At 45.5% G+C, this 288,358-nt stretch overlaps 4 protein-coding genes across 14 annotated transcripts; 2 read left to right on the forward strand and 2 right to left on the reverse strand.

Moving 5' to 3' along the window:
- Window positions 1–12,661: 12,661 nt before the first annotated feature.
- Window positions 12,662–238,325, forward strand: MTSS1 (MTSS I-BAR domain containing 1). 10 transcript variants are annotated; one of them, XM_060243230.1, is made up of 15 exons: window positions 12,817–13,734; window positions 50,952–51,013; window positions 60,214–60,287; window positions 184,153–184,237; window positions 186,802–186,893; window positions 192,185–192,259; window positions 209,677–209,834; window positions 212,562–212,669; window positions 214,058–214,155; window positions 218,378–218,588; window positions 225,627–225,746; window positions 227,055–227,252; window positions 230,985–231,149; window positions 232,981–233,143; window positions 234,886–238,325. In XM_060243230.1, exons 1-15 carry the CDS (start codon window positions 13,663–13,665, stop codon window positions 235,569–235,571), a joined length of 2,367 nt encoding a protein of 788 aa, XP_060099213.1. In that variant the 5' UTR covers window positions 12,817–13,662; the 3' UTR covers window positions 235,572–238,325. The 10 variants fall into 10 exon arrangements, with proteins under 10 accessions (XP_060099218.1, XP_060099213.1, XP_060099215.1 ...); XM_060243232.1 differs by having other exon boundaries at window positions 218,462–218,588; XM_060243231.1 differs by having other exon boundaries at window positions 218,462–218,587; window positions 225,623–225,746.
- A 3,050-nt stretch (window positions 238,326–241,375) lies between these two features.
- On the reverse strand, window positions 241,376–252,034 carry NDUFB9 (NADH:ubiquinone oxidoreductase subunit B9). Its single transcript, XM_060243242.1, has 4 exons — window positions 251,897–252,034; window positions 246,282–246,474; window positions 243,461–243,574; window positions 241,376–241,628 (listed from the first exon to the last, which is right to left on the reverse strand). The coding sequence occupies exons 1-4, from the start codon at window positions 251,980–251,982 to the stop codon at window positions 241,497–241,499; spliced, it is 525 nt and encodes a 174-aa protein (XP_060099225.1). The 5' UTR covers window positions 251,983–252,034; the 3' UTR covers window positions 241,376–241,496.
- Window positions 252,035–252,097: 63 nt separating this feature from the next.
- On the forward strand, window positions 252,098–264,988 carry TATDN1 (TatD DNase domain containing 1). 2 transcript variants are annotated; one of them, XM_060243240.1, is made up of 12 exons: window positions 252,098–252,574; window positions 254,358–254,423; window positions 255,107–255,156; window positions 256,027–256,090; window positions 256,315–256,458; window positions 256,548–256,590; window positions 259,067–259,152; window positions 259,255–259,295; window positions 260,800–260,876; window positions 261,838–261,908; window positions 263,408–263,534; window positions 264,827–264,988. In XM_060243240.1, the coding sequence occupies exons 1-12, from the start codon at window positions 252,553–252,555 to the stop codon at window positions 264,927–264,929; spliced, it is 894 nt and encodes a 297-aa protein (XP_060099223.1). In that variant the 5' UTR covers window positions 252,098–252,552; the 3' UTR covers window positions 264,930–264,988. The 2 variants fall into 2 exon arrangements, with proteins under 2 accessions (XP_060099223.1, XP_060099224.1); XM_060243241.1 differs by lacking the exons at window positions 252,098–252,574; window positions 254,358–254,423; window positions 256,027–256,090 and having other exon boundaries at window positions 255,137–255,156.
- A 526-nt stretch (window positions 264,989–265,514) lies between these two features.
- Window positions 265,515–280,451, reverse strand: RNF139 (ring finger protein 139). The gene is made up of 2 exons (XM_060243244.1): window positions 280,186–280,451; window positions 265,515–267,733 (listed from the first exon to the last, which is right to left on the reverse strand). The coding sequence occupies exons 1-2, from the start codon at window positions 280,364–280,366 to the stop codon at window positions 265,998–266,000; spliced, it is 1,917 nt and encodes a 638-aa protein (XP_060099227.1). The 5' UTR covers window positions 280,367–280,451; the 3' UTR covers window positions 265,515–265,997.
- Window positions 280,452–288,358: the final 7,907 nt, after the last annotated feature.

Genomic DNA, 288,358 nt, shown 5'->3' on the forward strand with positions numbered 1-288,358 from the left:
AGCCAGCTGTGAACCGTTTCTCTTGCTAGATCCGAGCCATAAAACTGTTTCCTTTAGTCCTCTCGCTTCAGGCGGGTTTGGGGGATGGGGGGTGGATATCACACACATGGCAGTTACTTGAGCTGACACAGGAACACATGAAGCTGCCCTAAACCGAATGAGATCAAGATCAGTATTGTCTACTCAGACTGGCAGCGGCTCTCCAGGGTCTCAGGCCTCTGCCTGAGACCCTGGAGAGCCGCTGCCAGTCTTTCACATCACCTACTGCTATGGATACCAGCCTTTAGGTGGGACCTGGGGATTCCCTGGAATTATAGCTCATCACTAGACTACAGAGACCAGTTCCTCTGCAGGAAATGGCTACCTTGAAGGGTGGACTCTATAGCACTGTACCCCACTGAGATATCCCTATCCTCCAGTAGGCAAAGGAGAGCCAGTTTGGTGTAGTGGTTAAGTGTGCGGACTCTTATCTGCGAGAACCGGGTTTGATTCCCCACTCCTCCACTTGCACCTGCTGGAATGGCCTTGTGTCGGCCATAGCTCTGGCAGAGGTTGTCCTTGAAAGGGCAGCTGCTGTGAGAGCCCTCTCAGCCCCACCCGCCTCACAGGGTGTCTGTTGTGGGGGAGGAAGGGAAAGGAGATTGTGAGCCGCTCTGAGACTCTTTGGAGTGGAGGGTGGGATATAAATCCAATATCTTCTTCTTCTTCTTCTTCCACAGGCTCCACCCCCAAATATGAAGTTTCCCAGCCTGGATCTGTTGACCCTATCCCCCTACCCCCCACTGATGGTGCAGGGGGACTTGGCAACCCTTCCTACTGCCTGATCCTTTAACCAGAGATGCCAGGAACGGAACCTGGAATGTTCCTCATGCTACCACTGAGCCATGGCCCCAACTACCCAAAATCTATCTGGTCCTCATCGGCTCCCGCTAAGCAACGACTAGAGAGGGAGGGGGCTTTTCTCATATCAAAAGAACACATTTCTAGCCATTTAAGATTATCACCCCCCCTGCATCACTGTGGGTGAATCAGTTCTGAAGACAGTCCAGCAGTTCAGCTACCTGGGGTGCATCATCTCCTCAGATGCCAAGATCGACAAGGAGATTGACAACAGGCTGGCAAAGGCAAACCGTGCATTTGGCCGACTGCACAAAAGAGTGTGGAGCAACAAGCATCTGAAAAAAGGCACAAAGATCAATGTTTACAAAGCGGTTGTGATGACAACCCTCATCTACAGCTCCGAATCGTGGGTTTTATACCGTCATCACCTGCGACTCCTTGAGCGCTTTCATCAGCGCTGCCTTCGCACCATCCTCAACATCCACTGGAGTGACTTTGTGACCAACACTGAAGTCCTCAAGCGGGCGGAGGTTACCAGCATTGAGGCACTGCTGTTGAAGACGCAGCTGCGCTGGGCAGGGCATATTTCTAGGATGGAAAACCACCGCCTTCCCAAGATTGCCCTGTATGGCGAACTCTCCACCGGTCATCGAAATAGAGGGGCACCAAAGAAGAGGTACAAGGACTCCTTGAAGAAATCCCTTAGCACCTGTCACATCAACCATCACCAGTGGTCTGACCTAGCCTCAGATCGCAAAGCATGGAGGCACACCATCCACCAGGCTGTCTCTTCCTTTGAGAACGCACTCATAGCTGGTCTTGAGGACAAAAGGAGATTGAGGAAGAATCGCACTGCTACAGGACCAACCCTAAATCAGACTTTTCCCTGCAGCCGCTGTGGCCGGACCTGCCTGTCCCACATTGGTCTTGTCAGCCACCAGCGAGCCTGCAGCAAACGTGGACTATTGCACCCTTCTTAAATCTTCGTTCGCGAAGCCAAGCCGAGAGAGAGATTTATTAAAGGCCTGTGTGGACTGTGTTGTAGACAATACGATGCACACAGGCCAAAGCAGACAGCTAATTTGCATGCTGGAACCTGAAATTGGAAGAGCTGGGGTATTGGTGAGAGTGTTGGACTAGGATCTGTGCAACCCAGGTTTGAATCCCGGCTTGTGTCATGGAAGAAGACATTGGATTTATATTCCACCCTCCACTCAAGAGTCTCAGAGTGGCTCACAATCTCCTTTACCTTCCTCCCCCACAACAGACACCCTGTGAGGTGGGTGGGGCTGAGAGGACTCTCACAGCAGCTGCCCTTTCAAGGACAACCTCTGCCAGAGCTATGGCTGACCCAAGGCCACGCCAGCAGGTGCAAGTGGAGGAGTGGGGAATCAAACCTGGTTCTCCCAGATAAGAGTCTGCACACTTAACCACTGCACCAAACTGGAAGCTTGCTGGGTGATATTGGGCCAGTCACACACCCAGGGTCGGCCCTGCCACTGGGCAAACGAGGTGATTGACTAGGGCCTAATAGGCAAAGGGGGCCTTCTGGGGGCACCAAACTGGGCACCCCATGTGACTCGGTGATGTTATCAGTGCTGTGGGGGGGGGGGAAGAGTGCCAGAAATTAGCCTTGCCTAAGGTGCCACACAGTTTAGGGCTGGCCCTGTACACACTCTCAACTTAACCTACCTCACATGGTTGTTGGGAGGGTAAAATGGAAGAGAAGTGAACAACGTAGGCCGCTTTGGTTCTTCATTGAGGAGAAAGGCAGGGTAAACAGGAAGTTAAATAAACACAAACTATTCCATTTGGTGCTCCACTGTAGGTATATGTGATGGTTTATTGCTACTTAAAGGAACTAGAACTAAACAGTGTGCACGTGTATGGTGGGGAGAGCCTTTCCTTCTTTTATTTGGCAGGAACATGCCCCAAGCAGAGGGTGTCTGTTCCAACAAACTCTGCATATGGTTAGCGGTTAGTCACATAAGATTAAAAGGGAGGGTGAAGCCAGCATTTCATCTTCACATGCAATCCCCTCCCTCCCTAGAAACAGCCCTAAGAAAAACACATGCAGATTTCTGCAGATAAACTTAACTTTGGAAAAAAAGATATGTCAATGTTTTATAACAGACTGGATTTTTAAAAAGGGTTGAAGGTGTATTTTCTTATAAAGAATCGCCCACGTTCTATGCTTCGTAAATCAGTTTTTAGTTTTGCTTTAAAAAAAAAAAAAGGTTCTTACCCAGTGTTCTGTTTCTAGCCCCTCTCCTTCCAAGTTGGAGGAAATGTGGAGACCTTAAACTGTTTCCCCCAAGGAAACACGAGACAAATGGTCTAAATCGAGCAGAGCTTTTTGCATTGTGAATGCCTCCTCTTTTCAAAATGGAAGGAAGTTAAAAGGAACTTTACAAATAATCTTTTAAGTGCACAGATCTTTTTGGACACTCTCCCCCTGAAACCACTGCAACCTTGGCTGATTTAAAAACCCACTGCAGTTCTATTGATATTAACAGGAATAATCTGGAATCAAGTACTGTGGATTGATTTAGGTAGGAAAAATCCAATGCATGGTTATAGGATGGGGGACACTTGTCTTAGCAGTAGTATGTGCGAAAAGGATCTAGGGGTCTTAGTGGATCATACGCTGAACATGAGTCAACAGTGTGATGTAGTGGCTAAAAAAGCAAATGGAATTTTGGGCTGTATCTACAGAAGTATAGTGTCCAGATCACGTGATGTGATGGTATCGCTTTACTCTGCTCTGGTAAGACCTCACCTGGAGTATTGTGTTCAGTTTTGGGCACCGCATTTTAAGAAGGATATAGACAAGCTGTAACGGGTCCAGCGGAGGGTGATGAAGATGGTGAGGGGTCTGGAGACCAAGTTCTATAAGGAAAGGTTGAAGGAGCTGGGGATGTTTAGCCTGGAGGAGGCAGCTGAGAGGTGATATGATCACCATCTTCAAGTACTTGAAGGGCTATCATCTAGAGGATGGTGCGGAATTGTTTTCTGTGGCCCCAGAAGGTAGAATCAGAACGAATGGGTTGAAGTTAAATCAAAGGAGTTTCTGACTCAACATTAGGAAGAACTTCCTAACAGAGCGATTCCTCAGTGGAACAGGCTTCCTCGGGAGGCGGTGGGCTCTCCTTCCTTGGAGGTTTTTAAACAGAGGCTAGATGGCCATCTGACAGCAATGAAGATCCTGTGAATTTAGGGGGAGGTATTTGTGAGTTTCCTGCATTGTGCAGGGGATTGGACTAGATGACCCTGGAGACCCCTTCCAACTCTATGATTCTATGATTTTCAAAGCACTAATCTGGATATTTTGTGCCCTTTCAATGCAAGGCGAGGGCTCGGGTTGGGACCCAACAAGCTATTCCATAGGTGAAAATGAGGAGGGGTCCCCTTTGATCCCAAAACAGTTGTTTTGGGGATCATGGGACCTACAGGACAAAATCCATGTGGAATTGGGGCCCAAATAAAAAAAAAAAGAGAATTGGCCTGAGATTGAGTGGGGGAAAAACTTGAATGGATCTAACCCCTTTCATCAGTTAACATTTTAAACCTTCTTAAACTTACCCTGGAAGGGAAGCTGAGGGCCCTGATCCCCTCAGTGGGAGATCCCTTTATTGAGCAGGTGGTATTGACGGCTACTAGAGATAGGGTTGCCAGTCCTTTCAAGCTGATCAAAAGGGAGTGGACCCAAGTTTTGGATTTATGAACTGAGAAGTTTCTCTATTTTATTTATGAACTAAGAAGTTTCTGTATTTCAAGGAGTGAGAATTTGTTGCTCAACCCCTGCAATTGGATGATGTTTTGCATTTACTAAGTTGTGAGAATTTATTCCCAATATACTGATATTGTGTTTTCTTTGGAGCAGAGTTGCTGTTTTCTGGTTTATTCTTACTGTGCTGCCACTTTAATTGTCAATCCCCAGGTGGGGGCAGGGGATCCCCCAGTCTGGAGGCCCTTCCCCTGCTTCGGGGTCATCAGAAAGCACAGGGGGGGGGGCGTGTCTGCTGGGCACGCCATTATTCCCTATGGAGACTGATTCCCATAGGGTATAATGGAGAATTGATCCACAGTTATCTGGGGCTTGGTGGGGGGGCTTGTTTTTGAAGTAAAAGCACCAAATTTATAGCATAGCATCCAATGTCTCTCCACAAAACACCCTCCAGGTTTCAAAAGGATTGGACCCGGGGGGGGTGTGTGTCCAATTTTATGAGCCCCAAAAGAAAGTGCCCCTATCCTTCATTATTTCCAAATGGAGAGAAGGCATTTAAAGGGGTGCGGTCCCTTTAAATGTGCTGACCAGGACTCCCTTTGGAGTTCAATCACACTTGTCACAATCTTGCTTCTGGCTCCACCCCCAAAGTCCCCAGATATTCTTGAATTGGTGCCACACAGTTTAGGGCTAATCCCAGCACTGATTGTCCTCCAGCCAGATTCCGTGCAAACTCATACAAAATAAAGTTCAGCCAATATTAATGGTTTTATTCCCAGGGAATTGTGTGCAAGACTGCAGGCTCAAGATGAAATCAATTGCAAGGGTTGTTGTTTGCTTTTAGCCAACAGAGAGAAGAGAGGCATTCTCAAAAGCACCATCTCGAAACATCTTGCTGAGCTACTCCTCAATTACATCTGCGGCCATTGGGCAACTTTTCATTATTGACAAACCTCTTGCTTTGCTATGTAAACTTGGACTTGGAAAAAATTTGCTTATATAAACTGTCCTTTGAGTTGAAGCAATAAACAGATGGGAGGGATGCGGCAGATCAAGGCTGCCAACCTCCAGGTGGTGCCTGGAGATCCCCTGGTATTACAACTGCTCTCTGGATGAGGGAGGTCTGTTCCCCTGGAGAAAATGGCTGCTTTGGAGGATACAGCCCATCCTCCAAATCTCCAGGAATTTACCAACCTGGAAATGGCAACACTAAATCCTACATGCACTTTCTTAGCATCAAGTGCTGCTGAACTGGGGATGCCAGCCTCCAGATGGGACCTGGAGATCCCCTGGAATTACAGTTCATCTCCAGCCTACAGAGGTCAGTTCCCCTGGAGAAAATTGATGCTTTGGAGGGTAGACTGTAAGGCAGGGGTGTCAAACATGCAGCTCGGGGGCCAAACTGGCTCTTGTCTGCTCCTTTTCTCTCTTTCTTACTTCCTTCTGCATCTCAACTTGCTTCGCTAGGCTTGCTCAATCGCATAGGAGCAACAGAGCAAAACCTTGATTTTCTCCATTGGTTGAGGCTCCTCCCTCTCCTGGTCCTCTGGGGAGGGAGGGAAAGAGCCAGAATTTTCTTTGCCCAGTTCCTGGATCCCATGGGAGAAATCCAAAGAAGCACCTTTAAGACCAACAAGTGCTAATGTTTTAAGCAGGTTTTATTTTAAGGGTTTTTTAAAAAAAAACTTTAGTCATGTTTGTCTGTGTCCTTTACAAAGTTTATATCTCTGCTACTTAATCTTAAATAGGTACACACGTGGCCCAGCCCAACATGGCCCAGTCCAGCCTGACAAGGTCTCATTTATGTCAGATCTGGCCCTGATAACAAATGTGTTCGACACCCCTGCTTAAGGCATTGCGTCCCACTGAGGTCCCTGCCCTCCCCAGGCTCCATCTCCAAATCTCCAGGACTTTTCCAGCCTGGATCCGGCAACGCTACTCCCCATCCCTTGCCAGTGTCCCGGGGAGACCCGGCAACCCTATTTTTCTATGGCAGAGTGAGGGTTTGAACTTGGCTCACTCAGATTCTAACAAATTCTTATGAATGCAAATTTATAATTAATAAATATACAGTATTTCAGATAATTACAATGTCATACAATTTATAGAAATAGACGTGATACCCAAAACCGATATACTTACTCACACAGTCTCACACACTAGCAGCACTCATTCACAATCACCAAACCATACTGTACCATTTCCATATTGTCCACAAAGAAGTACCATTCTCAGATTAGTGTGCTTGTGGTGCTGAATCTCAAGAATCTTGAGAGTCCCTTGGACTGCAAGAAGATCCAATCAGTCAGTCCTAAGGGAAATCAACCCAGACTGTTCCCTGGAAGGTCAGATGCTGAAGCTGAAGCTCAAATACTCTGGCCACCAAATGAGAAGGGAGCACTCCCTGGAGAAGATCCTGATGCTGGGAAAGACAGAAGGAAAAAAAAGAAGGGGATGGCAAAAGATGAGATGGCTGAACAGCGTTACTGATGTAACAAACATGAATTTGAGCAGACTTTGGAGGATGGTGGAAGACAGGAGGGCCTGGCGTGACTTTGTCCATGGGGTTGCAAAGAGTTGGACTTGACTGTGTGACTGAACAACAGCAACAAAAAGTCACCAAAAGCACTGCAAAAGTCCATGCACAAGCCAAATAGCATTAAAGAATGCTTATAAAAGTTCATTCCAAATTGATTTCTTGTAGCCACCTCTGACGGGGCCAATTGCCGGCTTTCGGTTGACGCACCATTTCAATGCTTTTTCAAAGAGGGGTTCTTGAAGTCTTTCATCAGCTGTATAACATCTTAAGCCATGTTTATAAGAAAATATTGAAAGTAAGCACACAGAATTCTTCTGAATGGCGTACAAATTTTGCATTCATAAGAATGTATAAGTATTTTGTGAATTGTATTCATTATAATAGCTATGGTTCTTTGTTCTACAGTAGTTACTTCTTCTGTGATTCTCTCATTTGTTTTTTTGTTCTCTCAGACTCTCGTCTGGCACTCTAACCGCTAAACCACCCAGATATATTGCCTTGTGTAGTTTTATCCCTGTACTATAAACAACAAGTACTGTTAATGATATGTAATCATTGGTATGTAATCGTTAATGCAGTGCCATTGTTCATATGTTAAAACTGAACAATTATCAAGCACTTGTCATTAAAAAACACACCCTAGGATTAAATTGGGGTTTATTAGACACTGTCTAAAGAGCCTTTTACAAGCATAAGGAGGTTTAAAATGTTTGCTGAAACGTGGTTGGATCCGTCCAGTTTTTAAAATTCAATCTCAAGCCAATTTCCTTCCTTATTTGTGCAACCCTACCCGCATCCCTGACCAATGACCAGGAGGGACCTAGGAACAGTCAGTCAGTCATATTTATTAGTCATTAGACCATCCATGTACAGAAGAAAAAATACAAAACAAAAGTTAAAAATTAGAAGTTAAAAAGCATGCATTCTTATATACAAGCAGAGAGGAGAGTATATGAAATATACCAATTATTCAAGTCCAGTATTCAAACCTGGTTAATGTACGTCTTCCGCAGCCTCATAATCAACACGCAAAACCTGGCAACTTGATAGGTGATTTTAGGGTTTAGGTCAGTGGCTGGACAAACCAACGTTCCCTCTAAGCTGTGGAGTCTTGTGAGCAAAAATTCTACTTCGTAAGCTACTGGCTTAAAAGTTGTGAGCCACTGCACAAATTAATTTGCTCTGGGGCCATTTTTTCCTGAGCTAAGACAAAAAATGTGTGATCCAGGGGTAAGAAACGGTGAGCTAGCTAGCTCACACTAACTCAGCTTAGAGGGAACACGGCTATGAACCCTATAAACTGAACTCAGTGAGATTTACTTCCTAGTTAATATGTACAGGATCAGAGCAATTATATGGACATTTGGTAAACTTTTCCCATCACGGTAACTTTTAGAGGCACAGGAGTCCTTTGGGGAGTCTTGGCCTGGCAATGCCATTAAAACATTGATTCTTCTGCAGCCTGCAGGGCTTTTTTTTGAGCAGGAACGCACATAAATGCAGTTCTGGCTGGCTTGGTGTCAGGGGGGTATGGTCTAATATGCAAATGAGTTCCTGCTGGGCTTTTTCTACCAAAAAAGCCCTGCTTTTCTGTAGGATGTCCTTCCACGTTTTTGTCAGTGTAAGGACAACATGCAGGGGACACATACACCAGTCTGCCCTAGAAGCAGATTTGCAGATTGCATCCAGCAATCTCTTTCTCTCTCTGATTGCTATATTTTCTCTATCTTTGAGGGAGGTCTGCTTTTATGAGGCCTCTAGCACTCTGTGCTACTGTGTTGCAATGACTCATCTTTTAATGGAACAAAAATTTCATGCAAAGAAGTAAAACCAGTAGTATTCCTATTGGTAGGTTACGCCTCAAGTCCCTCTAGGCTTAGATCGTAGTGTTAAGTTTTCTGATTTCCACATCTGGCCTTAATGAAGTTGAGCAATAAATTAACAAAGGCTGATTTCCCTCTGGGACTGCTGAACTGGGAGGGACAAAAAAAACTGTAAGAAAACCTTACAGCCCCATCTCCACTAGATTCACTGTTACTGGTGTGTTTAATTTCCACCTGTTCAGCCTGAATCTTCAAGTACTCTGTTGGTTCTTTAAGAGGGCACCCTGAAGCCAGGTGTTAGAACCACCTGTGCGCTGTGAAGTTGGCAGGAGAGTCAGAGATCCACAGCATGATCCAGCTACAACTTTGAATCAAATCAAGCTAAAAGGACAAACCAGAGAGCAAGACTCAAGCTTCACTGCAGAACACAAACCTCTGAAAGTTTAATGCATTCCTGGGGTCCATACGACTGGTGAATGCTGCAGGCTCTTTTGACACAATTTGAGTACCAGAATAATTTGGGCTTACTTGCATGCAGGGTTGCCAACATCCAGGTGGTAGTTGGAGATCTCCTACTATTGTAACTGATCTCTAGGTGAAAGAGATCAGGTCACCTGGAGAAGATGGCTGCTTTGGAAGGTGGACTTATGGCACTATATTTTGCTGAGGTCCCTCCCTCTCCAAACACCCTCCCCAGGCTCTACCCCCCCCCCCCATTTTCCAGGTATTTCCCAAACCAGAGCTGGCAACCATACTTGCATGGCACCCTACCCGTGCATTGATCTCAAGGAATTAATAGAAGATGATTATGATATTGAATTTATATCCTGCCCTATACTCTGAATCTCAGAGCGGTCACAATCTCCTTTATCTCCCCCTCCCCCACCAACAGACACCCTGTGAGGTAGGTGGGGCTGCGAGAGCTCTTACAGCAGCTGCCCTTTCAAGGAGAACTCCTACAAGAGCTATGACTGACCCAAGGCCATTCCAGCAGCTGCAAGTGGAGGAGTGGGTAATCAAACCCAGTTCTCCCAGATAAGAGTCCGCATACTTAACCACTACACCAAACTGGCTCTCATATTGCATTCAATCTCTATTTTTATGTATCTTTACAAAACACGTGAGCTCATAAAAGGATATAGCTCCTAATGTGTTATATGTGCTGGCTGAATTTGTGTTTATTCAAAAGTGAATTTTTCTGAGTTAAATGGCACCTATTTCCATGAAGATATGCACAGGACTGTACCTTAGAGCATGGTCCCCAACAACCTGGAGGGGAAAAAAAGACTTGCTCCTTTAACAGAGGCTTAATGTGCGGAACTATAGGCAGCTGAAGCTTTTCACGGCAGAGCAAAATAACATAATCTGGTAAGTAACATGCCATTGCGCTTCTGTTAAAGGGGAAGGACTTTTTTTCTCTCCAAGATGTTGGCAACCATACCTTACTACCATCCTGGGCTGAAGAAGAAGAATTGCAGATTTATACCCCGCCTCTGAATCAGAGACTCAGAGCAGTTTATAATCTCCTGTATCTTCTCCCCCCACAACAGACTCCCTGTGAGGTAGGTGGGGTTGAGAGAGCTCTTAAAACAGCTGCCCTTTCAAGGACAACCTCTGCCAGAGCTATGGCTGACCCAAGGCCATTCCAGCAGGTATATGTGGAGGATTGGGGAATCAAACCCGGTTCTCCCAGATAACCACTACACCACTACTGGCTCTTAACCACTACACCAAACTGGCTCTCAGAAGAGAAGACGTGAGGATACAGTACTGTTTCAATTTACCCTGTTCTTTAACCCATCACTTACACACTGGACATCAGTTTTCAATGGCCAATTTCATTTTGGCATGAAACGTACTGTCACCTTTATAATGAACAGAGGTTCTGCTCGGTTAATTTTAACAGCTACAAAGCTAGCAAAAGTCCAACAGATACTATTTGGTGGGATCCTAACTGCAGCCTCAAGTGCTGTTCTTCCCTTCCTTCATTTTATCCCCACAACAACGCTGTGAAGTAGGTTAGGATGAGAGATGGGCTGGCCAAAAGTCACCCAGCCAGCTTTTATGGCAGGAGTCATCAATGTGGTACCTACTAAGTGTTTTTTTTAAAAATGCAAGGGGTCTTGCTTTGCAGGGCTTCTGATTTGCCCCTGAAGACTGCATGGTCTACGCAGATCTCTGTTCAGGGGTGGAATTCTAGCAGGCGCTCCTTTGCATATTAGGCCACACACCCCTGATGTAGCCAATCCTCCAAGAGCTTACAGGGCTCTTTTTTGTAAGCTCTTGGAGGATTGGCTACATCCGGGGAGTGTGGCCTATTATGCAAAGGAGCTCCTGCAAGAATTCCGCCCCTGCCCTGTTCTATGGCAAAATAGGGATTCAGACCTGGAGTCTCCCTGATACTTGCTGGACACTTGAACTGCTAAACCACTCTGGTTCAATAAAGGCTGTGATCACAACCACTAAATAATGAATGCACATTCAATCCACTTTCAAAGCACTTTCCAACTGGATTTTGTCAGTTCACAGTTGCTGCAATCACATACACTAACTAATGCACTTTCAATGGACTTTCCAACTGGATTTTGCCTGTAAAATCCAGTTGGAAAGTGGATTGAAAGTGCATTATTGTGTGCGTGTGTGATTGCAGCCACAATAAAATCCAGCTGGAAAGTGCTTTGAAAGTGCATTATTGTGTGATTGCTGCCAAAGTCTGTGGACAAATTTAGAAGGAAGTGCTAAGACTGCATGTAATTACCACCAGATTGCTAAAAAGAAATAAAACTATGTGCTTGTGTATGTGTACCGTGGGGGAGGGGAGATGTATTTCACACATACTTTGGAAACCATCATGGGTAATTGCATTCATCTTAACAGAGTGGTAAAAGTTTGAGGGGGGTGGGTAAATGTAAAAGGAAGAGCCATATCCAAGACCTCTGGCATTGCCTTAGTTCTCTCCAAACTATACTCTCATTTATTGGGTTAGAACACTTACATGCTTCCTATCCATTCAAAATGCCTATAATAATATAAATCATAGAATCACAGAGTTGGAAGGGGCCATACAGGCCATCTAATCTAATGCAAGATCAGCCTAGAGCATCCTTGACAAGTGTTTGTCCAGCCACTGCTTAAAGACTGCCAACTCCTAGGGTTGCCAGATCTGTGTTGGAAAATAGCCGGAGACTTTGGGGGTGGATCCTGGAGAAGGTGGGGTTTGGGGAAGGGAGGGGCCTCAGCATGGTTCAGTGCCACAGAGTCCCCCCTTCAAAGCAGCCATTTCCTCCAGGGGAGGAGAGATCAGCTGGCAGAGATCAGAAAGAGGGAGATCTCCAGGCCTCACCTGGAGGCTGGCAACCCTACAAACTCCTTAGGTAGCTGATTCCACCTTTGAACAACTCTTACTGTAAAGTTTTTTTTTGTAATATCCAGCTGTTACCTTGCCCACCTTAATTTAGATCTGTTATTTTAATAAATATTAAATAAACATTACTTCAACATCCTTAAGGCGGTAAACATCGACAACATATTGATCATCGTATTTTTCAAAAGCTTTTCTAAAGTAATTTACAGACACGAACCCATCTTGGGATTCGAACCCTTGACGCCCGGCCGTTAGCGCGGGTCCCGCATAACCTAGAGGCGGAGAGCTCGCGCGAGCTGACCGCTTCACCACCCCCTCCCTTTCTCTTTTCCGTCCCGACCAATCAAGAGCCGCGGCCCGGGCATTCTGCGCTCGTGACGCACCTTCCCGGGGAGGCAAGGTTCCAAAGGGTCTGGGCGAGCTGGAGCGCGCGCGCTTGCGCCTTGTTCGAGGGTTGCATAGAGGGAGAGAGGGAGACGGAGAGCAAAGCAGAAGGGTGGAAGCCTGTAGCGGAGGCAGGCGGACGAGGGGGGATGGCAAGCTGAGGAGCCTCCATGCCGGAAGGCATCGGAGAAAGGGGCTCCCCTTTTTGTTTGGCTCTGCGAGCCGTAGTAGATTATTTCCTTTCCCATTTTTTAGGGTTGAGCGTGAAAGCCGCCCATCTGCTACTGCAGACTGGGGTTTCCCGCCCTCTTTAATTCGATTTAATTCAATCATTTCTTTTTTTCGTTTCCCGAGGCTGTGTGGTCTCATTTGAGCAGCTCCCCCCCTCCCCTTTAAAGTATATATATATTATTAGTTGAGCCTAAGCAGAAGCAGCTCTGGCAGACGGCCTCTTTGGCAATCGGCTTCGCAGCTGCCCATTGACGAGTTGGCTGCGGGGGGAGGCGGATCTCTCTCTCGCTGGTGCATCCGATGCATAGCTAAGCAGCTCCCCCGCCTCGATCCCGACTTGTTGTGTGGGCATGAGCCGTCCTGGAGAGCGATGGACTCGGGGGCTCGCCTCGTGTGAGGGGGATCGAGAGGGCTTGATTGCCTTATGCTCATTTTTTTCTCCTTCCTTCCCCCTGTTCGGAAGGCTTTCCTCGGGGCAGCGTTGCTAGGAGCGGCGTGTAAGCAATAGCCGCCGGTCACCTCGGGGGGTTTAGAGCAGCCAGCTCGAGGAAGGGGCTTAGTCCTCTCTCCCCCCAACCCCCAAGGTCTTATTTTATTTTATTATTTTGCAATCTCTCCTTCTCCGGTCCGCTGAAGGGTAGAAATTGGAGTCGGATTGTGGTTGTTGCTGTTGAGCCTCCGCCCGAGTAAGATCGGTGGGGAAACCCGCAGCAATTCCCCTTGCTGCCGTCTTGGGTCGAGAGGGGGATCAAAAATGGAGGCGGTGATCGAGAAGGAATGTAGCGCTCTCGGAGGACTCTTCCAAACCACCATCGGGGACATGAAGGTAAGGGAAGGGGCGCCGGAAAGGAGGGCTTCTCTCCCCTCCACCCCTTCGTGGGTCAGGCTGCTGCGACCCCCCGCTGGCTTGGCAAATCCCCAGCGCCACCTTGCATTCAACGCTGGGGGGGGAGGACGGACGGGAGGAGGGAATCACCCCCCTCCCTCGCGTGTGTTGCATGCGGATGCAATCCTTCCTTGCATGGACAGCGGTTGCAAATGGCATGCCGGGCTGAATTGGCTGCTGCTTCGATCCGGGATGACCTCCCCACCCAGTTTCTCCCGGTGAACGCGATTTAACACATGGAATTCACTGCCACAGGAGGTGGTGGTGGCTGCGGCTACAGGCATAGCCAGCTTCAAGAGGGGATTGGATCAACATATGGAGCAGAGATCCGTCAGTGGCTATTAGCCACAATGTATTGTTGAAACGCTCGTCTGGGCCAAGTGATGCTCTGTATTCTGGGCGTGGAGGGGGCAACAGTGGGAGAGCTTCTAGTGTCCTGGCCCCACTGATGGCACCTGGGGTTTTTTTGGCCACTGGGTGACACAGAGTGTTGGACTGGATGGGCCATTGGCCTGATCCAATATGACTTCTCTTATGTTCTTAAGTTCTTTTTTCCCCCCAATGCATTATTGCTCTTTCCTTGCCCTATGTGTTGGCATCTCCTCTCCCCCCCCCCCCCACTGACATTTTCCTAGAGCCCCTTTGGGATTCCTCTTAATTGCTAAGCTAAACAGCACCAGCCAGGTAAAAGAAATCCAGAGAAGGAAGGCTCTGTCTAAAACCCAGGCTTGCCCCCTTGAAAACCTGAAGCAGTGCCCGTCCAGGTGTTTGTATGTGCTGTAAACTTGAGCAACTCATATTCCTTCTTTTGGATGCTCTCTGGATTGTAAAGGCTTGGTGACAGTCACCTCTTGCCTTTATTTCGGATCCGGTGCCTTTGTGCTTGCCACGCTTCTCACCTGACTGAGAGGTGACCAAGTTATTGCTTGCTCGAGGCCACCTAATAAAAGTCTGCGGTTCTGAACTGAGGTGTGTAGCTGTGTGTCCTGCCTTCATAGCGAATCCAGCAGTCAATCGCAGCATAGCTTTCCAATCCCCTCCCCCCGCCAGCTAAGTGGAATTTCTACTTTCAGAGGCAGACCTCTGAATACCAGGTGTTTTGGGGGAGAGGGGTCTTTGTTTGTTGGAATTGGGGGACTACATTGAACATGTGCCTGATCCATCACTTGTGTATTCGGTGCTATTCCAAGGAAAGTGTGGCATCTCTCCAACACGAGACCAAAGAGTTGGTGGCTGCTTGTGGGAAGGAGCCACTGTAAGGTGTGGCTGGGTGTCATCTGGCCTTAGGACGCCAGGGCGTGCCGTCCTTTTTTGACGATGGTGGCAGATTCATAGCACATTCAGCGCAGGGTACATTTTTGTTGTTTGCAGGCGTGTTTCCGCGTTAGTGATTGCCAGCCGTTTCCCTTTAGCCGAGAGACCACAGGCGGTGAGGGGGCCATCCGTGAGGTGCAGGGTGTCTTGTAGAATGCAGAAGTGGAATCAGCTTAGTTAAAAAGGAAAGTGCAAGTTGGTGGAGAGTTGGTCAGAATCCAAATGGGTGTGGTGTGTGTACATTCAAATATGTTTTGGGTGCTGTTCCGCGCTGCCTTGATAGCATAAAAGGCTGTATATCATTTTCCCTGTTTGCTTTCTGATGAAGATGTCATAGAGGGGAAAAGAGATGGGTTGCTGAAGGGGGGGGGGGGATCTTGGCGAAAGATCTGCTGGGCATTTGATATTTGCCCAGTTCCCAAACTGTGGCAGAGTTAGATCAAGATGGGTAGCTGTGTTAGTCTGCAGCGGCAGCGTCTGGGAGTAACTTAATCAGCACAATTTGGGGGCAGGGTTGGAGATTTCGTGAGTCACTGCTCACCTCTTCAGCTGTCTCTACTCACTTCTGTTATCTGAAGCTGTGACTCATGAAAGCTGCTACCCTGAAGGGGCTGTGGCTCAGTGGTAGAGCATCTCATGAAGGTCCCAGGTTCAATCCCCAGCATTGCCAGTTAGAAGACCTGGCAGTAAGTGATGTGAAAGGCTTGTGAAAGATCCTGGACGGCCACTGCCAGTCTGAGTAGACAGTACTAACTGTGATGGACCAAGGGTCTGATTCAGTAGAAAGCAGCTTCATGCGTTCATCCCACACATTTCATTAAGTCTGTAAGATGCTACTGGACTCTTGCTTTTTCTTCTGCTATGGCAGAGCTGTTAGTGTAGGGCAGGGGTGGCCAAAGTTGCGTAATATAAGAGCCACGTAGAATAAACGTCTGATGTTTAAGAGCAGGGGTGGCCAAACTTGCTTAACGTAAGAGCCACATAGAATAAACACCAGATGTTTGAGAGCCGCAAGGCAGGCAAATAGATGGGGGGGGGGGGAGAGAGAGGTGGAAAGAAAGCAATTTTAACTTTAAATGCATTCTTCAAGCCGCTAGCAGGCTTGGCTTGGAGAAGTGATTTAAAGAGACAAATGTCTTCTCCAAGCCAGCCAATGGGGTGGTGGTGGGGCTTCGAGAGCCACACAATATGTGTGAAAGAGCCACATGTGATTCCCGAGCCACAGTTTGACCACTCCTGTTTAAGAGCTACAAGACGTGAACATCAGATGTTTGGGAGCTGCAAGACATGAACATCAGATGTTTGAGAGACACAAGACAGGAAGGAAGGAAAATAGATTGGGGGAGGGAGAGGTGGAAAGAAAGCAACTTTAACTTTAAATGAGTTCTCTAAACTGCCAGTTGGCTTGGCGAAGTGATTTAAAGAGGCAAATGCTTTCTCCAAGCTGGCCGACTGCGCAGTGGGGGCTTCAAGAGCCACACAGTATGTGTGAAAGAGCCACATGATGTAGGGTCACCGGATTTGGGGGTGGGTGTATCTCAACCTGTAGGTGTGTCTCATAGAAGTGCATGTTCTTGATTCATCTGCATCAGAACGCTCTGGCCGGGCTAACCAGATCTCGAAAGCTAAGCAGGGGGTTTGGCCGTGCTAGTATTTGGATGGGAGACCTCCAAGGAATACCAGGATCATGTCACAAGGGAAGGCAATGGCAAACCACCTCTGAATGTCTCTTGCCTTGATAACGCCACGGGGTCTCTCTAAGTCAGCTGTGACGTGACAGCACTTTCCACCATCACCAGAACTCCCAAGACGCTGGAAGCATGCCTTGTTTTAGGGAAAGGTTTTGTGGAGGATTGGATCTGAGGGAGCCTATTATGATGAACGCTGCGGGATGTGACCAGGTTCCAGACTTCCCTTTGTGGAGTGGAGCATGTGGCCTTTTGAGGCTGAAGTGGGGCGGGGTGGGGTGGGGAGAGATCCCAAACAAAACCTGCAATCCTTTTCATTAAGTTGGGTTTCAACGCAGGCAGGAGGGTGCATTTTAGCAGATGTCGCCTTCTGCCAGATGGAATGTGGCTCTGAATTCTGCTCCAATCAGGAGCTTGGCAGGAAAGACTATACACCTTCAGTTCTTTCCAGCAGGAAGCAGATAATTCTCCAAAATAACAATTAAAAAAAAAAAGACCTGTACAGGGCTGCTACCTGCAGTTGAAAAAAAAAGTGTTCACCTGGAACATCTCTCTTTCTTTTAAGTGTGCAGCATTTTTTACAGGTTTATTTTTTTTTAAGGAAAAGATTGCTCTGCTTCAACAGTGGAACCAGACGGTTAATGCTGAAAATTACAGAGCAGAAGATGAAAGAGAAGAACAATCCAGCAGCCTTTCTTGCAGACAGCAGGCTTACCTAACCCAAGCTTGGTTGTTTCTAAAGTCTACATCCAGCCCTTTAAGCCGAGTATCTTCTGTTAATCATTTGCTTTCCTTGCTAATTGCATGCAGAAGTGATGCTAACTGAGGTCACAGTCCTCCCTCTGTGTAATTGAGGGCAGATCCTGTTGAACTCAGTGGCCCTACTTCTGGGTAAACTTACCATAGGATCAGTGTTCCCTATAAGCTGAGTTAGCGTGAGCTAGCTCACAGATTTTTAGCCTCCAGCTCACACATTTTTGTCTTCGCTCAGTAAAGATGGCCCAGAGCACAATAATTTATGCAGTAGCTCACAACTTTTAATGCCAGTAGCTCACAACTTTTAATGCTCACAACATAGAATTTTTGCTCACAAAACTCTGCAGCTTAGAGGGAACATTGCATAGGATTGAGCCATACACCAGATTTTTTTTTAAAAGTCAACAGCTTGTTTTCATTGAATTACAATTTTGTGGCTTGACTATCTCTGCAGACAAGTACACGTGCACAGGAGTAAGCCTTGTGACTACAGTGGTACTGGTTTGTCCTTTGGCCAGTGTTCCCTTTAGGCTGAGTTAGTGTGAGCTAGCTCACAGTTTTTTAGACGCTGGCTCATACACATGGCCCCAGAGCAAACAAATTTATACCATTGTTTATTAACGATAGTCACAGACCTTAGCATGTTGCAAATGCATTAACTATGTCACCATATAGAATTTGGTTTATAACTTGTGTATTGTTGGCTATACTGCTATTTTATTTGTTTTAACTGTGTAATTTAAATTGCTATTTTAAAATGATGTTATTCGCCCTGAGCCCATTTTTGGGAAAGGGTGGAATACAAATTGTCTAAATAAATAAAATGAAGTAGCCAAATTGCCCACTCAGAACTGTGATGCTAGTAGCTCACCAAGTCGAATTTTTGCTCACAAGTCTCCACGGCTGGCTTGGAAGGAGCATTGGCTTTGGCCCGTATGGAACTTGGTTTTAAACAGTTATTTTAACCAGATTGAGAGCCAAGGTTTGGTGCTGTGGCAGGGAAGGGTCTCTGAATTTAGTCTGATGGCCCTCCTGCGATGTGGCTGCTGGGTGCTTTCTAGTGCAAATATTTATCCTTTGGCTCTTGGGTTTGTGTGCTTTGGGAGAGACATTCCGGAAGACAGACTTTAAAAAAAAAAAAACCCACCTAAATAAGGGCTAGGATTACCCATCTGGGGTGTCGGCCGTGGGTGTAACTTTGAATGCTGTCTCAGCTGCAAGCTGAGACAAGGACTGATTCCACTGAAGGCCTCGGCCTTGTCCACGCTTGTTGGACATGCTTGTAACTGCTTCGGTTCAGTCGCCACCTGTTTGCTTGTTGTGAAATAATGGGTCCCTTTCCTTTGTGTGGGTGGACGAGGCTCCCATGTGCGCAGACCGGCTCCCAACGCACAGTTGTCGCAAGTGGTGTGTTAACTTGGGATTTTAAGGATATTGAGGCCCCCCCGAGGGCTTCGTGATATTAACCTGTCACTCCAAGTCAGGGGATTGATTTGCTTGCTCCAAAAAAGCTTTCTGTGTTTTCCCACATGCCAAAGTCCCACCCACCTCTCCCCAGCTGTCCATATTTTTGGCCTTCCATGGCAACTTTTTGACAGTTGTTAAGATTTGCCAGATTAGAATTCCAGACAAGGGGAGGAGGGGTTGGTACTGCCCCCCCCTCAAGAAAAACACAGACATCTGTTGTGCTCTGCGTGGCTCTGAGGTTGGTGAAACAAGGACTGCCTGTCAAAAATAAAGGAAGTCTGATAACCTTACTTTGTGTTATACTTGGAGACCTTTTAAAGAAGAAAAATGCTATGTTTGGAGATCTTTTTAAGAAAATAGGATCGGACAAGCCAGGACAATTGCAGATTTAATTTAATTTTCTTTTGCCTGTCATTAAAACAAAACAAAAAAATCCAAGAGGTCTCCAAAGCTGTCCTGAGGTCTTCTGGATATTCCCAGCAAACTTATTTATTTAGATATTTGCGGGGCTTTTTTTGTAGCAGGAACTCCTTTGCATATTAGGCCATGCCCCATCAATGTAGCCAATCGTTGAAGAGCTTACAAGGCTCTTAGTACAGGGTCTACTGTAAGCTCCAGGAGGATTGGCTATATCAGGGGTGTGTGACCTAATATGCAAAGGAGCTCCTGCTACAAAGAAAGCCTTTGATACTTGTACCTCTTTTATCCCCAGTGGAGACCCAAAATGGCTTCCAGAACTGTTCTCCCCTTCTCCAGTTTATCAACACAGCAATAAGCCTGTAAAGTAGGGTAGTGGAAAGAATATGACTGGCCAAATGTCACCCAACAAGCTTCCATGGTGGAGTGGGGATTGAAATTCGGGCCTCTTAGACTTGCTGTGAAATTCTGGAAAAAAATCATAATGTGATGTGCAAGCCCTCAATAAGCGGGTTCTAAAACAAATCCAGCCTTCCTTAGAAGCTAAAATGCCTAAACTGAGGCTGTTGTGCTTTGTTCACAACATGAGAAGACCACAGTCACCGGAAAAAACAATAATGCTAAGAAAAGTTGAAGGTAGCAGGAAAGGAGGAAGACCCGGCATGACATGGATTGACTCAAAAAAAGAAGCCAAGCCAAGACCTGAGAATGGCTGCTAAAGATAGGATCTTCTGGAGAATGTTTCGGAGAGCCAGTTTGGTGTAGTGGTTAAGTGCGCAGACTTTTATCTGGGAGAACCAGGTTTGATTCCCCATTCCTCCACTTGCACCTGCTGATGTGATCTTGGGTTAGCCGCAAGTTCTCTGTGAGCTGTTCTCCTCGAGAGCAGTTCTGGGAGAGCCCCGCCGATCTCCCAGGGTGTCTGCTGTGGGGAGGGGAAGAGAAAAGAGATTGTAAATCACCCTGAGAACACTGTAGGTAGTGAAGAGGGGTATAAATCCAATCTCTTTTTCTTCTTAATTCATAGAAAAGAGTAAGGGTCCAGTAAGTAGTACCCCAGAGACAAACGAAATGTGTGGTAGGTTAGGAGCTTTCATGAGCCACTTCTATGTGAAGAAGTGAACTGTGACTCACAAAAGCTCCTACCCTGCCACAAATTTTGTTAGTCTTTAAGGTGCCACTGAAGTCTTTCTCTTTTCTGCTGCTGCAGGCTGACTAACACGGATCCCCATCTTGATCTGTCTCCATACAGATAATGGAATCCTTTGTGGCATTTTGCCTGATCTGAAGAAGTGAGCAATGAATGACTCATGAAAGCTCATACCCTGCGCAAATTTTGTTTTTTATTTTCAGTTTTAATAAACTGAGAAGCAATCCAGTTGCAATTGTAAACAGGTAGATTACAATGCGGGAGCCCCATGGCGCAGAGTGGTAAAGCTGCAGTACTGCAGTCTGAGCTCTCTGCTCACAACCTGAGTTTGATCCCGGTAGAAGCTGGGTTCAGGTAGACAGCTCAAGGTTGACTCAGCCTTCCATCCTTCTGAGATCAGTAAAATGACCACCCAGCTTGCTGGGGGGAAAGTGTAGATAACTGGGGAAGGCAATGGCAAACCACCCTGTTAAAAAGTCTGCTGTGAAAACGTTGTGAAAGCAACATCACCCCAGAGTTGGAAACGACTGGTGCTTGCACAGGGGACTACCTTTACCTTTTTAGATTACAATGCAAGAACAGCAAATCAGGAAAATACAGGAAAAGTGCAGGAAATAGTGGAACCGGTATTAAAATAATGCTAGTGATATTTACTAGGAAGCCAGTGTTTAACGTATTTGTGATTTTCTATATTTTTGAAAAAAGGAAACCGTTTTTCTAAAAAAAAAAAAGGAGTGATACATTGGATTTTTGACAGTATCAACTTGCTCAGAAATCTTATCCATGGCTAGAAACTCCCAGGTCTTTTGAAGCCGGTGCTTTAATGAAGGAATATTCTGAGATTTACAATAATGAGCGAATGTGGCTTTTGTTAGTCTTTAAGATGCTACTGGACTCTCTTACGCTTTGCTACTGCTGTAGACAGACTAACACGGATAGCCATCTTGTTAATTCATAGGGTTGCCTAAGTTGAAAGCAACTTCCTGGCACTTAATACAATATGCCCAGGCCCTCAATTATACCCAACTAATTTCTGTTTTGTATCCTGTTGGATTTGTATGCCTTTTTTTGGTGTGCTGTGGAGTTGAGAACAGTAACTTTTTTTTGAAGTTGATATTGGATCAGAGTCAAAGAAAAGACATCTGTGAAATCAGTGAATAAGGGAAGTTACGACTTGATGTGTTTGAAGCATCTCTTTGTTTTAATGGGCGTTTTCTGTTCCTGTAAAGGATGTTCAAAGGGTGGAGAGGGGATTAATCTGGGGGTGGGGGTCGGTTAAACATTTTTCACGCTGGCTTTGGTTGATTCATGAAGCGTGTGGAATGGGTCGCTCACGGAAAGGGGGTTAATGTGTGTTGGAAGTTGATCCATTTGCTTCACAGTGCTGCACATTTGTGACATGGTGTCCATAATGCATATTTTGTGTTTATGAAAATAGGGTAATGATGATAACTGGTTTAGAGGAGGGGTCATGGCTGCATGGTAGAGCATCTGTTTTGCATGCAGATGGTCTCAGGTTTAATCCGTGGACCCTCCAGTTTTTTTAAAAAGGATTAGGAAGTAGGTGATGTGAAAGACTTCTCCACCAGAGACCCTGGAGAGCTTCTGCCTGTCAGAGTACACAAGAATGATCTTGCTAGACACATGAACACATGAAACCACCTTATTCTGAATTAGACCCTTGGTCCGTCAAGGTCAATATTGTCTACTCCAGGGGTGGGGAACCTGTTTTCTGCCAAGGGCCATTTGGATATTTATAACATCATTTGCGGGCCATACAGAATTATCAGCTTAAAAAACAGTGCTCCACTTAGGGAGAGTGATTCAAATCGGTAAAATTGATGCAAATAATTGTTGTTCTATTTGAAGTTATATGGGGATAGCCTAATTTGGCGCATACACACATGCCCTACCACCCTAGGCAAATGCCTAGGTCCAGAGCTTTTTTTGTAGAAAAAGCCAAGCAGGAACCCGAGGAGGCCTCTGGACAGCGCAGATGGGCCCCATAATTCTTGCTGGCCAGCCAGGCCCCAGGGAGGCTGCCAAATGGCTCAGCTTGGCCCAGCAATCTCCGAGGGCCAGACCATGTGATCTCGAGGGCCGTAAACAGCTGAGACGGACGTTCCCCACCCCTGGTCTACTCAGACTGGCAGCAGCTCTCCAGGGCCTCAGGTGGAAATCTTTCAGATTACCTACTGCCTGGTCCTTTTAACTAGAGATGCTGGGATTGTACCTGGGACCTTCTGCATGCTAAGCAGGTGCTCTGCCACTGGGACATGGCCCTTCCCCCAATATCTTGGTTCAACATAAGGCAGCTGTGTGTGTTCTTGTTCAGAAGAAAGGTTGTGACTCAGTGGAAGAGCCTCTGGTTGGTGGTTCCAGGTTCAGTCTTCACCAACTAAAAAGCTCAGGTAGTAAGCAGTGTTCCCGCTAAACCAGGGGTGTCAAACATGCAGTTCGGGGGCCAAGTCAGGCCCCCCGAGCAACTGGCTGTCATCTGCTTCCTTCTCCCTCTCTTGCTCTCTTCTGCATCACAGCTTGCTTTTCACAGGAGCTACAGAGCAAAACCTCTATTTTCTCCATTGACTGAGGCCCCTCCTTTGGAGAGGAAGGGGAGGGAGGAATAGCTTGCTTTGCCAGGCTCTCTCAATCACACAGCGGAGCTACTGAACCAAGCCTCTCTTCCTTCTATTGGCTGAGGCTCCTCCCCCTCTTGGTCCCCTGGGGAGGGAGAGAAAGAGCCAGAGCTTCCTTTGCCCAGTTTCCTCGATCACACGGAGGAGATACAAAAAAAGTACCTTTAAGACCAATCAGTGCTAATGTTTTAAGTTTTTTTAATATATATATATATATTTGTGTTTGTCTGCTACCTAATCTTAAATAGGTACACACATGGCCCGACCCAACATGGCTCGACCCAACCTGACATGGCTCGGCCCCTCAAAGTTTTATTTATGTCAGATCCAGCCCTCATAACAAATGAGTTCAACACCCCTGCTCTAAGCTGAGCTTGTGTGAGCTAGCTCATAGTTTTTAAGCTTCTGACTCTCACATTTTTGTCTTCGCTCAGGAAAAATGGTCCCAGAAAAAAACCCTAATTTGTTCAGTAGCTCACAACTTTTAATGCCAGTAGCTCTCAAAGTAGAATTTTTGCTCACAAGACTCCACAGCTTAGAGGGAGTATTGTTAGTAAGTGAAGTGAAAGATGTCAATCTGAGACTCCGGAGATCTGCTGCTGCTCAGAGTAGACAGTACCAGGGCTTTTTTTTGTAGCAGAAACTCCTTTGCATATTAGGCCACACCCCTCTTATGTAGCCAATCCTCTAAGACCTTACAGGACTATTGGCACTGTCAAGCATCGGTATTTCGAATAACCAAGCTTTTGTTTAATTCAAAGACTCGTTTTATTGATAATCCAATACTGGCTCCAAGGAGCAATACCTTGGAAGTGATGCATAGTTTCACACGGCATGGAATCTTAAAGGATACTTCAAAGGCACAATAGTAGATAGTTTTAAAAGCATAACATACAGATGTGAATTGCAGAGAAGGTTCAAAGGGTACTATCAACTATTCATTTGGTCACTACAACATCTCCTAGTTCCCACACATTCTTGACTTACGGATAAGACGTATGGATGGGAACTGGTGGGAGAGGCAGTTTACTTACAAAGGCAAGGTTACTTGCATATTCTGAATCCTTTAGAATTACTAGGTAGTGGGGGGAACTTTGAAGAGCAGTCTTCTGCAGAAAAAGGAATAGAGGAAAAGACAGAGAGTTCAATAATACATATTGATTCAATAACTAGAAATATCATGCTTGACAGGCACAGGGCCTACTGTAAGCTCCAGGAGGATTGGCTACATAAGAGGGAGTGGCCTAATATGCAAAGGAGTTCCTGCTACAAAAAAAGTCCTGGACAGTACTCAACTGGATGAACGAAGGCTTGGCTTGGTATGGGCTTCATGTGCTCCTATTTGAAGAAATGAGTAATCGTCCTGCCAAAATACCATCCTAATGTTAACTAGTCAAATAGTAATAATCATTGTAGCCTTTTACGCAGTCATTTATTGGCGCAGTAGCAGGGAGTTGTGCTGATGGCAAGAATCCCTGTGTCTTGATTGTGTGCGGTCACTGTAGTTAATCCTGTATGCATTTGAGCATTGCACAGAAATGTCACAGGCTCTGCTTCTTGCATTTCGTGGCCTTGACCTGCATTCCCATTTTATCCCTTCTGTTATCCAAGCGTGAGTATATTTTATACCTAATATAATACTCTGCTGACTGCGTCTAATGGGCTGTAACCCACAAAAGTTTAATGTACACCCCCCCCCTTGGCCCTTAAGGGGCTACAAGACTTCTTTTTGTATGGGTCTGTAGACTTCATAGTCCATACAGGGGTGTCAAACATGTGGCCTGGGAGCTGAATAGGCCCCCAAGCAACCGGCTGTCATCTGCTTCCTTTTCCCTCTCTCTTGCTTCCTTTTGTATCATGGCTTGTTTTGCAAGGCTTGCTCAATTGCACAGGAGCTACAGAGCAGTCTCTGTTTTCTCCATTGGCTGAGACTCCTCCCTTGGGGAGGAAGGGGGAGAGAGGGATTGCTTGCTTTGCCAGGTGTTCTCAATCACACAGCAGAGCTACTGAGCCAAGCTTGTCTTCCTTTTACTGACTGAACCTCCTCCTTCTCCTGTTCCTGTGGGGAAGAAGGGAGAGCTTCCTTTGCCCAGTTTCCTGTATTACAAAGGAGAGGTTCAACGAAAGCACCATTAAGACCATCAGGGGTTAATGTATTAATCATGTTTTATTTTTAAATATTTAATTGTGTTTTTGTCTTTTATAAAGTTTATATCTCTGCTACCTGGCATTACATATGGGCTGGCCTGACAAGGTCTCACGTCAGATCCAGCCTTTGCAATAAATGGGTTGGATACCCCTGGTCCAGACCCTTCTAGATGCTTTGTAGAGCCCCATGGTGGGCCTGTCCCCCACATTCCCAGCAGTTGCATGTTGGTATTTCTCAGGGATTTTTTTGTAGCAGGAACTCTTTTGCATATTAGGCCACACACCCCTGATGTAGCCAGTCCTTCTGGAGATTACAGTAGGCCCTGTACTAAGAGCCGTGTAAGGTCTTGGAGGATTGGCTTCATCAGGGGGTGTGGCCTAATATGCAAATGAGATCCAGCTACTAAAAATCCCTGGTAGTTCTTGTGGTGATAGCTGGTGTGAGCTGGTTTTTTTGCTTTCCTCTTAACCCCTGTATCCCTGCTCAGAGATGATTGCCCTTTTGTGGCCCTTGGATAGTACTGAGAAGTCTGGGCACATGGCTTAACTCTCACAAAAACTCTTGGGACAGAGTGGCAAGATGGGCATTGCTTGTTCTCAGGGCTTTTTCTGTAGCAGGAACTCCTTTGCATCTTAGGCCACACCCCCTGATGTAGCCAATCCTCCTGGAGCTTACAGGAGGCCCTGTTCTAAGAGCCCCGTAAGCTCTTGGAGGATTGGCTACATCAGGGGGTGTGGCCTAAGATGTAAAGGAGTTCCTTCTACAAAAAAAGCCCTGCATGTTCCTGAATGTGAGGCACGGGGCTCTGGTGGGGGGGGGCGAGGCCCAAAGAATGCTCAGAGGGCACCTGATGTTGTGTGGTCACTAACTGAAAGAGCCTGGTATAGAGCGATGCCCAATCGGGATACTGTTTGGGGACCATATGAAGCTGCTCAAAGCTTCTTAGAGGAAGAGCAGAAGATAGTTATTGATAAAGATAGTCTGCCCCTGATACAAAGAGAAGTTGGTGCTTGGGCATATGTGGCAAGGTTTTGTCGTGGTGAAATAGTAAGCGGTCAGTCGATTCCACGGTGACTGGTGCTCCAACCTTAGTTAACAACAGGGCTTTTTCTGTAGCAGGAACTCCTTTGCATATTAGACCGCACACCCCTGCTGTAGCCAACAGTGTTCCCTCTAAGCTGTGGAGTCTTGTGAGCAAAAATTCTACTTGGTGAGCAGCTGGCATTAACGTTGTGAGCTGCTGGCATTAACGTTGTGAGCTGCTGCATAAATTTAATGTGCTCTGGGGTCATCCTTCCTGAGCTAAGACAAAAATGTGTGAGCTGGAAGCTAAAAATCTGTGAGCTAGCTCACACTAACTCAGCTTAGAGGGAACACTGGTAGCCAGTACTCTGTAATAAGAGTCCTGTAAGCTCTTGGAGGATTGGCTGCATCGGGGTGAATGGCCTAACATGCAAAGGAGTTCCTGCTACAAAAAAAGCCCTGGTTAGCATTAATAAAGTATTTTCATCTCTACCTCCTGTAAGTTTTGCAGTAATTTCGTTTTTAAAAAGAGTTCTTAAAAGCCTTTTTTTTTTTAAAAAATAATAATAATTAAAGTTGGGTTTTTTTAGTTGTGCATGCTGAGCACCCGAAAGAAACAGAGACCTGTTTTTGCAGAGAAAGGAAATTGTGCAGACTGGTAGGATGCAGGCTGCTGCTTTTTATTTAATTTATTTATGCAATTTATAAGCCTCCTTTATGCCCTCATAAGGGCCGCCAAGGCTGCTAGCGGATTAAAAACATGCATAATAAAACCACCTCTTAAAAACCATGAACACTATTTTGCTGTAAGCCAGTATCCTCTGTTTTTGACTGTTCTGAAATAGCCCTAACTAACCTGATCTCATCACAGTTTGGAAGTTAAGCAGGGTGAGCCTTGGTTAGTACTTGGGTGGGAGACCACTGAGGAAGACCAGGGTTCTTATGCAGAGGCAGGCAATGGCAAACTACCCTGTCCCTGTAGTGCCTCTTGAAGCTTTGGGGTGGGGGGTAGCAAGAGCAGATGTAGGGGCATCTTCTACCAAAACTTTGTTCCTCCCTAAACTTTTGTTGACCACAGCCCACTTCTTCAGGAGCATTGCTTCTCATAGACCAGGGGTGGCCAAACAGTGGCTCAGGAGCCACATGTGGCTTTTTCACACATGATACATGGCTTTTAAAGCCTCCACCACCCCATCGGCCAGCTTGGAGAAGGCATTTGTCTCTTTAAATCACTTCGCCAAGCCAGTCAGCGGCTTGGAGAATGCATTTAAAATTAAAGTTGCTTTCTCTCCACCTCTCCCTCCCTCCCTCATCTGACATTTATTCTATGTGGCTTTTACGTTAAGCAAGTTTGGCTACCCCTGTCGTTGACCGATCTTTAATGTAGGGCATATAGTAAAGTACACCCTGATCTGCCCAGCTAGCCCAATCTTGTCAGATCTCAGAGACTAAGCAGGGTTGGTCCCAGTTAATACTTGCATGGGAGACCGCTAAGGAAGACAGGTTGCTATGTAGAGGCAGGCACTGGCAAACAACTGCTACTCGTCTCTTGCCTTGAAAAACCTCATAGTCCTGGGGTTGCTATGAGTCAATTGTGATTTAATGGATTGTTATTGTTATTACCATTATTGTGCTCCTAGTAAAAAAGGTAAAGTAGTTCATTGTGCAAGCACCAGTCATATCCTACTCTGGGGTGACGTCACTTTCATGACGTTTTTGTGACAGATTTCTTACGGGACGGTTTGCCATTGCCTTCCCCAGCCATTTACACTTTGCCCCCAGCAAGCTGGGTACTCAGTTTACCAACCTCAGAAGGATGGAGGGCTGAGTCAACCTTGAGCCAGCTATTTGAACCCAGCTTCCGCCAGGATGAAACTTAGGTTGTGAGCAGAGTTTGGACTGCAGTACTGCAGCTTACCACTTTGCTCTTAGTACGTACCCTTTTAATACCAGAAGAGCTGAGTAGAAATATGTGCACTAAATGCATTCTTTTAACTGCTGTGGTCTACCATAGTGCCTCTTGAAGGTTTGGGGTGAGGGAAGCAGAGCGGCTGTGATGGTGGGGGGCAAGTGATAAGACAGGTGCACACTCAAAGTGGCACAGCCTCACCCACCCACGGCCTTTGGCCATAATCAAGGGTTTTCTGTGTGTGTGTGTCTAAGTAGTGGGTGCTCACTGGTGCTGAGCACTGACACCAGGGGTGGGGCTACCCCAAGTCCTTATGGGGGAATTGGTAGAAATCAGTGCAACCTTGCAGATAAATGCCAACACTGGATTTTGTTTTGTTTTGTTTTAACAAAAAAGGCACTGGTCATAGCAAGAAGCCATCTGATTTGGTTAAAAAACTCCAGTCCAAAATACTTTTGCAGCATGAAAGGTTTAGGGGTGAGTCTTTCGAGTATTGCAATGGCACAGATCCTACGCTTTGCTCAGTAGTTTGTAGACTTCCTCGAGTACATTGGTAGGGTGGGTATCTGAAGAAGTGAGCAGCGATTCACAGAAGCTCGTACCCTGCCACAAGGTTTGTTAGCCTTTAAGGTTTGACTGGATTCTTGTTCTTTTTTACTGATACAGGTTAGTGAAATCATCAGAAATGTGATAACAAAAATTTTGGAGCACCAGGGCAGACTTAACCCTCCACCCTGCAGTTGGCCTCTTCTGCTATCTGCTTTTTGAGATACGGAGCTGAATTTAGTAGTTGCTCCTGACTGCAAATCTGATCCTTCAGTAGAAGTGCAAACCTTTCCAGAACAGGTTGTACACCTGCTCCCAGTTTACCTGTACTTCCAGCCAGCAGCGTGAAATAGGATCCAAATAGCTTTTCTGCTGGTGGAAAATGAAGGAGAGAATCTTCTTTAGACCACTCAAAAAGGCTGTACTGGGAATACAGGACAAAAGCCACCTGTGATGGGGACCAAACCTTGACAAATTTTCTTGGGTTCTAGAAGCCAAGTCCCAAAACTTAGGAACCAGACTCATATTTCAGCCTTCAGCATGATATTTTCTCACTGTTGCCACAACAAAAGTACCAAGCTCCATTGTGACTTGGTGCCTGTGATTTATCAAGGCGGAGATGGCTATACGGAGGGAAATTGGATGTGCTTGAGTGAAAAAGCTGGATCCAGCCCTCTGTCTCTTCCTGATGACTCCCCAGCTCAGCCTGCTTAGACCTAGCCCAGGCCTTCTTCCAGAGAGTAAATTCCACCACCTTCCTGAAATGAGATGGAGAGATGTGGGTGTCGTCTACATATTATTGATACTATCCTCCTGTCTCTCAGTAGCTTCATGCAGATATTAAATACAATAGGAGAGGAGATGAAAGACTGCAGACGCCCATAGGCCCAAATGAACTGAAGTCCAAGGGGTCTTCTGTTACCTCATTGCAATCCACCATCTGTCTTGCCTCAGGCCTCCATTTGTAATATGCTTCTAAGGCTGGCCTCTCATAGGGAGCTACTGAAAGGATGCAGGGGTGTCAAACTCATTTCTTATGAGGGCCAGATCTGCCATAAATGAAACCTTGTTAGGCCAGGCCATGTGTGTCATAAAATGTAATGCCAGGTAGCAAAGATATAAGCTTTATAAAGGACACAAACAAACACAATTAAAGATTTTTTTAAAAAAGCCAAAGTATGCGTAAAAGATTAGCACTCTTGCAATATTTTGTTTATTTAACATCTTTGATAACGGACACCTCTTGCTCTGAATTATTGCATCAAAATCTGGAGATGGTGTCTGTGCTGTAGCAATCTTGAGTATGCTGTTCAGGTGTTGTTCAGGTGTGTGTTTGTGTGTAAGTTGCAAACTTACTTTTGATTTATTGACATTCATTACAGAAATCCCATGGTCAAGGCTTTGAGCCTAAGTCCCAGGGGAAAATATGAAATGACTGGGCATTGTGAGATTTTGTACATAGTGCTGGTCAGCCAATGGAGAAAATAGAGGCTTTGCTCTGTAGCTCTTGTGTGATTGAGCCAGCCTGGCAAAGCAAGCTGAGATGCAGAAGGAAGCAAATGAGAGAGAAGGAAGCAGGTGATAGTGAGGTGCTCGTGGGCTTGATGAGAGCTCTCCAAGGGCCTGATCCAGCCCTTGGGCTGCATGTTTGGCACCCTAGATTAAATCATTCATGTGTGTGTTGAAACATAGAATCACAGAGTTGGTGGGGGCCATGCAGGCCATCTAGTCCAACCCCCTGCTCAATGCAGGGTCAGCGTAGAGCAGGGGTGTCGAACTCATTTGTTATGGGGGCCGGATCTGACATAAATGAGACCTTGTTTGGCCAGGCGTGCATCATGAAATGTAAGGCCAGGTAGTGGAGATATACACTTTATAAAAGACACAGACAAACGCAATATTTTTTAAAAAAAGCTTTAAATAAAACACGCTTAAAAGATTAGCACTCTTGCAATATTTTATTTAATAATAATAATTTATTTTTATATCCTGCCCTCCCCCGCCAAGGCAGGCTCATATTTAACAATCTGATAAGTGAAGGAAGCAAGAGAAAGGGAGATGGAAACAGACTTGCTTGCGGGCCTGATAGGAGCCCTCTGGGGGCCTGATTTGGCCCCCGGGCTGCATGTTTGACACCCCTGGCTTAGAGCATCCCTGTTCATCCAGCTGCTGCTTAAAGACTGCTGGTGAGGGGAAGCTCACCACCTTCCTAGGAGCTGATTTCACTATTGAACAGCTTGGTGCTGCCCAAAAAATATTTTCCCTAATACCCAGCTGGTACCTTCCCGCCCTTAATTTAAACCCATTCTTGCGAGTCCTCTCCTCTGCTGCCAACAGGAACAGCTCCCTGCCCTCCTCTAAGTGACAGCCCTTCAGATACTTCAAGAGAGTAATCAGCCCCTCGCCCTCAACCTCCTCTTGTCCAGATTGAACATTCCCAAGTCCCTCAGCCTCTCCTCATAGGGCTTGGTCTCCAGGACCCTAATCATCCTCGTGCTCTTCAACCTTTTCAGACCTGGGTTCCGCTGACAGCAAAAGCATGTGACTGGAAGTGCCTGAGTATGACCTGAGTGTGAAGGCTAGAATTCCTGGAGATTTGGGAGTGGAACCTTGGGAAGCCAGAGTTTGGGGAGGGGAGGGACCTCAGTGTGGTATGATGTCATAGAAGAGCCCACCTTTCCAAAGCAGCCATTTTGTCCAGGGGAACTGATCTCTGTAGTGTGGAGATGAGTTGTATTTCTGGGAGATTTCCAGGCCCTACCTGGGTTTGGCAACTCCAGTCAAGGCCTCAACTCAGGGTGACAGGCCAAAAGAATCAGAAATGGAGCTTTTGAACCAGCAAGGGGGCCTCTGAGTTTGCTACACGAGGTTTAGCGACTGTTGCCTTTGCAGGTCAAGAATGCTGTGGAAATGCCAGGCTGCAGTCGTGTTTGTACATGTCTGTGAGTAAGTGCATATTGACATTGGCACTTACTTTCTGAGTAAACATGCCTGAAGCAGGCCTCATGAATTATTGTTATGCGTGTCACAGTCCATCTTTTGTGATTGAATCAAGACTCCAGAGGCTTTGTCCGGCAAGATTTATTTTTCTTTTGCTCGCAGCAGTAATGTTTGGTGTTCTGATACGTTTGCACTAATATGCTCCCTGCCCTCTCCCCCATCCCTTGCCTTAACGTTTCACATGCGAATGAAAGCACTGTTCTTGTGCAAAGAGGAATTAAAAATGATCACCAGCAATGTGCCTTTTGCTGTAGTAGTTAAGTGCGCGGACTCTTATCTGGGAGAACCGGGTTTAAGAACATAAGGGAGGCCATGTTGGATCAGGCCAGTGGCCCATCCAGTCCAATGCTCTGTGTCACACAGTGGCCCCAAAAAAAAAACAGGTGCCATCAGGAGGTCCATCATTGGGGCCAGGACACTAGAAATTTGATTCCCCACTCCTCCACTTGCAGCTGCTAGAATAGCCTTGGGTCAGCCGTAGCTCTCGTAGGAGTTGTCCTTGAAAAGACAGCTTCTGTGAGAGCTCTCTCAGCCCCACTCGCCTTACAGGGTGTTTATTGTGGGGAAGGAAGGTAAAGAAGGTTGTGAGACTCTAAAACTCAGAGTAGGGGAGGACGGGCTATAAATCCAATATCTTCTTCTTGAGTGTTCTGTATACATTTTCTTTTCTGTGATTCTTTACTTTTTTTTTTACAAGAGAAGTAATTTTTTTCCCTGCCTGCGCATTGTGGAGGGCCAAGATACAGCTTGATTGTTCACTTGTTTGTTTGCAATTCAGTGCAACCAACAGATCTCCCTTGCTCTGCAATTCTTGGCCATTATAAACAGCTGCAGAACATTTTTGCTGGAACTTGGGAAGAAGGGGAGGGGGAGGAACACAAGCCCCTTCTGATTTCTCTCCTCTGATCTTGAGTGTTGATCTTGGAAACAATCAGCTAAGCAGCTGCCAGAAGTACGGGGTGGGGGGGTGTTGTTTAAGCCCTATGGTATAGCTGTGTAAATGTGTGTCTATTTTTAGATGGTCCGAGCAGTTGATTCCAAGGTATGAAGCAAGTTTCCTAAAGAGGAACAGACAGCTTCCAGAGGAGGGATTTTTCTCACTCACACCCTTAGTTGTCCTCTTGGTTGGGCTGGGGGAAGGGGGCTGCCTGAGTTGACCATCAGTAGTCCAGGTCAGTGGAACAGCAGTTTTTGATACTCCCTTCCCTGAAATTTTTACTCTTGGCTCTAGGCTTGAAGAATGTTGTGACTCTGCTCCAATTTTGAAAATGAGCCCACAGAATTCCTTATGAGATCACATGGCAGCACATAATTGTGATGTTTATTTGACAGAGCATGCTGGGAATTTGCACATTTTTGTGCTTTGGTCTCCCAGAGGTGATTTAACTCTTCCTTGGTGACTGGATCCCTGGCCTGCATAGCCAGACTGGCCCAATCTCGTCAGATCTCAGAAGCTAAGCTAGTGTTTGGATGGGCAAGCTCCAAGGAATACCAGGGTCGTGACGCAGAGGCAGGCAGTGACAAACCACTTCCGAACACTTCTTGCCTTGGAAACCCCACATCATCACCATACGTCAGCTGTGACTTGATGGCACTTCCCACCAGCAGGCAACCAGCTGAAGGGGTCCACAGACCAACCCCAACCTTTTGTTCCTTAGCTTCCTGATTCTCCCACTATATCTGCACTTACTACGGGCTGGGGTGGGATTCTAGCAGGAGCTCTTTTGCATATTATGCCACTCCCACCTGATTTAGCCAATCCCCCAAGAGCTTACAAAAAAGAGCCTTGTAAGCTCTTGGAGGATTGGCTACATCGGGGGGGGGGACCTAATATGCAAAGGAACTCCTGCTAGAATTCCACCCTGACTAAGGGGCAGATGTTTATCCCTTGGCTTGCAGATCCAGAGGTGGGCTGGCATGCCCCATGGCTTCATGTGACCCTTGGTGGATACTGACCAAGTGTGTTTGTCTTGACCCACTGTATTTTGGCTTTGGAGAATCTTGCTTATGAGAAACACAGCTCAAACCAATTTTGAATAGACAGGAAAATTTTAATAACGTTTTCCTTGTTTGGCAGACACTGTCACCTGGCTGCTGCAGAGTTCTGGAGTGTTGTAACATAATTATGGCATTCACCCATTGCTGCATAAAAATTACCAACGAAGCCAAGGTTTCAGAATGGAATGTTAGTGTAATTGCATACCAAATGTTGGTTAATGCATAATGCATGGTGGTTGTTTGTCAAGAGTTCATCCATTCCTGAGTTTACTATTTAGGGTATGTGTGTATGTGGTGGGGAATATAATAAATCCAGTGGCCCAAAATAGCTGATTATTTGGTACAGGGGTGTATCTGTTGATATCAGTTTAGCTTCTGCAAGTGGTGAAATATTTTGAGTATATACTGGATCATGTACTTGCAGATAGCCTCCTGGATAGCCCAGTTTGGCCAGATCTCCAACAGATATCAGAAGTAAAGCAGGGTTGGCGCTTGTAAGTAGTTGGATGGAAGGCCACCAAGAAGTCCAGGGTTACTATGCAGAATCAGGTAATGGCAAACTACCTCTGAATGTCACTTGCCTGGAAAACAATGGCATCACCATAAATCTGCTGTGACATGATGGCACTTACCATTTCCAGCACTACCAAATAGCCTCTTGGTTGTTTGTGATGAGCAAACATGGCCAGGGTGATCATGCTGAAAAATTTTCATTAATCATTGTAATTGTACTTCTGTAATACTTCAGTGTATTCCAGGTACTGTATGTTCTTACAATGCTGTAAGGCAGATTAAAATTATTATCCTCCTTTAGGAGATGGGGAATTGATGCTGAAAGTCTGTTGCCTTTTTATAAGGCACACCTAATGAGATAATGGCAAAGATGGGGTGCAACCTAGAGATTTTCTAATCCATCTGTCAGTTTCTTGCCCACTACACTTTGGAGTGGAATGGATTATTTTCCTAATTTGGATAGTTCATGTGGGAAAAACCCAAAGAACGACCAACCGAAATAAAACATACTAGCACAGATTAGTGAATGTTCTTGTGGGATAATAAATTTGGCTACCAAACTTAATTGGCCCCAGAATGGTTTGGTTAGCTATTGCTAGGGTAAGGGCCTTCTTAGTTGTGGCCCCTACCCTATAGAATGCACTCTCAGATGATACCCATGCCCTGCCGGACTGATTTAGTTTTTGCAGGACATGCAAAGCTGGATTATTTAGGTTGGCCTTTGGAGGATAACCATGTGTTTGGGCTGTTTTAATTATGGTTTGTTAATATGGTTTTAAACAAATGTGACTTCTGAACCAGCATTGTGTATTAGGTTGAGTGTTGGACTATGGGCTGGGAGACCCAAGTTCACATCCTTACTTGGTCTTGAAGCCAAGTCTGTCAGCCAAACTTACCTCACAGAGTTGTTGTGGAGGCAAAAACAGAGGAGAGAGAAGCTCTTATGCCATTCTGAGCTCCCTAGGAGAATGCCTAGGGAAAAGCAATAGATAAGTTGGAGGGACAGGCACAAAAACATTTGTAATCTTTTGCTTTATACTTTGGCTAATGAGCCTATGCTTTGGCAGTTTTTCTTTGGACCATTTAGCTAAGTAACAACATAAAAGTTGTCAAAATTGAGAATTTGGACATGCTGTCCATTTGAAAACCTCATGAGATCTGCTAGGAGTTCCCCTGAAATTAGTAGTTTAGTGATATAAAATTGTGTTTCCCAATTTAGGACGTGGTTTTTCCCATTTCAAAACCCTTTAGCAGAACTTTTGAGATGAATTTTTGGCTGTAGTTATCACTGAACTTTTGAAACATCAGACATAAACTTCGCCCTGAGCTATCAGTAAAGGGGAAAAAAAGATGTTTCACAAGGGTTTTTTTTTTAATGACTGACAGAGTTGGAAAGCTTCTAAAGATTGGACTGTGAATACAGCTGTGTGTTTGCTTTTTCATAGCCATGCATGATTGGCTTGCCAAGTGTCCTTTCCTCTTACTGACTGATGAAACCTTTATATAATAGTTGTCACTCCAACAAACTGGTTAGTTCTCTCCTGTTGGGATCTGTGTGCTGCCGCCAAGTCACAGTGGTCATTGTTCTCTTTCAGGATCTCACAGCATCTCTGTCTCCTTCTCTAGCAGCCGCAGGAGTGCTGCTTAGTCCATTTTTACGCAGTAAAATTTAGTTTGCATGAAATGGGAATCAAAGGATCAGATGAGGGGGTTGGGAATGCTGAGAGGGAAGGGGCGGAAAGTATAGGGTTATGAACCAGCAAGATCTTGAATGCTCCTGTCCAGAAAGTTAACTGTTTGATGGGTTGCTATACCTGGCAAAGAAAAAAAACCAGAAAAAATTCCAGTGGAAACTTGCCTTCCTAGTGTTGTTTGTACAATGTTCTATGGATGCACAAACACATGTATTCTGCCATAATGGAGAGATACACCTACAAGATGTGCATGGAAGTAGTAATTTTTATAGACGTCACATTTGGTGAGGATTGATATATAGGTCCTTTAAGCTGAAAAGCAGAACTTAGTTTTCCCTCCTGGACAGAGTAGGGACTTTGATTGCCACAAATACTCTGGCTGCTGAGGTTAAATGCTATCATGGAGCTATTATTGAGGGCCGCAAAGAGTTAACACCCACATTTATTAGAGAGAGTCATAGAGAATAAGTCTTTCAACGGCTGCTAGCCATGGTAACTGAGAGGAACCTCCACATTCAGAGCCACTAAGCCTCTGAATCCAAGGGCCAGAAGGCAACATCAGGAGAAGGCCTCAGCCTCTGTGCCTTATCACTGGCCCTCCATAGGAACTGGTTGGGCATTTTGTGAGACAGGATGCTGGACTAGATGGACCACTGGTCTGAGCCAGCAGGGCTCTTCTGATGTTCTAATGAAGGCCTCAGCCTCTATGCCCTGTTGTTGGCCCTCCTGAGGAACTGGTTGGCCACAGTGTGAGACAGGGACTAGATGGACCACTGGTCTGATCCAGCAGGGCTCTTCAAGAAATAATGTCTAGAAATATCCTGTCTTTCATCGTGGTACAAGGTGACTTACAGAGTGTAATCAGAACAGTTCTGTTTTAAACCCCAAGTCTCCCCCATCCCCAAGATGCCTGTTGTTCTTCCTCTATCAAAAAGCCCTGGCAAATGAGCAGTTTGCCTTCGGAAGATCTCCAGCGAAAGGGGGGTGCCCCTCACTCCTTCAGGGAGATCCATTCCACAGTAGGTGAATCACAATGGAAAAGACCTGAGCTCTGCTCAATACCAGGCAGGCAGCAGGGAGCGGCCAGCTGGTGGTAGCCAGCGTTTTAAATAAATTCAGCTGTTACAAAATTGGCAAAGATGATCTCCCTCAGCTAAGCTCCTGACAGTAAGCAGGCAGCAGAATTTTGGACCAGCTGCGGTTTCCAGATTGTCTTCAAAGGCAGCCCAACATGGAGTGAGGAAAAGAGCAAGAGTCTGGTAGCACCTGAAAGACTTAACAAAATTTGTGGCAGAGTAGGAGCTTTCGTGGGTCACTGCCAGGGGTGGAATTCTAGCAGGAGCTCCTTTGCATATTAAGCCACACACCCCTGATGTAGCCAATCCTCCAAGAGCTTACAAGGCTCTTTTTTGTAAGCTCTTGGAGGATTGGCTACATCAGGGGTGTGTGGCCTAATATGCAAAGGGGCTCCTGCTAGAATTTCACCCCTGGTCACTGCTCACTTCTTCGCTTGAACATGGCTGCAGGGTTAAAAAGGCGCTTTATTAGCATGGACAGATTGACTAAGTATAAGAAAGGGGAGAGGCGGGGAACCAAATGCAGCTTCTCTTGAATGCTTTGCCATCCTGTTTTTTTCAAACAGTGAGGTGGCATCCGTGAGCAAATTGTGGTGGTTCTGCCCAAGAGCCAAGGACCTGGGCATCATGCACTAAAACATCTTAACTACACACAGCCCACAGCAGAGTCTGTGCAGCTTAGTGTTTTTTAATTTCCTATTCAGACAGTGCTATGCTCTTTTCTCCTGAATGTAAGAGAGGCCATGTTGGATCAGGCCTGTGGCCCATCCAGTCCAGCTCTCTGTGTCCTGCTTCTTCTCTGTCCTGTTGGTTATAGCAAAATAGGGATGGGTGTGAGCTTGTGCCTGCCCTCAGTTCCTGAAGAAAAGCTTCTTACAAAATAGCAAAGTTTGTTGTTGACAAGTAGGAAGGTATTGCACAGTAAAGCCCTGAAGTTGGTGTGCAAGCAAGATTTTACAGGATCGTGGCCATCGTGTACCCGGTTGGTTTTAGTTTCCATTGGCTGAAGGCTTGGAGCAGCTTGGTCCACAGGAATTTTGGGTCACTATTTCCCTTTTCCAGAGACTCAAGCATACACTTTTAGTGTACATTTATGACAGTTGGGTTGCTACTGTAATGCGGCAGCGTGGAGTGGAAGAATATGATGTGTCATTGCTGATGGGCCTGGAAAAAGTAAAGGCAGGGAAAGACAGAGGGCTTCTTTGTCTTCCTTTGCAAGGAACTTGTAAGCTGATCTCGGGGGAGAGATTGCCTATAAGCTTATTAAGAGGGTGTGTTTGTCTAAGGTCATTGCACAGTAGCTTGTTGTGCACAAGTAATGACAGAGCACCGCTGGCCGGGGATTATACTATAATAGATAACACCTTGATTTTTCTTCTTATACCAACAAACTTTAATGCTCATATGGTTTAAGTTACGATGCCTTCTGTGATAGGGGGGAGAAAAGTACTTGAGAACGTATTTTTGAAACCATGGGTTGCACTGGACACTTTCCAGTTTTGACTTGTGTGTGTGCACGTGTGTGTGCTGAAAATAGCAATCCTGAAAAATGCTTTTTGTGCATATATATTTATCCTGTTTTGCTCAACTGTGCTGTTTCGGTGCTGCCCTCCTTCTCCTGCTTACTGTTCCTTCCTTCCTGAATTAGCCACATCGGTGATTCCATCCAACCGAATGGGATGAGGTCACAGCACTTCATGGCCAATCAGATTTGGTTATGTGATGGTGTCCCTGAGGTCAAACGAAGTCAATTGAAAGAAAGCTTGGGAGAGCGACATCCATGAATCTTTGCAAGCGTTACTAGAGAAATAATAATCAAAAAAAGAGTTTTGGCTTCTTTTTTAAAACAAGACTAAATGTTTCTAAAACAATGAGCACTTTTGACTGAGGCCTTTAGCAATCCTATGCAAACTCCCTTGGGAGTGACTCCCGCTGAGAGCCGTGAAATTGAGCAAACACACACTGAATTGTGCTACAGTCATTGGAAATTTCAGATATTTTCCTTATCTTAAAAGTCTCTTAGTTGAAAGAAGAATGCAGCAGTTGCTTCATATGTGAAATCATCGTATCTGTGGGGTGATAACACTTTGGAACTTTGCATCTCTCCTTTTTCCTACTCCCATATCTGTTTCCCGCAAGTGTAGCACCCTTGCCTGCCTCAGCTTTGTAGGACTGTAGAAATCCTCTGTCTCTTTTTTCACCACAGACTTGGCCATAATGCATCAGCCATTCCAGGAAAGAATTGCTCACTTTTGCATTTCTGTGTTCCTCTGTATTCAACATGGCTTTGCTTTACATCTGAGAGACTCAGTTAGAATCCTTAGCCTTAAATAAAAGTTTGCTGGGTAGGCTTGGGCCAGACAGACATGTTGTTGTGAGGATAAAATGGAGGAGGGGGGAACAATAATCCTTTTTGGGTCCCCTTGGGTATAAGGGTGGGGGTATAATTGAAGTATATGAATAAAGCTTAACACATGGGATCTTCTTCGTGGTCTCTGTGCATCACACCAATGGGAGAGGCGCCGGCGCCGATCACGATCGGTAACTTCAAAGCCGCGGATTTCCGCGCCCCCGCCCCGGTGCGCATGCGCAGGCACCCCTCCCCTGCGCATGCCCAACGGGGCAGGAGCGGACATCCCGCCAGTTCTCTTCTGACCGCCGCTGAGATCAGTCGATCTTTCCTTCGGTCGGTGGATTACTTGCTTCAGCCTTGCTGGTTTTCTTTCCAGTGCGGATTCTTCTAGCGTTATCGCTTTCCTTCATTTCGTGAGTGGGGTGGAGTGTTATTTTTGTTATTTTTCCTTGACTCCAGTATCCCTTTCCCTTCCCTTCCCTCTTCCCCCCCTCACCCTCCCCACGCTTTCGCGTATGGAAAAGCGCTGGGGCTTCTTCAAACGGTGCAGGCGGTGTGGCAGTAAGATCGCCCCTCCGGACGGCCATACCCTTTGTTTGCTGTGTTTAGGAGAGACACATAAACCGGACTCCTGCACCCATTGCGCGAGGTTTTCCAGACAAACCCGCAAAAACCGAGCGGCTCGTCTCGCGGCAGCCTTGGTCGAACAGGCGCTGTCTCCGAGGAATATGGCGTCATCAGAAAGCGCGCCAAAATCCTCGACGTCGGTGGTCGATACCGACAAAACCTCCCTCGATGCCGATCGCCCCCTGAAAAGAGCGGGCTCGGCTTCGTTATCAGAGACCTCGACACCAGCGAAGAGGTCTAAGGAGGATAAAGGAGCTTCTGCGGGGTCGAAGAAAAAGTCCGACAAACAGAAGCATAAGAAGGTTCCTGCGACCTCGTCACCGACATCGCCGCCCGATCTAACAACTCCAGTGTTACCGCCTTTAAAGTTGCTGGCCTCCCCGGCTCGGCATCGACCGACTGTGCCGCTCGAATCGATGTCGACGCAGATAGCGATCTCTTCCGACTCCGACCGAGATCTGGAATCGGCGCAACGTCTGGTGAGCGATGACAGCCCTTCGGACCTCACTCAGGAGGAGAAGGACAGCTCTCGAGATCGACCGGAGACGACTCCTCGGGATCGATCCCGCAGTGCGCAGAGAGTCTCCCCTCTAACACTGAAACGGGTGCCACATCCGGACCAGCTTAAGACATCCCAACGGGACCGATCCTGGAGTCCTCGGTATCGACGGGATCGTCGGTCATCGAAGGAGAGATCTCCGGAGGATCGATCTCCTAGGAGGCACCGAGAAGTTTCCCCACGACTGCGAACACCGCCACCGCTCTCGTGGGACCAAAGGCAATGGCAATACCTCTATGGGTCCTGCCCGATGCCGTCCATGTTTCCCTGGTTCCCTCCTCGTCAGCCTGATTGGGACCAACGTTCGGAAGCATCTTACCGTTCGAGGACATCGTACCGCCCCCCGAAGCGCAAAGCGTCGGCGTCGATGTCGAAGCCTCCGGCCGAGGAACCGGCTAAGAGGAAGAAGTCTCCTCCCACCGAAGAGACTGTGGCCCCGGAACCGATTCGCGATCGACCCGCTCAGTCAGACCAGTCGGAGTCCCCGGACTCACCGAGATCCTCCGAGGGCTCTATCCAAGAGGAGCAGCTGTCCTCAGAGGAGCTATCTCCCCCAAACAAGGTCGGAGAAGACCAGCCCATCTCCCCTTCGGAGGACTTAAAATCCTATGGGGAACTGATAAAAAGGATGGCTCAGTCTATATCTTTGTCGACCATTCAGCCTGTGCCTGTCGTTACCGATAGCGTATTCGACATCGTTCAGATGGATACATCGACGGCCGTAGCGCTTCCATTGACAACGGTGATGTTACACACTGCAAAAGCTTCATGGGACAAGCCTGCTTCCACCCCTATTACATCGCGCAGGCTTGATCACATGTACCGTATTCAAGAATCCTCAGCGGACTTTCTCTTCAATCACCCCCGACCCAATTCAATCGTAGTGGCTTCATCCTCCAAGGCCAGGAAGACCCACGCCACCCCTCCAGACAAGGAGGGTAAGAAGCTAGATGGTCTGGGGCGAAGATTTTACACGGCAGGAGCATTGGGCCTCAAGGTCGCCAATTACGCGGCCTGCATGGGGCGCTATCAATACGCCGTATGGGATCGTGTGTCCACCTTACTCCCAGGGCTTCCAGAACACTCCAGAAATGCCCTTAAGAAAATCCAGAACGAGGGCATGGCATTGGCCAAGCAGCAGTTAAACTCCGCTAAACACGCTGGGGATATAGGTGCCAAGACTCTTACTTCGGCTGTGACTCTTCGGAGACACTCATGGCTGAGGTCCACAGCCTTACAGGCCGACACCCAGGCTTATGTCGAGGACTTACCTTTCGATGGAAAGGGGCTATTCAGCGCCACCACCGATACGGTGCTCCAAGACATGGACAAAAGCATCCGTACCTCCAGGAATCTGGGGGTACCGGCGTCATCCAGGCAGCAAACCAAGCGTCCATGGTCCAAAGCATGGAGCAAGAAACCCTTCCAGAAGCAATCTGGGGACCAACAATGGCGGCCCAAGACCTCGGGCTCCTTCAGCAAGTCCCAGTACGGGGCTAAGGCCAAATACTCGCCTACCTCCTCCCAGTCTTCCAGGCAAAAGGGGAACAGGCCGGCTAAACAGGGCCTTTGACTTCCCCCCCTTCCTTTACCACACCCCCACCAATTCTTCAGACCACCCCTGCCTCTGGCCCTTTTTCCGAGCGTGGTCGTCCATAACAACAGACCACTGGGTGCTATCGATAGTCCGGATGGGCTATCTAATCGAATTTCTACAGGAGCCGAAGGCTCCAACATTCGTCTACACCACCCCGTCTCCCACCCTCCGAGAGGAGGTGAGGACTTTGCTCGAGAAGAAGGCCATAGAACCCGTTCCGCCAGACCAAGTCCGAATGGGGTTCTACTCCCGCTATTTTACCGTCCCGAAGCGGGATGGGGGCCTGCGGCCCATAATGGACCTTCGGGGACTCAACGACTTTATACCACACCAAAAGTTTCGTATGACATCCCTGTCCAACATACTTCCTCTGCTAAACCCTGGAGACTGGATGGCTACATTGGACCTCCAGGATGCTTATTTTCATATAAGCATCCATCCAGCTCACAGAAAATTTCTAAGGTTCGCCATTGGGACTTCGCACTTCCAATACCGTGCGCTTCCCTTTGGGTTGTCAACAGCCCCAAGGGTATTCACAAAGACTATGGTAGTGGTGGCGGCCCACCTCAGATTGCAGGGCATAGCAATATACCCGTACATCGACGATTGGCTTCTAGTGGCCGGATCCGAACCCGACCTCCTGAAGCATATCTCCACCACCCTGAACCTCCTCCAACAGTTGGGGTTACGAGTGAATATGAAGAAGTCCTTCCTCCATCCATCCCAAAGGATCCAATTCATTGGGGCGATTCTGGACACACAACAGTGCAGGGCATTTCTGCCGGAGAAAAGAGCAAAGGACATTATAGACTTAATACACATTTTCCGGTCAAGCCAAACCGTAACTGCACTCCAGATTCTGCGATTGCTGGGACTAATGGCAGCCACTACGGCGGTGCTGACGTTTGCACGGCTGCACATGAGGAGTCTTCAGTTGTGGTTCCTGAGACGATTCCGTTGTGGGATGGACCCTCCGCTACGCAGGTTTTCCATTCCGCAGGAGATCCTGGCGTCTCTGACGTGGTGGTGCCACAAGCAAAACTTGCTTCAAGGGGCACCGTTCCACAGGCCACAGCCGACAGTGACTCTGACCTCAGACGCATCCCTATGGGGATGGGGGGCACATGTCAACGGTCTTTGCGTGGGCAGCAGATGGCCCAGGGACCACCTGCAATATCATATCAACTTCCTAGAACTTCTGGCGATTCATCACGCTATCCTCTCTTTCAGGCCACTGCTAGCAAACCGAACTGTAGCAATACTGACGGACAACACCACGGCGCTGGCCTATATAAACAGGCAGGGCGGCACGGTGTCTCGCAAGTTGTGTTTTCTAGCATTGCAGGTATGGCAGATTTGCATGGAGATGAACACTTACCTCTTTGCAGCTCACCTCCCGGGCGAGCAAAATGTATGTGCGGACTTCCTCAGCAGGGGAGGAGCGTCCCTGCACGAGTGGGAATTGAACTGGACCTTCCTACAGCCGGTCTTCCAGGAGTGGGGGACTCCGGAGATAGACGTCTTCGCCACTCGGGACAACAGAAAGTGCGAGAACTTTTGTTGCCGGGGGGGGAAAGATCCCTTGTCGCTGGGGGACGGTCTTCTGCTTCGCTGGTACCGCCTCCACCTCTATCTGTTTCCCCCGATCCCGCTCATCACACGGGTAGTGCAGAAACTATACTCAGAGCGTCCGAGGGGCATCCTGATCACCCCCTGGTGGCCCAGGCAACACTGGTTCGCCCCTGTGCTACAGTTGTCCAAGGGCAGGTTTCACCACTTCCCAGGGGAGCCGGACCTACTTTCCTCCCAGCAGGGCAGGATAGTTCACCACGACGTCCCGCATCTGAAATTGACGGCATGGAAGCTCGGCTGAGCGAGCTGTCAGAGAGGGTGCAACACGTCATCCTTAATTGTAGGAAGGAGTCAACGAGGAAGTCCTATGCCTACAAATGGACTCAGTTCGTTAAATTTGCCTCTCAAAGGGGCAGTGACGCAAGGAGGGCGGGCCTCCCTAGCATCCTTGACTTTTTGGTCTCCTTGTTGGACAGGGGACTGACGGTCTCTTCCATCAGGGTGTACCTGGCGGCCATCTCAGCCAACCATGAGCAAGTTGAGGGCAGGTCGGTGTTCACTCACCCTACCACCAAGAGTTTCCTGAAGGGGCTGGTGCGGCTGTACCCCTCTGTCAGGGCTCCTTTGCCTTCCTGGGACCTACCCGGGGTTTTGGAGGGTCTCATGGGAAAACCCTTTGAGCCTATGGCCACTTGTTCCCTGCAGCTTCTTTCATGGAAAGCGGCTTTCCTGGTGGCCATTACCTCAGCACGTCGGGTGGGAGAACTGGCGGCTTTGCGATGTGACCACCCTTATCTGCAGTTCAGCACGGAAGGGGTGCGTTTGCGACCAGATGTGACCTTCCTACCGAAGGTGGTGTCTGCCTTCCATTTAAACAAGGAGATTTACTTACCGGTCTATTTCCCGAACCCCACTTCGGCTTCGGAAAGACGTTTTCACGCTCTTGACGTGAAGCGCGCACTCTCCTTTTATTTACATAGAATCAAACCGGTGCGCAAGGACTCCAGGCTCTTCGTCTCGTATGCCTCGGCCTCTATGGGGCAGAGAATCTCCTCACAGAGACTGTCCAAGTGGTTGACAGAGACAATTAAGCTGTGCTACTTGCTACGTAAGCGGCCTCTGCCGGGGCCTATCAGAGCTCACTCCACGAGGGCAATGGCTGCCTCAGCTGCGTTCATGAAGGGGGTGCCTTTGCCGGACATTTGCAAAGCAGCTACTTGGTCCTCCCCGCATACGTTCATCAAACACTATGCGCTGGACCTTCAGTGGAGACAGAGTTCGTCGGTGGGCAGTGCAGTTCTGCAGTCGCTCGCCTATTGACGGACCACGCAACCCTCCTCCAGGTATGTGGTGAGCTTGCTATTCTCCCATTGGTGTGATGCACAGAGACCACGAAGAAGATAAACAGGTTTCCTACCTGTAACTGATGATCTTCGAGTGGTCATCTGTGCAGTCACACTACCCGCCCACCTTCCCCACTGCTGCGGGTCCGTCCAGGGCTCCTGCAGCGGTCAGAAGGAACTGGCGGGATGTCCGCTCCTGCCCCGTTGGGCATGCGCAGGGGAGGGGTGCCTGCGCATGCGCACCGGGGCGGGGGCGCGGAAATCCGCGGCTTTGAAGTTACCGATCGTGATCGGCGCCGGCGCCTCTCCCATTGGTGTGACTGCACAGATGACCACTCGAAGATCATCAGTTACAGGTAGGAAACCTGTTTTTATCAGGGGTGGGGAATAGCTGGTTCTGAATGTCAAACTCAGGGCTTTTTTGTAGCAGGAACTCCTTTGCATATTAGGCCACACACCCTCCTGATGTAACCAGTGCTCCAGGAGCTTACAGGGCTGTTTTAGTACATGGCCTACTGTAAGCTCCAGGAAGAATGGCTACATCAGGGGTGTGTGTGGCCTAATATACAAAGGAGTTCCTGCTACAAAAAAAGCCCTACTAGACAAACTAGAGAATGTTCTGGCAAATCCAGGTGCCACATTCTTTTGTAAAGGAATGTTTAAGACTGAAGAGCAGAATTGTTGCATAGCTTGGTGGTGGGGTAGCGTGGAGGAAAAGAAGAAGAAAATTTGTTTTTTATACCCTGCCCTTCACTCCCCAAAGGAGTCTCAGAGTGGTTTCCAATCTCTCTTCCCTTCTTCCTTGTAGAAGAGATTGGATTTATACCCCACCCTTCATTTGGAGTCTCAGAGTGTTTTACAGTCTCCTTTCCCTCCCCTTCCCTCTCCCCACAACAGGTGAGGTAGGTGGGCTGAGAGAGCTCTGAGAGAACTGCTCTGGAGAGAACAGCTTTGAGAGAACTGTGACTGGCTCAAGGTCACCCAGCTGGCTGCATTTGGCGGAGGAGTGGGGCATCACACCCAGTTCTCTGGATTAGAGTCTTCCACAGCTGGCGTAAACCAGCAGATTAAGGACATAGTTGTCTTGATTCTGCATTTAATGGATCTTTTTGTCCCTTACGGACATTTTGCATACTGTAAGGGAACGCAAGTGTTTCTAGTATGGTATAATGCTTAGAGTCTCAGGCTAGGATCTGGGAGATCCACGTTTGAATCCTACTAGTGTCATGGAAGCTTGCTAGGTGACCTTAGGCCAGTCACAGACTTGTAGCCTAACCTAATTCACTAATTTGTTGTGAGGATAAAATGGTGGAGAGAATGATGCAATCTGGGTCCCCACAGTGGGAGGAAAGGTGGGATACAAATTAAATAAGTACTGGTATGTTGTAGGGAGCTGTGGTCACCTGGGACCCCCCTCTGAGCTGTGCCACCCATATATGTATGTGTGTGTATTTTTTTCCCTGTACAATGTGTAAAAAAGTAAATATGAATGATGCAGCTGTTTCTACCTTGGAGGTTGAAACAGCAAAACTAGGTAAGCGTTCTGTGTGCAAGTGATGTATAGAAAAGCAGGGTATTAAAGCAGGCAATAAAATAATTGCATTGCTGTTTTATTAAGGTCTTTTGTAACGGTGGGCGGTGGGGGTGGTTTGTTGCAGCATGGATGGGTATTGCATAGACATTGAGTGGGATGATTTCTTGCTGAGTCAATTGTTACTCCGGACCAGTTCCATCAAGTGCACACTTCATGGTTGAGCGCCTGTTTCAAAGGATGCTAAGTGGGGCCACCCGCGGTTAAGGTCAGGGTCTCCACGTTCTGGGCTGGTTCCCTGTTAGGTTGTAAGTTGTTTTAAACAAATGTCACGATGAGCACTGAACGTGTTAATTGCCCCCCGGAATGCTCAGAGGCAAATAGGAAAAAATTAAAAATGGAAGTGGGAGAATTGTCAAGCCCCTAAAAATGTATAGCATGGGGGTGGTGAGGGTTAGATTAGATCAGGGGTGGGGAACGTCAGGCCCGAGGGCCGAGATCACTTGGTCTGGTCCTCAGGGATTGCTGGGTCGAACCCCCCTGCTTGTGGGCATTGTGAAGGACTGCTGCTGGGGTATGTGGGTGCCTTTAAAGGTCTGCTGGGAGCAGCGGGAAGGAGGGTGGGGGTGGAAGCCGGCTACCACCAGTTCAGTTTGCACGTGATTGTCCCAGATGGTGTGGCCTATTATGCTAATGAGTGTGTGACCTAATATGCTAATATTAGGGGATGTGGTCTAATATGCCTGGACCTAGGCATTTGCCTAAGGCGGCAGGCTGGGGGGGGGGGGGTGTGTTTGCTGAATTAGGCTCTCCCCACATGACTTCAAATAGAAAAACAATTGTTTGCATTAATTTTGCTGGTCTGAATTGTTCTGTCTCGGCGGAGCACTGTTTTTTACGTTGATAATTTTGTATGGCTTGCGAATGGTGTTATAAATATCCAAATGGCCCTTGGTAGAAAAAAGGTTCCCCTCCCCTGCATTAGATTAAGGAATTTCTCAGTTACCAAGTTGGTTCCTGTTGCTATCCTGCCGCTCCTCTGACAAAAGCTTATTTAGTTGTTCATTTATTCAAATATTTATGTCCCACCTTTCCTTTTGGCTCCAGTTTGAAGCCTTCCTGTCGCTTAAATTGTTCTTCCATTGGAGGAGGAGTTGCTTAAATTGGTGACAGGCTCCTTAGAGGACACTTAGATCTACTCCGTTATTCCTCTCCTCACCTGTCCCCCCTCCCCACTTCCTCACAGGTTCTCAGCTGGAAATTCATTTATACACAATTTGTCTTTGACAACATGCTGTGTCCTGATGTGTGGAGGACTTCTGGGATTGATCAACAGGTATACAATTAGCCTGGAGTGGTGCCATCAAGTAGGAAAAAAAAAGTAGGTACATCAGGGGTAAATTTGACATATGAAACAGAGGAGGATGAGTTATACCCCGGCCTTCACTTGAAGCTGCTTACAATCTCCTTTCCCTTCCCCTCCCCAGAACAGACAAGACACCCACCCTGTTAGGTAGGTGAAACTGAGAAAGCACTGACAGAAACTGCTCTTGAGAGACCACCTCTGACAGAGTTATGACTAACCCAAGGTCTCTCCAGCTGCATATGGAGGAGTGGGGAATCAAACTTGGTTCTTCTCCCAGATTAGAGTCTGTTCTCTTAACCACTACGCCAAACTGGGCTCTCTCAGTAAAGAAACCCTTGAGGAAAATTAAAGTACCTTTGGGCAAAACACTGTTAACTCTTGTGAATCTTTCTAAGGGCCTGGACTGTTAATAGTAATGCTGTAAATTGGATTGTGTTTGTGGGAGAGCTGTGTTTGGGTTGTGGTTTTCTAGAAATTCTCACCTCACCAAGGCCTAGGCCCTTTCCAAGATGGCCCAAACAGGCCAGTTTCAGCAAATCTCAGAAGCTAAGCAGAGTCGGCCCTAGTTAGCATGTGGATAGGAGACCACCAGGAAGTCCAGAGTTGCAATACAGAGGCAGGCCATGGCTAACCACCTCTTGATATTCTCTTGCCTTGAAAACCCTATGAGGTCCTCATAAATCAGCTGTAACTTGACAAGCTCGTTCCACCATACCCAAGGCTTGGAATTGCCCTTAGCCCCAGGGCTTTTTTTGGTAGCAGGATTAGGCCACACACCCCTGATGCAGCCAGTCCTCTAAGAGCTTACATTGCTCTTAATACAAGGCCTATTGTAAGCTCCAGGATGATTGGTTACAGCAGAGGGCGGGGTGCAGCCCAGGGGTGGAATTCTAGCAGGAGCTGCTTAGCATATTAGGCCACACACCCCTGATGTAGCCAATCCTCCAAGAGCTTACAAAAAAGAGCCTTGTAAGCTTTTGGCGAATTGGCTACATCAGGGGTGTGTGGCCTAACATGCAAAGGAGGCTCCTGCTATAATTCTGTCCCTGGTGCAGCCTAATACGCAAAAGAGTTCCTGCTACAAAAAAAGCCCTGGCCAGCACTGTGAAATCCCAAGGGATGACCTGTGTTATATTCTTTTGCTTTTAGTGTAGTTGGAGGGTATTTGCTGGGGCATCAAATGCAGTGCAGTGCCTCTGTTCCCAGAGAGGGTCTTAGCACGCATCTGAAATTTTGGGATAAAGGTTACGAGTGGCTTGAAAATCTGCAGCACATGACACAAAAGAGCTGTACTATAATAGCTATACATTTTTTTTCCAGGCCTGGAGGTGCTTTTTGACCAATGTTCTGTGAACCTGATTAATGCAACCCAGACTGTAGCATTGTTTCAATGAAGGATGCTTAAAGAAATATCGGGGAAAGTGTTTATGTGCAAAATGCAAACGAACTGGGAGCGCGGCATGGGAACCAAACCTCTGCTCACTGAGCTTTAGAGATGTCAGCTTCACAAAACAAAAAGAATTAACCGTCTGCTTCACCTTAACTCAGGAAATCTGTAGAGCTTTAGTCAATGGCTTGGCAGTTTTGTGAAATACCTGGGCCAGGGGACCCGGCCTTAAACTTGAGCAAATTAAATCTTTCATATGATACTTCATATAGCTTTTGTGAGTTTGGGAGTGTGATACCGGATCACTGATTATGTAGGTACAGTGTAGCCAAACAAGTCTCTTCCTAGTTGATGTGTTCTTAATGTTTGGACTTGCAAAGCTTCCATGACTCAACAGGTTTGTGTAATTAGTAATCATGCTCTTTCACTAGCTGAGAATTGGCTGCCTTTCCATGTTGTCTAATGGAGAGCTCTCTGCTTACATACTCTAAAGGCAGTGATGTTTTTTCCTTCCTGCCTACTTACTTAAGCCAAGTGAATTCCCAAAAATTGTTCATGCAAGAACAGGGCTTCCTTTCCTCTAATCCTTTGCCTGCTGGCAGGTGGAAGAAACCATTTTGCCAAGCTGTCCCAAAACCAGTTGCAGCCCTAGATTAGAACCAGGGCCAGCTATATGTTTTCTCTGTGTTCTCTATTCCCAGAGACCTTGGGTTCTAGAGGAAACATGGAGCAGATTCTTTGGGTGCAAGCTGTGACACTGTGCTAGACTTACTCCCCACTTCCTTGGCTTTCGAACTGTTGTTGGTCTATAGCAGGGATCCCCAACCTTCCTGAACCTGCGGGCACCTTTGGAATTCTGATGCAGGGCAGTGAGCACAATCACAAAATGGCTGCCACAGGAGGTGGAGCTAATCAAAATGGCTGCTGAAGGAGGCGGGGCCAATCACAAAATATCAGGGAGGGAAGGTTTATTTTTTAAATTTTGGATTTAAATGGGAAGGAGGCTATATGTGACTTTAATAGTGCCTCTTCAGCATTTCAGGTAGAAGCTCTGTCTAACAAGATGCCTTTTAATCTGCACAGACAATCAGAAACCCTGTTGAACAAAAGCCTTACCAAGCCCTGCCCACTTTCTAAAAGCAAGTGACTGGCACCACGAAAGGTGTCTGTGGGTTTTATGGTGCCCATGGGCACCACATTGGAGACCTGATCAGTAGCCAATATCTGCAATTGGATTTGCCTTTGTGGGTAATTCAGTTGTAAATGATTTGTTATTGCACAAAAATGGTGCAGTATTTAATGATATGTGGATGCTCTTCTAGCTTCATAGTTCAAAATGCAACCAGGAGGGGGAGAGAAAATCTGTTATCGTTAGGATGGGGATTCATCCGTAACAGTGGCTTATGTCCCCTCTAAGAAAAAGTTTCTGCTAGCTGGTAAAATTAAGATAGTTTGTTAAAGTTTGTCTTTTTTTTTTTCCTTTCAGGGAAGTTATCCGATTTGGGAAGACTTCATCAACAAAGCAGGGAAGCTACAGTCTCAGCTTAGGTAAGCTGTTTTTTTCCTTTCCTACGTTTCTTTTATGTCTGTTGGGTTTACTGTATATACAACTGACTTTCTCCCTTTAATCTACTTTTTCTGTGCCTGCAGCAATAGGGTAATTATGAGCTGCTCTTCAGAACGATCTGTCCCCCACCCTTCAGAGGCATAAATCCCCCACTCTGGCCTTCGGTTTTCTATATTAACCATGTTTCTGCATTCCATATTTAACTAGTGCACGTGCTCCTTATGAAAATGCAACTTGAAAGGATTAGCTTGCAATGGGTTTTTGCAAGCTATGGTTATGAGGAATCTGGGTTTGTGTGTTTATTTAATTCATTTAGAAGAAGATGATGATATTGGATTTATATCCCACCCTTTACTCTGAATCTTGGAGTCTCAGAGTGGTCATAATCTCCTTTACTCCCCCACCACACCAACAGACACCCTGTGAGGTAGGTGGGGCTGAGAGAGCTCTTAACAGCAATTGCCCTTTCAAGGACAGCTCCTATGAGAGCTATGGCTGACCCAAGGCCATTCCAGCAGTTGCATGTGGAAGAGTGGGGAATCAAACCCGGTTCTCTCACTTCACCACTTCACCAAACTGGCTCTCAGCACCTTTCTCCCAAAGTGGCTTGCATCTTTCTCTTTTAACTTCACAACAACTCTGTGAGGTAGATTAGTCTGGGAGAGTGTGACTGTCCCAAGGCCACCCAGCAGACTTCTGCAGCAGAGGTGGGATTCAAACCTGGGTCATCTAGATCCTTGTCTGACAATCTAACCACTACATTGTGCACATATGAAACTGCCTTATACTGAATCAGTCCATCGTTGTCAGTATTGTGTACTCAGATGGGCAGTGGCTCTCCATGGTCTCAACCTGAGGTCTTTCACATCACTCATTGCCTGGATCTTTTAACTGGAGATGCCTGGGATTGAACATGGGACCTTCTGCAAGCAAAGCAGAGGCTCTTCCACCAAGCCACAGCCCCTCCCTAAACACAGGAAATGCTTGCATTCCTTACAGTTTGTGAGTGTCCTTAAGGCACCAAGAAATCCATTAAATGCATTATTATGAACATATGGACATATGAAGCTGCCTTATACTGAATCAGACCTTTGGTCCATTAAAGTCAGTATCGTCTTCTCAGACTGGCAGCGGCTCTCCAGGGTCTCAAGCTGAGGATTTTCACACCTATTTGCCTGGACCCTTTTTTGGAGATGCCAGGGATTGAACCAAGCAGATGCTCTACCACTGAGCCACCGTCCCTCCCCAAACATATGAACATATGAAGCTGCCTTATACTGAATCAGACCGGCAGCTGCAAATAAATAAGAGAGGAAGGCTCACCCGGAGCTCCCATTGTACAAGTGAGGATTTGAACCCAGATCTTCCTGATCTTAGTCCAACACTCTTAACCTCTACACCACCCTGTCTCATGCTGACCATGGTTATCTTCCTGCACATGGAGCTAGATCCAAGTGAGCAGATGTGTTGGTCTGAAGCAGTAGAACAAAGTAGGAGTTAAGTGGGACCTTTAAGACCAACAAAGTTTTATTCAGAGTGTTAGCTCTCCTATGCATGCAGACTTCTTCAGACGAGGGGCTGGGGTACAGTGGGCTGAAATACATGTAGCTGGTGGGTTAAAAGTTAGGATCAAATGGCGAAATAGTGTAATAAATTGGAAGACCATTTGGTCTGGATTCCAATAAAAGGTAATAAAAGTTGCCTGTTAATTGCTGTTGCTGCAAGCCTAGGTAAAACAAAAGGACACGTATTTCCTAGTGATGTTCTTGTCCACCTGATTTACAAGAATACTACATGTATTGCAACCTATTGTACCCTATCCCCTCGTCTGAAGAATTATGCATGCATAAGAAAGCTTAAATTCTGAATAAAACTTTGTTGGTCTTAATGGTGCAACTTGACTCCTACTTAACACACGGAGCTGTAACCTCTGGTTTAATGATTCAAGAGGGCAGCCGTGTTGGGCTGAAGCAGTTGAACAAAGCAGGAGTCAAGTTGCACCTTTAAGACCAACAAAGTTTTATCCAGAACGTAAGCTTTCATGTGCTAAAAGCACACTTCTTCAGACGAGGGGAATCGGGTAAGGTGGGCTGAAATACATGCAGTTTGTTGATTAAGAGGGCAAACTGGCTGGGATCACATGGTGGAACAGTGTGACAATTTAGAAGGCCATTTGGTCTGCATAGCCATAAAAGGTAATAAAAGTTACCAGCCAATTGGTGTTTCTGCAAGTCTAGGTAAATTATGAAAGGACGTGTATTTCCTTGTTGCTGACCACCGAATTTACTTCTCAACATCAATCTGTACATTATAAACATAATTCTAGTTTGCCAAAGAAAAAAAGAATTCATAAAATGAAAATGGGTTAAGTATATAGAAGGGAAAGGAGGCTGTCTTCTAGAGGAGGGGGGGCGGGGAAGACCCTTGAATTCTTTGAACTGACTCTTAATTTGCAAACATGGCTTGCTAGTAACCGTTACACATCTGTGGGGCTGATAAATGTGTCTCATCCATATTCTGTTGATCCGGTTAATTGTGACCGAGCTTTCTATTGTCGGAGTCAATGGCATCTGAAACGTGGAGGCCCCTGGGTTTGATTCTTATGCCCAGCTTTTTCAGTTAGCAAAGTAGGGAGAATTGCAGATATCCCAGGCTTAATAAAGAGGTTTTTTCAGAGCAATTTTTTCCAAATCCCTTCTTTTTACTTTACAACTCTACAGTATGGGTTTGGAAGCATTTCCATTAAAAACGGCTACACTGTAGAATCTTTCTGAGTGGTGTTATAGTAGTGAAAAGTGGGACAAAGGAACTTCCTGCTGAGAGAGAGAGAGACTATTATTACATCACATCTGGGTAGCTGTTAAGCATAGGAAATGAGAATAGGCATTTTCATACTTCGTTCAGATAATATCTCCCAAGTATGCTAAAAGCAAAAACATTTCAGACTCTATATTGCCACGTCTTAAGGATGGATTGCATAAACCCCTCTGGTCCTTTGTGGGTTTTTCTTCATCCGATGTCTCTCGATCCCTACAGTCATGTCCTAGATTCTCTAAAATTTTGGATCTTGATTTAGTGAAACTACATTCTATTCAGGAAATCTTCATTTAGGTGATTCCTGATTCCTGTAGAGGTTGCTTGCAAAATGGCTGAGTAGTAAAATAATGTAATCTTTGTTCTCTGTTTGCAAGACCTTTGATAGGAGCTACTCACATTTAGCAAAAATCTTTTATTAACATGCATTCCTGCTGTGGGGCAGAATGGTAAGCTGCAGTACTGCAGTCCAAGTTCTGCTCACAACCCGAGTTTGATCCCAGCGGAAGCTGGGTTCAGGTAGCTGGCTCAAGGTTGACTCCATCCTTCCGAGGTCAGAAAAATGAGTACCCGGCTTGCTGGAGGTAAAGTGTAGATGACTGGGAAGGCAATGGCAAACCACCCCGTAGAAAATTCTGGTTGCTTGTACAAGTGACTACCTCTACCTTTATTTCTGCTGTAAAGCTTGTGGGAAAGCTATGCAAGGGAGGGGCCTGTGGCTCAGTGGTAGAGCGTCTGCTTGGTAAGCAAAAGGTTGCAGGTTCAGTCCCTGGTGTCTCCAGTAAAAAGGACCAGGCAGTAGGTGATGTGAAAAGACCTCCCCCTGAGACCCTGGAGAGCCATTGCCAGTCTGGGTAGACAATACTGACATTGATGGACCAGTAATCTGATTCATTATAAAGCAGTCTCATGTGATCATGCATGTGTTTATTTTGTTTGGGAGCAGGACACTTCGTTTGGGCAGTTTGCCTTAATGGTGATAGAAAGTGCCATCAGGTTGTAGCCAGCATTGGCAGCCCCATAGTTTTAAGGACAACGGATGAACAGAGGTGGATGGCCATTGCCTGCCACATCATACTGACCCTGGACTTCCTTGGTGGTCTCCCATCCAAATGCTTACCAGGGCTGACGCTGTGTAGCTTCTGAAAACTGACAACATTGGTCCACAGTCAAAATGCTTAGGTGCTTGTGTCTAAAAAAGGGTGTGTACGGTACATGATGAAGATGGGGGAGATCTCTCTTAATCTTGCAGTGGCTTTTTGGGTGGCACTTTACAATTCCTTAATAAAACAGGCATCAGCTAGAAGGATCGAGAGTGTTTAGCTAACTTGCCCTAACGTCTTTCCGTAGGCCTTCGTGGAAGTCGTAGAACAGGGGTGGCCAAACTTGCTTAACATACGAGCCACGTAAGCCGCAAGACTTCAGATTTTGAGAGCCACAAGACCAGGCAGGCAAATAGATGGGGGGATGGAGAAGGAGGAAAGGCAGACAAGGCAGGCAAGTAGATTGGGGAGAGGTAGAAAGAAAGCAACGTTGACTTTAAATGTATTCTCCAAGCTGCTGGCTGGCTTGGCTTGGATAAGCGATTTAAAGAGAGAGATGCCTTCTTCAAGCCCGGTCGATGGAGTGGTGGGGGCTTTTGAGAGCCACACAATATGTGTAAAATGGCCACATGTGGCTCCCGAGCCACAGTTTGGCCACCCTTGTCCTAGAAACTCGTGATGTTCATCCTCCTATTGTGAGCTCCTGTTTTTCTCTTCTGTGCCAGGAGACGGAGAAAGCCTGGCAGGAGGGGAGAGGGATGGTAAATTTCTTGCTGCTCAGCTGTCCACTGCTATTTCATGCCCTCCTTTGCTTTAACTGTGTGTGTGTGTGTGTGTGTGTGTGAGAGAGAGAGAGAGATTGAGTGTTGGATGAAAGCTGTGAGCTGGTTTCCCTGCAGCAGATTCCAGCTAACAATTTTTGATTCTTGCGGGGGAAGGGTGCCTGCAAAGAATGTGATGTGTAAGAAGAATGACCTATTAAATGCTGTGCCTCTTAACCTTTATCTGCAGCCTGAGAGTGTGGATAGTCTGTGGCTGGAGTGGTGCATCCCATGGAAAATGTGGGATTCCTCACCTTCGATGTTGCATAGAGTGGTCTGTTGGGTATGGGAGGGGGCAGCATTTGCAGGGGAGAAATGGCAGGTGTGCACCCATGGCGGTTTGCTCTGCAGACTCTCTCCTCTTTGCTGCAACCTCCCTCCTCGATTCTGTTTGCCCATCTGGTGGGGCAAAGCGACCGGGGCAGAAGCAGTTGTGGCAGAAAGCCAGCAGGTTGATGGAGCTGAAATGCCCCACCTTCTTGCATGTAAATGCCACTTTCTGTCGCCGCCTGTCATGAGCCCTGACGAGGAGGAGCTGGAAGGGTTAACAGACCTGGAAGAGTTGCCAACCAGTTCCTCAGCTGAACAAACAGCAGCTGGCCCATCAATCACTTTCCAGGCACCAGCGCCAGCTGTTGCTGATCAATCTCCTCCAAGCTCTCCTCTTCCCATCTCAAGAGTTCAAAGCAGGCTCCGGAAAGAACTTTCAGAGTAAAGACATGAGGCACACCGATGCTTCAGATCTCTCAGCCCTGAGTTCTAGCAGAGTCACTGCCACCCACGGAGGAGGCTGATTGAGACTCCCATATAGCTCCCAACCAGGATCTGGTAACCTTGGGGAAGCAACAAGGCTATTCTTTGGCTTGCATCCACGCTTCTTCTTGATCCTGACCTGTTTGATTTCCTTGGCACCCTGACCTTTTGGCTTTTGGACATTGACCTCTGATTCCGGTTTGTGATTCTGCATTGGTGACTTGGCTCCTGCTTGACTTCCTGGACTTTGACCTTGGACTGACTTTGGACTCCTGCCTGCCTGCACCCTGAGGACGTGACACCGCTGTTCCTTCCCATGGATTCCCACGGTGCCCTTGTTTTTAGTTTATCCCCCAAAGTCATGTCCCAGATTCTATTAAAATTCAAGTCTTGGGCATGCAGTCAGTTAAATGAGAAGAGGAAAGACTTCAGCGTAAGTTTTGAGGTGAAAAGGGTCCTCAAGACCCACTTATTCGTGAAGTGGTACTATATTTAGGGAGGACCGGATCTGTGTTTCTTTAAAATTTTCTTCTGGAGGGTAAGGATGTGGGAATGCTGTGGGGCTAGATCTGGGTAGGGAAGGGAATAAAAGCTTCTGAGAAGGATCCCTTAGGATAATTGTTGAAAATATGACGTACTTTCATTAGCTTGTCAGAAGCTTGATGTGATCTCCATGATCAGTAGACTCGGTGTGATTAATGAGTTTCTGTGTTGTACCGCTGAATACCTGAGTGGCCTTCTGTGTATGTGTCACACAGCCGGGCCTAGCAGGGCCTTCTGCTGGCTGCCACCATTCTGGTACGGGTCTGTATGGAAGGGCCCAGAGCACCCAACCACCCCTATATCCTCCTTATTAATAGACACCTCCTAATTGTGACCAAGGAGATGTGAGGACCCAAGAAGTATAACAACAGTTTATTTACAGCGCTCAAATAATAAGTGGGTGACAAAGATTTAGTGCTAAAGAAAATATGAGAACAGTAAAGGTTGGTGCAAAGAAACAAAAGCCCTGACGCATTTAAGCTATACAGTCCCTACTCTACTAATCAACGCTCACCCCTTGCCTTGGATGAGGGATCTTTCCCCTGCTGCAAACTCTCCAGGCTACAGCCTGCCTCCAGCTCAGCCTTCCAGGAAAAGAACACCCCTTGCCTGGGCTTGGTCCTTTTATGTTCTCCTCCCAGGCCCTACCCCTCTCCGGGCCAGTTTCCCTCCAAAACCTGGCCATCCAATCAGAGAGACAGAAGGGATCTTGGGAAATGTACGCTTTCCCAAGTAACTCCTAAGCAAGTTTCCCTGGGTCCTGCAGGCCTCACTAGGCCCAGGATCATGACAGTAAGAAATGTTGCATATATGTTCATTTCATAGATCAAGAGTAATTTTCTATCCTACCCCTTCCTCTGAGAGAGTGCAGTCTGAATATGAAGAGAGTTTTGTATACTTACATGGAGACACGTTTTAAAAATGATTTAACTTGAGTTCTGACGTGGTGCAGCTGAGGGACAGATCTGTCGTTTGATGCCACTGATTATGAGACTTTCTAAATAGAGGGGAACAGGATGACCAAACTGAGCTTTCTCTACCTTGCTTGTTGAGAATGTTGACAACTGAACCTGCATACCTTTGCAGTATGTAGATTGGACCCAGTAAATCCATTGATCTAACAGGGGAGCCTTCCTCCAGTGCAAGGAGTGCTCTTCCCACAGAACACATCTTTTCTGCCAAAGTAAGGCTCCCTGTGTTAGCGGAAGATTTCTAGTGGAACACATTCAGAGGATCCAACCCAGATGTTGGCTCCACATGCAAACATAACACATCCCAAAGACTGCAAACATCCAGATGCTTGCATTTCTTAATGTTGGGCACCAAATGCCCCACCTCCCATTTGGTGAACTTGGGAGCAGGCTATCTGAGTTCTTTAGTGCGTGTCCTGTTGAAGGACTGACCAAGCCGATGGTAGCTCTTAAAGTACTGTGCACTTGTGTAGCTCCCCCTTTTTGGTTCAGGGTCTTGAGCAAGAGAATTCTTGGTGAATTGTGTTTTGTGTGCCAAACTTCCATTTTGTTCTCCTGGGTGTTGCCTGTTGTCCATTGCATGAAGCAGCTGGTTTTCCTGGCACCATAAGGGGCTGCCCTGGTAGCTCACACCAGCCTGATCTTGTCAAATCTTGGAGGCTAAGCAGGGTCAGTCCTGGCTAGTAGTTGGATGGGAGACCACCAAGGAAGTCCAGGGTTGCAGGGCAGAAGCAGACAGTGGCAAATCACCTCTGAGTGTCTCTTTTGCCTTGGAAAACCCTGTGTGGTCACCATAAGTCAACTCCAACTTGACAGCAAAAAAGGGGGGAGAAGCAGTTCATGGACCTCCCCCCCCCAATCAGACTCATTCATGTAATGAATGTGGTGATATATGCTGATATGTAAAGGACGGAATGTCTAGGGAACTTGCCCGTGACAAGATGGAAGTTCGCATACAACGAAGGACAAGGAGAACAAGACATTAGGGTTTGTAGAATCTTTCGGGATCAAGTGCCGTGTTCTACTGGAGAAAGTTTTCCTTCCAGATGTTTCGTTCTCAGCTGCGGAGAACATCCTCAGTGGCGTTGCAGCCGGAGCAGGCCCCACTCAATGCACAGCAGCCAAGAAAGTCTAGCGCCTGCTCCGGCTGCAACGCCACTGAGGATGTTCTCCGCAGCTGAGAACGAAACGTCTGGAAGGAAAACTTTCTCCAGTAGAACACGGCACTTGATCCCGAAAGATTCTACAAACCCTAATGATGTTACCAACCGCGAAAACCTGAAATCTTTGATGAGAACAAGACAGTTTGTTCTTCATTGGTTTTTTCTTGTAGAAACTCCTACATCCTGTTTTTATTGTTCCCTTCTGTAATCTTTGGAACTCCTTCATCAGGAGATTTGTTTGTCTCCTTCTATTGGTGTCTTAAGCCAGCAGGTGAAGACTTTTTTGTTTCGTCTGGCGTACCCCCAATAATAGTTATTTGGCCCTCCTTCTATTACTGTTTGGGGTTTTTTTTGTGCTTTTGATTGAATTTTATAATTTTAACTGTATTTTTAATTGTTTTAAATGTTGTTAGGCTTGCTACCTTGCGGATTGTGGGTGGAAGGGTGGCATAAAAATGCTTTAAATAAAAGTGCAAAAAAGGGCAAGAGTCCAGTAGCACCTTAAAGACTAACAAAATTTGTGGCAGGGTACTAATGAGCAGTGACTCATGAAAGGCTATAAAGGTAAAGGTAGTCCCCTGTGCAAGCACCACTCATTTCCGACTCTGGGGTGACGTTGCTTTCACAACGTTTTCATGGCAGACTTTTTACAGGGTGGTTTGGCATTGTCTTTCCCAATCATCTCCACCCCCCCCCCCCAGCAAGCTGGGTACTCATTTTACCGACCTCAGAAGGATGGAAGGCTGAGTCAACCTTGAGCCAGCTACCTGAACCCTGCTTCCACCAGGATCAAACTCAGGTCGTGAGCAGAGCTTTGGACTGCAGTACTGCAGCTTTACCACTCTGCGCCACGGGGCTTATACCCTACCACAGATTTTGTTTGTCTTTAAGGTGGTACTGGACTCTTGCTTGTTTCTACTGCTGTGGCAGACTAACTCGGTTACCCTTCCTAAACAAATACATCATCTTTAAAAAGGTTTAAAGGATAGTTCCTTTTAAAAATATTTCCCCCTTTTTCATGGTCCAGATACCTTGGCAGTTTCTAACATTACGTTGTCCCGTCTGTATTTCAGGACGACCGTCGTAGCAGCAGCTGCCTTCTTGGATGCATTCCAGAAAGTGGCTGACATGGCGACCAACACACGTGGTAAGTAGATGTGTCAGGTTCTAGTTGGGCAGAATGCAGCGCTTGCTGTGGAAGCCGTTTGCGGTAGTTCTTTTTTTCTCACCTTTTTTTGTTTAAAATTAAAACTTCCTATTACAACCACCAGCACTTGGATCTGCAAGACATCTGTGAAAAAGACCCCTCTATGCCTCAACTGTGAATTTATTCTGTGAACAAAAAATAAATGGCTTGGAAGAATTGAAAAAAAGCCAGAAACCTGTCATTGGGAGCTTGGATAACTGGCATGAGGCTTCATTTGCCATCTGAACAGTGTCTCTTTACTGAAATGTCGTAGAAATGAGAGCAGAGCTTAAATGTGCGTTTGCAGATCTGCAAGTTCACAGAAGTTACTAGTCCATATTTTAAAATTTAATTTAATTCTACTACCCCACACTTGTCATTTTGTAGTGCATCAGCAGCCAGAACGGGGTGGGTGTGGGTGAGGAAATGCTCAAGTTTATGAATGTTTCCTTCCTGGGGGGTCCAAGTGTCTGTTCAGCATGTGTGAATGGCTCTTTATTGAGCCTATTTTGGCTGATGAAGACCCTGAAAAAAAGTTTCCTGATCTTTGTTGGTGATGGAAGAGACAGTATTTTAAGTCTCTGTTCAGTTTGTAGCTGTCGCTGCCTGGCTTTAAATCAGTCCCCCTTATGAGTGTTGCCATGTGGATAGTTGTTTCTGTATTAGATGTCGTTCCTGTAACAACTTATTGCATGGCAAAGCCTTTGAGGTTGCTGTGTCATTAGCAAACCTGCCAAAGCACATGGCATTCATTGGCTGTCCATTGCGTACGGTTTTGCTTCCCCTTTGTTAGGATCCTTTCCATACCAATGGCTCTCGTTGGTTCTGGTTAGTAGAGGTTTTGCAACAGAACATGCTGACTTACATTGGCAGTCATATCACTAGAGTTCAGCTTTTTAAAATGAATAGTATGCAAGAGTGCCCTGACCTAGAGGACCCAGGCTAGCTGGATTTCATCAGATCTTGGAAGCTAAGCCAGGTTGGTCCTGGTTAGTACTTGGATGGAGGGGCATCAGAGAAGTCCAGGATTGCTACACAGAGGTGGGGAATGGCAGACCACCTCTGAATGTCTTTTGCTTTGAAAAATCCATGGGGCTCACACATTCACTTGCAAGTGTAATGCTGCTTTACTGGATGAGGAAGGTGTGGTGCTCTTTTAGGGCTAAGGTGCTACATAGCAAAAATAAAATGCTGGGGGGGAAGACTTTTCCCTCTTCTTTCTGCATGATCATTTAAAGTTCTGTGTTCCAACAACTTGCAACTGGAGTCAATTGACTTTCCTTAGCAGATTTGCATCCTAAAGTTTGTGCAAGAGTCATCAAATAGAATTCCTTGGTAGTTTTTAGAACCATCAGGTAGAGTTCCTTGATAGTTCTTAAACTATGTTGCTTCTAAGAATATGCTACTCAGGATTGATATTGGAACAGTCAAACCTGATGGTGGAAAAACCGTGAATTCACAGCTGCCGTGGCAACCCTATAGGTGTTTCAAGGCAAGAGACACTCAAAAGTGGCTTGCCATTGCCTACCTCTGTGTAGTGACCCTGCACTGCTTTGGTGGTCTAACTTGGGCCGACCCTGCTTAGCTTCCAAAATCTGATAAGATCAGGACAAATTTAAGACTGCCATATTAAATCTGTTCCAACATGCGTGGAGAAGGAGGAGGAGGAGGGGAAGAGGAGATTGGATTTATACCCCACCCTTCACTTAGAGTAGTTTACAATCTCCTTCTCTTCCCCTCTCCACAGCAGACACCCTGTGAGGTAGGTGGGGCTGCGAGAACTCTTGAGAACTGCTTTTGAGATAACAGGTCTAAGCAGACTGATTAATCCAAGGTCACCCAGCAGCTGCATGTGGAGGGATGGGGAATCAAACCTGGTTCTCCAGATTAGAGTCTCCCCGCTCTTAACCACTACACCAAACTGGCTCTTGACATCCAAGGTGGCCCTTGACATCCGTGCTGTTGGGAGTTGATGTACTGTAGTAGTCAAGCCAACAAGTGATGATTAGGTTTGTAGAATCTTTCGGGCTCAAGTGCCGTGTTCTAAGTTTTCCTTCCAGACGTTTCGTTCTCAGCTGCGGAGAACATCCTCAGTGGCGTTGCAGCCAGAGCAGGCGCTCAGACCTTCTTGGCTGCTGTGCATTGAGTAGCCAAGAAGGTCTGAGCGCCTGCTCCGGCTGCAACGCCACTGAGGATGTTCTCCGCAGCTGAGAACGAAACGTCTGGAAGGAAAACTTTCTCCAGTAGAACACGGCACTTGAGCCCGAAAGATTCTACAAACCCTAATGATGTTACCAGCCGTGAAAACCTGAAATCTTTGACAACAAGTGATGATTGAGGAGGTCCCTGGTTCTCACTTAACCTCTTCTGTGAGCTCACTAGGAGACCTCAGACAATCCACTCTGTGCCATCTTCAGCCTCCATTTTGCAGGAGAGAAATAATAAATACTAGACTACCTTATATGGAGGTTTGCATAAAGTACAAAAAAAAAGGAATGACTTGGATCTAACAGATGTTTTTCCACAGACCGAAGGGTTTCTGCCTGTGCTGCAGTTAGATTCAAGAGCAACAAGAGTATAAGCTTTCAAGAGTCAAAACTCACTCTGAAACTCTCTGCCTGTGGAATGTGACTTTCTCCTTCCCTGCTGCAGTTCAGAATGCCCCTCCAGCATTCTTCCTGACATTGACTGGAATCACACACACTAAATAATGCACTTTCAATCCACTTTCAGTGCACTTTCCAACTGGATTATGTGGTGTGAAATGGCAAAATCCAGTTGGAAAGTGCATTGAAACTGGGTTGAAAGTGCATTATGTAGTGTGTGTGATCACAGAACACTGCTCCAGTCTGGTGGATGTGGATGCATTTGGAACATCGGAGGTCCTTTATGTATGCTAAGTCTTCTGATGAACTCCCATGCTTGTGCACATGATTGGACCTTCCAGGCTAGGAAATGAATGTCCTTTGGCTTAACTCTAATTATGTTGCTGTTTGGTGTAGTGGTTAAGTGTGCGGACTCTTATTTGGGAGAACTGGGTTTGATTCCCCACTCCTCCACTTGCAGCTGCTGGAATGGCCTTGAGTTAGCCATAGTTATTGCAGGAGTTGTCCTTGAAAGGGCAGCTTCTTGGCGAGCTCTCTCAGCCCCACCCATCTCATAGGATGTGAGAGGAGAAGATATAGGAGATTGTAAGCTGCTCTGAGTCTCTAATTCAGAGAGAAGGGTGGGGTATAAATCTGCAGTCTTCTTCTTAGTGGTGTCTCATTGCATACCTTTTGGGTATCAGTCTGTTTGTTCCATAGGGATTTAAGCATAGGTAACTTGCTGGAGCTGCGAAATGGGTTACTAGTTTCCCCAGTTGTAGTGTCAGCAGTTGATGTGAAATTGATGATTGCCCCAGGGAGTACCTTTCCAGACCAGCTGTCAGGTGATGAGCTTGACCTTCTGACCAATGGGCGCTTGGTGTTCCTAATTTATAGGGCGTTGCAAGTGTGCTTTGAGTTTCCTCTTCTGCAGAATGCTTCAGTTTGGATCCTCCAGGGCTAGATGACCGAGCAAATCTCAACTTGCAGTCATGCATATATGGCAGTGAAGAACTGGTAGAGCTAGTCCTGTAGGGAAGTATGCCCTCCTCCCCGCTTTACCCTCCTGCAATCCTTCCCTCTCCGAAAAACTGCCTCTGCTTGCCCGTGCATGCTTCTGTCTCATGGGTGGCTCATGCAAAGGGTTTGTTAGGCTTCTTACCCTGAAGGAATTCTTGTTCACCCTGAACAACTGACTAATTGCAGAGCAACTGGAAACTCTGGATGGACAAAAGGAATGACTTTTATTGCATGTTGCTCTGCAATAGAAGCGTTAGGTTTTTAGTGCAGTAGTACCTTAGAGACCCAATTTTCCAGGTATATGTTGAAGGGTTATCAGATACTTGAACATTTTGGCTTGTCTGTAATACTGGACAGTATTAGTATCTTCTCCAGAGATAATTCCATTGCATTTAGTGCATACGTTCCACTACTTGGAGGATCTGGGGCCGCCCCCCCCCCTGACAAAAAGAGGCTCTTAAAATTCTGGCAGATAGCTTTGATATCTCCTCCTCCAACAAGATGGGAATCTAGGCACACTCTCAGAATAGGGATCTCCAGGGCTATTCTTGCTGTAGGAACTCCTTTGCGTATTAGGCCACACACCCCGATGTAGCTAATCCTCCAAGAGCTTACAGGACTCTTAGTACAGGGCCTACTGTAAGCTTCAGGAGGATTGGCTACATCAGGGGTGGATGGCTTAATACGCAAAGGAGTTCCTGCTGCAAAAAAACCCCTGGATCCCATCATGATGCCCATGAGTACCATGGCCCATTTCCTGGCACCTGCGAAGAGTGTTTAGAAAGTGCCATGTGGGCCTTTTGCTGAGGAAGGCTTCTGAATGGCCATTGGAGATTTGACTGGCTGTGGAGATTTTTAAAAATAGTTTTGGCAACAGCTGCCACCACAGCACAAGTCTCTTTGTGATTGAGGATAAGTCGTTTCATGGCTGGCTGCACTTTCTGAAGCAACCATTTTGTGACTGTGTCACTGCGCTGTGTCAGAATTTCAAAAGTGCCCACAAACTCAAAAAGATTGGGCATCCATGTCTTAGAAATGAATGTTTCGGGCAAGAATTTGGAGGGTGGTTTTTTTTTTGCTGATTTTCTTCTAAAGTATGAGGTTAATGAGAAGCATTTTGTGCAGTGTTACAGTGAAGACTGAGGCCCTTAGACTGTGACAGTTCTTTGGGATGGGTTGGAAATTTATGAACTCATAATTTTTTTGATTTTTCACAAGGCCTGCATGAGAACTGTGAAACGTGTATTTTTGTGGTCCTGGAAAAAGGCCTGCTTGGATCAGCGACTTGCTTTTTTAGATTCTGGTGAACGCAGAGTCAAAAATAGAGCAATTAATTAGAGTTGAGTTAATGTGATAATGGTTGAGACAGCTGTTCCATTGTAGTGTTGCTGAGGAAGATATACCTCCTTTTCAAAAGGCTTGTTAGTATAAGGTTGGGTGTTTAATCAGTTGGGGAGGGAAAAAAGGTCAGGTTTTAATGAAACATTTTTAAAAGCATTGGGTTTGTTTGGAACGACAAAAAAGACTTTAATTCATCAGCATGTTCGATAATCGTGCGAGTTACGGTGGGGGGAATGAATTTGCTGTTCTGGTGAAATTTTCATGGCATCCTAATGACAGCAGAAGGGGCTGATGGGAGTAAATTGTTGTGGCCTTCCCTTTTCTCTCAACAGTCCCCTGTGAACACTTCAAGGTGAAGCCAGGTTTTGGACACCTGTGTAGGCAAACAACCTCATTGCATGGGTGCTTGCATTGAAGGAGAAAGGGCTAAAATAATCCCTCCCATATCTTATGCCAGTGGACACCCCCCCCCCCCAAACTGGAACGACCCCTTCTGCCTAGCTTTTGTTCTCATGCTGCTTTTTCGGCATGCACAGAGGTGGTTGCTGGAAAAAGGAAGTAAAAATCTGTTTTGGCTGTTTGTCTTATGGTAGTGGTATGTGGGATCCAGTCTAACAAAACTAATATTTAAATCAAAAAGACTTATTTCCACCCTTTTTCTGAGAGGCTCAGGGGTGTGTGTGTACATGGCTGTCGTCTCTTCCATCTCACTCTTAGAACAAACCTTTCAGTTAAGTCATCTTGGGAGAGAATGATGAGACCAAATAGGCTTGCTGGCTTCCCTGTTATGGCAGGTGACCTCCTGGTCTTGGCCTACAGGCCCCCACTGCTTCGTGATGAAGCAGTGGGAGCAGTTGGGGGAGAAAGACCAGCACTGGGCAATGCTCTAGGGATTTCCAGATCTCTGTGGTAAAAACCATAGAGAGATGGACAGTTCCTAGAGCACTGCCTAACAATGTGACATAACTCTCATATATGGTTTTACTGTTTAAATTATTTATTATATTATATATTGTTTTATTGTATCATGGTTTTACCATGTCTTGTTAGCCGCCCTGAGCCTGCCTTGGCGGGGAGGGCGGGATATAAATAAAAGTTTATTGTTATTATATATGGAGCCAGAAGTGATTGATGGTGTTGCCCGCCAATAGTTTCTGCTGTCTCTGTTCCCCCAGTACTCCCAAGGTTGACTAGCCTAGGCCCAAGGGAATTAAATGAGTTTTGTGATAAGCTAGGACCTGAGCTTCTGTCTCCCCAAGCCTAATCAAATACCATAACCACTATGATGACGATGACATTGGATTTATATTCCGCCCTCCGCTCTGAATCTCAGAACGGCTCACAATCTCTATCTTTCTCCCCAACACCCTGTGAGGTGGGTGGGGCTGAGAGGGCTCTCACAGAAGCTGTCCTTTCAAGGACAAACTCTGCAAGAGCTATGGCTGACCCAAGGCCATTCCAGCGGCTGCGAGTGGAGGAGTGGGGAATCAAACCCGGTTCTCCCAGATAAGAGTCCGCACACTTAACCACTACACCAAGCTTGGCTATACCATGATAGTAATAACTAATAACACTGTTAAAAGTTGTTAAGTGAGATTTGTATAAATGTGTAGATTCACTGAGCAGTTCTTTGCTGTGGATTTTGTCCTGAGACACCAGAGCTGTCCTACGGTTTCACCATTTTGGTGGAAAGATGAAATTATTATTATTTTTAAAATGGAAAATAATGTCACCAGTTAGGCAACAGCTGAGTTTGGAGATGCTCACAAGATAGAAGAGGAGATTGGATTTACACCCCACCCTTCAGTTGGAGTCTGAGTGGTTTACAATCTCATTCCTTTTCTCTCCCTGCAACAAGCACCTTGTGAGGTAGGTGGGGCTGAGAAAACTCGCTCGAGAACTGCTCTTGTGAGAGCAGCTCTGAGAGAACTATGACTGGTCTAAGGTTGCCCAGCAGTTGCATGTGGAGGAGTTGGGAATCAAACTCAGATTAGAGTCCGCCACTCTTAAGCACTACACTGAACTGACAGCTTCGCCATCTTGCGAGGTTTGTCCTAGCTTGTTTAGGGTTGGATGGGGATTGCTATAATGAAAAGGGAAAAGGTAAGCTGCCACCTAAACAGAGTACTTCTTGTCTAATATTCCAGGAAGCTAATATTTGATTGCTGTCTGATAATAAAAGGAAACTCACTGTCCCATTGTGTGATGTGGAATCCCTGTTTATCTTAACAGTGATCTACATGTGCAGCAGAATCACTTTAATACTCCTCCCCCTGACCCTAGGTCTGTTTTGCATCCCAGTCCAAGTAAGGAAGAAAGAGCCCCGTGGCGCAGAGTGGTGAAGCTACGGCACTGCAGTCAAAGCTCTGCTCACGACCTGAGTTCGATCCTGGTGGAAGCTGGGTTCAGGTAGCTGGCTCAAGGTAGCCTTCTATCCTTCTGAGGTCAGTAAAATGAGTACCCAGCTTGTTGGGGATAAAGTGCAGATGACTGGGGAAGGCAGTGGCAAACCATCCCATAAAAAAGTCTGCCATGAAAACATCGTGATGCGACGTCACTCCAGAGTCGGAAACGACTGGTGCTTGCACAGGGGACTACCTTTACCTTTTACCAATAAGGAACTGCACCTTGAAAGCCTTCCTGCATCTAGAAAGGTAGCATGTTAGGCTAACCTAGAACTCTTCTCATGATATGCTATCTTTCTGTAAACCAAAACAGCTTAGATTTTGTTTGAGAAGAACATTGAAACATGCAGCATTCTCTGCTCCTCAACCCCATCTGAAATGGTTTGAGAGAAATGACATCATATGATTCTGCTGCGCATACGTTTTTCTTGTTCAAGGCTTGCAGGCTTTTGTTGTGTCTTGAGCTTTTTCTAGGCAATTCCCTGTAGCATCACTAGATCAGGGGAAGTGATAAGGCATGCATAATGCACACCTGTGCAAATATTTATGGGCTGTGAATTGACATGTAGTGCAAAACAAGCTGAAGGTGCATATGAAGAGAATTGGGTGCTTTCCCCCCTTCTGTGCTGCAGAAAGGAAAAATGGGGGGGAAGGACTTGGCTTCCTTTCTTTGTTTCTTGAGCATTCTGTGCATCTGTAATTGCCTTATAAATCTTGCTTGTGACAATTCCTCCCAGAAATAGCTTCTGTTTAGGGATAGTGTGAATCCTAATAGATTGTAACAAGCCTGAGTAGCCACATGTGGTGCTGCATGCGAATTTCCACTGAGAAAGTCTCTTTCTAGGAGGGATTCTTTCTTTCATGGGTGTGCTTCACTGCTGCTGGTTGGTCCCCTTGCTGTTGTTGACCTAACAGGCCTCAAGCCTCTTCTTTTGAGATTCTGTAGCACAGATAATGTTGTGAGCTGCTTCAGGCTGGTCTGGAGAGGTGGCACGGCATTTTTCTAAATAAACAAAGCAGGGATTGTTGCTGCAACATTTGAAATGTCATCCTGGGCAGCTCTGCTGTTCTTTACCCCAAACCTTTCTGCCTTCCCCTACAGTGGCTCTCCAAAACGGGCCACTGTAGCCAGGAGAGGATGAAAGCCAGTTTGGTGTAGTGGTTAAGTGTGGGAACTCTTATCTGGGAGGACTGGGTTTGATCCCCCACTCCTCCACTTGCTGCTGCTGGAATGGCCTTGGGTCAGCCATAGGTCTGGCAGAGGTTGAAAGGGCAGCTTCTGCGAGAGCTCTCTCAGGCCCACCTACCTCACAGGGTGTCTGTTGTGGGGGACGAAGGTAAAGGAGATTGTGAGCCGCTCTGAGATTCAGAGTGGAGGGCAGGATATAAATCCAATTTCTTCTGGGTCCAGGATTCAGCTGGACAGTATCCGTGATGGCTTTGTTCTTCATCAACCCCAGGCCCTGAAAGGCCATATCTAGCACTTACCACAGGTCAGGCTGTGGCTGGATCCTTTGCCCCTGTGAGGGATTGAAAGACCTCTTTGTGAGAGATCCATTTGCATGAGTGAACTTGTTGTTTAAAAATGCCGTTGAGCGCCTCATTCTGATGAGGCCTGCAGAGCAGTAGGCTGAGGTACTCTTGTCGCCCGCCCCCAAACAGCTGTGTTGTATCAAGTATTGAAACGGCCACAAACCTCTCCCCATCTCGATGGATGTTTAGGCACTTGAAAAGGTGGTATTGATGGGGAGAGCAGTGTGCTTTGGGCCTGATCATAGAATCACAGAATCATAGAGTGGGAAGGGGCCATACAGGCCATCTAGTCCAACCCCCCCACTCAATGCAGGACCAACCTACAGCATCCCTGACAAGTGTTTGTCACGGTTGCTGTAGGCCAATCCTGCGCTGAGCAGAGGGTTGGACTAGATGGCCTGTATGGCCCCCTTCCAACTCTATGATTCTCTGATTAGGATCAAACATTTTGAAATGACTTTTAAATGATAGCGGCGGCTATGAGGACACTGTCACGTCTGGTTTGGCCCTGTTTCTCACTGCTGTCACACTTGATTTTGCCTACCTGCCTGCTGTACTTGTGCAAACAATTTTAAACTCTGTTCCAAGCAGAAAAGCACATGTGATTTTACGTGAGTAGGGATAGTCATATCACACAATGCAAGTTGTGTATATGTTGTTTTATGGAAACATCTTGCTTCTTGGGAAGCATCTAGACCGAAACACTGATTCTTGGACCTGATGCAGTGAAAAGGAGGAACCCATTTCAAGCGCACACAAAAAAACAACTCAGTGGAAAACAATGTGATTAAAGTGTTTAAAAGAAGAATGCTTTGTCCTGCAGCGGGTTTTATTGTTTTTACTGGAAGTTACGTTCTATTTTAGGGCTTGTTCGTTCTAGCTGAGGGAAGTGTTTTTATCTCTGTCAGTCAGCAGCAGCCCTTGTGAGCTCGTCAACCTGCTTCTATCAGCACTCATTTTGGGGAAAGAAAATTGCTTCGCTTATAATAATTCTGTGTACACATGCAGTATTATTAAAAAGGAAACGTGTCTAAATGGAAGCGGGGGGGTTACCTTCATCGTCCTGTGGTGCCCTCTCCTGTCCCTTTTGCCCATCCCCCTTCTAACAGTGCTGGCAACTTATTTGAATGTACAACAGAAATGTCAGAGAGGTAGTTGTGTTCGTCAGTTGCTGCAGAACGAAATGAGGTCCAGTGGGCACCATAAAGGGTACAGGTTTTTTTATTCCCATGTGGGCAGCCATGAAGGAGTTAGAAAAGGTCAAGGGTGAGGATGTGTTGCTGGTGACCAAGGTCAAGATGGGGGTGGGCCAAACTGTGGCTCCAGAGCCACGTGTGGCTGTTTCACATACGTCGTATGACTCTTAAAGCCCTCATTGGCTGGCTTGGAGAAGGCATCTCTCTCTTTAAATCACTTCTCCAAACCAAGCCAGCTGATGGCATTTAAAGTTAAAGTTGCTTTCTTTCCATTCCTTCCTCCCTCCCACATATGGCATTTATTCTATGTGGCTCTGATGTTAAGCAAGTTTGGCCACCTCTGGTCAAAATAATTCATACCATAGTATTCCCCATCACCATGTATGGGTATGAAATATGGACTGCAAAGAAAACTGACAGTAAAAGAGTTGATTCATTCTCTGCTTAAGGCGATAGCCATATGAGCAGTGATAGACAGACAGACAGACAGGGATTGATTCATTTGAAGTGTGGTGTTGGAGAAGCATTTTATGGATACTGTGGATGGCCAAAAAGAGAAACCAGTGGGTTCTAGATAAAATCAAGCCTGAACTTTCCCTTAAAATTAAATTGATAAACTGAGGAGATTGTACTTTCATCACATTATGAGAAGGTGAGTCACCGGAAGATACAATAATGCTAGAAAAAGTTGAAGGCAGCAGGAAACGTGTAAGACCCAACATGAGATGGATTGACTCAGTAAAGGCAGCCATGGCCCTCAGTTTTCAGGAGCAGAGCAAGGCTGTTAACATCCCATCATTACTTCATAGGGTCGCTGTAAGTCTGCAGCCACTTGGACAGGACTTAACACACACAAGCTTTCTTGAACCAGCACTCACTATCAGTTGCATAAAGGAGCTCTGGCTCATAGAAGCTTATAGTGAAATAAATGTTAATCTTGGAAACCTCTCTGGATTTCTGTTTAATTCAATAGCAAGAGCTGGAGATCAATATTCTACTACATGACAGAATTCACCGTGTCTTCTTCATTGGCGTTTCAGTGACGCTCATCTTATGCAGACAGTACCTTTTTATTGATCTAAGACTGTTTGCTTCCCAGGCTGTTTGCGTACTAGGAAGTTTTATTGTGTGGAGAAATGCTAGGGCTTTTGTTTGGAATCATTCGCGTATTCCTGGTATGGCTTTTTCAAGCTTAACCATGGTGTGACCCTGCTAAAATGTAGTTGCTGCTGGGTTTGGGCAGGTTTAGCCCTATATAATTGGCTATCATTACTTTACATGTGTGTTAGCTAAAGAAAGGATGGGATTGTGGCTGGGCTAGGCTTGAGTGGCACAATTGAGTCTTTGACTGAATATACTCAATTCTGCCCGTCTTGAAGCAGGAATTACCAACAGGTTTCAGCAACAGCCGATGTCACATCCAGTTCAATACTCTGTGCCGCACAGTGGCCAAAAATTAGGTGCCATCAGGAGGTCCACCAGTGGGGCCAGAACTCCAGAAGCTCTCCCACTATTGCCTTCAAGCACCAAGAATACAGAGCATCACTGCCCTAGACTGAGTGTTCCAGGTTGACTGTGGACCAAATCTAGATGCCTGAGAGAAACCCTCTGCCCTTGTTGATGATTGATGGGGGGAGCAAGAGTGGCCCCCTCCCCAGCATCTCAAAGGTCACATTCCACTTACTGTTTGGTTTAAAAAAAAAATTATGTTATAAAATTTATATTCCACTTTTCTGCCCTTATCAGGGCCTAGGGTTGCCAATCCCCAGGTGGGGGCAGGGGATCCCCTGGTTTGGAGACCCTCCCCCCGCTTCAGGGTCATCAGAAAACAGGGGGAGGGGAGGGGAGGGAAATGTCTACTGGGAACTCTGTTATTCCCTATGGAGATTTATTCCCATAGAAAATCATGGAGAATTGATCCGCGGGTATCTGGGGCTCTGGGGGGGACTGTTTTTTGGGGTAGAGGCACCAAATTTTCAGTACAGCATCTAGTGCCTCTCCCCAAAATATCCCTCAAGTTTCAAAACGATTGGACCAGGGGGTCCAATTGTATGAGCCCCAAAAGAAGGTGCCCCTATCCTTCATTACTTCCTATGGAAGGAAGGCATTTGAAAAGGTGTGCCGTCCTTTTAAATGTGATGGCTAGGACTCCCTTTGGAGTTCAATGATGCTTGCCACAGCCTTGGTCTTAGCTCCACCCCCAATGTCTCCTGGCTCCACCCCCAAAGTCCCCAGATATTTCTTAAATTGGACTTGGCAACCCTATCAGGGCCACCCAGGCAGCAGACTAATTAAAACATGCAAAATAACATTGCATTAAAAAAACACATTAATACCAACAGCAAACAGATCCTTAAAACAATTGAAACCAAGAACAAACACATCATTAAAACAATTAAAACCAAAACTAACACTCATTCAAGGACATAAATATAACCAGGCCTTTTTTTGTAGCAGGAATTCCTTTGCGTATTAGGCTACACATACCCCTGATGTAACCAATCCTCCTGGAGCTTGCAGTAGGCCCTGTTCTAAGAGCCCTATAAGCTCTTGGAGGATTGGCTACATCAGGGTGTGTGTGACCTAATATGCAAAGGAGTTCCTGCTACAGAAAAAGCCCTGAATATAACAATCAAAACATTGGGCAGGAAGGGAGGGAATCACTGAAGGGACGCCAAATAAAACAAAAAGTCCTCAGCATCTGGCAGAAGATGGCAACAGAAGGGGACAGACAGAAGGGAAGAGAGTTTCAGAGGTTTGCTGCTACTACTGAGAAGGCTATCTCCCGTGTTGCCGCTTGTCTAATCTCAGAAGGTGGGGGCACCAAAAGCCAAGGCCTCAGAAAATGGCTACAGTGGTTGGGTAATTTTGTTAGAGGGTAGGTGATCCTTCAGGTATGTTGCTCCCAAACCATAATGAGTGGTAAAGCTGCAGTACTGCAGTCAAACTCTGTGCTCACGACCTGAGTTCGATCCTGGCAGAAGCTGGGCTCAGGTAGCCGGCTCCAGGTTGACTCAGCCTTCCATCCTTCCAAGGCCGGTAAAATGAGTACCCAGCTTGCTGGGGGGGGGGGGAGTGTAGATGACTGGGAAAGGCAATGGCAAACCACCTCGTAAAAAGTCTGAAATGGCTGGTGCTTGCACAGGGGACTACCTTTACCTTTTTAAAAATTTCTTTATTGAAGAAGATATTGGATTTATATTCCGCCCTCCACTCCGAAGAGTCTCAGAGCGGCTCACAATCTCCTCTACCTTCCTCCCCCACAACAGACACCCTGTGAGGTGGGTGGGGCTGGAGAGGGCTCTCACAGCAGCTGCCCTTTCAAGGACAACCTCTGCCAGAGCAATGGCTGACCCAAGGCCATGCCAGCAGTTGCAAGTGGAGGAGGGGGGAATCAAACCTGGTTCTCCCAGATAAGAGTCCACACACTTAACCACTACACCAAACTGGCTAGGTGATCCTTCCCAAACCATAATGATGCTGACCAGGGCCCAAGAGGATCTAATCGACGTGGCTGAGATAGCCAAGTTTTCTTATAGTTCAAATGCAGTGCTAAAAAACCAAAACAAGTGATCGTGTTAGGAGAGGCCTTAAAAATAAATCAAAGCAGGGAACAAAAGGTCTGAGCTGGGGAGATGAGAAAAGGAAGGTCAGCAGGCAGACATGAATAGAGACACTCAACTCCGTGTGGCAGGCAAGATGGATCACTCCGGGCTGTAGGATTTAGTGCATGGCTGCTGGTGACAACTTGATGAAGACAGTAAGGAGATGAGGGTGTAAATCAGAATTCCTGCAGCAGCAGGAAAAGAGAAGCAGGGATAGATCATAGCAATAGAGAAGAGCAAAAAGCAGTGGAATTTAGAAGCCTCAAATGTACAGCTTGTTTCGAAAAAGGTGGGAATGGGTCGGGGGAAGGCATTGAATTCTTGCTCCCATTCAGCGTAGTGTCCTATTTCAAATGGCTTCAGTTCAGAGCTTTTTTTTTTTGCAGCAGGAACTCCTTTGCATGTTAGGCCACACCTCCTTGATGTAGCCAATCCTCCAAGATCTTACAGGGCTCTTAGTACAGGAGGATTGGCTACATTGGAGGGGTGTGTGTTCTAATATGAAAAGGTGTCCCTGCTACAAAAAAAGCCCTGCTTCAGTTTATATGGATCGTACGTCCAGCATTGGGGATTTGTGTTTCATTTTTACACCTACTCTGCAGCTATGTGCTCTGGTAGTTAAGACTGCTCAGAGGTATGGAAACAGCAATGTTTTGTCCGGTGCTATGTTTGCAGAATGTGCAAGATTAATCAGGAATGTCAAATTTTGTTCTGTTGCTGTCCCTATACTAGGGGAAAAGGAGATTGCCTTGGATAAAAGGAAGCATTTTAAATTCTTGGATCAAACTAGACTTTTCTGTGGCTTCTCTACAGGCCTCTGGAGCTACTTGATTGGTTTGGGTTTCGACTGATGCTTCAGGTGTGTTCTTACCTCTGCCTTCTTTGTATTCTTATCTCTTAGTTCTCTACACTCCCCCTGGGTTGTAGAAATTGTTAAACCTAGCTGGTCCAGTTAACTTTTTGATCAGCAGAGGAGGGAACTGTAAATATTTGAAATGTCATTTGCTTAGCACTTGTAGTTGGTATCATACTGGAGATCTTGGTAACTGTGCAAACTGGCAACCTCAGTTCTTTCTTCAGCATCACCGGGACCCAAAGGCTGAGTTCCAGCTAAGCAGGTGTCGGGCTGGGCCATGTGTGTACCTATTTAAGATTAGGTAGCAGAGATATAAATTTTATGAAGAACACAAATACATACTTTTTAAAAAAACTTAAAATATGCTTAATACGTTAGCACTCATTGGTCTTAAAGATGCTTTCTTTGTATTTTTCCCGTGGGATCCAGGGAACTGGGCAAAGGAAGCTCTGGCTCTTTCCTTCCTTCCCCAGGGGACTGGGGGGGAGCCTCAGCAAATAGAAGGAAGAGAGGCTTGGCTCAGTAGCTCTGCTGTGCAATTGAAAGAGCCTGGCAAAGCAAGCTATTACCTCCCCCTTTCCTCCCCAAGGGAGGAGTCTCAGCCAATGGAGAAAATGGAGGTTTTGCTCTATCAATTGAGCAAGCCTTGAAAAGCAAGCTGTTCTGCAGAAGGAAGCAAGAGAGAGAGAGAGAGAGAAGGAAGCAGATGACAGCCAGTTGCTCGGGGGCCCGATAGGAGTCCTCCGAGGGCTTAATTCAGCCCCCGAACTGCATGTTCGACACTCCTGGGTTAGATCAACAAATAGATTTTTTTTGAGAGATGCAAAGCCCTATACAGATTGGGACCAACATACTTTTTAGAAAACCTTCTCTGATATGAACCTACCCATCCACCCTGGTCATCTTCATAGGCCTTGCATCAGGTGCCTCTGCTATTCGAGGCTAGATGGTGGCACCCCAAGAAAGGGCCTTCATCTGTTCTCTGTCATTGTCTTCTGTCCGTGAGTGAAGTCCTTTTTTGTTTGTTTCATTTTGGATGGTGGTGCAAGAGATGAACAGAGGTGGTTTGTCTTTGCATAGTGACTCTGGACTTCTTCCATCTAAATACTAACCAAGATCAGCACTGCTTAGCTTTTGAGATCTGATCAGGGCTTATTTAGTGTACCTCCAATGTACTCTTATTAGCCATTCTCTTTGGTTTTTTGTGTGTGTTTGTATGTCCTGGTGTTAAATATTTATACATACATTTTAAATGTTTAATGCCTTGGTGTTGGCCCCCTTGAGGACCCTGATTGGGTGGGAAGGTGGCATATAAAGGTTTAAGCAAATAAATCCTCCGTTTTTAAAAAAAGACAAAAATCGTGTACTTGCTTTATATAAATAGTTCATGTTTGATAGTCTCTATGATTAGATTGAAGTTTTAATGGTAGAGGTAATAAGGGTCAGTAAATTAGTTGCAACATATCAGCACAGTGTAGTGGTTTTCAAAGTTTAATGTCCCTTTATGTAAAATTTACATAATTATTCTTGAGTGGAGCGTATGAAGTCTTAGGTTATGTGCTCTTAGATTTTAAGGGGGGGGGCAGAGAAGAAGAGTTGGTTTTATATCCCACCCTTCACTACCCGAAGGAGTCGTGAAGCAGCTTACAATCACCATCCCTTCTTCTCCCCACAACAAACCCCCTGGGTAGGTGGGACTGAGAGAACTGTGACTGACCCAAGGTCACTCAGCTGGATGCACATGGAGGAGTGGGGAATCAAACCCGGTTCTCAGGTTGGAGTCCACCACTCTGAACCACTACACCAGTCTGGCTCTTCAACATCACTTAGCCAGGATGAAAGGCACCTGGATATGGGCCTAGGTACACTCTCTTAATAATAATATTTTATATCCCGCCCTCCCCGCCGAAGCAGGCTCAGGGCGGCTAACAACATAATCAGTCTGTACAATGAGTTATACAACAAATTTTAAAATCAACATTCAACTTAAAACATTCCAATTTAAAATTAACATTTCTGGTGCTATTCTATTAGATGCAAGTATGTATGATGGCGAAATCACTTAAGACGAGTCCGTCAGTCATTCAGTCAAGTAAAGGCCATCCTGAAGAGGATGAAGAATATTAATTTGTTTGTGTAGCAAAAGGCCACTCTGGAAGTGGTCAGCATTAAATGGGCAAAGTTTAAAAGTGAGTGGGGTGAAGTGACGCACCCTGACAACACATGAAAGATTCTCCAGCACCACCCGTGCCATTGGTTATCCCCTTCTTCTTTCTTCCTCATTTGCAGACATACTCTTGGGATGGCAAAGAGTTTGCAAACACGGACAAGTGTCTAATCAGGGGGGATGGGAAGGTAGAGATGATGAAGCCTCATTGTCTTGCCGTTCCAAAGATAAAGTTGGCATTCTTTTGACTTGCTGTATTAAATATTCATGGAAGAGTCCGAGGAGTGTATTAAATAGCGTTGTCTCTTCCTATGCTTCCATCGAGCTCCTCTTCTACACTTTCAGGAGCCTAAATTTAGGATAGTTTCTATTGAAAGATGATTTGAAAGCTGGGTGTTTTCTGCAGAGCGAACAACTGATCTTGAAAGCACGATTGTTAACAAAGCCTTCAATGCCGCTTCTGGTGTTTGATGTTCCTTTGTTGCCTCTCTATTGAAGAGTATTTTATTTTTAAAAACCAGCTTTAATGTTTGCTACTGACTAGTAAACATAGAATTGGCGTGATAAATTATAAAGAGACCACAGTGGTTCGGTGAACTGGATTTGGCAGTTGATGAGTAAGGGAGCTTTGTTTCTTCTTGATAGTGTTCTCCAGGGCTTTTTTTGTAGCAGGAACTCCTTTGCATATTAGGCTACACCCCCCTGATGTAGCCAATCCTCCAAGAGCTTACAGTAGGCCCTGTACTAGGAACCCTGTAAGCTCTTGGAGGATTGGCTACATCAGGGAGGTGTGAACTAATATACAAAGGAGTTCCTGCTACAAAAAGCCCTGCTGTTCTCCAAAAGGAAGTTCCTTCCATATCGTATGAAATCTATATTGCCCTGTATGGTAAGCAGGGCTTTTTTTGAGCAGGAATACACAGGAACACAGTTCTGGCTGGATTGGCATCAGCAGGTGCGGCCTAATATGCAAATGAGGTCCTGCTGGGCCTTTTCTACAAAAAAGCCCAGTGTGAAACTGGTGACATCACAGGGTGTGGCCTAATATACAAATGAGTTCCTGCTGGGCTTTTTCTACAAAAAAAAGCCCTGATGGCAAGTAACTGTTAATAACTAAGGACCAAGTTGAAGGAGCTGAGTAGGGGTTTTTTTTTTTTAAGAAAAAGAGGTGCCAAAACTCTCAAGAGGGAGAAATGAAGGCGATACACAGAGGCGCCCCTCTAACTTTTCAACACTTTTTGAGATTTTTGTTTCCACGAAGAAGTTCTGGAACTCTGTCCCACTGCGTCTCCCCAGGAGAAAAACCCTGGAGCTGGGTATGTTTAGCCTGGTGAGGAGACGATTGAGAGGTAATATGATAGCTGTCTTCAGGTACTGAAGGGCTGTTATATGGGGGATGGAGTGGAATGTTTTCTGTTGCCCCAGAAGGCTGGATCAGAACCATTGGATTGAAATTAAATCAAAAGAGTTTTTGGTTAAACATTAGGAAGCACTTCCTGACAGAGCAGTTCCTCAGTGGAATAGGCTTCGCTGGGAGGTGGCTGGCTCTGGTAGTTTTTAAGCAAAGGCCAGATGGCTATCTGACAGCAATGCTGATTCTGTGAAGTGAGGCAGATTGTGAGAGGGAGGGCAGAAAGGGGTGATCCAGTGCTTGGCTCTTGTGGCCATTTCTTATATGCTCAGGGTTATGCTGATCATTACTTTGGGGTCAGGAAGAAATCTTCCTTCAGTCCCGATTGGCCCTTGGATCTTGGAGGTTGTTTGCTTTCCTCTGGGTTTAGAGTAGTGGTAACTGGGGGAGGGGGGAGAGGTAGTTGTCAGGACCGGATCTACGTGTTTTTTGAGGAGGGGGGGGCAAAATTAAAAAATGGTGCCCCTTTATGGGCCCATTCTACCGTATGGGCCCATAGAATAAAATGGACTTCCTACCCAATTTGGCGTCCCCCTCCGGAGGCCCCCGGGACAAGCACCCCCCCTCTGCCCCCCCTAGATCTAGCCCTGGTAGTTGTGAATTCCCTGCGTTGTGCAGTGGGTTGGTCTAGATGTCCCTTGCGGTCCCTTCCAGTTATATTTTTCTGTAATTTGAAGTAAAGATGAAAACTGCATCCATAAATCATTGGCGGTTGCACTATAACCGTCTTCCACAACTGGTGGCTTTAGCCACTGTGGCAGAGTGAGTGTTGGACTGGATGGGCTATTGGCTTGATCCAATGTGGCTTCTCTTATGTTCTTAAGTCTTTCTGTTTTCCATCACAGAGTGATTTATTCTCTGTATTTTGTTTTGTAAACTCCTTTCAGTGGGGTGGGGACATTGTCCTTTGGCATTTTGGCATGGAGGTAGCCTGTAAGGGAGCGGGTGGAAGAAAGACAAGGAAGCTGCCAAGGAAACATTTAATTTAATAGCTTGTCCATAAATATGGAGTAAACATTTAATTAAGTTTAATTGGTGTGGGAGGGAGCTAGTACAGGCATTCTCTCTCTCAACCCCCACCCCCCCATATTAATATGGGTTTCTTAAGAGAAAGACTAAAGCCAGCTAGCTGGAAGTTAACTTAGTATCAGTGCTGCTGTGGGGGTTTTTTTTTTGCTGCAGGGGTATTTCCAGCTTGTTAGATAGAATGATTGCTATGGAAACCAACATTTAAAAAAAAATAATGGGCCTTATACGATGGAGCTATATAAACCGTGCGTGTTATTTTCGTTGTCATATTCCTGGACAGAGCAGAGTCTGTATATGCCAAAAAGAGGTTAGGACCTAACTAGGGAAAATTAGACTCTTTTTGGTCTCATTCGCTTTGGTGGAGAGCTCTTGTGCCAGAAGAAGGCGGGATGCAATGCAGTCAAAATTGTGACCATTCTTGGATTTCATTCTCTTATTTATTGTGTGCATGTTTTGCTCTGAAACTTCAAGCTATCTAATTTTATGTGTGCAATTTTTCTTCCGGCTGATGTCCTATTGCATCAGAAGCACACCCCCAATTCAGAGTTCTTAAGCAAATGTTTAGGATGTTCTTCGACAAGCATGGATAACTTTGTATTGACCGAACTGGGGAGGTGGGAAGTTGTATGCTTTTCCAGCAATTGAAAGCACAGTGCATTGTGTAAAGCAGGAAGTTTTGTTCTCTCCTGAATCTCACACTGGCATATTCAGAAACAACAGCATGTTTCCCTTTCCCCCCCACAAGGTTTTAAATCTACGTGTGAGCCATTCTAGTCTTCCCTTGGTATGTTTGTACAGGCAATATAAAATGTGGACAGGTATAGGACCACAGACTTGCTATGAAATTCCTGTGATGGTAAGGACCAGGAAGTTAACACCATTAAGAGGGTACCTTTTTTTTTTTACCTGAATGTCCTCACCCAAGGATTTCTTGCATGTAGAATAAAATAGCCTGTATAAATGAGTGTGTCTCGGTGATTAAAAATGACTGTAGTCTCCATTTCCCTCAACTGTTTCGGTTGCATTAGATATGCCTTTTGTAGTGAAGGGCCTAAAGCTTCTAGAACCTTCCCATGGGCAAATATTTAAAGCTCTCCATAGGCAACTGCCCTCACTGCCCAGTTACTTGAGCTTTTCTGTAAGGTTGATTTCCTAATTTTTATAAAAGTATATTTGAAGGCATGAAAATGAAAATTCAAAGGGGGCTTAGTTTCTACATTTAAATGGTGCAAAATATGACAGCCATTTCAAATGACTAGTTTTCTTTTTGTTCCGAGAGATCAGGGGAAATGCGTAATCCTTAGTTAGGAATGAAGCTTGTTTTTAAATCAGCAAGTTTCCTTCAGCAGAAAGCACGGCATCTTGTCATTCCTCTTTCTAGCCTGTGTTGATATAGAAGGTAGGTAATTGGTGTCATGGCAACCGTATTGGAGTCACTGCAACATAAGAGGGTTTTCTCTTTGTGAGTCTGAGGTGCCGGATAGCAACAGTTGCCAAAGCTGTGTATCATCTGCTGTTTATCAATGAGTGGTTTAATCTATATTCTAATCCAGAGTTGTGATCTGCCAGTTATCAGTAGTGGGAGTGAACCTTTAGTTTAGTAGATGGGACTCTAGGATCTCTGGTACTCTTACATACTTACGTCAACGTTGGGAATCTCTTGGGGTACCTGAATGGTTCAAGGTTAAAAAAAGAGGTCATTCTATCGACTGTCTTTTCCTGCTTTGTCAGCTGCCTCCTTTGGTGTGGGTACTTTGCAGGTGAAGGATATCATGGCAGAAACAGCTTCAGGACCTGAAATTAGGGCCCAAACCGAAGATTCTAGTCAGGGTAGTGGACAGAAGGGGGAGTGGATCAAAACAGAAACAGAGAACTCATAGAGGATCAGGGAAAGCAGTAGCTTGGAGATGTTAGAGGAGAAACTGTACAGATGGACTGGTGAGCAGCACTGTCTTCTGCTGACCAAAGATCTTCAAACCTTGAAGAATGTAGAAGGAATAGAAAGTGTAATGACCGTGTGCTTTCCTCTTCCTGTCTCCTAATTTAGACTTTTGTAACCTTGCTTGCAAGGGGCAAGTTTGCAGGCAAAAGTCATCCTGCCACTGGTTGCAACAGAATTCTTACAGCTTTCCTCCCTATTTTTACTAACCGGGACCTTCCCCTTCCCTTTTTCATAAACAGTACACTGAATGCATATCTCTGTGTGCATTTTGTTCATTTGCTTTCGGCAGCTGTGACAAAGAATGAAACAAAATGAAGCACTGTGATTTCTGAATTAAAATTCATTTTATCCCATTGACGAAAGTGCTGTGCTTCTTGATACACTCTTTGGTTTGCAGAATAACTTAGATAAATAGATCATAGAGTTGGAAGGGGTCTCTAGGGTCATCTAGTCCAACCTCTTGCACAATGCAGGACATTCACAGATACCTTCCCTCACACCTCCAGTTACCCCTGCTTCCTTGCCCAGAAGAAGGAAAAAACAAACAAACAAAAAACTTCAGGATCCCTGGCTAAAGTGGCCTGGAGAAAACAGCTTGCTGACCTCAAAGTAGTGTTCAGCGTTTCCTTGAGCATGTAAAAAGGGGCCTTCTTTATTGGTTAGCTCCCAGTCAATAGCTTCAGTGGGGTGTGTGTGGAGTTTTGGCCCAAGCTATTTATTTAGGGTTCCTAGAGCACTTCTGGGCAGGCAGACCCACAGTGAGGGGTGTGTCTGTGAGTGACAAGTCTAGGACACGCTAATGAGATTAATGAGATGCAACTTCTGGGTGTGGAGCAGGTGTCACTGGGGGTGTGTGTGGGAAGGTATTTGTGATTTTCCTGTATTGTGCAGGGGGTTGGATAATAATAATAATAATAGTAATAATAGTAATAATAATAGGATTTAATTAATTGCCTCATCTCAGCCAAGGCTGGGCTCTGGGCGATGAACATAAGATAAAATACACAAAAATTAAAATAGTGCTTAGTTTAAAACAATAAAAGCTTCATCTTTGCTGGCATTTTGCTAGTTTACATTCAGTTCTTCAGACCATTGGAGTATATGGAGCGGAGGGAGAGGAACACTTCTGGAGGTAGAATGAGTTGGTCGAGATGACCCTGGAGGTCCCTTCCAACTCTGTGATTCTGTGAAGCTATGAATCTTCTATTATGTTTTGAAAGGCTCACTCTGAGAATCTCACTTTCGGGTGGGTGTCTATTGTTGGTCTTCAGTAGAAGAGCAAGAGTTGAGTCCAATAACACTTTAAAGAGTGACAAAATTTAGAGGGTATAAACTCTTTAAGAGTGAAAGCTCCCTTTGTCAGATACCTCTGTAAGTGCCTTTTGTTAGATATGTCAAAATGGTGGATCTCTGTTTGATCCTCAGATATACTAGCACAGGGATCCCCAACCTTTTTTGAGCCTGCAGACACATTTGGAATTCTGACATGGTGTACTGGATGCATCAACAAAATGGCTGCCAAAAATGGCTCCAACAGGAGGCAGACCCAGGCACGATGTGATAGCTACAGCTTAACTTGAGTAACACAGTGCAGATCCTTGTGCTTTGGTGGCAGCTGCTAGCAAAGCAACATTTTGAAAAAATCAATCAGATTTCCAATAGTCAGTCAGAAGCCTTGCTGGGCAAAACCCCCATCTGATCCTGCCCACTTCCTGAAAACTTGGCAGGCTCCAGAAAAGGCGTTGGTGGGTACCCATAGGTACCAGGTTGGGGACTTCTGCAGTAGCTTGTTCCTTGCTGCTTAGGTCAGCCCCATAACTAGAGGCTGCAGGAGGAGGGGGCCATGGGGGAGGGGCCCTTAAAATTGTGCAGGAGGCTGGTGACTGCTCCTGCCACCTATCCTGCATAATATAGACCCCACCGATCAGCTGATTTCTGGGCCCTAAAAATGGCATGGGAGGGGCAGCAGCTGCTCCTGGATGCCCCTCCCACGTGATTTAAATCACGCAGGAGGAAGGCAGCAGCCCGGGGGGGGGGTAAGGCCCTCCCACCAAACTGTCAGGGGGCCAGGCCCTGTGGGCCCCTGGTTAGCTATGGGCTTGGCTTAGGTGTCCCCCTCCCCTCCCTTGAGCTGATCTTGTGCTGTTCCCATTCTTCCGTGTGTGTGTGTGTGTGTGTAGTGTGTGAGCAAATTCTCGTGGCGGAGGTGCTTGAGGGCTTATTGCTCTGTTAGTTTATATTGCATGCACACTAGCAACTTCTGCCACAGCAAAGTGCTTCACTGAGGATTGTGATGTTGTGCATCCATTAGTTGTGTACTTTCCCAGGATGTCTCATGTGGTCTTGCTGAAAAGCAAACCAGGTTTCTTTTTTCCTCCCTGTTCATCAGCTTATTAAGCATAACCAGGTCATTTACCACCCCGTTGCTGTGTGCAAAGTCAGTTTGTCACAGCAAGGTGGTTTGTGTACATGGGAGCTGGTGTGTGTGCATATATGTGCATTTCTCCGGCAGATGTACCTGTATTTTAAATGAATGGGTGCTTCTCAGAAGGAGAACCCTCACAAATGTCAAACAGCTTTAGATGTATCACATTGTCTTTGTAAGACAAATAGCTCCTTGTTTATTCTTCTCACGCGTAACCAGGCAAACTTGCTTCTGTTCCTTTGTACCAAAAGCTACACCTTAATAAAAATCAATGAAGCAGTTTCAGGAGGCTTCGTTCTCTTGGCACGTAAAACCTTGTCACAATAGTGTCTTCAAACAAATGGCTTCGGTTGTTGAATAAAATTTAATTTTAAGCTTCACATTTTATAATTTTCCTGAGACTGTTTCTTTGTTTTGATGTTCTTTAAGTACATAAGAAGAGCCCTGATGGATCAGACCAGTGGTCCATCTAGTCCAGCACCCTGTCTCACACAGTGGCCAACCAGTTCCTCTGGAGGGCCAACAACGGGGCACAGAGGCTGAGGCCTTCACAAGAGCCTAAGAAAGAGCCCTGCTGGATCAGGCCAGTGGCCCATCTAGTCCAGCATTCTGTCTCCCACAGCGGCCAACCAGTTCCTCTGGAGGGCCAGCGACAGGGCATACAGGCCAAGGCCTTCCCACTTATGTTGCCAGCTGGCTTTGGGATTCAGAGGTTTAGTGCCTCTGAATGTGGTTCCTCTCAGTCAGCATAGCTAGTCACAACTGGTAGACCTATCCTCCACGACTCTTCTTGGAGTATTTATTTTTGCTGGTGGCAGTTTTTACAGGATAGGAAATAGAAGACTGAGGGAACAGTGTTGTGCCCCAATCACTATGAATTCAACTGTGTTGGAGTTGGGTGCCAAAGCAAATTCCTTGCATATTTCAATGTTATCCTCCACCTTGATTTTTGGTAATAGTTTTACAGTGAGCTTTTCCAGGCCAAATGTATGCTTCTGTTTTGTAAAGTGCGATATTAAAAAATATTAAGTAGCACTTGTAGCATTGATATAATTGCAGAATTTTAACTTCAGCTGTCGCCTGCTGGGCCAATTCACATTCTGCTCACCTTGCATGGAAGAGTCACAGAACCCCTTTTTAGACCAACAGTTGGGTTGTACCGACAGCATGTAAAGGAGCATGCTCCGCCTGTGACCCTCCCAATGCACACAGTTGCTGTTTTGGGGAAACAGGGCAGAGCCTTTTTCATGTACATATAGTGCCAGTGTACTCAGATTCATACCTCCAGACTCTAAATGCTCCATTTACATGCTTCGACGCTGAAGAATATGGCATTGCCGTAGGAACACAAAATGGCAACCACATGCAGGCCTCAGATTCAGCAGCTCAGCTCCTGAACCTTTCTGACTGCCCCCCCTCTTCCTCCCCACCTACCTTTTCCATTGAACAGTAGGTGCAGCTGCATAACAATTCCTGGATTAGGAAAGCGGCAGCCAGCCAGCCACCAGGAGCTTTGCCACACCACCAGCAGCCCTCATTAACCCCTGGAGAAGCCCACATCACCCTTTCTCCACTTATGTGATTTTGGGTGGTGAATGGCTTGCTGGCCTTTTGTTTTTAAAATTTTTATTTTTCAAGCGAAAAGGGGAAAGGGGAAGTGGGTATAGAAAGGCAGTAATACATCTCTTCAGAAAAATAGAGTACATTCTGCATATCACTATATCATTCATATACAAGAAAGTTCCATCATATTATAATTATTACATATTTGACTTCTTATCACATTAATCATGTAAGATTATGTAGTAAGTTCCCATTGAATTATCAATTTAGTTTATGTTCCAATCAGATAATTTGAAGAATATTCATCACAGTTCACATTAAAGCAGTTTAAGTATCTAACCATACATATAACTTCTCCCAGTATTTTCTTGCTGCTACTTTGGATTTCCCAGGCTTGCTGGCCTTTTGACTGGGGGGTGGCAGCCAAGGAGAGCCCCAGGTGAGCGAGGCCTGCTTGGGTTGGCTGGATCTCTAGCGAGCTCAAGCAGGCCCCACTTGCCTGGGGCTCTCCTTTCTTACATTGGGTTGCTTTTGGCTGGGGGGGTGACATATGCTAATGAGCTCCACCACCTATTTTTCTAGAAAACGACCCCTGACCACATGTATTTGGAGAATAGTGTGTACTGCATGCTTTTGTTGCAGTTGGTGTGCCAGAATAGGTCTGGGAAGGGCTCAAAATTTTGTGGTGTTGTAGCTTGTAAGGTGGTATACAGGCCTGTTCTTGGAAAACACCTCTGTGTCAGTGCCAGCTGTCCCCAAGAATATGTGGTTTTGCCCAGGGCTTTTTTTGTAGCAGGAACTCCTTTGCATATTAGGCCACACACCCCTGATGTAGCCAATCCTCCAACAGCTTACAGGACTCTTAGTACAGGGCCTACTGTAAGCTCCAGGAGGACTGGCTACATCAGGGGTGTGTGGCCTAATATGCAAAGAAGTTCGTGCTACAGGATTTTGCAACAAAAACAGTACACATAATTAAACTGGAGTGTGCATATGTAGGTGTTTTTTCTACCTGGAACACTACCATGTGATGGCTTGTTGAAGCTTCTACATGGGGCCTAGAATCCTGAGTTGAGTTACATCTTGTGATCCTTTTCTGGTGGTAATCAGTGGCTCTTATTTGGGGCATTATAAGAATTAATCCCTTCAGAGCTAATACATGCTGCCTGAGAGCTGAACTTACACACGTCAGTGGAATTGAACAGTGTGGGTTTTTTTCTGGATCATACAATTTCTGACTCTCAGTGGTGTATTGAACGTTTGACTGCAGCCCCATATTAAAATCGGCAAACTGGGGATAAAGTTTTCCAAAGGTTAGGTTCATATGTCATGTGAGGTGTGAGTTCCCCCCTGCCACCAGCCTAGGAAGGATGATTTGATTCCCTTTTCTGAAGTTGTGTGTTCTAGCGGCAGACATATTATGAGAACTCTCTGATTCTCGTTGCGCTGTCCTGTTATGAGGTTAACAGCGCTGCTGTCAACACTGAATTTCCCTTTCACAAGACTGACCTGATTTTTATAATGCTAATTTTATAAAAAATTGCCATGATCTATTACTGACCAATCGGCGTATGCTTTCAGCCAGGCCGCTAGTTCTTTTCTTTTCTTAAAAAAATAAGTGCTATTAATCTGTAGCCAGTTGGCATCACTCTGGGGTAATAGGTGTCAGGAGAAAAAGGCAGCATCACTTTGCAAAGCTGGTGTTGGGAATGGTTTTGCAACGCTCCCCTTGCAGCATTTACTTCTAAGCAAAATTGAAAAATTTGCATTATTCCCTGCTGCGAAGCGCCTAGGCCCAGGAACCGGTTACTATAGAAACTAATATCAAGGAGCTGGCTGGGAGTTCGGCGCTGAAGCTGTCTGAGCTTATTTCACACCATGGAGCAATCGAGTATGCCAGTAATTCCCCCCCTTATCTCCCTCCTCACCAAGAAGTGGACAAAATGATTTCTGTTGCAAAGGGGCTGCATACGTCTCTTCAGAAATAGACTTGGATCTATCTAGATAAGGGATAGTTTGGGCGAGGGATATTGAAGGGGGGCAAGGGGCGGGGCAGTTTCCTGTGGAATATGGGCATTTCTGATACGGTAAGTTGCATATTGTTGCATGAAAGCATACGGACACCGAACAGTGCAAGAATACCTCCTGGAACCTTTTCAGCTCCTCTCCAATTGAAATGCTCATCTGGGGACGGCTGCTCTCGGTCTCCTTCAGCCACAAGCTCATCACAAAAGAGCGGCAGATGGGCTGTGCAAGGGCAGAATTCCCAGTTGGCAATGGAGCTCAGATTTTCTCTTGTTGCATGCCCGTGGTAACGCTGCCTATGGCGTTCCAGTTGGGAGGGCTGGGGGGGGGGGACAAATTCTTTTCTATCCATAACTGTTTCAATAAACAGTGCGGGATGTGTGCTCGTGAGAGAGATTGGAATAGAGCGGAACTGTCATTCCCCTGCCCAAAAAAAAGGCAAAAAAGAAAGTTAATATCTGATCTTCAACAATGTTTCGCATTCATACCAGCCCTGGATGTCTCATTTATCCGGGTGTCTCAGAATAGCACAAAAAAGGGCACTGTCTCATCTCTGCTCAGTTTAAAGGCTCTGAAGCGAGTGCTGTAGCATAGGATCGTATTCCTAGAGGTTATTTTTACGTAGCTTTCCTGCAAGCCCTCGTAGATTATGAATGAACTATAAATAAATTAGAATGTAAACGTGCAGTTCCCTCCCGAAATGTGTGAAATGTTTGTCGTTTGTGCAGCTGTGGCATTTAAGGCTTTTTGTGGATGCTCAAGTGCTCTCTCCAGATAGGCGACATGAGCAGCAAATCACAGTCCTGTTTCTAGGCTCACTTTCTGGATTTGCTTTAACCTGCTCAGGCCTTATCCGCAAGCGGGCGATTGATATGCACATGGATTTTAGAGGTGAAGAGTTCACATATACGCCTTGCGCAGCTGCTGCCGTTCAGCTGAGAGTTGTGGTTTAGGGGTCTGGAAATGGGAAATGAGAGATGTTGCAAAGAAGGCTTTTGACGGGCAGTCGTGATGTTGAGCCCTTAAAATAAAATGGAAAGCCGATATCTTACTGGCCCGGGTTCAGTCTGGTGGACGGTCGTGGCTTGCAAATGTTCAGTCTCTGAGAACACTTCCACACCTGCCTTTCTGACCAAGAGATCCTTGAGTGTCTGCTGCAGAGGTGCCTGCATTGCAGTTTTCTGGGCATGTTGGGCAAGCCAAGCTGAATTCATGTGGATGGTGCTCTGTTGGCCTTACATTGGCTGAGGGGGTGTCCTAAAACACTTGCCATACTCAGAAAGCCCAGACAGCTATCCCAAGAAGTCATGTGACAGGCTGCAGTTGATAGGGGTGAGGTTGCCCACTGAACAGTTTTTAAAGAAGAAGACGACTGCAGATTTATACCCCACCCTTCTCTCTGAATCAGCTCACAGTGGCTTACAATCTCCTATATCTTCTCCCCCCACAACAGACACCTTGTGAGCTGGGTGTGGCTGAGAGGACTCTCACAGCAGCTGCCCTTTCAAGGACAACTCCTGCGATAACTATGGCTAACCCAAGGCCATTCCAGCAGCTGTAAGTGGAGGAGTAGGGAAACAAACCCGGTTCTCCCAGATAAGAGTCCGCACACTTAACCACTACACCAAACTGGCTCTCCATTGTTATGGAAGGACACAAACATTTACTTGGAATCTTCATCCACTATGGTGATGATGGTTTTAATATTAGCATGGTGATTCTTCAGAGGAAACTTCAATTGAATGAGTAAAGGTGGAAATAAAACGGACTACTGTCATGTTCTCAAGAGAGCCAGTTTGGTGTAGTGGTTAAGTGTGTGGACTCTTATCTGGGAGAACTGGGTTTGATTCCCCACTCCTCCACTTGCACCTGCTGGAATGGCCTTGGGTCAGCCATAGCTTTCACAGGAGTTGTCCTTAAAAGGGCAGCTGCTGTAAAAAGCTCTCTCAGCCCCACCTACCTCACAGGGTGTCTGTTGTGGGAGGTGGGGGGAGAAGGTAGAGGTGATTGTGACCGCTTTGAGACTCTGAGATTCAGAGTATAGGGCAGGATATAAATCTAATATCATCTTCTTCTTCAATACTGGTCACATCAAGAGAAGACAAGACTCACTGGAAGAGACAAAGCTGGGAAAAATTGAAGGCAGCAGGGAAGGAGGAAAACTCAACATGAGATGGACTGACTCAGTAAAGGAAACCACAGCCTTCAGTTTTCAATAATTGAGAAAAGCTTTCAACGATAGGACGACTCCTGTTGCATATAGCCTTTGGAAGTGGTTCCTTATTTATTTTATTCAATTTGTATCCTGTCCTTCCCTTAATGGGCTCAGGGTGGCTAACAAGCAATAAAATGGGTGGGGAACGTCCGGCCCAAGGGCCGTTTATGGCCCTTGAGGTCACTTGGTCTGGCCCTCGGGGATTGCTGAGCCAAGCCGAGCCACGTGGTAGCCTCTACAAAAAAAAGCTCTGAATCTAGGCATTTGCCTAGGGTGGTGGGTCGGGTGTGTGCGTGTCAAATTAGGTTATCCCCACGTGCCTTCAAGTAGAAAAACAATTAGTTGTATTAATTTTGCCAGCCTGAATCATTCTCCCTCTGCAGAGCACTGTTTTTTAAGTTGATAATTTTGTATAGCCCACAGATGATGTTATAAATATCCAAATAGCTCATGGCAGAAAAAAGGTTCCCCACCCCTGCAATAAAACAACATCAAATGTAAGATTTAAAACAATACTATACAATAAAAAAGTAAAATTACAAAAACAATAACCAGCAGTTATCCAAGATCTTTAATGGTTATGGTGCTCATGATGTTAGTACAGTGGTATCGGCCGAGACTGTCAGTTCTGTGGCATGGCAGCTGTCTCCTGTTATTTGTTAAAAACTAGACAAAAAAGTTCAGACTTACAAGCCCTGCAGAATTGTGAGAGGTCTCTCAGGGCACCTGTGGGCCTGTTCTCTAACGACGTTTGAAATATTGTTTTGGAGGAGAGTTTTACTGATACTGTGGACTTGTCAAAAAGGCAAATGTGGCTTCTAGTTCAAATCAAGCCTGATTTCTCCTAGAATCTAAAATGGCTGAACTGAGACTATTGCACTTTGATCCGTGAGACAGCAAGACTCACCGGAAAGACAATAATGCTGGAAGAATTTGAAGGCAGGAGGAAAAGAAGAAACCTCAACATAAGGGGGATTGATTGAAAGGGAGCTATGGGGCCTCCAGTTTACAAGATCTGAGCAACATTTTGGAGATCATTAATTCATACAGTCACCATAAGTTGGAAGCAACTTAGAGGGCACATAGCACAGTCATTTCTTGACTAGCTTCAGGGATGGGCATGTGTGAATTTATACCAGGATGGAAGTCCTTTTTATCCCAACTTCATGGGAATACTTTTGCCAAGCAAGTGATAATGCTGCTTGGGAACATCTGCAGAGGACACTTTGGGCTCAGATGTTCTCATCTAGTTTCTGCAAGCCTTGCAAACTTTGAATCGAGCCAACATTAGCACTCCAGGGTTTACATACAATGGAGATATTAGCGAGGACTCTGCTTTGTGCTGAAAGTTTCTGGCACCTTCGTTAACGCTTCCATCTCGGTGCTGGTACAGAAGGCGTTTTTATCCAGACTTTTCCTTTTAAAAAATACTGAGCATGCTAAGGGAAGTGTTTTAGGTGCTTGTTATTTGAGCCGTCTGTCTCACAGTCGTTATACATTATAATGTGTTCCCAGCAGGGCCTTCTACTGGCTGCCACCACTCTGGTACGGGTCTGTATGGAGGGCCCAGAGCACCCTACCACCCTTGTCTTATTAAGAAATACCTCTTAACTGTGACCAAGGAGACGTGAGGACCCAAGGAGTATAACAACAGTTTATTTACAGTGCTCAAATAATAAGTGGGTAAAACAGTGAAATAATATATAGAGTAAGGGAAGGAAAGGTCTCCTGTGCAAGCACCAGTTGTTTCCGATTCTGGGGTGACATTGCTTTCACAACGTTTTCACAGCAGACTTTTTATAGGGTGGTTTGTCATTGCCTTCCCAGTCATCTACACTTTTCCCCCAGCAAGCTGGGTACTCATTTTACCGACCTCAGGAGGATGGAAGGCTGAGTCAACCTCGAGCTGGCTACCTGAAAACCCAGCTTCTGCTGGGGATCGAACTCAGGTCGTGAGCAGAGCTTAGGACTGCAGTACTGCAGCTTTAACACTCTGTGCCATGGGGCTCTCTATATACAGTAAAGGTTGGTGCAAATAAACAAAAAGCCCTGACGCGTTTATCTATACAGTCCCTACTCTAATAACCAACATTCACCCCTTGCCTTAGATGAGGGATCTTTCTCCTGCTGCAAGCTCTCTAGGCTACAGCCTGCCTCCAGCTCAGCCTTCCAGGAAAAGAACACCCCTTGCCTGGGCTTGGCCCTTTTATGTTCTCCTCCCAGGCCCCACCCCTCTCTGGGCCAGTTTCCCTCCGAAACCTGGCCACCCAATCAGAGGGACAGGAGGGATCCTGGGAAATGTAGTCTTTTCCCAGTAACTCCTAGGCAGGCTTCCCTGGGGCCTGTAGGCCTCACTAGGCCCAGGATTAGGACAGGACCTATCAGCATTACGGTGTTGTGATTTGTTCTGCTCCCCCACCCATAAATGTGGCTAAAGTTAAACAGGATGGAAGAGCAGTATTGATGCTGGCTGTCAGGAGATATGAATTTCTGAGTACGCTATAAATAAAGGATGACTGACTTGCTTTTAAGGGATTGGAAGTGGTGTTGGTGAGAGAATGTGCTGCGTCAGGCACAAGATTGCCGAGTCATATGCCTTTTTTGCTTAGGCAACTTTTATCAACCAAGTCGAGAGGTGATTCAAATGACCTGTTAACCGCGGAGTGGCGGCATCCGCAAGGAGCAGCACCTTCATGGATATGCCAGTCATTCCTAGGCCGTCTTTGGCTTTGGTGCCAAACCTGTTATCAGCTGCCCTGGTTGCGGACTCTGCTGTTAGTTGTTCAGATTAAAATCGTAACATGTCAGAATCCATTCCATAAAGTTCCAGAGATAAAAATGGTTCAGAACATGTAAGAATTATGACACCACATTCTCTCCGTCTTTCCTGGAAGGATTGCTGGGAGAAGGGTCTCCACTTGAATACACGAAACTGGCTGGTGAGACCAGTATTGTTTACTCTGACAGGCAGCAGCTGTTCAGGATTTCAGGTAGAGAAAAACCTTTCCCATCAGCTGTTACATGAACTCTCTTAAGCAAAGATCCTCGGGATTGAACCCTGGACTAGTTCTGCATGCAAAATTCATGGGAGAGGCTGTAGCTCTGTTTGGAAGAGCATCTGCCTACAGAAGGCCACAGGTTCAATCTCTGTCATGTGTTCAGTTGAAAAGCCTAGGCAGTAGGTGGTATAAAAGATTTTGATTTGCAGCCCCCAAGAGCCACTCCCAGTTAAAGTAGTAAACAGTGCACTGAGCTTTGAAAGAGCAATTATTTCACTTGATATAAGACAATATGTTGTCGAAGGCTTTAACAACTGGAGTCCATTGGTGGTGGTTGATTTTCTGGGCTGTGTAGTTGTGGTCTTGCCAAGGGAAATCTGCAACAACCAATGATATAAGACAGCTTTATGGGTTCATGTTATAATAATAATAATAATAAATTTTATTTGTATCTCGCCCTCCCCACCTCGGCAGGCTCAGGGCGGCTAACAACATTTCATAAAAACATACAATAATAGATAAAACCTTTAAGTTTAACAATATAAAACATTAAATTTAACAACATTAAAAACCAGTCAATACAGTTAGGTAACTTGGTCTGACAGTGCTGATGGTGTTTGACGCTAGTTCTTCCAGTTTATACATAGCGGTATAGGTCTTTAGAGCCGCATTGGCAGATCCTTAATTGACAGCTTTCTTTAGCAGTCCGAATATGCAAGTTTAAAGAGGGTGGTCTTGCAGGCCCTGCGGAACTGATCGAGGTTCCGCAGGGCCCGCACCTCCTCAGGGAGTTGGTTCCATAGGGCAGGGGCCGCGATTGAAAAGGCCCGTGCTCTGGTATTCTGATGTTTAATCTCTTTCGGCCCACTGAGCTGTGGTTCCACCTTTTGGTATAGCTTGCCTTACAAATAGTACAGGTTCTAAATTGTGTGACCTAACTATTCCCTTAGTTTAACAAGACTATACACATAGCCATGCTGGATCAGACCAATGGTCCGATTTGTCTTGTGCCCCATTTCATGTAGTAGCGAATCAGATGCTTCCAGGAAGCAGAAAAGAAGGGTGCGGAGGCCAAGGCCGCCTCTGTTGTGCCCCCATTTTTAAAAAAATGGATAAACAATATAAACTGAAAGAAAAATAATTGCATATTTGATGCTGAGTAGTTGTTGGAAAGTGTCATCAAGTCACAATTGACTTATCGAGACCCTGTAGGATTGTCAAGGCAAGAGATGAACAGAGGTGGTTTGCCATTGCTTCCTTCTGCTTAGTTACCCTGGACTTTCTTGGTAGTCTCCTATACCAATACTGACCAGGGCTGACCCTGTTTAGCTTCTGATATCTGATGAGACTGGGCTATCCCAGACCATTGAGGTTGGGGTAGTTGTCAGTTACCTATATATGAATTCATATACCTATATATGAATACTTGGCCTTGTAGGTTGATGATGATATTTGATGATGATGATATTGGATTTATATTCTGCCCTATACTCTGAATTTCAGAGTCTCAGAATGGTCACAATCTCCTTGACTGTCACCCCCCACAACAGACGCCGTGTGAGATAGGTGGGGCTGAGAGAGCTCTTACAGCAGCTGTCTTTTCAGAGACAACTCCTACAAGAACTATGGCTGACCCAAGGCCATTCCAGCAGCTGCAAGTGGAGGAGTGGGGAATCAAACCCAGTTAAAAACTGTGTGCACATTACATCTGTAGCATCTTTCTTGCAGCTGTTTTACCTATAGGAAAATGAACAGAAAACGAATTCTCATAAGAAGCATCTGGTGGTAGTTACAGGTATACGTGTTAGGTTTGTATTAGAAGAGCAAGATTAGAGTCCAGTAAGTTCTCCAGGGTATACACTTTTTGAAAGTTGAAACTCCTTTCAACAGATGCTTCCTTCAAGAAGTGAACGTCTGTCTCTCTGTCTCTTTTAAAGAGGTTTTTTTCAGGTTTTGAAAGCTTTTCTTAGCAACTAGGAAGGAACATTAAACATTAACATTGCAGTTCTTAGATGGACTAAAGCAAGACCAAATCATTTCAGCTTACCTTTGATTCATTGCCTTGGAGATATGCAGGAAGAAAAAGGCTGAATGAGCATGAGGTGAATACCGGCCATTTCCCTGCCTTAGTATCTTTCAGTCACGTTCTAATTCAAGATGTCAGTCTGACTTCATTGATGTGGTTTCCAGACATGACCTCCAAGATTAAAAAGAACCCCAAAACCTAGAATACATATGACACTAGACAACCAATTTCTGTGATAGTTTAAATTTTGAGAGTGTTCATGTTTATAAAAACTTAAGGCGATATGCCCAGTTGTGCTGACCTGGCCATGTTTACACATTCCTTACTGGCAGGGGAGGTTGGATTTCTGTGCCCAGCATGGTGCCGCCTTTGAAGAGTGTTCAGAAATGCTTATGGGTTCAAAAGGCTGGTGCAAGTGGTCTAATTGACTTGTCACATGGAGCTTGTAACTCCCAATGCTTCACCATGTTTGTTGATGTTTCCTGATTCAGTTGAAGGTATCAGTGCTAACTTTTAAAGCTGGAGTTGACTTTGGACCGCGAAACCTGAATTGACTACTTCTTCCAGGGCAAAGTCTGCCTGTTCACTTGGGTGGGTAAACCATGGTTCTATTCTGTGTCCCTTCTGAGCTGTGGGAATACATGGAAATGCAGCATTTCTGTACATTTTGGAGTCAGGTATAACCATGTTTTTCAGGGTTTTTTTTTTTAAAGGAAGCAAGGAAATTTGGGGAGGGAATTGAAATATATGTAGTAGTTTCCTATCAGATCTTTAACTTATGTTTATGATGTCCTTTGGTCATGTGCAGGAGTGGCTAAACCACGGCTTAGAAGCCACATGTGGCTCTTTCACACATACTGTGTGGCTCTCAAAGCCCCCACTCCACCCCATTGGCTGGCTTGGAGAAGTCATTTGTCTCTTTAAATGACTTCTCCAAGCCAGCTGGTGCCTTGGTGAATGAAGTTAAAGTTGCTTTCTTTCTACCTCTACCTCCCCTCCCTCCCTCCCTCCCTCCCTCCCTCCCTTCCTTCCTTCCTTCCTTCCTTCCTTCCTTCCTTCCTTCCTTCCTTCCTTCCTTCCTTCCTTCCTTCCTTCCTTCCTTCCTTCCTTCCTTCCGCTCTCAAACATCTGACAGTCATGTCTTGTGGCTCTCAAACATCTGATGTTTATTCTATGTGGCTCTTACGTTAAGCAACTTTGGCTACCCCTGGTCATCTACAAGGCCAGGACACCAAAGACAGCTGTTTATCTTACACATGCGAAAGGTCAATGTGTGCAAGGAAATACATGATTTGGTGGTGCTCCATCGACTGCAAAATCCATCTTGATAATTCTGCATCAGCACACAGATTTATGTGTTTTCTCTTGTTGTGTTACAGTTGCTTATCTCTGGCGGAATACAGTGTGGGATTGTGTCCAAAATCTCCCTTGCCATCTCTTTTTTTTCCCTTTTCCTGCAGTAATCAGTTGTTCTTGAACTGAGAGCTTTTCTGGGAGCATCCCAAAAAAAGGAGTTGGCACAGAGGCTTGAGTATAATTTCAAATATATGGGCATGTAGTGGTGGCGGGGAATCAGTTCTAAAGCACCCAACATAAAATGTTTAGACATCACAGACCCCCCCCCCCCGGTCTTGCTGCAAGCACCAGAAATTGGGTTGGTTGACAGAAGGAAGGAGGATGATATTTGCCAAAAACACCCCCCCCCCCACTCTTCCTGGTGGTCCCTTCCCCCCAGGAACAGCATTTTGGATTCCAACAGGAAGTGGGAGGTGCAAACCAGTTTCACTCTGCTGGTGGCATCAGACCCATGCCATAACACGGAATGGAATAGCAGCCGGATTGACATCTTGAAAGGACTGTAAACAGGGAATAACAGTTGAAGCCTCTTCTGGTCGATACCCCATTGCTCAGCCACGAATGCATGAAGAAAGACTGCCTCTGAATATTATGATTCTGTTTAACTCATGCAGTGCTTTTCTGTAGCCATTTAGTTAGCAGTCATCACTTCACCTTTCGGTAATAAGTTCCCTAAGTTAATCGCGCATAGAATCTATGCCAATCGGAGCTCGGCCTACTGTTCCTGTTGTATTTGTGTAGTCATAGGTATTGGTTATGAATCTGAAATGATTCTCGTTTTCTGTACGGTTGCTCTTTGGTATTGCGACTGTGCCGCCATGACCTGGATAGCTCAGGCAAGCTAAGCGGGGTCGACTCTGGCAAGTACTGGGAGACATCCTTGGAATACCAGCAGTCAGGAGGCAGGGGCAGGATTTATTCAGCTACCTCTTTGAATATCCTCCAAGCCCCCCGTAGGGGTCAGTCACCAGAGGTCGCCGTGACTCCCAGGTACACACGCACACATGCACACACACACAAAGTTAATATATTGCAGCTATGCCCATCATTTCTATCAATAATACTCAGCATTTAAGGTGTTGGGATTCTGGATGTCTTTTGTGTGTGTGTGTGTAAATCAAATTGCAGCCAATTTAGAGCAACTTGAGTAGGGTTTTCAACGTTAGAGACTAACAAAGGTGGTTTGCCATTGCCCATCTCTGTGTAATGACCCTGGATTTTCTGGGTTGTTCCACATTCCAAGTACTGACCAGGGCTAACTCTGCTTAGTTTCCAAAATTGGACGAGATCAGGCTAGCCTGGGCTATCCAAGTCAAAGCAGAATGTTTTTAGTTTAGGCTTTATAAGAAGAGCTTTGACCGGCATTTCAGTGTAAAGTTTTTGGTTCTGGTCAAGAAGTGTAAATCTTCTTGAGCGAGTAATTTGGCCCAGTGAGAAGATTAAAAAAAAAAGAACAAATGCTGTTATGAAACAACTTTACCTGCTGGGATTATTGTAACTGGGTTATTTTTACTGCATTATTAAATGGATTTGGCAATACATCTTAAAAGTTTCAGTAATTTCTTTCCAACAGTATCCTTTTTAGTACTCCGGTTGCTTAAATGAAATCTGAAAATATAAACTAGAAACATTAATAAAGGCTTTTTTTTTTAATGTGGGAGAAAACACATTTTCAGCTAGATTAGAGGGTATGGTTTCTTAAGTGATTTCTCCCATTACATTAGCATGAAAGTCTCCTAATGCGTTCCGTGTTTATTACACTTTGGTCTGATCACACTGGTTATTTTGGCAGGAGCCCATGATGAGAATGCAGCTTTAATCTGTATGCATTATGTAGATGTGTTCATCAATTAATTAAACCTTTTGCTTTGGCAGGCCTCGATGGGGGGTGCAAATCTGATTAACTGAATATCATTCTTAAATGACTGGGGGCAAGGATCAGGGGTCTGGAACTGCTTCCATCAGGGGATCCTTTCCCGTATGAATTTTTTTTGCAACCCTGCCTGTGAAGCTAATCTCAGTCTAGTCACGTTCTCTTGGCCTAATCCAGCTCATAGGTTGGTTGTATGAGGATAAAACAGAAGGGATGAGATTGATGTTGGCTGCTTTGGGTCCCTGCTGGGGAGAACAGTGGAGTTTTCACGAAAAAAAATAATCTGCTCAAGAATAAACGTGGGGAAGATAGGCCTGATTCTGTGTAAACTTTTTTTTTATAACAGGAACTCCTTTGCATATTAGGCCACACACCCCTGATATAGCCAATCCTCCAAGAGCTTACATTAGGCTCTATACTAAGAGCCCTGTAAACTCTTGGAGGATTGGCTACATCAAGGAGGTGTGGCCTAATATGCAAAGGAGCTCGTGGTATAAAAAAAGCCCTGGAAATACCACTTTTTATTTGGGCTTTCTGCTGGCAAAACATACCTAGCATTTGACAGATTTACAATGGAAACCTGTGTGGAGTTACTTCAGTCTGGAGCCATTGAAATGGATAGATTTAGGCTAGTTTAACTCTGCATGGAATTGCACAGTTAATTCTCTAGCATTCAAGAACTAGAATCCAGTTTGTCTTGCACTTTTGCTTGACTGTACATAGGAGATTATTTGTTTCCCCCTCTGAACAATCTGATCTCTTTGGAAAAATCTTAACTGTGCTATGTTTCTTTGTTTGTCTCTATATCCTATCCCAACACATGGCCTAGAACCGTCTCTTTCCGGCAATTTATAAAAGCTCATGCTTGCATCTAATATAGGAGATGTCGATCAGTAGCTGAGAGATTATTTCCTCAGTGCTGTTTCCTTCAGGAAGTCCCAGAAGGATTAACAGATGATTGGACCGCAGTCTTCCTGCAGCTGAAATGTGTGGATTTCAAATGTCAACACAGAATATGGTGGTGTGTCCACCATATGGGCTGAAATAGCCTTTTTTCTTTTCAGTTTGTAAAATGTTGAATGTTAATCAAGGAGAAGGTGTCTGCCTACATGGCTGACAAAAACTTCTCAAAAAACGTGATTGTATTTCCTGAGATGCGAAGAAATCGCAAAGATTCCTCAGCCAGTTACAGACATTTCAGCTTGCTTAGCAAAACCAGGAAGAAAATAGTCTTGTCGGAGATTACTTTTGAACGTTTGCTGCTTGTTCCTTGAGTGTGCTTTATTTTTCTGTGATAATGTCGCACATCTGTCATTCCATGGCTTTTGGATCTTGCGGTAACATTTTTTTAATCTCCCCAACATTTTGTGTCTGTGTGTACTTTATATGTTATCATTTAATGCTCTGCCAACTAGGGAATTCGATTTATGCATCTGATGAAGTGGGCTCTTAATCCACAAAAAAGTTTGTGAGAATCTTAGAATGTAAGGTCTCTGTGTTAAGACTGAAGATAAACTGTAGTGTTTGGGGAGTGGAAAAGTGCTGTGAGAGGGGCTTGGGGGTTTGCAAGGGCATATTACTCTGCTGTGAATGGAGTTTTACTGCTGGTACAAGGAATGTTCTAGAAAATGCTCTGAGGGTGCTCATTCAGTGGAATGGGAGAACAAAGCCCATCACTTTCTTATGTTTTACATACTAATTTATTTCACCTAAGAGTAGTCTCTGGTCAAGCAGAGTTTTTTTAAGGGTAGCATGTGAGACTGTGTGGTGCATAGACAGCTTCTGGAGGGGATTGGATGAACATATGGAGCAGAGGTCCATTGATGGCTATTAGCCACAAGGTAGGACCAGAATCAATGGGTTGAAATTAAATCATTAGGTTTTGTAGAATCTTTCGGGCTCAAGTGCCATGTTCTACTGGAGAAAGTTTCTCCAGTAGAACACGGCACTTGAGCCCGAAAGATTCTACAAACCCTAATGATGTTACCAGCCGTGAAAGCCTGAAATCTTTGATAAATCAAAAGAGTTTCCGGCTCAACATTAGGAAGAACTTTCTGACCGTTAGAGCGATTCCTCAGTGGAACAGGCTTCCTCGGGAGGTGGTGGACTCTCCTTCCTTGGAGGTTTTTAAACAGAGGCTAGATGGCCATCTGACAGCAATGAAGATCCTGTGAATTTAGGGGGAAGTGTTTGTGAGTTTCCTGCATTGTGCAGGAGGTTGGACTAGATGACCCTAGAGGTCCCTTCCAACTCTATGATTCTATGGTATAGATGGAACTCTCTGTCTGGGGCAAGTGATGCTCTATATTCTTGGTGCTTGAGGGGGGCAGCAGTGGGAGGGCTTCTAGTGTCCAGCCCCATTGATGGACCTCCTGATGTTACCTGGTTTTTTGGCCACTGTGTGCCACAGAGTGTTGGACTGGATGGGCCATTGGTCTGATCCAACATGGCTTCTCTTACGTTCCTATGTTATGGGTGGAAGGTCAGAATAGAATCTCAGAGACTTGGGTTCTGATACCCACTCTGACACAGAAATTCTCTCATGGAAAGATGCTCAGCCTAACCTTCACAGTATTGTTTTTATGAGGCTAAAATGGAGGAGAAAATAAAGACATAAGCCACTTTTCGGTCCCCACTGGGGAGAAAGGTAGAGTATAAATAAATAAAACCCATTAACAGAAGTGAGAGTGGTATGTATACATCCCTGTCATGGCCAGTGATATTTCATCTACCATCAATTCAGAGAACTGGAATTTGTCGTCTGACTTCATATGATCTAGGCTGGATTCACGTATGCAATCTGAAACTATCCTTACCAATATATATATATATGGGCGCGGATGCATCCGGTGCTGCATGAACTGCACTGGCTACCCCTTGAGTATCGGATCTATTTCAAGGAGTTGGTCCTTATCTTTAAGGCCCTTTATGGCCTGGGGCCTGCATATCTTCGGGACCATCTCTCCCCATATGAACACCCCCCGCCCCGGTTCTGAGGTCAGCTGCACAACATCTTCTTGCGATCCCTGATCCGAAGGACACCCAACTGGCTTCAACAATGGCCAGGGCCTTTTCGGCCCGGGCCCCCACCTGGTGGAATGAGCTCCCGCCGGAGATCTGGGCCCTGCGGGACTTATCTAAGTTTTGCAGGGCCTGTAAATGGAGCTCTTTTGTCAGGCTTTCAGTTGATCCAGCGGGTGTCCCCTGAAGCCATTGCTCCCCCCAGCACCTTACCATCTAGATGCCTATGTTATGCTGAACACTACCGGCCTATATGTGGTTTATGACTTGTTGCCAATGTTGCGGATCATGGTTTCTGTCAGTTCTGTAATTATTATATTATCTAGTTTTGATGTGGTTTGTTTAATGTTTTTGTATGGTTTTTAATGTTGTAAGTCACCCAGAGCCCGCTTACGGAATATGGTGGGGTATAAATATAAAAATTAAATATTAAAAAATCAAAGGTTCAGTTCTACAATTCATGCAAGGTACCTTTTTGGGGGGGATGATTATTTGCCTTTTGCTGAGCAGCAGCTTTCTGAATCCCTAATGTTGTCCATGTATCTTTAGCAAGCAAGTCTTTGTATTTATGAAATACCGTCTTTTTTCCATATAAATGAGTTCTATGGGTGATAAAATACCCTTTTTCTGCATAATGCGAGACATGATGCAATTTATCTAGGATAAGCAGCACAGGAAAGAAGAAAATGAAACTATTCTCTGTGCAGGCAAGACATACTGGAAAGAAGCAATGTCGCCCCCAAACAACACATGATAGAGTTGGTGTTCTCTTAGAATAAAAATATTGCCTTAATATCCCTTGCATTTTGCAATGAAAGCCTCTATCTTCCCTGAGCCAGCCCTGAGCAAAAAGTTGCTTATTTTGCAGGACCAATGTTTGGTATTTTTCAATGTACACATAGGATAAGGGCATAAAAATCTTGTGCTTTGCGGAATATTTATGAGAAACTGTCCATATCAAAAATATGCATATTTATAGAGGTGAAATGCTAAAACTACTATACTTGGTTTCTATCTGCAGTTGTTCTTCTGGAAATTAAGCTTAACTCTGTGTACTTGAGTAATCAACCCTGGTTTTCTGTGGGGTTGGGCGGGGGGGTTGATTATTTACCTTGCAGGGGGACTCAGTGGTAGAGCAGCTGCTTTGCATGCAGAAAGTCCCAGGTTCAGTCCCCAAATCTCCGGTTCTAAGTATTAGGTTGTAGGCAGACCTCAGATTCAGCAGGAGCTCACAGGAGCACAGCTCCTGAACCTTTTTGAGGGTTCCCCTTCTTCCTCCCCGCCTACCTTGTCCATTGAATAGTAGATGCAGCTGCATAATAATCCCTGGATTAGGAGAGCAGGCAGCCAGCCAGCCACCAGGAACTTTGCCACAACCCCAGCAGCCCTTATTAACCCCTGGAGAAGCCCACACCACCCTTTCTCCACTTATGTGATTTTGGGTGGTGGGTGGCTTGCTGGCCTTTTGACTGGGGGAGGGTGGCCAAGGAGAGCCCCAGGTGAGCAAGGCCTGCTTGGGCTAGCTGGATCTCTAGCCAGCCCATGCAGGTCTCGCTCGCTCGGGGCTCTCCTTTCTTGCATGGAGTTGCTTTTGGTTGGGGAGGCATTTGCTAATGAGCTCCACCACATATTTTTCTACAAAACAACCCCTGGTTGTAGGTAATGTGAAAATGTCTGACTGAGACCGTGGAGAGCTGCTGCCAGTATGAGTATACTATAATTACCTTAATGGACCAAGGGTCTGAATCAGTAGAAGACAGCTTTATGGAAACCTTTGGTCTTTAGCTACACTCAAGGGGAACCCAGGGACTTGAAGTTTAAGGTTGCTGAGAACTGTCTGTTGGAGATTTCTGGCTTTTGATACAATCACAAGATCTTCTTCGTGGTCTCTGTGCATCACACTTGTGGGATACTGCGCCTGCGCTGGTCCCCGATCGGTATCTGTAAGAAAGCCCGGGAAAGATTTCCGCGGACGGCGCCACTGGGCATGCGCCAGCGCCCCACTGCGCACGCCCAACGGCGCCACCGCGGCAATCCCACCAGTTCCTTTCTGACCGCTGCGCGAAGAGCTTCGTTTTTCCTCGTGTTCCCGGTCGGTGAGCTTTGGGTTTTTTCTACCCTTTTTCCCTGAGCCTCCTGTAAATATTAGCCTGTTTATTGTTTTCTGTAGTGTAGTAGTTAGTTAGTTCTGTAGTTAGTTAGTAAAAAAAAAAAAAAAAAAGTGCGTTGTTGTTTGGGTGCGGGCCGTGGCGGGGTCGTTTTGTCCTCCGGGACTCCCCCCCTCTCGCCCCTAGTTTTCTTTTTACCTCCTCTCAGAGGACTCTGAGAGGTCATCCCCAGCGACCGCTGTCTATGGACAGCCGTTGGGGGTTCTTTAAGAGGTGCCAGGCCTGCGGGAAGAAAATCGCCCCTCCCGACGGCCATTCTCTGTGTCTGCTCTGCCTCGGCGAGGGACATCGCGTGGAAGCCTGCCCGCACTGCCTCCGCTTTTCGAAGCAGACCAGAAAGAACAGGGCGGCTAGACTCTCGGCCGCGCTAACGGCCTCGGCACTTCGTCCTCCGATTCAATCGGCGGCGTCCTCGGAATCGGTACCGAAAATGGCTACCGCCCAAACTCTGAAGGCCCCATCGGCCGACGCGGCCCAGGTCGATGACCCACAGAAGGAGCAACAGTCGGCAAAACGGGCCCCCGACGAGTCGGTCGAGCGGCCTCAGAAGAAACGAAGAGAGGATCCGGGACGTGAATCCTCTAAGAAGGCGAAGAGCAAGGAGAAGCGAAAACGACCACGCTCTCCTCTGCCTTCCCCCGACGTGTCGGCACCGATCGGCACCGAACCAGTGAGAAAGGTTCCTCCCTCTCCTCTCCGCACCCCCGCCACTCCAGGGGTTAGCGCGAGAAGGCAACGCAGCCCTCCAACGCCAAGGGCTAGCGGCCATCGGCCGCGCAGCCCTCCAACTCCACGGGCTAGCGCGCATCGGCATCGCAACTCACCGACGCCTGGGCCCAGCGACCATCGGCTACAGACCTCAACACACGACGCGGAGATCGACCTAACCTGTCGGTCTCCATTGGTGGCATCTCGTCGGCGGAGCTTCGACTCGGCATCGGACGTCGAGTCACTACCACCGGTCGACGTGACAACGCCTGCGGCCCCCAAGCGAGTGAGACCAAGGGAGCCTCCAGCCGAGCCACGCCACTACCCAACGATGCCGCACTGGGATCACCATCGGTGGCAATCGACGTACTCCTGCTGCCCCCAATATCACTGGCACCAGCCACTCGACCATCCGGACTGGGAGCATCGATCTGAGCTATCCTCGTTCTCCAGGACATCGCACCGGTCCAAGCAACCTCAGGGATCGGCCCCGATTCCTCACGACAAACGAGTCACACCGACGGAGCCCCCGCGCCGAACACCGACACCGACGCGGTCGCCACGAAGGGAGCCATCACCGCGCCTATCGGAGCGCTCGGGCCGAGGAGAGTCTTCGCCATCGGGGTCGGAGAGCGACGAGGAGAGATCCTGGGAGCCCTCACCGGATCCCAACACGTCGGAAGACCTCCCGGTCTCGCCCTCTGAGGACCTACGTTCCTATGCGGAAATGGTCAAGAGAATGGCAGCGGCCATCTCCCTGCCCATCTCTCAACCCAAGCCAACAGTGGATGATAGCGTTTTTGACATCGTCCAGCGGGACACGTCTCCAGCCGTCTCTCTCCCTATGACCAAAGTCATGCTCCAGGCGCTCAAGGACCCGTGGAAGAAACCGTCTTCGGCACCGGTGTCCTCAAGAAAACTGGACCACATGTACAAGGTCCAGGAGGCGGGGGCTGAATTTTTGTTCACACACCCTAAACCAAACTCAGCCATCGTCTCCTCTTCCTCCAGGTCACGCAAGGTGCACTCTACCCCCCCCCCCCCGACAAGGAGGGGAAGAAACTCGACGCCATGGGGAGGAAGATCTATTCGGCGGGGTCCCTCGGTGCCAAGGTATCGAACTATACGGCCTGTATGGCCAGGTACCAATACGCCTTGTGGGAGCAACTGTCCCCCCTCCTGTCTTTCCTACCGGATGACAAGAAGACCACTGCCAAGGCACTGCTGCACGAGGGCCAGAAGGTCGCAAAGCAACAACTAACGGCGGCCAAGCACCTAGTGGACGTCTCGGCTTCGGCAATCATGTCTGCCGTCTCCATCCGCAGGCACTCCTGGCTGAGATCGACCGCCCTACAACAAGACACCAGGGCGCTCATTGAAGATCTGCCATTCGAAGGGGACGGACTCTTTAGTTCCACCACAGATAACGCACTGCAGGAACTGGACAAGAACCTCAAGATCTCCAGGAGCCTTGGGGTGCAGCCACTTCCCAGACAACCCAGAGCCCGACAGTGGAGCAGGTCCTGGTCGAGAAAAACCTCACATAAGCCATCCTCGGACCAACAGTGGCGACCACGCCCTCCACAGCCCGACAAGCAGGCTTACTCGGGGAACAACAGAGGCCGCTACACTGCCCAGCCATCAGGCAAGCCCAAGGGCACCCGCCCCCCCAAGCAGGGGCTTTGACTTTCCTGCACCACGCTTCGTTGCCACCACCCAGCCCACTATCCGTCTGCGCCCTTTCCTGCCTGCCTGGGAGCTGGTCTCCTCAGACAGGTGGGTCCTTTCCATCATTCAAGAGGGCTACAAAATAGACTTTGCTCAAATCCCAACCCGGTCAGTGGTGATCACCACCCCCCCATCCCCACCTCTGCTGGCGGAGGTGGACACCCTCCTACAGAAACAAGCCATAGAGGAAATACCTCCGGAGGACAGAACGGGTGGGTTCTATTCCCGCTACTTCCTAGTCCCAAAGAGGGATGGGGGACTAAGACCCATCATGGACCTCCGGAGTCTGAACAAGTTCATCCTGTATCGAAAATTCAGAATGTCCACACTGCAGTCCATCTTGCCCCTCATCAACCAAGGAGACTGGATGGCCACCCTAGACCTAAAGGATGCTTACTTTCACATCAGCATCCACCCGGAGTTCAGAAGGTTTCTCAGGTTTGCGATAGGCCCACAACACTTCCAGTTCACAGCACTACCCTTCGGGCTCTCCACGGCACCCAGGGTGTTCACAAAGATGATGAGTGTCGTGGCCGCCTACCTGCGGCTGCAGGGGGTGATAGTCTTCCCATACATAGACGACTGGCTCCTGGTAGCCAATTCAAGGGAAAGTCTGTCTACCCACATCGCAACCACACTGCAACTCCTCGATGCCCTGGGTCTGCAGGTCAATCGGGAAAAATCAAAGCTCACTCCATCAAGGACAGTGCAGTTCATAGGGGCGGTGCTGGACACAAACCTCCATCGAGCATTTCTCCCCGCCCAGAGGGCAGAGGACATCACCAACTCAGTGCAGTTGCTCCGGAGCCAGGGCTGGGGCACAGCAAAGCAGCTTCAGCGGATGCTGGGGCTGATGGCGGCAACGACAAGCGTGCTTCTTTACGCGAAACTGAGGATGAGAGACTTACAGCTATGGTTTCTTCGTCAGTTTCGCCCCAACAAAGACTCACCTCGAAAGAGGTTCACTATTCCTCCTACGACGCTCCAATCGCTCCAGTGGTGGGAGTCCAGAGACAATATCTGCCAGGGAGCTCCTTTCCACCTCCCACCGCCATCAGTGACCATCACCACGGATGCCTCCCAGTGGGGCTGGGGCGCCCACATGGAAGGCCTGTGTGTGGGGGGCCCATGGCCTCCCAAGCTGACAGTGCACCATATAAACTACCTAGAACTGCTAGCGGTGCACTTTGCCCTTCGTTCCTTCCGCCCAAAGCTGATAGGGAGGACGGTGGCACTACTCACAGACAACACCACCGCTCTGGCGTACATCAACAGGCAGGGTGGGACTGTGTCCCGCCGCCTCTGTGCTTTGGCGATAGACTTGTGGACGGAATGCATCCAGCACGACGTCTTCGTGAAGGCCGCACACCTTCCAGGGGTCCTCAACATCCAAGCGGACTCCTTGAGCAGGGGGGGAGCCTCCCCACACGAGTGGGAACTTCAGTGGCGATTCCTACAGCCAGTCTTCCAGCTCTGGGGATACCCACAGCTGGATGCTTTTGCCACGGCAGACAACAAGAAGTGCCCCATGTTCTGCTCCAGAGGGGGTGCGGACCCCGCATCCCTGGGGGACGGGCTCCTCATCCCGTGGGAGGGCCGCTTCCTCTATCTGTTCCCTCCTCTCCCTCTGCTGACCAGGGTAATAAACAAGTTAGCGAGGGAGAGGCCACGCTGCATACTGGTGACACCTTGGTGGCCCCGCCAAAACTGGTTCGCCTCCCTACTGACCCTGTCGGGGGGAAACTTCTACCACTTCCCAGCGGAACCAGACCTCCTGTCGTCCCAACGGGGGCTGGTGCTACACCACAACGTGCCACACCTGAAACTGACAGCGTGGCACATAGATCCTTAGAGTTCTCGGGCAGGGTCCAGGAGGTCCTGTTAAATAGTAGGAAGCCCTCCACCAGAGCATCCTACGACAGGAAGTGGAAGAGGTTCTCGGACTTCATGGCTGACCGGCCAGTCGCACCTAGGGAGGCAGGCCTGCCGGCAGTCTTTGACTTTCTGCTGTCCCTAGTAGACGCAGGCTTGGTGTTTTCCTCCATTAAGGTCTACCTGGCAGCCATTTCTGCTTTTCACGAACCTGTGGGCGGGTACTCTGTCTTCGCCCACCCCCAGTCCAAGAAGTTCATGAAGGGGCTATTCAGGCTGCATCCACCATCCAAGCTCCCCACCTCTCCGTGGGATCTGTCGCTAGTCCTAGATAGACTAACCAGGCGTCCCTTCGAACCCATGGCCTCATGTTCCCTGCAGCTTCTGTCCTGGAAGACTGCTTTCTTAGTGGCCATCACCTCCGCGCGCCGTGTGGGGGAACTCACGGCGATGCGTTGTGACTACCCCTACCTAGCCTTTAGAGAGTCTGGCGTCTCCCTGGCCCCTGATATCAACTTCCTCCCTAAGGTGCCCTCCCAATTCCACCTCAATTTGGAAGTGTGGCTACCCGCCTTCTTCCCGAACCCCTCCTCGGACGAGGAGCGGAGGCTACACTCCCTAGACGTTAGGCGTGCCCTGCTTTTTTACCTAAGCCGATCCAAGTCCTTTCGCAGGGACCAGCAGTTATTCGTTTCATACACTGCGCCCAGACTGGGCGACAGGATTTCTTCACAGAGATTCTCGAAGTGGTTGACTGAGACCATCAAGCTCTGCTACCTCCTAGCAAAGAGGCCACTGCCTGGTCCCGTGCGTGGCCACTCCACACGAGCGATGGCGACATCGGTGGCGTTCCTGAAGGGCGTGTCTTTGGCTGATGTCTGCAAAGCTGCTACCTGGTCTTCCCCGCATGCTTTCATGAAGCACTATGCGTTGTACGTGCATGCTCAGCAGAGAACCCGGTTGGGGACGGCGGTGCTACAATCTGTCATCTCCGGTTGACCGTCTTCCCACCTCCAGGTATGCCTTGCTTGCTAATCTCCCACAAGTGTGATGCACAGAGACCACGAAGAAGATAGACAGGTTGCTTACCTGTAACTGTAGATCTTCGAGTGGTCATCTGTGCATTCACACTACCCACCCTCCTTCCCCACTGCTGACGGTCTCCCTTCCTTAGGGGCTTTCAGCGGTCAAGAAGGAACTGGTGGGATTGCCGCGGTGGCGCCGTTGGGCGTGCGCAGTGGGGCGCTGGCGCATGCCCAGTGGCGCCGTCCGCGGAAATCTTTCCCGGGCTTTCTTACAGATACCGATCGGGGACCAGCGCAGGCGCAGTATCCCACAAGTGTGAATGCACAGATGACCACTCGAAGATCTACAGTTACAGGTAAGCAACCTGTCTTTCCCAGGGCTTTGAAAAGAGGGCACAACTTTTATTATAACAGCTTAGTCTGTATCATGGGCTTGTCCTTAAAGTGGGGTGGATCTACCACTCCAGTGAGCAAAGTTTATTTATTTGTGAATTAAGGTATTTATAGCCCACCTTTCCTTTTGTCTCAAAATGGAAGCCTCCCTCCAATTCCGCTAGCGGAAGAGCCACTTTTCAAAGACATCTTCTTGGGCCAGAGAAAGGATTGTTGGAGGATGTATATTAACCCACATACCCCTGATGTAGCCAATCCTACAAGAACTTACAAAAAAGAGCCTTGTAAGCTCTTGGAGGATTGGCTACATCAGGAGTGTGTGGCCTAGTATGCAAAGGACCTCCTGCTAGAATTCCACCCCTGCTTGTACCCAATCATTCAGTTCAGCAAAGGAGACTTCTGTTGGAGGTAGTTTCAGAGGCCAGCTGTGTTGGTCTGCAGTAGAACAACTGGATTCAAGTCTAGTAGCACCTTAGAGACCAATGAGATTTGGGGGCATAAGCCTTCAAAAAGGGCTTGGACATTGAAAGCTTATACTCCCAAAATCATGTTGGTTTCTAAGTTGGTACTGGACTCTAATCTAGCTGTTCTGTTGGAGGCCAGGTAACTGCTTCAAACTTTGCCAACCTGTGTGATAGGATACAGGCCATAGTTTTAATATTTATGCTGTGAAAAGAAAGGCGGAAAACGGGAAAGAGTTGGTTTTTATACCCTGCTTTTCTCGACCTTAAGGAGTCTGTGACTTCCAATCACCTTCCTTTCCTCTCCCCGCATCAGGCACTCATGGGGTAGGTGGGGCTGAGAGAGTTCTGAGAAAGCTGTGACTGACCCCAGGTCACCTAGTAAACGTCATGTGGAAGAGTGGGGAATCAAACCAGAGAGGATTGTGAGGAACTCCAAAGGGATCTGTTGAGGCTGGGTGAGTGGGCGTCAACGTGGCAGATGCGGTTCAATGTGGCCAAGTGCAAAGTAATGCACATTGGGGCCAAGAATCCCAGCTACAAATACAAGTTGATGGGGTGTGAACTGGCAGAGACTGACCATGAGAGAGATCTTCGGGTCATGGTAGATAATTCACTGAAAATGTCAAGGCAGTGTGCGTTTGCAATAAAAAAGGCCAACGCCATGCTGGGAATTATTAGGAAGGGAATTGAAAACAAATCAGCCAGTATCATAATGCCCCTGTATAAATCGATGGCGTGGTCTCATTTGGAGTACTGTGTGCAGTTCTGGTCGCCGCACCTCAAAAAGGATATTATAGTATTGGAGAAAGTTCAGAAAAGTGCAACTAGAATGATTAAAGGGCTGGAACACCTTCCCTATAAAGAAAGGTTGAAACACTTAGGGCTCTTTAGCTTGGAGAAACGTCGACTGAGGGGTGACATGATAGAGGTTTACAAGATAATGCATGGGATGAAGAAAGTAGAGAAAGGAGTACTTTTCTCCCTTTCTCACAATACAAGAACTCGTGGGCATTCGATGAAATTGCTGAGCAGACAGGTTAAAACGGATAAAAGGAAGTACTTCTTCACCCAAAGGGTGATTAACATGTGGAATTCACTGCCACAGGAGGTGGTGGCGGCCACAAGCATGGCCACCTTCAAGAGGGGGTTAGATGAAAATATGGAGCAGAGGTCCATCAGTGGCTATTAGCCACAGTGTGTGTGTGTGTATATATATATTTGGCCGCTGTGTGACACAGAATGTTGGACTGGATGGGCCATTGGCCTGATCTAACATGGTTTCTCTTATGTTCTTAAACCTGGTTCTCCAGATTGAAGTCTGCTGCTCTCAACCACTATACAACACTGATTCTCTTCAGGTGTTACAGTTCCAACATTTTTATTTATTTATTCAATTTTTAACCCCGACCTTCCTATAGAACACTTAGGGCGGGTTACATCATAAAAACAGTCAACAGTAAAAACAGTTAAAGACCAGTTTAAAATATATAAAATCTAAAATTAGACAGACTTAATATGACAGATTCTGCTTCACAGATGTGACCTATTGTCCAAGTCCAGCAGATCTTGTAGCCTGGGTTGGAATGAAGGGGGGAGGCCAATAACAAGTGACACCCACTGCCTCAGCTGAAAGCCTGGCGAAAGAGCTGTTTTACAGCCCCTACGGAATTGAAGCAGATCCCGCAGGGCCCGGATCTCCAGGGGGAGCTCATTCCACCAGTCAGGGGCCAGGGCTGAAAAGGCCCTGGCCCTCGTTGAGGCCAGATGGACGTCTCTGGGGCCGGGTATCACCAGAAGTTGTTGGTTTGCTGATCGTAAGGATCTAAGGGGCTCATGCAGGGAGAGGTGGTTCCGAAGGTATGCTGGCCTCTGGCCGTATAGAGCTTTAAAGGTAAGTACCAGCACCTTGAACCGGATCCGGTACTCAATGGGTAGCCAGTGCAGTTCCCGCAGTACAGGTTGGATCTGTGCCCGTACAGGCGATGAAGTCAACATTTTCAGTTCACTTCGGTTTATGTTTTATCTTCCGCCCATCCCATGAGTTCTTGAAGAACTGATGCACGAATAGGCTTTTTTGTTGTTCGTAATTTGGAATCTGAAACTCACTGTGTTTGTGATCACACACACTACTAAATAATGCACTTTCAATCCGCTTTCAGTGCACTTTCCAACTGAATTTTGCCTGTTCATACAGTAAAATCCAGTTGCCAAGTGCACTGAAAGTGCATTATTTAGTGTGTGTGATCACAGCCTGTGTCTGCCGTATGAAGAGTGTTGTCATCTTGCAGGGGAGTTTTGACTAGAGCATTTCTTATTTGCCTGTTTCAGGTGATTGGTTTCCCATAGAAGAGCAAGATTTGTGTCCAGTAGCACCTTAAAGGCCAAGAAGATTTCCAGGGTGTAAAGTTTTTGAGAGTTAAAGCTCCCTTCATCAAATGCAAGTAGAGATGGAGATTTATATAAGGACTTAGGGATCTTCATTCCTGTTGTATCTGATGAAGAGAGCATTGACTCTAGAAAGCTTTTATACCCTGGAGATCTTGCTGGACTTTAAGGGTACAATTGGACTCAAATCTTGCTCTTATTTGCCTTTTTCCCGTATAGTCCTGATTTTTTCCTCAGTATTATCTAGCTTTGTGACCTGTTTAAAGCATTTTTTTTTAAATCAAAATTCAGTACTCCTTTCAAACTCTGCTGTGTTATCTGCACTCATTTATGCAGTTTGGGAGGAACGACTTGAAGGGCTGGATCAAGTTATTCTGATGATGGGAAACTCATAAATGAAGTGCACCTGATTCTTCAGTATTTGAGAACAATTAAGGCTTAAGTGCCTTAAAATAGATGGAGATGCTGAATATGGTTCCTTTGCTTAATCTGTTGCCAGTCCCTCCCACACGCAGACAACGCTTCTTGGCTCTGAATGTCCTTTTTCTCGCATCGTATCGACATCTGGGCTAAGAAATGTTTTTGGAAGCCTGCCTGCTTTAGAGCTGTCTTGCAAGTGTTGCTGTTTTTGAGCAATGCATTTGGCATTTTTTTAAAAAGTGTGTGGCCTTCAAACTACCCCAGTCCTTTTTAAAAAATATTTTCCCCCAAGAAAGTGCAGATGGATTCTAAGTGGTATTAAAATGCCGCCAACTGCCAGAGCCTACTGAGCTCTCTGTAATTTCCAATCTGCAAAAAGATAAATCAGGGTCAGCTGCCAACTTCTGCATCATCTGCAGTGTTAAATTAAGACCTTGTGTCTTCTCTACTTCCTTCCCATCCCTTGTCCAGTAGCTCCTTGGTCTCCCTGACATTATCTTCTGCCATGTTACCAAGGCAACTTTTCCCAAACTGTATGCCAAAAACACATCTTTTTTACTTCTCCGAATGGAAGATAGCATTTTCTTTTCTGTTAACAAGATGCTTATTTTTTTTTATCAGCCTCTCTGTCTTCCTCCCCATCCTCTCCAGTGCCCCCCCCCCCGCAAACTGTACACAATTACAGAAGATTGAGTACTAAGCTTAAGCGTGCCCTGACTTGAATGGCCTGGGCTAGCCTGATCTTGTTAGATCTCGGCAAGGCTTTTTTTTTTGGCAGAAAAAGCCCAGCAGGAACTCATTTGCATATTAGGCCACACCCCCTGGTGCCAAGCCAGCCGGAACTGCATTCCTGTGCATTCCTGCTCAAAAAGAACCCTGGGTCTTGGAAGCTAGGTAGGGTTGGCCCTGGTTAGTATTTGGATTGGGGACCACCAAGGGAGTCCAGGAGTGATATGCAGAGGCAGGCAATAGTAAACCACCTCTGTTTCTTGCCTTGAAACCCTCCAGGGTTACTAACCTGACCTGGGTGGCCCAGGCTATCCCAATCCTGTCAGATCTTGGAAGCTAAGCAGGGTTGACCCTGGTTTCTGTTTGGAAGGGAGACCACCAAGGAGGTCCAGGATCATTATGCAGAGGCAGGCGATGGTGAACCACTTCCGTTCCATCTCCTGCCTTGAAAATCCTACAGGGTTGCCACAACTTGATGCCGCTTTCCATTGCTGAATTTAAATTTGCTCAGAGGCTATAGCGTTATCACCAGACTGGCCATTGTAGAGTTGTATATAGCTAGAGATGCATTTGTCTTGTTTAAGTTCCCAATCCTCATGAGATGGACCAGATACAAGTGGTGGTGTGGCTCAGCTAAGCCTGTGGACGTATTTACCCCAAGGGTTCAATACCCTTTACCCTAGGGAAACTGGGGTGCCCTCCTTCTGTGAAGGTAGCTTAGATATCCTTAACTATGAGTCCTTATTACTCTTGAAAACAACAAATGTGTCATCAAGTCGCAACTGACTCTTGGCAGCTCCAACCACAGGGGATTCGAGGCAGGAGACAAGCAGAGGTGAGTTGTCATCACCTTCCTCTACATAGCAATCTTCCTTGGAGGTGCATTCAGCAGAGACAATCTGGCTCAAAGCATCAAGCCTTTATTTGCAAGGATACAACTCCAGCAAGCAACAGCTTCAACTGGCCATACAAATGCTGGAAAGTTAAATGAGCTCCACTCCATTGAAACACATTGTAGCACAGCGTTGCAAGGAAAATGTGGAATGGATTTTCATTAAGGTCTCTGGGCCCAGATAGACTTCTCTGCATTTGCTTTGAGACTCCAGAAGAGTTTTCTGCTGAAGCTGGCAAAGACAAGGCAGAAGGAGCTGGGAACTTCGGCAGCCTCAGAGCTTCAAAGGGTGTGGATAGGAGGGGGGAGGAGGGAGGAAAAAAGAGCCATGGGCCTGATTAAAACCCACAGGTGCACTTTTGACACCCCTGCTCTAGTCCATGTGAGGTTTAGAATTTTTACTTTCATGATCTAACATCTACTGTACCAGTTTGGGAAGATGGTACTTTGTTACCCAATGACAGTTTTTTGAAGGCAGTTGGACTTCTTGAACACATCGCATTATTGGCAGGTTTAAACTTTCAGAGTTAATGTACCCGCTGAGAGAACTTGAGAGGCACTGTGAATGCTGTCTTAGGAGGGTAACTTGATTAACCTGCCATGGATAATGCTATAGAATGTGGCAGAAATTAATGAGGGTAACTGTGATGTGTGGCCATAATCACAACTTTCCTTTTATATAGAGGTGTCACAAAAGTAGACCTTTTGCCTCCCCCCCCCCCAAAAAAAATCTGCTGTATATAATATTCAGAGGGGCTGTTACTCAGTGGTAGAACATCTGCTTGGCATGCAGAAAGTCCCAAGTTCAGTTCCCAGCACCTGCGGTTAAAAGATCTGGCAGTAGGTAAAAGACCTCTGCCTGAGACCCTGGAGAGCTGCTGTCAGTGTGAGTAGACAGTACTGACTTTGATGGACCAGGGGTCTGATTCAGTATAAGGCAGTTTAATGTGCTTTTGTTTATTTTACTTATTAAAACATTTTTACCCCACCTTTCCTCATGGCTAAGTGTGGCTTACAATAATAGATTTTAAAGCATTTCCAGTCAAAACCAAAATAAAATAACAACCCCCTAAAATCTCTCCATTTTTTCTGCCCCCCGCCCTTAAAATATCCAGAAGACTGAAGTTGGTACGTTACATTTTTGGGAAAGCCCTGATGCTTCTAATGTGCTTGTTCCCATGGGGTGGGTTGTAAAAGTAAAAGTAGTCCCCTGTGCAAGCACCAGTTGTTTCCAAATCTGGGGTGACGTCGCATCACGACGTTTTCATGGCAGACTTTTTATGGGGTGGTTTGCCATTGCCTTCTCCAGTCATCTACACTTTACTCCCAGCAAGCTGGGTCCTCATTTTACCAACCTCAGAGGGATAGAAGGCTGAGTCAACCTTGAACCAGCTACCTGAACCCAGCTTCTGCCGGAATTGAACTCAGGTTATGAGCAGAGCTTGCACTGCAATACTGCAGCTTACCACTCTGCGCCATGGGGCTCTTTTTGGGGTGGGTTGTAGGCAGGGCTTCTTTTTGAGGAGGAACACACAGGAACGCAGTTCCAGCTGGCTTGGCATCAGGGGTGTGGCCTAATATGCAAATGAGTTCCTGCTGGGCTTTTTCTACGAAACAAAGTCTTGGTTGTAGGAACAGAAATAAATAGAAGAAGAAGAAGAACCGGAGCGTTGAGTTGATGTTAAAATTGCCCTTTGTTGAAAAGTGGTATAACAGGGTGTGTGTGTGTGTGTGGTGAGGGTAGAAGTTACTGGAAACGTGTGCTATAGTGATTTCCTCACTAAGCTCTTTGTTGCTGTGATGCTTTCTAGCAAGCAAAGTAGCTTGGTTCTAATGCCATTTCACTTAGGGCATTAAACAACAACCTTGGAGTATCTGTGTTTCTAGCAAAGTCAATGGATGGAGTAATTGGTAAGCTGTACATGTCATTGGCGTCTGATATAATGCACAGCTGAGTAGAACCCTTTAAGTATAGATCAGGGGAATGTCTTTAAGTATTTAGGTACTTGCTTAAAAAAAACTTTATAACAATTCAGCAGTCATGTTAAATTGTAGGTGGCGGATGATTTCAAGAATGACAGGGGAGGAGGGAAAATGGTAGCCCTCTTCTTTTAAATTACCTCTGCATTGTGCAAATGAATAGGTGTATTCACAAAGATAAAACTGTAATTAATTCTTTTGACGGACGAGCCTCATACTTGAGTGTCTCCAACATAATCTGGGGGGAAGTGACGGTAATGAAAAACTGAAAGCTGTCATTGTGTGACTAGAGCATGTAATTGGGTTAAAAAAAAAGAGAACAGAAATGATAAAGGGGAAGAGTCAGATTTCCCAGTGACTTCCTCGGTTTAACCTACATCACAATTTAGCCATGGTCTGCTACTTCTTCAGCATCAGCGAAACCATCTACGATTCTGTTCAAGTGTCACAGCCAAATTGGTTTGTGACAAGTGCAGACTTGGGGCTCTACTGCATAGTGATGCTTTCCTTTGGTGATGCTATGGATTTTCCTGTCCCCAAGTCTCTGGGGTGGCCAGCCCCCATCTACAAAAGGGGATTTCCCCCTAAGCTTTTTAAAAAATTGGTAATTGACTACTGATATACCACTATATCAATCTGCCAATTGCCGATTTAAAAAAAAAGCCTCAAAAAAGTCTCCCAGTCTCAGGAGGAGGAAATGTTTGCCATGGGGGAACGAGAAAATGGCTGCCTTGTAGGTAAGTCTGGGAAGATCTAGACTTTCCCATCCACATGGCAGGCAGGCTGGCTTTGCTTCAGTCTTTCCCAGAATATCACAGCAATACAAGTTTGGATAAAATCCCAGAAAAATTGAGGAAAGCCCAGGTGGTGTATGGAACTACTACCATTGCTGTGGAAAAGGGCTAAAAAAAGTGCTGTTTTAATCTCTAGCTTCTTGAAGTAATAGCAAATTGGAGGTAGGCCAAAGGGTCTCAGAAACAAAAAGTCTTCAGTTTTTGATCTGTACACAAGAAGAGAGGTGGAGTGCCCAAGCCTGGCCATAAACCAGTTTCGTGTCCATCACAAATGCCAGTTTGTCTCCAGCATCGCAGTGCAGCCCAGGGCTTAATCGTGTGTTTTGCAAGTGGCATGGGTTTGTCGCTGCCCAGCTCCCATCAAACTCCACTTTTTCCTTGTACGCAATTAACATTAAGATGAATGAAAGATTGATTAGGTCAAGAAGAAGCGCACAGATATCATCGCGGCGGAACAGCATATAATTTAGTTGGCTTTGTTATTGCATCTGTATTGTACAAAAGGGAAAAGATGAGTATCAGCAATAAATTTTAGTTTGCCAGCAATGCTTAGACATGCATATGCTTAGCTCCCTCCAGTGCTACTCCATTTTGTGCTTGTGGATCACTCACTGGACCCAGTCATGTGGCCTTTGTGGGTTGGACCTGGATCATCATCGTTTATTTATTTTGTTTATTTAAAACATTTATTAGCCACTTCCAGCAATATAACTGCTTCCTAAGATGTTGATTCTCAGACTTTTGAAGTTGCTGCCTTCAGATAGGGGTTCCTGCAACCTCTACTGATATTGGCAAAAATTGAACTTGAATCCAGGCTTCCTAAGTCAATTGCCATCCCATAGCTTCCCCACTTGCCTCCCACAAACATTCTCGAAATTATCTGCTAGCTGGCTTATTAGAAGGGAGTCAAGAGATAGATTGAGAGCACATTTCTGCAGCTGCAGTATATAATTGCTGAAAATGATAGCAGGACCTCCATTTTGAGTCCTTTGTTGCCTGATAAGAAACTGGTGGGTGTTTGGCCTTGTGTTGAGGGCACCTGGTCACATCCCTTGAGGCTGTGAGCAGATCATGTTAGATTTATTTCATCCTCCAGCTCTCAGGAATTGGGCTAATTGGGGATTAAAAGGATCCCATTGCACAGTTGACGGCCCGTAGAGTGTGTGCTCAATTTGAGTCATAAGAGCGTATCTGGATGCAGGCTTCAGCTTTAGAATTTATAGATTCTGTGCCTGTAGATCACGTCTTTTATGAAGCTGATTCTCACTTGGAGTAGGAGGGAATTCTTGACAGATGGGCCTTTCCTCATATCGGGCTTTGGAAACAGGAAATTAGATTGTCGATTCCCCTTGCGTTTCCTGTTCTTCACCGTCGCCGCTTATTTATAAAAAGTGAGGTGATGGACCTTCAGAGTGTTATGGAAGGTTTTAAGTTAAAAATATCCAGGTTTCGGTCAGCTGTGAGCTTAGATTGGGCAGCTCAGTTCTGCAGTGTTTTGCAAGGAATGTTCAACAGCCGTTCGCAGATTGTAAACAGTTACCTTCCACTTTTCTTTTCTTTTCTTTTTTTATTCATCCTTCCCACCACCTTACAACCATACTCCCAGTCACACAAGGAGGATTGGGGGCTCATCTATTTACAATTTCTATTGTTCCAATACCAATTCTTTACTTTTTACCCAAAGATAAATTGGATTCCATGACTCTTTACATTTTTGCAAGTTTCCATCTTGCAATCTTGTGGTCAGTATATCCAATTCCGCGGCTTCTAATAATTTAGACGTAAATTCCTCCCTGTTAGGTATTTTTGACATCTTCCAATATTTGGCGTATAATATTCTTGCTATGGTGACTATATGCAATATTACTTTGATAATTGTTCTGGGAATATTATTTCTACAGATATTTAAGAGATATAACTCTGGCGAATGATGTAAATTTATTTAAAAAATTTTTTGGATCCATATGCTAATTAAAGCCCAATATTTTTTAGCGTAGTCACATTGCCACCATATGTGAAACAAGGATCCCTTATTTTTTTTGCACTTCCAACATTTATTAGAATATTTGGGGTAAATTTCAGCCAGACGTTCTGGGGTGAGATACCAGCGGTATACCATTTTGAAAATATTCTCTTTGAAAACTGCTGAACCTTCCACTTTTCTAGAAATGCTTTTTTCTTCCCTTTGTGGGGGCAGAACCATTGTTTTATCTAATGAGTGTATGATAGCTCAGTCTTGAAACACATGGGTTTTAGCAGGAATGAGCTGATCATTCACAGATACTGAGATGGGTGTGGAGTGTGGGACCATTTACTTCTTTCTGGTCCCACTTGCCCCAGCATATGAGTGTTGTTCTTTTAAAACTGTAGTAACTGTATGAGGTAGTAAAAACGGTAAAGGTAGTCCCCTGTGCAAGCACCAGTCATTTCCGACTCTGGGGTAACATCGCATCACAACGTTTCCACAGCAGACTCTTTACGAGGTGATTTGCCATTGCCTTCCGCAGTCATCTACACTTCACCCCCAGCAAGCTGGGTACTCATTTCACTGATCTCGGAATGATGGAAGGCTGAGTCAACCTTGAGCAAGCTATCTGAACCCAGCTTCCACTGGGATCGAACTCAGGTTGTGAGTGGAGAGTTTGGACTGCAGTACTACAGCTTTACCACTCTGCGCCATGGGGCTCCTTATGGATATTGAAACAGGCCTCCTGTTTCAATCAGAAAAATGGGTCATGGGGGACAGGTGAATTCCTCCTTCCCCTGCACTGCACTGCTGTCTTATCCAAATTTGGACACAGAGGCCTGACCTGGCGTAAAGGACAGAGGCATGTTATGCTTATTTTTCCCCCTGTCAGCGTTAACAAAAATCACCTTTCTCCTCCTCCTGTTGGAGAAATTGATACATGGGAGAGGAGTATGTTATAGTAGTGGCTTGGCCCTAAGTACTGGGCTGAAAGATTGAATTAATAACTGGTTTTATTATGTTATGTTGTCATTTTTGTTTTCTGCCCTCAGTTTGGAGATGATGATCCTTTTGGTCAATATAATCAAATTAGGTCTTAGGCTGGGGGGGGGAGGGGGGAGAATACACTTTCCATGATAAGAAACCATTACATTTCCCTCTTTGGTTTCTGTCAGCACCAGGGCTCTTTAGGAGTTCTCATTATACTGCTAAGTATTCACAGAAACCAAACATGATAGAGCTTCTTAACAATGGGGAAACCCAGCATGAAACAATGCAAGCAATGTGTTGGCCTTCTACAGACTAAATCAATCATGGTTACTTCTCCCACCCATCTGCTTCTCTAAAAAGGGTTTCATTTGCTGGGGAGAAGAGAATTAGTGCTGTCAGAAAATGCATTCTTATTGAATTTGCTGGGTATGAATGTTGTCTTACCTAAAGGGTTCTTGGAGGCGGGTGGGATCCTGCTGAGGTTAAAACCACAGATGGTACGGAAATAATAATTCTTTTTGTAGCTCTGTAAGATAATTTCTTGAGAGGAACCTGGAAGGTACGTTAGAATCTGCTGAGTCTCTTGACATCCAGGTAAAGAGTCCAGTAGCACCTTTAAGAGTAACAAATTTTATTGTAGCATAAGCTTTCGAGAAGCACAGCTCTCTTCGTCAGATGCGTGAAGAGATCTGTTTCTTGAAAGCTTATGCTACAATAAAATTTGTTACTCTTAAAAGGTGCTGCTGAACTCTACTATTTTGCAGCCAACTCCTCTGGATCTTGACATTTTGGTATCAGTGCTGTTGAGCTGAGAATCTTGAGTAAAATTTTAGTTGCTGTCTTGAGTATTATGCTTCGCCTTGACTGCAAGCATAACGTCCATCTCCAAAACAAGATTTAATGGTGTCTGATTGGTGATGAGAATCTGAGAGGGGTTTTTGTCAAAGTGAAGGAAGGCAAACTTAGGCAAGTATGGTGGGAAGTGGTCTTGATGCATTTTCTGTCGTGTGTATACGTAACCTCACATAGCAAAAATGTGTTGAAACCATTTCTGCCGGCCTGTAGAACATATACTTGGATTTGCCTGGTTTCCCTTTTAAACAGCTGTCTGCTTCGGTCAAGGATCAGATGGCAAAACATGGCAATACAGAAGAAGTGAAAAGTTTTAAGACAAGAAGGCCATACAGTTATAGGTTCTTCTGGTTCTCTGCGTTTCTGTTTGCTTTTGATGAGCCTCTTACTGACTTTTGTATTTGCTCCTGTTTAATGATACGTTGGTCCAAAAGAACACCATTGATTTATTCATTCTTGAAATCTGAACTAACCTGGTGTATATTAGAGAGTCTTGTCTGAACCCAACTGCTCTCAGCTGCATTGAGGGGGAAAGTTCTGGACCGCTTTCACATGTGAAAAGCTTGCTTAAGCTGTGAAATTTTTTTAGCAGTAAGTGATAAAGTAATACCCTGTAGAACTATCACTGAGGGGGAGAATTTAGTAAGAAAAACACTTGCATTTGTCACACTGTCCGAGTCTGAAGTTGGCTGATGCTTGCATGAGTCTAGAAGATCTGAGAATTTGAGCATTGGTTTGATGAAGAAGACCTGGTCCATTACAAACTCTTTATCTGCACATGATGGACATCTTCATCCCATGTAATTAGAGGTATGCTGCTTTTGAACATGGGAGTTGGGTTTATATGTTGCAGCCAATACTCTAAGCTGTGGAGTCTTGTGAGCAAAAATTCTACTTCATGAGCTACCGGCATTAACGTTGTGAGCTACTGTATGAATTGGTTTGCTCTGGGGCCATTTTTCCTGAGCTAAGACAAAAATCTGAACTGGAGGTTAAAAAACTGTGAGCTAGCTCACACTAACTCAGCTTAGAGGGAACGCTGGTTGCAGCTAATAATTACACCACACAATCCCAGATATTTTTTTGATTCCTGTTTTCTTCTAATATTCTAATATTTGCATTATTCACAGCAGACTTTTGGTGACCCTGTAGGGTTTGCAAGGCAAGAGACATTCAGGGGTGGTTTGCCACTGCCCACCTCCATGTCATGACTCTGGTATTCCTTGGTGGTCTCCCATCCAAATAATGACCCGGTCAACCCTGCTTAGCTGCCCAGATCTGATTAGATAAAAAGTCTGCAAAAAGAAACCACGAAGACAGTGTTTGATTCAAATTCAGTGCTGGGATGAAGATGTCCATCATGTGCAGATAAAGAGTTTGTAATGGACCAGGTCTTCTTCACCAAACCAATGCTCAAATTCTCGGATCTTCTAGACTCATGCAAGCATCAGCCAACTTCAGACTTGGACAGTGTGACAAATCCACTGCTGTGGAGTGTGCGGAGTCAAGGAATAAATGTACTTGGACCTATCTGAAATCCAAAATAGCGGTTTTTATTTTGGCACACAGGAGTAATTTTAACACATGTAATTTTGAAAGTCGTTCAGTGCAGTGCGTTTAAATTACAGAACGTAGTCTCTTTATTTAAAATTTCATATGCCACCTTTCTCGTAGAGGAACTTGGGCATCTTGCAACCATGAAAATTACTGTGGTAAAATATAATGGAAGTAAAGCTGCCAGTGGTAATGCATGATGCAAATTAGAGTAGTCACACTTTTGTTACTTTCTTAAATACTTCCATTAAAAAAGGAAGGGTATATCTCAGTAGTTTCTTTTAATTCACTGCCTCCCGCCAAGTATGCAGCATTAGCATTGGAAAGACCCCAAAGCCACAAGTAAAAATAAAAATAGCAAAGAGTTTTCCAGGCAAGACAACTTTTATTATAAATTGAATTCCCGATTAGGAACTAATTGGTAATCTAATTAAATAATAATTAGGTCCTTTCTCACCTCTCTCATGTGGGACCTCTCTGCTGATTTTCTGCTGGCCAGCCAGGCACCAGACCTGCTGGTGGGTGAGGAGGCTTCTGCTTCGTTCCAGTGCACCTGCGCCAAGGGAGGAGTCATGGGTCACATGACACCTCACCTGATGCAGGTGCACTGAAGAGAAGCAGCAGCCTCCTTGTTGTCCGCTCCTCGGCCACTTGCCTGCCCACCACCCTGGTACCTGGTCAGCCAGTAGAAGACTGCTGCAGAGTGGAGAGTGTACCAACCAACTCTTCTCCTGTAGCTGGCCTGGAAAAGGTCTCTTAGGGTTCTGAAGATGGGGATTTTGCAACAATTTAGTGGCAGGGTTGGGGAGGGTCATTGCTCCTTACTGAGGGGGCATGGCCCTGTCATGCCCCACTGTGGCTATGGGCCTGACTACTCTATTGGGACGTATGTTTTTAGTATTTAGATTTGTACACCAGAAATACGGCCAGTTATTACTGGGAACGCAAAACTAGTGCCCCAAATGTAGGTTAATTTATTTTGTCTCCTGACATCCTCGTGCTTGGCAGTTCCCTGCCTTTGCTTTATTATCAGCTGCTGCCAGCCAAGCAGCTGGAAGGCCCGTGTCTTCAGGTATCTTGGGAAATGAGTTAAAATGTACTATATACAATGAAAGGAGAGTGGGGAAACTCAACCCAGGCTACTGATTTGAGAGAAAGCCCACGTTTTAGATTATGTGTATTTCCATTCTTATTACTTTTGGGTTCATGTGGATCCTTGGGGAAATAATGGATCATAGGAAATCTTTTCCGGCACTTAGAAGAGAATGAATGCAAAACGGTCTCTGTTCCTCTGCACTTGAAATTTTTCAGAATGTTGTCTTCCCAGCCGGTGGTGCTGAGGATAAGAGGTTTGTACGTGGAGAAGGAAATGTTGCTGCACATCCCTTTTTGATACTGAAAAGAGAACCATACAGGGCCCAGTAATGCTTCCTGGTATCATACTTTTGGTATGCTCGCTGGTCATTCCCACAATCTGTTCTGAGCATGGAAGCTCCAATCAAGCCTCGGTTTGAGCAGGAGTGCCGCTCCTGAAACTCCAACTCCCCTTGCTTCCACCCCCACCCCAGGGGGTGTGGTATAGGCAAATGATCTCCTAGACCTCTTTTTCTACAAAATGACCCCTCCAATAAATGCTCAATACAACCATGCCCTGTCATGAGTAGCATGTCCATTTATGTCAGTGAATACATTTCTCTTCTCAGTATACTGGTCTGCTCGGCCCTTTTGAACAAAGTATTAGAGCAAGGGTTTCCAGTGTGGTGCCCATGGGCACCATGGTGCCTGCTGACACCTTTTCTGGCATCCATCAAGTGTTTTTAAAAAGTGGGTGGGACCAGGTGGTGCATTTGCTATGGGGCTTCTGGCCCTTGGAGATCTGATGGGCTGAGCAGGTTTTTAAAAAGTTGCTTTGGTAGAAGCTGCCATTCCAACAAAAAGATCTTCACTGAGTGACTGAAGGTAAGTATATGCAAGAAAATATTTTAAAACGATATGTTCGTTTAAAAAGGCATCGTGTTAAACAGCTTCTGCTTGGAACACTGAAGAATACTATGCGAGTTATGCATGATCTCACTCTCTGACATTCTATGTTTGGCTCCGCCTCTTGTGATAGCCATTTGGTGGCTGGCTCCACCTCCTGCATCGGCCATTTTGTGGTTGTGCCTGCCACTCTGTGTCATTATGTTAAAGGTGCCTGCAGCCACAAAAAGGTTGGGGAGCCCTGTATTAGACCTTGTTAAGAACTGTAGTTCATCCAAGGGCTCCAGATCTGTTCTGCAGGATCAGTGCAATAATTCTCATGGACCAGATTCCATGAAAAAAAAAATGCTTTGCTTAGAGATGAATGGGAGTGGTGGTTAATGGACCATACTGTCCTTTTGGCTTTCTGATGTTACTTTAAACTGTTGCAGTGAGAATGCAATCAATCAAGCATCCTTTATTATACCAAATGGCCAGCTATAGATATTGGAGCACATTGGATTTCATAATCGAAGGAAGTCATTGTGAGGTCTTGAACGCTTCCTGCTTGCTTAGCATTTTAATTTTGACTAAAGTGCTGAAGCTTGGTTGTGCTGAAGCATCTGCTTTGCATGCCAGAAGTGCCAGGTTAAATTCCCAGCATCTGCCAGTGCTGGATTGGGAAATTTCTGGAGATTTGGGGGGTGGAGCCCCGAGGAGGGTGGGATTTGGAGAATGGAGAGACTTCATTGCGGTTTAATGTCATGGAGTTCACCTTCCAAAATGGTAATTTTCTCCAGGTGATCTCTGCTGCCTGGAGGTCAGTTCTAATAGTGGGAGATCTCCAGCCACCACCTGGAGGTTGTGAACCCAGAGAGCTCATGGGTATGAGTAAGGTATATAGGAGAACACTCCGTGAGAGCTTTAACTAATATATATTGAAAACCATATTTTAAACAGTATTTTAAGTCACAGCATTTCCACATTAATTTGAAATTATTTCACAGTCCATTTTGCAATATACTATGTTTTTCTTCGTTTGTAGGACTTCCTGAAGTCCAGTTCACCAATGCAGGTGTGAGTGTAGTTCCCAAACTGGCGTGGCTGCAGCTGGACTGCTGCTTCTGTCCAGTTTCAGAGAATCCTTCTTCAGGCAGCTCACCAAGGGATACAGTTTCAATTCAGCTCTGCTCTGCTTATCTCCAGGGATCAAGCACGGCTCCACGTTTCTCTTTGTGGAGAGAAAATTGTTTAAAATATTGTTTTCAATGCATATTAATTAAAGCTCTCATGGAGTGTTCTCCTATATACCACCTGGAGGTTGGCAATACTGTACCTGAGTTGCTGCCATAGTCAGACCAGGATTGTCTACTGTGCTGCGTTCAAGGTGGTTTCACTTGACTTTCTTGATACTTGTTTAGCTCCGTAATTTATAGAGCAACTTAACAGGTACATCTAGGTTTCATTTCTATGTTATATACACATATTCTTTTAAAATAGTAGTTTGAACAGCCATTATCTCCTGGGCCCAACTCTTCAGTGGACTCAGTGTTACACAGGTTTCTTGTTTTGGCTGTCAAATCACATCTGACTTATGGAGACCCTGCAGGGTTTTCAAGGCAGGAAACATTCAGAGGTAGTTTGCTGTTTCCTGCCTCCGTGTCATGACCCTGGTATTTTTTGGTGGTCTCCAGTGCTCCCTCTAAGCTGTAGAGTCTTGTGAGCAAAAAAAAAACTTCATGAGTTACTGGCATTAAAGTTGCGAGCGAGCAATTTGGCTACTGCATAAATTAGTTTGCTCTGGGGCCATTTTTCCTGAGCTAAGACAAAAATGCGTGAGCTGGAGCTAGCTCACACTAACTCAGCTTTTTTTTTTTTTTTAATTGTTGTTTTAAAAACCCCACATGTGAAACCCCAGTGCATAAAATTACAATAGTTACTCAAGTTAAACATTAATAGATATCAGAAAGAAGAACATCAACCTAACTTTCATATAGTGAATACAAGAAAAGTAAAGCAATACAGTTTACAACGATATCAAATCAAATCAGCTAAACATTCATCATTTGCATAAATGGACTCCAAATCTCATTAAAACGACACATTTGTCTACGACCAGAAAACGATATTTTTTCAAAAGCTGCAAGTTTCAATAAGTCATCTTCCCAAAGAAGAATTGGAATTACATCATTTTGTTTCCAGTGTTTAAGAATTTGGCGTTTTGCTATCAACAGAGCCCTTCCTAACCAAAATTTTTGCCCCTTCTTTAATTTCCATTCTTTTGGAAAAAAGTTTAGTATTAAGTGACTATCTTGCCATGGTAGTTGACGTTTAATTGTATCCTTTATTTTCAATAGCACCTGTTGCCAAAAATTCTGAATCACCTCACAGTTAAATAGCATATGTGTGAGATTCGCCTCTCTGCTCTTACATCTCCAACACTCTGCTGAGGATAGCATTGCTCTCTTAAACATACGAAGTGGGGTCCAATAAACTCTATGCAATACTTTCTGTTGTATAGTTATCAACCTGATGTCCAGAGTGGACTTCCTAATTTTATTACAACAATCTTCCCATTGGTCCAAATTCACGTGACATTGAACCTCTAGATTCCATTTTTGATTTAGTGCAGATAGGTCGGGTATTGTAATCTCCTTCAGTATATTATACAACACTAAATTGGATTTCTTCTGCTCAAATGCCTCAGACAGTTGACCAAACAATGGCGGGCACTGTGATGCCGCCAACGCATCAGGCCCGAACACAGTTCGCAAGGCTTGTTTCATTTGCATAAAATTCCACTGATATAATGGTAAAGATGTTATTTGAGTTGGAAGTTCATAGTGTGCAATAAACTCATCCTCTTGATTTTTTAACTGATCCAAAGAAACAATACCGGCGTGCATCCACCGAAGCCAAAAAACCGGCTTATTGCCTATCTTAATTAAAGGATTGCCCCACAAAGAGGCTTTTTCATGCGAGAAAGGGTCGGCGTTAACCAGTTTCAGTGTCAGCTCCCATACTTTTCTAGCTGAAGTAATTGATCTCAGTGGATGTTTTATCACAGAGAACGTCGAACCTAGTGCATAGCATCCCTCCAATGGAAATATCATTGCGCCCTCAAGCGATGCCCAGGTCGGTGCGTTATCCAAGCTGACAAGATTCCACCATTTAACTGCAGCTAATAAAAGGGCTCTGTGATATAATAACAGGTTCGGAACCCCAAAACCACCTTCCTTCACCTCTCTCTGAAGCTTAAGCATAGAGATCTTAGGTCGACTGGAGCCCCAAATAAACTTAGATAAGATCCCATCGATTTTATTGAACCATTTCTTAGGGATTAGAATAGGAATGCCTCTCAAAATATAAATTAATTTTGGAAATATGCACATTTTTAAAGTATTAATTTTCCCCCATAATGACAGGGTCAAGCCCTTCCACCTTTCTAGATCTGTCGTTATATTGTTTAATACCCTATCTAAATTAATCTTAACTAGCTGCGATAGATCGTTGGGCAAAAAAAGGCCTAAATATTTCACCTGCCCTGTTGTAACTGCTAACTGGAAAGAGCTATAATCTAAACTTCCACGCCCTAATGGCATCAGCTCAGATTTAGACCAGTTTATTTTATACCCAGCTAACTTGCCGAAATTGTCAATTATTGTCATTACAGCTGGGATAGAATGCTCAGGGTTCGACACAAACAGCAATAGATCATCTGCGTATAAAGCAAGTTTATATTCCAAACTCTTAAATTTAATCCCTATGACGTCCTTAGATTTTCTAATGGCAGCCGCTAAAGGTTCAATACACAAATTGAAAATAAGAGGTGAGAGAGGACACCCCTGTCTCACACCGCGATTTAATCGAATAGGAGGTGATAAATTATCATTAATTTTTAATCGGGATGATGGATTATGATATAGTAATTTAATCCATTTTATCAATGATTGAGGAAAATTCAAATGTGATAAAACCGAAAAAATAAAGTTCTTATGGATTGAATCGAACGCTTTTTCAGCATCCAAAGAGATTAGCGCTGAGTTTTCCATAGAATCTCTTTGCAGATCAATTATGTCTAATGCCAACCGGATATTGTCCTGCCCATTTCTGCCGTACATAAATCCTGTTTGGTCTTTGTGTATCAAAGACCCCGCTACTCTCTTAACCCGATTAGCCAAAATTATTGCTAAGATTTTTATATCAAGATTAATTAGAGAAATTGGTCTGTAACTAGTACATTCCAACCGATCTTTATTGGGTTTCGGGATCACGATTATCAAAGACTCATTCATTACTTCTGGTATAGAGTCATTTTGATACCAAGAGTTATATAACTGATGTAACTTAGGAATCAGCACATCCTGAAATTCAAGGTACCATTCAGATATAAAACCATCTGGGCCAGGGGCTGTACGGCGTTTTAAAGAATCAATTGCGACCTTAATCTCTAGACTAGTTATTTTTTGCGCAAGATCCACTTTTTGTTCACTATTTAATTTACTTAGTTCTACCCATTTCAGAAAGCTAGATATTTGTGACTCTTCTGCTATCTGTGGGATATTATATAATTGTTGATAGAACTCAAAGAAAGAGTTAACAATCTCCTGTGAATCTATGCAGATCTTATTCTGTCTATTTTTAATCGCGATGATTTTTTTATCAGCTTTTTCCCTTTTTAATTTATTTGATAATATTCTTCCTATTCTATCACCTGACTCCCAGTGCTGATGACGAGATTTGTACATGATTTGCTCAAGTGTATGATATTTTAATAAATTAATTTGATAATTCAAATTTTGAATCAATTTATAGGATAGCACATTTGGGGTTTGATACATTATTGTCCAAGCCTGAGTTAACTCATTCTCCAGAGATACAAGCCGCTCTTCGCTTGTTCTTTTTTTATGTGCAGTATAGGCAATAACTTTCCCACGGATCACTGCTTTAAATGCTTCCCATTCTATAGATCTAGAAGATGACGAGCCTTCATTTATCTCAAAGAACTCATTGATTTCTCTTCGCATTTGTGATACAAATGTGTCATCCGCTAACAAAGTAGCATTAAAGCACCAAGCTGTTTTTGGTTTTTCTTGAAGAGCCAAGTGAATATCTAACAGGACCATATTGTGGTCAGAGATTGTTGAATGGATTATCTCGCAAGTATTCACCTTTGAAATTAAATCGGGAGATAACAAGAAGAAATCAAGTCTAGACATCAAGTTATGAACCCTTGAATAAAATGTGTATTCCCTGAGTGTAGGATGTAACAATCTCCATATATCAGTCAACCTCAAATCCTTCATATAGCCACCCAACACTGCTCTAACTTGTGGGAGTCTATTTATATTAGCGTCGCTCCTATCCAGAAGCGGGTCCATAGTTACGTTGAAGTCACCACCAAAAACAATGTCATCCCACTCCATATTCTGGATACTTTCTCCTATTTTATGAAGAACAGCAGGTTGATCACGGTTTGAACCATATATTGAAATCAATAAAACCTTTTTTCCATACATATGAGTATGCAACACAATATATCTTCCTTCTGGATCTGAGATGACTTGTTGAACTGACACATTAGCAATCTTGCGTATTAGAATTGCCACACCACGTGAATTAATATTATAATCGGTGGAAAAAACCTGAGTTCCTTTCTCCTGACAGAACCAACTACATTCCGAACTTAAGGTATGGGTTTCTTGAATAAATATTATCCCTACACCCATGGACTTACACTTTTGCCAGAGCAACATTCTCTTTTTTGTAGTCCTAGCGCCATGTATATTAACCGTTAGAATCTTTACCATCTTAAATCACCCTTATTCTTAATTATGAAACATGTAAACAAAGAAACAATACTTTCAACTTAATCTTGTATATACCATAGATTATAATATTAGATGAGTGCCTTCTTTCTTGTTTCTGTCCATTTCTAGAACTTAAAGCTAACCATATAGTGTTTAAGCCTATCAATTTCATTTTGTTTAATACATGTGTGTTTTTCCCCCCCACCCCTGACCCACCCCTGTGATACTCCCAAGGACTTCCGATTATATGGGGTGCTTCCGGGATCTCTGCCACTCCCTACCCCCTTAGAGAAGTATCTATAAAACCTCCAGCTGTTTAGCTGTTTTTTGCTGCCCAACTCATACACAGAAAAAACAGTTCACACCATATATATATATATTTCCCCGCTACTAGATCTGCCACACTCCATTTTAAATTAGAAATCTGCTTTCATAAATACCCATTTTCTTTTACCCAACCGGCAACTTAAATGCTTAATTAATTTAATTCATTTGCCCTCCACATATATATACATATAACAGTTTTTACACTTAATAACAAATCCCTAGAGACTCAGAAACTCAAATAATTAATAGATTAATAAATGAATTAATACTCTCATTAGACTAAGGACATGTTAAGACTGGTCCTTAATCTGTTGCAGGTACTTTTCTGCTTTTTTAGGACTGGAGAAGCGCCTAGTCTCTTCTGCATGTGTGATTGATAGGACTGCTGGGAAGCCCAGATAATATTCCAGTCGCAACTGACGGGCCATGTCCTTCGCTAGTTTGAATCTTTTCCTGGCCTCCACAATATGTTTTGCATAATCAGGAAAGATCATAATTTTCCGTTCATTTGCCCCCCAGCACAGAGGCTCCTTAGCAGTATACTGTCGAAACTTAGCCAAAATATCGTCTCGGGTTGCAATTTTGAGAAATTGGACTGAAATAACTTGTATTCCCTCCCCCTCACGATGGGGGGAGAAGAATCTATTTACTTTTTCAATGTCCAAGGGGTATGCTTGGTCCAACTTGAAGACTTGCCTGAAAAAAAGATCCATGAAGTCTACCCACTCGGCGTTGGTTCTTGCCTCCACACCAATCAACCCGAGTACCTTGAGAGAACGGCGCCTCAGTGCAGAGTCAAATTGATCCACCCGACTAGTTAATGAGGCAATTTTTTCATTGCATGATGTCTCGTAGGTGGCAAGTCTTTCCTCCACTTCAATGCATTTGGCACTCACTGACTGGAATTTTTCTTGCATGGCAGAAAGTTCAATTTTTAGCTCTCTGATATCAGCTCGAAGCTGTGTAATATAGACTGGTATATCTTTCAAAGGCTTGAGTTCTTGCCGCATAGTTTCTAACACTAACTCAGCTTAGAGAGAACAATGGATCCAAATACTAGCCAGGATCAGGCCTGCTTAGCTTCTGAGATCTGACAGGATCAGGCTAGCCTGCGCTACCAGGTCAGCGCCCAATTTATTAGCCCCCTGTTATGTATTGAAACTGGAACTTGGCCTTAGGGTCAATGAGAGACTTGGCTGAGCTTGAGGCTCCATAATAATAACCACTTGGATTCTGGGAGGCCGCCAATCAGGGGTCTTTAGGCTAGCCGTGCATCTATAGTTATGTGTGTTGGGTTTGGGGGTTGGGGTTATTTGCATGCATATAAGCAGAGCCTTTGGCCCTGCAAGTCAGCCCAGTTTCTACCTTGCTAAGCTGAATCATTGAATAAAAAGCTGAATTCACTATCACCTGAGCATCCTCATGCTTCAAGCCCAGTACATTTCACCCCCCCCCCCCCATGGACTCAGACATTATTGTTAAGAGATCACAGTTCAAATATGGGCCTTATCCCTTTACTTTTAGAGCTCACTGAGATGTAGCATTGCATCTGTGTTAGTGTTTTTGATAACCATAGTTTTGTACCACACAACAGCTCTTATGGTTAGCATGTTTTGAACAGTTTGAGCTAACCATGGTTGGCAAAAACCCTGGCGCAGATAGACTACTGGTTAATGGTTGACTAAAAGTGAAAGGTGGAGGATGGTTCTATCAATAGCTATTATCCATATTGACTAAAGAGAACTTCAGATTCATAGTCAGTGAATCTCTGAATGCTGGTGTCAGGAGGTAACATGAGGGGAAGGCCTCGGCCCCTGTGCCCTATTATTGGCCCTGCAGAGTAACTTTGTGGCCACTGCATAAGACAGGATGCTGGACTAGAAGGACCCCTGGTCTGATCCAACATGGCTCTTCTTATGTGCTTAATGTAAGAAGGGGAAGTGACAGGACATTGGAGTGGGAAGGGGCATGTGAGTCTAGGAAGGAAGTACTCCTGATCTGATTACGTGCAAGAGACTGTGGTGCTGAAACAAAACAAAGTTGGAGAGAATTTGTGTATGATTTTTTTTTTAACTTGGAAGTTTTATAAAGAACATAATTTTGGCTTCATGAAAAACCTGTTGTCAATAGCTTGTGTGTGGGCTCCATTGATTTCAGTTAGCTCTGGATGGGGTACACATGTGTACAACAAACAAACAGCTATCCAAGATATTCATCACCAGACTACCAGGGTTTCTGGCTCTTGGACTGGAGCTTGATTCTAAGTTGAGTGTTCTTGTTGTAAAAGTAATAGCGGCATTAGCTTCCCGAGGAATGAGATCATGCATTGGTTTAGACTTTGTATACAGCGTTTTCCAGCTCCTAAAACTTCATTCTGTCCCTTCTTCGTATCAGCCCTCGTCTAAGAAAAAGATTGAGATGTGGCCCCTCAAGGTAGTATAACATGTTTAGGTACGCTAGGTTTTTTGTTAACTCTGTGGGGCAAGTTGTATGGTCATTCCCCATTAATAAAGTCGCACGCTACAATATCCTCTCCCCCCTGAGGAGTTATAGTGAAGTGATCTAGAAAGTTACTGATGTGCATTCTGCCCTTATGGGTGGTAGAGCTGATCCTCTGGCGTTGCCTCGGGCTGCCAACCTCCAGGTGGCACCTGGAGACCACTTGCTATTATAAGTGATCTCCAGGCAACCCAGATTATTCCCCCCTGGAGAAAATGACTGCTTTGGAAGGTGGACTCTGTAGCATTATACCATGCCGAGGTCCCTCCTCTCTCCTGGCTGTACCCCCAAAATCTCCAGATATTTCCCAACCTAGATCTGGCAATCATAGGTATTACCTGTGACAAACAGGTCAGCTCCTATCTGTTGACTGTTGGGGCTTAGCCGCCAGCGAAATTCCAGCTGTGAGCCTGAATCAGGCATTGTCTCCGAGACTACATTTTATATAGTAACTGCTCTAGACATGTTAAGTGACCTTTCTGATACCTCAACATGCCTAGTAGGAAAAAAAAATAGCATTCCTCCTAAAATAACCGGAACTTGAGGGCATCCAGTGAAGCTGATGGGCAGTAGATTCAGGATGAACAAAAGGAAATGTTTCTTTACACAACAAATGATGAAAATGTGGAATTGGCTGCAAGTGATGGCCAGAGGAATAGATGGAGGGCCTTAAAAGGGGTTTAGACAGATTTTTGATGGGCAGGTCTTATCAGTGGCTACTAGCCATGGTGAGTAAACGGATCCTTCACTTTCAGAACCTCTGAAGAGCCAGTTTGCTGTAGTGGTTAAGTGTGCGGACTCTTATCTGGGAGAACCGGGTTTGATTCCCCACTCCTCCACTTGCACCTGCTAGCATGGCCTTGGGTCAGCCATAGCTCTCGCAGGAGTTGTCCTTGAAAGGGCAGCTGCTGTGAGAGCCCTCTCAGCTCCACCCACCTCACAGGGTGTCCGTTGTTGGGGGAGAGGATATAGGAGATTGTAAGCCGCTCTGAGTCTCTGATTCAGAGAGAAGGGCAGAGTATAAATCTGCAGTCATCTTCTTCTGAATCCTAGTGCCAGGAGTCAGCGTCAGGAGAAAGCCTCCATGTCGTGTTGTTGGACCTCCAGAGGGATGGGTTGGCCACTCTGTGAAACATGATGCCGGACCACTGGTCTGATCCAGCAGGATTCTTATGTTCTGTTGTGGTAGCGCGACTAGCAACGTACTTCTTATGAATATGCAGAGGAAGTTCTCAATCTGATAAAGAGCATGGGGAATTTCTTTTACGCAAATCTTGTAACATAATGCCTGAACTCTGCTTTCAGTTGCAAGGTAATAGTGCGTGTCACGTATGTGCTTAAAAGCTGTAAGTAACCTAGTTGATGCATCATTAGAAAATATACCAGAAATAATACCTCTTTCCCACTGGTGACACTTATTAAGTGACTTGAAAATTGCCATTAAAAAAAGCTTTGGGTCATGTTCGGATCATCGTTTAAGTGTGACATACCTCTACTTCACTTTTGCTGGATTCCCCCCTCCCCTCCACTGCTACATATTCAGATATGTAAATGTGAGCCTTGTAGTTTTGTATGTGGGAATCATTTGGGATATGTTTTCCATTAACAAGAAATGAAAGGGTGTCGTTCCCCCCTCCCCCGTTAAAAGACAAGAGAACTTAAATTTTTGATGCCTTCTTTGGTAGAACTATTGTAAGCTTTGTATGCATTTTTTTAAAAATTCTGTAGTGTCTTTACTTCAGATAAAATGAAATGCTTTATTTTTACCAAGCAGCCTCTGTTAGATTAACATCTCTGAATGAAAGGAAACCGCTTTTCCTGCGCGTATGGCTTGGGAGTGGAGGGTGGGTGTGAGGTGAGGTTGTTTCTCTCTGCCCCCTCCCCCTAGAAATTTTGGCCTCATTTGAAAAGATTTAGTTTTTGTGTTCCATGTTTTTGGCCAGCTTCCTTGTCTCTGTTTTCTCCCTCTGTCCGATCCATAGGTACATTGGAAATGTCCTCTGTTTACCTCATTAAAAAAAAAGGAACTGGCAAAGAAAAATGCTGACGGCAGTTGATAACTCCCTACATTCCTATTCCCCACACATCTCCTCACTGAAAGGCCTCCTCTAATCTATTTTGTGTTTAATAGTAAATGAGCCCTTCTTCTGGTGAGAAGCTCTGATTCGGGGGGCCTTGGAGTTCTGGGTCCTATTTTTGGCCAGGCCAGTAGATCTCTTTGTCACCTTTAGGCCACTGTTCATTAAAGCTTGATTTAAAGCCCAGTGAAATAGAGGCGATGACATCCTCCGGTTTTTGTCTTCTCCTTAATGGGGGTTTAGATGCTTGGCCCATAATGACTAAAATACTGTGTTCCCTCTGGCTAATGCTTTTCAAAGGCTTGTTAAAGCTTTTTAAATACTGGCTTGTTTTGGCTGAGAAATGAAAAAAAATGGAATGAACGTGCCGTCAAATAGATCTTGTTTTCTTTTAAAGAGTACCAACAATTTGAAGGTGGTGGGTTGCTGAAAGACGGATTCTTCATCAGTGTTCTGAAGTTTTTGTGGGGTTATATTTAAAAAAAAAATACTATTCCTGTTTAAATAGTAATCATTTGTGGCACATTAGCCTGCTTGTCTGGAAGGAAGAAAGGGCAGCTTGCTTATAAATGATTCGTTGATCAATCGCCTAGGATGATTCTTACATGCCCCAAGTAACCAGGGAAGTGGATGTTTTCAAGCACGTTCTGCAGCATTTGAAAGGGTTGTCCCAAATAGCTTGCTCCCCCATCGACCTGTAACTGATGATTAGTATTCTGTGCCTCCGTTGCTGAAGAAACAATCTGCCGTTGAGCTTAAAATGTGGCATCTCAGTCCAGCAGAGACATTGTAAGCTGCAGCAGTTCAGCTGCGCACAAAGTTGTCCTGTGTATGTCTTTATTTTTAGTAGCCTTACCAACACCAGGTTGGAGTTAGTTGCAAATTGCTCTTCCCTTTGCAGCTTCTTTTGTGTGTTTAGGGAGGCTAGCTACAACTCTTGAAGACTGTAGTGTTGAAGCAAATAAGCATCCCTTGTTTCCAAGAGTCGCTTCTGTCTCTGCTGTTGCCAAAAGAATGGGATACGATACAGTCTTTATTTCCCAAATCTCATTTATGACCTATGGAGTACCCTTCACCACAAATGTACACAAAACAAAGTTCTGCAACCGCTGGAAAACTTACGCTGTTGGGGGAAGGATTTTTTTCACCTATTTTCACCTGTCACCTTCAGACCTCTGAATCTTCCTGGAAGGGTTCCCTGTCCCCCAGGAACAGTGTTTTTGGGGACATTTGGGGCTATAGCAGGAGAGAAGTGAGATGAAATCCTGCTCCACTGATGGCAGTCTCTTCTGACAACTGTGATTTTTTGTAGGATCTTAGTGCAGTCCAGATTAATAATTTATTTTGTGTAACTGTTTCCCCAAGATACAGGCATCCAGAGATTTGCACAGATAGTAACTGTGGTGACCAGTGCTCCCTCTAAGCTGTGGAGTCTGGTGAGCAAAAATTCTACTTCGTGAGCTACCGGCATTAAAATTGTGATTTACTGCGTAAATTAGTTTGCTTTGGGGCATTTTCCCTGAGCTAAGACAAAAAATGTGTGAGCCGAAGTCTAAAAAACTGTGAGTTAGCTCTTACTAACTCAGCTTAGAGGGAACACTGGTGGTGACATGGATACAACATCACTGAAGGTCCAACTTGAAATTCATCTTCTCTCGGGTTTTTTGTGTCTTGGACTGGGAGCTACAAGGGAGTGGGTTTAAAAAAAAAAAAAGTGTGTGAGAACCAATTATCTGTCTTACCAGTTGGGGAGATTCTGTTCTCATTTAAACTGATGGTTAAAAAGCTCTCTAGTGATTATGTGTTGGATATTAGTGGGCATGTTAGGGTTAACCAGTTGATAGAGTTGATAAAATATATTTTATGGACAAGAAATTATCACAGTAATAAGGGGAAGGATTGATACTACCGTTAATGGGATGTCAGCTGCCTTCTCACAGACGGCAGTGAGGGACACTGATGTGACTCTCTTGTACCACCTCCCAAATATCCACCAGGTTTTTTTAATGGATTTCCATGTTTACAGTCTTTCTTAGTAGGCTATATTCAGAGCATGGAGTAGTTTTCAGGCTATGTTCTTGAGAATGCTGGGCTTGGACACAGAAATAGCATTATACTAATTCAGAGCACTGGTCTGTCTAGCTCCTTATTTGTCTGCTCTGACTAGCAGTAGCTCTCTAGGGTCTTTGGGGCTATAGCATCACAGCACCTTCTACTAGATATGCCAGGGATCAAAGTTAGGGGCGTTCCACCAGCAGGATGTATGCTCACTGAGTCATGGTCCCATCCCTTGAGATTTAAATCAGGAATGGCAGATGGCTTCTCTATAAAGTGACTTACATTCCATTGCCAGATTTTGCCATTAATACACAGCCCCAAGACAGTGGAGAAGGACCTAAGTCACATTCTACCCTTTTAGATCAGTAAAGATGAGGCCTGGCTGGTAGATACTTTGAGATGCCACCTTGGCACCCATGGCAGTGCTTGAGGTCCCATGGCAACCATGTAAGGGTTTCTCAATCAGTAACTGGTGTGGTAGAAAAGCTGGAAAGCCACTGATGTAGGGGATGTATCTCATCGGGACCAGGTTTCCAGATCTTGCTCCCCCCCCCTTCCCCGAATTCCAGTCTAATGTTAAAGAGTTTCTTTCAGTTGGCTTGTGCCCTTGTCTGACCTGTAGAAAGAGGAAGAAGAAATCCTAAAGGACGAGCTGAAACAACAATGGAATCAGTCTAGCAGTCTGGCTTTGCATAGTGCATTCCACAAAAGGCGCACTTGCCTGCGAGGCAGTTGCATAGTTTACCAAACTATCAGTCAGCATTAATATCTGCTTTCTTTTTTCCCCTCACTGCTGTTTTGTTGGCATCCTTGAATTTTTCTCGGGTGAGAGCCCAGCCAGCAGCCTGCTGGCGCTCTGTGGAGAAGACAGATGCAAAGAAGAAGACCCCCCCCCCCCAGTTCATAAAGATTTGTTTGACTTCTGACCTTCCCCTCTTCTCTTTAGAACAAAAACCGATGGGCTGAGCTAGACTTCAGCCCGCAAGCAGAATATTCTTTTTTAGGGGGGGAAATGCTTGTTTCAAAAGCATGCTTGTTTCATGCTTGTATGTTTACAGATCCAGCAAAAGGTAATATTTTGCTTGCTGTCCCATTTTCCAAGGGCACACGTACACCATATCATCAGATATGTTTGCTTGCTGATAAGAAATCTTGTCTGGCTGTTGCATCCTACTGAGAGAGCAGTTTAAGTGAAGGCAGGTTGCATGTCATGACATCTTTGCTGGATCAGGCCAGTGGCCCAGCATTCTTCTCCACATTTCTTGTTGGCCTGTTCTTCAGATGCCTCGAAAGGCCCATATTTGTAGTTTGTGTATGACCTACAGTGCTATAACCTATCCTGGCCTGGATGGCCCGGACTAGCCCGATCAAAGCTTGAAAATTAAGCAGGGGCAGCCCTGGTTTGTACTTGGATGGGAGACCTCCAGGGAAGTCCAGGGTTGGTTCACAGAGGCAGGCAATGGCAAACCAATTCTGAACGTCTCTTGCCTTGAAAACCCTACAGAGTCTCATAAATTGACTGCAGCTTGATGGTGCTTTCCATCAGTACTATAACTTACATTGCAGCCTGATCTGATGCGTGTTCATGCAAAAAAAAAGTCTCGTCAAGTTTGACAGGACTACTTCCCAAGGCAAGCATTCACAGGATTTTAACTTCTGATGCCCTTCAATATAACAGTGCACCATAGGACTAGTTTCCCTGTGGTTTTCATCCCATGGTACTGCTGTAAATAGTGAAAAGCCTGCAGGAGCATGGCTTGCATCAGTAGAGTGAGCCCTCACAAAGGAATTGAAACCAGGCTGCAATCTGGAAGAGGGGCAGGTATCCTGCTATAGGGAAACTCATGAAGGACAGCATTTCCATTTTTGGAAAAGTGGGAAGATTTCTCATTGCAGACCTCTGCTTTGCTCCTATGTTATCCCTGAAGGTCTGCTGACTCCCAGGACCAAAATTCTGGAGCTCCATTGGGCAGCAGGAGGGAGAAGCAGAGAAGTCTCACAGTGCAAAGTCCATGGATTGTTGGATATACACCAGTGAAATTGTTACGGCTGTCATAATTGGCCTTGCTCATGTTGATGGACCTCAAATTATATTGCCATGGGGTGAGTCCAGAAACGAACAGCTCCTGCAGATAAGTGTGTAGAATACCAGCTATTTTTAATACTACTTGGCTGTGATCACACACACTAAATAATGCACTTTCAATCCGTTTCCGGTGCACTTTTCAACTGAATTTCACTATGTGAACTGGCAAAATCCAGTAGGACAGTGCATTGAAAGTGGATTGAAAGTGCATTATCAGTGTGTGATCACAGCCGAAGGGTACCAAAGTTAGATTTTTTTTTTTCATTTTAAGTTTGGCATTAGACATTCTACTGAGGAGCTGCTTTGTCATTTTGGCATATCTTCACAGTAGATGGATTGCTTTGCTGTGGGTGGTTTTTCAGGACCCTCCCCTCCTTCCACTGCCACTAGCTCTAATGGGAGATTTGATGCTTGGCAGGAGGAAGCAGTGAAAAACTACTTATCAAACTGAGTTTGGCTCAAAAAGAAAGATGATGCTATTTCAAGTAACAGAGAAGGATGGCCATCCTGAACACCCAGCCACTCTCTACCTTAGTTTCATAGCAGGCCATACAGATGAACCCTGCATTGTGCTGCAGGAAGGTCTGATCACCTTGGCATTTTCTCCCACACCATCTACATGGCGTCCTTCTACCTCTCACATCTCAAAGCCCAGCTGTATCGTTTTAGTTAAGTGGTTTTAGGGTTTCACACACATATCCCAACAACAGGGTCTTTTGGGTGCCGAAATGCAGTGTTTCCGCCTAGCTTCCTCATGACTTCCTCATTTGTTGACTTTCTGTGCTTTACGTTTTGTTTCTCCATTCTTTCTCAAACCATCTTGGGTCCAATTTGAGAGAACAAAGATGAGGAAACCTTGGAAAGACAGCTAATAGATGATGTAATGAAGAGGACCGGGGAGAAAACTCTGCAGATCCAGTACCCCAACTGCCAGAAGCCTCTGAAATATCCCAGTTGGTCAGGCGTAGTGGTTACAGCATAAGAGGCCCATGGTGCAGAGTGGTAAAGCTGCAGTCCTGCAGTCCTAAGCGCTGCTCATGACCTGAGTTCGATCCCCATGGAAGCTGGTTCAGGTAGCCAGCTCGGGGTTGACTCAGCCTTCCATCCTTCTGAGGTCGGTAAAATGAGTACCCAGCTTGCTGAAGGGAAAGCGTAGATGACTGGGGAAGGCAATGGCAAACCACCCAGTAAAAAGTCTGCTGTGAAAACATTGTGAAAGCAACGTCACCCCAGAGTCGGAAACGACTGGTGCTAGCACAGGGGACTACCTTTACCTTTACCGTTACCTTTTTCTTTTAGTGGTTACAGCATCAAAGCTCACTTAGGCTGATATTGGACCTGTTGTTCTCCCAGCCCAGTGTACATCACATAGTGTATTATATACACAGCCTGAGCTTGGGGTAGGATAAAAACGCTGTTTCTGGAGGTATGTTTTCTCCAGGAGCTTCAAATCTTAAATTCTTCTAAAATTAAGGATTGATAAAGGCTCACTTCAGCCAATTTAGAGGCCTGTTTGGAATGAATGTTTATTTTAGAGGATTTATTTGCTATTCTCCCAGAGAACTGTTTGAATATTCCTGTGGGTGTGCCCTCCCTGTTCATGGGCATTGTAGCTTTCTGTGTTGCTGCTTCAAATCAAGTTCTCTGGATAATGCAGTTCTGTCTTCCAAAGCTGTTGAGGGCTTTCCTTCTCCCTCTTACTAGCATCTAGGAGAGCCAGTTTGGTGTAGTGGTTAAGTGTGTGGACTCTTATCTGGGGGAACTGGGTTTGATTCCCCACCCCTCCACCTGCTGGAATGGCCTTGGGTCATCCATAGCTATCTCAGAGCTGTCCTTGAAAGGGCAGCTTCTGGGAAAGCTCTCTCAGCCCCACCCACCTCACAGGGTGTTTGTTGTGGGGGAGGAAGATAAAGGAGATTGTGAGCCACTCTTGGACTCTGATTCAGGGTGGAGGGCGGAATACAAATGCAATGTCGTCGTCGTCTTCTTGCTTCTTCAGATTCCTTCCTTCTGCACTCTCACCAGCTGTTCCCCCCTCCCTTCTTCTCTCCCATTGAACCTTCAATAAAAGCTGCATTGTTGTTGGATGCTGGTACATGTCTGCCAGAGGACTTCCAGCCTGGTTGATGATGCCAGAGATGGTTGAATTCCTGGATATCAGCTGGGAGAGAGGACAACCAATGAAGGCTTTGACCTCGATGCCCTGCTTGTAGGTCTTCTGTGGGCATCTAGTTGACCACTGTGTGTTGGATTAGAAGGACCATTGGTCTGACCCAACACAACTGCTCTTGCATTCTTATGCTGCCTGATGGTTTGACCCTGATGGATGCTTCTCAATGTGTGAGAAGACTGAACACCTCTTAGTGGTGTGGTTGGCTGTATGCACCATCATCATGATGTTCTCTTCCATGTGGTGCATACAGCCAGTTGTACCAAGAATGGTCTTGAGCAGTGGCCCCCAAACTTTTTGGCACCAGGGGCCGGCCCCAGGGCTGGCCTGCCCACCACAGCCCCAGGGCCAGCAGGGTGGGGGCACCAAATTCGGAGCTGATTGACAGGGGAGGGGGGTCAGCCTTTGAAGAGCCTGGGAGGCTCTTTACCGCCCCTTCCTGGCCTTAACATTGTGAAAACGAAGTGGGGGAGGAGGTGCTGTGCGGGGGCAGCCAGCAAGGATCTGCTGTGGGGGAGGGGGAGGCTGCACGGTTTGGTTGCTAACAGGCCGCGGACTGGGACCAGTCCATGGCCCAGGGGTTGGGGACCTCTGGTCTTGAGCATCTTTCTGCCCTCCATTTCCCTTTAATCTCAGTGTTTGGGAGAAGACCGAGTTCTGCCAGATCTATCTTTCCAAGTCCTAGAAAAGAGAAGCTCACTTTGTCTGTGTACGAACTGTAGTTGCACTCTTGCGCTAGTAAACACTACGTTTAAATGCTTAAATATGACTAGTGTGCTTCTTAGCAGGTTGGCTGCAACATTTCACTTTTTTTTTTTGTTTAGCAAAGGAATGGTAGTTGTGTAAAACAAAACATGCCTCTGCTTTCTCTTGCGCACAGAAAATCAAGTTTGGCGTCCCATTGGAGCTCTCGCCTAGCTGTTTTCTTAGAAATTGAGTTCTCTGAACTGTTTGATCAGTTCTTGGATGTGTATGTGAATTCCTGTGCAGGAAGCTTTCTTTTATTCGATTAGGTGAAGGAACAGTATGTTCTGATTCACTTTCCTAGCTATTTTTGATGTGTGTTAATAGAAGTAGTTTAGAAGTCACCAAGTATGTTTTCTGTATACTTCCTGTATACTTCTGTATACTTCCAAATACCAGTTTGGTGTAGTGGTTAAATGTGTGGACTCTTATCTGGGAGAATTGGATTTGATTCTCCACTCCTCCACTTGCAGCTGCTGGAATGGCCTTGGGTCAGCCATAGCTCTTGCAGGAGTTGTCCTTGAAAGGGCAGCTGCTGTGAGAGCCCTCTCAGCCTCACCCACCTCACAGGGTGTCTGCTGTGGGAGAAGATATAGGAGATTATAAGCCGCTCTGAGTCTCTGATTCAGAGAGAAGGGCAGGATATAAATCTGCAGTCTTCTTCCTCAGAACTTTTTAAGTGCTAGAATTTTTTTCTGTAACTAGGTAGGGTAACATGTTGGCTAATTGGCAGATTTCACTCCTCCTTTTTGTCAAGTTAAATTTGAGTTGTGGCAACCCTGTGGGGTTTTCAAGGTGAGAATTGCCTATCTCTGCATCATGACCCTGGTATTTCTTGTACTCAGGGCTTTTTTTGTAGCAGGAACTCCTTTGCATATTAGGCCACACACCCCTGATGTAGCCAGTCCTCCTGGAGCTTACAGTAGGCCCTCTAAGAAGAGCCCTGTAAGCTCTTGGAGGATTGGCGACGTCAGGGGGTGTGGCCTAATATGCAAAGGAGTTCCTGCTACAAAAAAAGCCCTGCAAGTACTAATCAAACCTTACTCTTCTTCCATTTGTAAGGATACAGAGAACACATGTCTTAAAGGGTTGTTTGTAAAGCGTACTACATTCTTGGGAATATGCCATATAAATGTTGATCAGTACTATTTATTGATCACAGCTGGAACTTGGCGCACACGAAGCAGATGCTGTCATTGTGCTCCAGTGACATCTCCCAAGGGGAACAGCTGTGCTGTGTGGCATTTTGGATTTAATCATTGAATTTTGTGAATTTTAACTTATTACAATTTCTCCCCTTCATCTCCACATTGAAAGCTTTTTGTCAGACCTGGAGCCATTCAGATTTGAAGAAACAGCACTCGTTCCTTTCAAATTCCTTTTTTCCCCCAAATCTTATATTATTTTTATAGTATCTTATATACATTTGTCTTTTTGGTTCAGCGTGATGTCTGCTGCTCCTGCTGTCTTGCTTTTGTGGAACATGGTTCTTAAATTGCTGAGCTGTATCCAGTTGACTGAAATATTAGAGGGAGAGAAATGATAGAGGTTTTTCTTTCTTTTTTGAAAAAAAAGAAAAGAATCCTATGAAAGAATTTCATGGATGTTTTGACTTCATGCTCCAACGGTGATAATTAGATCTGTGACCCACTTTCATCCTGCCGCTTCATAGGGATTATGCTGCCTCATTACAGATACAGAGATTGGTGGTAGGGGGTGGGAGGTTTTGTGTCTTCCACTCCAAAACGTTCCTTTAGAAGATGCCCCAAAGAACTTTGAGATGTCCCTACAGATACAAGCGCATCTTCCTGCCACAGAAAGACCTTCCTTGGAATAAAATATTTAAATACATGTAGAAAGCCTGAAATAGCCCCGTGGTGCAGAGTGGTAAAGCTGCAGTCCTGCAGTCCGAGCTCTCTGCTCACGACCTGAGTTTGATCCCGGTGGAAGCTGGATTTTCAGGTAGCTGGCTCAAGGTTGACTCATCTTTTCATCCTTCCGAGGTCGGTAAAACAAGTACCCAGCTTGCTAGGGGGAAAGTGTAGATGACTGGGGAAGGCAATGGCAAAACACCCCGTAAAAAGTCTGCCGTGAAAACGTTGTGATGCGACATCACCCAGAATCGGAAACAACTGGTGCTTGCACAGGGGACTACCTTTACCTTTTAGAAAGCCTGAAATGCTTATGGGAGGGACAACTACAGAATTTCCTTGAGTTCTGCAGCGCTGGGAATTTCTTTCCTAGCTAAGCTGAATTTCTGTTCTTGGACTTCCTGTAGTGGTGTAATATATGGTCAATACTGAAAAGGCCACAGATTTGGGTTTTACAGGTTTATAAGTCAATCTTGGATCTAGTGGAGCAGTCTCAACATGCTCAACATGAGAAGAACATGCTGTTGAGTCTCAACCAATTCATGGCAACCCACCCCCAAGGTGTTCTAGGCAAGAGATTGCCATTGCTATCCTCCATGTTGCAACCCTGGTCTTCCTTGATGGTCTCCTATCCATGTACTGACCATGGCTGACCCTGCTTAGCTGCCAAGCTCTAATAAGCTTGGACTCTTCAGGATGCTGAACTGCCAGGAACATGTTTCTTGCCTTGTTTTCCCGTAGCCACGACCCTCATCCTGCTTCTTTCTTCTTCATGAGAGCAACGTTACATGCAGTAAAATAATACATAACATCACTGGCTTTCCCGTTCAGACCTCTTTGATTCAAAGGTTTTATTGTTCAGTGCCTGGTAGCATACATGTTCTTCTAACATCTGTGTTTGTGCTAAATGCAGGTAATACTAAGTTAGCAGTACAATAATTTGTTTGCAAAACTATGCTTTTAAGGGCATTGGGTTTTAGCAGCATTGTGTTTGCTAAGCTTGGTCTGACTATATATATATATATATACAGGTTTGTTCATTTCCACCTGCTGTGTGATGTTCTTGGTTCAGTTTGTTTCATGCAGCATTCTGTTGTCTTCAGCTCTTTTATCTTTTATATATAGTCGCACCTGATGCCCATTCAGCAGGATGTGGAGGTTGACCTTTGAGATATCTTTGGATGGGAAGAGAAATAGCCTCCTCAAAAACTATGTACTTTGGGACCAGCAAGATCTGTTTTTTAAAAAGTATCTTGAAAGCATTCTCTCTGTCTCGATGTATGATGGAAGGGGGTAGTATAACTGTAGAGCTTGTATATTTGAAAGACTGGCGTACAGGTATAATGCTTCAGATTTCTAAACAGTGGTTGAAGAACTGGGAGATCAACGTACGGGGTTATGCATTTCCCTCTCTTTTGGATCTGAATTCGAGCTTTCCTGTGTTATCCACATTTAAGGGTTGCAGCCTTGCTCATAAATTCATAATACGTTGTTAAGAAGTTCAAGTGTGCCTTCGAGTTTCAGCCAACACATGACAGCCTTATGCATTTCTACCTATTGGGGTTTTCAAGGAAAGAGATGAGCAGAGGTGGTTTAAAAGTGGGGGCGGGGGGAGAATATACAGTGTTCCGGTTTCCAAATTTTTCCAGCCTACACACCTGGAGGAGATTATTTGCTGCTGCTGACCACTGCTAGCTCTTTATACGTCTGGGTTAAGTCTACCTGTGGCTTGCACATAGTTAGGTCTTCAGAAGAGAGATCATCAACGTTATACACTTTTCTGTGGCTCATGTTTATCTTCATGAGTAATTGATAAGTTTTCACAAAGGATCTATGCCAGTATAGAACTATTTTCTATCCATTTCATTGTTCTGTTTCTGTAAACTAAATTTTCAGCCTGGTGGTGGTGGGGAAATATGTAAGACATCAAACTGACAATGCAATGAAACTTGGCTGTTTGGAGAAATTAGTGTTTTAAAAAAAGTCAGGCCTCAAAACTTGCTGACTGGAGGAATGCTATTTTAGGTTAAGTAGCAAATGCTGAACTATGTGTCTTGGCATTCCATTATGGAGGTAGAACTAGGAGACTCATATGGGAGGGTGGGCTAGAGCTGTAAACCACCTGTTTGGGAGGTCACAAGCCTGAAACAGCAGATGGTGCCTGAACGACAGTGATTGAGAAACCACACACTGCATTCCTGTCTGTAAATTGCATACCTTCTGCAGTGAAGTTCATCCTTGGAATTCACTTGAGGTTGTTTGCTTTTGAAACCAAATAATGCTGTTAAAGGCTGAATGCTTAACTGCTACGTGAACTAGGTTGGGGCTGGTTCCCACAATTGCTACTCCCGTTCCCTTACATGGTGTCCTAATTATGTAGTTATTTGTTTTGTGGCAAGCCTCAGGTTTTGTTTGCTTTTGCATCTGAAGCAGCAAACTCAGGTTTGCACTTCCCATGCAAACCAGGATCAAACCATTGTTTGAGTCCTGGTTTGCAAATAAAGCTCAGATCAGAATTGAAAAGTTTGTTTTTAGTTGTCATGTTTTCACTGTGACCCCTGGACTAATTTTTAAGTGTCAGAACAGCCTTGCAAGGGAGTTTAAGCTGAGATTCAGTGGGCTTGTTTGTTTCCTTCCTTTCTTCCTTCCTTCCTCCCAACCCAAGCCTCAAAGCTTACTTTGCCAGGTACTGGACTCAGATTTGTTCTGCTACTGCCTGAAATGAAAGGTAGATATAAATAGGGATTACTAGATATATAAATAATTCCTTTCTCATCCTTTTCAGTGCAGTGTTGAAACTGTTCTCAGCAGCTTAGGGCCAAACTAAACAATATGGGTTTTCCTATGGTACGTCGCCATTTAAGAAGTAAGTTCCCTCCTCAGACACCTTCAAACACCTGTGAGGGTCCAATTATGGTCAGGTACACCACAGTGTTGGGGAGGTAGTGATGATGCCTTCTCCCATATCATTTTCCCAACTTGAAATAAGGGCAGGGGGGGGGAGACATGTGGGCATTTCAGGTCAGAAAAATAGCCCAGGGGGAAGTCAGGATACCTTCCCCTGTGATGCAGATTAAAAGACTTCCCATGGGGAAATTGCATTTTAAAGTGGTGGCACACCCCTCAAGCAAACCCAGAGACACCTGTCTCATTTAGTTTCATCCTTCATGTATTTGATCTCATCCAAAATGCCATTTGTCTTCCTCCCACTCCCCCCAAAAAAACCCTTTTCTCACAACCGTCCTGAAATTCTGTCAGAGTAGAAGAGGCATTGCTTACTGGTGCTTCTTTTTTGGTTAGTGTTTTTACTCTGCTACAATAACAAAGAAAGTGCCAGACTGTGTGGGATCCTCCACATAACCTGTTTCCATGCTTGAGTTTTTCCTGTTACCTTGGTGTGTGTGTGTGTGTGTGTGTGTGTGTGTGTGTGTGTAGAGGGAGGCACTGCAGCAGCTGCCATGTGTGGGGGTACTGTAAGGACTGAAATTTTCACTGGCTTGTAAGAGCATCATGGGGTGGTGTCAAGCTGACCTAAATGGCATTGACTGGTAAGGGTGACATTCTAATCTCAAGAGGCTCATAAGAACATAAGAGAAGCCATGTTAGATCAGGCCAATGGCCCATCCAGTCCAACACTCTGTGTCACACAGTGGCCAAAAAAATTACACACACACACATACACACACACACACACTGTGGCTAATAGCCACTGATGGACCTCTGCTCCATATTTTTCTCTAACCCCCTCTTGAAGGTGGCTATGCTTGTGGCCGCCACCACCACCTCCTCGTGTGGATTCTGTTAGCCAACTGTGTCCAGTGCAGCAGTGTTATGTCTTTGTATGTGGTTTGACAACAACATAGTGTTCCGAGATGTTTTCCGTTCCCTGGAAAGAGCACATGGTGAAAAGTGCATCGCTTCACCTGCAGTCTGAATGGCTGAGAAGGATTGCTCCACGTAATTTTTGCTTGAACGTATATGTTGGTGATGGAGTTTGCTGGTGTCAGCTTTGGTGATTTTTGGTGAAATGGCATGAAGGGTCTGCCAAAATTTCTCTTAAATGTTCATTTTTATGGCCACTGGATCATTCCCCACCTTGGTCCTCCCTAGTCCCTCAGGTGCTCTTTCACTGCAGATCATTTCTCTAATGCTGTCTGCAGTTCATACTAGTTTTCTGAGCTGAATGTTTCAGGGGAAATTGTGCTTGCTTGGCACAGTAGTCAGTCAGTTTTATGCATTTCTTTCTCTCCTTTCCTTGAAGGAGACTCAGGTGGGTAGCTGTGTAGGTCTGAAGCAACAGAAGAAAGTTTGAGTCCAGTGGGACCTTTTAAGACCAACAAAGTTTAGTTCAAGGTATAAGCTTTTGTGCGTGCACATGAAAGCCTATACCCAGAATTAAACTTAGTTGGTCTTAAAGGTGCCACTGGACTCAGACTTTCTTGTATTTATTGAGGAAACTCAGACCAGCTGTCACACAGCTGGAGACCAGAAAGGGCCTTCTACTGACCATCACCACTCTGGTAAGGGTCTGTCTGGGCGGGCTCAGATCATCCACCCAACCCCTGTATCTTCCCTATCACCAAGTACTTTTCAACCATGACCGAAGAGACATGAGGACCCAGGCAGTTTAACAACAAAAAAAGTTTAATATAAGTGCTCTAGAAGAACAAGTGGGTAGTAAAACATTTAGTGCAACCGTGAAATAAGAAACAGTAAAGGTTGGTGTAAATAAATAAAAAGCCCTGATGCGTCTGACTCGATCAGGGGTGTCAAATTTATTTGTTATGAGGGTCAAATCTGCCAATGAGACCTTGTTGGGCCAGGCCATGTCGAACTGGTCCGTGTGTACCTATTAAAGATTAGGTAGCAGAGACATAAACTTTATAAAGAACACAGACAAATACAATTAAAGAGGGTTTTTTTTTTTTAGAACCCCCCCCTCCCCCCCAAAAAAACCCCCCTTAAAACATTAGCACTCATTCATCTTAAAGGTGCTTTCTTTGTAGCTCTCCCATGGGATCCAGGGAATTGGGCAAAGGAAGCTCTGGCTCGTTGCTTCCTTCCCCAGGGAATGAGGAGGGGGAGGAGCCTCAGCCAATAGAAGGTAGAGAGGCTTGGCTTAGTAGCTCTGCTGTGTGACTGAGAGAGCCTGGCAAAGCAAGCTACCCTTCTCCCCAAGGAAGGAGCCTCAGCCAGTGGAGAAAATAGGTTTTGTTCTGTAGTTCTTTTGTGATTGAGCAAGCCTGGCAATGCAAGCTGTGATGCAGAAGGAAGCAAGAGAGAGGGAGAAGGAAGCAAATGACAGCCATTTCCTCGGGGGCCTGATAGGAGCCCTCTTGGGGCTTGATTTGGTACTAGGCCTCATGTTTGACACCCCTGGACTAGATGTTCCCTTCTCTAAGTCAAACCAATTCATTCACGCTCCCTGGATGAGGGGTCTCTCTACAGCTGCAACTTCCTCCACGTCAGCCTCAGGAGAGAGAACACACCCTGTCTGTGGCTTGGCCTTTTATACTTTCCTCTCAGGTCCCACCCCCTCTGGGACAGTTTTCCCTCTGAAACTCTGCTGCCCAATCAGAGGGACTGAAGGTATCCTGGGAGATGTAGAACCACTAGCCACTCCAACACAGGCTTCTCTGGAGCCTGTAGGCCATAGTAGGCCTAGGATCATGACACCAGCACACATAATTCTCTCCTCCATTTTTTTCATCAGCACAAGTTTGTGAAGGGAGATTAGGCAGAGAAGGGAATGACAGTCTTAAATTCAGGCAGTGTGATAGTGTGGTTAGAGTGGCAGGATAGTCCCCTGTGGAAGCACCAGTCGTTTCCGACTCTGGGGTGACATCGCATCACAGCGTTTTCACTGCAGTCTTTTTTATGGGGTGGTTTGCCATTGTCTTCCCCAGTCATCTACACTTTCCACCCCCCCCCCCCCTCCAGCAAGCTGGGTACTCATTTTACCAACCTCGGAAGGATGGAAGGCTTGAGCCGGCTACCTGAACCCAGCTTCCGCTGGGATTGAACTCAGGTTGTGAACAGAGAGTTTGGACTGCAGTACTGCATCTTTACCACTCTGCGCCATGGGGCTCCTAGGATAAGACCTGGGAAATCCAGGTTAAAATTCCAATACAGACAAGCTTCCTTGTGTGCCCAGTCTTGGCCGCTGCAGTGGAAGAAGCCACACCACCATGAACTGTACAGGCAAACAGTTTCCAGCCTGTTTCCATGAGCCAAAGGCTAACACCACCAGAAATGTAAAATGCTGCTGCCAAGCTGAGGCTTATAGTATCTACATAAGCCTTAGCAACCATGGGCAAAGTCCACTTCTTAGAGCAGATGTGTGCGAGTCAAAACTCCAGGCACCCTGGCAACCATACTGGTGATCACGATGTCCATGTGTATGAAAAGTAGGGGGCTTTTCCTTACACTCAGTTTGCTGGATGACTTTGGTCCAGTCCAACACTTTCAGCCTTACATACCTCATAGGGATGTTATAAAGCCTTACATACCTCATAGGGATGTTATGTTTTGGGCAGGGAGGCTACGAATATCCCACAATCCCAAGCACCTTGGTGGCCCTGAGGAGGGCAGAAAAGAAGGATATAAATTTCTGTAGCCAGATGAATGGCTAGTTAATTCAAAGCCTCAAAAATAGATCTTTTGTTTACCATAGTATAAAATGGAAGAGAATTTGCAGAACACCTTGAGGGGTATTAATGGAATGGATTTCTCTGTATCCTCTCCCCCCCCCAGCCCCAATCTTTGTGATGTGGTAATGGAGAAATAATTTAAATATGTTGATACGTTTTTATTTTTGCTTGCTGGGTGAATTCTCTCCAGAATTGGGGGATCATGATGTGTCAGTAATTGTAGCTAAATGAACATGGCTGGCTGTCTCTTAGGCAGTCTGAACCTAATTTGTCACAGCTGTCGGAATGATCATGTCAAACCGAATGCCTTTAAGAGGAACTGTAGGCTGCAAACCCTGTTAACATTTATTGAGTCAGAACTGGGAAGTAATACGGAATATTTGCTGACCCTAGGATTTATACACTGTGTGCTCTTCATTTCCCCCTCCCTTTAATCGCCTGCCCTGTCTTTTTATAGATGACAGCCCATTTAATGAATTGTAGTTGTCTGTGATTGGAGCTTCAGAGGTCAAGAACTCTCCCTGTTGCCTCCAAGGATTTCATCTATTTGGGCCATACAGTTGCAACAAAACATCTGGATGGAACAAGGCACTAGCAACCCTATTGCTTGGAAGTGCTTGTAGAGGGTGACAGTGGTACAGACTCTACTGTGCTCCATGGTTGTATGAGATCATGGTGGTCCTCCTTCAGTCCACTGAGACTACACAAATTTTGGTGGCTGGTGGTTCAGCCTCCATGTGGAGGACTGGCTGATACAAAGTGTTTTAACAACATTGAAGCATCCTAATACAAGTGAGGTAGGGTGTTTTTTTAGGGGGAGGGAGGTGGCTTTCTGGGAACTGCCAGATAACGTTGAGCATCCCTATGCCTGAAAGATTTCATTAAAGTCCCCCCATCCATTTCCAAGCCCCTTCTCATCTTAACTTGCCTTTGGCCTCATTTAAGCAGACATGCACACAAGTTCACGATCGTAACTGATAAAAGTTCATTTTCCCCATTGTGCATTTAACAAAGCACTGCACCATTTAACCAAAAAGCTTGCTAAGATGGAACAGCTCCCACAGTGCTGTGATCCATTAGAGCTGATGGGTGGTAGTCATGTCAGTGATACAAAGATTATTTCAGCAACAGGCAGCCTTATGCACAAAGAACTGTTTTAAATTGGAAGCAACGGAAATGCGATTCCTGCCAATATCAAGATGGGTGAGTATGAGAGATAGAGTCTAAACTTAAGATTGTTTTTCCTTTTCCTGTTTGGCACCACCAGATAAGACCATAGCACTGTCTGCTGAAAAAACCCAACCACTTCAGATCAGTTGCATTAAAATGATTCACACAAGTAAATTATTGTATTTCGTTTTGGCTTTCCTTTTCACATGGAGCTGTTCTGTTTTCGACCTTGCAACATCTCTATGAGGTTGGTTAAGCTGAGGTTAATGGTGACTTCCCTGAGGCCCCCTCACAAACTTCGTGGCTGAGCAGCAGTTTGAACTGAGGTCTTCCTGCTTCCAGTCCAGATCCATTCTGCCATGTAGACCTTAACGATGCAGACTTTTGTGAGTTTGATTCTTAAATTTAAGCTTAAGAGCAGAGCACAGCTTGAATTATCTACAGTGCAAATTTATTTTGTCATTCCTTGGTGTGGCTCTCCCATGAACAAATCCAGCCTTGGAATGAAGTCTACAAAGTAAATTAGTTATATGCATTTCTTACTGGTCCAATCACAGACAGACAGGTGTCCCTGTGTTAATAATGTGTGATCTAAGAGAGGAATCAGCATCTTTCTACCTATTGCATTTTTATCCTACCCTTTCTCCAAGGAGGTCAGGTTAATTTAAGGGTGTGTCCACTCCTGAGTTCCCACTGTGCTTTATGAATGAATGTAGATTTGAATAGGGATCCTCTACCTCATAGTCCAATGCTCTTATCAACTATCTCACACTTAAACAGCTTCCCTTCTTTGTCACCTTTTTTCTGAGTAATTATAGGTGGCCAGTGAAATTACAAATTACAAGCTTGAGCAAAGCTATCTGAGAAAAAGCGAGCCAGCATGAATAGTTGACAAGGAGTTAGAATCTAAAGGTGTTGTGTTCTAAACACCACCATTCAATCTATGACTTGTAAAGTTTGCTTTGGCATAGAGGAAGAAAGCATTTAATTGTGCTTGCAGAAAAGTATAAAGGAAAAGCAAAAATGGTCAGGTTCTACAGAGCTGTTGGAAAGAGAAAAAAAAACATAAGCTCAAGAAATGCGGATTATAAATAAGAGGTTTATTCGGCCTTACTGTCTTTGCGGGTGGATATAGCTGAGGCAATGAGGCTTTACAGAATGTTTTCATAAATAAAATGACAGTAGGGAATCGTTTTACTGTAACAGCTCAGCTTCTTCCACCATGCTCCTAATTCGTCTTCCTCCTTTTTTCTTTGCATGCACATGTGCATATGCACAGTTCAGGGTATACTGAAGAGAAGGGATGGGGCGGGCTGTTTTTCTAGCAGGAGCTGCTCTGCATATTAGGCCACACACCCCTGATGTGGCCAATCCTCCTGGAGTTTACAGTAGGCCCTGTACTAAGAGCCGTGTAAGCTCTTGGAGGATTGGCTACATCAGGGGGACGTGGCCTAATATGCAGAGGAGCTCCTGCTAGAAAAAGAGCCCTGGGGGGATATATTCAGAGGCAAGAAGGCTAAAGTACGATCTGAAATGAGGATTGGCAATGTGGACAAATTATTACTCTTCTAGGTTTTTTCTGTGTCAAAATCATCTTATTCACATGAGCCAGCAAGTCCCAAGGCTTTGTGCTGGGAGAGAGCCAGTGATGTACCATGAGAAATTAAATGCTGCATGAGATAATCTGTTGAGCCCCCAAAATCTACCCACAGAGGAGGCTCCCTGATGCATCACAACACAAGTCCCTGTTCAGTGCATCCCTTCTTCCAGTCAGCTTCTGTCAGGGGTATGTGTGAATTTGCTGCATCTCTCTCTTCTTTGGATTGTTTTTTGTTTTTGTTGTCAAATTTTAGCAGAACTATGGGTTTTCAGGTCACGAGATAGAGGTTATTTTGCCATTGCCTGTCTCTTCATAGTGATCCTGATACTCCTTGATCTTCTCTCTCATCCATATACTGACCAGGGTTGACCCTGCTTAGCTGCTAAGATCTGACAAGGCCTGCATTGGATATAACTGATAATTGATGAGTCCCTTCTGGAATAGAGACTCAGCAGAATTGCTCGTCCTTAGGAGATGTTCCCATTGTATCTCCTCTTGAATCTTGCACTTCTGGGTAGCAAGTAGGGCCGTAACAGTAGCTTCCAAAAATGCATGGGGTGGCTCCACTGAAGAGTGGGTAGTTCTGCTTGCTCTAAATGTAAATTCAGAGTATAAAGGTGTGGCATGCCTCCAGTTTATTTAGTTAATTTAGTATTAGTTAATTTAGGAATAGTGTGCATGCTTAGAACATAAGAACATAAGAGAAGCCATGTTGGATCAGGCCAATGGCCCATCCAGTCCAACACTCTGTATCACCCAGTGGCCAAATACACACACACACACACACACACAGAGTGGCTAATAGCCACTGATGGACCTCTGCTCCTTAACTGTGACAACTTTGGGAAGTGCTGCTTTAATTGACTATAATAGGCAAAGTGTACATTTACCTAGAATTCCATCCCCTCTTTTTAACCATAACCAGGAGCACTTGATAGCTGTCATGGACAAATGACATATTTGGAGTGTTCATTTAGCAATTAAAAGTAAAGCTGCCGGCTTTTATTTTACTTTTTCAACTTATACCCCACCCTATACTGCTGGCGGGCTCAGGGTGCCTTACAATATTAAAACAACAATTAAAACAACATTAAAATGAATCACTTCAAAACATCATCACCACAAAAATGTTGATCAGATTCGAGAGCAGTAGTCAGTACAACAAACCATACAGCACTATGCAGGCTGGAAGTTTTCAATACAGCTTGTGCACCTTGATGGTAGGGTGCTGGATGCTGGAGGAGCAATGGCTTCATAGGGCGCCCGCTGGATTAAGTAAAAGCCTGGTGGAAGAGCTGCATCTTACAGGCCTTGTGGAACTTTGATCTGTTACCTCTCTAGCATTTATGTGAATTTCAGTAAACTTAACCTACAACCACATTGCTTTTTGAGGAAGGAACGGTAAACATATATGTTATATTAAGTGTACAATAACCTAGTGTTTTGATTTGTCTTGGATAACAGCAAAAGGGGAAAAAAATATTTAACATCTATGTGTCACCAGCTTAGCCTAGATAGAAATGACCTGGCACATATGCCTCACACTTACTCTACTAGAACAGTTAGATTGGAGTCCAGTAGAAGCTTAGAGACCAACAAGATTTTCAGAGTGTAAACTTTCAAAAGTCAAAGTTCCCTTCATCAGATCCGAGACGTCTAGTGGATAGCTCTGCTAGAGTCCCAAATCTGAGGTTTTTCTTATCAGCTCCTGACAATCACAGAGCAAACTTTTAATTTTGCGTTAAAGCTTAACTTGATCCATTTCACCAGTTAATCGATTTAAAGCTTGCCCCCATAGCCTTTTCTTTCAAAATAAATACCTCGTTTTAATTTTCCCATGCAAATTCCTCTGAAGCTTAATTTCCCTTGGGAATCTGTGCATCAGTCCTGTTTAAAATGCCATGTGTAAATCAGTCAGTGCTAAGGCAAATTTAACGGCTCCATTGGGACCTCTTTTCTGCTATTATTTATTATGTACATTCCACCAATGGATTCTAATGGGCTGATAAAGAAGTGCCTCGGTTTACACAACAAAGTAATTTTTTCCTTAATGGAGAATCCAACCTGATGGGATTGGAAGCTGGTTATAATGCTGCCTTGAAGTGGCTCAGTTTTCCCAGTGGATAGATGTGGAAGCAATTGCTGTTTATAACCCTGCATATATTGCCCATGGAGGGCACCGGGGTGGATCCTATGAATCATGAATGGATGTTCCATGGTAAAGGTGCCTCCTCCCTTTCTGTCCTCCCCCCCCAACCCCACCCCCTTCTGCTAATTGAGGGGTCTCTTGGGAACAAAGTGGAATGCAGAACAGAGGGAAGCCTGTTGAGGGGGAATCTGCAGAAATCATCTTTTCCCTTTTTGCTCAAGCTTTTCCAAACAAGAGCTTGTACAAGACTGAGGGCTGAAATTGATACAAATTGTTCTTTTTTCCTGTGGCCCCCCCAGTTCTCTCAAGGACCTTTCGAGGGGATAGATGGGAAGGAAAGTATTCATTCATATTATCACTCACAGTTTATAGGATCTAACCTAACGTAAAGGGGCTTTCTGGGACTTGAGCATAGATAGATGAAGAAATCTGGATGTTCAGTGCAAGTTGAAGTCTTGGTGATGGAACAAGAAACACGTTGCACGAAGAATGCATTTCTTGGAACCTTCTAGAGGAAGGAAATCTGTGCTTCAGTGAGACTCTTGCAAGCTCAAGTCCTGACGTGGACCTTGAGTTGGTGACCTTGAATCTACGTGATGCCACGACAATGGGTGATCTGCAGGGTATGTTATGGAGGAAGAAAAGGAAATAGCTGCTTCCACCTGGAGACAGCATGGTGACTAATGTGGGTTCAACAGAAGTATAATGTCCAGTATTGCCTTGCTCCGCTCAGACCTCACCTAGAGTCTTGTGTTCAGTTTTGGGCACCGCAGTTTAAGAAGGATATAGACCAGCTGGAACATGTCCAGAGGAAGGCAACAAAGATGGTGAAGGGTCTGGAGACCATCCTATGAGGAAAGGTTGAAGGAGCTGGGTATGGTTAGCCTGGAGAGGAGATGACTGAGAGGTGATATGATCACCATCTTCAAGTACTTGAAGGCTGTCATATAGAGGATGGTGTGGAATTGTTTTCTGTGGCCCCAGAAAGTAGGATCAGAACCAATGGGTTGAAGGAGCTGGGGATGTTTAGCCTGGAGAGGAGATGACTGAGAGGTGATATGATCACCATCTTCAAGTACTTGAAGGCTGTCATATGCAGAGTTGTTTTCTGTTGCCCCAGAAAGTGTGACCAGAACTAACAGGTTGAAAATAAGTCAGAAGTTTTTGACTAAACATTAGGCAGAAGTTGCTCACAGAGCAGTTCCTCAGTGGAACAGGCTTCCATGGGAGTGTGGTGGGCTCTTCTTCTTTGGAGGTTTTCAAACAAAGGCTAGATGGCTATCTGACAGCAGTTCTGATCCTGTGAACTTAGGCAGGTCATGAGAAGGAGGGCAGGAAGATTGTTTCAGTGCTTAGTTCTCATGGCCCTTTCTTTCACACCCAAGGAAATACTGATCTCCACTTTGAGGTCAGGCAGCAATTTTTCTCCAGGCTAGTTTGGCCAGGGATCCTTGAGTTTTTGTTTTTGCCATCTTCTGGGCATGGAGCAGGTGTCACTGGAGGTGTGTGGGGGAGGTATGTGTGAATTTCCTGCATTGTGCAGGAGGTTGGACTAGATGACTCTGGAGATCCCTCCCAATCCTATGATTCTGTGAGCTACAAGTTTTTTAGAATTTTCTGCATTGTCTCTCAAATGAAACATGGCTATCTGAAAAGTAAACACCGGAATTAGCTGTATGCATTCAAACCAAGAATATGTTTTTTGACTCAGCAAGTAAAAGGAGGAAAGGTAACCTTTGTTGAAAGAAATTCTTCGGCTTTATTGCATGTCTGATTGAGTCCTCCACAGCGTTGCTATGGTTTTTCCATTGTGGCCTTGCTTATCTTCTGCCTTCCTTTCACAAATCTGGACTGAATAGAGAGGAAGAGAGAACAAAGTCCTGGGAAGTGGCAAGTGGCTGACTGATTAGTCCTTTACTTCCTGTACAGTTGAAATGACCAGGTGGTCCTTCCTTCGAAACAGAAATCATGATCCTTGTATCCCTCTGCCCTGTGCCTTCTTCATCCCCAGTCCATCAGCTGTGCTGCAGATGAGCATGCAACACACATCTGGATTATACTTGGTTTATTCTATTGTAGAATCAAGGCCTGTTCTTTCCCAGGTTAGGAGACCCTTCCCTGGAGCAATTTCTGCATTGACTTGCCAACAAACATCAATGCGCTAATTTAGCACTGTTTCCAAACCTGTGGGTTGAGATCCAAAACTGGGTTTCAAAGCCGCTACAAATGGGTCAGCCCTCCATGATGGCCATATGTGTCCTTAACATTGCTCTCCATCTGATTTTGTTGATCATAGGGAAACTGTTGTGTATGCAGACCAATGTGAAGACTATTATGGGTGTTCCTGCCTGGCTCATTGGAGCCATACACACACACACACACACACACACACACACACAAACACATATTGGCCACTGTGTGACACAGAGTGTTGGACTGGATGTGCCATTGGCCTGATCCAACATGACTTATGTTCTTACAAGGACTGAGCTTGGGGACTAAGCAGGCCTCGAATTCAGTGGGAGCTCAGAGGAGCACAGCTCCTAAACCTTCCTGAGAGTTCTACCTCATCCTTCTGAGAGTTCCACCTCCTTGTCCATTGAATGGTATGTGCAGCTGCATAACAATCCCTGGATGAGCTCCACCACCTATTTTTCTACAAAATGACGCCTGGGACTAAGGAACAATGGGCAGTAGGATCCAAATCCCTGCTGCCCTGCTCCAATCACGGACCCCCTGCTGGTTTGAATGATCCAATGGTGTGCTTGCGTGGTGTATATAGTTGTCCCATTGGCCCAGTTCTCCAGAGTGCAGTCCTATACTATGCTGTACTATAATATAAAGATATGATCACTACCATCTCACCTCTTCCTTGTGTTGAACCCACTATATTATAGAAACTTTGCTCAGTGTTTAAGGATAATTGGAAGAGTTAGGTAGGATTGATCAATAGAGAAGGCACGCCTACCTGTATATTTATACACAGACTGAAACATACACTGAGGTTGCTTCATACTTACTGTTTAAAGATACTACCTTGGAGTCTTTGGTAAGATGATCCACAATGCAGTTGAGTTTAAACAGTCTTGATTGATTGGCTTGTTGGGTATTAACAAGAGCCAGTAGATAAAGAAGTGTGGTATTAATCTGGGACCTTGCCTCTGCATCCTTTCTCTAAAACAGGGTTGGGGAACCTCTGTCCCGAGGGCCCTCGAGGTCACTTGGTGTGGCCGTTGGGGATTGCTGGGCCGAACCGAGCCATGTGGCAGCCTCTCTGTGGCCTGGCTGGCCAGCGAGAATCATGGGGCCCAGCCACGCTGTGCAGCAGCCTCTCCAGGGCCAGGCAGGGATCACAGGGCCCAGATGTGCTGTGTGGCAACCTCCCCAGGGCCTGACTGGCCGGCCAGAATTCCTGCAGGGCCTGAAAAAGTTACTGTTTGCGCTTGATTATCCCAGATGGTGTGGCCTAATATGCTAATATTAGGAGATGTGGTCTAATATGCTACTGAGTTCTTGCTCGACCTATGCATTTGCCTAGGGTGGCAGGCCATGTTTGTGTGTGTGCGCCAGATTAGGCTCTCCCCACATGGCTTCAAATAGAAAAACAATTATTTGCATTAATTTTGCTGGCCTAAATCATTCTCCCTCGGCGGAGCACTGTTTTTTAAGTTGATAATTTTGTTATAAATATCCACATGGCCCTTGGCAGAAAAAAGGTTCCCTACCCCTGCTCTAAAACTAACGAACTAACTGATCTTGACCCCAGGTTCATCCTCCTTTTACAAAATGCCTCACAGGGATATTACTTGGGTATAATCAAATGTTTTGTGTAATAAAAATTATGTTATGAATTAGTAGGAATGGTAATGTGCTGTTTAAAACCTGCCTTTGATGCTCTGAAATGTTACAATTAATATATTGAGATGATCAATGGGATGGCTTTTCTCCTCTGGGAATGATGCCATAAAGTGCAGCCAGTAGAGCACCTATTTTGTAAGCTGAAAGTCCCTTTGAAAGGATAAAAAGGGCTGGGGAGAGAGGCCTTTGTCTGAAACCCAGGAGAGCTCCTATCAGCTAGAATGTACAGTACTGGGTGCGAGACTTGCGGTCCAGTTCAGTATAAATAAAACTTGTGTCTTTGTGCAAAAAGGAAGAGTGATTTTTGTTTGCAGGTTTGGACAGTTGGGGATTTAAAACTGGCTAGAACAGTGTATCAAACACTGTTTTTTTCTGCCTTTTTTGTGGTGGGTGTGGGTCCAAACTTTATCTTGAGTTGCTTCCGGATAGCCTTCTGTCTGCCCAGGGAAATGACGTAGAGGAGGAAGTGTCCGGAAGTATGAGCATAGTCCTTCCTGGCTGTTATAGGTCTTCGGTTCCTTGGGAAGCAGCTTCTGGGCAGGAAATGAATCACGTTTTTAAATTGAAGATTTGAGTTGTCCAGAGAGGCATTGCTTTAGGTAAGGGAGACATGAATCACTCAGTTCATGTTCATCACCTTAAATCCCAGAAGATCTTTAAGCACAAGGCTCAGGATTGGGTTTTGTATTCCCCCCCCCACACCAAATTGCTCGGAGTTTCAAGGCTGGCTCGTGAGCAGGACAGTCCAGATTTTGAGCCATCCTTGAATGCTGCAGGAGTTAGCACTGGTTTTATCACTTTTGGGGAACTGTTTTGCCATCTCCTGCAGCTCCTAGCTCCACCTCTGCAAAACTCTTCCACCCTCCCCTGACTTGTTCCGACCTTGCTAAGCTTTGCGAGGCCAAATGAGACCACAGCCGGCAGGAGTGTGGTTTCAGCAAACAAAAATGGAAGGATGTTCAAAGCGTCTAATTGAATTATAGTGCTGTGGAGATGGGGGGGTGACTCGGGGAGATGCTAATCACCTGCTGCTCTGTTTTCTGCCGCAAATAATAGGTCGGCAGTTAAAATATTTCAAAGGTCATCATTATGGAAATTGCTGGGGATTCACTGTTGGCTCTTGCTAGTTTGTCTCTGAAGGAATCCTCGTGAAGCATGAAAATTTGAGGGCTGGCGGAACTAGCACCATGTGGAGCAAGATTCCCTCTGAGTCACTGTGCTATCTTCAAGAGTATAGATGGTGTTTTTGCTGCTGAAGAGGGAAGGTTTCAAGTTTTATTAAGCCATTAATAAGGGACGGGGGCTCAGTGGTAGAGCATCTGCTTGGTAAGCAGAAGGTCCCAGGTTCAATCCCTGGCAGCTCCAACTAGAAATGACCCAGGCAAATAGGCGTGAAAAACCTCAGCTTGAGACCCTAGAGAGCTGTTGCCAGTCTGAGTAGACATTACTGACTTTGATGGACTGAAGGTCTGATTCAGTATAAGGCAGCTTCATATGTTCATATGTTCATTTCCCCCGCTCCCCCCCAAAAATCTCAGAGGCCTCTGATAGGGCTGTGTTACTTTCATTCCCCTTAACAAGTTTGGCCAGATTGATATAGCCAGATGTGGTTGGGCGCTTACCAGAGGTAAGATTCTAGAAAGGGAATTCCTTGTTAGAGCATAGCATCATTCTTGCTTTGTTGGGGGGAGCCAAAACTGGCTTGAGGCTGTTTATTTAGGATTGCCAGCTCTGGGTTGGGAAATTCCTGGATAGTTTGGAGGCAGAGCCCTTGGAGACCATGGTTTGGGTTGGGGTGGGACCTCAGCAGGGTATAATTCATTGAGTCCATCTTCCAAAGCAGCCATTTTCTCCAGGACAACTGATCTCTTTCATCTGGAGATCAGTGGTAGTTCTGGAAGTTTTCTCGCCACCATCTGGAGATTGGCAGCTCTATGTTTAATACTTTTACCCTCTTTCGGGCATTCTCAGGCACTTGGTGGAAAGTGGACTGCAAGAGATTTGAGGTGTACAGAAGGCTCTGGAGGAGTATTGGGATGGAAGACCCATATGTGTGTAGATTGAGTGGAGTGTGGTTATTGTGCAAATAAGATGTATGGCAAAGGATTCTGGGATACCCTTTTAAGCATGCCGTACTGCCCTTGCCAATTAAAAGGGAGGGGCCCACCATAACCATAGCATGCAAGACTAGGTCCAGACTTAATTGGCATTTTTTTACTGATTCCCACTCCCTACTGCAGACGACACCCCCCCCCCCCCATGTCATTCCTCTGGATCCCGCTATACCTCAGAAGCAGCAGAGGGCAGAGTTGGAAGGGGAGAGGTAGGACAATTCCATTGCGACACTGGAAAATTTTGTCTGGATCCAGCCCTTAGACTGGAAAATGCTGCACAATTTCCATGGAACTAGGGTACAGATACTTTGAGATCTTCTTCGTGGTCTCTGTGCATTCACACATATGGGTAATCCGCAGGATTGGCCCCGACCTCGGAGAGTTCAAAGCAATCTTGATCGTAGATCTGGCGCGCCTCCCACTTGTCCTGGGAGGAGGCAGCTACTGCGCATGCCTGGACAAGGGGGAGGTGCTTAGCCACTCAGTTTCTTCCTTACCGCCGACCGGATCGCACCTTCCTCGTTGATCTCCAACTTCTTCATTGCAATCTCCAACAATTACCTTCTCTTCGCTTCAATTCTTCATCTTCTACTCCTCCTGGTAGGGTACAGATACTTTGAGATCTCCATTCTGACTCATATCTGATGAAGGGAACTTAAACTCCCAAAAGCTTATATGCCCCAAATCTTATTGGTGTCTAAGTTGCTACCAGACTCATATCCATCTGTCTCCTGGAACTGTTTCAAGAGAAAGAAAAGGATGCTTATCCAAGATTGGGGTGTTTGGGAGCAAGTCATAGGGGTAGAAAGGATATATTCTGTGTTCTTGGCATCACAACAATCGGTTTTGGTCTTGTACAGTTGTCTAATTTTCAAGGGCAACAGCCTTTGTGGATTTGCGTGTTAAGTAATTCCTTGTTAGAACAAGATTTTCTGCCCCACTGTTGCTGGCATAATGGTCCCTGAAGGAAAATACTGTGATAGGTAACGCTGCTGTTCATGGCATGCAGACAGTGCTGTGAAACTCTTGCTGAAGATGTCTGTGGGGGTTGGATCTTTCTCTTCTGCTGCTGTTCAAGCATGCAATCTCTAGAAGTATAAGGCATTCGACAAAAATTATGTAGCATTCTCTGGTACTTGGAGGTGCTTCAGAAAGGGATACTACCTTCTGTAAACATAGGAATTGATTTATTTATTTTAAATGTGGAGCAAACCTTGAAGGTTTCTCTTTGATGTAACCTGGCTTGTGTTGAATTGGTTTGGAGGCACCGTAGAATATTATAAATTCGGCTGTTCCTTTAATAACTTGCTTGCTGGGATTAAAAAGTCAGACTGGAAGACCTCATGCCATATAAACAGCTCAATGTTCCCTTTTTGATGTTGCCTTTGGTGGGGGAGTGATTGCACTTAATTACCTGAGGAATAGATCCAAGTGTTGATTTAGAGCACATGTTGTGAAGGGTCTTGAAAAGCATATCGCTGCCTTTGAAGAGTCAAGTGTTAATGGGCAGTTCAGATCAGCATCTGCTATTCTGGGTGTGCAGGGCAGTCACGGAGGAATGGCAAAAGATGCTCAAGACACGGTGCTGGTTTGTTTCTGCTGCCATATGATGCATTTGCACTGTTCTGTAGGATTTCTGCTACAGCTGATGGAGATCTCTAAGGTGCACCTTTCTCAGTCATTTTCTGTAGAAATCTTGCCCATGTTGTATGACCTGTGAGGTGGAATTTCTTTCCCCTTGGGAGTGAGGCCCAGTAGGTGCTGTCACAGAGAAATGAAGGCTCTGGCTGTAGAGATCCATCCTCACAGGCTGTCAGAATCTCTCAAGCAAGGCTTATGGGTCACTTGTACCCCTTGCTATTTAGGAAGAATAGCAGGTGAAATGTTGAGGCATCTCTCTCTGCAGTTGCAAAGCTAAAGAAATTTGACGAATGCAAACTGGAATTCATGTGATCTTCAGCAAGAGTTCCCAAAATATTTCTGGTGCTGCAGAAGGAGGAAGAAGAAGAGATTGGATTTATACCCCACCCTTCGCTCAGAGTCTCATAAGAACATAAGAGAAGCCATGTTGGATCAGGCCAACAGCCCATCAAGTCCAACACTCTGTGTCACACAGTGGCAAAAAATTTTATATACACACATACACTGTGGCTAATAGCCACTGATGGACCTGTGCTCCATATTTTTATCTAAACCCTTCTTGAAGGTGGCTATACTTGTGGCCGCCACCACCTCCTGTGGCAGTGAATTCCACATGTTAATCACCCTTTGGGTGAAGAAGTACTTCCTTTTATCCGTTTTAACCTGTCTGCTCAGCAATTTCATCGAATGCCCACGAGTTCTTGTATTGTGAGAAAGGGAGAAAAGTACTTCTTTCTCTACTTTCTCCATCCCATGCATTATCTTGTAAACCTCTATCATGTCACCCCGCAGTTGACGTTTCTCCAAGCTAAAGAGTCCCAAGCGTTTCAACCTTTCTTCATAGGGAAAGTGCTCCAGCCCTTTAATCATTCTAGTTGCCCTTCTCTGGACTTTCTCCAATGCTATAATATCCTTTTTGAGGTGCGGCGACCAGAACTGCACACAGTACTCCAAATGAGACCGCACCATCGATTTATACAGGGGCATTATGATACTGGCTGATTTGTTTTCAATTCCCTTCCTAATAATTCCCAGCATGGCGTTGGCCTTTTTTATTGCAAACGCACACTGTCTTGACATTTTCAGTGAGTTATCTACCACGACCCCAAGATCTCTCTCGGTCAGTCTCTGCCAGTTCACACCCCATCAACTTGTATTTGTAGCTGGGATTCTTGGCCCCAATGTGCATTACTTTGCACTTGGCCACATTGAACCACATCTGCCACGTTGACACCCACTCACCCAGCCTCAACAGATCCCTTTGGAGTTCCTCACAATCCTCTCAGAGCGGCTTACAGTCTCCTTCCCTTCCTCTCCCCACAACAGACACCCTGTGAAGTAGGTGGGGCTGAGAGAACTGCTCTTGAAAGAACAGCCAATTTGGTGTAGTGGTTAAGTGTGCGGACTCTTATCTTGGTGAACTGGGTTTGATTCCCCACTCCTCTACTTGCAGCTGCTGATATGACCTTGAGTCAGTCACAAGTTCTGGCAGAGGTTGTCCTTGAAAGGGCAGCTGCTGTGAGAGTCCTCTCAGCCCCACCCACCTCACAGAGTGTCTGTTGTGGGGGAGGAAGATAAAGGAGACTGCTCTGAGATTCGGAGTGTGAGCTGCTCTGAGATTCGGAGTGGAGGGCGAGCTAGAAATCCAATATCATCATCATCATTATCATTATCATCAGCTCTGAGAGAACTGTGACTCGCCCAAGGTCATCCAGCTAGCTGCAGTGTGGCAGAGTGGGAAATCAAATCCAGTTCTCCCAGATGAGAGTCTGTCACTCTTAACCTGTATCCCAAACTGCTAATGGACATCCCAGTTTCTTCATTGTTCTTAAATCAGCTCTTAATTATTCGCACGCAAGGACATTGCATTGTGTTCAGGGTAGTTAATTTCTACTTAAGAGAACCTCTGGATATCCTTCCTCTCTTGAGTGACACTTGAAACCTGCTGGAATCAAGCCAGAGTGGCCTTATTACTTGCCTCACGTTCCCTTCTAGTAGAGAATTAGAAATCTGTAGGTGTCTTGCGAGATGTGTAGCTGCCTACAGGGGTCTCATTGATTGTCTGAGGGGTGCCCAGTTCTCAGGAGAGAGATGAGGAGAAATAAGAAGAGGGCTGTATGTGCGTGAGAGGGGGAAACGGGGAAGTAGGTGTAGAATATAGCAAGCCCACAGTTACTGTGAGAACCTGGTGCTACAGCGCTAAATCAAAGTCTTCCCTGTGCGGGGAGAAGTTAATTAATTCTAAACGGCAAGTGAATTTTTCAAAGCAGGTTCCTCCTAAAGAGGTAATCTATATTCCAAGTGAGCCCCAAGTGCCAAGGTCAAAAGCCCCTCGATTTAAACGGACAATTTCCTGTTTGTCTTATTAATAGACAATTTAGTGACAATTGGCTATAAACCAGCTGTGCGGTCCCCGGCGCAAAAGAAAAAAAATCGTTGATGAAGACTTCTGGGCAGGAAGCGTGAAGCGATGGAAAATGATGATGGTTAACTTCTCATGAAGGATTTTTAGCTTCTTGCTTCCTGAATCATCAGATCATTTGGGGGAAGGGGATTTTGGCTTCAAAAATCCCCAGAGCAAGATTGGTAATACTTAACCGGGGAAACTCATTTTTCATACCAATTCCTGTGCTTATATAGCAATTTTTCTTTCTTCATATAGAGCCATAGTGTACGTGGCTGTCTTGATCCAGAGAAGAGGGGAACCGCACCAGACAGTCTTTTACCTGGCTATGATATAGAATCATAGAATGATAGAGTTGGAAGGGACCTCCAGGGTCATCTAGTCCAACCCCCTGCACAATGCAGGAAATTCACAAATACCTCCCCTTAAATTCACAGGATCCTCATTGCTGTCAGATGGCCATCTAGTCTCTGTTTAAAAACCTCCAAGGAAGGAAAGCCCACCACCTCCTGAGGAAGCCTGTTCCACTGAGGTACCGCTCTATAATGGTCAGGAAGTTCTTCCTAATGTTGAGCCGGAAACTCTCTTGATGTAATTTCAACCCGTTGGTTCTGGTCCTTCCTTCTAGGGCCACAGAAAACAACTCCGCACCATCCTCTATATGACAGCCCTTCAAGTACTTGAAGATGGTGATCATATCACCTCTCAGCCGCCTCCACTCCAGGCTAAACATGAGTTTAAAGGAATTGGCTTCATACAGTAGAATCCAGCGGGAAGCTGTCAGGCAAAGGCAGACTTGATAAAATTAAATGTGTCTACTCCTTGCTTGATAAAATTAAATTTATCTACTCTTTGCAGTGTGCTGCTTGTAGAAAAAGAAATGTTAAGCTATTATCACCGATATGAAAACACCCTGACCTGGATGGTCCAAGCTAGCCTGATTTTATCTGATCTCAGACGCTAAGCAGTGTCGGTTAGTACTTGGACGGGAGACCACCAAGGAAGTCTAGGGTTGCTATGCAGAGGAAAGCAATGGCAAACTACCTCTTGCCTTGAAAACCCTGTGGGGTTGCCATAAGTCAGCTGTGACTTGATGGCATTTTGCATCTCCATATGACAACATCAGCATATGTGGCAGAATTATTTAAGCCCCAAGGAGCTTACAGTCTTAAGTTTTGGAAGAATTTGTTTGAATTTGTCTGCGAAGGAAGGTGACAAATAGAGAGGTGGCAACAAAAGTGTGTGGTAGTGGAGGGATTGCTTGCTGTGATTTTGAATATGGTGGCTGAGAAATTCTGTGGGACGTTCTTGGACCTTACGTCTTGTATCTTCATCTGTTAAGCAACATGTCTTATTTCTGTAAATAGCAAAGAGTAAGATGAGGTTCTGCTGTAGATGTACCTTAGACTTCTTGTTAACTATAGTTAACAAATTGGGTGCTAGCCTTAAGGAAATATGCATTGCTTTTTTTCCAGTCTATCCCACTCCCTGGAATAATTTCCTGTTCAGCCATAGATTGGTAGTTTGCGGACATCTGGTTGACTGTGAATGTCTAAGGTTAGCAAGGTTGAATCATTGTGTATAAAGCAGGATTTAAACTGTTTGGGGTAGGTTTCAGATCTAGGATTATAGGTAACTCTAGGTTGCCTGTCTTAGAAGCAGAAGCTGTGAATACGGGTGTACATATTTTAATCTGAAGAAGTGAGCAGTGACTCACAGAAACTCATACCCTACCACAAATGTTGTTAGTCTTTAAGGTGCTACTTGAACTCCTGCTTTTTTCTACTTAATCAGTTAGTTGATGCCTGAAGACCGCTATGATTAAGGAAACACTTTCGTACTGTCTTAAAACTTGTAAATCATAGTGCATTTGTGGCAAGACTATTGTATGGGGTCTAGATGCTTCAAGAAAGAACCTTTTCTTGGTAATACTTTGACCTCATCATTTTGTGACAGGTGGCACATTGCTGTTTTCCCATTGATGTCAGACTTTGTGTACCAGATTCTTGAGCTTAGAAGGCTTAAGGAACCAGCTGCTCTCTGGGGCCAAGAGGAAGAGGAGGGGGCCAGCAATGCCATAACAAAATTAGTAAAGCTAATTTTCAAATAGTGGTCTTCTTGATCACAAAATAATATATCCTGTGAAATCCCTCCCACAGAAGCAAGTGGTCAAGTAATTAAGCCATGTAATGTAAACTGTGTGTTTGGACATACTTTTGATCTTTTAAAAGTTTGAACTGGCTAAGTAATAGAACTTGAGAATTCAGCAGGATTGGCAAAGCTATTGTTAGAATCCCCGTCCTGGGCCCAAATGCTTCTCATGGCAAGCAGGCTGCAAACATAACCCAGAATGATATTGCCAACAGGAAGATGTTTCTAGTCTTTTCTTGGCCGTCCCCAGGGGCCTGGGAAGGGACAAAAGTTTCTTCCTTGTTTCTTCAGAGAGCTCTTGAGTGGTGTCCAGCCCAACCTTTCTGTGTAGATGAGGCCTCACTCTGCGATCTGTAGAGATAATGAAGTTATTATTTTCACAAAATTGCAAGTTCATTGCTCGGGTTGTCTGAGATACCCTGATCATTAGAGAAGATCTTCAAATAGGACACTTGTTCATTTCTCCTTAAAAAATAGAGGTGGGGTCATGAAGTTAAGGAGTCTATTGTGCTTTTATTCCTCCTTCCACGGTGCATCCTAGGGCAATGCCCAGGATTGTTTTCTCCCCCAATTTTATCCTCACAAACAACCCTGTGAGATGAGTTACGGTGATTGAGAATGATTGGCCAAAGGTCAGCCATTGAGCTTCATGGCTAAGTGGGGATTGGATCTTGAGTCTAACCATCATGCCATGGTGGTTTTCATGTAAAACCTACATCCTTTCGTGTGAAGCCTACATCCAAATGAGTTCTGTTCAGAGAGAAGGGGGGAAATGGATATTGCTACTAAGTGAGGCCAGGGTCGTAGCCAGAAAAGGTGGAGGGGCCCAGGTGAAAAAATATTGGTGGGGGAGGCCCGCAGGTATTGGCTGCTTCTTCCAGGTTCTGCTTTCCACTTCCACCTGCCACCAGGCGAGGATCACTTCCTACTACTCAAGAGAAAGCCCATGCCTGCCTGAGCAGCCTGCAGCAGGCCAGAGTCTGACCGTGGGGTGCGGTGAGGGAACGGGGGGAGGGGAATTCTAACAGGGAAGAAGCCCCCCCAACCTTGTCACACCTAGTATGTGCATTTGCAGTGCTCCTACAAAACCAGTTACATTGAGGGATCACAAGTAATTTTCAGTTTGCTACATCAGACAGCTAAAATCCTTGTACTGAAAAATGATGCTTTCCCCCATGAATCGCTTGGCAGTCCATGGAACAGTCAGCCGCTTACAGAAGTGGGATGGACCATTGATAGGCGGGGTTTAGGCTCCTAGCGACCCCCTCTACTCAGGCAGTAACATTTGTTACCGCTCTCAGCCCTCTAAGAAGGTCGGGTTGGAACATGCTATTATAGCAGGGAGGAGCAAGATATCATGGTGGGTTTCAGTCCTCGGCAAAGTCGCTGTCGTTTTAACTAAGCCGCCAGTACTGAGTGACAGCCGCCAAACGGTCATGCCGTGCTGAGCAGACTTTCATTTGTTGCTGAGGGCTTCAGGAAGGACATAACTCTCCCCCTCCCTTTTAGGATGCAAGTTGTTCAGCCCAACGGGCAACCATTTCCTCCTTCAGCTCGCGTGCCTTTCCGGGTCTTTGCTGCCACCGCCTCAAAGGCAGAGGACAGTTTGAGAAAGGGCCTGTGGTAGCACGGAGCCCCATTCATGCGGGCCCCAAGATGTCTGTGACATTTGCAGCCCCCAGGTGTTGTTGCTTTCTCACTCTCCCCCTCACTCTCTCTCGCTGTCCGTCTTTCTCTCGCTTCCCCCCGCGTGCACTGTTGCTCTTTTTCACTTTCTTGCTTACTCTCTTGCTGTCCCCCCTTTTAACTCAGCTTCACCACCTCTGCTCAGCTGACCCTGCTCAGAAAGAAAGTGTGCCGGGTTCCTAGGGGGCGGCTCCAATGGAGGAGCCCTATAGAGGGAAGGGGGGGTTAAACAGAGGGGCTGTGCCCCCCCATGCCCCTAATGTAGCTACGGGTCTGAGTGAGGCTAACAATTAGGCAGTTGTGAGCGAATTAGCTCTCTGAAAGATGTTTGCATAATTAGCTCTCTTAAGATGTTTGCATAACATTTTCAAGACTGAAATCTGCATATACGTAGTTCAAAGTATTGTGATTTATCAAGGAAATGAGAATATAGGGCATTTCTACATCTCTACCTTGAGACAGGAAATGTGCTTGTGACCCAAAATAATGAACCACTGTATAGAAAGTTGAAATTTGACTGTAGTCATTCTGATTACTTGGAATGGTCTGAAAACTGGACAAGTGTATATCTTTTTTTATGCCGATAACATGTGAGCAGAAATAAATATCTTCTGATTTCCTTTTAATAGCTGCGTGCCAGTATGCAGTTGATTGGCAATATGGCTGTGGGAAAGTGTGGCTGAGATTGGCCGATCGAAGGAAGGGATAAGATGGATATTTGAGTGGTATTAGAAGTGCTTGCTTGGTTGCTCAAGTTCTGGGCCTTTATAGCAGATAATTTACAAACATGGCCTCCAGTGGGATCCAGAATTCCTTGCCACACTGGTTTACAAGTAATTGAGTGATACCTCTTGGACAGTTCAAACAAAATGGCCTCCTTTTCATCAGAGCATTTGAAGTGCTATTTACGCTGCCCTGTAAAAACTGCAAGCAGACTTACAAATCTTCAGCCTTCTTTTTTTGCCTACAGGGAATTGATACCATAGTATATCCTATGCAGCAGAATTACTGCATGAGAAAAAGCACAACTTTACTCAGCAGGTCTGCTTGCTGTATGAGTCCTCTGTGCTGAATGACAGAGAGAAAACATACAGGTCTTATTCTAGAGAGGCAGCCATCTTGGAATGTAGCCACAAAACCCTCAAATGTGCTGATTACCATTTTGACTGTATACTCCTGTGCATCTGCTCTGACTTGCAAAAAGCTTGTAATAGAATCAATTTTGTTAGTCTTTGAGCTATTAACCCATATTTCTGTATAGTATATATTGATGTTGAAAGTTCTGTGAATGGAGCTTCCCACAATTTTTTTTTAAAATGTTAACTCTCAGACATGCAGGGTCCCAATACAGATTGGGACTGGATAGGAAGTTAAGCCACCTCTGCTGTTTCCAGGTATGAAACAACTCAAGAGGAAGGTTTAAACAGCATTTCTTCATGGTACAGTCCTGATTCTAATATGGTCCAAAGTCAACCAGCATCATGGTAGAGTGGTGATTTGAACCTGGATCCTCCAAACGCTAGACTGGCACTCCAACCACTCCATCATGCTTACTGTCTAATCAGGGCCTCAGGGGCTCGAACACTACATTTTACAAACGCCCACTGTCATATAAATTCAAATCCTCTCACTACTTGACAACTACTGACTTATTTTAATAGCCTTTAATTAGCCTGTTATATTCACAGAAAGAGTGACTAAGGATCAGGAACGGGTTTTCCCCCCGCACCCTTTTGATCCGTGGTTCTGGAGGAGGAGGTGGATAAATCTACGTTAGTCACTGTTGGTAAAGAGTCATGGATGAGATTGATGATAGATTGCGGTGATTTGTTTAAGTAGGCTCCCTGGGAGGTTTGCTCCATGTCAACGACACTGTAGTTGAGATTTCAGTCACGCAATAGCTATTCAGTGAGGCCATCTGAGGGGGAGGGCAAGAAGCAGCCTGGGATACTTTTTGCCCCTGTAGATGTGGACTCTGGCCCCATGGAAGCTGGCATTGTGTGGGTTAGAACAGGGGTGTCTAACTCATTCGTTATGAGGGCTGGATCTGACCTAAATGAGACCTTGTTGGGATGGCCATGTGTGTACCTATTTAAGATTAGGTTGCAGAGATATAAACTTTTTAAAGGATACAAACAAACATGATTATAGATTTTTTTTTTAAAAAAAACCCCTTGAAATAAAACATGCTTAAAACATTAGCACTTGTTGTTGGTCATAAAGGTGCTTTCTTTGTGTTTCTCTCACGGGATCCAGGGAACTGGGCAAAAGAAGCTCTGGCTCTTTCCCTCCCTCCCCAGGGGACCAGGAGGGGGAGGAGCCTCAACCAATGGAGAAAATCGAGGTTTTGCTCTGTAGCTCGTGTGTGATAGGAGAGCTGGCAGCAGCGTTAATCCATGTTGATAGGAGAGCATGCGTTAATCCATGTAAAAAAATCTAGCTAAGGCTCCATACAAAGTCGGGAGAAGGCGGCTGATGAAGTGTTTACTATCAAAATCACGAGGAGTCCTGCTATAAGCGGTTCCTTACTTTCTCTGTACCGTTTGGAGTTGAATGCTGAGTTGTAAAGTTTTCACTCACCTCTGTGTCTACTTGAAGAAGCCATTTTTCAGGCTGTGGAAAGACTTTGTGGGGACAGTTCATATATTGCATACTCAGTGTTCTGTATTTTTTGTTCTTTTCAGTTTTGCACTAAATATATTTACACACGGTTTATGTGGAGATTACATTGTTTCTGGTGGTTTCCTTATATTGTTTATCTAATACACTAGCTCCAGTTGTGTTTATCATAGATGCAGAAGGAAGCAAGAGAGAGGGAGAAGGAAGCAGACAAGAGCCAGTTGCTTGGGGGCCTGATTCGGCCCCTGGGCCACATATTTCACACCTCTGGGTTAGAGTGTCTGACTGAAACTGAGGAGACCTAAGAAGTCAACTCCAGGTTGGGAAATTCCTGGAGATTTGAGAGAGAAACCTGGGGAGAGTGGGGTTTGGGGAATGGAGGAACCTCATTGGAGCATAATGCCATAGGCTCAACCGTCCAGAGCAGCCATGTTCTCCAAGGAAACTGATCTCTGCAGGCTGGGGATTGGTTGACGTTCTGAGAGATCTCCAGGCCCCACCTAGAGACTGGCACCCCTAGCTGAAGTATGATTCACCTTGAGCCATCTGACTTCTTTGCAGCTTCCATCAACTTCCATCAAAGGGAAAGTCAAAGAAACCTAATACTATTCCCATATTGGCTGGGCCCAATTCAGCTGAGAATTCCTTTCCTTAAAAACATTTGTTTCACTGATTTGCATTGTCAGTCATTTTTTTTTATTACTCAGAAGTAAACTTGGGTTTGCCACTGTGTTATTTTTCAACAGGAAGCTGTAGCCAATTATAGTGTTCCGGCAAGTATGTACATTTTTAAAAATTCCTTTTATACTTGGTAGGCAGATCCTTGGGATGTCTGGTGCTATGGTCTTGTGGGACAAGGAATTCAGACCAATTATTAATTCATATATGGGCCTAATTGTGTTACTGTAGTTGAATAGGTTGGTCATCTCATCAGCATGTATACAGGTGTATCTGTTTAGTTAGGATAAGGCAACCCCTGGCATTTGTGACAAATAGAGGCGCAGGGCTGATTCTTTGCCAACAGGGCTGATTCTTCATCTGAGGGAATGAGGCAAGGCCTTGAGGTTCTGGCGACATCACTGCAGGCTCAGTTTGCTTTCTCCCTCTGTATTGTTTGTTGGCATGGCCACATCTTCACAGGTGGACACTGCACACTTTCGCCACGTGAGCCAAAATGGTGGCTTACCCCAGTTCATACGTTAGTACTTCCCAATTCAGACAAGAAATCAATTTTGGTTTTATGTAGCCTTTCCCATCCCCCTCCCAGGACCTCAGAGCAGGATCCACAACACATACTGTATTATCCCCACAACAACCCTATGAGGTAAGTAAGCCTGAGAGTGAAGGAACAGCCAAAGGGCACTCAGCGAGGCTTTTCGTGGCTTTGCAGAGGTTGGAACACAAGTCTTATGCTCTATGCTTCACACAATGCTGGGTGACAACAAGCCAGTCCCACACTTGCAGCCTTCCAGGGTTGTTGTGTAGATAAAACTGAGGCGAGAAGCACAATGTAATTGTGCCCACTGGGGAGAAAGGCAATATATAAATAAAATAAATAAATACCATTGACAGCCTGTATGAGAAGGGGGGGGTGCCCACGTTCCAAATAAGTGAAAAACCCAACAAAAATGTCCCAAGGGACAAGCCTTTTCTAAATGTGAACAGATCAAATTTACTTTAACTGCTGTTTTCTTATTTTTAACAGTATTACTTACTGTAGTTTGTTTCTTTTCATAGACTTATGATCTGGCCAAATGGTATGAAAGTCATTTGAAAGCAAAAAATATTTTCCCCAGATTGAGGGGTGGGGGGGAGAGGAAGAGGAAACAAAACAGCAACTGCACTTTTGAGGGATGGGACTGGTTACACACAGTGCCTGTGTTTAAACCCCCCGCCCCCACCAGCAATGTCAGATGCTCAGAGTATTTTTAGGGAGTCCAAGTAATATTGTAAGTGGGAGGAAGGACAGGTGGTGTTGGCCATAATCCTTTTTCTGTCATGTCTGCATGTCTTTAGATGGTATTTATCTTACGTTTGCATGCTGCATTATCTGTCTCTTTATTCTTTCCATCTGCTGCATTAAACTTGTTTTCTTTCCTTGGTTTTTTGCGGGGGTGGGAGGGAAGGAACAATGGAATAACATAGGGCATGGTATGGTGGAAATCAGAATTGAGATATGTCCTGAACTGTGGTCTTCTGTGACAAATCTTCAACATTAGCTGCCTTTAGGTACTCATGGAAAGAATGGGTATAGAGTTTTTAAATTAAATTAATGGACTCAAAATGGAGGGAATTCTGAGCTATTCCTGGTGTAAATGTCAGGAATCAAGAGTAGTAGGCAGAGTAGGAGAAATACACTTGCAGTGCTGGGTAATGTTTTCTCTGTTTGAACTAAATGTTGGTGTTGCCAAGCAGCCTGAAGAATTTACAAGCCGTTTTAGTTACCAGCATACTAGGAAAAGTTGAAGGCAGCAGGGAAAGAGGAAGGACCCAACATGAGATGGATTAACTCAATAAATGAAGCTTCGGCCTTCAGTTTGCAGGTCCTTAGCAGGGCTTTTAGAAGACTGATTCGTAGGGTCACCGTAAAGCAGAAACAACTTGACGTCATATAATACACACACACATGTTAGCATAGTGGTCTTCAGCACATTGGTTAGGACCATCAGGTGGGTCACGGAGCCCTCTTAAGAGCTGCCAGTGTGTGTGTTTGCGGGAGGGGTCTTTTCCACAAAGAACCTTCAGGAGAGCAGGAGCAGGCCGGTGAGACATGATCATTCAGGGGTGGTGAAGATTCCCTTTTAGCATAAGCAGCTTCAAGGGCACTGGCTGTTCTTTTTTCTGTCACGTGACTGATGTTACATGTTTTTTTGTCCCTGCTAGCACCTGATTAAAGTGAGGTCAGGTGCTAGAAAAGTTAAAGACAGTTGTACCTTCAGATGATTAAAATGGCAATGAATGTGTATATTGGCAATGTCTCAGTATAAACATCTTGTTGAAATAATGGAGGAGGTGAACTTAAGAACATAAAAGAAGCCATGTTGGATCAGGCCAATCGCCCATCCAGTTCAACATTCTTTCACACAGCAGCCAAAAAAACCCTCAGGTGCCATCGGGAGGTCCATCAGTGGGGCCAGGACACTAGAAGCCCTCCCATTGTGCCCCCTCAAGCACCAAGAATACAGAGCATCACTGCCCCAGACAGAGTGTTCTATGCCTTGTGGCTAATAGCCACTGATGGACCTCTGCTCCATATGTTTTTCCAATCCTGTCTTGAAGCCATCTATGCTTGTTGCCGCTGCCACCTCCTGTAGCAGTGAATTCCATATGTTAATCACCGTTTGGGTGAAGTACTTCCTTTTATCCATTCTAACCCAACTGCTCAGCAATTTCATCGAGTGCTCAGGAGTTCTTGTATTGTACTGAATTGTGAGAAAGGGAGAAAAGTACTTTGGTAGAAGGTGGGAAATCTTTAATTTTCATTTCATGTCTGAAGCAAATTTCATTTCATTTCTGAAGCAAATTAGTCTCAGAAAATGCGTAGTCTGTATTCTTGGCTCTCAGAAACGAATGGTGTTCTCACTGATTGGCCAGGTGAAGCAGATATAGTGGCTTAGAGAATGAATTGGTCTGGGAGTTCCCAGTTGAAATCTCACTTTTGCAACATGTTTTTTTTGATGGCCAAGGCAAGTCACACTCTGTCTGTTTCAGTCTCTCAGCTACAAAGTGCAGATGGTAGAATTGTCCTGCTGTGCATGGCTGCTTGTAAGAACCACAAGATAATGTATATGCAGCAGTTGGAATGCTGGAGGCAGCGCTAAGTTTTTAGTAAAGATTTAGTTCATTACTAATTTGAAAGTTGAAGTCTTAGTCAAAATAATGTCTGTGTTATTTTTCTAATGGCTAAAAAGGCTCCGGATATGTTTCCAGTGTGATTTTCCGATGATGAACAAGTAGCCAACCTCTGACAATTGCTTGCGAGTTTAAATCCGTAAACTAAGGCTGCAGAAAGATACCTCTGGTTCTTAGGAACCTGCTTCTAAACTTGAGAATACACCTCTCTCAAGAGCTGATAAATTAATTTTAATTCTGGCCTCTACATCTTGTAATCCATCAAGCTGAATTCTTTACGCTGTTTCGGCCATCTAGGTGCTAGCAAAATTCAGGGAATTGGTGGAGCTTCTGGCACACTGTATCCAGCTTGGCAAGTCGGAGGTTGTACAAGGCCAGCTTTAATTTTTGGGTTCTTGGCATCAGGCGGTCAGAAACCAGGTAGCTGGGATTCTTCCAGCACAGCTGCAAAATGTTGTCTATAACCCTTTAAAAAACAAAAACAAAAACTCTTCAGTTTTTGGAAGGAGGGCAAAGCACAGCTGAAATGGCTGGAAAACTGCCCTGGAGACTGGAGTGAGTCTAGAGAGGAGGAGGACATGCATAGGTTTTGAAGTCGCTTTTTGAAAAAAGAGACAGCATCCGTACATGGCTGGGTATTGTTCAGTTGTGCTCTAGAGAAATCATTTGTGAATCCAAGAGGTGAATAATTGCTGTAGCACAACAATAGCGCCACATCCAAAAGTGTGTGGATGCAGCTGTTGAGCTGTCCTTTATTTCCAATTCTGTAAGCAGAATGAAAGGGTTAATTGTGTTCTCTTTCTCTCATTTTTTTTTTGAGGTATGCAGGCCTGACTAGTCCATAGCCAGACCCACAGACCCTCATTCTCCAGTTCCTACTATCTCTGGCACCAGTGCCCCTTGTTGGCCGCAATTCACCGCAGCGTGTCAGCGTTGTTGTTTTTGGAAAAACACCACCACAAACATAGTCAGAAAACACATCTGAATCTGAAGAAGACATAAATGCCAGACGTGTCAGGTTGGCAAGAATTTCTGCTGTGCCAAGAGCAGCCGGATTCTGCAACCTGTATAAGTGGCCATGTCTGTCTTGAGAGCCAGTTTGGTGTAGTGGTTAAGTGTGCAGACTCTTATCTGGGAGAACTGGGTTTGATTCCCCACTCCTCCACTTGCACCTGCTGGAATGGCCTTGGGTCAGCCAGAGCTCTCGTGGGAGTTGTCCTTGAAAGGGCAGCCGCTGTGAGAGCCCTCTCAGCCCCACCTACCTCACAGGGTGTCTGTTGTGGGGGAAGAAGATAAAGGAGATTTTGAGCCACTCTGATTCAGAGAGAAGGACAGGGTATAAATCTATGGTGGTCGTCTTCTTTCTCACCTGGTTGCTGTGCAAAGCAATGTTACATCAGGATTCAGACCAGGAATTTCCTGGTTCGAATGCAGATGCCCCAGAGCTGTAGAACGGAAGAAAAAGGGGCTGCTGCTGTAGTCCTCCCAGATCTCTCCTCTTTTGCATAGTCCAAGGGGCATAAACCTTTCCCCAGGTTGGCCAGAGTCCGTGCAGGGTACTAGCTAGGCTGTGTCATTTGTCTTTGTGTGTCCCTAGTCTCTATAAAAAGAGCCCATGGTGCAGAGTGGTAAAGCTGCAGTACTGCAGTCCAAGTTCTGCTCATGACCTGAGTTCAATCCCAGCAGAATCTGGGTTCAGGTAGCCGGCTCGAGGTTGACTCAGCCTTCCATCCTTCCGAGGTCGGTAAAATGAGTACCCAGCTTGCTGAGGGGAAAGCGTAGATGACTGGGGAAGGCAATGGCAAACCACCCCGTAAAAAAATTCTGCTGTGAAAACATTGTGAAAGCAACGTCACCCCAGAATCTGAAATGACTGGTGCTCGCACAGGGAACTACCTTTACCTTTTAGTCTCTACAAGTGGTTCTGAAGGCCTGTGTTGGTTTCCCCCTTTCCTTTCTCCCAGACTTCCTTGTCTGCTCTTCTGATTCCTGCTTCCCCATTCCTGTGCCCGGCCTCCTGCCTTGTGATCGTATCCGCCTCTGGATTGACTGTCCTGTGCCACACCAATGTATGGATCCCAGTCATTCCATTGCATGTTGCCAGGCTTTGTACCGTCAGCCCGCTTGGCTGACCAATGCGGAGGGTGCGCAGCCTCCGCCCTGAGCATTCCACTTGTATGCTGCATCCTTGTGCAACTTGCGATCGAATCCGTGCTGAGATTTGTTTTTCCTTGCCTCTCGCCTCTAATTAGGCCCTTAACGACATTAAGCTTCCAAATGAACATTTGCGATGCACGACCACTTTTATTGCAGCAAACACGGGCGCTCTGACGAAAGAGGGAATTGGGTTTTCTGTCTTCCTCCTCCCCTCCCCCCCCCCCCCCCCCCCACTGCGGCAGATGCCTGCTCACTCGGAACAGCCTATTCAGTATGTACGTGCACAAACGCCACTTGCCCCTTTCTGTGGGCTGCCTTCCTCTGTGTCCATTAACACCCTGCTGCGTTTCAAGATGGCAGCCGCCTCCCTGATGTGAGGCGGCTATGAGGGACAGCACAAAGCTCACAACTGCTTATATCCAGCTGGGCTGCTGCTGTTTGATTGTTGGGGTTTTTTTTTCCCCTTTCAAGAGCAGTGTTTGTCCTTTTTTAAAAAAAACATAGCTGCTGTGGTTAGACCTGAAACAGACTTTATTTTGGAACCCTTGTGTCATAGCTGACAGGATTGGAGGGGGGGAGATGACAGCGGTTAACAGTAGGATTGCCAGCCTCCAGGTGAGGCCTGGGAATCTCTTGGAATTAAAGTGATTTCCAGAGGATGGAGAAAAGTTCCCCCGGAGAAAATGGCTGCTTTGGACGGTGAACTCTATGGCATTATACCCTGCTGAGGTGGCTGCCCAGGATCTACCCTTAGAATCTCCAGAAATTTTACAGCCCAAAGTTGGCCAACCCTATTTCCCGTTGCTGTTAATGCACAGCCCAAATGTGTGGGTTTTATGTGCACAGTTTAGGCTTCTGGACAAGGAGAATCAAGGTATGGGTTTGCGCCTGCACAGGTTGACCCCACTTGTGTGGCCTGCCCACTTCCTGTTTCCCTGTAATATAACTCAGGCCTACTCAAAACAGGCTCCTACATGTTCCCATTCTGGATCCCATTAAAGATTACATTGTGGCAGAGTTGGCTGCACAAAGCTCAGGGTTGTTGGTTCGGCTTTCACATCTGGGCTGTGTCGTAGATAGGCCCTTTAATTGTAAAACAAGTTGATTGTCTGGGATCCAGAGACAAATGAGTGCATATTCCACACAAGACTAAGTTCCATAGCCTATTGGGAAATGCAGACATACAAGCCGCTGTGTCCCCTCCCAGCTGTTTTTTGAAACTACCTTGAATTCAACAAGCATTTTGGGAATCAGGACAAGGAATTCAGTTTGTGAACTGACAGAATTTCCCCTACTGAAGAGTTCTTGTGTTTGATTTTCAAACTGCTTTACTCCTTCTCCTCCCCCCCCCCCTGCTCCTTCTCCTTTTTTAAAAACTTCAGCATGTGCAGAACTGCTTTGTGAATGCTTCTGAAAGATGGCTAGTTTTTCCCCCAAGGTATTTAAAGTACCTGGTGTAAGAAAATAAATAAATGGCTATTAGCATGAGTTGGATTTCTGGAGGTCATCCAGTGAAATGGAGGCTCAAGACAAAAGTCATTTTGGCTTCACACAAGGATTACAGGAAGCATCACTAAAGAATGCTGAAATTGAGTTGAAGCAGAGGTGGCTTTAAAATTAGATTAGCCAAATCCACAAACGGGAGGCCTGCCTGCCAGCTGTAATAGCTTGGAATGAGAACTCCATATTCAAAGGCAGTATACCTCTTGTTACCTGTTCTTGAGCCCCCTGATAAGGGTGACTGTCTTGTTCACCCGAGGTGTCTTGACTGTCGCTGTTGGGGTCTTCTGATGTGTGGTGCAGACACAGGCGATGCTCAGGTCCTGATCTTTATAAACAGCACCATCTACTGGTGGTGTGTGCAGTCTGATTTTCAGACTTCATGCTCCTTAGATGTTTTTAATGTGTCTAATAATGCCAGTAGTAATGTATGGCTGTGAGAGTTGGACCATGAGGAAGGCCTAATTCAGCTTAGAGGGAACACACTAATTCAGCTTTGAGGGAAGATTGATCCTGACACAACTGGACATAAGGAACTTCATCCATAAATGACACTGATGTGGCAGTCTATGGAGGTAGAAGTTCCAGTCCAGATTTTTGCATTTTCTTGTAGGTGTAGAATTGTCTATAATCCATTTAAAATAGTGTGGTTGCTTGCAGTATGCATAGCACTGAGGGGCTTTCCCTCTATCTCTTTAGCATCTGGCAACCTATTTGGGGTGGGGGGGAGAAGCAAGTTTGCTGTTCTTTCTTGGAAGGCTTACTGTGCTGTCCTAAGTTCTTTTACCTGTATTGATTTCATTGGACCTAGAAGGATATAACGCAGCTCAGGGTTACACTGTTAAATCCTGGATATCACATCTGTCTTCACTGCTAGGTGACCAGTGAGTGAATTGTCTCACATTGGGGAAAAAAGTGATCACGAATAATTAAAGTCAGGGATTTGGGGATGAGCCCTAGCTGATGGCCCTAACCAGGTAGCTACGCATATTTTTGCAAAGTCCTGTATTAGATCTGCCGAGATTCACCTGATGTTCAGGTTAGATAGTGTGTTTTGTGTCCTTGTGTCTTTCCTTTCAAATATGTACTTTCCATGTTGTCCATAATATGCTCAAGCTGGTACACAATGTAAGGTAACACCAGGAACAATAACAAAGGACAAAACATAAACTTAAGCAAGATAAAGCTAGACAAGAGGAGAGTTGGTTTTATACCCCCCCCCATCCTTTATACCCCATGGCGCAGAGTAAGATGCAGTACTGCAGTCCAAGATCTTCTCATGAGTTCAGTCCCGGCAGAAACTGGGTCCAGGTAGCAGGCTCAAGGTTGACTCAGCCTTCCATCCTTCTGAGGTTGATAAAATGAGTACCCAGCTTGCTGGGGGGAAAGTGCAGATGACTGTGGAAGGCAATGGCAAAGCACCTTATAAAAAGTCTGCCATGAAAATGTTGCAAAAGCAACATCACTCCAGAGTCGGAAACGACTGGTGCTTGCACAGGGGACTACCTTTACCTTTTACCTTTATCCTTCACTACCCAAAGGAATTCTGAAGTGGCTTGCAATCTCCTTCCCTTCCTCTCCCCACAACAGACACCCTGTAAGGTGGGGCTGAGAGAGCTCTCCGAGAACTGCTCTTGAGAACAGATCTGAGAAAACTGTGACTGACCCAAGAACGGCTCTTGAGAGAACAGCACTGAGAGAACTGTGACTGACCCAAGGTCACTCAGCTGGCTGCAGGTGAAGGAGCGGGGAATCAAACCCAGTTCTCCAGATTAGAGTCTGCCGCTCTTAACCACTGCATCACAGCTGGCTGTCAGTGGCAATAAGATCTAAAAAGTGTCCTTAAGCAGTAGTCAAAAATCCTAAAAGAAGTACATCATCCTGGGCTTTTACCAGCCGACAGAGCATAAAGTGGAATAAATCTGATAAAACAAGAGAAACAGTTACCTAAAAGCCTGGGAGAATAAACATGTGGTGTGTTTTCCCTTTCTCATTAATATAGCAAACTGGCATGTTGTCATTTGTGGGTGGTTGTGTTGGTGAGTAACAATCCCCATCAGATGGGAAAACCATTTTAAATTGACAGAGTTGTTAGTTCTGTTTTTTGATGCTGCATGTATGCCAGAAAATACTAGTGTGGGCAAGCGATGGAGATCTTTTAAAAAATTAAACGTGTTTGTGTGCGGGCAAGTAACTCATGTACTTGCAAAACTTCAGTTACTGCTCTCAATTCATGGCATTGGAAGTTCTTTACAAGTAAGCAGTAGGTTATGTAATCAAAGATTTGTTTTTCTCTCCACTGGCAGTGTTGTGATAGTACTCTTTCTTGCAGGTATATTGGAAGTCTCTTACCATGTGGAATATTTCTGCGATATTAAGATCCGCTCAGTAGTCTTTGCATGTGGGTTTTGAACCTTTATGAGACTCAGACCTTGGTTATGCAGAGAGTATGGCCATCCTTTGTTTTGGTGCTGCAAACACAAAGTGTATTTCCTTGGGGTACACCTGCCTGGTTACATCTCTTCAGTTTTTAAATGATGAAGACTTTTTCCTTCTGTGCCGTACTTTCCCACCGATAGATCCAAGTGGGCAGCCGTGTTGGTCTGAAGCAGTGGGACAAAGTAGGAGTCAAGTGTACCTTTAAGACCAACAAGGTTTTATTTAGAACGTAAGCTTTCGTGTGCTCCAAGCACACTTCATCAGACGAGGAACCAGGCACAGTGCAGAGCTACATATAGCTGGCAGCCAGTGGTCCAGAATGCAAAATGGTACAAATGACAGAATAGTAAAATTAACTATTCTGGTTCCTCATCTGATGAAGTGTGCTTGAAACACACGAAAGCTTACGTTCTGAATAAACTTTGTTGGTCTTAAAGGCGCACTTGACGCCTACTTTTTTCCACTGAGTCATTGGGGAAATTCTTTTCTGGAGCGGCTCTTGCAATTCTGTTCTGTTAATAGTAAAGTCTTCCTCTGGAGCACTGAGGAAGATTCTGCAATGGCAAAATTAAACTGCGGGAATTGATTACTTAAATTTCTTTTATATAGGCTGTGTAGCCATGTTCGACTGAAGCAGTGGAATATCATTTGAGTCCAGCAGCATCTTTAAGAACAACAGAGTTTTATTCAAGGTGTAAGCTTTTGTGTGTGCATACATACAATGTGCACGCATACAAAATCTTATACTTTGAATAAAACTATTGATCTTAAAGATGCCTTTGGACTTAAAATTTTATTTTGGCTATCATTTATTGCTGTATAGGTTCTTTTCCACCTCCTTTATATTGAACTCAAATGAGGTGTGACCAAGTCTCTTGCTTAGCTAATGTCCAGGGGCTAACCCATAATTTTCCCCACCAAATTTTTCACACAACTGTCAGTTCCCACATCTTTTAGACCTTCAGTTAGATCTCTGTTGGGTGTTTCCATGGTGCTGTACCAACCATTGCTGAAAGCCAGGCTAGGTGTGACGTCATCCTCGTGGCTGCCATGAAGATGCCCCTATAATTGTAAAGTCATCTAAAAATGCTGCAAGGATCCCAATCCCAGTCACGTTCACAATGCAGCAGTCTGAGGCACTCTTGTCCCCACCTCTCCATGCCCCTAATCAAGTGCCAACCCCCACTTCATGGCTGTTTTTACACTTGAAAATACATAGGGGGGATGAATGCCATGTTTTGGGCTCTCGTAGTATTTTAAAATAACTTCTAAATGCCAGTAGTAGAAGAAGATATTGGATTTATATTCCAACCTATACTCTGAATCTCAGAGTGGTCACAATCAGTGTTCCCTCTAAGCTGAGCTAGCATGAGCTAGCTCACAGATTTTTAGCTTCCATCTCACAGATTTTTGTCTTCGCTCAGGAAGGATGCATAATAATAATTTATGCAGTAGCTCACAACTTTTAATGCCAGTAGCTCACAACTTTAATACCAGTAACTCACGAAGTAGAATTTTTGCTCACAAGACTCTGCAGTTTAGAGGGAACATTGATCACAATCTCCTTTACCTTCCCCCCCCCCCACACACACATCATACACCATGTGAGGTGGGTGCGGCTGAGAGAACTCTCACAGAAGCTGCCCTTTCAAGGACAACTCTTGTGAGAGCTATGGCTGACCCAAGGCCATTCCAGCAGCTGCAGGTAGAGGAGTGGGGAATCAAACCCGGTTCTCCCAGATAAGAGTCTGCGCACTTTATTTATTTATTTGATTTTATTTATATCCCACCCTCCCTCACTTAACCACTACACCAGACTGGCTCTCTAGTTGCGGTGGTTGTGAGGATATGTTTGACCTTGAGTAGGCCCCATTGCCATGCTAAGGGTATCAGTTTCCTATCCAGAGTGTTGCTTCAAGTCAGACTACTGGACAACTGGTCACTCAGCTGTGAAGTTTCCCGGATGACCATGGGACTGTCACTTTCACTTTTTCTGACCCTACCTCACAAGTATCATCAGGGTAACAGGGAGGAAAGGAGAGCCATACACATTGCCCTGGATCCTTGGAAGGAGTGGCTGGATAAAAGTATAATGTAACAGCCCTTATACATGTTTTCATAATATTGGATATAATGAATAAGGGGTACTCTAAAAGAGTGCCTCACATTAAGAACGTAAGAGAAACCATGTTGGATCAGGCCAGTGGCCCATCCAGTCCAACACTCTGTGTCACATGGTGGCCAGAACCCAGGCGCCATCAGGAGGTCCACCAGTGGGGCCAGAACTCCAGAAGCCCCCCCTCTGTTGCTCCCCCCTCCCAAGCACCAAGAGTACTATCCCTGTCCCAGATGTAGTGTTCCATCTATACCTTGTGACTCATAGCCACTGATGGACCTCTACCAAATGTTTAATCAATCCAGATCGCATTCATATCCTGTCCTTCTTCCAAGGCACGCATGGGTGTAGTGTACATGAAAGGAGTTACCCCATTTTCCCCTTCACAACAGTCTTTTGAGGTAAGCTAGAGGTATGAGTAGCTAAAGGTCATCCAGTGAGTTCCATAGATTGCGCAGTGACCCCAGTCTTTATCATCCCCTCACACTGATCTCTGCTAATTAAAAAGAAAAAAAAGCTTTTGGGATTCCTCTCAGACTCCTCTTTGAAAAAGAAAAGCAGTCTCGTGGTGCAAGTTTTACAAATCCATCTTCTTTTTTCCTCAGGTGCTACCCGAGAAATTGGCTCCGCTCTGACCAGAATGTGCATGCGGCACCGGAGCATCGAGTCCAAACTCAGGCAGTTTTCAAGGTGAGTGATGACAGTGTTGCGCTCTGGGCTTGGCCCTTCGTTAGCTGCTGGACTGCTGTCAAGATGTAATTGCTACACGGCCCCTTCCATTCAGAAGTACATTAAGTAGTTTGCTGGGGCCAGCTTCCAACTAACCTCTGACTTTCCATCCCCGCAAACATCCTTTCCTTTTCTCTCGCCTAACAACCGGGCTTTGTAGAAAGGGAAGATTTAGCTGCCCACTCTGAGAAGCCAGCTTTGCTGGCTTGAGGTGGGCTTTTTTTTTTACACACTAGGAATTCCTATCCTTGGGGTTACTGTCGCTCAGCAGTGAACAGACCGTGCCAGAGGGCAGAAATTCATTCCAGTGTTGGGAAGCTGAGCTGTTGTTACCAAAGCAGACAGCTTCAAGAGAGGATTGGATAAACATACGGAGCAGAGGTCCATCGGTGGGTATTGCTGTTGTTCTTCAGTCGCACAGTCGAGTCCGACTCTTTGCGACCCCATGGACCAAGTCACGCCAGGCCCTCCTGTCTTCTACCATCCTCTGAAGTCTGCTCAAATTCCTGTTAGTTACATCAGTAACGCTGCCCAGCCTTCTCATCTTTTGCCGACCCCTTCTTCTTTTGCCTTCTGTCTTTCGCAGCATCAGGCTCTTCTCCAGTGAGTGCTCCCTTCTCATTGGGTGGCCAAAGTATTTGAGCTTCAGCTTCAGCATCTGACCTTCCAGGGAACAGTCTGGGTTGATTTTCTGATTGATTTGATCTTCTTGCAGTCCAAGGGACTCTCAGTGGGTATTAGCCACAGCTTATTGTTGGAACTCTCTGTCTGGGGCAGTGATGCTCTGTATTCTTGGAGCTTGGCGGGGGGACACAGTGGGAGGGCTTTTAGTGTCCTGGCCCCACTGGTGGACCTCCTGATGGCACCTGGGTTTTTTGGCTCCTGTGTGACACAGAGTGTTGGACTGGAAGGGCCACTGGTCTGATCCACCATGGCTTCTCTTATGTTCTTAAAGCAAACATTGTTCTGGGCCTGAGTCTGAATCTGTGAGCACTAGAGTGGATTTTATTTAATTATTTTTGTTAGTTTCTATTCCACCCTATCCTGCAAGTGCGGGCTCAGGGCGGAGCACAAGAAGATTGAACAATAGCAATAAACAGTAACAATTAGCAGCAAATATAAACAATTAAACAGTAAAAGCAATAAAACTACTACAGTGCTCCATTTCAGGCGGTAGACAAGCTAGTCAAACTATAATTCAAATAAAGCTGGAATCGATGCTACAAGAATAGGCCCGAGTGAAGGCAGAATATTGCAACAAGGGAGGCCAGATTCGATGTATTATGGATGCCCACTGCCTCACTCAAATTTGAGAGCTCTTTATTACATAAGAACATAAGAGAAGCCATGTTGGATCAGGCCAATGGCCCATCCAGTCCAACACTCTGTGTCACATAAGAACATAAGAGAAGCCATGTTGGATCAGGCCAGTGGTCCATCCAGTCCAACACTCTGTGTCACATAAGAACATAAGAGAAGCCATATTGGATCAGGCCAATGGCCCATCCAGTCCAACACTCTTTGTTGGCCAAAAAACCAGATGCCATCAGGAGGTCCACCAGTGGGGCTAGAAGCCCTTCCACTGCACCCCTCCCCCAAGTGCAAGAATACAGAGCATCACTACTCCAGACAGAGAGTTCCAACAATAAGCTGTGACTATTGATTTAGACTTCTTGACCACCATGCTGTGTATAAAACATTCACAGAGACATGGGAAAATATTGAAGCACACTTTCTGAGAGGCAATGCTGGGTCTCAAGTCAAGCCTGGCGCCTCCTCTGTTCTTAGTTGGTCTTCGGCAATATATGCTCTCCGCCTCTGATTCGTTTCCTGTTCTCTCCCATTCTAATCCCCCATCCCACCTCCACTCAGGGTGGTATACGTGGATTCTCCCCTCCTCCAATTCCATCCTCACAACAACCTTGTAAGGTTGGTTAGGATGTGAATGTATGACTGGCTCAAATGTGCTCAGCAAGCTTCATGCCTGAATGGTTATTGGGACGTGACCCTTCTCAGTCCTTGCCATGCACCATTACATCACAGTGGCTGTTCCCATAGAGTTGCCAGCTCTGGACTGTGAAAGACCTAGAGATTTTGGGGGTGGAGCCTGGGGAGGGTGGGGTTTGTGAGGGAAGGACCTCAGCAGGGTACATTGCCAGGGAGATCACCTTCCAAAGCAGCCGTTTTCTCCTGGGGAGCTGATCTGGGTTGCGTGTAGATCAATTGCTAATAATGGGAGAACTTCAGGTGCCACCTAGAGACTGGCAACCCTTTATCCCCACCATGATCTGCGATATGAAGTCTGTTATAAATCATGGTTACTGTTGTCAGGATTATTGAGATACAATGTAGATGAAGCATGGCGTTGTATGAAGCAATATTATTAATAATAAAAAATTATGTTATTGTTTAAGTGCTTTGGGAGAGTTTTGTAATAGCTCAGAGGCAGAGTGGAGAGAGATTGATTTTCCTTTTCTTCCCATGCTTTGATTACTCTTGGTATTTTTTCCCCCCAACAAAATTAGTGCTTTAATCGACTGCCTGATAAACCCACTTCAAGAGCAGATGGAAGAGTGGAAGAAAGCGGTTAATCAACTGGATAAAGACCATGCAAAAGGTAGTTATAGAAGATGGCTTTGTGTGTGTGTGTGTGTGTGATTTATTTCTACTGAATAAATAGGTTTTCAAAAAGAGTTTCTTCTGTAGCTGGCTCGCTTTCTTTTTTGTTCTCAGTACCCAAGGAACTATTTAATAACTTGCCAGAATTAATGAGAGCTTCATTTTAAGAGACGGATGAGTCAAACTCTTGGTCTATCAACGTCAGAATTGCTTGCTGGTGACTGCCAGTGCCTCTTCAGGGTCTTGAATAGAAGCTTTTCCCATCACCTACTACCAGATTTTATTTATTTATTTTTTGAGGAGGGGGGGTATTTGTATTTATATGTGCATGTGTGCACCTGGAAGTCATGGCGACGTCTGGTGACTTGACCCCTTCTGGAGTCCTGGAGGATTTTTGGGCAGGTGGCTGAATAAAGCCTGCCCCCACCTCCCAACTGCTGGTATTCCAATAAGGTCTCCCTTCCAGTTAGTTGCCAGAGTCGACCCCGCTTAGCTCCCGATATCTGACAAGATCAGGCTATCCAGATCAGGGCACCTACTACCAAATTTTTTTTTATTGCTGATACCAGGGACTGAACCTGGGCCCTTCTGCACACATCAGCAGGTATGCTACCAGTGAGCCACACCTCTTCCTCTGAAATGGGGGTGGGGTTGCGCTCTCCCTATCTGCATCTCTTACCATAAGTGGGGCAAATCCCTCCTCCCTTAGCCATGTGTAAATATTATGTTGGCACTAATGCTATGCGTGGTCAAGGCTAACTACAGTTCCTGCTTAGCTGGGATTTGAAACCACAGTTGGTTGCAAGTCTTAGTTAAACCTGAATCCTAGTTGGCAACAGTAGTGTCAAATATCTACCTCACTGTAACCCTTAACATCAGATAATGCATGGGTGCAGGGGCTGTTCTCCCTTGAGACAACAGGGATAGCCAGAAGGGCATGCAGTCTTGTAGATGACTTCTGATTCCTTAACCATGGATAAGAGGGACACAGTATCAGCCCTATCTCAGATGGCCCTTTAGAAGGATTAAAACATGCCACTTCCACTTTCAAGGCTGGTGTGTATTCTGGGGGGCAAACAGGGAGTGGACAGAAGCCGTCTGGTTGGCACAGAATGCAGGACTTCAGGGATCAGTTGGTCTGACCCAACAAAGTAATTTTTTTTACTGCTTTCCTTGTGGAGTCTGCCACCCTTAACGGAGGCATTCAACGCATTCTGCACGTGGAAGCAGCTTCGTGTGTCAGTCTCAAGCATTTTGTGATGCAAAATGCTTTCAGTCTTACAGGAAAACAAATTCCAAAGGGGTTGCAGTGTTCATCCATTGCGGAAGAAAAGGGGATTCTTGTGTCACCTTAAAAGACTTGCAGATATTTCTTCTGGAACTTGAGGTTCCGTATGCGCATGATGGAGTGGGCTTTCTGCTTCATGGAAGCTTATGTTAGAATAAAAATATGTCAAGGTGTCACATGAGTATCCTGCCTGCTCAGTCTTATGGGTAACTGCAGGGCTGGTTCGTGTATTGTGCTATGATTAAGGTTGTTTCACAAAACACTGTTACTTTACATGATTAAATGCTTCCCTGCCCCCAGGGCTAAACTAAAATTCAACCATAGGAATATTACAGATGGAGGAACAGAAGGGCAAAAGGGCTGATGGGGAGTGATAGTAGCTCAGACAATCTGCTTTGCAGTTTGAAGGCTCCCAGGTTCATTTTTTGCTATTGCCATTTTAAAAGGTAGTAGGTGATGCAAAAGACCTCTGCCTGAGACCCTGGAAAGCTGCTGCCAGCCAGAGTAGACAATACTGACTTTCAGGAGTGGAATTCTAGCAGGAGCTCCTTTGAATATTAGGTCACACACCCCTGATGTAGCCAGTCCTCCAAGAGCTTACAAGGCTCTTTTTTGTAAGCTCTTGGAGGATTGGCTACATCAGGGGTATGTGGCCTAATATGCAAAGGAGCTCCTGCTAGAATTCCACCTCTGCTGACTTTGATAAATTGATGATCTGACTCAATATAGAAGCAGCTTTGTGTGTTAGTGTGAATGTGAATGAACACAGTTACTGTATTTGCTTCTATTAGGGATATGTGATCTGTGGGGTAACAGGCTTAAACGTGCCATAAAAGTTCTTCTATGTATTGCAACATTTCTATCCTGCCTTTCCTCATGGCTTATAGTGGCTTACAGTAATAGCTGAAAACGTTTTCTCTTCGAAACCAAATATAAAATAACAAACCCCAAATCACCTCCCCCTCCTTTAAAAGATGCCTGCCAACTCGGACTCCCTCAAAAGCCCTGACAAACAGGCAGGTCTTGCGGCACTTTCTGAAGATCTGCAAGGAGGAGGGCCCCCCACATCTCTTCAGGGAGCCCATTCAACAGAGCAGGAACAGAACCAGTTTGGTGTAGTGGTTCAGTGTATGGACTCTTATCTGGGAGAACTGGGTTTGATTCCTCACTCCTCCACGTGCAGCTGCTGGAATGGCCTTGGGTTAACCATAGCTCTCGCAGAGTTTTCCTTGAAAGGGCAGCTGCTGTAAGAGCTCTCTCAGCCCCACCCACCTCACAGGGTGTCTGTTGTGTGTGTGTGTGTGTGGGGGGGGGGAGGTAAAGGAGATTGAGACCACTCTGAGATTCTGAGATGTGTATAAATCCAATATCACCATCCAGTATCATCCCAGTGGAAAATCCCAGGCTGTACTTGATGCCAACTGGGCCACCCTAAATGGTTGGATATCCAACGAATGGCTGCCTGAGGACTGTAGTTGGCACACCAAGATGCATGGAAAGAGACAATCCTGTGGATCCCTCCTAAATCTGATTCTCACGCTGGCCCTCATACAAATCATTCCAATGCAGTCTGCATTCCACCGCTTAGGCCTGGAGAAGTCAGCAATGCCTTACAGTTGTAACTTCTCACTTTTGAATATATATCTGTGCCAATAATAATATTTGCATTCCTTTCCCCACCAGCTAGAAGCTGCCACATCTAATATATTAAAGCGGCATGTTAATTTTATACAGAACTTCCCAGCCACGGCTGTAGATTTTATTTTTTCACCTCCCCCCCTCCCCCCCAGCAATTGGTCTGCGGAGACTGCTTAAATGCACCCTGGTGTGGCATGATGCAGGTACCACCAAAAGTTTCGGACTGTGGAAATTTCCATTAGTCGCAGTTTGTTTGATCCTATATGTGTGCGCATTTGCAATCATCGCATGTGTTAGAGGGTTCTCGTAGGACCAAATTGGACAGAACGGACTTGGATCAAGCCCTTATATGAGAAGGAGGCGTGCTTCATCTTTGTCAGATCTGACCAGGGAGGGCCAGATCTGACATAAATGAGACCTTGTTGGACCAAGCCATGTGTGTCATAAAATGTAATGCCAGGTAGCACAGATATAAACGTTATAAAGGACACAGGCAAACACAAAGATTTTTTAAAAGCTTAGAATAAAACATGCTTAAAACATTAGAACTCGTCGGTCTTAAAGGTGCTTTCTTTGTATCTCTCCCGTGCAATCCAGAAAACTGGGCAAAGGAAGCTCTGGCTCTTTCCGTCCTTCCCCAGGGCATCAGGAGGGGTTGGAGCCTCAGCCAACAGAAGGAGGAAAGGCTTGGCTCAGTAGTTCTGCTGTGCAATTGAGAGCCTGGCAAAGCAAGCTATTCCTCCCCAATGGAGGAGTCTCAGCCAGTGGAGAAAAACGAGGCTTTGCTCTGTAGCTCCTGTGCGACCGAGCATGCCTGTCAAAGCAAGCTGTGTTGCAGAAAGAAGCAAGAGAGAGGAAAAAGGAAGCAGATGACAGCCAGTTGCTCAGGGGCCTGATAGCAGCCCTCTGGGGGCCTGATTCAAGCTGCATATTTGACGCCCCTGCCATAGACCATCCAGGCTGTGTATAAGCTCAGGCTGTGAGGTTAGCACATATATTTTATCTGGAGAAACTGACCATACCAAACAGACATGCGTAGGATGTCTGTATCTGCTATACCATTATGTCCCTTGCATGATCTCTGGTATCAAAGATGTGGTGGATATGCACTGCATAGGTGAGGGGAGAAAGAAAACAGTATTAACTCTTCCCTTTCACACATGGGAAAGTGTGTGAAACCTGATGTAGCTCAAAATGAATTCTGAAGACTCTCCCATGGGCTTGTTTTTAAAGTTTTTTTTTTTTTAAATTCCGCCCTGAGCCTGCTTTGGCAGGGAGGGCGGGATATAAATCAAATAAATAAATTAAAACATTACTTTATACAAAATATAATCTTGAGTTGATAACAGCAGTGCATTCCAAAATGGAGTTGCTCTCTTCTAAGCTTGTTGAGTTCAGTGGTATAACTCAGTTCAGGATTGCGTAGTAAAATTCCTTTCTATGATAGCCCAACAATTAATAGAAATGTATACATTTATTTTTAAGAACCCACAAATTCTGCAGTTGTAGCTTGATATAACTGTCAGCTTAATCCTTCTTGTTTTTTTCCGTAAAGGGTCACTTTTTTGCATGTGTTTGGCACTATATATATCTAGGATAAATTCAGATTACCTTAAACTGTGAAGAAATACACATTTGTTTTTCGCAATTGGTTTAGATTCATTTTAAAGTGACCATATTCTGTGCGGCTGCTAAAACCTACCATAGTTCTGTATTAACCTAAAGGGTTATATTTGCTCATTTTAATGTAGTTTATGTAATTGCTTTTTTATGTAATGTTGCAGAAAACATATTTACTTTTGAGTTGGTCTTTGACTGTAATGAAGAATTCATTAATTCAGTGTGTTTGGAATACCCTAGTGAGTTTCCTTTCTGTTCTTACCTTGGCAGGTTCTATTCTGCATTTGATATCTATGATTTTTTTTATTCAACAGATTTCAACTATACATAATTCAAATATTTACATGCATAAGGCTAATCTTTTCAGTTGGAGCCCAGTCCTTGTATAACTCATGCTCTGATGCACATCAGAATGGAAGAAGGGTGTGGGTTGGTATTTGATTTGTTTGGTCTGGTTTACACAGATTGTTTAGAATTGGAGTTTTTTTCTCCCTTTGCTTTTTATTTCATTCTCATTTTCAAGGTATAGGCTATGTTTGAGCTGGAAATTTTCATGTTGTATTTTATTTCTTAATTTGAATTAAAGAATGCCTTTTCTTCACACTGTTAGTCTGCCTTATGCTCTGTTCTCCTAGAATGAACTGCTTTTTGTAAAGCATCCAGCAATTTAGAAAATCAGTTGTAAAACATCCAGCAGTATAGATATCAATTGTGTCAATACATAAACTGTGCCTCTCTTTTAGAGTACAAAAAAGCCCGCCAGGAGATAAAAAAGAAATCCTCAGACACCCTGAAACTACAAAAGAAAGCAAAGAAAGGTAAATGTCTTGTTTTATTTTTTTGTGAACAATGTGCTGATTCGGAACAGTTGGATGTTGTTTGGTTTAATGCTGTGGTCTTGTAACTAGGCATAAATATTTCTATCGATTGTGGTTTTTTTACAGTGTTTCTCAAACCTAATGAAATTACATCCCTTCCTAAACTGACCAGAGCATTTCCAATCCTTGTGTATCTTCCTCTTCCCCCTGTTCAGTCCTTACCATCTTCCTTGTATTCTTTCTCTTCCCTGGTGCTGATATAGATACACACAGGGCTTTTTTATAGCAGAAACTCCTTTGCGTATTGGACCACACACCCCTGATGTAGCCAATCCTCTTAAGATAGGGGTGGCCAACGGTAGCTCTCCAGATGTTTTTGCCTACAACTCCCATCAGCCCCAGCCAGCATGGCCAATGGCTGGGGCTGATGGGAGTTGTAGGCAAAAAACATCTGGAGAGCTGCCATTGGCCACCCCTGCTCTAAGAGCTTACAGGGCTCTTAGTACAGGGCGTACCATAAGATCCAGGAGGATTAGCTACATCAGGGGTGTGTGCCTAATATGCAAAGGAGTTCCTGTTACAAAAAAAGCCCTGGATACACACACAAAAACTGCCAAGACAAGAGTGCGATTTCAGTGTTTTTGGAGTGGGGGTGGGGGAAGACAGCATTTACATTTAAGTTTCAAAGGCTGCCTCTTGCATCTGTTCAACTTTAAAGGGTTAAATTTGTTGGGTCCAATCCAAAGACTCCCTTCTGCTAAACCAAAAGGGTCCCTGTTACAAGGAAGTTCTTACTTACCAAAAGAACTTCTTTGTATCCAGCCCCAGTATATTTTTAAATGCCTCCATTTTAAGTATAAGTAAAAATTTGGATTGTATAAAGTGCTGATCTTTCCTGCTTTCTCCAGAAGTCCTGTGTGAACCCTGAAAAGACACTGGCATGGGTTAGGGGACCCAAACACACATCCAGTGCAGGTGCCCGTAGCAGGGAAGGAAGCAATTGAGCTAAAATCTCTTATGTCAGTGAAACTTTTTGCGCCAACAAGAGCTCTACTCATGGAATAGGTGGGAGGTGTGAATTCACCTGTTTCTGCCTCCTCACGGTAGCTGTATGAGCAGCATGGCGTTTTGTCCTTGTGGGTCTTCTACAGTACCGGATTAAACCCTGTGGAAACCCCTAGGCAGTCAAAATCTCAGGGATCCCCTTGCAAATTATCTCAAGAGTCAGAAGGCCTGCTCTGCCACCTGTGGCCCCTGCTGCAGGTGGCAGAGCACCTTCTCCAAAGCCCCTTTGACAAAGCTGTGAGGTAGAGGCAGAGAGAGGCAAACTTGGTGATGCCGCCAGCAGCAGCCGCACCAGGCAAGTCGGGCAAAGAGCGGCTCAGTTGCTGGCTGCGTATGCAGACTGGGAGGGCCATAAGCGGGGGGAAATAGGGGAAAAGCTGTCCCAGGGCCCCTATATGAACATATGAAGCTGCCTTATACTGAATCAGACCCTCGGTCCATCAAAATCAGTATTGTCTACTCAGACTGGCAGCAGCTCTCCAGGGTCTCAAGCTGAGGTTTTTCACACCTATTTGCCTGGACCCTTTTTTGGAGATGCCAGGGATTGAACCTGGGACCTTCTGCTTCCCAAGCAGATGCTCTACCACATCCACCATCCCTATAGGCGTGGGGGGCCCCTAGGCCAGTGCCTACTTGACCTATTCGGCCTAGTTTTCTGCCTCCTGACATTGCACTTTCCGCCCCCTTTTCGGTGCTCATGGGGAGCTGCTGAGACAATGGGAAAAATTTGATTCTGCCATTGACCTATACTGGCAGAGCACAGGATCCAACTTTTACTGACGGTCCCATGGAATAATTGTAGGTAGTTCAAAATTGTTGTTGCTAATCTCTTTCCTGTATACGTCTTCAGGTCCAGTGACTCACACAAGCTCATACCCTACCATGAATATTGTTAGAAGGGATTTTTTTTAGTAGAAAAAGCTCAGCAGGAACTCATTTGCATTTTAGGTGACCCCCTGGCACCAAGCCAGCTGGAACTGTGTTCCTGTACGTTCCTGGTCAAAAAAAGCCCTGATTGTTAGCCTTGGTGGTGGTGCTTGGACTCTTACTCTTTTCTACCGCTACAGTGAGACTACCCATCTTGATCCCTTTTTCTGTATGACACCTTGCCAGATTAAATCATCTCCAGCATGAAGTACTTGAGATCCACAACTTTAGTCTATATTCCATAAATCCTGATGGGGTCGAGGGTCATCATTACTGCTTAGTAGCTTGGTTTAACAATGGAAAACATTTCCCACACAGCAGTGCCCTTCTCTGCAAGTGAGACAGTTCCCCATTTGCGGACCTTGCATTACTGGACGAGCACACATACCCTTAACCTTCTCTTGCAAAAAGGCTTTGTTCAGCTACTAAAATATCTGGGTATAGCATTCATTAACCCAAAAAATTCTAAAAATTGCTACCTTCCTTGTTATAAGAAAACTGACCACATGTCCAGCTATGCAGAGTGCTGAGCCAGTGCCTGAGAAGTGAGCCTTCCTACCAGTGTATTGTTGGTATTTAGTAAAGAAATTTTGTTATCCCCACCCTTGTGCGTTCAGTCCCAAAACAGCATAAATAGCTGCTAAGTGGCTCTTGCAATGTGTCCGTATTTATGCTGGGGACAAAGGAGGTTGAGGGAAAGTAGCAGAACAGGTTCTTGTATATGGAAGCATGGGTAAAGTTCTGCATGCACGCCACCGATGTATTTTAATAATGAAAGAAGTTATTGCATCATTTGTAGGGCAGACATCTGACTGAAGCCATCCTGGGTTTTGTACAGTTTTTGGGGCGGGGGGAAGTTGAAGCCCTGCGTAGCTAGTTGTTGGGCACCTGTGCCCCGTTCGTGGTGTACACTTAGTCACCCTGCTTCCAGCTTAACTGTCTTGTAGATGGATGAGCAAAAAGATAACACCATTCCCAGCATTGTTGAGAAAACATGGTCTGCAGCTGTGACGCCCACTCTGAATAGGTATAATGATTGAGAATTGAGGAGTGTAGCAGCAGAGGGAGACCTTTCACCCTTCCAGGTTATTGAATGTCATGGGTCATGGAGGGTGGAGGCCAGGCAGTCTTGGGCCAATAGAAAGTAACTACAAACAGATGCATTGGCTTTTAATTTAATTTAATTTAATTTTTAAATTTATATCCCACCCTATCCCGCAAGTAGGCTCAGGGCGGCTTACAACAATAAAACAACAAATAATTTCATAAAAACAGACATTACAAAACAGGAGCAGCAAAAAACAGACATTACAAAATAGACATAGGCGGTAAACAGCATGTGGCTGATGGCTAACAGCATAACATAACACCATAATGGTGAAATGCTGGGGAAAGTGATGACATTCAAAGGACGCCTGCTGAATTAATTAAAAGCCTGGTGGAAGAGCTCGGTCTTAAAACCTCGATAAGTCCTGCAGGGCCCAGAGCTCATTCCACCAGTTAGGGGCCCGGACCGAAAAGGCCCTGGCCCTCGTTGAAGTAGAATGGTAAAAGAACTTGAGTGTGCTAAGCGGCGACAGATATTCTCTTTACTTTCCACGTTGGGCATACCCAGAACGGTGAAGAAGCTGAGAGAGAATCGGTTTTGGGGTATTTGAGACTAGGGAGACCCATCCCACTTTGCCCTGCTAAACTGTTCCTGAAGGTCCTCCGGCCCCCATGAGCAAAGGCGGTATGTATCGCCAGGGGTGCTTAGAGTGTTTTAGCAGGAGGAGAACGCAAGGAAGTTCTGATCTCGCAGGATACAAGCCAGTGTTCCTGTGACTGAACTGTTCTAGCATTTGAATCATACTGTTAAAGAAAAATATCCAACAGAAACAAACAAAAGTGCGTAGAACAAAGTGTGAAACATTACCGAACTATTATTTGGCCATTTTTCTGAACAGGTCAGTGATGTCTTTGTGTGTGTGTACATTTGTTTGTCTAGAAGCTACCTTGTCCACAGTTTGCCTGTTACCGTATTTGGGCAGGCATCAGTAAAAAGATGTATCCGGAAAAGCCATCTGGGCAACCTGGTTGTTTGTGGCTGGGGTTTTTTGTGGTTTCCCCAGCTCTGTTTTGTGGTTGTTTATTTTAGCTGTATGTGTTCCGTTAAGTGGGCAGGGGGAGAGAAGGGAAAACAAACAGGAAGGCAAGTATTGTGAATTGTAGTCATGCCTCTTTGTGGCCACAGTTGGTATATAGGGCACTCCCTCACAAACAGGTTTGCAGGTGACTTTACCATTCCACACGTTTAGGAGGGATGGTCGTGTTCTGGTTGATGAGAGTCCGGAGGGACCCCACAGTAAATCTCCAGTGACCAAAGGTTTTCCATCAGTGGATTGGGAGTGCAGTCTATCCCCCCCCCCATCCCCCTTGTAGCCCAAACCTCATGTTGATTCTGGGAGACAGCTCCCGCCCCCAGGAACAGCAGGGCGAGTCTAAGGTAAGAGGCAGAATCAATGGACCCCTCCCCGTCAGCAGAGATTTGCCATGGGATCCAAACCTTGGTTAAACCATTTCAGGTCTATTGAACAAAGTTTGAGTCCAGTGGCATCTTTAAGCCCAACAAAGTTTAATTCTGGGTATAAGCTTTCGTGCCGATGTATACAAATGAAAGTTTATGCCCAGAATTAAATTTTTGCTGGTCTTAAACTTTGTTCTATTGTTTCAGCCCAACATGGCCACCTAACTGAAGGTATATATCGAGAGAGACCCAGGAGAGTTAAATGGACCAGTGGTTTGAATTGTACAAGGCAGCTTCAGACGTTGGTGCATCGTAAAATAAATTTGTGCCATATACGTTGAACCAAAATGGTTTGAGGAGAGGGAAGTGGCAACTAGGAGAAAAGAAAATGGAGGAATGCCCTTGACTTTCCTTGGTATGTGACTCTTATACTCTTGTTGAGGTGGTGGATGCCTTTCCTGCCCAACTGTTTGTTTCCTTGTGATCTTCTATGTCTGATATTCCTTCTTGTCTGCCTCCTGGACTATAGTTAAATTCCTCAAAGTGGAAACTCATCATTCATGTTTTCTGTAAGCCTATAAAGCCTTCTTGAATATTTGTTATGCGATAGGGGAACCGAACAACGCTATAAATTCCTGTCTTGTTAATAGAGAAAGTACAAGATAAAAATTGTAGTCGTTTCTCTTAGTAGTGTGGCCAGAGTTTTACTGGGAAATGCAGGGTTTGGACACTAAAACAGCAACCGCTTTGGACATTTAAGCTTTGATAGTATGATATGATCTCTGGATTTAAGACTTACTAGGTTTGGTTGTGCCAATTTTTTACTTAAGTAAACCTCCGAGAGGTGTTCTGAAAGCTTAGTTTCCAATTCTTCAGCCACAAATTTTTAATCACATTGAAAGAAAAGCAATCATGGGATGGAGAATATTTTTACAAGTGTCAGGTGGCTAAACAGAATATCTGAATATGCCGATACGAGGTTTCCTCCCTCCCTTCCTCCCAGCTTGGATATGATTTCTCATTGACTCAGTGCTACCCAGGGAAATATTTCAAGCAAACTCTCAATTTGTGGGCCTCCTTCCCTTTCCAAACAATAAAGAGAACCTGTGTTTATGAGCACTGTCTCCGTCAGCAAGATGGGCAAAACCACATGTGAATTCTTATTGAAAATGGGACAAACTATCTTGAACACCAACATGAAATACAGAAATTGTGTCTTCTTCCAATATTTTTGCGCCCTTTGGACTCCAAAAAGATAACATCTCTCTCTCATATGTAAAATAGAATTTTCAGGAAAACGTGTGCAGGAAACTCATTCTTTTCCTTCAGTCTTGATTCTTCTCTTCTTTCTTCCAACCAGCCTAGAGAAGTTTTAATTCTTTCTATTTAAAGCCCTTTTTTGTGTGGAATTTCTTTGGGAGATTGTGTGATGTCCTTTTTGAAGATTTAATGAGAAAAGGACTCAGGTAGTGTTGGAATTCCTGTTGTATATTAGTAAGATGATAGGTTTCTGGTATCTTTTGGAGATGAGGATAATAATCTGACCTGGAAACAAATTGTTAGTGTGTAATATAGGTGTTACTTCGATGCTACAAATATCTACAGAAGTCTCATACTCTCTCTCTCTCTCGGCTTGACTTCGCGAACGAAGATTTAATTCATACTAAAGAATGGTAAATGTTTAAAAATACTTTTTAAATTATAAAGGTAAAGGTAGTCCCCTGTGCACCAGTCATTTCCGACTCTGGGGTGACATCACATGGCAGACTTTTTATGGGGTGGTTTGCCATTGCCTTCCCCAGTCATCTACACTTTACCCCCAGCAAGCTGGGTACTCATTTTACCAACCTCAGAGGGATGGAAGGCTGAGTCAACCTTGAGCTGGCTACTTGAACCCAGCTTCTGTTAGAATCGAACTCAGGTTGTGAGCAGAGCTTGGACTACACTACTGCAGCTTACCACTCTGTGCCATGAGGCTCCTGTTATTTAATTATAGGACTTCATTATTTCACATGACATACGTGCACACACAAGGATGTAGTAGAACGTCTATAATGGATCATTTTAAAATGTTTCTAGATGTTGTGGTTGTAGGCGGAAACCTATGATATGTTGGCAACCAGTACTTAATATGTGGACGGTCTGCTCTGGGGATCCTCCAAGTGCTTACAAAAAGGAGTCTTGTAAGCTCTTGGAGGATTGGCTACATCAGGGGTGTGTGGCCTAATATGCAAAGGAGCGTCTGCTAGAATTCCACCCCTGCCTATTATATATCTTCTGACTGCGACTTTCAGCAGTTTATTAAGAGGAAAAAAAGTATGCAAAACTGCCTAAAAAGAAAACAGTGCAGCTGTAAGCAGCTGCATATGCAAATACTTCTTTTTTATTTTACTCACATTATTTATAGCCTGTCTTTCTTGCGGAGATGCAAGGTGGATGATGAAAAAAAAAAATCAGGTAGCATAAGACATCCAGTGCGATGGGACTAGGATGACAAATTTAGAACACAGTGCAAAGGAAAATAAAAGGACTAAGACATGTCGTATAAGCAATACAGAAAATGAACACAAAGGTAGAATATACGTACTTTGTTCCACTTGGATAGGATGTTGGAATTATATTTGCAGATATCTGGTATTTTAATACAGAGTTCCCATTAACCACACCTGTGTTTGTGTGTGTGTGCACGTAGACACAGGTGTGTTTGTACGAGTAAGCATTGTTTGCATAAGGATGTAGAAGATCCTTGTGTGACGCTCTGGAGAAGAAAAGGCCTGTATTATTGATTCGAACTCAGAGGACCAATACGCTCACAACCCCCCTTCCTTTCCCCTTGTTCGCTGCTTCCCAAGCTGGTCCATTATTTCCTCTTACTGTAGTTGTCCAGTCACGGTGTTGTGCCAAATTGCATTTAGTGTTTCCTGCCAACATGTCATTTGCAAGCCACAATTTCAGTTCCCAGCTTGTAGGTTAGCCTAAAATACAATTTTCCTAATCTGGATCCAATAGTTAGAGGATACCAGAAAATGGAGGGAGGAGGGAATCTCTCTGTGAGAGTAGAACGCAGAAAGCTGTGGAGCATTTCTTGATTCTTCATATCATAGCTGCATGATTGGAAATGTCATGTCTGAGTTAGGGGACGGTTAGAATGTCAGCATCTGTCTTTGTTCGATTTTCTGCCAAATTCATGACGTTGTCATGTTAACCCTTTAAGGATGATTTATTTCCCGAGCCTCTAGCCTGCCTTTCCATTGGAGTGCTCAAAGAAGGTTACAGCATCACCACAATATTAGCCATCGAGTTTGTGTGAAAAGCCCTTGGCTCCCAATAAAGCCTCATTAACTTCCAACAGATCTTTTTTTTTTTTTTTGGAACTTGTTAATCTTTCTAGCTTGAGTAGCTTTGAAACGTGAAAGAGTTGAGAAAGCAAGACTGCGAACTGAATTGGTTTGTTTCTCTTCAGGCTGATAATGATGTGTAAACGGTTGTAGTGCTAGAACCCTGGATTTTGACTTCTTTTGTCTTCCTTTTCTGTACCAATTTTTGTATCCTGCTATTTCTCATCACGCTTTCCTTCTCGACAGCTGAGGCGCTGGGTAAGTCTAAGCTGCCTTGTATCCCCCGGTGGCTAGTGTGTGTAATTCTTGCTGTGGCCTCCCAATGGTTGTCTAGTCTCTGCTAGCTGCCTAGACTTTAATTTTGAATTCAGCAAAACAAAACAAAACAAAAAATACTTTGGCCTTGAAATCCATGGATGAATGAGTGAATTTCTGTCCTCTTTATTCAGATACAACATGAAGGCCAGCAGTGTTCCAGCAGGGCTGGAAAAATAAGATAGGCTCCTTTGCACATTGGCCTAACCTAAGAATATAAGAGAAGCCATGTTGGATCAGACCAGTGGCCCTTCCAGTCCAACACTCTGTGTCACACAGTGGCCAAAAAAACCCAGGCGCCATCAAGAGGTCCACCAGTGGGGCCAGGACACTAGAAGTCCTCCCACTGTGCCCCCCCAAGCACCAAGAATACAGAGCATCACTGCCCCGGACAGAGAGTTCCATCAATATGCGGTGGCTAATAGCCACTGATGGACCTCTGCAAGTTTAAGCCCCAAACCTACCTGGCAAAGCGCTCTGCTTTAGGCTGTTGAGACACCCAAGTGAATCCCACCCCAGCCGTTGCACCTTCAGTGAAACATATGTGCACATTGTATTAGGCTGTTCTGACCTAGTTGGCCCAGGTTAGCCCGATCTTATCAGATCTTGGAAGCTAAGGAGAGTCTGCCCTGTTGAGTACTTGGATAGGAGACCACCAAGGAAGTCCAAGGGTGCTACACAGAGACAGGCAATGGTGAAACACCTCTGTCTCTTGCCTTGAAAAGCCTATGGTAGGGGTCCCCAGTGTTTTTGAGCCAGGGGGCACCTTTGGAATTCTGACTTAGCACAGTGGATGCAGCCACAAAATGGCTGCTGCAGGAGGTGGAGCCAGCCACAAAATGACTGCCACAGTTTACCTTCAGTTGCACAGAGAAGATCCTCGTGCTGTGGAGGCAGCTGCTGCCAAAGCAATGTTTTTAAAAATCTGCACAACCAATCAAATCTCCAGTAGTCAGTCAGAAGCCTTGTCCCCACCCACTTTCTAGAAACACTTGGCGGGTGCCAGAAAAGGTATCGGTGGGAATCATGGTGACCCCTGCCTTGTGGGATCACCATAAGTCAGTTGTGACTTGATAGCACGTTCCTTCCTAGAAAGGAAGTAGACTATATTGCAGTCCAGTTTTCATAAGAAAAGGGAGTTTGAAGAACTTCAACCATAGACTTTCATTCAGATGCCAAAAGTCTGAGCCAGATATCCCAATGGTCTCCCACTGTGCCATGACCAACTTCTCACTTTAGAAAAGCCACAACTGCTTCACAGAATGGTTGCCAAAGCATCGGAAAATGAATATCTTTTAAAGTCTAGTGCTTAAAACCTTTTATTGTTTTGTAAGCCTTTGACCCTGAGAATTCCTGTGACCCCCCCCCCTCCCCCTAAAAAATTGCATGCATGGTATGACTTGACTAACTACATGGTTATAAGTTCTGTAGATTTCAAGCTGGTAGAAATATTTATTTGTACATTGCTCAGTTTGCGGCAGTTCCCTGGAATTAAAGATGGCCAACTTTTAAGTGAGGCTGTTGGGAGTGGGAGATGATCATTTATCCGGTTTGAAAGTTAAAATCAAATGTCTTAGGTTGTAATTTGCAGCATGAGTTGGATCCTGTGGATTCGTTGCATTGGCGGTGACACTTTTCTCCTGTGTAAAGAGCCTTCTTCTATTATAACAGCTTGATTCCCTTGCGTCAGAGGAAGATACAACTGCTAGCAGAACAGATATGAGGGATCCAACCCACATGTTGCAGCAAGGAAATACATGTTAAAATACCTGTGTTAGTAAAGAACCTGAGTTGAAAGGCATCAATGCTCTCTGGATATCCTGAAGGTTTAACGAATTCTAAATCATTAGCTGTGCCTCTATATGTTTTTTCGTGGTTCAGGGTTCACTAGTAATTATGCACTTAAGACGAGAAAGATGGCTAGAAGACCATTTTTCCTGTACATGAACATGAACATATGAAGCTGCCCTATACTGAATCAGACCCTTGGTCCATCAAAGTCAGTATTGTCTACTCAGACTGGCAGCGGCTCTCCAGGGTCTCAAGTGGAGGTTTTTCACGTCTATTTGCCTGGACCCTTTTTAGTTGGAGATGCCGGGGATTGAACCTGGGACCTTCTGCTTACCAAGCAGATGCTCTACCACTGAGCCACCGTCCCTCCCCTAGAAAGAAGCAGGGGTAGTTTTGTAGAAAAATAGGTAGTGGAGCTCATCCAGGCATTATTATGCAGCTGCATCTACTATTCAATGGACAAGGTGGGGAGGAGGAGGGGAAACCATCAGAAAGGTTCAGGAGCTGTGCTCCTGTGAGCTCCTGCTGAATTCAAGGCCTGGAAAGAAGCACAAAACCTCTTCTCTTCCTTATCTGGCTGTTTTGTTTGGAACAGAAGCAGTATATGCAAGATGGAGCCCTATGGAATTACGCAAGGGGAAGATCAATCGTCTGCCTTTGCTCCTCTAGGATTTTCTGCTTGGAATAGGCAGAGCTGTTAAAGAGCTGTTCTGTTTATGCCCACCAGGTTCCCTGGTTGTGCGTCATCAGCACCCTGAGGGTATTGCTATCCAGGACCACAAAAAAGACCTTGTTAAGATCTCTTGGGCCTTTTATGTGAAGTTCCATTTCTTTACGAGCCTCAGGCACAATTCCATGACTGTGCTGAAAGCTTAAGACCTGTAAGTGAGTCCAAAAAAGTCTAGCGTTTAATAGTTCGGAAACTCCTAACCTCTCCACTTTCCTTTTATTCCGTGGGCATTCCTCTCTGCCCTTGAATGTCCAGATCAATCACTTGAAGGAATGAACACAAGAAATTGAAAGGACTAAAACAGATTGCAGCGTCCTCCCCGGTTTCCATTACAGCTTTGTCGTACTGTGAATTTCTGTACAGATACACAGTGTTTGAATCAAATGACTGAGCGATGCGTGGATGTGTATTGGGAAAGATTGTTAGTCTTGGGCTTCCCCCAAGTGGATGTTGTCTCTGAGCAATATTTACATCCTGTCCAGTATGTGCATGAGCTGTTAGGGTATATATGAGTCTTTCACACAGCTGGGTAATGGCTGAAACAAATGGCACATCTGTAGGTAAAAAATTGCAGTGCTTCTGTGCCCCAAATACCTGTCTCTTCAGAAACAGAGAGAGAGAGAAGTCCAGTATATGTATGCTGTGCCCTGACCTAGATGACTTAGGCTAGATTTTGGAAGGCAAGCAGGGTCAACCCTGGTTAGCACTTGGATGGGAGACCACCAGGGAAATTCAGGTTTGCTGTGTAGAGGCAGGCAATGACAAATAACCTCTGAATGTCTCTTGCCTTGAAAACCCCACTGGGATGCCCAAAATTGGTTGCAGCTTGATGTCAGGAAAAACGAACAAACAAAAAAACTGAGCCTGTTACTACAGTTTGCTGCTGGCCCAACAGTTGCCAAAGGCAACATGAAACACAAAACTCTTTACTACTTTAGCTGGGCAGGATACAGACAGAAAAGAGCAAAATGAGGAAATTTCTACTTGTGAAGTCCAAACCAGAGAATATGCTGTGAAATCCATGTCCAAAACTCCCAGCATTCTTTTAAAAGTTCAGTTATTAGACTGGAAGAACCTGATTCAGATTGGTACCATATGTGAGAGGAGGACAAGTTTAAGCATCCCTCCATGTTTGTTTCCCAATCTAGAGCAGTTCTCGGAAGACTCTGCAAATTGGGAGAACTGTGCAAGGAAAAGGCCCCTTCCCCTCACGGTTCCAATCTGAATTGGTCCCCAGTGCAACTGGGAGCTCTCCAGCTATCTTGGCATGGCAGTTCTCCCATGTTCCCCACAGTTCCTTCCAACCCCTGAGAGAAAGATCCTTCTAGGGGTGTGAGATCCACGTGGGTCAGTAAAGAGGAACAAGGGGGTGAAAGGAAGAAGGAGGGCTTTCACTTCCTTGTCCTTTCTCATTCCAGCCCCACCCCCAGTCACCTGAGTACTCCTTTACATGACTCCCATGACCCCTAAGAATGATATTTTTGTGGAAGTGACTTCAGGAACAGGAGAAGAGCCATCACGTGCATAGAATCGTAGGATACTGCCCACTAGTTTGACCCTGAGGAAACTCTGCAGTCTGACTGTTATTCACTGTAGTTCAGCATCTTCCTTGTGACTATGCCCCCCCCCCCTTTTAGCAGTGAGGGATTCTAAGTTTTAAGCACAGTTAGACTGAGACTCTATTCTAGTAGTTCACAGCGTTCCTCAAGCAAAAAACAAAAAAGTTTTCCTCCACTCAAATGGTTCCTAATATAACCATTTGAGAAAACTGAGGCGTTAAGGGAAAGGCCTCACAGAAAAGGAAAGTTCTGAGGTGAAAAGAAGGTATCCTACACAGACTCTATTATGGATGGCCCATGCTAACCCAGTCTCTTTAAATCTTGAAAGCTAAGCAGGATCTGTCCTGATTAGTATTTGGACAGGAGACCAACAAGGAAGTCCAGGGTTGCTATTGCAGAGGAAGGCAGTGGCAAACCACCCTTATTAGTGTCCTTATTTGGAAGCCCGTAAGTTGCCATAGTTTGGCTGTGGCCTGACGGCGCTATCCCCTACCCCCCTTCCCTGCTCCCATCGTAGACAGGCACATAAGGATCTGCTGCCAGAATGGTTACAAGGTATGAAGCTTCTGAATTGACTAGGCCTGGTTTAAATACTAGCACAGTGTGTCCATCATTCCTTGGTAAGCAGAGCAGAATTACCTGCTTAGTGGCTTCAAGCTTTGAACTCAAGCTGCCTTAGAGCAGGGGTGGCCAAACGGTAGGAGCCATATGTGGCTCTTTCAAAGATATTGTGTGGCTCTCAAAGCCCCCACTACCCTGTTTGCTGACTTGGAGAAGGCATTTCTCTCTATAAATCACTTCTCCAGCTGGCGGCTTGGAGAATGCATTGAAAGTTAAAGTTGCTTTCCTTCCACATCCTCCTCCCCCTTCCTCCCCATCTATTTTCCTTCCTTCCTTCCTTCCTTCCTTCCTTCCTTCCTTCCTTCCTTCCTTCCTTCCTTCCTTCCTTCCTTCCTTCCTTCCTTCCTTCCTTCCTTCCTTCCTTCCTTCCTTCCTTCCTTCCTCCTGACCCATGGCTCTCAAACATCTGATGTTCATGTCTTGCAGCTCTCAAACATCTGATGTATATTCTGTGTGGCTATTAAATTAAGCAAGTTTGGCCAGCACTGTCTTAGATGGATGAAATACTTTCTGGGCTGAGGTGGGTGGACTGTGGCACCAGTTCTGGTAATCTGGGTGCCCTCTCCATCATTGCTGCATACACTTAAGTGAGTGGTTTAGCAGAGTCCTGGCAAAAGGAAGTTCTGCTCTGTTGCCATGTGACCAGAGTAAGGTGCATGCCGTACTGTGCTGCCCAAAATCACATAAGAAGTGGAGAAAGGGTGGTGTGGGCTTCTTCAGGGGTTAATGAGGGCTGCTGGGGGTGTGGCAAAGCCCCAGTGGCTGGTTGGCTGCCTGCTCTCCTAATCCAGGGATTGTTATGCAGCTGCACCTACCGTTCAACGGACAAGGTAGGTGGGGAGGAAGAGAGGGAACCCTCAGAAAGGTTCAGGAGTTGTACTCCTGTGAGCTCCTGCTGAATTCAAGGCCTGATTAACACCAATGTCCTGAGCTCTGGAGACTTTCTGGCACCCATTCTGCGACTGAGCTAGACTGTGGGTTTCTGCATCAGTGAGCTCCTAGTTGCACTCGTATGGCTCGCCTCAGCACTTAGCAGCAGCAGGTTTAAGGATTTAATTAAAATGAATTGGCTTCAAGTATAAGTTTCTGCCATGCACAGTTGCACTTGAGTAGCCAGGTGATTTCTGGCAGTTCTTGAAATCTGAGCTCCTGGCTTCTTCCTTTGGTGCGAGTGACTCTAAGTAACATTCACTGGGTAGGAGATGAAGTGACTGGCAGAAGCAGTGCCCTGAATGGGACACATTCTGGCCTTGGGGGTGGGAACAGGTTGCTTGAGCAGCTCTGTAACTGTTGCTCAAGATGGTGAGTGGAGATGTTTTCAGTGGGGATTGTGAAAATGAATTCAGAATATCTTAAAATAGCTCCCTAGGCTATCATAAAAGCTTCTTTTTGGGTTACTACTCACACAGGACTTTGTAAGTTCAGAAACAACCCTTACCATCTATTGTCGGGATAGGCCTTATGCTGAGAGAACCAAGATGGCAGCACTAGCTGTTCCCAGGTGGGCCTCTTAATATGTTGAGGCCCTGGGCACTGGTACTGACCCCATAGCAAATTAACTCCTGTAATCTGGTTGTCGTCGTCTTCTTCCTCTTCCTCCTCCTCTTCTATTCTGCCTGACAACAGGCCTCCAAAGCAGTTCACACTGTGGCAAATAGAGAAAGATTTTTTTTTTTCAAAGGCAGTGCTGGTTTTAGGTATGGGGTTGTAACAGCTGTAGTGAAGTGAAAGGTCATCTCCCAAATCATCTTGATCTCTGAATTTTCCATAACTGCCACTGGGTTGGTTTGCCATTGAAATAACACAAACAGCCACTTAGGAGTTCTGCCTTTTGTTAAGGGGTGACTGGCATAATTGCTTTCCACTTTGCCACAAGCCAGGCTTTAGGGGTCTTGGCTGCCCCACCAGTGCCCTGCCTGTGGAAGCAGAATACCTGGAACTGCCCCTGGATGGCCATGATGGATAGATCTAGTTCAGCATCTTCCTTGTGACTATGGCCTCCCCCTTTTTTTTAGCAGTGGGGGATTCTCCCTCTGCCCCCACAAGTGTGCTACTTAACAATCAGGGCCCTGTAGTACCAAATGGTTTCCTTTGCAAGGAGGCAGGTTTTCTTTATCCAGGCCAATGGAGCGAGTGCAATTCTTGGCTCTTCCTGGCAACAGTGGTGACTGCTGAAGATTTTGAGAGGAAGATTTATTTATTTATGTAGGTTTATATTCAACCCTTTCCCGTAAACGGGATGTAAACTGTCCTTCCGAGTCCTTAGATGCTCCTGTTGCTACAGCTGTGCCTAGTAGGAATGGTGATCAGATGGAACAGGATTTGTCTTGGGGCTCTCCGTGTTGTGTGGAATCCTTTCAAGAGTGAGGGAATAGAAATATAGGAGCTGCCAGCTTTTCTGTTGCTTTAGAAATAAGCCCAGTCTGTCTGTCCTGTGATCTTTGGACATGTGAAGACATTCAGTGTGTTGGACCATTTGCCATGTGTACTATCTTTATTTCCTGAAGCATGATTGTCGAGCTATAAATTTTTCTAAATGACAGAAGAAGTACACAGGTTTATGTGAAATGTACAGGATGTGACCTTCAGCCACATTTAAATAAAAGTCCACAGTTTTAGTGACAATTCCCCCCTCCCCTCATCTCTTCTAATATAGGGGTCCCCAACCCCCGGCCGCGGACCAGTACCGATCTACGGCCTGTTAGCAACTGGACTGTGCAGCCCTGGTGCCCCTCATCCCCACAGCACCATGCAGCCTGGCTGTCCCCTCCCCCCCCGTGGCACATCTTCTTTTCCTCTGTTTTCACAAGTTTTAGGCCAAGAAAGGGGTGATGAAGCACCTTCCCAGCTCTTTAAAGGCCGCTCCTCCTCGCCAATCAGCTGATCAGCGGGGGAAACCACGGCAGCAGTGGCAGCAACCTGCTAAAAAAGCCACGCTGCCGTTGCTTCCTTTCCATGTCCAGGAAGGAAGTGGGGAGAGCACAAGGGCAGCGCAGGTTTATCAGCGGATCGCTGCCGCTGCTGCTGCGGTTTCCTCCGCCAGTCAGCTGGTTGGCAAGGGGGCTGGCCTTTAAAGAGCTGGGGAGGCTCTTCACTGCCCTTTCCCCAGCCTTAAACTTGTGAAAACGGAGGGGGGAGGAGACACTACAGGGGGCGGGGAGGAGGCACCGCGGGGAGTGGGGGGTCCAAATTTGGTAACCCCATCCTGCTGGCCCTGGGGCCATGGTGGGCTGGCCGGTCCCTGGGGCCAAAAAGATTGGGGGCCACTGTCCTAAAGGATGTGTATGGGGTGTGTATGTGCTGAGGCATATTTTTACTGTGTGGTTCTCTGAAAATCTCAGAAGAGTAAGTTAATGTTTAAATTAACTGCTCTTTCGTGCTAGCTTCAATTACCAATACTTCTTTTAGAGTGAAGTTCTCCTGGGAAACGTGTCAATATTAATGTACATCTTAAAGATTAATTATTTTTCCTGGGAATTCGACCACCACTTGAGATGGGGATATGGAATATGGGAGGAGCCATATTGCTGGAATTCATTTGGCAGGAAATCGATTTGTGCATACATTTTAATATAAATGCCCCCTGTGTGTGTTTACAAGTTTGCAGCAAAACTTATAACAATTGCTTGATTTATGGTTTATTCCTGAGCATGTGTGTGTGTGTAAAGTTTGTTTGTAGACCTTATTGAAGTCTTGCTTTTGATGTAGATTTGAATGAAGGCAGCTGACATCTCCCAGAGTTCTGATGGCCTTTTGTTGAACTCTGGTGGGCCACTAACCAACTTCTTAGTGTACTGGTAGAGTCCTGGGAGCTAATTCCCAGGATTCTTCTTGCCACCTTGATCCTAAATCAGCTGTTTTCAGGTTTTCTATTCTTCCCTCTCAGTTTCTGCCAGAAAATATCTATATATTGCCAAATCTTCTGGTCAGATTTGCAAGTATGTGGAACATTGAATTGCCCTCCATGGATCAGACAGTATCCTATAACAACATCCATTCTGTCCTGCGCATGAATGTTACAAGTGAAGACTGAGGACAGGATGGGAACTTGGGAAGCCATCTTTTCAGGGTTTTAAAAATGGAGCCCCCTAGCGAGATTCTGTGAAACTACAGTGAGACTGTTTTCTGGAGATATGTAATCTGGATCAACGTAGTTTAAGCCGTTTCAGTCTTTGTTTTACTTACTTAATGGGGGAAAATATCTTTGCTTGTTACACGACAGGTAACTATTGTACCTTCTCCCTTTCCCACATCCTTTTCTGATTAACTTGTTATGAAGGGCATGGCATGGCGTTTGCATCGGAGCTCTTTTGATTTAGATTGAAGCAAAAACAAATTGGCTTGAATTTGGGGGGCTTGCTTGAAGCAGAATTGATTTTGTGGGTGGGAATCTACCTGTTTGAATCCAGATGTGTAGTGAACAGCCATACAGATGTGTTTGCAGCACCGTTGAGGAGTGCCACACGTACAAGTTTGAACGTGTGCAAAACGGTACAAATGATAGTGGATTTGCTGGAGTTGCATTGAACTAAGGATCAATTTATGTTTCTCTCCTATGTGAACAGGAAGAGGAGACATCCAGCCTCAACTGGACAGTGCGTTACAAGATGTGAACGACAAGTACCTGCTTCTTGAAGAAACGGAGAAACAGGCTGTTAGGAAGGCCCTAATTGAAGAACGTGGCCGGTTCTGTGCGTTCATTTCTATGCTGCGGCCTGTCATTGTGAGTTTCATTTCAAGACCTTCTGTTGTGTGCTTGTGTGAAAATGAGCCAACATAGAGTGTGGTGTGCTGTCAGCATAGGGAATTTAACCCACATCCTCTATAATTTAAGGTTGGATGCAGTTGAACAGCAGAGAGAAACTCCAGTTTAAACAGCCAAATCAATGGTCGTTTTCGCACTTAGCGTTTGCTCCCCTTGTTCCGCGGCGCAATTATGTCCGGATCATTTTTCTCGTTTTCGCACATTGCCTCTTTAGTGGAGTCGCTTTCCATGAAGCTCAAATCGTTTTCGCACTAGCATCGACTTGAGTTCGATGCCCTGTCAATCATTTTTTTTTAAGCGCAAGTCTGGTTGCGTAACTACGTAACAACGTAACAAGAGCGTCACGTGTGCCGCTTCTGCTTATGGATTGGCTGCAGCTGTAGCATCCTCCACAGCCCTTTATGTGTTAACAGAAGCATTCACAGTGGAGAATCTGGATGTCAACTTCCCGCCACTGATGGTGATTGGCGGGTGCTCAGCGCGCTCCGCGGAGTTGTCTGGGTGTCCCCAGTCGCCTCCGCTGGCTGCGTGGACTAACGCTATTTCGTTATAACGAAATGGTTGCGCCATAATGAAATGGTTATGGCGACACACTACACGTTGTTCAAACTGGAGAAAGCTTTTACATTTAAGCCTCCCAGCACTAGTGTGTGTGTGTTTGGCAGGTTCTTCCCTTCCCAGCCTCGCTCCCTCCCGGGTGGCGAAGCTGGGATTTCCTCTGCGCTCTGCCCTTTCCCCGGCTGGCGCTTGCAGCTGCAACGGCGACCTAACGAACTAATGAAATGGTTGCGCCATAATGAAATGGTTGCGTTATAACGAAATGGTTATGGCGACACACTACACGTTGTTCAAACTGGAGAAAGCTTTTACATTTAAGCCTCCCAGCACTAGTGTGTGTGTGTTTGGCAGGTTCTTCCCTTCCCAGCCTCGCTCCCTCCCGGGTGGCGAAGCTGGGATTTCCTCCGCGCTCTGCCCTTTCCCCGGCTGGCGCTTGCAGCTGCAACGGCGACCTAACGAACTAACGAAATAACGCAACAGCAGAAAAGCAATAATATCGCTATTACGCAAGAAATATGAAGTTTAAAAAAAAAATGGCCGTGCGGGCACTTTTGGGAAGCGCCGCGAAGGGCTGATGATTGGCCAAGGGGGTGGATGGGGTGGGAGGACGGAAAGGGAGAGGGTGACGCCCACAAAGCAGTCGATCCGGCGTGGATGGATTTCCCACAGCAAACTCCGCGGAGTGGATCCGGAGTGGATCCGGAGGTTTTCAAAAACTCCGGAAGCAGGTGGATCAAGATACTCCGGCGTGAAACCCCTGCAGCACCGGAGCAAACCACAGCGCCGGAGCAACAGGTGCGAAAACCAGGAAAAGATCCGGAGGTAAATGGGGTGCTACGCCGGAGTAAACGCTAGTGCGAAAACGGCCAATGTTTCCTGAGAGCTGGTATAACATTCTGGCAAAAAGTATGAAGCGTAAACCGAACTAAATTAGAAGCATTTTTATATATTAAAACATTAATTTCCTGCCTTTCTTTCTACTGCAAGGTGGCTTACAAATAATACTTTAAAACATTTTCATTTAAAACCAAAATAAAACAGCAAACCCCAGATCTCTCCCCACTCACCTGTGCCAGCTTCTTTAAAATTCAAGACATGTTCCTTTATGAATTTAAGTTTGGGCAGTAAGGAGTACCAGGGGTTCACAGCCTGGGGGAGGGACGGTGGCTCAGTGGTAGAGCATCTGCTTGGGAAGCAGAAGGTCCCAGGTTCAATCCCCGGCATCTCCAGCTAAAAAGGGTCCAGGCAAATAGGTGTGTAAAACCTCAGCTTGAGACCCTGGAGAGCCGCTGCCAGTCTTAGTAGACGATACTGACTTTGATGGACCGAGGGAGGTCTGATTCAGTAGAAGGCAGCTTCATATGTTCATATATATGTGACTCCTGGGGACCACAGATTTATTGCAAGGGGCTTGCAAATCCATATGCACACAAAGCATTGTCACTTTTCTCTTTTTTGCCATTGTGTATTTTCTCAGTCGATGGATTCTAATATGGTACCATCCCATGGGAAGTCCATGATTTCTTTTCACATTAAAAAAGGGTCCTCATAGTATAAAAGGTTGGGAACTACTGAACTACACCCTTTTAGTTCCTTACATCTCCTTTTTCTTTGGGAGTGACATGGAAACATCATTTACTAGTATAGATCACCTAGCCCGAGTTCGCCTTGTAACTCATCATTAATATTTAATTCTTTTCAACATTGATAAATTGTATCTTGTTAATAAAATATAATACTGTTTTTGTCTGTTCCCAGTAGAGCCCAATAAAATATACAGGTTGGCTAAAACTCTTTGTGGGTATGAAGTCAAAGCCAATAAAATGGCCAATACAAATACTTACTAATTGAGAGGGCAGGAAGGGATGAGCCAGTACTTGGCTCTCGTGACCCTTTCTTGCATGCCTAAGCAATGCTGATTGCCACTTCAGGGTCAGGAAGAAATTTTCTTCCTGCAAGGTTGGCTGGGGCACCTGGAGGTTTTTTGTCTTCCTCTGGGCATATAGAGCAAGGGTCACTAGTGGGTCGTATTTGTGAATTTCCTGTGTTGTGCAGGGAGTTGCACTAAATGACGCTTCCAATTCTATGATTCTGTATTTCTAATTTGCTGAATTAAAAATCTTCCAGGAAGAAGAAATATCAATGCTGGGAGAAATAACCCATCTACAGACCATATCAGAGGATCTGAAAAGCCTCACTATGGACCCTCACAAACTGCCACCATCGAGCGAGCAGGTTTGTTCAGCTGAGTTAAGGAGGCCAGTCTCTTGCATTTGCTGTGATTTGTAGGCTCATGAGCAGTGGTCCCACTAAGCTAAGTTAGCATGAGCTAGCTCACTGATTTTTAGCCTCCAGCTCACACATTTTTGTCTTAGCTCAGGAAAAATGGCTCCAGAGCACAATAATTTAGTGCCAGTAGCTCACAAAGTAGAATTTTTGCTCACAAGACTCTGCTGGGGACATTGCTCATGAGTGGTTGAAATACAGAAGTTTAGGTTGCAGTTCACTGGGAAGTTCTGCACAAACCCTGCAGAAATGAATGGCAGCTGCACAAGAGCATGGTAGAGTTTTTGATCAGCTGCCGTTCATTCGAGTGAGGATTGTGCAGGGAGATTTCCTGGTGGATGGGGCTCTTGACCTGCATCTCTGCTGTACTTGGATTTTTGGCAAACAGCACTGGGACAAGTGTGTTCGGGAAAGGTTATGAAGGTCTTTCATGAGAAGGTACCAGATTGTATTCGTTTATGCAGTGATATTCTGTATATTTTATTGAGCCATTGGTGCATAATTCCATTTTACTCCCGTTTTAGTCAACGACACATGAATCAGATGTTTGTGTCTGCGTATGTTTGCCTTTTCCAAATACATGGCAAGGCTTCAGTGGTCACAGTGCACACTTTATTTGGGAATGTTACCTGCCTACTTTGTATCTTTACACTTACAACATTCACAAATGACTAATTCCAGACTGAAGCATAGTGATTATTTGTGATCATACACTTGAGTTTGTAACACTAGGAGCAAGTGACTTGGATCCAGGAGAACAGGGTGTATCCAGTGTAGTGCCCAGGGAGGCCATAGCATCCATTGACATCTTTCCTGGTGGCCTCCAGGTGTTTCTAGAAAGTAGGCAGGGCCACATGGGGCTTTGCCCATTGAGGCTTCCAGTCAGCTGTTGGAGATTTGATTGGCTGTGCAGATTTTTAGAAACATGGGTTTGGCTGCAGCTTCCACCACAGCGAAATAATCTTCACAGTGTGGCTGAAGGGAAACTGCAGTAGCCATTTTGTGACTGGCTCCACTTCCTTGTGTCAGCCATTTTGTGACTGTACCCACCATTCTATGTCAGAATTCCAAAAATTCCCATAGCCTTAGAAAGATTGGGGGACCCCTGCAGTAGAACGTTTCCATGGGTGAAAGGATTTCCACCCACAGAGCTCAGCGTTCTCTTCTGCTTCCTTTTACTGCAGTCTGAAATGCCCCTCCAAAGAGCCCCCTGTTGGTAGTTCGGTGGGATAAGCTTAATGGAATATTCTATTATTAGCAGGTAGATGAGCCAAATAGCTGCCACCTTCAGACCAAGCACTGATATAAACATTATGCATGGCTGTCTCCTTCTCCAGGTAATTCTAGATTTGAAAGGTTCTGATTATGGTTGGTCCTATCAGACTCCTCCATCTTCTCCCAGTACCACCATGTCCAGGAAGTCCAGCGTCTGCAGGTAAGCACATCTGTAAAATAGTGTACTTCTGAGAGAGCCAAATATAGATGTAGCTTTAGGGTGAGAATGACTTTGACATGCATTATTTGTTACACTTGAAGCCTGCTCTTCTTTTAGAAAGTTCAGAGTGGCTTATATAGGTTCTCAATCATTTCCCATCCCATCACAATTCAAGTTCCGAACTTTAACAAGGCTATAGCACAGGGGTGGCCAAACTTGCTTAACTTAAGAGTCACATAGAATAAACGTCATATGTCTGAGAGCCACAAGACATGACCATCAAATGTTTTAGAGCCACAAGACAGGGAAGGAGGAAAGTAAATAGGAGGAAGGAGGGAGGGAGAGGTGGAAAGAAAGCAATTTTAACTTTAAATGCATTCTCCAAGTTGCCAACTAGCTTGGCTTTGAGAAGTGATTTAAAGACACAAATGTCTTCTCTAAGCTGGCTAACAGAGCAGTGGGGGCTTCAAGAGCCACACGATATGTGTGGAAGAACCACATGTGCCTCCTGAACCACAGTTTGGCCACCCCTGCTATAGCATCTGGTGCATATAGATAGGTCACTCGCTGGAAGTGTCATTGCGTGCTTGTATTTTGTGTAAAAGCTTGTTAATGGGTTATTCTCTTCCTCAGAGTATCTGCTTGTGGGAATATTACTCCTGAATTTTAGCTAAATAACTGCAAAGAAAGCCTCCAAGAAAATTGAGGCTGTGAACAGTGGGGTAATTGTGTCAGTATGTTAATCTGTTGCTGCAGAAACAGAAGTATTATGGCACCTTTAAAAACCCTCACAACTTTCTATTCCAGCATAAGTTCTTGTTGAGTAGAACTCCCACTTCTTCTGATGCACAAAGGGTTTAAGTCCATGAGAGCTCATAGTATTAAATAAAAAAATAATTTGTTAATTTGTAAAATGTGCCCCAAGACTCCCGTTTGCAGTGTCTGAATAGACCCCAAGCCCTGCACTTCCATTGCTCGGAGCAGAGATTAAAGGCTTTTTGATTGAGGAACTCTTCAATCTTTCCCATTGAAGCCCAACTAAAACCAGTGGGTATGGAACCCCCCCCCCCCCCCCCCCAATTTTAAGTTGCTTATATTCAGGGAAAAGGAAAAGTCCCCTGTGCAAGCACCAGTCATTTCCGACTCTGGGGTGACATTGCTTTCACAATGTTTTCACGGCAGACTTTTTTATGGGGTGGTTTGCCATTGCCTTCCCCACTCATCTACACTTTCCCCCCAGCAAGCTGGAGACTCATTTTACCGACCTTGGAAGGATGGAAGGCTGAGTCAACCTGAGCCGGCTACCTGAAACCAGCTTCCGCTGGGATCGAACTCGGGTCATGAGCAGAGCTTAGGTCTGTAGTACTGCAGCTTTAATGCTCTGCGCCATGGGGCTCCTGCTTATATTCAGAGGTGACAGAAAATCTGAGTTAGATGAAGTAACTCTCCAAACCTGGAAGTCTTTCCTTCTTGTTTTATACCGTAGAAGAAAGAAAGTACTTTATCCTGCTCCAGGGATGGAATTCTAGCAGGAGTTTCTTTGCATATTTGGTCACACACCCTTGATGTAGCCAATCCTCCAAGAGCTTACAGGACTCTTAATACAGGGCCTACTGTAAGCTCCAGGAGGATTGGCTACATCAAGGGTGTGTGGCCTAATATGCAAAAGAGCTCCTGCTAGAATTCCACCCCTGGCGTGCTCTGAGTTGGGGATGGGGCTGTGGCTCACTGGCAGAGCGTCTAATTTGCATGCAGAGGGTCCCAGGTTCAATCCCTGGCTGAAAGGATCAAGTATAGGAGGTGATGTGAAAGACCGCAGCCTGAGACCTTGGAGAGCGGCTGCCAGTTGAGTAGACTACACTGACCTTGACGAACCAAGGGTCTGATTCCGTAGAAGGCAGTATAAGGTGTCTTTTATGTTTGAATGCAGGCTAAAGGGAAATCTGAATCCACTATCTTTCCATTTCCACTGTTCGATGAACCTGAATTCTTTGTGAATATTCCTTTATAATTTTTTTTAAATAACAGCTTTAATTTGTCATTGGGCTACAGTGTTATGACTGCATCAGTTTCTCTTGTGACCTGTTTGAATGAGACTTTTCAATTGCAAAATACAAACAGTATAAACTGTTCAGCACTGTCTTGGTTGGCTTTCCTTTTATGCGAGGGTTCTGGAACACTCAGATACCTTGTCCTACCTTCTCCGTGAAACTGTTTTCTTACCCTTAAAAACAGTTTGGCAGCATGCCTCTCTGCTCCCCCTACCCCCACCCCACCCTGCCCCGCAGGAACACTGGCTCTCTCCTTTTCTCCAGCAAAAGGAAGGCCGTTCTCCGTTTTGCTTTGCCGTTTTGTAACCTCTAATTCTCCTCCTTTGCCCCTTTCCCTCTTTCTTTTGTTTCTCTTAATTAAAAACTTTGCCTTCCGATTCACACGGATTGGAGAGCCGAAACACCCTGCTGAAGCACTATTAGACCACAATGACTTTGCGCTCCCCCTACCTACCTAGCTGTCTGTGCATGCATATGTATGGTATCTATAGACAGGAGATCTATAGATATTTATATATCGACAGCGGTAAGCATAGGCCTTTAAAAAAAATGCAGTATCCTGAAAAGTAAAGGAAAATGGCTAATTGTATATTCTGCCAGTTGGCAATAACATATCAATAGCAGGGAGGGTGTGAAATAACCCATCTGCCTCTCTTTTCCACCCTTCCCACTATACCCAGTTGTGAGAAGTTACTACCATGCTGGTAGTGGTATTTGTAAGGCGTGAGAGCACTCTGCTTGGGGTGTGTGTGTATGCATTGGGGCTGAGGTGTCCGTGGAGAGGTTAATTCTTGCCCTGGCATATTTTCCTGATGCAATGCACACGCACACACACATGCTGTTTGCTGCAAATAGGAGAGAAGGGAAAGACATGCAGGTGCGATATGGAAAATGGTACGTGGGAGAAAAAGGGTCAAACCCACTCTTTCTCAGTGCCTTGACCTTGTTTAGACTCCATCTTGAGTTTCACATGCACATCCAGTCTTGTGTTTCACACGCATACCAGCAGTTTGGTCCAGAGTGGATACTTAAAATCATGATACAAACTTTGGTTCGGGCAAGAGAAAGGAAATATCTTCTTATCATTAGGCTTTGTGATGGAGCAAGAGAGGAAATAGATTCAGGTACTGCAGAGGTGGACAGGGATCTGATGTTTGGAGCACAACCCGCTAGTGTGTTCCCTTGTGCAAACCCTATAGCAGGGGTGGCCAATGGTAGCTCTCCAGATGTTTTTTGCCTACAACTCACATCAGCCCCAGCCAGCATGGCCAGTGGCTGGGGCTGATAAGAGTTGAAGTTAAAAAACATCTGGAGAGCTACCGTTGGCCACTCCTTCCCTATAGAAACAGTGAGAGCGGCACAAGCCCCATTTGTTGCATTGGGGTCTATGCAGGCAAACACCTGGTGGATTGTGCCCAGTGTTCCCTCTAAGCTGAGCTAGAGTGAGCTAGCTCAGTTTTTTAGCCTCCAACTCACACAGGAAGGATGACTCCAGAGCACACTAATTTATGCGGCAGCTCACAACTTCAGTGCCAGTAGCTCACAAAGCAGAATTGTTGCTCACAAGACTCCACAACTTAGAGGGAGCACTGGTTGTGCCCTGTGTCGATTAGCATTCGTGGAGGTGCCGTCAGGGAAGTTTTCCATCTTGAGTATCAGAACATCTTGAGCTAACCCTGGTAAGTGAGCTAGGGTTGTTTTTCTTGCAATAGTGCCTCCCAGACTGTTCCTCAGCTGTTTGTTTTCTACAAAATACAAGGTATTAGCCCTTTGACTATTCATTTGTAACACACTTGGCTGCCTTTTATATAAAAAGCCACCTCTCTCCTGCTTCCACGCTTGGTTGCCTGGAGGCAGTGCTGTTTTGCCATCAGCGAGCGGCTACATGCTTGTTGTTTTCAAGCCTACCTTACCATAGAATCCTAGAGCCACCCTGCATTCTTAAATGCCATTTTCCTCCTTGTCACAAAGGATACTGCAGGTACTTGAAACTCCTACCTGTTATTGCTGCCAGCGGTTCCTTTTCTTTATAGTTTATACTGCATGCCCTTGCCGGAGAACCATGGAATGTTAATTGTACTGTGCTGGTCTTCTTCCCCAACCCCGCCTTTTTGTTTTCTCCTCCCCTGTTGCCCCCATCTCTCTCTCTCTCTCCCTTTTGTGTCTCACAGCAGTCTGAACAGTGTTAACAGTAGTGACTCCAGGTCAAGCGGCTCGCACTCTCACTCACCCAGTTCACACTATCGCTACCGCAGCTCCAACATGCCTCAGCAGGCCCCGATGAGGCTTTCCAGCGTGTCTTCGCACGACTCTGGATTCATGTCCCAGGATGCTTTTCAGTCCAAGTCGCCATCGCCTATGCCTCCGGAAGCACCCAACCAGGTATGTCTGGCGACCGTCCTGTTGACAACAGTGCCTCATTGGCTTCCCAGATAACACCTCACAAAGGTGGTGCAGCTGGAGAAAAGAAACATGATTTGTGTCCTCTCTTTGGTCCGCCTGTTGCATAATGCCAGTGCCAAACGGCAGTAGCACTGTTGAGGCCAGGTTCACACATGCAGGAGAATGAGATGGTAGTGAGGTAAAAAAGGATTAATTTAGTTCATTTTCTACCCTGCCTTAGTGGCTTACATTGTTCTTCTCTCTTCCATTTTATCCTCACGATCACAAGCCTGTGAGGAGGCAGAGAATGTGTGACTAGCTGAGAGTCACAGAACCTTTATTGGCATAACAACAACAGTCTCGAATCAAGGAACCGGGGGTGGGGGAGTTGGTTAATTAAACATTCTAAACAGACTTCTCCTGTAAGCACAGTAAAGGAAGTTTGCCACCACTTTGATGGTTTCAGCCTTGAGGCTGAGAGTCACCCAGCGAACCACCATGGCAATGTGGGGATTCGAACCGTGGTGTCCCAGATCTCGCCTGCAGTACCAAGCAGTGCCATCCATTCTGCCACCTCAAGCGCACCACTCCTTTCCCCCCTGCATGTGCGAGCCAGGCTTGAGCCTCTCTTAACCTATCCTGAATTGTATCTAAGCAGAATTTAGTGTTTGGCTTGCAGCTGCTGAGACGTAAACCCAGCCGTTGCCTTTCCACACGCCAGCCCAGTGCTCAAAAACGAAGGGCAGTTCCAGATTTATCTATGCAGATGTTTATAACCTGCTTTCCTTCAACCAGTGCGGGATTGAAACAGCTTGTAGGGTAAAAACTAAAAGCAAAACCAACAGACTGTTGCATCAGATCCCACAAACGTTTCAGCACAAGCTACCTACTGATAAACCTAACCTGCCATCAGCAAACTAATCCACAGGGTGGGGAGGGAGGGAGGGCAGAACAGGTGGTAGAGCTCTGCCCTGGGCATCAACAATCTCTCCTTTGGCAGGTAGGCAGGTGCTGCAAAGAGACAGAGAACCAAGATATGGTTTCTTGAAGGTTTGGGTCCAGGTTTCCCCAGCTCAGCTTGTGTTCCCTGCAGCTTGCCTTAGCAGTTGTTGGGAATTGCTTCTCAACATAAAAAGCAGAGCCCACACAGGCTCGAATCAGTGCTGGGGAAGGGGGTGAGGAAGATTGTTTTGCTGAGTTTACCGTTCCACTTGGAGTATCTGTGCATGTGAAGGAGCACAACTGGCAAAATAATTCCTCTCCCCAATATTAAAATATCTGCACATGTAAAGCTAATAAGTAGAGGTGGCCAAACTGTGGCTCGGGAGCCACATGCGGCTCTTTCACACATATTGTGTGGCTCTCGAAGCCCCCACTGCCCTGTTAGCCAGCTTGGAGAAGGCATCTGTCTCTTTAAATCACTCCTCCAAGCCAGCCGGCACCTTGGAGAATGCATTTAAAGTTTCTTTCCACTTCTCCCTCCCTCATCTATTTTCCTTCCTTCCTTCCTTCCTTCCTTCCTTCCTTCCTTCCTTCCTTCCTTCCTTCTCTCAAACATCTGATGTTTATTCTCTGCAGCTCTTACGTTGGCAAGTTTGGCCACCCCTGGTAATAAGGAAGAGAAAGATAGTCTAGAAGCTGTTGCCATTACCTTTGCACATGGTGGAGGGATATTTTTCTGGAGGAGCTGTATTTCCCCCCCCCTACAAGCATGTTCATTCATGGCCAGGCCCCCACACTGCACCTCCTTGCAAAATGTTCAAATCAGTTCTGCTTTGGAAATTCTGGGTTGCATAATCCTCAGGACCAGGCTGCTTCCATATTTTTGTTTTAAAATATGTGATGCTTAAAAGCAGTGTTCCTTCTAAGCTGAGTTAGTGTGAGCTAGCTCACTGATATTTAGCCTCCAGCTTACACATTTTTGTTTTAGCTCAGGAAGGATGACCCCACAGCACGTTAAGTTATGCACTAGCTCACAGCTTTAATGCCAGTAGCTCACAAAGTAGGATTTTTGCTCACAAGACTCTGCACCTTAGAGGGAAAATTGCTTAAAAGTCATTCCAAACACGTGGGCTTGGATCCTGAGCATTGCGTCCTCTGTGCTTTGTTGGGGCATCAGTGTTGTGGCACAGAGCTCTGGCATGAGATGCTTTTTAGCTCATTGGTAGATGCTGGTCTGGCATGAACAAAAACCTTTCTGAGAGTTCCACCTCCTCCTTCTGAGAGTTCTACCTCCTTGTCCATTGACAATCCCTGGATGAGCTCCACCACCTATTTTTCTACAAAATGACCCCTGTCACCACCGCCCCCCCACCACACACACCCATGCAGCAATACTCTCTCTAAGCTGTGGAGTCTTGTGAGCAAAAATTCTACTTTGTGAGCTAGCATTAAAGCTGTGAGCTGCTGCATCAATTAGTTTGCTCTGGGGTCCTTCTTCCTGAGCTAAGACAAAAATGTGTGAGACAGGGACTAATAAACTGTGAGCTAGCTCACACTTAACTCAGCTTAGAGGGAACACTGCTGTGCAGTTGCTTCTTTCTTTATTTGCATGGTGGAGATCTGTCTGAAAATTGGCTTGTAGGAAAGGGCCCAGCATACACAGCTAGTGCTGCCAGACTCCCCGGTGGAGGTAGGGGTTCCCTGCCACCAGGCCTCAGCCCCCAGTGTTGATCAGCTCGCTGGTGGTGGTGGGGCTTACAAAGACAGACAAGGCCCAGGCCATTTCATTGGTGTCACACCAGACGTGATATCATCACATCAGCAACATCCAGGCAAAAACCTCTATGGTAAAGCCATTTTATTGTAAAGTTTTTGCTCAAATACCAGAGCGTTGCAGCAGTGTTGCACTGTGATGGCATCACTTCCTGTGCAATATCAGCAACATGGCCTGGGTCTTCCTCTTTTTCCAGATAAGGCCCTCCCCCCATCCCCTACTGGTTGCCAGGAGAGATCTAGCAACCCTACACATAGTGAATTCTGGGATCACCTTAAGAACATAAGAGAAGCCATGTTGGATCAGGCCAATGGTCCATCCAGTCCAACACTCTGTGTCACACAGTGGCCAATATAACCTTCACTGTTAAATTTTTAAAAGCTTTTTGAAAGCACAGCAGTCGTGGAGTTGGTCCATTTCTGTTTCCAGGTAGCCTTTGGCTGAGATGTGTGTGGAATCACTACCCAGTGGGGAACGTTGGTTATCTGAAATCACTTCATGTTATTTGAAAACATGAATCTTTTTTATGAACTGTTGGACTGCTGAAAAGAAGTAGGCCGCTACAGACAGGTTAAAATAATACGTAGATATTTTTAGGACAACATCCGCATGGCAGTGCGAGTGACCATTTTGCTGCTCTGGGTATTTTTTTTGTGTGTGTGTGTTTGCTTGAATTTCTCACTACTCACAAAAAGCACTAATTGACACATGCAGTGTGTTGACAGATTTCCCCTGAAGCTGTTTAATGTGTAACACGTCTTATGTTTTCCGTAAGCAATTGACGGGTTATCGTCTTGGCATTGTGCTCTAAGGGCTACACGAGAAACCCACGCAGTGCCCCATGTTGTGTCTGAAAGCAAAACGCTGTTTCTGACAGTAATGCTGTGGACGAAAGTGACTTGCCTGTTTGCTGCCCAAACTCTTATTATCGCTGTTGTCGGATGTGCTTTTAGTGTCCTGCTGTGCGAGTGTTGTTCTCCGTTGCTGCAGGACGAACAAATGTGTTGAGCAGCTGATACAACCTCTTTGTGCCATGGAATTGCAGAAGATGAGATAGAAAAGGGGTTACTCCAGATTGCTCTTACCCCATATTATGAGAAGATAAGAGCTGGATCTCTTATCAGGCCAGTGGATCAGGCCAGTGGCCCATCCAGCCCAACACTCTATGCCACACAATGGCCAAAACCCAGGTGCCATCAAGAGGTCTACCAGTAGGGCCAAAACTCCAGAAGCCCTCCCACTGTTACCTCCCAAACACCAAGAATCCACAGCATCACTGCCCCAAACGTAGTTTTCCATCTATACCTTGTAGCTAATCGCTGCTGAGGGTCCTCCGCTCCATATCGTTAACCAGTTTGGAGGTGTCAGCTGATGGCTGCATCTTCATGGAAAGGGGGTCATTGGCATGTCTTTAAGCAAGGTCAGTGTTAAGCTTTGGCTGCCTCCGTTCCCTGCCATGGAGGCTGTATAGGCAGGGAAGCATTGGGACAGTCCCTGAGGTCCATCCCACCCAGGACATGTAGTGTGAACCAAAAGCCTTGGCTTTAAGAAGACCTTGCTGCTGCAGTCTGTCCATCTCTTATTCTGTGGTGCACAGATTGTGAATCATACAAGAGATTCTGTGTGGAGTGGGGTGGAGTGTGCAAGTTCAGGCCCATTCAGAAACTTCACTGCACAGCCTGCCTGCACACTGGGGTTACAGCTTGAATCAAATCTCTACCATTAAAAAACAAAACTGGCTGCAGTCCTGAATCTGAGTCAGCATTAAATCTGCCCTTGAGTTTTTCCAGCCCTGCAAGAGAGCAGGGAGCAACTTCATCCTATAACCGGGGGTGTGTGTGTGTGGTGGCCAAACTGCAGCTCGGGAGCCACGTGTGGCTCTTCCACACACATTGTGTGACTCTCAAAGCCCGCGCCCCCTGCCCCCCACCAGCCAGTTTGGAGATGGCGTTTGTTTAAATCACTTCTCCAAGCCAAGCCAGCTGACAGCTTGGAGAATGCATTTAAAGTTGCTTTCTTTCCACCTCTCCCCATCTGCCTTCCTTCCTTCCCTCCCTCCCTCCTTTCTTCATCCCTCCCTGCTCTTAAACATCTGACATTTATTCTGTGTGGCTCTTACATTAAGTAAGTTTGGCCACCCCTGGTCTTAGGTCTGTTAACCCTATTCATTAAAAAAGATACAGAACAAAGTCTGAATCCAGTGGCACCTTCAAGACCAATCAAGTTTTATTCTGGGCATAACCAAGTTTTATTCTGACCAACCAAGTTTTATTCTTTTGTGTGCGTGCACATTTCATTAGATCATCTGAAGAAGTGTGCAAGTGAAGATCATCTGAAGAAATGTGCATGCACACAAAACCTTATGCCCAGAATTAAGCTTTGTTGGCCTTAAAGAGGCCACCAGGCTCAAACTTTCTTTTGCTGCTTCGGATCAACACGGCTAGCCACCTGTATCTATCTTCATGAAAAGCACCACAGAAAAAAAGATAAAAGAATCCAGGTTCTGCGCCTAACAAGCCTGAGTTCTGCAATCTGAATGAATTACACAAACCAGTATAACTTCCTTTTTCTATCTGGAGTCTCCTGCTGAAGTATTTCCATACCACCCATGTGGTATGAGCCATTTAATGTTGTTCTACTTGATTACCACCTAATCTGTCCGAATCCACACAGTATTGGATACTTGCACAGTCATTGTGCAACAATAGCTATTCACCACTGGCTATTCCCCTGTGTGGACAAGACAAAACTGTTGCAAATGATTTGCTATAGGACAGTGATCCCACAATATTAAGTAACGTGTGGGTGCAGCCAGGGAGTCTTTCTGTGATTCCATGTGGCATGGTTTGGGGGTGGGGTAAGGAGGAGAACTTGGATTTTCATTGCAATGGTTTTTTTTTAGGGGGTGGAGAGAATATGTCTTACTAGCCTTATAGTACAACATTAATTTTAATCTCCCATGAAATATCTGGGATTCTCAACTCTCAGTATGTTCTAATAGTGACTAGTTGGCCTGAGAGATATGTAGAAGAGCTGGTGAGGTTAAAGGGTAGTGATGGGGAAGGATGTCCATGCGGTTGACCCAGGAGCCAATCTGACTGCTGGTCTCCTTTTCTCAGTCTCCTCTGAGGACCTCTGTTCACACGACTGGAGGAGCAGCTTCGTATTACCTCCCATGACTATTACATGGACAGTTATATCAGAAGGGAAAAATCTGTGTGAAGTAACCAGCAGAATGTGTTGTTCTGCACATGGTTCTCTCTTGACAGAGCCATGTGGAATTCTGGTTTTCAGGTCTCCTACATCCAGTTTGGTGTAGTGGTTAAGTGCGTGGACTCTCTTATCTGGGAGAACTGGGTTTGATTCCCCACTCCTTCACTTGCACCTGCTGGAATGGCCTTGGGTCAGCCATAGCTCTCATAGACCTTCTTCCCCTGTAGTGGTTAAGTGCAAGGACTCTTATATGGGAGAACAGGGTTTGATTCCCCACTCCTCCACTTGCACCTGCTGGAATGGCCTTGGGTCAGCCAGAGCTCTCATAGACCTTCCCCTGTAGTGGTTAAGTGTGTGGACTCTTATCTGGGAGAACCGGGTTTGATTCCCTGCTCTTCCACTTGCAGCTGCTGGAATGGCCTTGGGTCAGCCATAGCTCTGGCAGAGGTTGTCTTTGAAAGGGCAGCTGCTGTGAGAGCCCTCTTAGCCCCACCCACCTCACAGGGTGTCTGTTGTGGGGGAGGAAGATAAAGAAGATTGTGAGCCACTTTGAGACTCTGATTCAGAGTGGAGGGCGGGATATAAATCCAATATCATCATCATCATGTATCCCTGCAGTTTTTCCTTTGCCCAGCAGCCTCAACAGGAAGGCTGACCAGATGTGGCCATCGCATTGCTACCAGTGCCATAACTCGAGCGTAGGCAGTACCCCTCCCTCTTGGTTCTCTAAAGGATGACTCAGAGCATGCTGCGTTCAGCTGCTTGAGACCTGGTTCACAGAAAACTGCCCCAAGGGGTTGACATGCTACCATAGATATTCGTGTTCTGCTGAGGAAGAAGGGCTTATGACGTCTAGAGCCCCGTTGCTTTCGTCCTCCTGCTTTTATTACTGATCAGCATTGGATAGCTTTTGGGCTGTGTTTCATAACAGATTGATTTTCCCCTTCAGCCCCTAACACTTTGCTTCTCTCCTCCTCCTTCTGTGTGTTTGTGTGTCTCACGTCCCTCATCGGTTTGTTTTGCCCCTTTGTTGGCTTGTCTTCTCTTTCTTTTCCTCGCCGTGTCGTGGTGCCTTTTTTGTTTGTTTGTTTCGTTTCAAAACCCCGCAGAATTCGTCCAGCTCTGCCTCTTCAGAAGCCTCTGAGACCTGCCAGTCAGTGAGCGAGTGCAGTTCCCCCACCTCAGTCAGCTCAGGCTCGACCATGGGGGCTTGGGCCTCCACCGAGAAGGTGAAAAACGCTTTGTGTCTCTCGAACCACATCCTTCGCTCCTCCCTGGCCTCCATGCTGTAATAGTTTTGATGCACTCAGAGGACGAGACTGTGCAGATGAGAATGGATATCCTTCCCTGCTCCTTGGGGGGTGGGGAAGCCAGTTCTGAATTACATAGCCTGTTCGCATGGCCATATGAGAGCTGCCACTGTTGGTGAGCACTCCGATACAGCAGGGGTGGTCAATGGTAGCTCTCCAGATGGTTTTTTTTTTTTGCCTACAACTCCCATCAGCCCCAGCCAGCATGGCCAATGGCTGGGGCTGATGGGAGTTGTAGGCAAAAAACATCTGGAGAGCTACCATTGGCCACCCCTGCGATACAGCATTGTGCATATGGGCTGTCGTATCCTGCAAGCGGATGACGCAGAGGGAGGGTGGCGTGTAGTTATTGAAACGCAGGTTGGAGTGTTTCCAAGGCCATTCGTTGTGCCGCCCCCTTTCCCCCCATCCTCATGGTTTCTTCCATGACTGTCATGGTAATGATTGGCTCACTACAAGAACCTCTTTATTGAAAAGGATATTGATTTGAATTGACCTTTTCGTATCAAACTGTGTCCTAAAGTTTACACGATGTCATTGGCTGTCCACACACATCAGTATCTAGGTTTCAGCCAATCCACTTTCAAAATCTGAGACTTGCAAAACAATTCCAAAACAAACCTTCTAACCACAAGCTGGAGCCAGAGAGGGGGGATCGGATCCATTCTCATCTGGCAACGCCACCGATTCCATCGTCCCGTCACTCCTGGAGCACGTCATTTTCTGAGGCTGAACTGCCACTCCCTCACTGGAATAGGAACCTACTAACCCAGGCTTATTAATAGCTTTGGGGGGGGAAAGGCTGCATCTCGCTTTCAGGGCCTGGATTGAAATCTCCACTTGCCTAATAATAACGGAGGGTGTTGGAGCTCTACAGGAAGTTCTTCCAGCTTGCCTTGGTTCGATCCAGCTCAGATGATCGGTTGAGGAGAGACTCCCCCCGGTAGCTTGTCTCCATGCGTCGGCTGAGTAAGGCCATTCAGCCCCCGAAACTGACTCCCCCCTTCCCCGCCCGCCTTTGGAATGTTGTTGCCTGTTAGAATAACAGTAACGAAGCATGAGCCAAGCGCTGTATCCAGACGTTCTGTCGAAAGCGTTACCCGACCCTTCTTTTTCTTTCCAGCAATGCATGCCTGAATTTCACCTTGAAATTTTTTCCCCACCCCCCATATTTGCCCTTGTTTATATTAATTTCTCTTTTTTTCTTATTTTCTTTTCGTTTTCCAGTTGTCTAACGGGTTTTATCACTGTAGTTTGTCAAGTGGTCCATTCTTAGCCTCAGTTGGTGCGGGCCCCCTTCCTCATTTCCCGTCTGTCTCCCACGCATGGACCCGGGCTTCCTCTTCCACCCTCCTTCCAGACCACGGTCATTATTACACCATTGGGCCAGGCATGTTTCCATCATCTAAGATCCCTAGCTGGAAGGTTTGTGTTTCTTTTGTTTCTGTCATGCGCCTCTTTCCATCCTTCCCTCCCCCCGCCCCTTTTTTCACTGCAGAATGTTACCTATCAGATCTTGATTGATTTTTTTTCCTCCTTAGCTTTTAATGCCATTCTGAATTATTGATCTGACAGTAAGGGATTCCCTCTGACCTTTAAATTAACTGATACACAAAAATGTAGAGTTGGATCCGGTCAGTTGCGGCGCTTTCCTTCAACTCAAGATGTGACCCCCTTAGCATTTCGTCCATAGAAGGGTCAGCATATTCCCAGATCTGTGTGCCATTTCTTTTGGATAGTTCTAACCAGTGGTGGAATTCTAGCAGGAGATCCTTTGCCTACTAGACCACATGCCCCTGATGTAGCCAATCCTCCAAGAGCTTACAAAAAAGAGCCTTGTAAGCTCTTGGAGGATTGGCTACATCAGGGGGTGTGGCCTAATATGCAAAAGAATTCCTGCTACAAAAAAGCCCTGGTTCTAACTGAACTTCTGACACTCAGGTGGATCATTTTTTGCTGTGGCCCAAGCTGAATGCAGTTAGGTAGGGCAATTAATATAGAAATTTTCCAGCGTTTTGTTAATTTTTTTGGGAGCACAATTCTGTTTGCACAGATTAATCCTTGAAAGGGAAGAATGATGGGTTGGCTCCGCTGAGAAAGGGAACTCCTGTTCCTCTCTTTAACAAAAGAGAGCCACTAGATCCAACTCACCGTGGTCAACAGTTCCTGGTGGTTTTGCTCCAGGCATCTATACATAGGGATCAAAAGGAACAGTCTTTCCACTAGCACCAAACCGTAATGACAGAACTGATGTGTTGCATGGTAATTCTCAAGGTGCACTCGATGTCCTACGGATGTGTTTGCTCTGTTTCCAAAAAGCACTTCAGACAGAAAGAGTGCTGCCCTCTAGAGGAAAAATTGGATTTGGGTTCACAAGCTCTGATCATTCCACCACCAGCAGAAGTAGTGGGTTGGTTGATTTATTTTGGCCAATTCAGCTTTGCAATTGGCATTCCTGCCTCTACTGACCTCAATAGCATGTCCAAAACTGTTCTTGTGAATCCTCCGACCCTGAAGGCTGCTTGTTAGGCAGACTTCAAAGTCTTGTACCAGGAAGAGAGAGGCAAAAAAATTCCATTCCATGAGAAGAGCTTCATTCATTGCACTTGGGGGCTCATCTCTTTGTCTCTTTTCACTTTCTGAAATGGGTCTGTGAGTACTGACCACCAATTTATTGACATTGCTTAACAAGAAGATGCCCTAGTCTGCTTCCCTTTGACAGAGGGAAGCAGCATGGCGTTTTTAGCTAAAGATTAGACTGCGTGATGGCATTTGATATCCAGGCCCATCTAGGCATGAGAAGCTGGAGAGGATATTAGCTGCTCAGTATTTTTCAGCCCTTGCTCAGTATCCTGCTTTCAAGGTCTGTTTAGGATGCCACTGACACCTCCCAGGGCTTATTGCCAGTAGCTGAGATGCTTCCCTTTAGCCCTAAGTCTTAGTAATAAGGCAGTATACCATATTTGCATTTCTTATACCTTTGCAATCCAGTATTAGCATAGAGTTCCCAGATAATTGCATCCCTTTCCTACCAATGCTCCCCTGATTCATGGGCAGAAACTGGAGCCAAAGTGGGGGTACAATCACACTGAAAAGAACAACCAAGCCATGGGAACTTACAGGAAGTTCGGACCATAGAGTTTCTGGTAATTCCTAGAGCTACCTGGAAATGACAATGGTCGTTCTAGGAACTGCCAAGAACTCTATGGTCAGAACTTCCTGTAACATAGATTTGGGCCTGTTCTTTCTCTGGGTTAGCAAGAGAAGGAAACAGGTTGAGTTTGACTTACCAGCCAGTCACAAATCAGGACTGTCCTCTCTCCCCAGTAAACAACATAGGGCAGAATAAAAAGAATGAGAGAATAAATTAAGAGGGTTAATGAGTGCTCCGTGCTGGATTCTGATGGAGCTTCAACCAACCCAAAAGGGTTTCATCTCTCTATGCCTCTTAAACAGAGCTGTACCCTTCTATGAGCATTGACTTCAGTGGATTTAGAAGGGTGTAACTCTGCTTAGGAGTGCACTGTCTGAAAATACACAGCCTGGCTTTGTTTTTAGTTCTAGCCTCAGTCGGCCAGTCCAGTATCCCTTGCTGTGAATCTCAGCTCAGGCTGCCTATCTTGGGAGTTAAGCAAGCCTCAGCTTACTTCTGTTCTTGGATCAGAGACAGTCTTTGCTCCTTGAAGGAAGGTCTAAATCAATGAAAAAAGGACTTTTACTAATCTTGGTGCAACTTCCTTCCACCCAGGAAATAATATAAATCTTTTTTTAAAACACAAAACTTTAAAGGCTTTAATTGAGCCTGACACCAGCTGCAAAGGGAAAAAAGAATCCATACTTAATTCGGTATTTCCTTTTGGTAGTCCTGGAATAGAACAGTAGCAAAGGCACCAGGTGTAAATTACAAGACAATACAATTCTGTCCATTCTGCCCCATGTGCTGATTTACATTTCCCTTCCTGTGCCATTGGAAGGGGATAAAAATGACCCCTCCCAGCCCATCAGAGTATACACAGCATCTTACAAAAACGTTATGGAAGGGAGGGACACTATGAATATAAACTTGCAGGGTAATTTAAGGTTGAGGAAGTCAGGGTCCCCGCCCTCCCCCCTGTTTTTAAGAGCGAATTTAATTCACCTTTCTTTTAAGGTTTTCAAGGTGTTTTCAGAGCTCATAGCACACCCTGGTTGCTGCGTATATCTGAAAAGGCTATTTGTTCCCCTCTGTCTCTTGCAACTGGAGACAGGACAATAATCAGCATCCCAGATTGATGTAAACCCAAACCCAGATGGGATAGAATTCCAAACAATCTCCTCCTCCTGAAGACTGAGATGGGTGCGGGGCTTTGGGTGGGAGCCAGGAACTGAGAGAGCCACTTTGGTGTAGTGGTCAAGTGTGCGGACTCTTATCTGGGAGAACCGGGTTTGATCCCCCACTCCTCCACTTGCACCTGCTGGAATGCCCTTGGGTCAGCCAGAGCTCTTGCAGAGGTTGTCCTTGAAAGGACAGCTTCTGGGAGAGCTCTCTCAGCCCCACCCACCTCACAGGGTGTCTGTTGTGGGGGAGGAAGATGAAGGAGACTGTGAGCCATTCGGAGTGGAGGGCGGGGTATAAATCCAATATCATCGTCATCTTCGGAGAATAGAACAGGTCATAATTGTGGGCAATCCCTGTTCACGTGCTTTCGCAGTCTTTGGGTTGAGGCAAACCATCCTCTTTGCCAGATTAGGGGCGGAAGGGATGTTTTGTGGCAGCCAGGAGTGTAGTTCTGAAAATAGGACAAGCCATTCACATGCTGTAGCCATCTTCTGGTGAGGCAGAGGGGCTTTCTCGCAGTAGCCAGGAACGCGCCCAGGTTTGCAGAAAGGCAGGTTGCGGTTGCTAGCATGCACCGCTAACGCTGCATTTCAGAGCAAGGTTGGCATATACCACCACTTAGCCAACAAGACCTTTCCTGCATGAACAAGCTCGGTCCCTTTTGGGCTAGTGCCCCTGCAGCACTAGCCCAAAAGGCTAGTGCCCTTAAAAACACCAAACTCTTAAAAAAGGCACCTCAGTCTGAGGGAAGAAGCCAGAAAGGTATTCTGTATCCTGCTGTACAGGGAATGTATACGTGATCAGAAATAAAATTTCAACTAATGGAAATTTTTCCCTAGGATTGGGCTAAGCCAGGTCCTTATGACCAGCCTATGGTAAACACTTTGCAACGCCGCAAGGAAAAACGAGACGCGGACCCTGCTGGGGGAGGCCAGAACGGACCGCCTCTGCCCCCAGAGGAAGCCCAAAGACCCCGGAGCATGACGGTGTCCGCCACCCCGAGGGTGAGGCTTTAATTTTGGAACCTCTGACAGGTTGACAGGTCGGTCCTAAGCGGCTTCAGACCACCCTTGATCCTAACGCCGAGCCTTCTGGATGGCACGGGGCTCCGCTACTTACAAAGGAGACTTCTGCCAGACGTTTTCTCCAAACGGAGGAAAGGCTTTGCCTCACCTGCAGCCTTCATTGGCTTGGTAAAAAGCATCACCTAAGAACCAGCTCGGCAGCCCAAATAGCCCACGCTAGCCCAGAGCCCGGAAGCTGGGCAAGGTCAGCCATGGTTAGTATTTGGGTGGGACTGCAGGGCTCTTTTTCTAGCAGGAGCTTCTCTGCAGGGCCACGCCCCCCCCCCCCCCCCCGATGTAGCGAATCCTCCTGGAGCTTACAACAGGCGCTGTACTAAGAGCCCTCTAAGCTCTTGGAGGACTGACTACATCAGGGGGTGTGGCCTAATATGCAGAGGAGTTCCTGCTAGAAAAAGAGCCCTGGGTGGGAGACCACCAAGGAAGACGGGGTTGCTATGCAGAGGGAGGCAACAGCAAACCACCTCTGCTCATCTCCCGACTTGAAAACCCCAGGATGGAGTCAGTTGTAACTTGATGGCACAGTTTACCTTTAAGAATCCATCCAGATATGCAGAAATACAGCTGGATTCCACCGAGTTGTTGAACGTGCAGGAGACGCCTCTGGCAGAAGGAGGTTTTCCCTGATGCAGGGAGGATATCGAGGATTGCATCTGGAGAAGCTTTGTTCTGCCAGTTGTGCTTCCACTACGCGAGGGGATCTATGGGGATCTAATCCATAGTATGCAGTGAGCCTTCCTTAGCTGCGCTTGGTGGAGGATCCATGTTGGGATGCTGTCCGACGTGTACATCTCTCTAGCTTGATTTTGGAGAAGGCTAGTGTCAGGTTAAATCAGGTGTCCCGACATTTTTGAGCCTGCAGGTGCATTTGGGATTCTTATACAGCCTGGTGGGTGCAGCCACAAAATGGCTGCCCCAGGGGGCGGAGCCAGCCTCAAAAATGGCTGCCACCGCTCACCTTCAGTCTCAGTGAAAATCCTTGTGCTCTGATGGCAGCTCCTGCCAAAGCAGTGTTGTTAAGAATCTTCACAGCCACTCAGATCTCTAGTCACCCGTGACCGGCTCCGCCCAATTTCTGAAAACACTTGATGGGCAGCAGGAAAGGTGTCTTGAGTGTGCCATAGTTCCCACAGGCACCACGTTGGGGACCCCAGGGTTAAACTTTTGCTCTCTTGCTTTTCAGTACTCTAGGACATGATCCTCGAGGGGCTGAGGGCAGAGGAAGGGCCTTCAATGGTCATGACAGTCAAGGGTTGCTGCCTTCTGAGTTTGGAGCCCAGAAGTTTCTTTATTCAGCCGTATGGGTTGTTGGGGGATAGGGAGGAGAGGAGCCACAGCGGGGCCTGTGGGGGCACTGCCCCCTGACTCCTGAACAGGGTGCCCTCCGGGGTGCAGCCTTTTTCTTATTTTTTGCCAAAAGAAAGCTTATGAGAAGCGGCAAGCCCCACCAGTGGATGGGAAAGGGTGCCCCCCCCTTTATAAAAAGCCCCCTGACTTGTAAAATCCTGGCTACGCCCCTGGAAAGGAGCCATTCTCAAGACACTTGGATGACAGCACTATGCGGCTGGATTTTGTGGAAACCCTGGGGGCAGGCCAAGCAGGAAAATAGGTGAGGGGTTTGTAAAAGCTTCTGGGTTGCAAAGGAGACTCACATGAGGCCAGGGAAAGGGATTGTGACTGCAAGCAGCTCCAGAGAGCTCTGGGGTTTGCCCCGTCCCCAAATCTAACAAAAAGTCTCTATTGTATTTGTCAGCAAGGAGAGGAGATGGAAGCATGTGAAGAGCTGGCGTTGGTTCTAACCCGGGGGCTGCAGCTGGACACTCAGAGAAGCAGCCGGGACTCCTTGCAGTGCTCCAGCGGCTACAGCACCCAGACCACCACCCCCTGCTGCTCAGAGGACACGATCCCCTCACAAGGTAAGGAGGGGGGAGAGATTTATCAGATGAGAGCCAGTTTGGTGTAGTGGTTAAGTATGTGGACTCTTAACGGGGAGAACCGGGTTTCATTCCCCCACTCCTCCACTTGCAGCTGCTGGAATGGACTTGGGTCAGCCACAGCTCTCGTAGAGGTTGTCCTTGAAAGGGCAACTTCTGGGAGAGCCCTCTGAGCCCCACCCACCTCACAGGGTGTCTGTTGTGGGGGAGAAAGATAAAGGAGATTGTGAGCCGCTCTAAGACTCTGAGATTAGGAGTGGAGGGCGGGATATAAATCCAATATCATCATCATCTTCTTTTACAGTCTGGACCACGCTTCTTAAGCCTTCATGCGTGTTGCGTTTTGTCTTTCTTCCTTTATCCCCTCACCTTTTTCCTTAGGTGGCGACCCAAAGCAGTTTACATTATTTATTTATTTCTTCCCCATTTCTCTCCTGCCCTCCCCAAATGGGCTCAGGGCGGGTCGCATCAAATAAAACAAATTACATATTTCTAAAACGACTAAAGTCCTGTGGCGCAAAGTGGTTAAAGCTGCAGTACTGCAGTCCTAAGCTCTGCTCATGACCTGAGTTCGATCCCAGCGGAAACTGGGTTCAGGTAGCCGGCTCAAGGTTGACTCAGCCTTCCATCCTTCCGAGGTTGGTAAAATGAATACCCAGCTTGCTTGGGGGGGGGGGAGTGTAGATGACTGGGGAAGGCAATGGCAAACCCCCCTGTAAAAAGTCTGCTGTGAAAACGTGATGCGACGGCACTCCAGAGTCGGAAATGACTGGTGCTTGCACAGGGGACTACCTTACCTTTAAACAACTAAGCACAAAAACCAAACAAACTTATTTACTAATTAAAATTCACTTCTTTTTTTATTAAATCAGATGATGACCATTTCAAGAACCCAATCCCTAGCTGGACAGGAACTAGTCCAGGATGAGAACATGCCTCGCTTGCCTCAGTAGATAAGCAGAGTTTGTGATTCATCAGAAATCCCACACGGGACATGGTTTTACTTCTCGTTTTTCCTCCAAACGTTACAAGTGTGCTTGGTAACGGTTATGATGAATGATATATATCTAACACACCTGCAAGCGTACCCCAGTTCTGACACTTAAGTCAGGTCTGGGAACTTACCGTCAGTAATAACGACTCTCCGTGGATTCAGGATAAGCGTTTATTGTAAGATAGGACTGGTGACACTAGTCGAGCCAGTGTCAGAACTGGGGTACTTTTGCAGGTGTGTTAGATATATAGCGTTCACCATAACCGTTACAAGGGCGCTTTTTTGCTTTAGGCGCAAGCTTAATTCAGAAGCCAAAGCCCCTACAATATAATTCGTTTTGGTTCTCACGGTACAAAGCAAACGATGAAATCACCACGCGATAACAGACTGCAATAACCGTGGAGGCCAGGCTGGGAAGGAGTGGACTGGCCTCCCTCGTGGGGTGCTTAACTTTAGTTTCTTCTAGACAAAGCAAGCATACAAAATAATAACGGCAAGGGATCTTGAGAGAATTCTACCATGATACCCGAGTCTGGCAGTTTTCAAAGGGTAGCCATGTTGGCCTGCAGTACAGCAGCTAGATTCTGATGAAGGGAGCGTTGACTCTCGAAAGATCGTACCCTCAAAATCCTGTCGGTCTCTGAGGCCTGGACTCAAATCTAGGTAGCCTAACAAGGAACGTCATGTTTATAGCAGGTGCCTAATTTACCTTTTTTCCTCCCCTCCCCAGTGTCAGACTACGATTATTTCTCTGTCAGCGGCGACCAAGAGACAGAGCAGCAAGAATTCGACAAGTCGTCGACGATTCCAAGAAACAGCGACATCAGCCAGTCTTACCGTCGAATGTTCCACGCTAAGCGTCCTGCTTCGACTGCCGGCCTCCCAACCACCCTGGGACCCGTGATGGTTACGCCTGGCATAGCAACCATCAGACGGACCCCTTCTACCAAACCAGCTGTCAGACGCGGGGCAGTAGGTGCAGGGCCCATCCCCATCAAGACACCCGTGATTCCTGTCAAAACTCCGACTGTGCCGGACATCCCGGGAGGGCTGCCCAGTGTGCCGAGCAGTGCAGAAGAAAGCCCGGAACAAAGCCCCGAGGCAGGAGGAGGCAACCACGGGGTCACGGGGATGTCCTCCTCTTGGAGTGGCCAGGCGTCCGTCAACCCTCCACCCGTGAGCCAGAAGCCGAGCACCATAGAGGAGCAGAGACAAACGGCCACCGAAAGCGACGGAGAAGAAAGCGAAAGGGAGAGTCCAAGTCTCACTGCTCCCCCGTGCCAGCCGGCCCCTCAGTCAGCAGGCCAGAGCCCCGGGGAGCCCCTGCAAGGTGAAGACATGCTGAACGCCATTCGGCGGGGCGTTAAGCTGAAGAAGACCACCACAAATGATCGTTCAGCCCCCCGAATTTCCTAGACGCTGGACCACTGCCAGAGCTTCCAACGCAACAGAGACTGAACTTATATGATGAAATGGTCTCTCTATCCATTCCACTGTACAATCAAGTTATTGTAGGATGCTCAGTTAAACAGACAGCTGGAAAAGTTAAACAGACAGCTGGAAATTTAAAAATCGGGGGCCAGGGAGGGGGGAGGAGAAGGAATTTGCAAACTAAAATGCTTAAGGCGCAACCTCTTCCTGACTTAATTTTTTTTTGTAAATACTGATTATTTTTCTGCGCAATTTTTTTTTAAATCTTGAGTTTCCTTTTAATTTTTCCCCTGAAGGTGCCAAATCCCCATTTAACTTTTTTATATAACTCTTTGTAAAAGTTTTACATGTGTAGAAGGAAGAAGAATAAACATTTAAGTAGCTTAAATATTTCAGCTGGGATGGGGCAGGGAGAGGGGAGGGATAACATTGATAGGAGGTTGCAATGTGTTTTCACTCTCACAAGCTTTTTGTAGAGCACCTTGTTATAAAAGCAAGGGGACTTTTTTTTTTTAGTTGTAACTTACAGAGGCCTGGGTGGAGAACAGGTCCTCAGAGAAGTACAAGGAAATCCTTGTAAATCTTGAAAACAGGAAACAGCAGCTGGTCAATTAAAGCAATATATAGTGGAAGAGCGACAAGTCTCGGGCTGGTTAGAGAGGGTGATGGGGTTAGACAAAGGGGGAGGGAACTTTCTGTTGCACAAGAAGTAGCCTAGCCGTAGCTTCATGGTAAGTGCGTCTGAATAAGCCATATTGGATTGCAGTGTTGTTTCCATAGGATGTTTAAAGACACTTGAGTGCCAGCCACTAGGAGCTTCTGCGTTGGCCCCGTAGAAATCTCTAGCTGCGCTCAGAGTGTGCGCCCAAGAAGAGCGTCTGTGGAATCGTTCCTTTGGATTCTTTGTTTTGTACTAATTCATTTTCTTCAGGACTGCACAAGCAACATTTAAGCATGCCCATCTGGACCCGAGTCTCTTCCCCCCCCCCCCACTCGTTTTCTGTTTCTTTGTTAAATAATCTACAGTAGCCGAAACTTTGGTTCAATAAAGCCAGAGAGAAATATCGGGGAGTTCTCTGCTCTGCGGGTTTTTACCTTTTACTGGCCATGCCCAGCAGGCTGGGCAACTCAACTAACAAAATGGGAAAGCCCCATATAATTTTGAGAAAAACTGCTCCTAAATCAGACTGGCAACCAGCTGAGAATTCCAGTAAAACTGGTGACACATTTCGGTGGGGTGGTGGTGGTCTTCTCTCCCCTCCCCCCAAATAGCATTTTGGATTGGCTTTTTAAATTAAACAAGAGATCTGAGAGTGAGGGAGGGAACGGGGGGAATCAGTTTTGGTTTTATTTATTACAAGGGAAAGGGGGGATTGACCACTATTTTTTTTTAAATTCTCAGCACTGTATTTTGGGGAAGCTGTTAATAGAGAAATTTATAGATTGGGGTGGGGGGGGGCTTACTTTTCTTAAAATAGAAAATTATGGCTATGACATACTCATTTCACAGGGTTGGTAGAAATGTGCACAGTTTGGACAACACAGGTTGTTCTGGTTTTGTGGGTTTTTTTAAAAACAAAAAAGTTTAAAAAAAGATCCTGCAATCTGTATGGATACCTTCTGCCTTATCTTTCTATGGGTAATGCAAGCAGGATAGTTAGACAACAGATGTGTATTTGTGGTTGCAAAAAGAAAAAAAATGCACCACCTGTAGTGGAAGGAGCTGGGTCATACATCTGCGCACAACATGCTCTTCCACTCTCTGGAGATTTTTCAGTCGGCTGCCATCTTGCCTACATAACCTCTTATGCTTTAAAAACTACATAACTGCATTGGATGTGAGACGTATTGTAAAACTGTATAGTCACTGTGTTCTATATACATTTACACTGCTGTGTTGCGTAACACCTCCCTTTTTTTAAAATGTTATGGCTTCAGAAAGCAAGCGACCAAGCATGATCCTTTTTTTAAAAAATCGATGCGCTCTCTCCTTTGCAAAAAAACCAAAATCAACTTTCCTTCTAAACAACGGTGCCTGCGGTAGAAGCCCCGCCAGTTGGTGAAACTAGCTGATGCGATCTGCAAATGATGCTTCAAAATCCACCACCACCTTTGACAAACAACTCTTTTTTTTTTTTTAAAGAAATGAAGTCTTGCTTGGACCCAGAATGCAGTCCCTCCAGGTGATTTCCTGGCATGTTTCATTTTTGAACTTAAAAACCGAGGTGTTTCACAAGGGCTCTGCTATATTCCTGCCTCTCCCGTTCACCGGAGGGTTTCTGCAGGAGACATTCCTGATTGGTTGCACCTGAAGAGCGTGTTTATGGGGGGGAAACAAAATCCTTTGGGAAGCAGCTGTGCCCCCAAAGCGCAGCTTTTCTGTTTAGTTCCTTTTACACACTAGAATTACTCTTGGTTAAAATTTTTATTCTTAAACGGTTGCCAAAATTCAACATTAGAATGTGACAAGCCACATTAAGTAGTTCTGTTGTCCCCCCCCCATTTGTGTTCCTTGCTTACTGTAAAAGCAGTGTCACCGTTTTTTAAAAAAATGTTTCTGATGGTAAGTTATTGTGCTTTAGTTGCTAGTTTGTATCGAGAGTTGACCTCTCCCCCACACGCACTGTTTTTGTTCTGAACTGCTATTAAAAAAAAAAGAATTGCTGTTAACTGTGTTGCCCTTCTACATTGTAATGATTGCTTCAGCCTCTATTATAAATAAAGACCTGCTGATAAACCGCTTTTGAGTTGTCATCTCCCCCCCCTTTCCACTGCCTTTTTAAATGCCATGATCAGAAAGGATGGAAACGAAGAACTAAACCGTGATCTATTAATGAATACAAATTAATTCTTGTTTTCAAATGTTTTCTCTTATATTCTTCATATTGTCATCAGTTTACAAAGCTTTTCAAGGCTGAAATTGTGTATGTGAGATTCGTGAATTATATATTTGGTGTATCACTCGGAAATCATATTGTAAGATTCTACATTTTTGTAAACTGATGACAGTATGAAGAATATAACAGGAAATATTTTAAAACAAGAATTAATTTTTATTTGGTAATACATCACAGTTCAGTTCCTTGTTTCCAACCTTTCCGTGATTCTCTTTGTATGTGTTGTGATCAGAAAAGAAGCACAGTGCAGTATTCTTGACAGTGTTCAACTGCAAATAATACTTAACTGTTCTACCTTCTTCATGGAAGACCCCTCTTCTCTGTATCCTGGAAGCTTTCTGATAAGCTAGAACAGGGTCCCCAAGATTGGCACTGTGATGCTTCCTGGTAACTATCAAATGTTCTTTGCTTTTTCCAGCAAGGCTTCTGATTGACCGACCATTGGGAGGTCTGACTGGCTATGAAGATTCTGAAGAGCATGACTTTGGCGGCTGCTTCGACCACAACAGAAGCAGGATCTTGAATGTATGTCTGAAGTTAAGCTGTGGTGGCAGCCACTTAGAGGCTGGCTCCACCTTCTGTGGCAGCCACATTGGGGCTCTGCCCACCACGCTGTGTCAGAAGCCCAGATGTGCCTGCAGGCGCCAAAGGGTTGGATTGAGCCCTGGACTGGATTGAGGCTATTTATAGTCTTCTCCCCCCGCCCACACCCCAACTTCCATGGACTCTTCACCTAGTGCAGCAACTGTGGGCAACCTGTGAGGAAACTGGTGCTGGTTTTTATTTTGCTTTTCTACTCCACCATTTCTCCCTGGTGGAGACTTAAAACCTCTTACATAGGTCTCCTCACAACCAACCCTGGGAGGTAGAGTAGGTTGGGTGTATGTGCTTGGCCCAAGGACACAGCACCCAGCAAGCTTCCACGGCAGGGTGGGGTAAAGTGATGACGTCCCCAGCAGTGTTCCCTCTAAGCTGAGTTAGCGTGAGCTAGCTCACATAAGAACATAAGAGAAGCCATGTTAGATCAGGCCAATGGCCCATCCAGTCCAACATTCTGTGTCACACAGCGGCCATATATATATACACACACACACACACACACACACACACTTTGGCTAATAGCCACTGATGGACCTCTGCTCCATATTTTTATCTAACCCCCTCTTGAAGCTGGCCATGCTTGTGGCCACCACCACCTCCTGTGGCAGTGAATTCCACATGTTAATCACCCTTTGGGTGAAGAAGTACTTCCTTTTATCCGTTTTAACCTGTCTGCTCAGCAATTTCATCGAATGCCCCCGAGTTCTTGTATTGTGAGAAAGGGAGAAAAGTACTTCTTTCTCCATCCCATGCATTATCTTGTAAACCTCTATCATGTCACCCCTCAGTCGACGTTTCTCCAAGCTAAAGAGCCCTAAGCGTTTCAACCTTTCTTCATAGGGAAGGTGTTCCAGCCCTTTAATCATTCTAGTTGCCCTTCTCTGGACTCACAGATTTTTAGCCTCCAGCTCATATTTTTGTCTTAGCTCAGGAAGGATGACCCCAGAGCACACTATGCAGTAGCTCACTTTAATGCCAGTAGCTCACAGAGTGGAATTTTTGCTCACAAGACTCCAGCTTAGAGGGAACACTGGTCCCCAGTCTTGTTTGGCTTGTGGGCATTTGAGAATGTTGTGGAGGGCTGGGGCCAATACGAAAAGCCACCACCACTAAAGTCAGTCGTTTCTGGGCTCTCCTCCAGTGAGGAGGAAATAAGCCAGGACTGGCTCTCCTCTGAGGAAGTAGCAAAGGGTACCATGAAACCCCATCGACAGACACCACATTGTGGATCACTGTTACACTACAGGGATATTTTTGTGATGCGTGTTATCAGCTTGTGCTCTGAGTACGCAGTACACCATGGATGAAATGTCCAGAGAGTCAGAGAGCATCCGTGTTGTAAGGGAAACCTGCCTCATCACACACTTTCCCTTGGAAAGGCCCTACAGTATATATACAATGGGCTGCTACAGAGCTACAGCTCACAGCGTATTGTTTAAAAAACCAAAAGCTGTTCTCATAATTTCAAGCGGCAGCCGCTTGAATGGGCTTATCTGTCCCCACTCTTGGCTTAATGCTTAAATCACCCTGCATTCGACAGGAATCTAATTTGGGAGGAAACTGCAGTTATGTAATGTAAATGTACTCAAGAAGCCTTAAACTTAAAGGATAGCTCATATGGTTACCATTCATAGCATTAGCTAGTACAACAGTAGGCAGTTTTGTGCATCCCTCCCAGACTCTGTATCCACATAATTTTCATAGAAGAATTGCAGATTTATACCCTGCCCTCTAATCCGAATCTCAGTCTCAGAGCGGCTTACAATCTCCTTGATCTTCTTCCCACCCCCCAACAGACACCCTGTGAGGTGAGTGGGGCTGAGAGAGCTCTTACAGCAGCTGCCCTTTCAAGGACTGACCTAAGGCCATTCCAGCAGCTGCAAATGGAGGAGTGGGGAATCAAACCCAGTTCTCCCAGATAAGAGTCCATGCACTTAACCGCTACACCAAACTGGCTCTCTCGTATCCTTCTAGCATACTGGTTTTTCAACACATCCTTCCCTTCCACAGTTTGTGCAATAGCTGGAAACCCCTCTGCTTAAGGTACATGCTACAAGCCTCCTCCATTTGTACATTCACGGAGCAAGTGGAGGACTGTATAACTGAATGGCCCCCTCCTCTCACTCTGTACATGAGCAAAGACCAAGCGAACTTCCCCTCCGCCAGGGCAGGATCTCTTGGAAACTAACAGCTGCCCACCCATCCCCTTCGTTTACAACTTTTGCCCCCGTGAGGTGTCGGCATGCAGTCTGCGATGCCGGCTGGCGACATGACAGATTTTTCGGACTCCACTTTGCACACAACGTATTTTGTTTTATTGTGCACGCTGACTCGTTTCTGCATGCTAAGAATCTCTCCTGCTTGAACGGCGTAACCCTGTTCACGAAAACTGTGTAGAATGAATTTTTTTGTTTTACATTGGACGCTCACGGGGCGCAGTCACGTAATCCCACCACAGAGGCGGCAGGTGTCCCGGCTTGCGGGCTGGAGGCAGAGCTTCGGTCAGAGGGCCACCTGGTGGGGTTTCTTCCTGAAGCTGCTGGACCTAGGAAAAAAGAAACATCCCAGGGGAAAAACCACAGAACTGCCCAATACGGCTCCCACTCCCTATAACAAGACTGCAGGGAAACCTGAGGGTGGTTAAACAGAGGCTAGATGGCCATCTGACAGCAATACCGATCCTGGGAATTTAAGGGGAGGTCTTTGTGAGTTTCCTGCATCGTGCAGGGGGTTGGACTAGATGACCCTGGAGGTCCCTTCCAACTCTATGATCTCTTCCAGTGACCATTACACAGCGCTTAAGTAGCTCTTCTAGCTAATGGTTACTACTTGTGCTATGCAAATATCTGAGGTGGGGGTTAACTGGGTCCAATTAGCAGAGCTATTTCCTTAAATTCAGAAACTGACACGTGTACCCCACCCCCGAAAGACGACAATGACTGCAGATTTACACCCCGCCCTTCTGTCTGAATCAGACTCAGAGCGGCTTACAACAGACACCCTGTGAGGTGGGTGGGGCTCGAGAGGGCTCTCACAGCAGCTGCCCTTTCAAGGACAACTCCTAGGAGAGCTATAGCTGACCCAAGGCCATTCCAGCAGCTGCAAGTGGAGGAGTGGAGAGTCAAACCCGGTTCTCCCAGATAAGAGTCCACGCACTTAACCACTACACCAAACTGAAAGAAGATCCCTGGGACTGCTGTGGAATCAGAATCCTCCCCTATAATCCTTTAGAAAACCCCAAACAGCTGCTATGGCAGCAGTGATGGTCTCTCCTCCTTGGTATCTAGAATACAGCTTACACCAGAGTTCCAGGCACCAGAGACCCTGGGAAATATAGCTTTCCTTTAATCCTGATCTCTACAGCATCACAGGTGCCAGGGAGGGCAGGATGTGGCAAGAAGCTTTCTACTTTGTGGCTCAACAGTGAGCCAGGAAGGCAAAAATGGGACCCATTCCTCCTCAGACCGAAGGCCAGTATTACCAACCACAGAAGTTTGCAACGTGCACTAGGAAGCTGCAGGCTTTGGCAGCATCATTAGCGATGACTTGCTACAGAGAATTGCTTTTCTGATTGGCAGTTTAAGCTAGCTATCCAGACTGAGGGGAAATGGAACTTGTTCAGGTCCTTTCAGGTTTTAAGGGTTTGAACTTTCAGTGAAACTAATGAAGCTTCTAGGCCTCAAAACCATGAAGCTATTTATTTATTCCTTTCAACTTTTATCTCGCCCTCTCCGCAAGCGGACTCAGGGCAGCTGACAAGCAAATTTAGACAATGCAATTGAAGCTTAAAATAATAAAATACAGTAAAATACAATTCAAAACATTTATGGAGTCTTGCAATACAATACAATTGGAGTGATGGTATACACAGTATAACCTGACACTAGGCAAATAATTAATTCAGTTGCCAAGTAGAGTTCTGCCAGCCCATGCTGTGGAATCAGAATACCCCGGGTATTTTATTTCTCCGTTTCAATATCTTCAAATCAAATTTGGATGCCTTTCTAACCAGTAATTGGATTGATTCAGCGGCAGCACTTAGATCATTTTTAAAAAGAAAGCAACAGAAATAGTTACAGCTGGCATTATTCTTCCTTGGCATCCAAATTTGATTTGAAGCTGATGCCACTGATTTTTAGATATTGAAACGGAGAAATAAAATACCCGGGGTCCTCGTCTGGATTTCATGGGCTAGCAGAACTCTACACGGCAATTGAATTAATTATTTGCTATCTGGACTCTGCCAGGAGAGCAAAAAAAACCATGGAGCCAAGCAAACAAAGTGCTTAAGAACACAGCAACATCCGTGTTCATTTGAAAGTTCTCCAAGAGGTCTCTTGAATCCTCACATGAATCCAGCTCTGCTACAGCACCTACCTCTTTCTCCCAGCTTTCCATCCGCAGCTTCTTCCACTGGTCTCTCTTGGCAAAGTAATCTGGGTACATCGCCTTCTCCGAAGGATGCCAGAAATCTAGAACCCATTCGGGAGCCTGCAAACCAGATTGCAAACCAGGCAAGAATTTAAGCACTTGCAGTGACGCGGTCTTGACAAATGGGATTGCCTGGGTCCGCTTCTGAGTGCAAAGTCAGCCAAGTTCTAGCAGGACTTCCATTTCTTCCTTTTGACAGACTTGCTTAACAAGGGTATAGCAACTCTTTGACCAGGATGGTCCATGCAAGCCTGGTCATTAGATCATGGAAGCCAAGCACAGTAAGGCCTGGTTACTACTAGGATAGGAGACCATCTAGAAAGTCCAAGGGTTGCTACATAGAGGCAGGCAACGGTGAACCACCTCTGAAATGTCTCTTGCCTGGAAAACCCTACAGGGACAACATAAGCTGGCTGCAATAGGACAGTGTTTTCCATCGCCTGACAATTTTAGACCTGAGCTGCATCTAAGTGCCTTTTAAACCAGATTAAGGGAAGGGCATATGGGAGCTATAGTAGAAGGGACCTGATGGGCAGGCTTCTCTTCTGCTCACGTTCATGCACACTGCAATGACCTCTCAGTCTGTCTGCGTAACATCAAAAGCCACGATGGCAGGAGGCACAATCACCTTCTCCCTTTGCATTTGCATTTTATCTTATGCATTTTTTTTATTTTAGGAGGCTTATTTGAAGCAGGTAATTAATTATTCTGTGCTTCTAAAGTTCCGTTCTTTCCCATTTTTCATTCTAAGCTATTAATTAATCCCCACCTCTCTATTCGCTAAGCCTCAAAACTGCTCGTACCAGAGGGCATTTCCACTCCTCTTCCCCCACCTTAAAAACATTTGGCTATCTCTTTTCCCCCTTCTAGCTGTTGAAGGTCTTGCATTCCAAATGAAGGGGTGTCAAATGAAGCCCGGGGGCTGAATCAGGCCCCCAGAGGGCTCCTATCAGCCCCCCAAGCAACTGGCTGTCATCTGCTTCCTTCTCCCTCTCTCTTGCTTCCTTCTGCATCTCAACTTGCTTTGCAAGGCTTGCTCAATCGCATGGCAGCTACAGAGCAAAACCTTGATTTTTTTACCTCAGCCTGAAAAAGTCTCTATTCTCCGTAATTATTTTATTCTGCCAACCAGCTGCCAACTGATTTGCCTTTTAATATTGAACAGTTATAATAAATATTATTTCACCCCCCCTCCTTGCCTTTTGTTACCTAATAAATATTTTGTGGTTTTTGCCCTTAAAATCATCTGGGACCAATTATTAAGAGTTCTGACAGGATTTCTGGGAGTGTTACTGATGGAAGGTGACCAGGGAGAAATTTAAAGTGGTCGCCCTCCTGAGTCCCCTGGGGAGGGAGGGAAAGAAACAGAGCTCTCTTTGTGCAATTCCCTGGATCCCATGAGAGAAATACAAGAAAGCACTGTGACGGACTCAGGCCCTTAGCCTGAGTAGCTGAGAAACAGGCTTGCAGCGATTGGCTGGAACGTTGCCCAAGCAACGGAACAGTATCCTTTGGAGGTTTGCTCAGCAGAAAATCACCTCAGGATTTTTAGTCTTAGCCAAGGGGTCTTCAAGAGAAGTCTTCAGAATACAGTCTGAAGTGAAGACAGTGGGCTTAGGCCGGGCAGTTGTAAAACCAACTGGACGAGGGGGTGAGAGCGGCCAGAGTGGCTGAGCTCCTTGTGGCAGACAGAGCTGAGTGGACTGTCTGGAAAAGGGAGTTTTCAGATGGTTTGAAACTCTCTGAGGGAGATTTTGCCAGTGCATCAGGCAATCTCCAAGTACAAACAAGATCACACAAATACACACTGAGGGGAGAAGTGGATTCTGGGGGTCAGCAGAGAGACCCAAGACTCAGACCAGAGGACTAGCTGTGGGGCTGAGACGCATCGGTATTGAGGAATGAGAGTCCTGGAAGATAGCTAGTGTGGAAGGGTCTGTGAGGGAGAATACTGATACCAGTCAGGAGTTCTGTCTGTGTGTGTGTAAGATTGATTGAAGTTTGTTATTTATATGATTTGGCACTGCCAAAGCTAAGACTTAAACAACTGAAGGAACAGCATTCTGAGTGCCCAGAAGGCACAGCCTGTGTGAAGTAGAATCCAGTGGGATTCTGAAACTTACTGGTTTATTGTTTATTTTTAAGATCTTCTGCCAAAGTCTTGTTATATTTTTACCTCACCCTGAAAAAGTCTCCATTCTCCGTAATTATTTTATTCTGCCAACCAGCTGCCAACTGATTTGCCTTTTAATATTGAACAGTTATAATAAATATTTCATCCCCCTCCTTGCCTTTTGTTACCTAATAAATATTTTGTGGTTTTTGCCTTTAAAATTGTCTGGGGCCAATTATTAAGAGTTCTGACAGGATTTCTGGGAGTGTTACTGAGGGACTGAGGGAAGGTGACCAGGGAGAAATTTAAAGTGGTCGCCCTCCTGAGTAAAGCCTCTGACCGGGTTCCTCACAAGCGCCTTTAAGACCAACAAGTGCTTATGTTTTAAGCATGTTTTTATTAAAAAAAAACTTTAGGAGTGTTTGTCTGTATTCTTTAAAAAGTTTATATCTCTGCTACCCAATCCTAAATAGGTACACATATGGCCCAGCCCGACAAGGTCCAGTTAATATCAGATCTGGCCCTCATTACCAATGAGTTAGACACCCCTGTTCTAAACCATTCAAACCATGATCCCAGATCTTAGACCCAAGTGTGCTGTTAAGCTTCAATACGGCAGCGGCCAGCTTGTGAGGTGCCTCTTCACCTACTGACCTTGTAGCAGTCGTATCTCTCATAAGCTGTGCCTTCTGGAGCATCAGGGAAGATGTAAGGCTGAGGATGCTGGTTCTCCCAAAATTCTTGTTCCGCTGCCATCAGCAGCTTTGTTGCTTTCACCATATCCTTCTCATTCTTGTGCTCATCAAAGCGGGCTCTCAGCAAGCAGGCGAAAAAGCGATACTTGTCCCTGGGGACCCACAGACAGAGCAAACTAGTCAGTGAGTTTAACTGGACTATCTTGAACTTCCTAGCCAAGGATGGTCTGCATCCTACTGATCTGCTTGGCAAAGTTTGAAGCCTTCCTCAAATCAAAACGCCCTAGGAAAGCTGTTCCCAGCTTTCCAGCTCTGCTGAGCGAGCGGAGCAGGATACATACCGATGCTCCTAACCATGGCAAGGACTCTGGGAGTTCCCGGTGACCCCACACATTCCTCTTCTTCCTCCCTTGCCTATGCAAATCCCCTCCACTTCAAAGGGAATCTTAACCGAACCAGGATTGTCACCAAAAACAGAAGGAGGAAGAGGAAAGATGAAGGCCCACAAGGGGGAATCGGACAGTGCTACATCTGCCACAGGTGTTTAGTAATGATGCAAAAATCTTCTGAGGACGGATTCATTCATTCCTCCACATAAGTCGCTGAAGATGCCTCTTCAAGTAATTAACATGTGGAATTTGCTGCCGCAAGAAGTCGTGGCAGCTACAAGTATGGATAGCTTCATGAGGGGACTGGATAAACATATGGAGCAAAGGTCCATGAGTGGCTATTAGCCACAAGATACAGAGGGAACACTATGTCTGAGGTGATGTTCTTGGTGCTTGGGGGGCAACAGTGGGAGGGCTTCTTGAAGTTCTGGCCCCACTGGTGGGCTTTCTGATGGCACTTGGGTTTTGGCCACTGTGTGACACAGAGTGTTGGACTGGATGGGCCATTGGCCTGATCCAACACAGCTTCTCTTATGTTCTTAAGTCCACGGCAGTTTCCTGCCACATACACTTGTAATAAAAAGAAAGGCAAGTGAACTGTACTTCCTGTTATACTTCTGGTGTAATATAAACTGCAGGCTCCAGATGGGAAAACAGCTTTTACATCTCAGCACATGCTGTAGCAAAAGCAACATGTTCACACTTCCTCTCACCCACTCTGCTGTAGCAAGCAGAGAGACTCCTATGCAAACCAAGCCCGGCATTTCTCCCTCCTATCTAGAAGAGCCCCATCATCTGCACACTGAACCAGCTGCCTCCGGACTCTACACCGTGAAAAGGACCTTGTTGCCTTGAGAGTGGCAGAAGGAAAGGAAGTGTCACAGCACAGCTGCCAAGCCAGAGTCGCACCTCCTTCTCTTGCAAGTTCTAGGTGGCAAGACCACTAGATCAAGAGTCCTGGGTTAAGAACAGAATAACTAGGGGGAGGGATTTGTGAATTTCCTGCATTGTGCAGGGGGCTGGACTAGATGACCCTGGGGTACCCTTCCAACTCTATGGTTCCAACTAGATGGCTTCAGATTTTGTTCATGGCACTGAGATGTCCTGATCTGGATGGCCTAGGCAAGCCTGATCTCATTATAGAATCACAGAGTTGGAATGGACCTCTAGGGTCATCTAGTCCAACCCCCTGCACAATGCAGGAAACTCACAAATACCTCCCCCTAAATTCACAGGATCTTCAGATGGCCATCTAGCCTCTGTTTAAAGACCTCCAAGGAAGGAGAGCCCACCACCTCCTGAGGAAGCCTGTTCCACTGAGGAACCACTGAGGGACGGTCATATCTCAAGGCTAAGCAGGGTCAGCCCTGGTTAGAACTTGGATGGGAGACCATCAAGGCAACCCTGGGTTTCTACGCAGAGGGAAGGGATGGCTAGCCATGTCTGTTTGTCTGTTGCCTTGAAAACCCTACAGGGGCAACCTGACAGTGCTTTCCACCACCATCACCAAAAGCAGATGATAAATAATGCTATTGGAACAGAACCATTCTCCTGAATGCCCACTAGAGGGCCCCTGGGCACCATAAAAGCTGCTTTGGTCCACAGCTCTAACCATGTTCCTGACTGCTACACTGAAGGATTATTTTGGTTTAAACGTGTTGAATTACAGCTTGCGAAATTTAAAATGGCTAGGGTGGATCAAAAAGGGGGTTGAGGGGAGAGGGGGAATCTTGCTCCTTCCAAGTAGAATAAGGGGCCATCTATATCAGTGATCACTTGAAAAAGAGAACTCCTCATTAAAGCTGACAATATTTGTCCCATGAAGTGGGGTGTATACTTATTTTTTGGCTAAATCCTGAGATCTGTCACCTAAACCTATATCAATCACATAAAGTGGGATGTATATATTTGGGCTAAATCCCGAGATCTTACCAGTCCCCTAAACCCATCCAATCCCATCTCACTAGCACAGCTTAGTAAGTAGTAAAGAATTTCAGAGAGGGAGGTTGTTACTAACAAAACCTGCAGGCGAGAAACACTGCCAAGCCAGAAAAAAAAAGGAGTTGGGCCATTCTACAAGTCAGTGGAAAATGGAGTTTTCTATAGGGAAAGGGGGGGGGGGGGGGGGGGTGACTCCAAAACCGACAACTACAGAAGCAGAGATCTTCAAATGACAGGATATCAGAGACCCATAATGTGGTGCCCTTGGCATCCATGGCACCCACTGGAAGCTTTACCAAAAGTGTTTTTAAGGAAGTGGGAGGAGCCACATAGGGCTTTTGCCCAGCATGGGTTTTGATTGGCTGCACAAATTCTTAAAAACATTTCTCTGGCAGCAGCTGCCACGACAGCACAAGGATCTTCATATGTGACTGATGTTTATTTATTTAATTTTTATTTACATTATCTACAGTCTGCCTTTCTCACATGGACTCTCAAGGGTCATTCTTTAAAAAATGGAGCATTTAATAACTAATGCATTAGGATATCAGAAGTCTGGAACCACCAGAACGAAACAGAAGCGTAGCATAAGCATTAACATGACAAATTAAGCTGTGGCAGCCGTTCTGCGGCTGGCTCTGCCTCCAGCGGCAGTTATTTTGTGGCAGCCATTTTGCGGCTGAGTCCACCTCACTGTGCCAGAATTCCAAAGATACCCAAAGACTCAAAAAGGATGGAGATCCCTGGAATATGAGGTAGTGATTCCAGATTGACCCAGAAAGCAGGACAAGTGTGTCCTGGCCCCACTGTTGGATCTCCTGATGGCACCTGGTTTTTTGGCCACTGTCTGACACAGAGTGTTGGGCTGGATGGGCCATTGGCTTCTCTTATGTTCTTGAGAGGCAAACTTCCTTTCCTGGCAGCCTCCTTAACTACTTTCTTGGGAACAGGGGACAGAAGAAGAAACTTAGGTTAACTCTTTTCTTCACTGAAAAACCAACAAAGAGCCTTGGGGCACCTAACAACTGTACTGAGGCATCAGCTTTCATCGATTAGTACTCACTCTGTCAGATGTGTGAAGTGCACCCTCTGTTGGTAAACAGAGAAAATAACTGTCAGCAATGGGGGGTCTAAAGGTGGTGACATACCTACCCCAAACGCTCCAGGACTATTCACAAGAGCAGTCACTGGAGAGATCACAATCCCTTTCTTTGTGTTACACAACACACACAGATTATACATACTGAAAGATTTAGAATCCAACAAGCATTCACTAAATGCATCAACATGGCCAGGGCTTTTTTTTTTAAAGAAAAGGCCCAGCAGGAACTCATTTGCATATTAGGCCACACCCTTTGACATCAAGCCAGCTGGAACTTTCTTCCTGTGTGTTCCTGCAAAAAAAAAAAAAGCCCTGAACATGACCCATTTGATATCAGGGTTTATCAAGGCTGCTATCCCCAGCGACAAAAATCAGAACACGTGTACAAAGGTTCACACAAACATGCTATAGAACAAAGTCTGAGTCCAATGGCACCTTTGAAACCCAGCGTTGTCTTAAAGATGCCGCTGGACTCCAACTTTGTTCTATTGCTTCAGACCAACATGGCTACCCATCTGAACTCACAACACACAATGTAGTAGGTGCAAAAGCATCCTTTTCCTTTTACCAAGACTCTATTTTTTTTTATCCCACCTCTTCCAGCAGTTCAGAGAAGCACACGTGGTCTCTGTTATGGTCTCCAATCAACCTTGTGAGGTAGGCTCTACTGACAGCATGTACAGCTGGCATAAATTTTTCAAGGACTAGAGCCCATTTCCTAAGACGCATTGAGCAGATCCTCACTATGCAGATGTTTTATGTTACGAGGATACTAGCCATGGTGACTAAAGGGAACCTTCATGTTCAAAGGCAGTAAGCTTCTGAATTCCAGAGCCAGAAAGCAACATGAGGGGAAGGGCTTGGCTTCTTTGCTGTTGGCCATGCAGAGGAACTGACTGGCCACTGTGTGAGACAGGAGATTGGACTAGATGGACCATTGGTCTGATCCAGCAGGGCTCTTCTGATGTTCTTATGAAGGCCTCAGCCTCTATGCCCTGTTGTTGGCCTTTTAGAGGAACTGCTTGGCCACTGTGTGAGACAGGATGCTGGACAAGATGGACCACTGCTCTGATCCAGCAGGGCTCTTCTTGTGTTCTTATGAAGGCCTCAGCCTCTATGCCCTGTTGTTGGCCCTCCACTGGTTGGTCACTGTGTGAGACAGGATGCTGGACTAGATGGACCACTGCTCTGATCCAGCAGGGCTCTTCTTGTGTTCTTATGAAGGCCTCAGCCTCTATGCCCTGTTGTTGGCCCTCCAGAGGAACTGGTTGGTCACTGTGTGAGACAGGATGCTGGACTAGATGGACCACTGGTCTGACCCAGGAGGGCTCTTCTTATGTTCTTAAGAGATCCAGTGGTCTGTTTAGTTTCTGCCCCTTCTGTATAAAATATCTGCGGCTCTACAAGCTGTATACCTTCTGCATAAAATATCTGCACAATGAACATGCACTCCTAGCACCTGAAGAAGTGGACCCATGAAAACATAACAGAATAAAAAATACCTGACTTTTGAAGATGACACAAGGTTCTGATTCTAACCCATATCTTTTCATCCCACCATTCTTCTTCCAGCACGTACAGCTCTTCCCTCCATACTTTGTCCTACATGAGGCAGAGAGAGGGTGCCAAACCCTTCCAGTCAGTTTCCACGCCAGAGCGCGGATTTGAACCTAGGTCTCCAAAAGTTCAATGACTGACCCTCTCACCACTCCCCCACGCTGGGTCCCAGAGGTCATTTGCTTCATTTACACACTGCTTTTCTCCCCCAGGGGGACCCAAAGCGGCTCGCGTCGTTCTCCTCGCCTCCCTTTTGTCCTCACAACAACCCTGTGAGGTAGGCAAGGCAGAGAGTGGGGCGACCGGCTCAAGGTCACCCAGGAGAAACCTTCCAGGGCAGCACAAGGAGTCCTAATTCGGGTAACCTCTGCGCCAAGACCCCACCAAGCCTCTCCTCTGCGGTTCCTTCGTGCACTGAGGTAGTCAAGCTGAAAAGAAAAAAGGCGTGCGCGGGGGCCTATTAAAGAGCCAGTCGCCATGGTAACCGCCCTTCCTCGTCAGCCCCCCTCCCGCCGGAGCGCTCGCCACGAGCCCTCGAAGGAGCCCGAGAGGTGCCGAAGGCGGCCCCCCCTGCTTGTTGCTCACCGAAAGACACACCAGGACTCCAGGTGCCGCAGCGCTCGCTTGTAGAGCCTCAGCACCTTCTGCTGGTGGGTCAAATACGCCGCCATCTTGGCTAGGCCGCAGCTTCGCCCTCAGGAGAGAAGGACAGCTCCCTTCGGCGCGGGGCATGACGGGATTGAGAAGGAGCCGCGGTGTCGGCCATGATTCTCCCCCGCTAGGGAGGCGGCTCAGACAGAGGCCAGGCAGTTTCCGGTAGAAACCGGAAAGCCATGGAGTACGGGCCCGTTCTAGGCCTAAGCATCTCTGTAGCTACCGCCGCGGGTGGAAGTAGGGAAAGAGCTTCGGTGCGAAACCGGAAGAAACGTGTTGCGTTGTTAAAAACCCTACTGTGTTTCGTTCTTGACCTCGTCAGCTGCCTTACGTTTATCTCAGAGACAAAAAATATCTCACGCTGCCGGTTGATCCTACTGGGGCAGCATGAAAAAAGAGCTATTCGGGGAGGAGGGGAAGAGTTTGCGCCCCGCATATGGTGGCGAAGGAGGTCCAATGTAATTCGGAAGTGGTGGTTGTGCGTCCTGATGCTCCCCGTCGTGACTTCTCTCTACAGACTGGGATTCTAACAGGGAGAGAGAGAGAGAGAGAGGCGCGCGCGTGGAACCGTCTGGGTCGTCGCCGTCATGAGCCGCTTCAAGTTCATTGGTGAGGGCGGGGCTGCCGGCGTGAGGGCTGTTGCCTGGGCAACCTGGAGGGAGTCTTGGGCCTAGCTGGCCTGGCGGAAGCCCGAGGGGGCGCCTTGGGGGTCCGCGCGGGGAGGAGTGGGGCGGGGCGCCGTTCTAGGTGCCGCAGAGTCCGCAGACTGAGATCCGTTTTTGGTGGCCGCGAGATTTCGTGATGACGCTCCCAGTATCCAGCATCTCGCCACCAGTGTTGTTCCCTCTAAGCTGAGTTAGTGTGAGCTAGCTCACAGATGTTTCGCCTCTGGCTCACACATTTTTGTCTTCGCTCAGCAAAAATGGCCCCAGAGCAAACTAATTGATGCAGGCGCTCACAACTTTAATGACAATAACTCACAAAGTAGAATTTTTGCTCACAAGATTCCATAGCTTAGAGGGAGTATTACTCACCACCCTGAACAGATCTCCTCGGCTGAAGTCGGCTGAAGGGGGCTTCCTTCCAGGAAAATTATTGCAGTGGCTTTTTGTTAATCCGCCTTGAGTTCAAGGCTGCGATCCCACAAGCTAAATAATGCACTTTCAATCCACATTCCAACTGGATTCCACTTTGTGATATGCAAAATCCGATTTGAAAGTGGGTTGAAAGTCATTATTTAATGCGTGTAGGGTTGCCAGGTCTGTGAAAAATACCTGGAGACTTTGGGGATGGATCCAGGAGAGGGTGGGGTTTGGGGAGGGCAGGGCCTCAGCATGGTGCAGTGCCATAGAGTCCATCCGTCCAAGCAGCCATTTTCTCCAGGGGAGCTGATCGCTGGCAGCTGGAGATCAGTTGGAAAAGCGGAATATCTCTAGGCCCCTCCTGGAGGCTGGCAACCCCAAGTGTGTGTGTTCGCAGCCCAAGTGAGAAAGGCGGGTTATAAATAGTGTACATGAATTATGCTTGTCTACTCCAGTCTAGATGCCTGGCTGATCCCCCTCAGTCACCCTGCGTGGCTCCTCATGTATTCAAGCATTTGTGTATTAGACAATCCAGTAGTTCCTGCCCTGCCATTAAAATCCAAAAATGAGGCTATAGAGTTCAGTTCCCCTGGAGAAAATGGATGCTTTCGAGGATGAACTCTATGGCACTGTACCGCACTGAGGTCCTTGTCCCCCCTAGGCTCCATCCCCAAATTTCCAGACGCTTCCCAAGCTGGATCTAGCAATTCTACCCCAACCCACCCCAATTCCCCACTGGCCGGGGGACTTGGAAACCCTAAATGAGCCACTGCTCCATCAAGCATATATAAGTAACAGGGCTTTTTCTGTAGTTGCCCCTGGGGCCTCATTCAGCAGTGGTCACTGCATCTAATTTGGGTCAAGCCTTTGCAAAATGGTTGTATTTGCTGGAGGGGTTAATGGCTGTAGATCAGAATTTCGCAATGCTGTTTATGATTCGTCAATGGTAATGTAATTGTAACATTGTTATTGCATCTGGTTTGATCTTGTTATTTGATACCCCCTGCATTGTTAGGTTTGCAGTTGTGGAATTGCTATATCTCTTGTTACTCGGCAATTTGTATGTTTTAAATAGTAATTATGCTGTTTGGTAAACCATTCAGAGTACTGGTGTATACAAGTTGTGCAAACTTCCAAGAAATCAATATAAAACCCATACAAAGCTACACGGCAGAGAGGCTGTGGTCAGAACTAGATATTCCAAAGGTGTTGAATTTGTTCAAGGCAGAAGTTTGCACAGCACATTTGCACCTCTGCATACTTCTGGGGTGCCTCTTGTTGTAATGACTAAGTACATTCTTTTTCTCTAGATATTGGTGTTAACTTAACAGATCCTATGTTCAGAGGGATATACAGAGGGACTCAAAAGCATCAAGGTAAATACCAAATTACAAATGAGGCAATTGGTGGAGTGAATTAATTTTAATTGGTCTGCTTTGAAAATCTATGCTGAACTTCTTTGCTATGGAGGTATCACACATGAAACACATCTGAAGCCCTCTTATACTGAATCAAACTATTGGTCCATCAAGGTCAGTATTGTCTACTCTGACTGGCAGTGGCTCTCCAGGGTTTCAGGCAAAGGTCTTTCCCATCACCTTCTACCTGGTCCTTTTTACTGGAGATGCCGGGAATTGAACCTGGGACCTTCTGTATCAAAAACAGAGGCTCTTCCACTGAGCTACAGCCTTTCCCCTTCCATGCTCATTAATAGAGACGTAATATCAGTCCTCATCTATCACATTTTTATCCTGCCTTTCCTCCCAGGCTTCATAGACAGTTCTCCAACTCCTTCATTTAATGCCTTACTTTAAAACCTTTTAAAGTAGGTTATGGGGAAAAAGTGGCTGTCACAAAGCCACCCAGCTGGCTTCATGGCTGATATGGGAGATTTGAACCCACACCTCCTTAGTCCTAACCTGTCACTGTAACCAGTACACTGAACCAGCTTTACTAACATTAAGTTACCAGAAGCAGCAGAGGAGTCCCAGAGACATATTGGATCACGGTGCTGTCTATAAATGTGGACTTTAATTGCATGGGTTTGGGTTTTTTTCAGATGACTTCCTAGATGTAGTGGACAGAGCAGTCAAGACTGGTGTAAAAAAGGTAGTTTGTTTTAAAGAACTGTATGTTTGTGGTCTTACTTTTAGGTCTTAAATTTTGTTTCAGTATTTGCATTAGACGTCTATATGTTAAAGATAATCCTCTGTGCGATGTCACTTCTGACTCTGGGGTGGCATTACTTTCACAACGTTTTCTTGGCAGTCTTTTTATGGGGTGGTTTGCCATTGCCTTTCCCAGACATCTACACTTTACCCCCAGCAAGCCGGGTACTCATTTTCCCAACCTTGGAAGGATGGAAGGCTGCATCAACCTTGAGCCGGCCACCCGAACCCAGCTTCCGCTGAGGTTGAACTCAGGTTGTGAGCAGAGCTTGAACTGCAGTACTGCAGCTTACCACTAGTGAGAGCCAATTTGGTGTAGTGGTTAAGTGTGCGGACTCTTATCTGGGAGAACCGGGTTTGATTCCCCACTTCTCCACATGCACCTGCTGGAATGGCCTTGGGTCAGCCATAGCTATTGCAGGAGTTGTCCTTGAAAGGGCAGCTGCTGTGAGAGCCCTCTCAGCCCCACCCACCTCGCATGGTGTCTTGTGGGGGGAGAAGATAGAGGAGATTGTAAGCCGCTCTGATTCAGGGAGAAAGGGTGGGGTATAAATCTGCTGTCTTCTGCGCCACGGGACCCTTAATAGATGTCTGTTTTTGAGGGGTATTAATTAATCCTTACTTTCAGTGGGTAGCCATGCTGATCTGCAGTAGAATAATTAGATTTGAGTCCAGTAGGACTTTGGAGACTGAGATTTTCCAAGTATGAGTTTTCAAAAGTCAGCGCTCTCTTCATCAGATATGTCAGATATTAATTAATTCTAACATTCAGAAACCAGCACTTACGGTGAATATGTTTCCTTAATTCTAGTTCATGATTACGGGCGGAAGTTTACAAGATGGTAAAGAGGCCCTGCAGCTGGCGCAAACAAATGGTATTTGTCAACTTACCTCCTTATAATTTGCACAGAATGTTTTCATTACCTTCCGTTTAACATCTAGAGTGACTAAACCCATCCATTTGTTTTCTGTTAGCCTTACCTCTCCTCACGGTCAGACAGGCATGGGCTCTTTTGCTTATTACATTCCAGTGTGTGCAGTAGATTACGGTAGCACTTAAAAAAGAAAAAAACTATAATTGCGTGTTGTTTGTTTTCAGACATGTTTTACAGTACTGTCGGCTGCCACCCCACCCGCTGCGCAGAATTTGATCAGAGCAACCCTGACCAGTACTTAGCAGAGTTGCAAAGCCTAGCTGAGAAAAACAAAGGGAAGGTCATCGCCATTGGGGAGTGCGGTCTGGGTGAGTATTTGCCAGCTAGCTCAGGAATGCAGGCGAGGCCTCCTCTGCGTTGTCTCACAAACCAATTCATTGTCTCTTTCTTCTTGTAGATTTTGACAGACTGGAATTCTGCCCTAAAGACACCCAGCTCAAGTAAGATTTACTGATCATACTAAAGATTAGTAAGACTTCCTTTCACAGGATGTTCTGAGTTGCCGTAAGAGTCGAGGAGTAGCAAAAAACAAAGATGTCCCAGCAGCAGTCTCCCTGCTTTTCCATAAAGCGAAAATTAAACCTTTCCAATGGGTCCTCTAAGCTTCTCCAGTTTTGTTTTTTGGTCATCTCATCACTTTGCTGCATTCTTTTATTGCTGGCAGTGGATGCCACCACTTTGCTCCAGGCGTTTCTTGTATAGTTGAGAGTGTTACAAAACATGGTGGCTAGAGCTAAAGCACTGGGCCACTTGGCTAGCAAATACAGGTTTGGTGACAAACCAGGGGTTAGGATTTCCCAGGGCTTTTTTTGTGGCAGGAACTCCTTTGTTTATTAGGCTACACCCCCCCCCCCCCCAATGTAGCTAATCCTCCAAAAGCTTGCAGGGCTCTTCTTACAGGGCCTACTGTAAGCTCTTGGAGGATTGGCTACATCAGGAGGGGTGTAGCCTAATATGCAAAGGAGTTCCTGCTACAACCCCCCCCCTGGGATTTCCCATCCCACAGATTAAGTAATAAAGCTATCCTATACCACTTTTCAATATCACTCATTTGGGATTTAACCTTTACCTCCGAACCTGGAAGTTACTGGTCTGGAATACACCAGGAACTGGTTATGAGGATGGACCTGTCCTTTGAGGTCATTTTTGATGTCCTTTTCCATTCTGGTGCTGCATTTTGAGAACATCCTCCCCCAGATTTCGTTGGCACATTCCTTGTTATTCTGGTGGAGGCACAGACCTTTGACATCAGTGTGCGTTTTCCTTCATTGTGACATTCCTTGTGCTGCACATTGTGCTGTTATCATTGATGGGAGTGAAATCGTTGGCTGATATCTTCTGTCGTGAGCCAGAATGATGTTAAAGCCATCATTGTTGGTTATCATGTTCTGTTAGCTGCTTAGAAGATTTGTGTTGGAGAGGCAGGATGTGAAGTCATTTAAATAAATAACTAAAACAGGCCTGTTTACTCAGGAACAGGATGACTGAGGAAGGCTACTGAGTGAAATGGAAAGGTGCTGAAAAGCAAGGAGCTTCAGATGAAAGAACGTTCCTGCTACAAGTCAGTGGCTTTCGTTGTGTAGGGAGTGTTGTTGTGATGATGGCAAGACCGCAAATGCTTTGCTGGCTCATACTAATGTTGGTCCAGCCTCACGTTCTATTTCCAGTGGCAGACAGACGAATGCCTCTGTGCGTTCAAAGTTGGGGCATAACCATGACCATGCCATTCTTGGTCCCCAGCATGTGGTCATCGAGGGGCATCGCATTTCCTCTGAATGCGGATAAATCATCTAGCCGTCATAACTAAAAGTGATCTGGCAATGAAGCGTTTGCATCTTTTGGTAGCAGACTGATTGTAAAACAAACCATGAATCACATGCATGGTATTTATGCTCTTCCGCATAATAATAATAATACTTTTTATTTGTATCCCACCCTCCCTGCCAGGGCAGGCTCAGGGCGGCTCACAGCATACGAATATAAAATACAATGAAACCATACATAGTAATTTAAAATGCACAGGGAAGGGGTCACATTTCCACATCAATGTATTTTAAAAGAGTCACTTATTGTAGTGATCTCAAACTGATAAGGGAGGAGGGGTTGAATTAGAAAAGTTAGGTGTCAATCTAGAAATAGCAATTACATATACTGAATGGTAAGAGAGAACAGAAGTTCAAATAAATAACTAGACTATTACTTTGTGCCAATGTCAGTTAATCTGCACTTGAACTATTTATCATCTTTCATCACTTCTTCTGTTCTAACCTTTGACCTCTCTCACCATTCATTACATGTACCTGCTAATTCTGTTGATTTATGATACATAATGCTTCTACCTTAACTTTTTGCTAGGGAAAACACCAACAGTTACGGTCGTGCAGTTGGTTAGGTAGGACCCATTTCAAGCTCCAAGGGAAACCGTGGTTCTCTAACATTCAGCCTGTCATTTACACACCACGGTAGGATTCCGCTGCCTCTAGTGGAGCCAGTATAGTGTCATGATTAGAGGGCTGGACCAGGACTGGGAAGACTCAGGGTCAAATCCCCATTCAGCCATGAGACCTGCTGGGTGAACTTGAGCCAGTCTCTCTCTCTCTCAGCCTAACTTACCTCACAAGGTTGTTGTGAGAGCAAGGGTCGGGGGGAGAACAATTACCACTCAAATTTCCTTATAGGAATAAGTATAATAAAAACGCAGCGAATGGGTAGGCAGACAGTATGTAAGTAAAGTAAATGCCCTTTTCCCATGTTTTATTTTTTCCCAAGTTAATGTTTCTAAAAAGACCTATCAAAAGTATCAGTGTTCTCAAGAGCAGCTTTAGTTTTACAAGAACATCTTCTCCATTCTTTCCCAAGGGTTTGTAGCGTTATGCCTGACATTCCATCAAACTTATATTCTTTCTTTCCTCCCAGGTATTTTGAAAAGCAATTTGATCTTTCTGAGCAAACAAAACTACCAATGTTCCTGCACTGCAGAAATGCACATCCAGAATTCTTAGGTGGGTTGTTTTAGAAAATATAAAATGCTTGGGAAATTAAAAATAATAGTAATAATAAAACCTGTAAGATTCTGATCTCCGACTATGCTTTTTTTGGCACAGATATCATGAGACGGAACAGAGAGAGGTGCGTGGGAGGAGTGGTAAGTATGAACGATGATTTGAATGCCATCCTTTCTGCGGCTGTGATGTTTTGTCGCTGCCAACACATTGCAGACGAATCAGTCCCCCCCCCCCCACCCTTTACACTTCTTCGTCCAAAAATTCTTGGCAAGAGCTGGAGAGATCTGCAGTCTGCTTCTGACATCAGCAGGTTTTTCTTGGCTTGCTTGAGAGCGTGGCTTTGACTCTCTGTCTTTTGACCTTCCTCTCCCAGTCTTCCGGAGCTCTTATAGTCAACCTAAAAGGTTTGAAAGGTGAGAAAAGGTAACAGTAATATAACCCCAGTACTGCCCTTACCTGGATCTTGCAGGCTACCCCGATCTCATCAGCTCTCGGATGCTAAGCAAAGCCATCCCTGGTTAGTACTTGGACGGAAGGCCACCAAGGGGTTGCTGTGCAGGGACAGGCAATGGCAAACCACCTCTGAGTGTCTTTTGCCTTGAAAACCCTACAGGGGTGCTGCCCACTTTCCACCATTACAACCAATACCATAAAGCAGGGGTGGCCAAACTTGCTTAATGTAAGATCCACATAGAATAAATGTCAGATGTTTGAGAGCCGCAAGACTTGAATGTCCGATGTTCGAGAGCTGAAAGGAAGGAAAGCAAATAGATTGGGGGGGAGGGTAGAAAGAAAGTAACTTTTAAATGCATTCTCCAAGCCAGCAGACAGGGTGGTGGAGGCGTCAAGAGCCACACAATATGTGTGAAAGAGCCACATGTGGCACCCGAGCCACAGTTTGGCCACTCTTGCCATAAACCCTACGTTTCCACACATCTGTTGTGACACAGTGATAGTAAAGCGATGCACAAGTGAGCTCCTGAAACAGAAAGGTCCCTCATTCTTTCATGCCGATTAATTCAGATACTTTAGATCAACTGAACTGCAGATCAAGCACCAAGAAAGTCTGCGATACAGCTCTTGGTTCAGCTTCTACCAAGTGAGAGTCCCCCCCACTTGCCCATTTATGCTGATAAAGTGTTCTACAGGTTCATTAAGAACATAAGAGAAGCCATGTTGGATCAGATCAATGGCCCATCCAGTCCAACACTTTGTCACACAGTGGCCAAAAAAACCAGGTGCCATCAGGAGGTCCATTAGGGGGGGCAGGACACTAGAAGCCCTCCCATTGTTGCCCCCCAAGCACCAAGAATACAGAGCATCACTGTCCCAACAATGCACCGTGGCTAATAGCCACTGATGGACGTCTGCTCCATATGTTTATACAATCCCCTCTTGAAGCTATCTATGCTGGCAGCTGCCACCACCTCCTGTGGCAGTGAATTCCATGTGTTGATCACCCTGAGTGAAGAAGTACTTCCTTTTATCTGCTCAGCAATTTCATTGCTTGCATTGCTGTTGAATACCCTTTCACCCTTGGCAGAATACCCCTTGACAGCAATGCAGGAGAGAGGTCAGACAAAGACTGATGCACTTGAATTCTTTCTGCCTATGTCAATAAATGCAAATCAGTTTCTATGACAGGTACATTCTTTCGATGGCACCAAAGAAGCAGCAGCAGCTATAATCGATCTGGATCTCTACATAGGAATAAATGGCTGGTAAGAAATTTCTGATAGCTGGTCTGTAAGGACTTTTTAAAAACGGGGGTGGATAGCTGTGTGATTTGCAGCTGGCCAAGCCAAGCACATTCCACCAGCAGCATTTCGTGGGCTGTCAGGGGCTTGACACATTCTTTATCTTTGTAGTCCCAGGCAAGGCAGCAGAGATAGGTTAGCTTCTCGCCATACCTCGCTGGTGGATTACTTTGGCTTGGCCAGACTATAAATTGTATGGGTGTGTTGTAAATGTTTTGAGGTGCTATAATCTATTTGTAGAAAAAAAAGTCTGTGATATAGCTCTTGGTCTGGCTGTTTTGTAGAAAAAGCTCAGAAGGAACTCATTTGCATATTAGGCCACATCTCTTGACGCCAAACCAGCCAGAACTGCATTCCTAAAAAAAGTCCTGCTGGAATCTGAAACGAATTTATATAGATTCAGGTGAATAGCCATGTTGGTCTGAAGCAGCAGGACAAGGTTTGAGTTCGGTGGCAACCAAGTTTTACTCTGGGCATAAGTTTTTGTGTGCATGCACACAAAAGCTTATACCCAGAATAAAGCTTTGTTAGCATTTATATAGTACATCAGAGTGTCCAAAGTGTTTGATATCATGTACTTCTTCACAGGAAGTATAATTAATGTTTGGAACTCGCTGTGAACAAGGGGTCCTAATAGCCAGTATCTTGGAGAGCTCTAAAAGGGGAAGGATTCTTACAAATTCATTGGGGAAAGGCTCATTAAATGGGACCTTCAAGTCCAGCATCTTGTTTGCTGCTGTAGCTGACGAGGTGCCCCGCTACTGCAGGGGCACATGCCAAAGCCGCCCCCCGCTTCTTCCTCCAGCAGGCCCATCTGACTGGGCCCATGTTATATGGAAGCAACGCAGTCATTCCTTGTGAAACTCAGCAACCCCTACACGGCAGTCTCCATATTCCAAATCATATTTTCAAACTTACTTTCCAGTTCGTTGAAAACAGAAGCCAACTTAGAAACGGTGAGGTCAATTCCAAATGAAAGATTAATGATAGAAACAGGTAGGCTACTATTTTGATCAGAATTTATCTGCATTTTATTGTCTCCACCCCCACCCCCCCCACACACACACACTGGTGGCCCTTTCAAAATATCTTCAGAACTGGGATGAATTTTGGTTGTAACCTTGGGGCTGGTGCAAGGGACAGATGGACAGCTTGCCCTATTTTTCGGCATGCAAGCACCTCAAAAGGAGAAATAGTATCTTTTTATATCAGGATACCCAGTTCTTGAGCAAGCAGCACAATAGGAAGGAAACTTCCCTGGCAGTTCTGTATACTTCTGTCTGCTGGTCACACTGTGCTGGTAGTGTGCACACCCTCTTATCCAACATTTGTGAACATGCCAGAGATTAGCCTCAGGATCTGTTATTGGAAATGATGGTGCTCACATTGAGAGTGAGACTAAGCCGAAAAATAGGGCAAGCTGTCCATCTGCCCTCTGCAGAACCAGTCTGTCCTTAAGGCAAGGCTGCAGAAGGGAGAATGAGATCTCTGGCCACCCCTGCATGGGGCTGTCTTTGAAGACAATCTGGAAGTTTGAACTGGTAAAAAATGTGGCAGCCCATCTAGCTGATTTCAGTGTACTAGCCCCATTTTACTGCAGGTGTAGCGGTCACGCTTATATTTCGAGGCTTAATTCAACGTGCTGGTCTTACCCTTCACTACCTGGACCCACGTAATTGAAGGATCACTTCTCCCTGTATGAACCCAATTGCCGTCCTTGCAGTCATGTCTTTGGGGCAAACTCTTCCGCAGCTGCAGTTTGGTTTCAAAGGTCAAAGCCAGCACTTTGAACTGAGCCCAGGAACATACTGGCAGCCCATGTAATGTGGCACTGGAGAGGCTCAAAAGAGCTTGTTCCAGTTAGTAGTTGCTGCTGCTGTAGGGCTTGTTCCAGTTAGTAGTACAGTGGCTGCTGTATTCCAAACCAACTGGAAGCATCAGAACAATTTAAGTGCATGCATCTAACCTGCATGTACAGATGTTTTGGGCCCAGAAGGGCAGCACCCCAATTACACTGCCAGGCACCTCCATCCTTGGCAAGATGCTCCCATCTCCCTCTTTTGAAATACACCTAAAGGCATTGCTGAAAGCACAGCTGCTACACGCTGAGAAGGAAATCCAGCCATCCATTTGACAGACTTAATTCTAGCATTACTTAAATCTGTACGCTGATTTCAAACATTAGGGGGAAGGGGGATGACTGAAAGACATTGTAGCAAGTTTAAATAGTAGTTCAGTATATCCCTGAAAAACCTGGTTAAGAACATAGTGATTAACTTTCCATTGTGCCAGCATCTCTGAAGACAATGGTACCGATAGGACTTCCTGTACAGGTTGGCTTTATAAGCAGCTTTGTTCAGACTTCCAGCCCACACATTAAAAATATTTGAGATACTTTTAAAGGAGGGGCTCTGTGGTGATTCTGATAGCAGCGCGACCATTTATCAAATTACCAGGAAGTTGCTGACGTTTAAGTGTTCCTTAAATCCATCTAGATGCTCCTTGGTGTGGAGTGAAAAACACCCATGCTGGATCAAAATATGTAAAAACCATATTTCCTACCAAGAAAAAGTGGGAAGCCGGACACTGCCTAAAGGACAGAAACGAACCATGTCATATAACGTAAGCAAGCAGTTTAACGTATTTCAAGCCCCCCCCCCCCCCATGTAACTCAAGTGACACGCAACTAAACCCCAATGAGATTGGTGGGAAGAGTTATTCACATCTAACTTCATCTGCTGGGGGTGGGGTTTGGAAGAGTGGCATGCCATATAAAATGTGACACTGCAGCAAAAAATTGGCGCAAGATGGGTCTGTCTGAACCTTGGCACAACTCCATTAATTCTCAGATGTGCTTTCTGATCTCTTCGTATGGGATAGAGCATGTCTGTAAGGGGAGGAAAAGAGGAATTGCATCAATCGCTTTTGTACTTGTCTAAATGATACTACTGCTTGCTTCATTGATTCCCAAGGAGGCGTTCTAGTTTGTGGCCAGTTTTGCTTCAGTATTAGCCATCCTACTGTTGCAATTGATAAATAAATACCACTTCTGGTTATATATATATTTTTAAATTATGCTGCCTTTCCACTTGATCAGGGTCCCCGAGGTGGCACCCATTAAAAGCATTCAAACATCTATACAATTAAAAATATCTAAAAAATTTTAAATTTTAGTAAAAGCATATAAACAATGGTATGGCTGATACCAAAGCAAAACACTCCACAAACTGCAAAAGCCTCCTTAGGGAACAGAGGCAAATAACCTCAAAATACTAAAATTCCTGACTTCAAGAAATCTGAACACCATCTATCTAGTTACTGGCAAAAAACTTGAGTTCGGTCTTTTTGCAACGTCTTCACTAAAGCATCATTTGGCAAATAACGTCATTGTGCAAACCGAATAAAATATTCACCTGGCGCATGGGTCAAATCAAAGCAAATCAACATGGTGCGGATGTTCAGTGTAATCGTATGTAAAATCATATCCTTCGAAGCCCATTTGCTTCAATTCGTTTAGAATAGCTTAGGAGTGCATTGCTAGCAAAAAGTGCCCTGGTTTTCCACGCTAGGATCTGCAGTCATATGGCCTTCACAAAATTTGACTGACAGAAAAATACTCGCACCCCTGCTTTGACCGCCCCTCCCAGCGCTGCACTGCCTGTCTGTATTGCAGTACATCCCATGAATTTCTGTGACACTCTAATGAGAGTAACTGATGTAATGGCATTTTGTTGCAATCTAGATGGTGATTTAAAAAAAAAAAACTAGTACTGTTAGGCCTCTGTCCAAAAATATTTACAATTTACAATATTTACAATTTTAAATTTACAGACTATACAATTTTAATATTTATGAACATAAGCAATGAAGTGCCATTAATGTCTTCACTAATAAGATTTCCCCCCCTTTTCTAGCCAAATACTGGAAATAATAGCAGCGGTACGGGAAGAAGATCCGCTTGAACTGGCCAATACGATGTATAACAACAGTATTAAAATCTTCTTTCCAGATATGTAAAGTTTTATGTATTGTTCTAAAGCCTAATTTTATTACCTGAAATAAAGTTTCCCCTGCAATTATCGTCAGCTAATTTAGAAATGTGCTGGGGTACAAAACACGTGGGAAGCTTTTTAAATTATTATCCATTCTCCAGTCACTTTCAGAATGACAGTAAAGTTTCAATAGTTTTCCCTTTTAAGGTGAAGTAAACACTGACTGTACTAACTTGTCAACTCAAATGAAAGTGAAGATGGCATAAGGCTTGCCACCAATGTTCCCTCTAAGCTGTAGAGTCTTGTGAGCAAAAATTCTACTTTGTGAGCTACTGGCATTAAAGTTGTGAGCTACTGCATAAATTAACGTGCTCTGGGGTCATCCTTCCTGAGCCAAGACAAAAATGTGTGAGCTGGAGACTAGAAACCTGTGAGGTAGCTCACACTAACTCAGCTAAGAGGGAACACTGCTTGCCACATGTATGGGGGAGGGGGAACTCTCTATCTCCACATTTCTCCTCTCCACAAGTGCTAAACCAGATCAGGAACACTGTTGAGATCAGCCCAACACTTTTTTTTTTCCCCTCTCAAGACAGGAACGATGCTTTAGTAAGGTTTGAAATTGAGACATTTGTTTTTATTTGCTCTGCATGGCGCCTTCCTGGAACCCTGAAAATTAATCGGGGCATCTTCAAAACCATCAGCTTAAAATTAACCAATCTGCATGAACTTCTCGACATAGTGTACGCGCTATGATTTGTACTACCAATTAAAAAGTGGTTTTGTTCAGCTTCTTTTAAAAAATAAGCAAAAACATTTTTATTCCATGTACAATAATGTACATAAAATGTAACGTGGTTGCAAAAGAGACCAGCAGTGATCAGAGGTATATTTACAGTAGCACATCACATTAAACTGACAACCCCATTCACAGATTCAACATTTTGAGATACTGTTCTTGTGCTTAGATACACACTGATGAAGTGAAACTTTTATTCCATTGTTGAATGTCACTATTAACACACATCTGCAGTGTTCAGTACATGACATTTTAAACCACCGGGTTTGATGTTCAGAGGACTGCAATAATGGGCTAAGTCAAGCCGTCGGTCTCTTCCCCCTCCTCGCTGTCAGTACCATCACTGTCTTCAACATTCTCATTAGGTATATTTTCGTCCCGTGCGACAAAGCCATTATTGTTTGAGACATTGGTGTTTTCCTTATCCTCAATATAAACCTTCTGGTGACACATCGGACAGGTATCTTGAATATAGAGCCATTTCCGAAGGCAAAGTGCATGGAAGTAGTGATTGCATGGAGTAATACGAGCAGACGTTGTAAACTCGTGGTAGCAGATTGCACACACGTCGTCAATTTCACGTAATCGCTCCCCTTTGACTTCAGGAAGCGAGTTGATTTTCTTAACCGCAGTCCTGCGATTTATGAATGTCTTCCACCCGTTCTTAGCTTGCAAGTAGATGTTGAAGTAGGCGTGCAGACACATCATACACGCTCGGATTTTGCTTCCTGATTCAAATACCATGGTGTAAGCGCCATTCCCAAACATTATGAGTCCAAATATGAACTCGATAATATTGCCCGTCGATCGAACGTAGTAGACGTAATCATCAAGCTTTTCCCATAGGACATTGTAGTAGCCATCAATCATGAACAGTACATACACAGTGATAGAAACTATAACCTTCAGGCAGAGCTCCACACAGAAGGCTGTAACGGCAAACAGCCACGTGTTTAGTGCATAGTGGTGCCAAAGGATGTAGCTGAGCAAAATTGGAAGAACAAAGAGGCAAGCTGAGACAAAGAGTACGGGGAAGTGTCTGCGGAAGGAGGACACGTGGGAGGCACTCAGGGACATCAGGACAGGATCGGTCATCCCATGGATAAAATGCAGAACCGCGGTTAGCAAAAGGCACATGTTTCGACTCAAGCGCACTAGTCTCTCTTCCGGCTTCAGTCCGCTTAAACCAGTCTGCAAAGCCAAAATGAAAAATAAAACGGGGGCCACAAAGCCGAGCCTCTTGTCATCTTCATCAGTAGAACCTATAAAGGCCAAAATACCAAGCCCTAGATAATGAGCCACGGAGGAAATCACAGCGCTCATGCCCAAGACAGTTAAAGTAGAATCACACCCGCTGATAATAAGGCTGCAAAGGACTTCCCAGAAGTGATCCCAGGAAATCATGAAGGATTTCGTGCCTGAATTAGTTTCCGCTATCTTGACAACGTAAATTAGCACCGCAGCTTGGGCCATGAGTCTTGATAGCCAAAAGACGCGCAGTACGGATGGGAACCGAATCCTTTTCCAGGTGTCTTCCACCAACAGCTGTAATCCGTAAATGCGATACATGTGCCTTACGAGGAGATAGACATACCGCGTGGAGTAGTAGAACCGTTTCAGTTTAGCCACTAAAATGATGAAGGTATAAAATGTCAAAACGAAGCCTGAGATAAAGACTAGGATCTGCCTGATGTGTAAAGGTAATTCAATGATCAAGCCTACAACAGGTATCAACAAATCCAGTATGATCAGTTGCGAGTATATGGACTGGATATTTAACAGTGCAACGTAGCCGATTCCAAAGGCAAGCTGAAGGATAGTGAGTGCCATCCACAGAGAAGGTCCTTTATGAGGCAGGAGCTGGACTTCAAATGCTTCCGGGTAATAGGCACTGTGGAAGTTTATGTGCAAAAAAGCGTAATAGTTCACCAACACTGATGTTGCGGCCAGCAGAAATGCAGCGCTGATCATATAAAACTGGAAAAGGGATCTTTGTGAAAGGACGAGGACGATGCTGGATACAAAGACACCTAAACAAGAAAAAGAAGAGGGAGTTAAGTTCTTTAATAAGAGAATAGTGATTTGTCATTAAGTGTATTTATTTATTTATTTGTGTGATTTATAGTCTGCCTTTCTCACAGGGACTTAAGGCGATGACACATAGTGAGCCAGTACAATAACAAAAAAATAGGACATTCAGTAACCGTGCATTAGATTTTAGAAGTTTGGAACCACTAGAAAGAACTAAAGCATAGCACAAGTACTATTTAAATGGCCATCTGACAGCAATGAAGATCTTGCAAATTTAGAGGGAGGCATTTGTGAGTTTCCTGCATTGTGCAGGGGGTTGGACTAGATGACCCTGGAGGTCCCTTCCAACTCTATGATTCTATTCATATGACACATTAAGTGGTACAGAAATTACTCAACATGCTAGTAATAAATCTCCAGGAACACAGTGCTCAAGCTCTGGTCACTCATGTTGAATCAGGTGGTCTACCTATGTGAGCCCAGGACGCTAAATACAAACCCCAGTCTTATTAGGGGCTTAACAGCCCTGTTTTTATTGTCTCGGGGAAATCTAAACAGGCTACTGAGCCTCTGGTGGGCTGCATTTGGCTCACAAGTCACAAACTGCAGGCCTGTGTCAAAGGAAACATCAAACCAGGCTGTGATGAGCAAAAAGAGCAGCTGCTAAAACAAGCAGAGGTTATAAACCCAATTCAGGGCCTTGCACACAAGACACAACAGCAAAACCGTAATCTGGGACAGCTCCTGGGAAGTCCTCGGGCTTGCCTACTCCCCTTGATGACCAGCTCAAAAACAGAAGGTGTCTTTTTATCCAAAACATCCATGGTTGGTCCAAACCCCTGTGGCTTATAAATTTAGGTTGGCGGTGGGAGCTTTAGGGGCACAGAATAGTTTTGGCAGCAAATGCCTAGCTGTATGGAAACCAGATTATGTCTTATGAAGGGTGTCATCTCAGCTGCTGATTGGTGAACAGACAAGTTTCCCCACCACTTGACTCGAAGATGCTCAAGTTGAATGGTCATTAGCTGCTCCTCTTCTGGCTTAAAATAACTTGTTTATAACACCGACCTTCTGCTTACTGAAAATAGAGGCAAACCTAAACTGGCTCAGGAAGGGAAGAAATGAGCACTTATTCTGACAAAGAGTTTTTGCAACATGTTGTTGGAAAAAGAGGGGGGAAAGAACACATCCTGTTCTACATGCCTTGAAGCTGACAGGTGTTTTCAAAGAACAAGGATTCTATTACAGATTTAGTCCCTGGACAAGAAAAAAGGTTATATATTGCTATTCTAATTTTTAAAAGGGAAAGAAGCCATCAGCTCTGCCACTAGGCCTTTTACAGTGCAATCCTAAGGAGAGTTACCCCAGTCTAAGCCTATTCATTTCAATGGGCTTAGAACGGAGTAACTCTCCTTAGGATTGCACCGTTAAAAGGTTAACTGCATATAATTAACTCTTGCTATAGCGGTAGAAAGATGTCTTTCTGCACTAGTCACAGTAAGCCCTCATCAACTAGGGACCCTGTTTAGCTACAACCATATATTTAAGCAAGGGAGAAATCTCAGTGTTACCCACTCCACCATATCTGTAGAAGTGTTGAGGATTAGAAGATTTATATATTCACAATTTCTTAATCTTTAGGACAGGGGTGGCCAAACTTGCTTAATGTAAGAGCTATACAGAATAAATGTCACGTTTGAGAGCCAAAAGGCATGAACCATCAGATGTCTGAGAGCTGCAAGACATGAACATCAGATGTTTGAGGGCAGGCAGGCAGGAAAATAGGTGGGGGAGGAAGTGGTGGAAAGGAAGCAACTTTAAATGCATTTTCGAAGCTTCTGGATAGCTGGGCTTGGAGAAGTGATTTAAAGAGAAATGCCTTTTCCATGCCAGCCAACAGGGCAGTGGGGGCTTCAAGACGCATACAGTATGTGTGAAAGAGCCATAGTTCGGCCACTCCTGCTTTATAATACCTATATTCTGCTTTTGGGCTAATTTAAGCTGCTGTGGTCAAGTCTGTGCATAGCTAAAACCTAAATGGATGGTGAAGCAGCCTAAGCCACCTGAACTGTTTAAGCACTGAATCCAAGAGCATTCCCATATACATGAACATAGAAATTAAGCCTTTACGAATTGGTTTGGTTTAGTTCTAGGAGCCAGCCCAATAATAATAATAATTTTTATTTGTATCCTGCCCTCCCTGCCGAAGCAGGCTCAGGGCGGCTCACAGACATGGAAGTACCATGATTACATTTAATACATTATACGGTAAAATACATTAAATAAATAATTAATAATTAGTTAAAACCATTACAGTTAAGGTGCTACAATGCGAACATATTAGATGTATATCAGATGGCTAGGTGTCATTTCAGGATTCAATCTTGTAGGCCATTTGAAAAAGGCTAGTTTTGCAGGCCCTGCGGAACTGATTATAGTCCGCAGGGCTCGAACCTCCGCTGGTAATTGGTTCCACCAATGAGGAGCCATTACTGAGAAGGCCTGCTCCCGAGTTGTTTTCAGTTTGGCCTCCCTTGGTCCAGGGATTTTTAAAAGATTTTGGGAGCTAGATCTTAGTGCTCTCTGGGGAATATATGGAGAGAGGCGGTCCCTAAGGTGACAGGTCCTCGGCCATATAAGGCTTAATTAATTAAGGAGCCACACTCATTTTCCACCCTTCAAGGTTTCATGTTTAATGACCACATTTTCTAATTACTGCTACCACAAAACTTAATACTAACTTCTTCTGTTTTTGTCATGGTATTAAAGCAATGTGAAAATGTCACCGTGTAGTGTAGAGCCAGTTTGGTGTAATGGTAAAGTGCACGGACTCTTATCTGGGAGAACCGGGTTTGATTCCCCATTCCTCCACTTGCAGCTGCTGGGATGGCCTTGGGTCAGCCATAGCTCTCGCAGGAGTTGTCCTTGAAAGGGCAGCTGCTGTGAGAGCCCTCTCAGCCACACCCATCTCACAGGGTGTGTGTGGGGGGAGGGGAGATAGAGGAGATTGTGACCGCTCTGAGACTCATAGTGTAGGGCAGGATATAAGTCCAATATCAAATAGTAGAATAATCTTGGTTGTCATCACCACAACAAAAAGCTAAACTCTCACCCTAGACTCCTTCCCAATTTCTCTAAGAACACTAGAGACTACACCTTCAGGTTTCCTACACTGAGCAGGGAACTAAATGATCTATAATGCCCTTTACATATCTAGGAATCTCCAGCTGCAATCCTAAGAACACTTTCCAAAGAGGAAGTCCCATTAAATAAAACCAAACTATTTCATGGTAGACCTAATTAGGATTGCTCTCTAAGCACGTCTACCCAGATTCCTAATCAGCCCTATTCAATGGAAGTTACTCCCTAGAAAGTGTTTTTAGGAGAGTACTGCAGATTAGCAGGTGTGAATAATGGTACCTCTCCTAAAGAACCGCATATCCCATTTTATTGCTGATGATACTGAATCAGAACACAATAGACAGTTTTCTGATGCAACAGCATCTCAACAGATTACCATATACTCATTTGTGGTACAACAACTAGCAGGGGTGTCAAACTCATTTGTTATGAGGGCCGAATCTGACATAAATGAGACTTTTTTGAGCCAGGCCATGTCGGGCCAGGCCATGTGTGTATCTCTTTAAGATTAGGTAGCAGAGATATAAACTTTATAAAGGACACAGATAAACACAAATATATATATGTATTTGAAAAACTTAAAACATGTTTAAAATGTTAGCACTCATTGGTCTTAAAGGTGTTTTCTTTGTATCTCTCCCATGGTATCCAGGAAAGTGAACAAAAGAAGCTATGGTTCTTTCCTTCCTTACCCAGGGGACCACGAAGGAGAGGAGTCTCAGCCAATAGAAGGAACAATGGCTTAGTAGCTCTGCTGTGTGACTAGAGAGCCTGGCAAAGTAAGCTCTCCCTCCCCCCTTCCTCCCCCAGGGAGGAGCCTCAGCCAATGGAGAAAATAGAGGCTTTGCTCTGTAGCTTCTGTGCGATTGAGCAAGCCTTGCAAAGCAAGCTGTTATGCAGAAGGAGGCAAGAGATAGGGAGAAGGAAGCAGATGACAGCCAGTTGCTCAGGGGCCAGATAGCCCTCTGGGGGTCTGATTTGGCTTCTGGGCCACATGTTTGACACCCTTGAACTAAGGCTTATAAACCTGGGCTGGAAATGAAGACCTAACAGGCACAGAATAGATGCAGCCACAAATAACCTTTCTATACAACTGGACGTGTATCTGAAGAATATTACAAGGGATCTCAATTACTGTAACAGACCAGGCTCTGAGTCATCTGCCCTTCCTTTTGGGATTTTAGAAGCTTCCCAATGTCTTGCCAAATAGATTTTAATTGGGACTAACAAAGTAAAACAGCATGTTTTTACCCCAGACATACAATCTCAGGAAGGGCATAACCTGCCATGATATGAATATTCCTTAAAGTTTATCCTCAAGTGGAAACATTTCCGTCATCCTACATGAAGCTGTTTATGACCAAATTCCAATCAAGAAACCAGAATCTGAAAGCAGACACCAGCAAAACATTTCCAGGTATCAAGCAACCCAGTAGCTTGGGTTCATCCCAATCTGACTCATGATTCATGGTTACCCAAGATCCTACTGATTACTAAAAGCAGCACATCAAAGTGTTCCAGTTGAGTTCCTCAACAGCCTTAAAACCCATTATGAAAGTTTAACTGAATCCAAAACCTCCTCTCCCAGCCAAAACCAACAATGTATCAGACTTTCTTTCGAGATGTCAGGTCATTCCTAGCAAACAACAGCAAGGCCTTCAGCCACCTTATTGAACTATGATCCAAACCTAGAGAAAGTAAGTCAGGTTTGCATGCCAAGGGACAATTCCGTCACAGCTTAAGTTCAACTAACGTTCCTTGGACTGGGCTTCCTCCAGAAGGCATATCACTTCCAAACAGCATCGCTTTTCAGCAATTCGAACACAAAAGGTGCTGAACCCCTTTTACAGTTTTTAAAACAAATGCTGGCTCAAGTAAATTAAAAAAAAGAACACTCAATAAAATAATGCAATCAAACATCATGAGCGCATTGAAAGATTCCTGCAAAACAATTCCCCAAGGCCAACTGCTTACATCTAATACTTATCTGGGTGAGAGTTTCTTGCTGATTCATCCCTCCCACTGCACACCCTCATATCACACCCAGCACTGTTGCTGGAGGTGCACTAATTCCTGGGAGTAGAATTTCAGAAGAGAGCTTGCTACAGCAGAGGGAGAGGGGACAGTTCTGTTCTACAGGTGGAATAATTCACTTGGATATAACCAGGGCTTTTTTTTTTTTTAAGAGGTGCCATTACTTTCAAGACAGAAATGAAGGAGAAACATATCAGTGTCCCTCATGAACATTTTTTTTTAGAACTTAGTTCCTACAAAGAGGTTCCAGAACTCCATTCCACTGCATTCTCCCGGGGAGTGGGGGAGCACTGAATACAACCCACTCCATTTTTGCAAGTCTCCAGATAATATGAGATCAATATTGTACGTTAAAACTAATCTGGAAATGAGGGGACAATTTTCAGTGTCTAAAAAGGATCTAGGACTTCTGTGAGTTAGCTACTCTTTTTGAACCAAGCCTTTCAAACCAAAGTGGTAAGGGGGGAAAAACCCTTAATCTTAGTGAGGTCAATTTTCTTCCATACACTGAGAGCCAGTTTAGTGTAGTGGTTAAGTGTGCGGACTCTTATCTGGGAGAACCGGGTTTGATTCCCCTCTCCTCCACTTGCAGCTGCTGGAATGTTCTTGGGTCAGCCATAGCTCTCACAGGAGTTGTCCTTGAAAGGGCAGCTGCTGTGAGAGCCTTCTCAGCCCCACCCACCTCACAGGGTGTCTGCTGTGGGGGGAGAAGATATAGGAGATTGTGAGCTGCTCTGGATCTTTAATTCAGAGAAAAGGATGGGTATAAATCTGCAGTCTTCTTCTTCAAATGAATAATGGCAGCCTAAAGAAAATTCATGTGAATTAATAACAAGGAACAAAAACAGCCGGGAATTTCACAGGTTTACCTAAATTCAGGTGGTAGCCATGTTGGTCTGAAGTGTGTTGGTTTAAGCATGCACGTGAAAGCTTATACCCAGAATTAAACTTTGTTGGTCTTAAAGGTGCCACTGGACTCAGACATCATTCCACGGGTTTACCTAGTTAACCTATCTAGTGTTGGCTGTATGATGTAGCCCAAAATGCTTTAGGAAGACAAAACGCAACCGTATCAAATAAAAGGCTGCCCCACCATACCACTTGGACTTTCCATTTCATCAACCCTATCAAAAAAGTAACCACTTCAACAAAGGTCTCAGGTAGTACCAATCGTTTAATCCTATCATTGGGCTCTTAACAGAGATCATCCCTTAACAGACCCCACAAATCTCATTTACACAGGATTAACTTCAAAGCACTTTCCTATGCTAACATCTTTACAGTGGGATGTATCAGCCACTGTCTCAGCAAAGTTTATAGCCTTGTCACATGAGCAGTGGAAACGGTTAAAAGAAGTTTAACCCTGGAGGTCCCTTCCAACTCTCTGATTCTAAGTCAAAATGTGACACTTAAAAGCCTCTCCCTTCAAATGCCCCCCTTTATATAGTTGCTTTGGCTAGAGAGATTAGTCACTTCTAGGGTTGCCAAGTCTGTGCTAGAAAATACCTGGAGACTTTGGGGGTGGATTCGGAAGAGGGCAGGGTTTGGGGAGGGGTCTCAGCATGGTACAATGCCATAGAGTCCACCCTTCCAAGCAGCTATTTTCTCCAGGGGACTGATCAAAGCCACCAAGTAATACACCGTCTTACAGTTTGCAAAAATATATTACAAGGATTGTGTACAACACATAGTAAACAATACAATACTGATAGAGGTCAGCAGTGCTAAAGCCTTTTAAAGTAACAGAAACCCCAAGGGGGCAAAAAAACAAAAACCCATCCCCAAATAAATAAATATGTCCAAACTTGGAAATAGTCCAACTGAAATTCACAAGGTGGGTGCTCCTAAAGAACGAAGCTACGTTCTTTAGGAGCACCCACCTTGTGAGTTTCAGTTGGACTATTTCCAAGTTTGGACTTATATTTATTTATTTGGGGACGGGGTTTTTTGGGTCCCCTTGGGGTTTCTGTTACTTTAAAAGGCCTTAGCACTGTTGATCTCTATCAATATTGTATTATTTACTATGTGTTGTACACAATCCTTGTAATATATTTTTGCAAACTGTAAGATGGTGTATTACCTGGTGACTTTGATCAGTCTACTAATTACACCAAGTGCCCTTCAAGCAACACATTTTCTCCAGGGGAGCTGATCTCTGCCAGCTGGAGATCAGTTGTAAATGTGGAAGATCTCCAGGCCCCACCTGGAGATTGGCAACTTCAGTTCTTCAATGCCTCCACCCGTTATTTCAACATAATCTCCCCCCCACAGTATTCTCTATCAGCATGCCAGCATAGCTGGCCACTATGAGTGATGATTTAGTGTTTATAGGTAACAATATCCTCAAGAAAAAGGCCAGGTAAAGTCATACACCCCAGCTGCAATATCCCAGCATAGCCTCACCTCATCACAGCTTGGAAGCTAAGCCAGGTCAGCCACGGTTAGTACTTGGACAGGAGACCACCCGGAAGAGTGGGGTTTACTATATGGAGGAAGGAGACGATGACCCACCTCTGCTCATCTCTTGCCTTGAAAACTTCATTAAGGGAGAACTTCATGGAGTAGACATGAGTTGGTTGTAATTTAATGCCACACACATTTAAAAAATAATGTGATGAGCCAGTCTGGTGTAGTGGTTAAGTGTGTGGACTCTTATCTGGGAGAACCAGGTTTGATTCCCCACTCCTCCACTTGCACCTGCTGGAATCGCCTCGGGTCAGCCATAGTTCTCGCCAGAGTTGTCCTTGAAAGGGCAGCTGCTGTGAGAGTCCTCTCAGGCCCACTCACCTCACAGGGTGTTTGTTGTGGGGGAGGAAGGTAAATGAGATTGTGAGCCCCTCTGAGATTCGGAGTGGAGGGTGGGATATAAATCCAATATCATCTTCTTACACAGGGTAGTCTGATGTCTAGTTCTGAGACCAGAGAACTATATGTCAACTAAATGACATAAGGGCCTAAGAGGCAGTATCTCTAGAGAGGGAGAGGCCACAGCTCAATGGTAAAGCATCTGCTTAGCATGCAGAAAGGTTCCAGGTTCAATCCCCAGTATCTCCGATTAAAAAGGAACATTGAGAGTAAGTGATGTGAAACACCTCAGCCTGAGACTCTAGAGAGCCACTGCCAGTCTGAGCAGACAATACTGACCTTGATGGAGCAAGGGTTTGATTCATAATAAGGCAGCTTCATGTGTTCATGTGTATAATTTACCTCCTTACTTACTCATACAATTCACTCTCCCCCCTTTTTGCTTTCTACAATGATCACTTCTCTAGAATAGACAATACATTTCATTAAGACAATGACAACCTGAAATACCATGAGTTAACTCAATATACAATTAAGCAACAAACTCAGGAAAGGCAAGCGTCAAGTCCCCTGAAAGGAACCCTATTATCTTCATTACCATTTAAATATGCTCCAGGCACATCCGAGTATCTTGTCACGCTAATAAAGTTATAATTAAACCGAACATGTAGACAAAGCTTTGGGGGAAGGAAGGCTTGCTCTAAGTTAAATCATAGTTGACAGGTAAATTCATTCAAATGTAATTAGGAATGTGACGCACTGAAGATGAAACATGAACTTGGGATGCAGATCTCGCAGTTAAATTCTTCTATCGTGGTGGAAAGTGCTGTCAAGTCATAGCTAACTTATGGTGACCCCGTGGGGTTTTCAAGGCAGAGGTTCACAGACAGTTTGCCATTGCCTGACTCCGTGTCATGACTCTGATATTCCTTGGAGGTCTCCCATCCAAATACTAGCTGGGACTGACCCTGTTTAGATTCCAAGATATGATGAGATCAGGCTACCCCGGCCGATCCAGGTCAGGGCTCTGTCATGCACAGCTCCTTAGAATTAAGGGAATTTGTCTGCAACACTTCTGCAAATGACACCATAAAGGTCACCAGTTCAAAAATATCTACAAGGAAGCTCATTGTCCACAGAGTAATGTTTTTTTTTAAAGCTTCCTACTTATATATGCTCCTTTGCCTAGTCATCTGGAGATTTACATATCACAGGTAAACAAATAACTATCTCAAAGCCTAAAACTCAGCCCGTTCAAGGTATGCTTCCTACATCGGATAGTAATTATTTGTAGGGAAAAATGCATGCCAACCAGTGTTCTTTCAAAGCTTTTTAGCCTTCAGCTCACACATTTTTGTCTTAACTCAGGAAGGAGAGCCAGTCTGGAGTAGTGGTTAAGTGTGCCGCCCAAGGAATACCAGGGTAACGTCACAGAGGCAGACAATGGCAAACCACCTCTGAACATCTCTTGCCTGAAAAATGTATGGGGCCAGCATAAATTGGCTTTAATATGACTGACAAAAATAAGTAAACAAATGAAAACAAACATCCTATCCTATGAAAACAAACATTCAAAACATCCTATCATTAACAGCCTTGCTCAGGTCTCACAACTTGAGGGCTACGGCTCCACTGACTGAGTCAGTCTGTCTCACGTTGGATCTTCCTCTTTTCCGGCTGCCTTCAAATTTTCCTAGCATTATTCTCTTTTCCACCGAGTCTTGTTTTCTTGCGACCAAAGGGTGATGGCCTCTGTTCGGTTATTTAGCTTCTAGGGAGAGTTCACACTTAATTACATCTAGAACCTACTTATATTTTTTTTATGGTAATGCATGCATGGTATCTGTGGTGCTCTCCTCCAAAACCACATTTCAAATGAATCAACTTTCTGCAGAAAATAGACTGTGATTGAATCAGGCTGTATCTACCTTGATTTAATCAGCAACGGACCCATAAAGTTTATACTGAAGACAAGAATGCTAGGGTTACAGGTAAAAAGAGCTCTTAAACTTCAAACTTGAGAGCTAGCATGGGCTAGCAGCCTTTAGAAAAGTCACTAGAAGTTTAACCAAATAATTATGCCAAAGCCTTACTGCATAGTAAACATACAGCTAACGTGACTCTTAAGACTCCCAATGGCTAGGTTTTAAGTTTCATCTTATAGTGGAAAGACAGGAGGACAGACAGGGCCAGTTCTACAACTAGACAACTACCTAGAGTGCCCGCCTTCTGGGGGCACCAAATTGGGCGCCCACCATATGACTCACTGACATTATCAGTGTGTGTGTGTGGCGGGGGGGGGGGGCAGAAGTTAGCCTTCCCTAGAGTGGCAGACAGTCTAGGACAGATGCCTACAATCCTTTTGGCAGCAGTCTGAGGAAGAGCAGTTTAAAGTCAACAATAAATCAGGCCTCAGTGAATTACACCTCTTTGGATTTTAGAGAACAAAACAAGCCATCAAGGAGGCAGAGCTGAGGCAATACCAAGTGAGCATCTCCCACTGGAAATCTCTTGGGGAAATGTGGCTGGGAGAGGTAATGATATCAATTATATAATCTGTTGGGGTTTTGCCTGATAGCTATGGCAGCACTAGCGCTTACAGCATGGGCAGCTCTTCAAGAACAAGCAATACAGATTATTTCCTTTAAGCACCCATCTAATCAGGATAGTTATAAATCACCCAAGAGCACAGACTGCCCCCGCCCCAGTCATTTTAACACATATTTCTGGGGCAATCTAGGATCGGGAAAGATCCATTCTAGGACAACAGGAAGCATAACCTGGGACTGTCAAGGAGATACAGAGAGATGCTTTTCAGAGAGCCTAACTACACACTACACATTATAGTGTTCATCTCAGAGCAGTCATTCAAACCTAATTACACATTAGACTGTTTACATGTCAGCCCTATGTCTGGTCTTCTCAAGTCTTGTCAGGTGTGAAGGGGAGTCCTTGCTGAGATTCTCAGGCATGTGGGGGCCTCATTCAGATCAGAGCTACAGCATGCAAGCAGAGGGGGGGGGCTTCATCCTCCCCACCAGCACCCTTTTCCTCACCTGAGATAACCCTGGGAAGCCATTATTCACATGCAAGTTTCCACAACAGGCCAAATGGCAGCTCCACAGGGAGCCATTCGGGTTGAGAAAACAACATCAAGGATGGAGGGAAAGCTTAAAGCTCCCCATGACCCCAATTCAAACTAGGCATCCACAGCCTGGAATTAAGTTCCCCGCATGGAACTCCCAGCACGTCTGACAGGAGGTCACAGAGTTAAGCCCAGGAATGAAGAACTGGATTCAAATCCCGACTCTACCCGGAAGTTTTCTGGATCACCTTGGGCTAGTCGCCACCTCTAAGCCTCACCTAACCTTCTTCCCAGTTTTGTTGTTGTCAGGATAAAACAGAAGCTAAATGACATGAATCTTTGCCCTGAACTCCTTGGAGGAAAGGTGTGACCTTAACCAAAACAAATGCACTCTCAGAAAAAGCATATGAAGATTCTGTTCGCACATGGAGGAACACAGATGTTGGAAAGAAAAGAGGAAGATGGGGGCGGGGAAAATGGTCTTCCCTGGCCACAGGCAGAGAATGGGGCGGTTAGGGTTGCCATATCCAGGTTGCGAAACTACTGGAGATTTGGGGATGGAGCCTGGGGAGGACAGGGACCTCAGTGGGGCACAATACCATAAAGCCCACCCTGCATAGCAGCCGTTTTCTCCAGGGGAACTGATCTCTGTGGTCTGGAGATGAGCCACAATTCCAGAAGATTCCCCAGGCTCTGCCTGGAGGGTGGCATCCCTAAGGGAAACCTGTTAACAGGGGTGGGAAGCCGCCCTGAGCTGCCTCGGTGGGAAGGGCGGGATATAAATCGAATAAAATGAAATGAAAGAAGCTATTGCACCCTAAGAAGAGAGAAGCTGGGGACAGGATTACCCTTTTCAGGCCTCAGATTCAGCAGGAGCTCAAAGGAGCACAGCTCCTTAAACTTTCTGAGGGTTCCCCCTCTTCCTCCCCACCTACCCTGTCCATCAAATAGCAGGTGCAACTGCATAACAATCCCTGGATTAGGAAAGCGGCAGCCAGCCAGCCACCAGGAGTTTTGCCACGTCCCTAGCAGCCTTCACTAATCCCTGGAGAAGCCCACACCACCCTTTCTCCACTTCTTACATGATTTTGGGCAGTAAGTGGCTTGCTGGCCTTTTGACTGGGGGAGCAGCCAAGGAGAGCCCCAGGTGAGCGAGGCCTGCTTGGATCTCTAGCCAGCCCAAACAGGTCTCGCTCGCCCGGGGCTCTCCTTTCTTGCATCAGGTTGCTTTTGGTTGGGGGGGGGGGCAGAACATGCTAATGAGTTATGCTAATGAGGTTATTTTTCTACAAAACGACCCTGACCCTTTCCTTTGGGGGGGGGAGCCAGCCCCCCTTATGGGGCTAAGGCCTCTGGGGAGGGGGGGAGGGGAGGGGGATCTCTCACCCAGCAGCCGCAGCAGCCCCCCCAGGAGGCCGGCCCACAGGGAGTCTCCGAGCAGCGGGGCCGAGTTGAAGATGGCGTCGATGAAGAAGAGGCTGGGCACCCGCAGCGCCACCTCCGCGCCGGCCCGGAGCCGCGGGCCCAGCCGCAGGGGCGGTGGCTGAGGGGGGCCCAGGGCCGCCATCCCCGAGACCCCTCCGCCGCCTCCTGTCCGTCTCTGGGCAGGGAAAGGGGAGAGGAGCCGTCGCCTGGGGCCGACTTATCGCCCGGCGGCGGCGGCGGCACTTCCCGCCGCTTCAGCCCGCCAATGCTGCCGCTGTTGGGGTCCCGTCCGCAGCGCCGCCGCCATCGTCGCGGCCCCCGGGCCGGCGCCTTCGCTCCCTTCCCGCAGCCAGGGAGAAGCAGCAGCAGCAGGAGCGGCGGCGGCGGCAGGGCCTCTCTGGGCCGCGCGGGGCGGGATCACGGCGCCCTCCGTCACAATGCCAGGCCCGCCTCGCTCCGTCCCCGCCTGGGGAGGGGAGGAGGAGCGCCCCGGCCGACCGACCGACCGACCGGCCTCCCTTCACAAGGCCCCCGGGCCCGCGCCTCTTCCCTCAGGGGAGCCTTGTCGGCCTAGTAGGGCCGCCTGAGGGGACGCTTCGGGAATGGCTCGCGGCTTCCTGTTCCCCGACGGGAGACTTTGTTATTGACAGTAGTTGTAGCCTGCCTTTCTCTCGTCAGCTTGTGGCAACCAGACTTTTTGTTTGTTTTAAATTTAAATTAAACAGCAGGGTCAAGAGGTAACTGTGGTTGTCTGCAGTGTTGCCTCTAAGCCGGGGGTGTCGAAGTCATTTGTTATGAGGGCCAGATCTGACATAAATGAGACCTGGTTGGGCTGAGCCATGTCGGGTTGGGCCATGTGTGTACCTATTTAAGATTAGGTAGCAGAGAGATAAATTTTATAAAGAACGCACACACACACAAATATATATATTTAAAAAAACGTAAAGCATGCTTAAAACGTTAGCACTCATTGGTCTTAAAGATGCTTTCTTTGTATTTCTTCCATGGGATCCAGGAAACTGGGCAAAGGAAGCTCTGGCTTTTTCCTTCCTTCGCCAGGGGACTGGGGGAGGAGCCTCAGCCAATAGAAGGAAGAGAGGCTTGGCTCAGTAGCTCTGCTGTGCAACTGAGAGAGCCTGGCAAACCAAGCTATTCCTTCCCAATGGAGGAGCATCGGCCAATGGAGAAAATAGAGGTTTTGTTCTGTAGCTTCTGTGCGATTGAGCAAGCCTAGCAAAGCAAGCTGTGATGCTGAAGGAAGCAAAAGAGGGGGAGAAGGAAGCAGATGACAGCCAGTTGCTCAGGGGCCTGATTCGGCCCCTGAACTGCATGTTTGACACCCCTGCTCTAAGCTGTCAGTGTGAGCTAGTTCACAGATTTTTAGCCTCCAGATCACCCATTTTTGTCTTAGCTCAGGAAGGATGACGCCGAGCACACTAATTTGTGCAGTAGCTCACAACTTTAATGCCAGTAGCTCACAGCAATACCAGTAGCTCACAAAGTAGAATTTTTGCTCAGAAGACTTTGTTGTAGCAAAAGAACCTTATCCCAAGGGGGGGGGGGAAATCCTCAACCCCAAACTCTCAAACTTTGTGAGCATTTTTGCTCACAAGACTTTGTTGTAGCAAAAGAACCTCACTCCAAGGGAGAAAAAATCCTCAACCCCAAACTCTCAAAACCCCATTGACTTTGGCATCGTCCTTAAAAATGAATATATTCCAAGGGGAGATATTGTTGGTCACAGCACATTTTCTAGGGTTGCCATCTTCCAGGTGAGGCCTAGAGCTCTCCCACAGTTACTAAGGTTGCAGCAAGGCTCCAGGTGGTGGCTGGAAATCTCCCGCCATTACAACTGGTCTCCAGGTCATGGAGAGCAGTTCCCCTGAAGAATATGGTGGCTTTGGAAGGTGCATTGTACCCCATTGAAGTCCCTTAGGCTCCACCCACCCCCCCTAAAAAAATCCAGGTATTTCCCAACCCAGAGGTGGCACTGGCAACCCTAATTACATCTGATCTCCAGATAACAGAGATCAGTTCCTCAGGGAGGGGGGGAGAATAGGTTCTTTGGAGGGCAAACTCTGGAAGCCCCTCAGCCAACCCAAAGACTGTCTGGCCCCTTTTTAAATACCCATGTATCTCCTTCCCATAAATCTCACAGCAGGAATCTCCCAAGATTTTACCATTTCTGAAGCAATTAGGCCAGAGGTTCATCTCTCTGTCTCTCAGCCAATCACTGTCCCAGTGAAATCCTGATATCCATCTGTTTGCCACAAGCTACAGATTGGTTAATACTTTTTGGCACCAAGGACCAGTTTTGTGGAAGACAGTTTTTCCATGGACCGGGGGTGGGGCAATGGTTTTGGGATAATACAATAGTACACTTTATTTCTATTAGTTTGGTGTGGCGGTGAAGTGTGCAGACTCTTATCTGGGAGAACTGAGTTTGATTCCTCACTCCTCCACTTGCAGCTGCTGGCTTGGGTCAGCCATAGCTCTCGCAGAGTTGTCCTTGAAAGGGCAGCTTCTGTGAGAGCTCTCTCAGCCCCACTCACCTCACAGTGTGTCTGTTGTGGGGGAGGAAGTTAAAGGAGATTGTGAGGTGCTCTGAGACTCTGAAATCTCAAGTGGAGGGCAGGATATAAATCCAATGTCGTCTTCATCTTATTATTATTACTATATTGAAATATGTAATGAAATAATTATACAACTCACGGCCTGGTTGCTAACAGGCCACAGACTGGTACTGGTCCATGGCCTGGGGGTTGGGGACCCCTGGGTTAATACCATCTAGCCCAGGGGTAGGAAACGTTGGCTCTCCAGATGTTTTTTGCCTATAACTCCAATCATCCCCAGCCAGCATGGCCAATGGCTGGGGCTGATGGGAGTTGTAGGCAAAAAAACATCTGGAGAGCCATTGTTCCCTACTGTCACAGGACTTGACTCCCAACTGAGACATTTAAAAAAATTTTCCAGACCCCAATCCTTTGAATCCTTGGCTTCTGTGTGTGTGTTAAGCGCTGTTATGTTGCTTCCGACTTACGCTGCTCCTATGAATCAATGCCTCCACCATGGTTAAGAGCCATTCTCAGTTCTTGTGAACTGTGCTTCCCTTTTATGAAATCAATCCATTGCATGTTTGGCCTTCCTGTTTTCCTTCTGCCATGCAATTTTCCTAGTATTATTGTCTTTTTCAATAACTCACCATGCCTTCTCGTGATGTGACCAAAGCACAATAGCCTAACTTTACTCATTTTATTTTTATTGTATTTGTATCCCGCCCTCCCCACAAGCAGGCTCAGCAGGTTCCACCATGAAATTCACAGCATTAACAAATCAACACTTAAAGTATCTTCCAAAACAGCAAAGCAACCAGCAACATAACACGATTGATGCCTTGACAGATCACAACAAGAATCACTTGGGTCCCAGGTGGCCATTCGGATCTGAGATCACTGGAGGGAAGGTCAATAAGAAGATAGAAGATATTGGATGTATATCCCACCCACTCCGAAGAGTCTCAGAGCAGCTCACAATCTCCCTTACCTTCCTCCCCCACAACAGACACCCTGTGAGGTGGGTGGGGCTGAGAGGGCTCTCACAGCAGCTGCCCTTTCAAGGACAACTCCTGCGAGAGCTATGACTAACCCAAGGCTATTCCAGCAGCTGTAAGTGGAGGAGTGGGGAATCCAACCCGGTTCTCCCAGATAAGCACACTTAATCACAACACCAAACTGGCTCTCCCACTAATCTGTTTTGGCAGTTCACGCTATCTGTAAAACTCTCATCCAGCATCACATTTCAGTGAATTTAATTTCTTCTTGTCCGCTTTCTCCATTGTCCAACCTTCACCACTGTACATAGTAATGGGGAATACCATGACATGACTTCACCTATTCCTGGTTGCCAGCAACACATCTTTACTCTTAAGGTTTTTTCTAGCACCTTCATGGCTGCCCTTCCCAGTTTCAACCTCCCTCTGATTTCCTGGGTGCAGACTCCCTTTTGGTTGATGATGGAACTAAGGAGTAACCAGGGCTCATTTTGGGCGGGAGCTCACAGGAGCAGAGCTCTGGAACCTCTACATTTTTTTTTGCGCTCTTTCTTTCCCCCCTTCCCTTACTAGCTTCTGGACTCCATTGTTCAACCACCCTGTGAGAATTTTGCTGAACTCTTAAGATTTGAAAATTTTTCTAATATTTTTCTAATATTTCCCCCCACAAAAAATGGGGAAATAACCAAAACAAATAAAGCAGACTGATGGAAATCATCATCATGCCACTGTGGCCACATAGGAGAAAGTAATTGAAAAAAGTATGATGGTTTTATTCTGACAATTCTAATTCAAGAAGCATTTTAAGGTAGATGCAGAGCTGATATAATTTAGTACACCTTCCAGTGATGTCGGGGGTGTGTGGCATATGCAAATGAGCTATGCAAATAAGTTGTGCTAATGAGCTCTGGCACCTTTTTCTATGCAATGGCCCTTGGGAGTAACTAATTTGGTTCATGTCCTGATTTCAGGTTTTTTTGTTTTGTTTTGCTGTGCACTCATGCCAAGTATGGTAAAATGAGAAAGAACGGAGGATTTATTTTTCAATCCTGTCCATACTGGAAAGCAGTGAGGAATTGTCCTTTTCCCAACCTTTTCCCTCAGCATTCCTTTTACAGATGGAGTTTACTCTCTGCTGCCCCCATCGGGCTTGAATTAGACTTGCTGTCTGTCAGCTGGCGGGAAAGGGAAAGGTCCCCTGTGCAAGCGCCAGTCATTTCCAACGCTGGGGTGATGCTGCTTTCACGTTTTCATGGCAGACTTTTTACAGGGTGGTTTGCCATTGTCTTCCCCAGTCATCTACACTTTCCCCCCAGCAAGCTGGGTACTCGTTTTACCAACCTCAGAAGGATGGAAGGCTGAGTCAACCTTGAGTCGGCTACCTGAAAACCCAGCTTCTACCGGGGATTGAACTCAGGTCGTGAGCAGAGCTTAGGACTTCAATACTGCAGCTTTAACACTCTGTGCCACGGCATAAACTTGAGGTGTCAAACTCATTTATTATGAGGGCTGGTCTTAAAAGCTGCCATGGGACTCCAACTTTGTTTTTTTTCTCTCTCTTTCCTCCCAGTTTGATGTAGTGGTTAAGTGTGCGGACTCTTATCTGGGAGAATTGGGTTTGATTCCCCACTCCTCCACTTGCAGCTGCTGGAATGGCCTTGGGTCAGCCATAGTTCTCTTATCTGGGAGAACTGGGTTTGATTCCTCACTCCTCCACTTGTACCTGCTGGAATGGCCTTGGGTCAGCCATAGCTCTCTTATCTGGGAGAACCGGGTTTGATTCCCCACTCCTCCACTTGCAGCTGCTGGAATGGCCTCAGGTTAGTCATAGCTCTCGTAGAGTTGTCCTTGAAAGGGCAGCTGCTATGAGAGCCCTCTCAGCCCCACCTACCTCACAGGGTGTCTGTTGTGGGGGGAGAAGATATAGGAGATTGTAAGCCGCTCTGGAACTCTGATTCAGAGAAAAGGGCAAGGTATAAATATACTCTTCCCCCTCCCTTCCTTCCCAAAAGAGGAGGAGCAGCCCCAGAGAAGGAAGCAGAAGGTGTGTGTGTGTGTGTGTGTGTGTGTGTGTGAGAGAGAGAGAGAGTGCGGGGGGGGGGGGGAGGGAGGCAAGAGGCAGAAAACAGAAAGTGAAGAGCCACTGAGAAAGCTGGGGGAAAAGCAAGCTACCGCGCAGCTGCAGCAGCAGCTTATTCTTTAATTTGCTATGGGACTCTTGCTTTTTTCTACTGCTACAGACAGATTAACACGGCTACCCTTCTTGATCTAATTCCAAATTAGATTGACTGTCCCTCCAGAGAAACAAAACAGACAAATGATAGGGGTGGGATGGAGTACAGTATGATGCCAGTACTTATCCCTCTTTTGTTAATCCTGACACTGTGGGAGCATGTATGTGTGGCCATGCCTCATGGAATCTCAGCCTCAGTATGCACATATTGCAGATGGGAGCAGGATTTCCCCACAAAAGATTGGGTCATTTCTTTCTAAAGGGCTGATTTTTATTAATCATAAAGGGATATTAGTAGTTGTAGATTTTTCGGGCTGAATGTCTTGGCGGTATAGAACCTGACGTTTTGCCAGCAGCTGTTACTGGCATCCTCAAAGGTATAACACAGAAGGCTAGAGTTCTCTCTGTCAAAGTGAGAAGAAGATGGTAGGCAGGCACCATCTTCTTCTCACTTTGACACAGAGGAAACTCTAGCCTTCTGTGTTATACCTCTGAGGATGCCAAGACCACGGCCATACAGCACGAAAACTCTACAACAACTAATGAACTATGGCTGTGAAAGCCTTCGACAATATAAAGGGATGGATTGAAAGAAAGACAGAGAGGAAGTCCACCCTTCTGGAGTACTGGAAGGCGGATATAACAAAACTCCCTATCTGGAAAAGTTCTGCTCCTGTCCGCTAAAAGAGGTTGAAACCATAGAGCACAGTCTTTAGCTAACTATTTTATAAGGAAGCACATTATGAGATTATTGTTTGATAAAATCTCAGGTCTCACTGAAAAAGTTATACTTGATTATCGTCTCTCTGATAAAAATACTAAAAGTACTCATCAAGGAGCTAGATTCTGTTTGGTGATCCTTAAATCTCAGAAACTGGTTGCTTTTCTACCCACAGCAGCTTTCTAGTATTTTTCAAATAATATAATCAGATAGAAGACAGCAAACAAATCATGCACAGCCTGCCATAGCAGAAAGCTCTCTGGTCTTTGCCCTTCAGCTCACACCTCTAACCACACCCATTATGGGTAGATATTATGGGTAGAGGAGACAGACGCTCAGCTAGATATTATGCAGCTGGTAAAAGAACCACGAAGCAAAGAAGTAAGAAATGCACAGGAACAGCTGAAGTAAAGAAATAAACTGTGTAAGCCAATATTCAAATTATTGAAATATACACACTAATGATAGAAATACAATATACAATAGAATTCACACCATACAATCAACAAGATTTACGCACAATTCGTAAACATCCAGCACTCAACATATATCACCATGTATATATATCACTTTCCTCCAGGACTCCCCCCTCCCCCAGTTCAAAAATGCAGTCCAACTTCAGATATTGTATCCATAAGCCCGGTAGGAAATCCACTTCAGTAGCTCTTATAAGAAATAAATCCAGGTTGCTTGGAATTCAATGTAGCAATGTTCTTCTATAAGCTGCCAAAGCAGCACCACCGTGACACCTCTGCCGGCTTGTGACACTGTCTCACACTCACAGCTTCCTCAGGGATTTTTCCTTAACAAACCATAACCAACTCATACATTCACAAACCTCTCCCCAGGTCAAAATACACATTCCTTATTCATGGAAGAACATTGCTGCATTGAATTCCAAGCAACCTGGATTTATTTCTTATAAGAGCTACTGAAGTGGATTTCCTACCGGGCTTATGGATACAATTTCTGGACTGCATTTTTGAACTGGGAAGGGGAAAAAAGACCCGGAGGAAAGTGATTTGTATACATGGTGATTTATGTTGAGTGCTGGGTGTTTATGAATTGTGTGTAAACCTTGTTGGTGAAAGGACCACAGCATTCCCTCGCTCTGCTCAAGCAGCCTCTGGCCACATACCCAGTTATTTACTCCAGCATAATTTTTTCATGAGAAACAGCTCACTGCAACCGAACACCCACCCAGAATTGTCAAAGAAAAGCAGCCCTTCTTATACTTTTATTGTCCCACCAGGTGGCAGACTTGATTCACAGTAAGAATTTAGGATGCGTCTCAAAGTCCAAAGGAATTTTGACTGTGAGAAACAAAACATACTTAAACTCTGGTATGAGACAAGCAATAACTAGTGCAATAGGACTTGATATGTCATAGCCTGTGATGAGGAAGAGTGAGCGATGCTACTCTGACCTCTTTGGAAGCAGGGCAAGATAAAAATGCTCTATATAGAGATAAGGTTGCTGGTCAAAGCTTTTTATGAACAGGAATGCACAGGAATGCAGTTCCAGCTGGCTTGGCACCAGGGGGGTATGGCCTAATATGCAAATGAGTTCCTGCTGGGTTTTGCAAAACAATGGTGACACTGGGGTGTGGCCTAATATGCAAATGAGTTTC

This window comes from Heteronotia binoei, chromosome 7 (genome assembly GCF_032191835.1).
Source record: "Heteronotia binoei isolate CCM8104 ecotype False Entrance Well chromosome 7, APGP_CSIRO_Hbin_v1, whole genome shotgun sequence".
Lineage (NCBI taxonomy): Eukaryota > Metazoa > Chordata > Lepidosauria > Squamata > Gekkonidae > Heteronotia > Heteronotia binoei.

Excerpts from the sequence above, each read along its gene's own strand:
- MTSS1 (XM_060243230.1), top strand. The coding sequence starts at position 13,663 with ATGGAGGCGGTGATCGAGAAGGAATGTAGCGCTCTCGGAGGACTCTTC. Across the intron at positions 51,014-60,213 it reads AAGCTACAGTCTCAGCTTAG|GACGACCGTCGTAGCAGCAG; the intron begins GTAAGCTGTTTT and ends TCTGTATTTCAG. Across the intron at positions 231,150-232,980 it reads CGGTGTCCGCCACCCCGAGG|CAAGGAGAGGAGATGGAAGC; the intron begins GTGAGGCTTTAA and ends TGTATTTGTCAG.
- NDUFB9 (XM_060243242.1), bottom strand. The coding sequence starts at position 251,982 with ATGGCGGCGTATTTGACCCACCAGCAGAAGGTGCTGAGGCTCTACAAG. Across the intron at positions 246,475-251,896 it reads GAGTCCTGGTGTGTCTTTCG|GGACAAGTATCGCTTTTTCG; the intron begins GTGAGCAACAAG and ends GTGGGTCCCCAG. Across the intron at positions 241,629-243,460 it reads TGGAAAGCTGGGAGAAAGAG|GTCCAGCAGCTTCAGGAAGA; the intron begins GTAGGTGCTGTA and ends CTTTTTTCCTAG.
- TATDN1 (XM_060243240.1), top strand. The coding sequence starts at position 252,553 with ATGAGCCGCTTCAAGTTCATTG. Across the intron at positions 260,877-261,837 it reads TACATAGGAATAAATGGCTG|TTCGTTGAAAACAGAAGCCA; the intron begins GTAAGAAATTTC and ends CTTACTTTCCAG. Across the intron at positions 263,535-264,826 it reads AACGAACCATGTCATATAAC|CCAAATACTGGAAATAATAG; the intron begins GTAAGCAAGCAG and ends CCCCTTTTCTAG.
- RNF139 (XM_060243244.1), bottom strand. The coding sequence starts at position 280,366 with ATGGCGGCCCTGGGCCCCCCTCAGCCACCGCCCCTGCGGCTGGGCCCG. Across the intron at positions 267,734-280,185 it reads GGGGCTGCTGCGGCTGCTGG|GTGTCTTTGTATCCAGCATC; the intron begins GTGAGAGATCCC and ends TTTCTTGTTTAG.